The sequence below is a fragment of the Chlorocebus sabaeus genome, chromosome X (assembly GCF_047675955.1).
Source record: "Chlorocebus sabaeus isolate Y175 chromosome X, mChlSab1.0.hap1, whole genome shotgun sequence".
In the NCBI taxonomy this organism is placed as follows: domain Eukaryota; kingdom Metazoa; phylum Chordata; class Mammalia; order Primates; family Cercopithecidae; genus Chlorocebus; species Chlorocebus sabaeus.
Genome location: NC_132933.1, coordinates 99,804,130 through 100,092,487, shown reverse-complemented (window position 1 = coordinate 100,092,487; position 288,358 = coordinate 99,804,130). Strand labels below are relative to the sequence as shown.

At 45.6% G+C, this 288,358-nt stretch overlaps 5 protein-coding genes, 1 long non-coding RNA gene, 1 other non-coding gene and 2 pseudogenes across 61 annotated transcripts; 5 read left to right on the top strand and 4 right to left on the bottom strand.

The window, feature by feature from the left end:
• The first annotated feature begins 224 nt into the window (after positions 1-224).
• LOC140710869 (NHP2-like protein 1 pseudogene) lies at positions 225-827 on the top strand (annotated as a pseudogene). Its single transcript, XR_012092024.1, has one exon. The product of XR_012092024.1 is annotated as an NHP2-like protein 1 pseudogene (transcript).
• A 19,911-nt stretch (positions 828-20,738) lies between these two features.
• FAM156B (family with sequence similarity 156 member B) lies at positions 20,739-35,854 on the bottom strand. Of its 15 annotated transcripts, none has more exons than XM_073013669.1 (6): positions 35,592-35,853; positions 28,680-28,778; positions 28,295-28,368; positions 27,177-27,269; positions 26,871-27,067; positions 20,739-22,179 (listed from the first exon to the last, which is right to left on the bottom strand). In XM_073013669.1, the coding sequence occupies exons 5-6, from the start codon at positions 26,934-26,936 to the stop codon at positions 21,421-21,423; spliced, it is 825 nt and encodes a 274-aa protein (XP_072869770.1). In that variant the 5' UTR covers positions 26,937-27,067; positions 27,177-27,269; positions 28,295-28,368; positions 28,680-28,778; positions 35,592-35,853; the 3' UTR covers positions 20,739-21,420. The 15 variants fall into 15 exon arrangements, with proteins under 15 accessions (XP_072869770.1, XP_072869773.1, XP_072869772.1 ...); XM_073013672.1 differs by lacking the exon at positions 35,592-35,853 and adding an exon at positions 30,640-30,838; XM_073013671.1 differs by lacking the exon at positions 35,592-35,853 and adding an exon at positions 30,421-30,527.
• A 79,983-nt stretch (positions 35,855-115,837) lies between these two features.
• On the top strand, positions 115,838-146,778 carry GPR173 (G protein-coupled receptor 173). The gene is made up of 2 exons (XM_007991755.3): positions 115,838-116,729; positions 143,825-146,778. The coding sequence occupies exon 2, from the start codon at positions 143,922-143,924 to the stop codon at positions 145,041-145,043; it is 1,122 nt and encodes a 373-aa protein (XP_007989946.1). The 5' UTR covers positions 115,838-116,729; positions 143,825-143,921; the 3' UTR covers positions 145,044-146,778.
• A 1,740-nt stretch (positions 146,779-148,518) lies between these two features.
• TSPYL2 (TSPY like 2) lies at positions 148,519-155,991 on the top strand. Of its 2 annotated transcripts, XM_007991758.3 has the most exons (8): positions 148,567-148,584; positions 149,426-150,710; positions 151,991-152,068; positions 152,202-152,313; positions 152,398-152,543; positions 152,671-152,765; positions 153,074-153,753; positions 155,223-155,991. In XM_007991758.3, the coding sequence occupies exons 2-8, from the start codon at positions 149,898-149,900 to the stop codon at positions 155,387-155,389; spliced, it is 2,091 nt and encodes a 696-aa protein (XP_007989949.3). In that variant the 5' UTR covers positions 148,567-148,584; positions 149,426-149,897; the 3' UTR covers positions 155,390-155,991. The 2 variants fall into 2 exon arrangements, with proteins under 2 accessions (XP_007989947.3, XP_007989949.3); XM_007991756.3 differs by having other exon boundaries at positions 148,519-148,584; positions 153,074-155,271.
• A 5,564-nt stretch (positions 155,992-161,555) lies between these two features.
• On the top strand, positions 161,556-251,666 carry KANTR (KANTR integral membrane protein). 25 transcript variants are annotated; one of them, XR_012091999.1, is made up of 7 exons: positions 161,561-161,740; positions 161,856-161,930; positions 167,019-167,156; positions 196,066-196,162; positions 197,197-197,305; positions 249,460-249,574; positions 250,984-251,666. XR_012091999.1 is itself a non-coding variant. In XM_073013666.1 (4 exons), exon 4 carries the CDS (start codon positions 190,412-190,414, stop codon positions 190,640-190,642), a length of 231 nt encoding a protein of 76 aa, XP_072869767.1. In that variant the 5' UTR covers positions 161,556-161,740; positions 161,856-161,930; positions 167,019-167,156; positions 189,615-190,411; the 3' UTR covers positions 190,643-191,068. The 25 variants fall into 25 exon arrangements, 2 of the variants coding, with proteins under 2 accessions (XP_072869767.1, XP_072869768.1); XR_012092000.1 differs by having other exon boundaries at positions 196,062-196,162; XR_012091998.1 differs by lacking the exon at positions 196,066-196,162 and adding an exon at positions 166,288-166,389 and having other exon boundaries at positions 161,563-161,740.
• On the bottom strand, positions 174,477-214,977 carry LOC119622601 (uncharacterized). Its single transcript, XR_012092018.1, has 4 exons — positions 214,880-214,977; positions 212,495-212,632; positions 181,596-181,921; positions 174,477-179,048 (listed from the first exon to the last, which is right to left on the bottom strand). It is a non-coding gene; the product is annotated as an uncharacterized lncRNA (long non-coding RNA).
• LOC119622604 (U7 small nuclear RNA) lies at positions 196,646-196,706 on the top strand. The gene has a single exon (XR_005239215.1). It is a non-coding gene; the product is annotated as a U7 small nuclear RNA (small nuclear RNA).
• Positions 209,576-210,685, bottom strand: LOC103232011 (actin, cytoplasmic 2-like; annotated as a pseudogene).
• Positions 237,635-288,051, bottom strand: KDM5C (lysine demethylase 5C). Of its 15 annotated transcripts, none has more exons than XR_005239202.2 (27): positions 287,408-288,050; positions 283,493-283,570; positions 280,938-281,060; positions 280,464-280,634; positions 279,806-279,937; positions 278,740-278,863; positions 278,461-278,642; positions 277,360-277,518; positions 274,160-274,279; positions 273,870-274,028; positions 273,049-273,230; positions 272,787-272,949; positions 264,559-264,678; positions 264,255-264,449; positions 261,676-261,857; positions 261,463-261,587; positions 261,190-261,337; positions 260,488-260,593; positions 259,402-259,760; positions 258,505-258,643; positions 257,828-258,007; positions 257,526-257,663; positions 256,746-257,345; positions 256,391-256,460; positions 256,045-256,244; positions 241,159-241,240; positions 237,635-237,980 (listed from the first exon to the last, which is right to left on the bottom strand). XR_005239202.2 is itself a non-coding variant. In XM_073013664.1 (26 exons), exons 1-26 carry the CDS (start codon positions 287,555-287,557, stop codon positions 241,235-241,237), a joined length of 4,323 nt encoding a protein of 1,440 aa, XP_072869765.1. In that variant the 5' UTR covers positions 287,558-288,049; the 3' UTR covers positions 237,635-241,234. The 15 variants fall into 15 exon arrangements, 10 of the variants coding, with proteins under 10 accessions (XP_072869765.1, XP_007989954.2, XP_037850870.1 ...); XR_005239201.2 differs by having other exon boundaries at positions 237,635-237,992; positions 256,382-256,460; positions 279,806-279,940; positions 287,408-288,049; XR_005239200.2 differs by having other exon boundaries at positions 256,382-256,460; positions 279,806-279,940; positions 287,408-288,049.
• Positions 288,052-288,358: the final 307 nt, after the last annotated feature.

Here is a 288,358-nt window from a genome sequence, read left to right as displayed (position 1 = left end):
CAGCAAAAGAAACTATCATCAGAGTGAACAGGCAACCTACAGAATGGGAGAAAATTTTTGCAATCTACTCATCTGACAAAGGGCTAATATCTAGAATCTACAAAGAACTCAAACAAATTTACAAGAAAAAAGCAACCCCATAAAAAAATGGGCAAAGGATATGAACAGACACTTCTCAAAAGAAGACATTTATGCAGCCAACAGACATATGAAAAAATGCTCATCATCGAGTGAGTTTTTCCGGTGGAGGCGAACGCTTCTCAGAAGTCGGCTGCGCTCTCCTAGGAGTGCCGAGCCCGCGGAACAGCAGCCATGACTGAGGCCTATGTGAATCCAAAGGCCTATCCCCTTGCCGATGCCCACCTCACCAAGAAACTACTGGATCTCGTTCAGCAGTCATGTAACTATAAGCAGCTTCGGAAAGGAGCCAATGAGGCCACCAAAACCCTCAACAGGGGCATCTCTGAGTTCATCGTGATGGCTGCAGACGCCGAGCCACTGGAGATCATTCTGCACCTCCCACTGCTGTGTGAAGACAAGAACGTGCCCTACGTGTTTGTGCGCTCCAAGCAGGCCCTGGGAAGAGCCTGTGGGGTCTCCAGGCCTGTCATCGCCTGTTCTGTCACCATCAAAGAGGGCTCGCAGCTGAAACAGCAGATCCAATCCATTCAGCAGTCCATTGAAAGGCTCTTAGTCTAAACTATGGCCTTTGCCACGTGCTCCCTGCCCCCCTGAGGTTGTGTATCATATTGTCTGTGTTAGCATGTAGTATTTTCAGCTACTCTCTATTGTTATAAAATGTTGTAGTACTAAATCTTGTTTCTGGATTTTTGTGTTGTTGATGTTGTGTTCTACAGGGTTGTTTTCCCCCTTCCTTTCCTCCCTCCCTCTGCCATCCTTCATCCTTTTATCCTCCCTTTTTGGAACAAGTGTTCAGAGCAGATAGAAGCAGTGTGGTGGCACCGTTGAAAGGCAGAAGGAGCCAGGAGAAAGCTGATGGAGCCAGGATAGAGATCTTTCAGCCACTAGCTTCCTATTGTGTGCAGAGTGTGGTGGAATTAAACACCATTTATTAAGTATCCCTGTGCCTGGCACACAGAATCATTCATATGTGTTAAAGTGATCATGGGGTTTCCTTTGCACTTGGGCGATTATGTATCATTTGGGGGAGGAAGCATGTGTTCTGTGAGGTTGTTTGGCTATGTCCAAGTGTCATTTACTAATGTACCCCTGCTGTTTGCTTTTGGTAATGTGATGTTGATGTTCTCCCCCTACCCCCAACCATGGCCTTGAGGGTGGCAGGGCAGCAGCATACCAAAGAGATGTGCTGCAGGATTCCAGAGGCGGCCTGGGTGAGTGAGCCATGGGGCAGTTGACCTGGGTCTTGAAAGAGTCGGGAGTGACAAGGTCAGAGAGCATGAACTGGTGCTGGCATGAAGGATTTCAGGAAGATCATGGAGACCTGGCGGGTAGCTATAAACAGAGATGATGGAGTCCAAGGAAACAACCTCTCTGGTGAATGGGACTTTCTTTGGTGGACACTTGGCACCAGCTCTGAGAGCCCTTCCCCTGTGTGGTGCCACCCTGTGGGTTAGATGTACTCTGTCACATGAGGAGAGTGCTAGTTCATGTGTTCTCCATTCTTGTGAGCATCCTAATAAATCTATTCCATTTTGATGACAAAAAAAAAAATGCTCATCATCACTGGTCATTAGAGAAATGCAAATCAAAACCACAATGAGACACCATTTCACACAAGTTAGAATGGCAATCATTAAAAGGTCAGGAAACAGATGCTGGAAAGGATGTGGAGAAATAGGAATGCTTTTACACCGTTGGTGGGACCGTAAATTAGTTCAACCATTGTGGAAGACAGTGTGGCGATTCCTCAAGGATCTAGAACTAGAAATACCATATGACCCAGTAATCCCATTACTGGGCATATACCCAAAGGATTATAAATCATTCTATGATAAAGACACATGCACACATATGTTTATTGCGGCACTATTCACAATAGCAAAGACTTAGAACCTACCCAAATTCCCATCAATGATAGACTGGATAAAGCAAATGTGGCACATATGGAATACTATGCAGCCATAAAAAAGGATGAGTTCCTGTCCTTTGCAGGGACATGGATGAAGCTGAAAACCATCATTCTCAGCAAACTATCACAAGATCAGAAAACCAAACACCACATATTCTCACTCATAAGTGGGAGTTGAACAATGAGAACACATGGACACAGGGTGGGGAACATCATGCACCAGGGCCTGTCGGGGGGTAGGGGACTGGGGGAGGGAGAGCATTAGGAGAAATACCTAATGTAGGTGATGGGTTGGTGGGTGCAGCAAACCACCATGGCACGTGTATACCTATGTAATAAAACTGTACATTCTGCACATGTAACCCAGAACTTAAATTATAAATAAATAAATTAATTAATTAATTAATAATAAATAAGTGGTCTGGAGGAACCAGACCATCACTAGTTTGCTGAATTTGAATGAGAGCAAATTGTTTAGCATACCAGCCAAGGACTTTCCTTTTGTTTCACAGGTTTATTTCCTAGTAGGAGCTTTGACTACATTTACAGCCTGGAGCAAGGTTTCTAGTAAAGCTCAATCTTGTTCACCACACTTAATACCAGTACCAGCAGCAGGTATGAAACCCTGTTGTTTCCATAGAATACCGAAATTTTAAACCACAGCATTGGCACACATGCTTGTCTAGCTGTGTTGTATTTGTAGAGGCCCTTGTGTTTCCCTCAGGTGAAGTTGAGGACCATAAGACTGTGCGTGCCGTTTTCTCCTCATTTATCATACTTTCTTCAAAATACTGAGCTGAGTGTTGTAACTCATGGATGGATATGACCTGCCCACCTATTTTCTGCTTCTGAACAGCAGCTGATATTTCAGGCTTAGGGCCATTAACAAAAAAGGTGTCATATTAATTTTTTTTTTTTTTTTTTTTTTTTGAGACGGAGTCTTGGCTCTGTCGCCCGAGCTGGAGTGCAGTGGCCAGATCTCAGCTCACTGCAAGCTCCGCCTCCCGGGTTTACGCCATTCTCCTGCCTCAGCCTCCCGAGTAGCTGGGACTACAGGCACCAGCCACCTCGCCCGGCTAGCTTTTTGTATTTTTTAGTAGAGACGGGGTTTCACCGTGTTAGCCAGGATGGTCTCGAACTCCTGACCTCGTGATCCACCCGTCTCGGCCTCCCAAAGTGCTGGGATTACAGGCTTGAGCCACCGTGCCCAGCAGTGTCATATTAATTAATGCTGGCAGTATCAGCATTAATGCCCAACCTCTAGCATTCCTGATGGTAGTATCTAATTGGTCTCTATAGTTAGAGACAGGTTCATCCTGCCTTTGTCAACAGGATTGGGTTGTTCTCTAGTAATTGTAAGGGGGTAAACTTCAGGGATAGCCTTTAAAAGACACTATCCTATTTCTGGGACTGTGACATATCCTGAGCAGGTGTTATTTCTAGGAGCATTACCTAAATCCTCATTTATGGTGGCCTTGTCAAACCAGGCTCAGGGATCTCCTGGTCCTACTAAAAGGTGTGCTAAATGATACAGGTCAAGGAGCTCAGGGTGACCAGGTGCAGTGGCTCACGTTTGTAATCCCAGCACTCTGGGAGGCCGAGGCGGGTGGATCACCTGAGGTCAGGAGTTCAAGACCAGCCTGGCCAACATGGTAAAACCCTGTCTCTACTAAAAATACAAAAATTAGCTGGGTGTGGTGGTGGGCACCTGTAATCCCAGGTACTCGGGAGGCTGCGGAGGAAAACTGCTTGAACCCAGGAGGCAGAGGTTGCAGTGAGCCGAGATTGCACCATTGCACTCCAGCCTGGGTGACAAGAGTGAAACTCCATAAATAATAATCAGAGATAGTGAAAAATAGATATGTACAAAAATATTCTTTACATTTTATGGAGGGAATGTCCTTGAGGAATGTATCAATATGCTTTCCTCCTACACATTTCCTTGCATGAATTTCCCTAGTGATTACTAGAGTGCATTATCTACCAGAAGGCAAAAATGGGAAATGAAAGAACGCATAGCAGCTATAACTAAATTTCAAGACTAGATTTTACTACATGCACTCGAAAAAAAATCTGGCTTAAAAGTCCGGTTGGGCGCTGTGGTTCATGCCTGTAATCCCAACACTTTGGGAGGTTGAGGCAGGTGGATCGTTTGACGCCAGGAGTTCGAGACCAGCCTGGCCAACATTGCAAAACCCTGTCTCTACTAAAAAGACAAAAATCAGCCACACGTGGTAGCACACACCTGTAATCCCAGCTACTCGGGAGGGTAAGGCATGAGAATCGCTTGAATCTGGGAGGCAGAGGTTGCAGTGAGCCGAGATCGTGCCACTGCACCCCAGCCTGAGCGACAGAGGGAGACTCTGTCTCAAAAAAAAAAAAAAAAAAAAAAAATACTTACTATACATGTAATAGAAAATATTAGAGATAACAACAGTAGTATGACATCTACAACTGCCAGGACCCAAGCCAAGAACCTGTTGGGCTATTTATGATGAACATCACCCCCTGAAGCAGATGCTGTTACCACCCTTAATCTACTCTTGTAGAAACAGGCACACAGAAGTAGAGTCTGTTATCCCTGGTCTATCAGACCCTAGATTACACACTGGCTTGCAGAATGCTTTCCTGTCCCCAGTATAAGAATAAAAGACACACTGGGGAAGTGTGTAAAAGAGCCAGCAAAACATTTTTTAAAAATCATGGCAGTCACTCCTCACAGAAATAATGCAAAATGGAAAGAAAAAATAAACCATGTAGGAAATTGTTCAAAGAGTAGAATCTAAATATTATGAAATGATACCTTTTTTTTTTTTTTTTTTTTTTTTGAGACAGGGTCTCTGTTCTGTCGCCCAGGTTGGAGTTCAGTGGTGCAATCAAGGCTCACGGCAGCCTTGACCTCCTGGGCTTAAACGACCCTCCCACTTCAGCCCCCTGTGGCTCCCAAAAGCTAGGACTATAGGTACACGCCACCACAGCCTGCCAATTTTATTGTTTATGTTTTGTGGAGACAGGGTTGCACTATGTTGCCCAGGCTGGCCTCCAGCTCCTGGGATCAAGCAATCCTCCTGCCTTGGCCTCCCAAAGCGCTGGGATTACAGGCCTGAGCCACGACTCCTGGCCTATTTTTTTTTTTTTTAATCACCTGGAAGAAATTAGGCGCTTGTCAACAGACACATGCAAAAATGCTCATCATCACTGGCCATCAGAGAAGTGCAAATCAAAACCACAATGAGATACCATCTCATGCCGGTTAGAATGGCGATCATTAAAAAGGAAACAACAGGTGCTGGAGAGGATGTGGAGAAATAGGAACACTTTTACACTGTTGGTGGGACTGTAAACTAGTTCAACCGCTGTGGAAGACAGTGTGGTGATTCCTCAAGGATCTAGAACTAGAAATACCATTTGACCGAGCCATCCCAATACTGAGTATATACCCAAAGGATTATAAATCATGCTGCTATAAAGACACATACACACGTATGTTTATTGTGACACTATTCACAATAGCAAAGACTTCGAACCAACCCACCAATGATAGACTGGATTAAGAAAATGTGGCACATATACACCATGGAATACTATGCAGCCATAAAAAAAAGCATGAGTTCATGTCCTTTGTAGGGACATGGATGAAGCTGGAAACCATCATTCTCAGCAAACTATCGCAAGGAAAGAAAACCAAACACCACATGTTCACATTCATAGGTGAGAACTGAACAAGAAGAACACTTGGACACAGGAAGGGGAACATCACACACTGGGGCCTGTCGTGGGGTGGGAGGAGGGGGGAGGGATAGCATTAGGAGATATACCTAACGTAAATGACGAGTTAATGGGTGCAGCACACCAACATGGCACATGTATACATATGTAACAAACCTGCACGTTGTGCACATGTACCCTAGAACTGAAAGTATAATAATAATAATTTTAAAACTAAAAAAAAAAAAGAAACTAGGCACTTGTATTTGTATTCAACAAATGTCCATATTGACAAGACAAAGCTAGGCCTGTTCTGGTAATGTGCTGAAAATAAATTGGTGAGCAAAAACAAAGCAAAACAAATATAGTTCCTGTCCTTATAATGATCACTTTCTGATATTAACCTTTGAAATAGGGGGCCGGGATTATTTCTGTTGTCCAGCTTAATTGTTAATTTTTTTGTTGTTGTTCTTCTATACTACACATTGTATTAGCAAAAGACATGAATAAAAAATTTTCAAGTATTTTTGAAATAATTTGTGGGACACCTTAATTCTAAATAGAATAAACTGTTTTGAAAGAAATGATGCAAACATCAATCTCAGTATGTTTAAAATGTACCTTTATAGATGAAAAGCCGCTAAGGAAATAAAAAAAATCTGATTAGTGATGATGGCATGTTGATGGAACTGTGGATAGTTTTCTTCACTATATTTTCTCTCTCCTCTAGTGCTATGAAAAGATTGTTTCTACATGTATGAAGAAAAATGACGGGAAATATAAATATTATTTTACTTCACAATGTTTATTAGGCACCCAGTAATTTCTAAGTGCCCTTGCAAGTACTGAGGACAAAAGACTGGAATACACACAGACCACAGCTCCTGCCCTCATAAGAGAACACGGTGACAGCTGTCTTTGGATCACGAGTTAATGAATTGTGCACTGCAGTTTCACAGGAAAACTGAACATTCCAGAAAACGTTTGCATTATTTCAATCAAAAAGACGAAAATCACACAAACCATTTTTCAAAAATGTGAAACCGAGTTATAAAATAAGGATGTTGAAGTCGTGACGTAAGTAAGAATGTCAGTATGTGGAAAATGTACCTTTATGGATGAAAAACCCTCTAAGGAAATTTCACAAAGCATAATGAATGGCCACCGCTCAGTGATAGGATGGTGGCTAAGATTTGTTCTCTTTATTCTGCGTTAATCTCGCCTCGCGTGTTCTCCAGTAAGGCTGAACACCCTCCCTAATGAAAGAATACACTGATGAAAGTCCACGTTTCCCAGAACGACGTGGGGGAAAGAATGACGAGACCATTCAGAGCAGCAGAATAAAGGTTGCTAAGGGACGCGGGCAGGCCCGCGGGAGACAGGCCGATTGGAAAAGCAAAAGGGCTTTGTTCACCAGTGCTGAGTTTCAGCGAGGGACCCCCCAGAAGGCAGCAACTCAGGCTCCAGGAACAATGGGTTCAGACGCCAGGGAACCGGAAAAAAAAAAAAAAAAAAAAAAAAAAAAGACCTCTTCCCTCGGAAAAAGCTGCACCGCGTTTTTTCGCTCGCGAAGGGCGGGGCGGAAGGCGAGCACAACCACTCCACAGTGCAACACTGCCACCTGCCGGCCAAAGAAACCGAACGCCACCAACCGCACAGGAAATTCCATCATCTTCGCTGCTTTTCGGCACCAACCCGGGAGAGCTCCACGTGGGCGGAAAAGCAGGAGGAGACAGTCGACCAGAGAGGGTACTGGAACGGGCCGCAATGGCTCCAGCGAACAAGGAAAAGGAACTCAACCCTGCACAAAAGCCTCCCCGACACCCGCCCTCGCAACCATAGCAACTGCCCATTAACTTCCAGCGGCGACAACCACCCCCCCACTAGTCCCGCCCTCGGAACCATAGCAACCGCGCAGAAAGTTCCTGCGCCGCCGGAAAAACGCAGTCCGGAGGGCGGGGCTGGCGTAGGATTGACTAGCTCTGCGCCTCCGCGTCGGAACCGGGGGAGGTCGGCTCCAGTCTCCTCGGGTTTAGCCGCAGGCTTCCTTCGCTGCTGTTGGGAGCTGATGGCTGAGGGACGCGACTGCGCAGCCGCCCCGCGTTCGAGACGTGTGACAGTCCCAGGCCCATTCTGCCTCCCGGCCAACCTTTGAAAACGCTTCCCACGTGGCAGACACCCTGTCCTCTCCGCAGCCCTTACTCCGCCGATCCTCCCTAGCGATCTCAGCGACCCCAGGGGCTGACCAGGCCACTGCCAGAACCTATCCGTCCTCAGGGGTCTCCTCCTGCCCACCTTCATGCCCTTGTCCTCAGGAGAGACTGCGCCCCTCCATGATGTGCAGTAAAGGATGGGCGCCCTGCCTCACAGGAGCTGAGCACTGATGAGAAAAACCTTAACGCCTTACGAATTACTGTACCTTTCTCCATGACCAAGAGAGATTGCTTCTCACTTTCACTGTCATCCTCCCTCTAATGCTAACGTACTCCCCAAGTATGCCAGGAACCCTCTTCCATTTCAGTGGCCTATCCTAAGGATTCACTGAGAAGACAGAAGCAACCCACTGGCAACTCTTAAGAGCTTCCCAAGCCCGCTCTACCCGTGCCTGCCCTGGCATTCTTGCCGCCCTTGAGCATACAGTGCTCCTAACAAGCCAGCCCTCACCTCAGCTCAGGATCCCATACCTCCCACCTTCTCAGGGGCTTTGCTCCTGCAGTGATCCCTCCTCTCTTCTAAGTCATCAACTGCCCCCTCTACGTTGGAGCACTCTACAAGCAGAGGAGGAAAAACCCACCCTCTCCCCACATGTCCTTCAGCAGCTGCTGGCACAGCATGTGCTGCCCTTCAACAAAAACTGCCTGGAGTTCTGAGGCCACGGCCTCCTCAACTCCCATCAATAGGGCCTTTGTCCCTAATCTGTATTTTGGGGTGGCTGAGGTGGAAGGATCTCTTGAAACCAGGATTTTGAGGCTGCAGTGAGCTATGATCGTGCCACTATAGTCCAGCCTTGGTGACAGAACGAGATTGTGTCTCGAAAAAAAAAAAAAGAAAAGAGAGAAACAAGAGGGAAAAATCTCCCCTTCTTCTTCTAAGTAAGAAGCAGTAAACCTTTGGCTTACTGCTTTTTCCCTAGGTGTCCTTTCCCGGCTCTGGACACGTTTTTTGAATCCAAGCTCCGTGGCTCAGGCCCTTGGAAACACATTCTACTGTTGTTCTGAAAAAGGACAAATTCCCAACTGTGTGACCTTCTTGACCTGGATATAATAGGGCAAGCCTGAGGTGAACATGAAAGACAAGCCAAAGAAGGTGTCCTGTTCTGGTCACAGGGGCGGTAGGAGGTCCCCAGAGGCAGTGACAGAGTCAGACATCTCAGAAGAGGAAGGTGTGACAAGGGAGTGGAGTGAAGCTTCGAGTAAAAGAGGGTTTTACCTCATGCAAATTTGGGGCTCATTTTGCAGAATGGCCCAGTATCCTCTTTGGGCAGAGGGATGTCTGGAGTTGAGGAATTTCACTTTGTAGAGCTGATCTGGGTTCCTGCTGTTTTGAGAGACCTCAGCGCTCGACGTTCTCTGACAGGGGAATGTGGAACTGGCCGATTCAAAACCCAGCGGTGCTACCATGAAGCAAGCATAAGCCAGATAGGAGCTAGGAGACCCTGCAGCTGAGGCTGTGGAGTGGACAGCACTGGCCAGGGGTCAGGGAGAGGATGAGGCCCAGACTCAGAAGGGTCTGCAGATGCCAGCACAGGTGGGCTGAGGTCAAGTCAGCCAAGGAGCACAAGGTCCTGATCAAGATGAGAGAGAGAAAAATGCAAGCTACGCCAGCCTCACACATGGATGAGCAGGGCAGCATCACCAGCAGGACTTGGGGACAAGAGTGAGCCGTCCCTCAAAAACCACCGAGGACACTGCAGTCAACATCCAGTGTCAAAGGCCCCTTCCCACATCACCATGGAGACTTAAAAGCCATATATGCCCCTTCCCCATCTTGGACAGGAGTAGGGAGGTGGGGTGGCAATCCAAGAGACCGATCATTTTCACCAAAACAGATTGAGCATTTATACAAATGGACCGGTGACATGACAGCATCAGATGACACCAGATTAGATGAAAATCCAGTGGGTTTGTTTCCCCTTACTATCCAGTCCAGAGGGTGGACAAGCAAGATAAACGTCACATCAGTCAGAGAGAATAAATAAGCCAATGTGCTTGTGGGGCGTGAGGGGCTTGAGTGAGTTTGTGCTCTCTGCATACCATTCCCTCCGACTCCTCCTCTGCACACCATCTTATCAGTCCACAGTAGCAAGGGAATGGGACGTACTCGTCTTCCGTACTGTAACCCAGGACAATTTTAACCCCTTACAAGCAGACTCCCTAAACAGGACACAGAAAGAGCAGAGAATCTGACAGACACACAGAATAGAGAAGCTGTCGTTCCCCTCCCCATGCAAGGCCAGGCTCTACTATCCTTTATTAGGACAGACCCCATTTCCCAGGGCCTGGGCCATGGAGCTTGGAGTCAAAAACTCACCAGAGCCAGGAAAGGACGCCTAGAGGAAAAGCAGTAAGCCAAAGATTCTTATAAAAAGAAGGGTGTTTTTTTTCCCCCCTTCTTTTCTTTCTTTCTCTTTTGTCTTTTTTTCTGTCACCTAGGATGGAGTATAGTAGCACGACAGTAGCTCACTGAAGCTTCAAACTCCTGGGTTCAAGAGATCCTCGACCTCAACCACCCCAGTAGCTGCGAGTACAACCTTGCACGAGCATAGCCGGCTAATGTGTTTATTCTTTGTAGAGATGAGGTCTCATTATGTTGCCCAGGCTGGTCTCAAACTGCTGGGCTCAAGCATCCTCCAGCCTCAGCCTCCCAAATGATTGGGATTACAGGTGTGCACCAGTGTGCATGGCTGCCACCTCTTCTTTAATCATCTGGGATGATATTAACTCCCCATAAACAGACCCTCCCCAAACAGAGTACAGAAAGGAGAAAACCAGACAGACACATACAGTGGAACAGCCAATGAGAGTGTCACCGAGGTGAGCAGGACCTCCTTGGGGGCCATCACTGACATCCCCAGCCATGCCGGGCTCCAGTGTTCTTTATTAAGATAGACCCCACTTCCCAGGGCCTGAGCCCTGGAGGGTGAAGTGAAAAAATGTTTCTACAGCCAGAGAATGACGTCTGGAGGAAATGTAGCAAGCCAAAATTTCTTATTAAAAGAAGGAGGGCTTTTTTCCTTCTTATCTCTTTCAAATGTACATGACGCCAGTTTCCTCTCAAGAGTTGACAGGTACAGGGGAGAATTTCAGTGGCTCCTGACAGACCAAGAATTGTCTCCTATCGTTGTATCCTGGCAGAAACTCATTCTCCAAGGCGGAACCTCCTGATTTTTCACAGACGCCATGCACCCTCGTGCACTGGCAGGGCCCTTTTGGCAGGTCTCGCTTCTCCACCCCGGGGTGAGTCAGCTGTCTTGGGCCCCTCTGAGTGTTTTCATTTAATAACAGAACTCGGTTACTAATAGAAGCAGCCACCACAGTTAGGCAGCAAAAACAAAATCAGTAATAGTACTCTTACTTCACATGGAGCTGTAATATTTAGAAAACATTTATATACGCATTGCCTGATTCGGTTCTTTTTGTGTTTTTGAGATAAGGTCTTGCTCTGTCACCCAGGCTGGAGTGCAGTGGTGCAAACATAGATCACTACAGCCTTGAACTCCTCGCCTCAAGCCATCCTCCCACCTCAGCCTCTCAAGTACCTGGAACTCCGAGGCCACGCCACCACTTCCAGATCCTGATTGGGCTCTTGACGCTAAGAAAATCATGACTTCTACAGCACTTCTTCTTCACGCCCCAGCAGCGCTCTGAGGCCGAAGAGTCTGGCAAAGGCACACCAGGAACCAGACCCAGAGAGGCTCCCAGGGCCCTTGTGTCTCATCCTGGGATCTCTAAAGGGGTCAATTTGGAGGAAGGGCTTGCTTCTCCTCTTGTCACATTCACGCCCCATGTGGTCCCCTTTTCTTATAGGGGGTACCACCCAGGTAGACACCCGGAGACCCCCCACCACCCAAAGAGAGTTTAGGGAGCAATGACGGGTGTCGTTGACAAAGATCTTCGGTTCTCGATGGCACCTAGGCTGTGGCCAGGTAGCGATGGCTGGAATCTTTCTTGGATTGCACACTGCTCCTTCACTGGGGAACATACCCCACCATTATTTATGGCGGCCTGGTACAGGTAGCTCGCTGCGAGATACCTAAACCTCCAGACTCAGGGATCTCCTTGCATTTGCAAAAAATCCTGGAACACGGGGCCCCTCGCAGTTCCCATGGAGAACTCCCAGGGGAGTTCTGTTGTGTCACCCTGTGGCTAAGTCTCTCTGATCCTCCCTGGAAGGGCCCAAAAGCACAGCCTCCTCACCACGAGGCATAACACTTTGAAGCCACTCTCACGATAGGGCTCAGGTTTACAGAGGCTGGAAATCCATCCTAGCCAGGGCCATAGACACAAACAACGTCTTCTGGCTTCTGATGGCTCCTCATGCTTCTATGGTCCCAAGCAAAGAAACCTCCTCACACCAGGCATTTGGTGGGCATCTCCAGACCAAGTGCCCCCATGTACCCAGCCCCTTCCATCACCCCAACTCCAAGCCCCATAGGTCCACCACTCTCATCGCAAGACTGCTCTGTGTTCCCCCAGCGGGACTCCTCCTCCCTCTGATGCCACCTTTCACATATTCCCAACACCTGCCCACCCGATTGCACACTCTACCGACTTAAATACTCTTTTTTTTTTTTTTTTTCTTTTTGAGACGGAGTCTCGCTCTGTCGCCCAGGCTGGAGTGCAGTGGTGCGATCTTGGCTCACTGCAAGCTCCGCCTCCCGGGTTCACGCCATTGTCCTACCTCAGCCTCCCGAGTAGCTGGGACTACAGGCGCCCGCCACTGCGCCCGGCTAATTTTTTTCTATTTTTTAGTAGAGACGGGGTTTCACCATGGTCTCGATCTCCTGACCTTGTGATCCGCCCGCCTCGGCCTCCCAAAGTGCTGGGATTACAGGCGTGAGCCACCGCGCCCGGCCGTACTCTTACAATCTCTGTGGACACCATCCATTTAGGCCGTTTTCATGGAAGATGAGGTATCTCACGGGCCACACCACCATGGGTCACGGCAATAAGAAAGAGGAAGGAGAGTGGTGGTGGAAGCCTTCCTGCAACCCCACCCCTGCTTTGAAACCGCTGCTCCTCTATCCTCAACTTCAGAGAAACACCACGAGGCTCATATACCTCTGTCTGCCTGGGCCACCTATTACCAGGCCCCGAGACTCTTGTCACGGATTTCTGGCACCTGCACGTCACGATTTTCCTCTCACGTGTTTGGGAAGGAGAAGATAACACACCCTGGCAAGTCCTCAGCCCTCTGCTTCTCCTAGCCCGGGTCACTGAATCTTTTCAAGCCAAGCTTCTTGAACCCGTCGACCACAGCAGCAGAGTTACTGGTTACCTCTTCCTGCTTCCTCCTCAGTGAGCCCCACAGCCACGCAACGTTCCCCAGCTGAAATCTCCAACTAGTTCTGCAATGCTAAATCAAAGCACCCAGTGCTGTCCTGGCCACAGTTCATGTTCCTTTTTCCAATACACTCTGCTTCTCAGATTCTGTGAAGCCGCCCCTGGCTTTCCTCCTACCCCGAGGCCATTACTTCTGAGTCTCCTCGTTGGTCCTTTTACTTCGAGCATCTCAAAAATGTTATTTCCTGGCTTGCGACCTTTGCCCTGGACACTCCTCATTCTGTAGGTGACCCTGGGTGCCCACGTGCCCACCCAGACTTGGTTCCGTCCTTCTCCGCTTGTGTGCTGATGGATTCCTGCATCACGAACTCCACCAGGAAAACCCCAGCTGAGCCCCAGAGCCCCCACAGGGCATGGTTTAAGGAGCATGTCCACTCAGCTATCCCACAAGCCCAACAAATCAGCGGGTGAACCCCCAACTGTGTCCCGTGTCTCACGGGTTGGCACCACCATCCACTCGGTTCCTGAACCCCAGAACCTAGGAATAATGCCAGGTTGGCTGAGGATCACCCTGTGACGCTGCTGCAAGGCTCTGGAAAAAGCCAACCAGGACCTCCACATTGCCACAGATGAGCAAAGAGTCTCCCATGAAGGCTTCTTATTGGCAGAGACTCTCTACAGGCATCCGAGTGGAGGCCCAGGCCCGGGCTTGGGTGGCCCCCACAGGGAAGGCCAAAGAGCAGACCCAGGCCCTGTAAGGTATCTCAGAGACCGAAATGCTCATTTCCTCTGAGAACTCAACCGATAACCTCCAAATCCCTAAATCGAGACATAGCAGTAGGAGCCCATCATTTAGAGACACAGAGGTTAATATTCAGAAGAAACAGCTGAAGAAAAAAACCAGAAGTTTGCGGAGGTGGGTCTCCACGGGTGCACATGAAACAAGGGACTGCTGAATTGTATTTTTCATCGTACATTTCCTGGTCCTATATGGCCCTTCAAGCAGAAGGATTCATCTGATATCACTAATTATAATAAAATGTGAAAATGCATCTCAACACACTTAATAAGCAAGCCTGGGAGCTGATTCATCCACATCAGCTAATACAAATCTGAGCCATCTCTAGGTTCAAGGAATGATTGTGCAACGTCTCGTGAATGTATCTATGCAGTGTTTTACTCACCTTGAAAATAACTACCATATGATCTAGTAATCTCACTCTGGGTATTTATAGTCCAGATACTCCCCCATGTTCTTTGCAGCACTATTCGTAATAACCAGGATATAAAAACAACCTAAGTGTTCATTGATGGATGCATAAAGAAAATGTGGTATATACATACAATGGAATATTATTCAGCCTTAAAAAGAAGGAAATTCTGACATTTGTGACAACATGGATGGCCCTTGAGAACATTATGCTAAGTGAATATGCCAGACACATACTGTGCGACCTCACTTATATGTGGAATGTAAAATAATTAAACTCATATAAACAGAGAGTAGAATGGTGGTTGCCAGGGGCCGGTTGGGGCAGGGAGTGGAGGGTTGATGGTCAAAGTTGCAAAGTTTCAGTTATGCAAGATAAAGAAGTTTTAGAGATCTACTATATAGCATAATGCCTACAGCTAAAAACACTACTGTATACTTCAAATTTCCTAAAAGAGTAGATCTTTGGCTAAGTGTTCTTATCTCACACACACATAATAACAACAATAATAATAAAGAGGATGTGTGGAAAGTTAAAAAAAAAATAACTCGAGCATAGGAGACCCTCGCCAGAAACAACAATATATTTCATTGGCAAATGCAGCATGTTAACATGAAAATTTTGATTTCAGGACTATAGAGGAAAGCGAGCACAGTGTCAGCTGTAAAACAAGCACTCAAGCTACTTTGAATGTTTTTGACCTTTCCTTAGCCCGGGAAATCTATTAGCCCTAGAAACTGCCAGCATAGCAGGGAACAAAGACATCCTGCTTTCCCTTTGACGAGGGACCTTGTGTTTCAGATATGCTTTACTTCCTACGAGGATGGTTCCGTTTCTGCAGCTGCCACCTCGGCTTTCATAAGAGTTGTTACAAAATGATACTCACGCTGGGGCCACATTCCACACCCGCTAAGTCAGACTCTCTGGGGACTGGGTCCGGCATCCGCTCGTGGACAAATGCTCCACGAGAGACCTGATGCACAGCTGACGTTGAGAGACATAAGCTCACCTGCCCTTCACCTGCCCTGTTGTTTTAAATATAACCTTGGACTCCATAGCCTTGTTTGTAGTTAATGAATTGGGAAAAAATGTAGGGGTTGCCTCTCCTTCAAGAGCATCTTTTGACATATTTATTCTACAGCCACATCAGAGCAATTTCAAGGACTCAGGAGGGTGGTTATGCCACAGCTTTCCCTTTCTGGCCTGATACTCGGCAGGCCCAGGAGAGGGAGAAAGAAGAGCCTTGCAGGTGGAAAGGGGTCGAGAGTTCTGTTGTCTTGGTAACCGTGCTGCCACTCATCCCATTGGGGTGCTCAGCTCCGGCAGGGGCCCTGTGGGTGAGACACCACCCCTCCCCACTCTGGCTGTCTTCCTGTGCTCAGAGGTTGAAGCTAAGGGCTGAGGTTGGTTACCAGGGAAACTGAAGCCAGGTCCTTGAGATTGGTGAACAGAAAAACCGGCAGTGGAATTCAGGATGTAGCATGGATTATGGGAGCCTGCCCATAGACAGAGGATTGACAGTCACTAGTGCACGCACCCACAGGCTGCCTGCGCAGGAACCAGGAACGTGCGCACACCGTACACGGACACACACGTAGACATGTGCACTCACCAGCACTCCCTCTGCCCAGGTGTGCACAGTCTATCTGGCTGGAGCATCACGTGCACGTGGAGGAGCCGGGCGACCAGGCAGGACATGTAGGCAGGACGTGGAATAGGAAAAGAAAGGGGATATTGCTTACTGTTGTAGAAAAAATGACTGCATACCCTTTCCTCCACGACTTACGGTCACGTTTGCACTACATGTTTTAAATGGTTTCACTAAGGTTTAATTTGCTTGCCACAAACTTTCACGTACCTAAAGGGAATAATACAGAGAGATTAAGTAAATGTACAGAGTTTTGCAGCCCTCACCACCATCCAGTTTCAGAATACTTCCATCACCCCAGAAAGATCCCTGGTACCCACTAGCAGCAGTCAATCCCCATTACTTTACCTCCAGGCCCGCCCAGGCAACCAGTAAGCTCCTTTCTCTCTCTGTAGAGCTGCCTCTCTGGGCATTTCCTATAAACTGACTTGTGCAGTAAGTGGTCTTCTGTGTCTGACATTTGTCAGTTAGCATAACGTCTTGGAGGCGCAAACATGCTGTAGCGTGCATCAGTAGCGTGTTCCTTGTCATGGCTCAGTAACGTTCGGCTGTATGGATATACCACTTCTTTATCCCTTTACTGACTGGTAGACATTTGGCTTGTTTCCACTCTGGGGCCTTCCTGCAAAATGCTGCAGTGAACATCTGAGCACATACCTTGTGCAGACACGGTTTTATCACTAATGGGTATCAGATACTGTCAAATATTTTTCTCTGTCTATGAAGATGACGATATAGTTCCTGTCCTCTATTATATTAACAGGGTGGATTACCTTAACTGACATTTGAATGCATTCCTAGAGTAAACGTCACGTGGTCATGTTGCATAACCCACTGTATGTGTCGCTGGATTGGGGTTTGCTAATATTTTCTTGGGGATTTTCGCATGCATATTCATGATGGATATTGGTTTATGGTATTCTTCTGCTGTCTCTGGCATTGCTATTATTATTATTATTATTATTATTGTTTTTGAGAGAAATCTCACCTGTTGCCCAAGCTAGAGTGCAGTGGTGCGATCTGGGCTCACTGCAACCTGTGCCTCCCAGGTTCAAGCAATTCTCCTGCCTCTGCCTCTGCCTCCCGAGTAGCTGGGAATACAGGTGCCCACCACTATACTCGGCTAATTTTTGTATTTTTAGTAGAGTCGGGGTTTCACCATGTTGGCCAGGCTGGTCACAAACTCCTGACCTCAGGTGGTCCGCCCGCCTCGGATTCCCAACATGTTGGGGTTACATGCGTGAGCCACCACGCCCAGCCTCTGTCTGCCTTTAGTTGCAGGGTAATACAATTTTCAGAGGATGAGTTGGGAAATGTTCCCTCCTCCTCTACATTCTGAAAGAATCTGTGAAGGGCTGGTATTATGTATTTTGCAAATGTTGGATAGACTTCACCAACGAGGCACTGGAACCTAGACTGTCCCTAGTGGGAAGATTTTTAATGTAGTCTTTCTATTTCCTTACATTCTCTGGGTCTACTCCGATGTCCCACGTGATCACTGCATTTGCACCTTTCCCTGTCCCAATCTTTCTCGCCTGCTGGTGCTTTTGGTTTGGTCTCTACTCTAAAATGTCGCATGCTGGACACCTGTGGACATCACAGGACTGCACATCCTAGTCTGTAACTTGGGATAGTATGGTGTCTCAGATATGACCCCCAAGTCCCATCCACCCCCCAACACGCAGGTACGGGGACAAAGACCTGGAAGTGAGGATGTGGAGGGTGTGCCGAGTGCCTCAGTTACCGCCACCCACCCATTTCCCATGCCTGTTCCTGGAGACCCTGTGGCACTGTGCATCTGTGACCTCCCTGAGCAAGCCCCTGATGTCTGGTTTGTCCAACTCAGATCCTTCTCACTCCTTTCATCTCCTGGGACTGGGACCGCACAGGATCAAACACCCGTTCTCTGACACAACAATGCGTGCCTGCTAGCGTTTCAATATTTGTGTTCCCTCCAAAACTCACAGTGAAATTAATCCCCACTGCAACAGTGTTGGGAGGTGTGGAATAACAGCAGGTGTTTAGGCCATCGCGGCAGAGCCCTCGTGAGTGAATGAATGCTGCTATGAAAAGAGCTTGCAGAAGTCGGCTTGCTCTTTTCCACGTCTGCTATGTGAGGACATAACATTCTTCCCGGCTTGTCCTTCCACCTTTTGCCACGTGAGGAAATACCAAGAAGACTCTCACCAGATGCCAGATACCGGTACCTTCGTTTTGGACTTCCCAGCATCCAGGGTCATGAGAAATAAATTTGTTTCCATTACAAATTGCCAGCTGTCTTGGTTCATTTTACTTTGCTATAACAGAATACCTGAGACTGGCTCATTTCTAAAGAAAACTGGAAGCCAGGCACGGTGGCTCGTGCCTGTTAATCCCAGGACTCTGAGAGGCCAAGGTGGGAGGATCACTTCAGGCCTGAAGTTCGAGATCTGCCTGGGCAACACGGCCAGACACTATCTCTACAGAACATTTAAAGATTAGCCTGGCATGGCAGTACATCCTTTAGCTACTTGGGAGGCTCAGGTAGCAGGATCCCACCTGAGTTCAAGGCTGTAGCGAGCCATGATCGCGCCACTCCACTCTCGTCGGCAACAGAGCATCACCCTGTCTCTAAAAACAATTCATATAAATACACCTTTTAAATTAAAAGAAACAATTGGTTTATCTGGCTCACAATTCTGCTGGCTGAAACATTCATTTTTGGGCAACTGCATCTGGTGAGGGCCTCGGGCTGCTTCAACTCATGGTGGAAAGTGGAAGAGGAGCTGGCGTGTGCAACGAGATCACTTGGAAAGAAGGAAGGGAGAATCCAGGGAGGCCAGAATCTTGTGAACAATCCACTCTCCCGCGAACTAATTCATACCTGTGAGAGTAAGAACTCAGCCCAGCAGGATGGCATCACAGGACACTGAATCATTCATGAGGGATCCCTGCCATGACGCAAACACCTCCCCCTAGGACCCACCTCCCAACACTGCAGCACTGGGGATTCAACTTCAACCTGACTCTTGGTGGGGATAAACACACCATATCCAATCCAGAGCACCCAGCCCGTTGTATTTCATGATATAGCGGAAGGACACAGAATAAGATGGGGTCAGCTCTCTCTCCCTGATGAATCGCTCAATCCCCCGGAGCAGGGCTACCTCTGCAACTCCTCCTCACCTCCCCACCATGACAGTCGACGTAGCCCAGAAGGGAGAGAGGCAAGGTGAGAAAATGGAAACCCTGATGATTGCTGAAATGATGACTGTCACTGGCAGCACGGACCTGGTGTGCTTACTGGGCTGACTCAGAAGGTCTGCAGAGAGCATCTGAGTGGCTGCGGAGTCAGACAAATGCATGCATCTCAGGCCACCACCTTAGGACCTGCACAAACTCTCCGCAAGGTGGGGATGATTGTACCTGGCCCACGGCACTGTGTGGAGGATTCAGCAATGGATCTCACCAAGACCTGGTGCTACCAGCTATGAAATGAGCACCAAAGCCCGGCTCTAGGCACTTCACCCACAGCCTTCACAGAGGTGAACTGCTGAAGGGGGTCAGCTCCGATCCCAGCCTGCCTAGGTTCGGGTGCTGGTTCGGATGCTTGTTCTACCTCTTACTGCCTGTGCCACCGTGGCCTAGTTCCCTCTTTGGTGTTCTGCCTTCCAAATTCATAAAGCGGAACTGAAAATGTTGCTAGAGGATGGGTGTGTGGGAGTGGAGGAAGGCAGCTGACATACAGAAATGGGGAAAATACCGTCAGAACCCTAGGAAACATCAGCCAAAGGGCAACGCCTTGAACCCTTTTGAAACCCGAACCCCATGAAGCCCTCCGAGATTCACCGGTCTGCATTTAGGCCTTTGTGTTTCAAGAAGGAATAGCCCTGCTGCTTTTTCCCTTCTCCCCTGGAGCTAGGTCAGTTCAACTGTCAACTCTCTCATGAGATCTCAGCATCAGAACCTAAGACACTTACCTGTTTTCAAGCCACTTCTGTCGGCAGGAGACGCATAGACTTTTGCAGCAAGACAGCTCTGAGGACTACCTAAAACAGACTGACACAAAGCAGAATTTGTTTTCAGTTCAGAGGAGTCACACGGGTACTGGCTGGGTTCACATCTCAGGATTCTGCAGAGGTTAAGAAAAGGAGAGAGATTTAATCATTTGTGCCTCCTGAAATTAAAAGACACACATGTCTAAATCCCAATAAGATGTTGGAAGAACCCAAGGATGCTCTGGTTCTGACAAAGCGGGTGCAAACTGTTGCTCAGGTTCAGCCACCTGGGCCCACCACACAACAAGCAATGGCTCCGCAGCCCCTAAGCCAGGGCACCAGCACCAACACGCAGGGCTCTCACCGTGGGTGGTGGACTCTGCTTCCACGTCTCCTGTGCACAGGAAACCTCTCTTCAAAGTCATGGCCCTGCCTCGCTGGTCTGGATGCTGGTCCAGCTGCAGGGCTCAAATAGTGACTGGGCTGTTCTCTGGTGCCCTCCCTCCCCCGTTCCCAGTCTCCACAGCGTAGAGCTTCCCTCAGTAAACCCGGATCCCCTGCTTGGGGAGATTTCAAGGTAGTCAGCTCAGATCTAATGAGAAACAAACCAATACTGAGGAACAAACCTGAATTCTACACCCATTTTCCATTCCTACATATATTTATTTGGTACTGATGATGAAGAACCCCATCAGAAATTCCTGCAAGGGAGAATACTACTCGGCTGTTAGGGGTATTGCAATATTTACATACATGTAGCTTACCACATACATAAATGATTACACAAACAGTACAGCGGTGAACCAGCCAAGTTCTCATTCCACATCCCTTTCCCACACTGCGTTTAGCTGCCCATTCTTGAAACGATCTCAGGGCAGCACATTGCATTTCAACAGGCCTAGTGCTGCTTCTCAGAGGCAGTCAACTCAATGGTGCAAAAGCACAGGACAGCGACAAGGCATTCACACTACACAGACATGTGATCTCTTACTGACAGCAGGAAGGGAAGAGAGATGGAGATCCCGGGTGGGAAAGCAACAACATGCATCACGGGAGCCACGTGAGATGCAGCGAGGACCGCTGGTATGCAGCGTCCCTTGCCAAGGAATGCCTCACAGCCATCCGAGAATGACAGGCACGAAAGATGAGGACCTTCCTGGGGTCGGTCAAGCATCATGCTGGGAGGATTCCCACGTGTCCCGGCACACAGGTCCTGGCGCTCATCCCAACCACAGCTTGGTGTCTGGTCCCCAAAATGGGCCCACACCCAGGCGCTGCCAACACGGCAGTCCCTTTGGGTCTCCATCCCATGTGGGTGCACGTCTCAGTTTTCCTCTAACCACTGCTTCAGCAGCCTCTGAAACATTATTTTGCTCTCCTGCTGCCTCTCTCGCTGGCGCTTCTCCTCTGTCTCCTGTGGTTGGAGTGCTGCTTCGGGCAGAGGCCCGGGCTGGTTGGTGCCTAGGCTGAGGGTCAAGCCACTGAGGCCCTGCACCAGCGTCTCCCAGGAGGAGGGTTGTGGGGCCCTGTTACTCTCCCCAGGGATCCCAGAAAGATTTGGCCTGTGGCTCTGGCAGTATCGACATTCACATCGGAATCGATTCTGACCTCGGTCACCTAACGGGGAGACTCTGGCTTCCCTCCCAACAGCATAGGGGGCCATGTGATCGCGGTGTCTCCTCCTCACGTGCCGCAGGAATGCTTTCTTCCTCTGAAGGAACTCCAGCCTCTCCCACTGCCGCTCTTCCAGCGTCTTCTCCTCTCTGTACCGCTGGTGGAGCAGCCCCTCTGGGAGAGGCACAGCCTGGCTGGGGCCAGGATCGGGGCTCAGGTTACTGAGGCCCATCATCGGCTGTTCTGAGTGAGAAGGCTGAGAGGACGCTGGATCTTCCTGGGAAGTCTCTGCAGCTGTCATCAGGGAAGATTTGGAAGGTGATGCTGGATTCCGTTTCTGGAGTGGATCCATGGAGGTGTGGTCCCAGCTGGAAGCCCTGCCAGGCCCTTGGGTCCAGAAAAGGAGGTGAAGCTGGAGGGTCTCAGACACGAAGAAGGTAGCGAGGAATGTGTGCGGGCAGAACCCAGACTGCAACACAAGGTGATAAGACCAGAAGAAAACACATGATTATTCATCTTACTCAACCCCTCTGTCCCTCCACTTCCTGTGTGTAGAATGGAGATTATACAGAGACCCTGTCCTAGGCTTCTTCTGAGGATGACGTGAGATCATACATGTCACCAGCTTAGAATATTAATGCCATCTAATAAAGGATTTAGAAATGATACCAACTAATGCATCCACGTGACACGGAGTGCAAAAGGCTGCGATGCAGTTCGACGATGTCAATTCCCTGCTGACACTTTCTAACCCCTTCCCAAGCATCATTGGTAGAATAATCAAGGCGTGACTCACAGATGCTCTGCCCATGAGTGTTCATTTTTCATCCATTCACAAGGGAGACTTTTACTCAACTGTAAGCGTTTGCACCATGGGGACACACCCTTTTGTATGTTCACCTTCCCGACCACTGGGTTTGCATCTAGTCAAAAGGGCTGCTCATGCCTATGGAAATCGTTTCCAAATTCCGAGTGTGGATAAGAATTTATTTTACTAAATAACAGAAGCAAAAACCCCCGGGAGACTTCAAAGAGAAAAACACATAGATGAATTCAATTAATCCAAAAGCTGGTTCTTTGAAGTGATCAATGAAATTGATACACCCGTGGCAGGACAGGCTGGGAAAAAACAGGGCAAAGAAACAAGTTACCAGTTATCAGGAATGCAAGAAGAGACTGCACTCCAGACCCAGAAAACATAAAAGGGTCAATATGGTAAGAACACACACGACTCTACAGATTCATATTCCACAGGTCAGAGGAAATGTAGCACATACTTGAAAACCACAGGCTATGGAAACTCACACAGGATGGATTTCAAACACTGAACTGTGTCACAGTCCTGTATGTTTTAAAGAAGTCGAATTCACAGGCAAACATTTGCAAAACGATCTCTGGGCCGCAACAGTTTCACTGGCCAATTCTACCAAACGTTTAATGAACAAATATCACCAACTTACCCAACTTCTTCTAGGAAACAAAGCAGAGGCAACGTGCCCCACTGATTTTATGAGGCCAGCACCGCAGGGATACCAAGAAAAGGACAGACCAGTATTCTTTCCTAATACAGGCACCAAAGTATTCAACAAAACTTAGTAATTGGAATTCAGCAGTATGTGAGAAGAATACTAAGCCACCATCAAGTGGGTTTTATAGCAGGAATGCAAGGGTTGTTCTTCCCACACCTGAAAATCAATCAATGTAATCCACAGATTGAGAGATAAGATGAAGAACAAAAATGACAGGATCACATTAAGCTACGCAGAAAAACCATTCAATAAGATGCCAAGTCCACTGGTGATATAAAAGCTGTAGCACACTAGGAACACAAGACAACTTCTTCAACCTGAAAAAGGGCGTGTACAGTCAAACCTACAACAAACAAGCCACTTAATGGTCAACGACTGGATGCTTTCTGCCTAAGGATGCGAACCAGGCAAGGACGTCCACTCTCACCACAGCTATTCAACGTCACGCTGGAGGCCTAGTCAGTGCTATAATGCCAGAAGAGTCATGGCACACATCGGAGAAAGCAAGAAACCAAAGTACTCCTTTTCATATATCCTGTGATCGTCTACATGAAACAACCAATGAATCTCCTCCAGACTCTCAGAGCTAGTAAGAGCTTACTGCTCATTAATGAGAGCTTAGCAGCGATACAGGAGAGAAACTCAACACACAGAAAACAATCCTATGAGTAACTGGAAACCTAAATTTAAGAAATAATACTGTTTTACAAAAGCTACAAACACAACGAAATGGTTATGTATAGAGCGAAAATACATGGAAGGGGTCTGCATGCCCAAAACTATTATACGGTAATGAAGAAATCAAAGATGATTTAGTTAAATGGAGAGAAACAATGTGTTCCCATATTTAAAGACCCCAAAAGGTTAAAAGTCCATTGTCCCCAATTTGATCTGGAGAATGAATGCAGTCCCTGCCTATCAGAATCCTTGAGGGACATTTGCATATATAAACAAGCAGATTCTACAATTCACGTAGAATATCTGATGTTTCAAAAAGCAGAAGGGATTTAGAGAGATTATATTATCAGATTTTCAGATTTGCTCTAAAGCTGTAACAATCGAGATTGCTGGCTTACAGGGGTAGACGAGTAGATCCATGGAATAAAATAGAGTCCATGAATCAATCCATCCATAGAAATGTGTCCAATAAGTTTTGACATGGGTGTGAGAGGGAATCCAATGGAGAAGGGATAAGCTTTTCAATGCATGAGGTGGCCTATCCTTATGCAAAAAGATGCACCTCAACCTCAACCTTTACATGCAATTAAGGAAAAAGGGTTCAGAGACCTACAAACCGAAGTTCAATACTAAGACTTTTGGGAGAAACCGCAGGAAGACATCTTTGTGAAGGGAGGCTAGGACGTGACCTGAGATGCATGATCCATGGAAAGGAAAGATGGATGAATAGGAGTTTGGCAAAATTTAAAACTCTGGCTCTGGCCGGGCGCGGTGGCTCCTGCCTGTAATCCCAACACTTTGGGAGGCCAAGGTGGGCAGGTCACTTGAGTTCAGTTGTTCGAGGCCAGCCTGGCCAACATGGTGAAACCCCGTCTCTAATAAAAAATACAAAAATTAGCTGGCGTGGTGGCACATGCCTGTAGTCCCCAGCTACTGGGGAGGCTGAGGCAGGAAAATTGCTCGACCCAGGAGGCAGAGTTTGCAGTGAGCCGAGATCGAGCCACTGCCCTCCAGTCTGGGCGACATAGCGAGCCCCTGTCTCTAGATAAATAGAATAGAATAGAATAGAATAGAATAGAATACAATACAATACAACACAACACAACACAACACAACACAACACAACACAACTTTGGCTGTGTAAGAGCCAGTGTGTTCAGAGAATGAAAATCGAAGTTGCACCACTAGGAGGAAATGTTTGAGAATCACCGACCTGACAGATCTTATATCCAAAATACATGGCGCATTTTCAAAACTCCACAATAAGAAAATCAACACCCCACTAGAAAATGGGGGAAAAACTTGAACGGGAGCACAAGAAACCATATTTAACATCATTCAGCATTAGGGGAATGCAAATTAACACTGTGAAGACTGGCAAGGCCAAGCAAGGAGAACATGTTGGGCGACTGGAACTCTCACACTTCGCAATTGGGAAGGCGAAATGGCACAGCAACTTTGAGAAGGAGTTTGGCAGTTTCTTGTAAGTCAAACAGATGTTGACCATAGGACCCAGCCATCCCACTCCTTGGTATCTACCCTAGAGAAACGAAAACTTAGGTTCACAGAAAAGCCTGCACTGAATTGTAAAAGCAGCTCGACACAAAACTGCCCCACACTGGAGTGAGGAAAATGTCATTCAGTAGAAGGATGGCTGAACACCTGTGGTCTTTCACACAGCGAAACTGCTTTCGTGAAAAAAGAACAGCCTATGACAGAGGCATCTGACACTCATCCAAGATGTTCGTCGGGCCAAAAGAAGGAAGCCCGCCTCACAAGGCCACAAACTGTTTGGTGCCATTGACATAACACTCTCCCCAAGACAAACCTAGAGGGAAGGAAATAGATCACTTTACACCAGGGATGATGGATGAAGAAGGGGTAACCGCAGTGGGGCAGTTCCTGGGAGCACCCTGGGGTGATGGGACTGTTCTGGATCCTGACTGTGGTGGTGGTGGCGACAAGAAAGTATGCCTGTGTCAAAGCTCACAGAACTGTACTCCTGAGGGAAAAAAGTCAATCTTGCTGTAGGTTAAGTGAAAAAACCCAATGGCATATTTTGCAGTAAGGGTATCTCTCTGTATTGTTTTGATAAATACATCTTGGATGAATGCAACCAAAAATTGACATTAAATGCTAAATGGAAACTTTAGATCAGCCTTCCAGGCTCTATTCTTTTGACAAACGTGGAAACCAAGAATTCACCAGTTTTCTTCAGAGGATACTGGTCCTCTGAATGTTTATTCACCAAATCGTGGCTATCAGCACACACTGGGGTAAGAAAGACAGAACCATATCAGAAACAGTTCGAATATGTACTGAACACACACGTACATACTCACAAACACACCCCTCTCAGTTTGGTATTGTTAATATGAAAAATAAAAACCCACTTCACAGGTGAGGATGACAATTTTCTCAAGGTTATATGATTGCCATGGAGAGAACTGGGTTGGAAGCCTACCTAGAATCAGAGCTAGTGTCCCTAACCACTACACTCTATTGGGCCCTCAAAAAACATTCCCACAATGTCACCAGATCAAGACGTCTCTTTCAGCTGTGAGTAAAGAAAAATCCCTCATCAGTCAGGCCTGATCAGAAAGGCAACTCACCACCTCAGCAGGTAGAATGGGATGACGATGGACAGTTGGGGACTGCAATGGCTCCTGGCAAGACTTTTACCTCTAATTCATCCTGCAGGACTCAGCTGAGACAGCATTTCCCCCAGGAGGCCTTCTTCAAGCTCCTAAAATGCCCTGTATTTCCCCTGTCCCAGCCCCAATTCCACTCAGCTGTCAACAGATGGTTATTTCTCTGTCAACCCACTAGCCCAGGGGCTGAGAGAAGACGGGGACTTTGTCTTGTTCACCCATCATAGAGCCTTGAGCCCAGTGGACATTTACAAATATCAAATGAAACAAGGAGGATGTGGGACCCGTGATAAACATCTCACCGAGTATGTCAAGTCAACCCTGCAGATCCATATTTTCCCATGTTGCAAAGGCAGAAATTCCTGCATGGAGAGGTCAAGTAACTTCCCTCAGATCACACAACCACTCAGGGACAGAATTCCTTCCCAGGTCTCCCTGACTGCAGATGCACACACCCTTGGTGGCATTGTGTCTCTGGGTGTTCAGCCTCCCCTGACACCTAAACGAGAAAGTAATCCTGAGGGAAAAGTTCAGACAGTAGAGTCCTAGGGGCTGGCCTGCGTGTCCACAGCTGCCCGGGGATCGGGTGCAATGCTGCTACTCCTTACCGTCACCTTCTCCTGGCCAGTTCTGTTCCCATGCCAGAAATGCTGCACCGAACGTACCTCTCTCACTCCCCACTCTCATTCACCTCAATTCTCCTGTGCAGAATAAGAGAACAGCTAAGCAAGCAAATCTAGACTATGCCCTGAAGATGAGCGCCAGGAAGAGCTTTGTGTTTCTTTTCAAAATTAAGCCAATCCCATGTGATGTTTTTTTCAGTCTTCCTCAATAATATGAGATAATAAAATGCACTTATTTCAGTTTAAAGACACGGATTTCATTTAATAATCCCAATTAAATATGGACTTTTTTTTTTTTTTTTTTTGAGACAGAGTCTCACTGGGTTGCCCAGGCTGGAGTTCAGTGTCATGATCTTGGCTCACTGCAACCTCCGTCTCCCAGTTTAAAGCAATTCTCCTGCCTCAGCCTCCGGTTTAGCTGGGATTACAGGCACCCACCACCACACCCGGCTCATATTTGTATTTTTAGTAGACACGGGGTTTCACCATGTTGGCCAGGCTGGTCTCGAACTCCTGACCCTGTGATCTGCGCACATCGGCTTCCCAAAGTGCTGAGATTACAGGCATGAGCCACCACGCCCGGCCGCAAGGACTTTTTTCTAGAAGTGGCAAAATCCTACAGCAAAATGACTAAGATCTGTGCAAGTTCTCTGGGTGCTGAAAACTGTGCTCCTAGTCTTGCACCATGTCATGGCAAAGGAATCTAACTCCTAGCCACGCAACGCCACACAGGTTGAGGAAAGAGTGTCCTACACACAACTTGCAGACGTTCTATATTTTTTATGCCTACACAGATTATCTCTATCCTACTGGGTCTGGAGTGGAGGAGATACAATTCTTAGCAGCTTTGTAACAAAAGAACAGGTAGTCAGTAAAGCCAGCAATGCCCATTTTTAAGAAACAAAGAAGAAAGTGAAGACGGCAGGGAAGCGTGGTGCTGGCATCAGGGGTCTCCCAGCAGATGAGTACACAGAAAAGCAGCAGGAGTACAACAGGGAGTCCAGGGAGGGGCACAGGGGAGGGACCAAGAGGAGTGGCCAGAGCAGCAAGAGAAGACAAGCAGCAAGTCAGCTCTGGCGAGAATGGAGCTTACCTAGACTCACCTAAGGCAGTCAGGTCGCTGGGTTCACAAGGTCGATACTGTGGGTGTAGGCCGAGTGACTGTTACACCTTTCACCTACAAAAGAAAATAACCTCACTGGCCAGGTCACATTCCTCCAGGTATTTACTGAGGGTCCACTCCATTCAGTGATACCTTCAGTGAATTATCAAATGCAGCCCCATCCCAAGGACACATCTCAATCTGAGGAATAAAATATTGTTCAAGGAGCCAGGAATGGTGGCTCACGCCTCTAATCCAAGCACTTTGGGAGGCTGAGGTGGGAGGACTGCTTCAGCCCAGGAGTTTGAGGTCAGCCTGAGCAACAGGGCGAGACCACCATCTCCACAAAAGTATTCTAAAAATTAGCCAGGCATGATGCTGCACACCTATGGTCCCAGCTACTAGGAAGACTGAGGTGGGCCGATCACTTGAACTCAGGAGGTTGAGGCCAATGCAGTCCAGCCAGGGTGACAGAGTGAGACCATCTGAAATCACAAAACAAAATAAAAAGACAACTATGGCAGGCATGAGACGGGGGTACTTCTGACACAGAGGAAGTCAAAACCACCATAGCCCAGGTGGTCAGGAACAGCTTCTCCCAGGGCATGCTATGATATATATTATCATCCCCAGTTGCAGATGAGGTAACAGGATCAGAGGTTAAGCAACTCACTCAAGGTCACACACCTAGGGAGTGGTGGTGACCATTTCTCACTGAGGTCTGCTGAAATACAAGTCACTTCACTATTTGTGACACCAATCTCTCTTTATATTGTCACCCATTTTAATTCGCATTAACTGACATCTACTTACCTGCGGCTCTCCTTACCTTCATATTCTCATAAGCGGCTAAATATGGTGTAGATTTCATTTTAGCACATCAGGCCCTTCCCTTAAAGAACCTAAGTTTCCCCTGCCAGGCACGAATGCCCAGCCCAGAAGTGAACACTTATCTCAAATTAATCTTGCAACCACACACTAAGGAAAGGAAATGGATTACTGCCATGTAGAGATTTAATTTGGGTATTTCACAAATTCTGAACTACGATTTGAAATGTAACCACTGTCCAACCAGAAACAGTAAAAACTGCTTCCCTATGAAAAGTATTCACGGGAAATTTTATTAAATGCCAAAGCATTCCAGGTTAAGACACACTGCCCGTTTTACAGGGAGTTGTTGAGATTCTGCTCCTAAGAATACAGTAGTCCTTTCTCTCTCCACTGCTAGCGCCCTAATAAGCTCAGCCAGCAAGGCCATTCGCTTTTCCTTTTGCGAGCAAACACACCAAACTACCCTCACACCCACGCACAAATCCAACGCACCCAACAGGGATACGTCAGTAGAGGGAAATGGTATTGGAGATGCAGATGGAAATCTGTGGCTACTCAGAGCACCACATTTCTGATGGCGCAGAGGGTTACCGCCCAGGGTCGCCTGTACTCCAGCAAGGTGGACGGCGGAGAGGCCCTCCTTCTCCAAACATGAGACCCTGCAGCTTGTGCGGCTACTGGACACAAATGGCCTGGACCATTCATTGCGCACGAATGCAGCAATCACAGCGCCCATTAAACGCATGTCTAGTCATATTTCACGTTACAACCGTCCCTCTGTCACACGTCGGAGAAAGGGTTTGTCGGACGGTGTGTTTCAATAGGGGCAATACAGTCCTCCTTGAAAACCCTCGAGTCTCCGTCTCCTGCTGTGCGGTGGGAGAGGAGGTGGGGAGGGAGGTGATGCCAAGGACACGGTGATTTCTGAACCCGCTGAACACTGATCCTAGCCCAAGTGTAGTCCCGCCGGCTACGAATGCCCGCGGAATCCTCTTTCTCCGCTGAAAAAGGCCACCCCCAAGCAGGGAAAGAGAACGACGCCACCCCCAGAGTGCACGACCGCCATTCCCACATCGGGGAGATATGGACGACGGGGAAAATCACCCGCTTCCTTCGAAATCCCCGCTCCCGGCCGGCCCAACCCAGGGATTCGAATCCCAAGACATCCTGGCCTGTGCTAGGGACAGTCTCAGTCTCGGCCTCTCGCTCTGTCTCTCTGGAAGTCTCTCTCCCACCCCGCGCCCTCAGTCTCTCCCGCGCGCTCGCTCGCTCTCTGTCTCTCTCGGGCTCTCTCACGCGCGTTCTCGCTCCGGAGCCGCTTCCCGCCGTCCAGGCGCCAGCGCGGCGCCTCGTTTCCTCCGCCCTGGAAACGCAGCGCCGCCCGCTAGTAATTGAAGGGTTAAGACCATCGAGAGGAGCCGCCCTCCGGCGGGCTAGACGTGCCGCAACGCGGAAGGGGGCGTTGGAGAGGATGTGCTAACGTCACAAGGATGCGACGCCGCTGAGAAACTGGACCTTTGATTGGCTGCCGCGGACCGCCAGCGAGCCGGGAGAGGGAGCGAGTGGGTGTCTGCGCGAGAGCGGTTGGGTGGCTTCTTGCCACCCACGCCGCTCGGGTGGGCTGCGGGGGAGAAGGCGGGAATAGGTCATTCCTTCCGGAGGTGCGCGGCGGCGTTCCCGGAGCGGCCCTCTCTGAAGCGTGGCTCGTGGACGGGCCGAATGCTTCCGGAGGCCATGGGAAGAGACTCCCTGTAGCGGACGTGACTTCAAGGGCGAGGAATGTGGGAACTGGGCTGGAGGGTTGGGAGGAGGCCGACTTCTCCTGTGATTGGCTGAGAGTTTTGAGCTAGGGCGAGCCCCTGAGAACCGACACCTGCTGTTTCTTTTCTTTTTTTTTTTTTCTTTTTTTTACTGTTTTTGCATGAATGATACATGCACCTTGGTAAAGACAGAAACCAAACAATACAAGACATTGAAATTATTCAGGCTACTGCCTTAGGGAGAGCGCCCCAGAAGTGGAAATCACACTGTCGGGGTAACCGGGGCGGGGCGGGGTGTCTTTTACTTTCATAGGAAGGAGTAGACCTGTTTTAGTGGGAATATTTATGGGGCAGGGTTTTTGTTGTAATCAGCGGAAGTCTCAGCCAGCTTAACAGGGAATGTTTCTCTCTGTGCCTAGCTACTTCTAGGAGGACAGACTTCCCGTCCAAGTGAATTATTCATGAGACAAAAGAACAAGGACTGGTGGGATCTGCTCTCTGAGAGTCATGGCACAGAGTGGACAGACAGCATCCCTTATCTAAGTCTCATGGAGAATAATTGGTCCCGTGTGGTCAATGACTTCCCAGAACACGAAAATGTACAGAGATTTCTTTACCGTGGCGTACTTCAGGAGTCAGGTGACACGCAACAGTGTCTATCCTAGCAGATACATGGATAGTAGATTCCTTTTTAACCCTGGAAGAAGCCACCTCGTGAACAGCTGTTTATGAAGGAAGGAAACATGAATCATTATCCCAGAATATTATTTCATTTTACAGATGAAGTAACTGAGCCACAAAGAGGTTAAGCAACCTCCCCAAAGTCATACAAGAAATAAATGGTGGAGTCTTGATTTAAATCCAGGTGTCTGTGACTTCATCCTCTTCATGCTGTGCAGCCATACACTGTCATTTCCAAATCCGCACGTGTGGCTCGATTCTCTCCCTGAATCTACAGATTTCTTCCGCCAACTGACAACCCCACAGGCCCGTTGGACTCACCTCCTCCCATCCAGTATCCTCAGCAGTTGGAGATGGCTCCCCAGAGAAGAGAGTGTTAGAGATCCTGGGTCCCAAAGGCCCTACCCAGCCCCTGGAGGGAGAGGTGGGCTTCAAGAGGAAGTTTAGAAGATTTGAAGGGAGAGTTTATTTGTCTGAGGGACAGGCTGATGGGCTATTACAGCACACACGTGATAATAGACACCTGTTACTTTGAATTTATGTATTTACTTTTTTTTAGTATTGGCAATACATGCTGAATGGTGATGATGCCCAAAGCAGACAGGTAAGATCAAGCAGCCACTGTATGGGCAAGTCGAGACGTTCCCATTTTACTTGGGAAGACCTGACAAGAAAATACCACTGCAGTATAAAAGGAGAACCTTCTCCTAGACTCAACAAATGAAACAAATTAGTCATTTTTTCTAGTTATTCTTATTCTCCTATTACAGATGAGGCACGGTAAGCACAGGGAGGTTAGGTAAGCTCTGCGAAGTCATTCAAGTCATAAGTCGTTGAGTCCCATAGCAAGTACTACTCAGCATGTCCCAAAGTGAACCCACCCATCCCCACTCTCCTGTGCTGCCTGACTCAGTGACAGGCACCACCCTCTACCCAGCAGCTTGGGCCAAAGACCTTGAAAGCCATCTTTGATTGCTGCCTCTCACCACCCCCACAGTTGACCAAGCCTGGCCAGTTCGACCTCCCAAGTTTTTCTAAGTGAGACCTTGACACTGACTCCTCTCCATCACCACAGTAAGTTCCCTAGTTCAGTCACCCTCATCTCCCTCCTTGAGGACCACCACCAATTCATAGCTCATCTTGCTGCCAGTCTTGACCCCTTCCCACCCATTCTCTGTCGCAGTGAGTGGGGCACCTTTCTTAACTGCTAATCTGGTCATGCCAAACCTTTTCAAATTCTATTAGGGCTGCCTGCTGCCCTTAGGATAAAGTCCAGCCTCCTGGATTAGGGATATCAGGCCCCGGCTACCACCAGGCCTCTCTCTTTCTAGCATGCATGCTCACTTTCTCGCTGTCTCTCATGTCCGCCGCCTCACACCCGCCCTTCCCTCTGTCTGGCCTGCACTTGCTCCATCACCCGCTGCCTGATTCCTCCTTACCTTCAGCTCTCAAGTGAAGGAGAGCAAATTATATTTTGCCTAAGGAGCACGTAATCAAAAGGCATGCTTAGTGGGTTTGATATTTTTACTCAATAGCACATGATGGGGATTCATGAAAATTCCCCCAATGGGCCAACCAGTTGGAATGTCACCTGAGAGTAGGGATTTTGGGAAAAGTTTACTTGCAAAGACTAGGATGCAGGAAGATAACTGAGGAAGGTGACAGGTTCATTTGCCTGACTATAGCAACCTTCACTGTGTGTGTATAACAACATGTTATATAAATACACACATAAATATATTGTATATATACAATAAAAACATAAAAAATAATAAAGATACACAACATAGATCTCTCCTTCATTCTTATAGACTCATCAGGTGTGAATGTGGAGTTTGGAATTGTAGTCCCAGGTTCAGCACCATGAAGTGATGTGGGCTGAGGACCTGCTTCACAGCTAGTTCTTCCAGCCATAGAGTGAACTGTGAGGCTTAGCTTCATTCACTACAGCCTGTTATTTCAGCTCCTAGCATTGCACACCTGAATATGAACAGAAGTGTCTGCTTTGGACATGTGGACAATGAAAGAGAAAAGATGGGAATGGCCCTGGTCCTGCCACCATCAGCCCAAGCCCCAAGCCTGCCTGGAGGGTAGACTGGACTCCCACTGTCCCAGCACGCTGGCCTGCACACTGATGTACCCCTAACATGGCACAGTGTGAATGGCTCTTCCTGGAGCCTGGCTGTTGAGGACCTATTGTGTGCTACTCACGTACAGTGTTGATTTCCCAAAGACCCAGAGAGGTAAGTATTAAACTCCCATCTACGGATAAGGGACCAAGTTGAAAGAGGTCAGGGCACTGAGGCAGAAAAGGCTGGATCTGGGACTCACATGCGGGCTGTGTCAGACTCCAAAGCCAGGCATCTTTAAACTCACGACAACGTACTTTGCTTATGCTCCCCTTGCTGAGCTGCAGATATTATTCCGTGATGGGACAGTAAGCCTGGTCCCAACACTATGTCCACCTGTGAGATCCAGGCCCCTGGCAGGGCAAAGCCACCCTGAAAAGTTCTAACACAGTCCACAGGAGCTGCCCTGGAGTCCCTTGCCTCAGAGCTACCAGTCGAGTTTAGCTTCTAGCTCTCCCCCAGGAGGCGCTTTGCCCTATCACAGAGACACTTGCAATCCACCCCTGCCCTAAATTACGTCTCCGTCAGCCTCACTTTATTTAACAGATAAGAAGAATCTAGAGGCAAACAGAGCAGAGGCAGCATTAGTGGCTGCAGCACAGCTGTGGAGTTGATCAGACTCCAAATGTGGTGTGGAAATCAACAGGCTGAGAATGGGAATCTGGTTCCTCCTGTTCTTCGGCTCTCTGGACTGTAAGCTGTGCAGAATCAAAGTGCCTGCCGCAAAACCTCCCCTCTTCTGAAGAGTCTGTCCTGACCCAACCCTTGCACACACACATCCCTCAGGTGAGGGTAGCACACAGGTGTGCTCCTAGGAGACTGTGGGTTGAATTCTGCCATGACTCTCCTTACCATCCCCACCCCAGTGTGGGGGTCATCTGCCAGCAAGGATACAGTCGAAAGCATCCCCCTGTCCCCAGAGTGTCCGGTCAGCACTCAGAACGAGTTTATTTGGTTAATAAAGGAATTTCACCCAGAGTACTTGGTCAGTAATGGTTATGATTGTAGCAGCTCTGTGTGCATTAGAAATGCTCCAGGAGAATCGAGTGAACAGAGGACATCTGTGCAATGAGATTCTCTTCCCCTGGAGTCAGGGAGGAGGGTTGTAACTTTCCTCTCTTCCCTAATTCCAGAACTCCTAATAAAAGAGGCTACAAAATTATTTATTCATTTATTTATTTGAGACAGAGACTCACTCTATTGCCCAGGCTGGAGTGCAGTGGCACAATCTCAGCTCACTGCAATCTCCACCTCCTGGGTTCAAGCGATTCTCCTGCCTCAGATCCCAAGTAGCTGGGATTACAGCAGCACGCCACTGCACCCGGAAATTTTTTTGTATTTTTTGTAGAGACAGTGTTTCACCATGTTGGTCAGGCTGTTCTCGAACTCCTGACCTCAAGTGATCTGCCTGCCTCACCCTCCCAAACTGCTGGGATTGCAGGCGTGAGCCACCGCACCCTGCCAGAATTTTTAAATATGTCTCGGCCAGTGTGTTACTCCATCAGGCTCGGCTGTGACCTCCCAGTGGGACAGCAGCGATGGGTTCACCAAACTCTCAGAGTACCCTAGGGCAAGTGCATGTGGGCCTCCCCCAGGGTCTATAGGGAAAGAGGATTGTTGACTGGGTTCAAGCCTCCTAATCGAGGATGTGGTTCTGTTGCTACAACACAGATGTCCACGGCAACAAGGACATGAACACCCAGATTAGCACGTCAAGTTGGGGTGGGCTGCGCCAGCCCCCTTGCCTGTCCTAGCTCATTGCCCAAGTCATCCTGGTTCTGACTGCTCCTGCCCAGGTCCCTCTGTCGCCTGAACTCTACAGGCTGCACAGACATGCTTTTGGCATCTGTGGCCCTTCGTTGTCCCTTTCCGTGTCACTGGCAGAGCAGAAGCATACCTGGCCCAACAGGATCAAGTCCCTGTCACCGTGGCACCTCCAGCCTTCTGTTCAGCTTCCTGCCGGTGCACAGGTGTCCTTGTGGCATCTGTGCTGTGTCGGACCGACTCAGCCTCTGACTTTTTTCCAACTGTTCCTTCTGTCTGGAAGGCCTTCACCACAGATATCTACTTGACTGACTCCTCCCCCTTCACATCTCTGTCAAACTGTCACCTTCTCAACCCAGCCTACCCTGGTCACTCTGTGTTATAATTAACCTACAGCCCACCCAGTTCCTCCCCCTATTCCCAGTCCCTGTACCATGATCTGTATATTTTTTTCCTTTTAACACAGCCCCCGTCACTTTTGTAAACTAAAAATAAAATTCTAAGCCCCACTCCCCAATCATCTGAATGGACCCTCTTGGCCAAAGCTACTCCAAAGCTAGCCTGAAAAAGTAGTGCAGGCCATGATGGGAAGGGTGGGTCAGACATGTGTCATTACACGCCTCTCCCTATGGAATTCAGGCACAACTGACCAGCATTTATGTTAAGGCAGAGATCTTAAGACTATGGCAATAAGACACCAAGTTCCAGCCTGACTAGTATAGCATCACATGACAAATAGGCCCTGAAAGAAGTCAAAGTATTTCACCCAACAATATATTTCTTCGACACATTTTGAAATAGGCCTACAAAACTATCTCTTGTGAGGAAGTCTACATTCTGTAGAGAATCCCTTTCCCTTTCCAAGTCTTTTTCCTGGTCTAGGAGAGAATTAGCTAAGAGTCCAGCAACTTTTAAGGTCTGATAAGAAACATTTACAGTCTATTCCCTCTGAAGCCTGCTACCTCGGGACTTCATTGGCATAATAAGAACCTTGGTCTCCAAAACCCCTGATCTTAACCCAGACACTCCCTCCTATGGATTGGAGGTCTTTAGATAAACTCAAGCAATTGCCAATCAGAAAATCTTTGAATCCACTTATGACCTGTAAGACCCCATCCCCCCACACCCACCAACTTGTAGTTGTCCCGCCTTTTCAGAATGAACCAGTGTACGTCGTACATGCATTGATTGATGTCTTATGTCTCCTAAAGTGTATAAACCGAAGCTGTACCCTGACGACCTTGGGGATGTTTCGTCAGGACCTCCTGAGGTTGTGTCAGGGGCACGTCCTTAACCTTAGCAAAATAAACTTCTAAATTGATTGAGACCTGTCTTGGGTACATTTTGGTTCATAACTTGTAACATTTCCTAGATTCCCTTGTGGAGGGTTTGCTGTCTGCCACCTACCACGTCTTCTTTGGGGAATGTCAGATCCAGGGCAGGGATTTCTGTTGATTTGATTCCCTGAGGTATCCCCAGACCTCAAGAAGTGTCTGGCATGTAGAAAACCTTCTTACATATTTATTGCCTGAAGGAACACATCTGCCTCCCCCACTAGACTGTGAGACCATTCAGGGTCTCATTCTCCCCCGTGTGACGGAGCCCTCTATGCATCCTTGCGTCATGGTGCAAAGAGCCTCACAAAATAACAGAATTAAACCATGCATGTCTTAGAGACAGAGGGGACATTCTGGGGGTAGTTTCTACTTTCTTCAGCACAACACACATTTCTCTTGAATGGTCTGTGCCCATTACTCCTACATTCCAGCTGAGACGGTCTCAGGCCCACGCCTCCCCCTGGCCACAGATGGCCTCTACCTGCATCCCCTCCCTTCCCTAGCCCCGAATTCTGCATTCAGAAGCTCTGTGTGTGTGCAGGAAAGGGCTGAGATGCCGCTCTGTAGATCCTCATCATGTAAAGGTGAAGTTAAGCTCTGGGAAAAAGATTCAAACAGCTAGAGGCTCTTGCAATCCCACCAGGGCACAGCGGATCTCGGGTTTGACGCATGTGTTCTGGAGAGATGCAAGAGGGACATTGTGTCCAGGTTATTTTCTGGGTGTCAGTGACGTCTAGCAGGAGACAGACCACATAACCCAGGAACACACGGGCAGGTCCTGTTCATCCCCGAGAGAGAGGGTCCCTGCTCTGTGTCGTTTGTCAGAGACACAGAAGAAACTCCTCCCCACAGTGAGATCTCCACAAGTGGTGCTGATGGAGACCTGTGACTCTCAAAGCAGTTGCATGACTCCAACCGCAGGGGTGGCTGTGAAGGAAGCTGGCCGTGTAAACTCAGGGGTTTAGATAAGTAAGCCTGGCTGTGGCAGACTGGAATGGACGAGTCTGAGAAAGTCAACTCGAGACAACCTCTCACTGACTGTACAGGGTGAGACCCAAATATCAGGAGAAGGTCATGAACATCTCATGTCTGAACTTTGCTGTGTGACAGTGTCTCTTATGCTGGAGATGATCTCCCAAACAGCTTAGACGTTTCAATCCCTGGAACACGGAACCAAAGACAGACCAGGCCTCCCTCCAAAACATACATCTCCTACCAGCTCTGAAACGTCCTACCCTGGACACACACTCTCAGATACCTCAGGGACCTCACAGGGTGGGTCACAAAGCCCAAGAGACCCCAACGACATAGAAAACCCAGATAACAACCCAGGAATGAGCAGCTCAGAGACCTCAAACCTGGACACACAACACTGAACAGTTCGCAGAACTCAGACCCCTCCGAGAACTCAGTGAAGGAGGACACAGACACTCAACCTGCTCATAGATGTCAGATTCTAAAATTCAGACCCACGTGCATGTGAGCAACTTTAGAACCTGTGATGTAGAAACCCGATTACCTCACGGACCTCACACCCTGGACCCAGAAGCCCACAAAACCATAGTGCGTACACCCTGAGATGCGGACACGGAAACAGTTGAGGGGACCAAGACAGGGAACACAGAGGCCTTAGGCACAATGTTCCCTGCAACAAACACCTAGGAGACCTCAGAGTGTGCACTCCCGCAGGACCACAGGACTCCAGTGTCGCATCTCCAGCATTTCCTCCAGCGCTCTGAACACAGTCCGGGTTTAATCAGTGCCTGGTGGGATGCTCTCTGACTGAAGAATCCAGCTCCTTAGCTACGCTCACCCAAACACCTGTCCCTGCTTAATGCCTAAAATCCCATATTTAGGCTGGGCACAATGGCTTCCTCCTGTAATCCCAGCTTCTCGAAGGCTGAAGTGGGAGGATCAGTTCAGGCCAGGAGTTCAAGACCAGCCTGGGTGACATAGTGAGACCCTGTCTCCAGAAAAGAAAAAATAGTAAAACCACAACGAGTTATCATCTCACACAGTTACAGTACCTGTTATCAAAAAGACAAAACAAACAAACAAACAAATGCTGGCAATCTCACCCAGCTAGAATGCCTATCCTCAAAAAGACAAAAAATAACAAACACTGGCAAGGATGCAGAGAAAAAGGAACTGTCATACCCTATTGGTGAGAATTTAAACTAGTAGAGACACCATGGAGAACAAAAGGGAGGTTCCTCCAAAAACTACAATAGAACCACCATATGATCCAGCAATCCCACTACTGGGCATTTATTCAAGGGAAAGGAAATCAGCATATCAAAGAGACGTCTGCACTCCCACATTGATTACAGCACTATGCACAATAGCCACACTATGGAATCAGTCTAGATGAATGGATGAAGAAAATGTGGTACACGTACACAATGCAATACTTTTCAGCCCTAAAAAAGAATGAAATTCTGTCATTCTCAGCAATCCTGGGTGGAAGTGGAGGACTTTATGTTAAGTGAAATAAGCCAGGAACAGACCTGAGCGTCAGCTCTTGGTCTCCGCCACGGAGCCTCAGCACAGCATGACCAGCTGCTTCAGCCTCCAATTTAGCTGCCTCTGCTTCATTCCCTTTCAAAGGATCTTAAACACCACATGCTGTCACTCATATGTGGAAGCTAAAAAATGCTAATCTCATAGCAATAAAAAGTAGAACAGAGGATACTAGAGGCTGGAAAGGGTAAGGGGTGGTGGGGATAGGGAGAGATTTGCTAAAGGATACAAAATTACAGCTTGATAGGAGAAGTAAGTTACAGTGTTCCACAGCATTGTAGGATGACTATAATTAACAACAATATATTATATAGGCTGGGCGTGGTGGTGCACACCTTTAATCCCCGCACTTTGGGAGACTGAGGTGGGCGGATCATCTGAGGTCAAGAGTTTGAGACCAGCCTAGTCAACATGGCGAAACACCGTCTCTACTAAAAATACAAAAATTAGCCAGGCGTGGTGGCGGCTGCCTGTGATCCCAGCTACTCAGGAGTCTGAGACAGGAGAATCGCTAGAGCCTGGGAAGTGGAGGTTGCAGTGAACTGAGATTGCGCCACTGCACTCCAACCTGGGTGACAGAGCAAGACTCTGTCTAGAAAAGTTAAACAAACAATATATTGTATAGTTTCAAATAGCTAGGAAGACATTGAATATTCCCAACACAAAGAAATGATGAACGTTTGAGATAATCCATATGCTAATTACTCTGCTTTGATCACTATACATTATATGTATGAAAATATCACTACTTATATATGTGTATATATATGTACAATTATGCCAATTTATAAAACAAAAACAAAGAAGAAATACTATTGATTTTTGCATGCTGGTATCTTGTACCCTGAATCTGAAGTATTGTGTTATATTGAAAAGAACTACAGCAACAACGCAACTGAAGGCCAGTTCAGCTACTGAAAAGATTGATTCAAACCCCAACACCAATGCCCTGGCAGAAAAAGAAAAGAAAAGAGGACACACTACATACAGAGGAACAAATTTAAAGTCATCCATCAGACTTCTCATCGAATCTGTGCAACCCAGAACTTTCTAATCAGCACAAACAATTTTTTTAAATTAAGGTGACATAAACATGTTTACACAAACAGGTAAACAAACAAAAATGGGGGGAAAAGTCATTGTCAACAGATTTGTCCTACAAAACATGTTAAAGGAAGTTCTTGGGTCAGAAGGAAAATAGAAGGAAAGTTGGATCTACACACAGAACTTCACAGTGCTGGACACGGAACAATTGTGGGAAAGTACGAGATGTTTTTTTTTTTTTTTTTTTTTTTTGGAGATGGAGTTTTCCTCTGTCGCCCAGGCCAGTGTGCAGTGGCACGATCTCGGCTCACTGCAACCTCTGCCTTCCAGGTTCAAGGGATTCTCCTGCCTCAGCCTGCTGAGTAGCTGTTGACTACAGGCACACGCCACCAAGCCTGGCTAATTTTTTTGTATTTTAGTAGAGACGGGGTTTCACTATGTAACCCAGCCTGGTCATGAACTCCTTAGCTCAGGCAATCCACCTGCCTTGGCCTCCCAAAGTGCTGTGATTATAGGCGTGAGTGGCCGATTTTTAAAAAATGTTTTTAATTTTCTTATTTAGAAGAAAGGTCTCCCTATGTTGCCCAGGCTTCTCTCAAACCTCTGGGCTCAAGCAATCCTCCTGCCTCAGCCTCCCAAAGTGCCAGGATTACAGCCATGAGCCACCATGCTCAGTCAAAATTTTTTTCTTGTAGCTAATCTCTTTAAAAGAAAATTGACTGTCAGATAGTAACAATGTATTATGGGGTTCTGACATAGGTAGAAATATAATGTAAGACAACAATAGCAGAAAGCTGGCAAGAAAGGAAATGGAAGCATACAGCTGTAAGAGTCTTACAGTGTACATGAAGTGGTAGGATATTACTTGAAGTCTGGCAGGAATTTTTGCATTTTATGTGTGAGATCAGTAGATTGACCATTATCCTACAATTTGACATAAACTCCACGAGGGCAGGGATGTGTCTTTTTTTATCGTATGCCCCAGACACTCAGCACAGTACCTAGAACATAGTTGGGGTTTGGTAAATGACTGTTCAACAAATTAAGTCTTTTTTTTTTTTTTTTGAGACAGGGTCTTACTCTATGGCCCAGGCTGGAGTGCAGTGCCCTGATCATGGCTCACTGCAACCTCCGCCTCCTGGGCAGAGGAAAGCAACTTTATTTCAGAGAGCCAGCAAGCTGAGACGATGATGGACTAATGTCCTGTGGAGCCATCTTAAGAGGCGTGAATTTCAGGCTTCTTTTTACATTGGGCAAGGGAGAATCAGGAAAGCATGAGGTCAGGAGAATGGTGACCACAGACATCTAGGCATCAACGGGAGCCCGGGGAGGTTGCAAAACATCTTTGTCCTTGGTCAGGTCACAGTGCTCCCATAAACCTTTCACACAACATTGCCGCTTGCGTGTATATCCTTCTCATCTCCTCAGGACTGGATTCTGAAAGGGACTATTATCCTTGCTTTGAAGTTAAACCCTACACTAAATTCCTCCCATAGCTAGCTTGGCCTACGTGCGGGAATGAGCAAAGGCAGTTACGTGGGGGAATGAGCAAAGGCAGTTACGTGGGGGAATGAGCAAAGGCAGTTACGTGGGGGAATGAGCAAAGTAGTTACGTGGGGGAATGAGCAAAGGCAGTTACGTGGGGGAATGAGCAAAGGCAGTTAGCTTCTCAGGTGAGAAGCAAGACAGAGCAAGCCCTGGTCAATTTCTCTCACTGTTTCGGGTGCACCCTTCCTGTCTGCTAAACACACACACACACACACATTCCCCTGGCACTGATTCAGATCAGTGGGCAGCTTCTGGGCAGCCACCCTGACCTGCATTAGGAGGCTGAAAGGCATGGGAACTTTAGCTCGAGGGTGGCCTCAAAGCTTCCTGAAGGTGCCACAGCATGACGCACGGCTGGGCTGAAGAGCTTTCTGGGTCTGTGGGTTGTAAGAGCCAGGGCCTTCATAGCTTTATGCGGGAAGTGCCCCCTCGTCACAGCTTTTGGCGAATCTTCAGAATGCTCATCCGTAGGTGCAGTCATTCCCGCAAACACCTCAGGCCAGGGAAGCTTCTCACCACAGTAATGGAGCACACCATCGTCTTAGCAGAAGAACAAACCTAGGAAATAGAAGCCTACCCACTTGTGCAGTAGTAATGTAATATATCACATTGGCATTCACTCCCGCAATTCTTTCAGGGAATGACCCAACCCAGCCCTGCTCATCCCAAACTAATAATCATAACAACCTATACGTGCCTCTCGCTTTGCACTGATGGCGTCATTGGGGGAGCGTTGAGTCTAACTATTGCACTATGTGTTTTCTCCGTTTCCCTGATCTGAAACTGTAGGCTTCCAGATACCAAGACAGATGCCCCAGGCCACTCTCTGAAGTGATAATGCTGCAGGTGGGCCAGGCCTTGACCTCAGTACAGCTCACCAGCAGCAGCGCCTTGCCAGGGCCAAGAGCCACCCAATTGTGTTGCTGGAGCTGAAGGAGAGGAAAGGTCTAAAGAGACGTCATAAAGATCTCCATCTCGATAGCACAGCAGCCTCCTCTTACGGACATGCGGGTGTTTTGGTTTCTTTCAACATGTACCAACTGTGGCATTTTTCAGGATGCCTGGGGTCTTCAGCTAACCTTCCATCCACACCACCCTGCCTCCCCCACTGCCCCTCTCTACCCTACCCCAAACCTTCCTTCTGTTTTAAATGCTGCCCCCGAGGATCACTGACTGGTTTTCCTCCTGATAAGGATATCAAAACACCTTTTACCCCTAATCCTCAAGATACTTAGAAGAATGAATCTTCGGAACATCTATTTTAAAAATTATTGGCCAGGCACGGTGGCTCATGCCTGTAATCCCAACACTTTGGGAGGCCAAGTCGGGTGGATCACAAGGTCAGGAGTTCAAGACCAGCCTGGCCAACATGGTGAAACCCAGTTTCTACTAAAAATACAAAAATTAGCCAGGCATAGTGGCACATACCTGTAATGCCAGCTACTCGGGAGGCTGAGGCAGGAAAACTGCTTGAACCCAGGAAGCAGAGGTTACAGTGAGCCAAGATCGTGCCACTGCTCTCCAGCCTGGGCAACAGATCAAGACTCCATCTCAAAAAAAAATTATTAGAGAAACAGTGGCTGAGTGATAATAAGGAGGAAAACGCAAGTAAAACAGTGAAAGGAATGTTATTTCAAAATGATCGAGTTTCCCACTTAGAGAACAACACTTCATATGTGGTGCATTCCCTTACAGGCTTTTTTCTATGGATGTTTTTTAAAATTATGAGATTGGAGAACAAGTAGTGTGTTTATAATACTGCATCTGTTGTTTTATTTAATATTATACCAAAGCTATTTCCCATAATGACAGTGACAAGGATATTGCTGCTAACACCCATGGTAGCAAACACATACAGAAAGCTTGATATGGAACAGAGGCCATCTTTGTGCTTTCCTGGTATTGACTCATCACCCTGTAATATCAAAATATGACTATATTTTAAAATTATATAAATAGGTATATATAATAACAGTCACTTAGTGTGTTGTTAATGTTATCGTCCCTTATTACAGAATAGGAAACTGAGACACATAGGTTAAGAGACTAAGAAACTTGCCCAAAGTCACATTGCCTGCAAGGGCAGGGACAGTAGTTTTCCCAATGCCTGTGGCACTATGTGTATATATATACACATATGTATATATGTATATATACACGATATATATGTACATATATGTATATATACATATATGTATATATGATATGTATATATATAAATGAAGAGAGAGAGAGAGTGCACTAAAAACATCTGCCCAGAGTAAGTATCCACAAGTATGAGTTTTTATTCTCACATCTCTGAACTTCTGCTTTCTGCTCTTCCCCATTATTCCTTGCCCCTGTCTGCCCCAGACCTCTCCCCCTGCCCCGCACACCTTCACCTCCCCTCCACACTCCACTCTCTTTCCCCATTGCCCATTTCCTCTGACTCTGGATCTGAATAAATTGACAACATCTTCTCATGATTTAGCTCAGAAAATATTAGTACCATCAGTCTTTCATTAGATCAAAAATGAATTTACCTTTTTGAGACAGGGTCTCACTCCCATTGCCCAGGTCAGAGTGTAGTGGTGTGATCATAGCTCACTGCAGCCTTGACTTCCTGGGCTCAAGTAATCCTCCCATCTCAGACCCCTGAGCAGCTGGGAATATAGGCATGAGCCACCATGCCCAGCTTATTTTTTTATTCTTGTAGAGACAAGGTCTCACCATATTGCTCAGGATGATCTTGAACTCCTGGGCCCAAGCAATCCTCCTGCCTCGGCCTCCCAAGATTCTGGGATTATAGGCGTGAGCCATCATGCCTAGCCAAAAATAAACAGTAATGGTAGAAGTAATCAACACAAGATACAACAGACAAGGTGAATTCTATACAAAAAATAAAATGCCACTAATGAAAATTCAACTGCTAACAGCTTCGTATCTCCATCAGATTCAAATCTTCACAATTTGATGGAGGAGAGTTGGACTTAATAGAACTAATAGCAATAGAATAATCCATATGATAATAATTTTTGGCCTTTAAATTTTACCTTTAAAATATTTATAAAAGTTTATATGCTTTTGTGCTATCATTATCCAGTGACCACTTACTTGTCCAAGCATTATACAAGTTACATGAAGAGGCCACTAGAGTTCTAATTTCCTAGAGAAATTTCCATTCAAATTTTCCATACAAGCTCACGATGATGAAACTCCAGTATTGCATTTAGGCTCCATGATACCCTGTAAGGAGAGCTGAATATTCATTATGCTAATAAAATATGCCCTCCCCCTGCCCCACAGACTCAGACCTTGAGTCCCTGAAGAGCTGAAGAGATAATCTAAACATCATCCAAGGGGTCAAAGGTAGACTTGACATCTGTCTGTCCAGAACATGTCCCAGGGAAATGCAGGAACAGCGACAGCTTAGAATTGACTGGAAACTGACCATATGCCAGGGACTGTCCAGATAACTGTACATGTCCTCACACAGTCAGAGCTCTAAACTGCCCCAAGAAGTAGATGACGTTACTAGTAGTATTTCCATGGTACTAATGGCGAAAGGAAGCACAGAGATGTTAAGGAACTTCCTCAGTGTCACCCAGCAGTGATTGGTGGAGCCAAGAGCCACAGGCATCGCGAAAACTCTGCTGTGCTGCATATTAGTGCAATCAAGAGTAAGATCCAAAGGCTACTGCAAAATATTTAGAATTTTATAGCATGGGACTGCACAGGCAATAGACATTTGATTTCTTCAGAAATCTTTAAGAGATGGAGACTTGAAAGGATTGGTCTGGGTATCATTTGGAAACGGTGCCCTGAGTATGTCATTACCATAACAGGCAGCATGTCAGTGTCAGTCTCCTCACCTGAAGGTCTTCGGTTTCTGCATCAGAGAACACACCAAACTTATCCCTTCTATACCTTCACAAAGAAGAAAGAAGCTGTGTCACTGAGAAAGGAGACTATTCCCCTGCTCTAGTGTTGCTCAGACATGTTTCCATGAAAGTTAGAACTTAGGATCTTTTAAAAGTGCAGATTCCAGGAATCACACCCAGTGAGTCTCATGTAGTGTGGCCACAGTTGTGTCCTAGGATCTGGAAATTTGCTGCCCAGCCTAGGGAACTTTCAGAAACCTTCTTAAATCCCTTTGGTAGCAAGACTGTCTGCAATATACCCAGAAAAATATTCCCAGGACAGGCATGAGGTTGAGAAGAGCAACCTCAGAGCAAAGAGTAACACAGGACAAGATGAGCACAGGGTGAGATTCACAAGGGTAGGGCAGAAAGACTTTGAGAAGGCCTCACAACTCCTACTGGCCTTTCTCCTTAAAGGCCTCAGTTTATCTCAAATCCCTTCTCTCCATGGGCAGTGAATGAAGAGGTGCCAGGAAATGACCTTTTAGATCCCAAAATGGCATGGGATCCTCTCAGGGACCACTGAACACATAGGATGGGAGGAGATGCAAGCTATTGTTCCCCTCCCACCAGCCTTGGTTTCCTTCTTGCACCATCATTTCCTTCCACGGGAGCCTAGAGCAACGTCAGGACTTGGGGCCAATGTCTTCCCTTCACCAACAGACACCTGCCCCTCACCTAAGGAGTTCGTCTCCCCTCTCCTCCCTTCAGCTGTCCTTCTCCTTCTCCCACAACACACGCCTGTCCCTGGCAGCCTGACAACCCAGCCTGGCCTGTTCCTCCTATGTCACAGCCTGGAGAGGGCTGCCCTCACTGAGAAGAAGGACACCAGTCCCAGGATCCCAGAGCCATGACTACCACAGAACCATCCTAAGCATCAATGTCCCATGACAGTGGTTGACCTTTGAAATGAAGCTTCACCACCCACCCCAGCTGGCCTTGAAACACTTTCTTATCACAAGAAAGCAACACAGAGGAACAAGGTTCCCGCAACCCCTCCCGGGGAACATTGTGTCCTTCTCCATGTTACTGTGCTGTTTCCTATGTACCGACTGCAATATTCCTATACTTTTGATGTTATTAAGAAGTTCTAGGATTCTTCTTTTAAATCCTAAACTTGTGGTTTATAGTCAGAATATCATCGCCCATTTTGGGGCATTTTGGAAATTTCCAAGGGCAGCTTTGGGTGTTCAAATGATTGGAAGCGGCTACTGGCATTTGTGGGGTGAAGGTTACAGGGAGGCAAACAACTTTTTCCAGAGTCTTAAATAAACTGGATTTGTTTTCCATATATATCACTTCCCTGTAAACTGGGTGGCGGGCGGGGTGGGGGGCTTGTATGTTGCTTCACCTGGAAACTTACAAAGACTTATTGACTGCTTTAGAAATCACATCACTGCAGGGCATTCCATTCTTGGATTCCACTCTGACACAACATACCAATATGAATTTGCTTTGTAGTGCTGCATGCCTGGGGGAAACAATGAAGGGAATCCAACTTACCTACGAAAATGATTGTTTCCAGGATAAGCTGTTCGTTGATGGGGAAAATCAAGCGGGCGATGTTGGTAGTGTGATCTCTCATGAGTTGGTGAACACACTGGCTATGCCCGTTGCTGTTACTGCACTGAAGTTCTCTTTGCAGGTGTATCTCCCTCACCAGGCTCCGTGGTCTCTCCTGGAAGGTTGGAAACATACCCAGTAGATCCCTGTGTCCTCAGGATGGGATAGAGGACCTCACAGGCAGAAGGAGGGCAGGGAACATTTAGTGATCTCTACATGGTTGGATGACCATTAGGGCTCGTGTGTGTGTGGAGAGAGAGAGAGAGAGAGAGGCAGGCTGTGGGGGCTGGCAAGCCTAGATTGTGCAAAGCAGAATGTCAGACTGGATACCCAGGGAAGAGGTGATGTAGCTCGAATCCAAGGGCAGTCTGGAGGCAGAATTTTTTCTTCACGGGGGGATCCCAGTCTTATTTTTTTTTTCTTTAAGTCTTTCAAGTAATTGAATGAGGCCCAGCCACATCATAGTGTATAATTTGCATTACTCAAAGTCTACTGATTTTAATGTTAGTCTCATCTTATAAAACACTTTCACAGAGACACCTAGTCTGGTGTTTGAACAAATACCTGTGTATTGTGGCTGAGCCAAGTTGACACATCAAGTTTACCATCACAGCCGACTAATACAAATCCCAGTAACCATGAAGGTCTGTCTTAGAAAGGCAGCTGACTTCCTAACTAAGACTGTGTATGAACCTTTTTTTGTCCAGCCCAAGTCTCCATTTCAGGCTCAGCACCAATCTGGCCAGGAAGCTAAAGCTGACATGAATGACTTCCAGGGATGAGGCAGTGACGGAATAGTCAGGGCGCACATGCAAGTACAATCCCAGAAGGCACACGTGGTACCCCTGGACACCAAGACTTTACCCTTGTTAGGGCACTCCCAGCAGGACATACATTAGGCAGGAGCTGGCCAAGGCCCCCAGTGTGGCCTCCCACTGTGGGACCTTTCCCTCTAGGGTTCCTCATCCAGTCCAAACAACTCATTTGTGTCCTTGGTTTCTGAGGGACTGACAGAAGGCAGTCAGTCCAGGTTCTGTTAACCATTGACATCAGTTCCTCCTCTTCACAAGCATGGATGACATCTATAGATGTTCTGCATGGGATGCTCAGGAGCTGGGTTGCCCTACTGTTCCCTAGTTGCAGCTCTGTCAGGTGCAGTTGTGCACTCAACAGTCAGTATGATTTCAATATACTCACAGGAATATGGGAAGGCTGAATGGGGAGCATTTTTCTCAGGAAAAGGGGAAGGTTTTCATGAACCATTTGAAAACCAGAGATCACTAATGTTCCCTCTCTCTGGCTTGACTCTTTCCAGGTGTCAGGTTGTGTTTTCTTCATTGTTAGAAAACCAGTGTGTACTAATCTGAAATCAAAACTTTCCACTTCTTGCAAATCAAAACCACAATGAGATATCATCTCAGTGGATCATGCCTGTAATCCTAGCACTTTGGGAGGCCTAGGCAGGAGGATTGCTTGAGGCCAAGAGTTCAAGACCAACCTGGCCAACATAGCAAGACCCTATCTCAAAAAATAAATAAATAAAAATTTTAAAAACTTATAAATATATTTTTTAAAAGGCTGGGCGTGGTGGCTCATGCCTGTAATCTCAGCACTTTGGAAGGCCGAGGTGGGTGGATCACTTGATGTCAGGAGTTCGAGACCAGCCTGGCCAACATGGTGAAACCCCATCTCTACTAAGAATACAAAAAGTAGCTGGGCATGGTGGTGGGCACCTGTAATCCCAGCTACTCGAGAGGCTGAGATGGGAGAATCGCTTGAGTCTGGGAGGCAGAGGTTATAGTGAGCCAAGATAAAGCCACTGCACTCCAGCCTGGGTGATAGAGTGAGACTCCATCTCAAAAATAAATAATTTTTCAAAAAGAAGGTCAATTAATGTCAGTAACGATATATTAATCAGTTAAAGGAAAAAATAATAATCTCAATAGGTATTATAAAGACACTCAATGAAATTCGATACATGCTTTAAATAAAACCAAGGATCTCTTTAAAAAAAAAAGAGCTTTCCATTTATTTAATGATCATCTACGGTCCTCTAGCTCTTTTCTCTGAAATGGTCATATGCAAGAGGGAAAAAAGAATTTTCAGAGAAAAAATTTTAATACATCAACCAATAACACACATCATGTTCAGAAACTGATCAGGATGAAATTCCAGATTTAAAAACAAATTTAAGGCCGGGCGCGGTGGCTCAAGCCTGTAATCCCAGCACTTAGGGAGGCCGAGACGGGTGGATCACGAGGTCAGGAGATCGAGACCATCCTGGCTAACACGGTGAAACCCCGTCTCTACTAAAAACACAAAAAACTAGCCGGGCGAGGTGGCGGGCGCCTGTAGTCCCAGCTACTCCGGAGGCTGAGGCAGGAGAATGGCGGGAACCCGGGAGGCGGAGCTTGCAGTGAGCTGAGATCCGGCCACTGCACTCCAGCCCGGGCGACAGAGCAAGACTCCGTCTCAAAAAAAAAAAAAAAAAAAAAAAACAAATTTAAATATGTTTGCATAACTTCTTATCCCTTTTGTCTCTATCATTTATTTAGCAAGCAGGCTGGAAAAGTTCAATGCTTTGCTGGTGACAGCTCTGCACTGAATGGTCAAAGTGCCTTATCAACGTGTGTGCACCAGGAGAAAAGTTAGGGAAGCAAAGCCAGGCTTATTAGTCCTTTGTGGTGTAGGAGCCAAGGGCCTTGGCCCTTTACAGGTTCACTGGAAATGACTAACATAAGGCAGATTGAGCCCAGGAATTCAAGACCAGCCTAGACAACACAGGGAAACTCCATCTCTACAAAAAGATAAGAAAATTAGCCTGGCATCCTGGCACACGCCTGTGATCTCAGGTACTCCTGAGGCTGAGATGGGAGGACTGCTTGAGCCCAGAAGGTCGAGGCTGCAGTGAGCCATGATCGCACCACTGCACTGCAGCCTAGGCAATAGAGTGAGCCCCTGTCTCAAAATAAAAGAGAAAAAATATTTCCTCTTCAGCCTTCCCAGAAGGGGATGGTCCCTCTAGCATTTACAACAGTATAAGTATATAGCATTTCACATCAATTTTATCATACATCCAGATGCGGCAGCCATAAAACAAAAACGCCATTTTTAATTCCTTTTTTTGGCTTTCATTGCAATTATAGGGTTAACATCATAGCTGCCAGGGGAGAGTCTGTCTGGAAGGCTGGGAGGGGCTGCAGTAGCAGCAGCAAAGCTGAAGAAAAGGCTGGAGGAATTTTTCTTTTTTGTTCCCTTTGGTTTATCTAAGCTTTGCTCCAGCTCAGGGAACTGATTTAATTTTTTCCTTCCCACTAGGAGGAGAGAGAAGCCCACATTTTTAACATTTTTCGTCCACCCCAGCATTACTTTTGTGAATTCCCAGGCCCCTTCTTCTGTTTGAAAGAGAGGACAAAAACCAAAAACTTGACCTGGCTGTGCTCCCACCCGCCAATCTCTGGCATGGCAAAAGACGCCAAGGAATGCAGTGATCCAAGTCTCCCAGAGTTGGATGTGTTCTTTTTAAATTCTGTACGTAACATTTACATCTCACAAGAGACAACAGCTAGCTGCTGTTTCACAGCATGTGTGAGGCCATAATCACCTGAGCACAAAAGATTCATCACCCATTACTCCTTCATCCTTTCTTTACTCAAACAAGGCTTTCACCATATTTTAGTGAGTCAGGCTTATTCTGGCAAATCCCGCCACTGTCACAACTGTGTCAAGGGTCCCCAAGACTACTCCCATTTTTCATTATTTGCTGGGAGGACTCACAGGACTCACAGTCAGCATATAGCTGGACTCATGTTGGTGAAGATTCATAACAATGAAAGTATACAGCAATATCAGCACACACACACAAAAATGTATGGGGCAATGTCCTGAGGAAACCAGCCCAAGTTTCCATAAGTCCTTTTTTAGGAAAGTCACAGAATTCATTCCTCCAGAAATCAATTGTGACATGTGTGATGTGACATATTTTCTACCAGAGCAGCTCACTAGAGATTCAGTGTCGAAGACTTTTACTGGGGGCTGGTCACACAAGCACCCTCTGCCTAGCATGTGCCAAGATTCCAGACTTCCAGAATGAAAGCACCTATGCAGGATAAACTATATTTTGTACAAACAGTTTAGGCAGAGTAAGGGAATTACGGGAATCCTGCCTCGGCTTCCCAAAGTTCAAAGTTATTTTGACTGTTGTAGCTCCTTTACCTTTCCACATAAATTTTAGAGTCAGTCTGTATCTATAAAAGATCCTGCTGGGAGTTTGATTGGAATTGCATGAAATCTGTACATCAATTTGGGGGCATCATTCCTATAATGAGTCTATTAATCCATGAGTACAGTACATCCCTCTCTTTATTTAGTTGTTCCTTTATTTCTTTCATTAGCTTCTGATGGTTTTCAGCATATGACTCCTGCACGTTTTGTTAGGTTTTGAGGGGCAGCTATTGTATTGTAAATGGTATTGTATAGTTTTAAAAATGTTTGTTCCAAGCAGTTCATTGCTAGTCTATAGAAGTGCTTTGCTTTTTGTTGTTGTTGAACATATATCCTATAATGTTGCTTAACTCCCTTGTTCATTCGAGAAGTATTTTTTATAAATTTGACAAGATTTTCTATGTAGATTATAATAACGTCTGTGAGTTGGAGTAGTTGTAGTCCCTCCTTTCCAATCTGTAAGCCATTTATTTCTTTTTCTTTCCTTTTTAAACTGGTTGGAACTTTCAGTACAATATTGAATAACAGGGGTGAGAGGGAGCAACCTTGTTTGGTTCCTGATGTTATGGAAAAAGTAGTTAGTCTTTCTCTGTTAAGTATAATATAAGGTGTAGGATTTTTTTTAGTTGCTCCATATCAAGTTAAGTAAGCTTCCTTCTACTTCTGGTTTGCTGTTTTTTTGTTTGTTTTTTTTTTAAATTATGAGCGACTGTTGAATTTTGTCAAAGGCTTTATCTGTATCAATTGTTGTTACCATGTGGTTGGAGTTTGCAGTTTTTTTTGGTACATTAATATGGTAGATTGCATTGACACATTTTTGAATATCGAACCAGCTTTGCATTCCCAAGATAAATCCCACTTGCTCTTGGTGCATTATCCTTTTTATATATTATTGGATTTAATATTAACCAAATATTTTCTTGATAATATTTTGTTGAGAATTTTCTGAATCTATGTTCATGAGGGAGATTACACTATAGTTGTTTCTCAATGCTGTCTTTGTCTGATTTTGGTGTCAGTGTAATGCTGATCTTATAACATGATTTGGTAAATATTTCAACCATCAATTCCATCTTTTAATAGGTATACATCTATATAGATGATTGGTTTATTTTATTATTATTATTTTTTTTTTTTTTTAGTAGAGATGGAGTTTTGCCATGTTGGACAGGCTGGTCTTGAACTCCTGACCTCACGTGATCTACCCACTTCGGCTTCCCAAGGTGCTGGGATTACAGGCATGAGCCACCATAGCTGGCCAGCGATCTACTTTTGAGTAAGTTTTGGTGGTTTTTGTCCTTCAAACAATTGTTCCATTTTCATCTAAGTTGCTGAATGTATATGTATTCATATACTTATGAATTAGTATTCATTAGTTATTCATAGTATCCTTTTCATTTTTGTGGGGTCTCTAACTTGTATTAAAGTTTTCAAAGAACGAGCTTTTGGGCCATTGATTTTCTCTGTTCTTTTTTTTGTTTGTTTTCAGTCTTATCGATTTCAGCTCCAATCTTTATTCTGCTTTTTCCCTCATTCTGCTTACTTTGGGTTATTTTTATTTTCTTTTTCTAGTTTCTTAAGGTGAAAAGTTTCATAATGGATTTGGGTCCTTTATTTTTTCCAATATGAACATGTAATGGTATAAATTTACTTCCTAGCACTGATTTAGCTGCATCCTACACATTTTAATATGTTGTATTTTCATCTTCATTCAGTTTAAAATATTTTCTAATTTCTCTTATATTGCTCCTTGACCCGTGGATTATTTACAAGTGTATGGATGGTTTAATTTCTAAGTTTGGAGAGTTTCTTGTTTACTTTCTCTTATTCCTTGGTGTTTTTTTATTTTTCCTATTTTGGTCAGAGAACATGCTCTGTAGGATTTTAATTATTTTACATTTGGTAAGATTTATTTTGTGACCCAAGGTATGGGCTATTTTGGTGAAGTGTCCATATGTACTAGAAAAGAATGTATATCCTGATGTTGTTATGTAGATGGTTCTGTAAATGTAAATACAATTCAGTGGGTAAATGGTGTCATTCAGTTCTTCTATATCCTTGCTAATTTTCTTTCAACTATTTCTATATATTACTGAAAGAGTGTTGAAATCTCCAACTATAATTATAAATTTGCTCATCTTTTCCTCTATGTGTGATTTTGCTTTTGTGGTTTTTGTTTTGTTTTTGTTTTTTTGTTTTTTGAGACAGAGTCTCCCTCTGTCACCCAGGCTGGAGTGCAGTGACACGGTCTCAGCTCACTGCAACTTCTGCCTCCCAGGGTCAAGCGATTCTTCTGCCTCAGCCTCCTGAGTAGCTGGGATTATAGGCGTGTGCCACCACACCCAGCTAATTTTTGTATTTTTTAATACAGACAGGGTTAAACCATGTTGGCCAGGCTGGTCTTGGGCTCCCGACCTCAGGTGATCTGCCTGCCTCGGCCTCCCAAAGTTCTGGGATTACAGGCGTGAACCACTGTGCCCAGCCTGCTGTTTATGGCAGCTCTGTTCACAATTACACCAAATTAGAAATAACCCAAATGTCCTTCAATGGGTGAATGGATAAAGAAAATCTGCTACACTCATACAATAGAATATTATTCTGAAAAAAAGAAAGAACTATTGATATATTCAACAACTTGAATGAAACTCAAAGACACTATGCTGAGTGAAGAAGCCAGTCTCAAAAGATTACAGGTTGTATTATTCCATTTCTATGATACCCTGGAAAAGACAATAGTATAGTGATAGAGAAGAGATCAGTGGGTGCCAGGGCTTAGGGGTAGGGGAAGGAAGTGACTATACAAGGGCAGCACAAAGAACCCAGGAAGTTCTTTGGGGTGATGCATATGTTCTGGATACTGACTGTGATGGTGGTTATATCAATCCATACATGTGTTCAGATTCATATAACTATACTTCAAGTGTCCATTTTACTGTATAATTTCAAAAATTAAGAAAATTTGCCCACCAGGCAAGTTAGAATCCTTGCTGTCTATAAAATTGTTATAATATAGGCATATGTATGCCTAAACACTATATTGTTATTTGCTTTTGAGCCACGTAGAAAGGGAATCACATAGCATATCCTCTTTTGTATCTGGCTTCGTTCACCTAATGTTATGTCTCTGTATAGTCTAGGTCATTCCTTCTCATAGTTGTGCAGTAATTCATAGTGTGAATCTGGCAGAATGTATTTATGCGACTTCTTATTGGTGTGTAGTTGGGTTGTTTCCAGTTTTTAGCTATTACAAATAGGGTTACTCTATGAACATCACTGCATGTACAAGAATGCTCATCACAGGTCAGGATGGTCAAAAAGTAAATCAAACACTGATTAACCATCCAACAGGAGAAAGACTGAATAAACTATGGCTACAATAAATGGCATATCATCCAAATCACATCAGAACAGGTGAGTCATTATTTGGATAAATTACCCAAGTGCTAACCTGGTGGCTGTTGTGATGACGCACGGCTCTAATGACTGCATGTGGGTCGCAGTAACTCACAGTGAGCTCACTGGGCTCATCTTGGGGCTCCTGTGGGCAGAGATGACGACAAACAGGAAGGAGCAGTGACAAAGCGGGTGGCCACCCCAGAACACTATAGAGACAACCTCACCTGCTCCCCAGACCTTGGCTCTGCTCACAGCCTCAGAACTTCCCTTGCCTGATTGTCCTGAGAACTTCCAGGAAGACAGCCCCTGACTGTCCCTGAGGTGGCCACATCCATCCTTCCCCACCAATCCTGACCCACTCCTCCTCCTCCTCTTGGGCCAAATCTGCTTTCTCAATGCCTCAGCTCCCCTCTATTCATGAGCATCCCCTGCATGTTGGGGGTATGATGATGCTCACTGCACAGGTGAGGAGACTGAGGCCCGTAGAGGGCAGCAGCTGGGCCTGCAGCTGCACAGCAGGTCAGTGGATCTGTGCTGGGTGGGCCGTGCCTCACCCCACAGCTGTGCACCCCCTCGAGCCGTGCGGAGATTGTCTGCTGCCTCCTCTTCTGAGGGATCCTCCTGGCCCCTGTCTCCCCCAGACCACCAGGCCTGGAGCTTCTAGCCCTGGAGTTCAGGCCCTGGGAGAGGAATGGGTGGAGGCACAGTCGGCAGCTGGCCAGGATCTGGCTGGGGGGTTGGTGGTCTTTTCCTGAGCCCCAGGCTCTGTTGGGGCCTGCCCCCAGTGTCTTCAGGATCCAGGCCTGTGCCCTCAGGACTAGCCAACCTATAGCCTGACCTGCCTCAGAGCCAGTGCATCTTGTAGAAGAAAGCATATAATGCAATCATTAAATAAGAAAAGGAAGGACGGGCGCGGTGGCTCACGCCTGTAATCCCAGCACTTTGGGAGGCCGAGGCGGGCGGATCACAAGGTCAGGAGATCGAGACCATGGTGAAACCCCGTCTCTACTAAAAAATAGAAAAAAAATTAGCCGGGCGCAGTGGCGGGCGCCTGTAGTCCCAGCTACTTGGGAGGCTGAGGCAGGAGAATGGCGTGAGCCCGGAAGGCGGAGCTTGCAGTGAGACGAGATTGCGCCACTGCACTCCAGCCTGGGCGACAGAGCGAGACTCCGTCTCAAAAAAAAAATAAAATAAAATAAATAAAAAATAAAAAAAAAAAAAGAAAAGGAAGATAAAATTATATGAGAATTTTCCTTTAGCCATGAAAATGAGCTTCTAGCACAAGGAAAAGAAGTAGGAAGGAGTGAAAAGCCATCTGCAGATGACCCCAAACAGCACTAAAACCTGACCCTCGGCTGTCCCTACCTGTCCACATGCAGAGAGGGAGGCTCCAAGGTACACCTAGCCTGGAGCTCATGCACCCTGACGCCTGTGACCCCACCAGGAGTGAATGTTTAAGACTGTTCCTCTGTCTTCTCTGAGGCTTTCCCGGTCTTGGAGATGAGATGCCCCCTGCTGGCAAAGATGTGTATCACTGCAACGTGGCTGCACTGTGCCTGGAGACACCAAGACCTCACTGTGTGACCACAGGCTTCAGTCAGACTTCCTTGACTGAAAGGAAAAGGTCACTTTGACTTAGCAAGAAGCTCAGGTTTGGACTTGGTCCCACCCTGGACAATAAACACCGAGAAGAGGAAGTGGAGGGGTTGTAGGATGTGGGCGGGTGACAGCAAGACTGAGGGCTGAGGACAGTTTAAGCAGGGGCCACTGTGAGACTAAGATGCTAGCTCTGGCCAGGCATGGTGGTGGTGGCTCATGCCTGTAATCCCAACATTTTGGGAGGCCAAGGCGGGTGGATCACTTGAGGTCAGGAGTTCAAGACCAGCCCGGCCATCATGGCGAAACCCCATTTCTACTAAAAATTCAAAAATTAGCCAGGCATGGTGGTGTGCACCTGTAATCCCAGCTACTCTAGAGACTGAGGCAGAAGAATCGCTTGAACCTGGGAGATGCAGGTTGCAGTGAGCCAAGATCGCACCACTGCACTCCAGAGTGGGCGACAGAATGAGACTGTCTCATAAAAAAAGAAAGAAAGAAAGAAAGATGCTGGCCCTGGTCAGAAGGAGGAGGAAGAGGAGGACCAGGAAGGCCTCTGCAAATGACTGTGCTCGGAGCTGGGGCTGATGAGAATACAGAAGGCCCTCACCTGTGAGTGGGTGATAGAAGTAGAGTTGACAGTCGCGGAGTTGGGTGAGAAAAGCATGATTCACATTAGGTGGTCAGCCAGTGTCTGGTACAGAATCACGGTGAGGTGAATGCTGATAGTATTGGTATGGATGGTTGTATTAGTCAGGGTTCTCCCAAGAAACAGAACCAAAGAGGGGACTTGTTATGGGAATTGGCTCGCGTGACTGTAGAAGCTGAGAAGTCCCGCCATCTCCGTCTGCAAGCTGGAGAGCCAGGGAGGTGGGTGGTGTGATTCAGTCTGTGTCTAAAGGCCCGAGAACCAGCAGAGCCAGAGGCATAAGTCATGGAGTCTGAAGGCTTGAAAACTTGGAGTTCTGATGTCCAAAGGCAGGAGAAGACGGGGTGTCCCAACTCCAGAATACAGCAAATTCCCCTTTCCTCCGCTTTCTGGTTGTACCTGTGCCCTCGAGGGATCGGACAATGCCCACCCATGCCGATCTTCCTCCCTCGGTTCACTGATTCAAAGGCCAGCCTCTTCCGGAAACACCCTCACAGACACCACCAGATATAATGGTTTGCCAGCTATTTGGGTTTTTCTTAACCCCGTCAAGCAGACACCTAAAGCTAACAATCACAATAGTGATATAAAAGGCATCACTCTGTGAACTGCCTGCGACATGCCGTTCTCCTCTACAGGGTGGGCACTCACTCTCTTGGAGGCTAAGGTCCATCTGTCTACCTCTGTGGCCCCAGTATGGGGACAATGACAGTTACCATCAAGGCCTGCCAAGGAAGAGGGTATGTGGTAGGCAGAATAGTGGCCCCCCGAACACATCCATGTCACTATCGCTGGAACTTATTCCAGCCAGGGGGATGACAGTGGGCCTCTACTCAGCCTTGCCCTGTGCCCGGCACTGCTCTCAGTGACTAACCAGTCATCTCACCTCTCCTTCACATAACCCTGTGAGGGGGGAAAGTTAGTACCCTGATGACAGACCAGCAAAGGGAGGCAGAGAGAGCTGAAGCCACTTGCCCACCGTGTGACCCAGGGCAATTTAGTCCCTGCCAGTGTCACTCCAGCCCCTGCTCCTACCCTGCCTCAACTACTAGACCCGTCTAACATGGGCTCGGGAGGAGGGTAGTACACACATTTTCCTCAAAACCCACACCTACCCTGCTTGGCGGGCATTGGTCTCCTTTATGAATGGGGGACTGAAGTTGGTCAAGGACATGTGACTTGCCCAGGGTCACACCATCAGGGCTTGGGGTTCCAGACTTTCATGAAGCCTGTCAGGCCCCAAAGTCCATGTGCCCTGGGCTATTGTGGGTGTGAATGAGGCCTGAGAGGAGATGGACCCCAACATCTGAGGACAAAATAGGCAGGTCCTGTCCATTCCCTGAGAGGCCCCGCTCTATGGCTGGTGTCAACAGCACAGGATAGAGGATTTCCCACCAATCTCCGCAAACAGGCCTGAGGGAGCCTCTGGAGCCTGCAGGATAGAAGGCAAGACCTGGAGCCCAGGGGAGGTTCTGCAGGAAGGAGGCTGCCTACACTGCGTGGTCCACACCAGGAGGCCGGGGCGCTGCTGTGTGCAGGAGTCACGGACACTCACGTTACTCCCACTTCCCACTGCACTCTGCTTCACTTGTGAGGGTTTTTGTGTGTGTCTGTACCTGAGAGTGTATAAAACATAAGTCTGTGTTTTAATGACAATAAGCTGTATATTCATGTAACAACTACATAGTTTAAGGTCGATCACCATCCCAGAAGTCGCCAGGGTCCCTTCTCAATCAGTGTGTTTTTCCTCACTGTCCCCCACCTTCTCCTTCTGCCTCTCTCTTCCACCCCAGTTCCTTTCTCATTCCTAAAGTCCTGCCTTCCCATTGGAAGCAGAAATGTCATGCTGGCATGGTTCCGTATTATCACTAATAATTTCTACTGGCTGGCTGGCTGACATTCAGTGTGGATGGCACCTTCCCTCTAGCTGTGGGCTCAAGCCCTGTGTCTCCCGTGGTGCAATAGAAGCTCATCCCTCTTTTAGGAATTTCAGGTGAGAGCAGGAGAGCAGGCTCAGGGCACTTCTCTGAGCCTCCGGTCCTTCATCTGTGACATGGGAGAACCCCACCTCCCTCTCAGGCTGTGGGAGAAATAGAGATGGGGACACCAGGCACCTGTCAATGAGTGCCGCATGTCAAAACCTGGGATGAGCCTTTCTTTACCATTACACATCCTTGAGATCCCGGACCCACCAGGTGCTTCCCCTGCTCCAGGGCTGTTGCACTTGCTGTTCCTTCTGCCCGGAATGCTCTTCCCTCAGGTAATCGCAAGGCCTGCTTCTCACTGCTTCTAGGTCTCTGCTCAGTCATCACCTATGCAGGGATGCCTTCCCCGCACACCCTGAATAAAATAATATCCTGCCCACTTACCCATTTCCCTGACCCTGTCTTAACTTTCTTTTTTTCTTTCTTTCTTTTTTTTTTTTTTTTTTTTTTGAGACAGAATCGCACTCTGTCACCCAGGCTGGAGTACAGTGGCGCGATTTCAGATCACTGCAACCTCCGCCTCCCAGGTTCAAGCAATTCTCATGCCTCACCCTCCCAAGTAGCTGGGATTACAGGTGCCTGCCACCATGTCTGGCTAATTTTTGTATTTTTAGTAGAGACGGGGTTTCATCATGTTGGCCAGGCTGGTCTCGAACTCCCAACCCCAGGTGCTCTGCCCGCCTCGGCCTACCAAAGTGCTGGGATTACAGGCATGAGCCACTGTGCCCAGCCACTGTCTTAACTTTCTAGGTAGCACTTACTACCCTGTGATGTGCTATATATTTATTGACCAACTCTATGAAATCAGGGATGTTGTTGATTTTGGTCTCTGTTGTATCCACAGAACCTAGAACAGTACTCAGACATACAGCAGGTGCTCAGGAAATTCTTGTTGAAGGATGGCTGGAGTGGGGCCCTTTACACACATCACTAAGATGCACAGATGCCCTCCAAGATGGATATTGGCCCCATTTTATTGATTATGATACATACTGAGATTCGAGGAGACAAGTGACTTGCCCAATGTCACACAATCAGGACTTGGGGGCTCCAGGCTTTGAAATCATGTCTGCCAGCCTCCAAAACCCACAGTTCCTGGACAGAGACCTCACAGCCAAAAAGGTAAGAAATTTCACTCCTCAGACACAGACTCCCAAACAGCTCAGATACTCAAAGACACCAAAAACAGCTCACTAATCTCACAACCTGAAACAGACACCAAAATCCCTGCACAGAGACCCGACAACTTGACACAGACCCCCAAACAGAACAGAGACCACACATGCTGTGACAAAGACCCCCACGCACAACAGACCAAATTTCTCACTCCTGGGAAACAAATTAAAACCATTCAGATATCTCACACCCTAGAGAGAGCTCCCCCCAAAACCACTCAGACACTTCCTAACCTAATACAAAACAGAAACAGAAGTTCAAATAGCTCAGAAACATCACATCATCTTACGATAAAGTCACCAAACAAATCAGATAACCTAATTCTGGGCGGAGACCTCTCCCTCCCCTAAACAGCTCGGATACTTTACATCTTAAGCAAAATTGTCCTCACCAACAGCAGCTGGGAAACATCACAACTTGGGACCCAGAATTACAAACAGCTCAGAGACTTTACATCCTGGGGTGCAGACACCTACGTAGAGATCTCACACCCAGGGACACAAATGTCCAAAAAGCTCAGAAGATGCACACCCAGGCCAGGCGTGGTGGCTCATGTCTGTAATCCCAGTACTTTGGGAGACGGAGGTGGGAGGATCACTTGAGGCCAGGAGTTCAAAACCAGTCTGATCAACATAGCGAGACCCCGTATCTACAAAATAAAAAATTAAAAACTTAGCCGGGCATGGTGGTGAGCACCTATAGTCCCAGCTACTCGGGAAGCTGAGGCGGGAGGATCGCTTGAGCCCAGGGGTATGAGGCTGCAGTGAGCCATGATCAGCCACTGCACTCCAGCCTGGGCGACAAAGCGAGACTCTGAAAACAAACAAGAGAAAAGAAGAACAGAAGGCATATCCAGACACACAGGCACACAAAGCCTAAGAAACCTAATACTGTGGCACACAAAATCCACTCAGATAAAATATCCCATTCAGACACAGTCTGGACCCCAAACGGCCCAGAGTGATCAAATATACCCAAACAGCATCTGAGATGTCATGCCTAAAGATACACATCCCCAAAACTGCCTCATCGGCATTACTTCCTAGGCAAACACCAAACAAGCTCAGAGACCGCTCCCTGGACATTAATTGAGTGTAGCGGGAGGAATGATGGTGCGGTGCCAACAGCGCCAGACTAGGCTTGTGACCGAGTTAAGGGTAAACAAGACTGAAAGAGCTCACGTGAAGCAAATGACTAGGGCGAGCTTTGCCGGGGTGGCATCTCCAGCCCTTTTGGGACTGTCAGTTGGTGAGTAGTCCAAAGAACTCTGCTGTGTCAAAAGCCACGCACCCTTCTCGCTCCGGCTGCCTGAACTCTAGCTCCGCAATCATCATGCCTGTCACAAACTGAAGGCCAATGGGAACCAGGGACGCGAAGAGGGAGGCCGGGCCTAGCCGGCCCATCCGGAGCCACTCCGCGCCCCGGAAAAGCTTAGTCGGGGCACTCTCGCAGTAACCAATCACCGCCCGGGACGGCCCTCGACCCCGCCCTTCACATCTTGGAGCCAATCGCTTGCCCCTTTGCGGTCCCCAGCGGGATTTGACTATGTAGAAACGAAGGGGTGGAGATGAAGTGAAAATGATGCCTCGAACGGGCTGGGAGAACCGAGTGGTGCGAGTAGGACGGACCTAACGGCGCGGGAACTGTGGTGGATGCTACACGTGGGTTTAAAGAGACCCTTAGTGCTGTCGCACACAAGGGATCATTCCAAAATGGACCGGCGGAGTAGACTGTCCTTCCTCTGCGCCCCTCAATGGTACGTCCCAGGACAGAACTGTTCCATCCCGCGCGCCCCTTGGTGGTGCCAACAAGGAACAGCTAGTGGATGCAGAGACCATTCCGCGCTGGTCCCCAGAGGGTGAGAGGGCAAAGTCAGGACAAAAACTGACTGCATACTCACTGCAGTCTTGAACAGGAGAAGAGTGCTCCTAAGCAGCAGACTTCCATTACCTTCCTGCAGCGTCCACCATCAAACGTTTACCACGTGCTGGGCATTGTGCTCACTTGTCCCTCCCTGGGTAATGCAGAATAGGTCTAATGGGGGGTCTGCTGGCCTGGGAACCCAGCCACAGTCCCCCAAGTGGCAGGAGGGATGGAACTCCTGACTGGGCTCAGAAGGCGTGATGCGGACCAGGTGTCTGTCCTTGACTGTCAGTAATGGGTGAGACGGACAGCAGGACCTTCAAGCTCTGTTAGGGAAAGGGCCATCTCTCAGGGGCCCCCAAGGAGAATGAGTAGGTCAAATAAATCCTGTCACCCCTGAATATGTTCCCTAGCAGAATCCTCAACCTGTCTAGCTATATCTGTCACCAGAATTTTGCATTGGTTTATTCATTTGCTAATTTATTCATTCTGTCCAAAGTTATAGGTGTTAGGAATACAACTGTGTGGAAAGAGACAAAAAATCCTTCCCTCATGAAGCTTACATTCTATTGGGATCATATGGCACAAAAATGTAAGCAAGTAATTTGTCAGGTGGTGGTAATTGCTGTAATGAACATTAAGTCAGGGTAGTGAAATAATAGAGGGGAGGATCCTATCTGAAAGAGTGGCCAAGGAAGAGCTTTCTGAGAATGTGAAATTGACATTTCAATAGGAGATGAATATCAGGGAGAAGCATTCTGGGCAGAGGTAAGAACCAGTGCAAAAGTGCTGAGGTGGAACTCTGCCTAGCATGTGTGAGGCACAGTGAGGAGTCCAGTGTTGCTGGAAGAGGTGGGAGATGAGCTCAGAAAGGTAATGAGGACCAGATTATACAGGACCTTCTGGGCCATGGCAAGGACTTTGACTTACTCTGAGTGAGCCATGGGAAAGTTTTTAGCAGAGAAGCTCTTATGCTTCTTTCAGAGGTTGAGGCCCAGGTCACTCAAAGTATAGGGAGGAGCTCCTGGTTTTGCCCAGGGACTCCTCCAGCCCCTCTGCAGCTGAATATGCCTTTCCTGGACAATCCCTTAGACTCAGAAGGTATCCTCCCAACTGCTCCCCAGAAAGATCCATGTCAGAGGATAATACCCTTGGAAGAAGCTGATCAAGGGCCCTCATAGCATGAGTGAGGACACCCAGCCCCATGTCTGAGACAGAAAAGAGAAGACAGAGAAGACAGAGGGAAATAAAGAGAGTATTAGAGAGACAAGGGTAGAGAGATTACTTCTGGCAGCTGGCTGTCCCTGCTAAATTAGATCTGCAGCTCTGGACCCCTATGCATGCTACTAGGTGCTGTGCCTGTGTCTACAGAGGAAAGGAAGCCTCTCCCCAGATACTGTGTCTAGGGACTGACTCAGCTGCCCTTGACCTGGGCCTCAGTCATGAGGGAAGACCCGCCCCACTTCCTTGACACACATTGGGACCCTCTACCCATCAGGATAAGGACATGTTCCAGTTATGGGGAGGCTCATGCTGTATACAGAATCTCCCATACCCTCTCCAGCCCTTGACTGCCCTCCTGCTGACTCTCAATGCTGAAAAAATTCTTTTTTTTTTTTTTCGAGACAGGGTCTCACTCTGTCACCCAGGCTGTAGTGCAGTGGCACAATCACAGCTTACTGCAGCCTCAACCTCCTGGGCTCAAGCAATCCTTCTACCTCAGCCTCCCAAGTAGCTGGGACTATAGGTGCATGCCACCATGCCCAGCTGATTTTTTGGTTTTGGTTTTGGTTTCTTTGAGACAGAGTTTCCCTCTGTCACCCAGGCTGGAGTGCAGTGGTATGATCTCGGCTCACTGCAACCTCCACCTCCTGGGCTCAAGCAATTCTCATGCCTCAGCTTCCCAAGTAGCTAGGATTACAGGCATGCGCCAACACACGCAGCTAATTTTTGTATTTTTAGTAGAGACAGGGTTTTGCCACGTTGGCCAGGCTGGTCTGAAACTCCTGGCCTCAAGTGATCTGCCTGCCTTGGCCTCTCAAAGTGCTTGGATTACAGGCATGAGCCACCATGCCCGGCCTGATTTTTTTGTATGTTTTATAAAGACAGGGTTTTGCCATGTTGCCCAAGCTGGTTTTGAACTCCTTAGCTCAAGCCATCTGCCTGCATTGGCCTCCCAAAAGTGCTGGAATTACAGGCATGAGCCACCATGCCTGGCCTGAAAAAAATTATTTCAAGGAGGAAGAAGGAGTAGGAATATCTACATTTGCTGGTGGACCTCATGCCAATGGATGAATCTGTGGCATTTCCCCACTCTATCTCACGCCACCACTTCCACAGGTAACGTGAGGATTGCATTCTGGACATCCATTACCAAGCAGGGTGTACAACAGAGAGACAGAGAGGCAACATCCCACCAGTGAGTCAGTGATGGGGCCCTTGAGGCCCTGGGCAAACCTCTCCTTTTCCCCTTTCCTTGTCATCTCCCATTGACCCCGGCTGTGCCTGAGCCTTTCCCTGACTCCTCCAGTGAGTGCAAGCTTACGGCCAGTTCCTCCCTCCTCATGAGGACTGTGAGCACAGGCCCCACCCTCGCTCGGCTTCAGCCTCCTCATCTGCAAATGGTGACCTCCTCATTGGCAATTTGGCAGATTGAGTTAACATGGGTTACATGGGTTTGTCACAGCAGTCAGCCCTGAGCAAGGATGGGGTTAATGTCTGCAGACATTGTGATTAGTATTTGTACCACTGGCTCCTACATGCTACACTGAGGACTTGCCTTCCCTAAGGATAAGGATCCTATGTTTCCATCTCTCTGATACCAGGGCACCTTGTTCTACCCCTGTGAGAGAAAGGACTGTCCTGCCTTCCTCACAAAAATATCCTGATATATGAGCAGCTCGGAGACCTAACTCTCTGGACAAAGGCCTCCCACAAATGTTCAAAGACCTCATGCCTTAGGACAGTGCCCACAAGCAGTTCGGAGACCTCTCACCCTAGACACCAACCACCAAACAGCTCAAAGATGCCACACCTCAGGACACAGACCCCCAACCAGCTCAGAGAATTCCTACTTCGAGGTAACAGCTCACAACAACTCAAGGGCCTCACACACCAACCCACAAAGAGCTTACCGGCTACACCCTGGTACACATACCCACAAAGAATCAGCTCAGGGCTGCTGTGTGATACTGAATCTCTGTACCATCCAACCCTGTTATGGAGAGGCCTTGGATCTTATAGTTCCCCACAGTCTGCAGTCACCACCGTTGTTGTCATGAGGAAGGCAAGTTCACACCAGGGATAGGGAAGGACCCTCTGGGACTGAGGGGTTCAGAGAGTAAGCCCTCATATCTAGGTCCCAGGAATGGCCATCGCCTGACCAACCCTCATCACCTTTGGTCCTGGTGACTTTTGTATCTTGCCCCATGGGGGCTTCAGGGTAAATCCCAGAACACAGTAGGAGACCCCTAGACCCCGTCATCTTTGCCATCTTTCAGCATCCACTGTGGGGAACTGGATCTTGGAGAGAGAGTAGAGGTCTTCCCTTCACACTGTCGATGGCAACCCCCTTTGTGGCCCTTCCGAACATCCTGGTCTTTTCTCCCAAACTTCCTCTCCAATTCACAGCTGCCACACCTCCTCTCTCTCCCCAGCTCCCCACCCTTGTGGGCCACCAGGGCTCCCCTTCCACCACGGACCTCTTTACCTCCCTACCCCAGCACTAGTCATAGGGCCTCAGTTACACCCTCTCACGCCCGCTTCGGTCCTCTCACCTGGCACCTAGGCCTACCTCAGAGGACCCCCTCAAGACCCTCCCTGCACTGCCTGAAAGTGCAGACCATTTTGCAGGACAGATATCTCTCCTGCCCCCACAGAGTGTTCTGTCCAACATCCCTGTTAGGGCAGAACTGGAAATGTCTCCCAGATCCAGATGAAACTCCAGACCCAGACTGAGAGTCCAGGGCAATTCGCCTAGGTCTGGAGGAGGTGGGGTGGGATTCCTGAAGGAGGCTCTGGGGTGAGTGTCACCTCAGGAGATGGGAGGACACTGCAGAGCTGGGTCTGTGAGAACAGAGAAGGGACCCTGGGAGGGACAGGGGCAGTATGAGCGCTGGGAGTGTCCCGACTGCGGTCCTCAGGAAGTTGGCATCTGGCCCCAGCTCTGCCCCACCCTGGCTGGAGGGCCCCAGCCAGGGATCTGCCTTCTTGGCCCTTCAGTGTCCTTATCAGCGACAGAGGTGACAGGGCTTTCTTCCAAGGGTGCTAGTGGGGATTAAATGAGATGGCACATAAGAAGAAGTACTTAGGACACTGCAAGTCAGATCTGTGATGACCTAAAACTTAGAGCCCCGCACACTGAAAGCCAGATGACCCCTTGCCAGTGGCCTCACTTAAGCCCTGCCTGTGACTCGGGAAGCATCTTTAGCCTCATACTGAACAGCAGTCCAAGTCTTGAAGACTGGATCCCACTGGTCATCCAGTCCTTAAAGCCCAGGCTCCGCTGTACGAACTTCCGCCCATCAGCCACTGTGCCTGACCGTTATGCGAGCGCAGGCACCCAGGGACCCGGCTTTGCGTGTGCATCCAGCTATACCCTGTAAGAGCCAGACCGGGCGGTAAGGTCAGCTTCCCAGAGCGGTCCTTGATGCCTTCCTCGTCCCACAACCGATCAACTGCCCCTTTGCAGGTTCCTAGTTTATTCAGATCTGTAGAACGGAGACGGGCATGGCCAAAAATGGGACTAGAGGGGTCTCCGAGAAGTCGGAGAATGGGTGTCAGTTTGGGGCTGGGTGGAAACCAGGAGGACGGATTGCCGCCTGGGGCTCTCGCCGCTGCGCCCTCCCTACTGTCAAAAGCTGGGGCTGATTTCGTTGGTGGGCGGGGGTGGGCTTTATTGTGCCTCCACACACAGCATTTGTATTCTTACAAAATAGAACCTCCCTTCCCCGGTGGTATCTCGCATAATGGTGTGTTCATTTCCGGCACCCGCAATGGTATGTTACATCCTCCACACCTCATCCCTCTCTGCACACTCACAGAAGGTGAGATCCAAGAAGGGCCAGCTCTTTCACACTTAGGTCCTGTGGATTACTCTGATGGTTCTCAAACCTTAGTGTGCATCAAGAATCACCTAGAGAGCTTGTTAAAACAGATTGCTGGGCCTCACCTTTCGGAGTTTCTGATTCAGTGGGTCTGAGGAGGGGCCCAAGACTTTGCATTTCTTTTTGTTTGTTTGTTTGTGTTTTTGTTTTTGAGACAGAGTCTCGCTCTGTTACCCAGGCTGCAGTGCAGCGGCCGAACTCGGCTCACTGCAACCTCCACCTCCCAGGTTCAAGCGATTCTCATGCCCCAGCCTCCCGAGTAACTGAGACTACAGGCGTACACCACCACACCCGGCTAATTTCTGTATATTTAGTATTTTTAGTAGGGACGGGGTTTTACCATGTTGGCCAGGCTGGTCTAGAACTCCTGACCTCAGGTGATCCACTCGCCTCAGCCTCCCAAAGTGCTGGGATTACAGGTGTGAGCCACTGCACTCAGCCAAGACTGCATTTCTAACTGTACCCAGCCACCCTTCCACACAGCTAAGCTGACTTTTATTCCCACCTTCCTCCACTGTATTACTAGTAGACCAGCCCTTCCCCATCTTTTTCTCCCTCTCTCCCCAACAACACACCCAGATAAAGTCTTATCACCAGACCCTGAAGATACTAAAGGGAGCAAAGGTCTAAGCATCCAGTCCACTGCCACAGAGCTCCTGCCCCATGAGTAGTGTGACTATGCCAATCAACAAACTTTTCTTCTCCTGCACCACTGATGAACAGCATCAGAACAGCACCTATCAAAATGAAAAATCATTAGATGTAAGCCCTTGGAATATTACATCCATGAGGGCAGGGGCATTTTTCTGTCCAGTTTCCTCAGTCTCCCCGGTGCCCACCACACAGCAGGCACTCACTGCATGATTGTTGAATGACTGAACTGTTTTTCTCTAGCAATTCCACTTAAAAGAATGTATAATGAAGAAACATACACATAGCACAGAGCTTAGTATACAAGGAAGACAGTAGCAAACAATCAGGGAAAACCTCTAAATGTCCATTAATAGTCAATGATCATTGGATGGTAAATGAACAATGAGAGATTTGTATTATATCAGGGAGTACTCACTGGCCATGGAACAGAATGAGGGGACCAGACTATACTGGTCAAAGGAATCTTCTTCAGGGCATGCTCTTAATGGGGAAATGTGGGAAAGTTCATAGTGGGACCTGGGGTGTGTGTGTGTGTGTGTGTGTGTGTAAACACAGAGAAATGTATTTGAAGGAAACAAGGAAACACCCAGGTCTCAGCCCAGTGGTAAGTTGGGAAGGGAGAAAATGTGGAGGAAGGGGATGGCCTATGTAGTCCGTGTACTGATGCACTAATGGAGTCTTTTTTTCTTCTTTTTTTGAGACAGGGTCTCACTCTGTGTCACCCAGGCTGAGTGCAGTGGTGTGATCACAGCTCACTGCAGCCTCAATCTCCTGGGTTCTAGAGATCCTCCCAAGTAGCCGAGGCTATAGGCATGCGCCACCACACCTAGCCATTTTTTAGTTTTTTTGTAGAGATAGGGTCTCACTATGTTGCCCAAGCTGGTCTTGAACTCCTGAGCTCAAGTGATCCTCCCACCTTGGCCTCCCAAAGTTCTGGGATTACAGGTATGAGCCACTGTGCCCAGCCTAATGGAGTCTTTTTCACCAGGCCCATATTCGAGTATTATTTGAGTAACTATAAAGCAAAGTCATGTGATGAAAGCAATCCCTATACCACAGAGGAGTTTTGTGTAAGGGTATCTGGAGGGTGTCCAGGAATAGGGTTATCAAAGTTACATGCCCCGGGGGTCAGACAATGTGCATAAGAGAACCCAGCTCATCTCAACATAAGGAAGATCAGCGCAATGAGTATTTTAATGTTCCCTGCCAATCAGCTTCTGGAGTGAACACTAACAGAGAAGTTGGAGCTGGTGCAGATCCCAGCTTCTCCTCCTCTTATTAGCTGTGTGACTGGGGGTCATTCCCTTGCCCTCTATGTGTCTCAGTCTTCTCCACCGTGAAACAGAGTGAATCCCCATAGATTGTAGTGAAGAGTAAATAAGATCCCAGTAAGAGTTATCTTGGCTGTGAAGTGAGTCCTTGGTTAAAATATGCATATATATACACACATACACACACACACACACACACACGAGTTCTCACAAGACCTGGCACAGAATAAACGTGAGATAAACATTAGCCAGTATTATTGGTTTTGTCTTTTTTCTTTTCCAAGACAGAGTCTCCCTCTATTGCTCAAGCTGGACTGCAGTGGTGTGATCTCGGCTCACTGCAACCTCTGCCTCCTGGGTTCAAGAGATTCTCCTTCTTCAGCACCCCCCACCCCCACCCTGAGTAATTGGGACCACAGGTGTCTGCCACCACACCCGGCTAATTTTTGTATTTTTAGTAGAGACAAGGTTTCACCACGTTGGCCAGGCTGGCCTTGAACTCCTGACCTCAAGTGATTTGCCAGCCTCAGCCTCCCAAAATGCCGAGATTACAGGCATAAGCCACCGCACCCAGCTGCTTTTGTCATTATTTTTTCCAGAGATGTTCTATTTTAATGGTCAGTTAACTCCTTTAATACTGACAACATCCTTGAGTGGTGGTTATTATTATTAATCACTGTTTTACAGACGAGCAAACTGAGGCACTGTTCATCAGCTGACTTACTCAAGCTTACCAGGGCCAGAGGAGAAAAGCTAGTACTTATGCCCAGGTCTGTCTGGCCCCAGAGCTCCTGCCCATATGCCTGGCTGTGCCTTATTCCATAGCAGTATCAGTGACAGTGGTAGCCACTGTCATAAAGGCCATAAAGGTAGCTGAAGCTGAGCAAAGACCCCTGAAAGAAATTTGATCCTCACAACATGCTGAAGAAAGACTAGACATTTGAAGTGCTCTCAGTCTCAGTGAGTCACTCCTCCCTGTGCATGTCCTGGGAGCTGGGAGAATCCATCCTATGGGTTCTGTCTTTAAGGGACATCCCAGCTACCTACAGGATCATGTCCAAAGCTGACCTGAGCAACACCCATCTCTTTCCGCACCGCTGGGCAGGGCGTGCTGACGGCATCTGTTCTAGGGGCTTTCTACCCCTGGGCCCAGCTGACCCTTCATGACATCCTTCCTGGCACTCTCCCCTTCGAGTGGCTGCAACAGCCCACATTCACCCCTGCTTCTATTAACAGACCAGTGAATAAGGAGACCTAGATACAAAGGGGTTAGACAGCTTGCCCAGGATCCCACCAAAGCCTGGATGTACACACTGCACTTTCTGATGCTAGGTGTCCTATCCTAAAACAACATTGTATTCTGCCTCTAGTAGCAGGTGCTTTTTAAATGATGCCTTCATGTCGTGTACTTTACACACGATACATCCTCATCATCATAAATGGTAACTGTCATGATAGCAACAGTTGTTAAATTTTTACACTGACAGAACATGGGGAGTTTCCTTCAACCTCTTCATCACAAGTCACACACATACATATCATATGAGAAAGATTGCCAACCCTCTGAACACAACATTCCAAGCCTAATTCAAGACTTACCTAGGAATCACTTCTGGCTTGCTACTCCATGATAAAGTAATGGGGTCTAAATTTATCTTCCTACTCTAAATAACTAAAAAAGTGGAAGAAGCAGTTTTAGGATATGGTACAACAGGCAGTGCAGGCATTGATACACGAGAGAAGGGGGGAAATGAAGTAAGTACTAAAATAGTTCCCAATTTACCGCCTGGAGAGAGTTTCCAGACATCAGGGCGGGGAAAGGGAACCCAAACAGAGGCCAGCAGTCTCTCAGAGTTGAGGAAACAGGGCTGATTACTCTTGGAGGCCAAGACAGCTAGAATTCATAGAGCAGAGGTCCTGAGAAAGAGAGCTACATGGAGAGGAGAGAGCTGCAGAGAGAGAGAGTTCTGGAAATCTGTCAAGGGTCCTGTTGAGTCTTCAGCTGCATTTTGATCAGCATAAGTGTGTGAAGAAACCACCCAAGCCTGGAAAAACAGTCACCAAAAAGGAGTGGGTGGAACAACCCCAGAACTCACAAAGGGATGGAAATAGTTTATCTCCTCACCTGCCAGAGTGGGAAAAACTTCATAACATGCAGGCTTCTGGGTAGAGTACTCAAAAAGATACTACCTCATGTGTTAAGCCATTCTTGTGCTGCTATAAAGAAATACTTGAGGCTGGGGAAAAGAGGTTTAATTGGCTCACAGTTCCACAGGCATTACAGGAAGCATTGTGATGGCATCTGTTTCTGGTGAGGCCTCAGGAAGGCTTTCAATCATGGCAGAAGGCAACGGGGAGCCAGCATGTCACATGGTGAGAGTGGGAGCAAGAGAGAGAGGGACGAGGTGCCACACACTTTTAAATGACCAGTTATCTTGGGAACTAGCTGAACAAGAACTCACTTATCACCAAGGGAGTGTTGCTAACCCATTCATGAGGGATCCACCCCCATTATCTAACCACCTCCCATCAGGCTCCACTTCCAACATTGTGAATCACACGTTGACATGAGATTTGGAGGACACAAACATCCAAACCATACTATTCTGCCCCTGGCCGCCCAAATCTCATGTCTTTCTCACACTTAAAAATACAATTATGCCTTTGCAATAATTCCCTAAACTCTTAACTTGTTTCAGCATTAAATCAAGTCTCAAGTCCCATCTGAGACTCAACTCCTTCCACCTATAAACCTGTAAAATCAAGTTATTTACCTCCAAGATACAATGGTGGTATGGGCATTGGGTAAACATTCCCACTCCAAAAGGGAGAAATCAGCCAAAAGAAAAGGGCAACAGGGGCTGGGCACGGTAGTGATGCCTGTAGTCCCAGCTACTCAGGAGGCTGAGGCAGGAGAATCGCTTGAGCCCAGGAGTTTGAGGCTGCAGTGAGCCTTGACTGTGCCACTATACTTCAGCCTGGGCAACAGAGTAAGATCCTGCCTTAAAAAATTAAATTAAATTAAATTAAATTAAATTAAACGGGTAGTAGGCCCCAAGCAAGTCTAAAACCTAGCAGAGCAGTCATTAATCCTTAAATCTCCAACATAATCTTTGACTCTATGTCCTGCATCCAGGCACACTGGTGTGAGGGGGTGGGCTCCCAAGGCTATGGGCAGCCCTGCCCCTGTAGCTTTGCAGGATAGAGCCCCTGTGGCCACTCTCACAGGTTGAAGTTGAGTGTCTGCAACTTTTCCAGGCTCAGGGTACAAGCTGCCCATGGCTCTGCCATTCTGGGATCTGGATGACAGTTACCCATTCTCACAGCTCCACTAGGCAGTGCCCCAGTGGAGACTCTGTGTGGGGGGCCTCTATGTAGGGGGGCTCTAAACCCACATTTCCCCTCTGCACTGACCTAGTAGAGGTTCTCTGTGAGGGCTCTGCCTCAGGCTTTCTTATATATCCTTTAAAATCTAGATAGAAGCTGCCAAGCCTCCTTACTCTCACATTCCATGCACCAACAGACTTAACATTATATAGAACCCACCAAGGCTTATGGTTTGCACCCTTTGAAGCAGCGACACGAGCTGCACTTGGGGCCCTTTGAGACACAGCTGGATCTGGAGCTGGAGCAGCGGGTATGCAGGGAGTAGTATCCCAAGGCTGCACAGGGCAGCAGGGCCCTGGGCCTGGCCCCCCAAATCCTTTCCTTCTAGGCCTCTGGGTCTGTGATGGGATTGGCTGCCACAAAGATCTCTGAAATGCCTTCTTTTTCTCATGGCCTTAGATATTAATACTTGGCTCCCCTTTTTTTATGCTAAATCTCTCTAGCAAATGGTTACTCCACAGCCCTCTTATAATCCTCTACTGAGAAAACTTTTTCTTTGTCTGCCACATGACTAGGCTGCAAATTTTCCAAACTTTTACACTCTGCTTCCCTTTTAAATATAAGTTCCAACTTTAACCCATTCCTTTGCTCCCATATCTGATCATATGTTGTTAGAAGCAGCCAGGCTGATTTTTGAATGCTTTACTGATTAGAAATTTCTTCTGCCAGCACCTGTAGTCCCAGCTACTTGAGAGGCAGGAGAATCACCTGAACCCAGGAGGTGGAGGTTGCAGTGAGCCAAGATCGCATCACTGCACTCCAGCCTGGCGACAGAGCAAGACTCTGTCTAAAAAAAAAGAAAGAAAGAAAAGAAAAGAAATTTCTTCTGCCAGACACCCTAAGTCGTCACTCTTAAGTTCAACCCTCCACAGATATAGGACATGGACACAATGCAGCCAAGCTCTTTGCTAGGGCATAACACAGGTGACTTTACTCCAGTTCCCAATAACAGCATTCATTTCAAACTGAGACCTCTTCAACCTGGCCTTCCTGTCTACATTTCTTTCTTTCTTTTCTTTTCTTTTCTTTCTTTCTTCCTTTCCTTTCTTTCTTTTTTTTTTTTTTTTTTTTTTTTTGAGACAGGGTCTTGCTATGTTGTCCAGGCTGCTCTTGAACTCCTGACCTCAAGCAGTCCTCCCACCTCAGCCTCCTACAGTGCTAGGATTATAGGTATGAGCCACTGTGCCTGACCTGTCCATATTTCTGTCAGCATATTGGACATGACTACTTAACAAGTCTTTAAGAAGTTCCAAGCTTTCCTTCATCTTCCTGTCTTCTTCTAAGCCATCCAAACTCTTCCAACCTGTGCCTGTTACCCAGTTCCAGAGCCATTTTCACATCTTCAGGTATGTTTCTAACAATGCCCCACTCTTTGGTACCAATTTACTGTGTTAGGCCATACTTACATTGCTATAAAGAAACATCTGAGGCTGAGTGATTTACACAGAAAAGAGGTTTAACTAGCTTGTGGTTATGCCAACCATACAGGAAGTATGGTGCTGGCATCTGCTTCTGGTGAGGCCTCAGGAAGCTTACGATCATGGCAGAAGGCAACAGGTAGCCAGCATGTCATATGGTGAGAATGGGAGCAAGAGAGAGAGAGACGATGCCACACACTTTTCGGCAACCAGCTCTTGTGTGAACTAACTGAGCAAGAACTCACTTATCACCAAGGGGATAAATCATTCATGAGGAATCTTCCCCCATGATTCAACCACCTCCCACCAGGCCCCACTTCCAACATTGGGCATCACGTTTCAACATGAGATTTGAAGGGAACAAACATCCGAACCATATCACCTCAGTAGTGAGGCAAATTGTCACTAAATACTGCTCTTGTTCCATCTAACAATGCTTGAAAGCAAGGCTCAAAAGGATTAAACTGTTTCCAAGTAGTTTAACTGCATCTGAGGACAAAGCCTGAAATCATGTAAAGGAATGATTATTATTTTAAAATATTTTTTTCTGGAGACAGGATCTCATTCTGTCACTGAAGCTGGAGTGCAGTGGCACATGCATAGCTCACTGTAACCTTGAGCTCCTTGGGCTCTGCTTTGGCTCAAGTGGTCTTCCCACCTTAGCCTCCCAAGGAGGCCATTTGGTGGAGGCTAAAGGAGGATCTCTTTAGCCCAGAAGTTCAAAGCTGAAGTGAGCTATGGTCATGCCATTGCACTCCAGGACTACAGGCATATCCCATCATGCCCAGCTAATTTAAAAAAAAAATTTTTTTTAGAGACAGAATCTCACTATATTGTCAAGTCTGGTCTCAAACTCCTAGTCTCAAGCAATCCTCCCACCTCAACCTCCTAAAGCACTGGGATTACAGGTGTGAGCTACCATGCCCAGCCTATTATTATTATTAAATCCAAACCCAACAAGGTAAAAGTCACAATGTCTGGCATTCAATGAAAATTATTAGGCAGGCACACAAGGAGGAAAATACAGCCAATAACAAGGAGAAGCATCAATCAATAGAAACAGACACAGAAACAGTACAGGTGATAAAGTTAACTGACAAGGACATTAAAACAACTATTATATTTTACACATTATATTGTTGTACAATACATAGATGTATTCTATGTATTGAAGAAGATAAAGGAAACAGCATGCTAAGAAGAGACAAAATTATAAAAAAGGACCAAATTGGACTTTTAGGGATGGAAAATACATGTTCTGAAATGAAAAATACACTGGATAAGATTAACAGTAGTTTAGACATAGCAGAAGAAAAGCTTAGTGAACTTGGCAACATAATGAAAAATTTTAAATATTCTAAACGAAATTTACCAAGTGGAGCAAAAGCTGATAGAAATTGAATGACGTAACAATGTAATGAACTGTAGGACAACTTCCAGCAGCCTAACATACATATTATTGGAATTGCTGAAGAGAGGTGGACACAAAAAATATTTCGGGAAATAACGGCTGAAATTTTTCCAAGTTTGAGGCAAAGCATAAACTCACATGTCCAAGACGCTCAATGAATCCTAAGCACAAGAAACAAAGAAAAGCACCTGTTGGACATGGTGGCTCATGCCTGTAATCCCAGTACTTTGGGAGGCCAAGGTGGGAGGAATGCTTGAGGCCAGGAGTTCAAGACCAGCCTGGGCAACATAGCAAGACCCCATCTCTATAAAAAATAAAAAAATTATCTGGGCATGGTGGAACACACCTGTACTCCTAGCTACTTGGAAGACTGAGACAGGAGGATCCTTTTAGCCCAGAAGTTCAAAGCTGAAGTGAGCTATGGTCATGCCATTGCACTCCAGCTAGGTGGCAGAGTGAGACCCTATCTCTAATTTAAAAAGAAAAGCACACCAAGTCACATTATAATCAAAATGTTTGAAAGCAGTAAAAAAGAGGAAATCTTAAAAGCAGCCAGATTTTTTAAAACCTCATTAAATAAAGTAGAACAAAGATAAAAATGACAGCACATGTCTCTTCAGAAACAACAGAAACCAGAAAACAGTGGAGCAACATCATTAATGTAGTGAAAGAAAAGAATTGTCAAACTAAAATTGAAAGCAGAGATAAAATAATTTTCAATAACGAAGACAAAATGGTGACTTTTTTAGAGTTATAAAGCTAAAAGAATTTCTCAGCAAACCTGCACCATTAAAAAAATAGTTTGAAAAGTCTGTCAGCTAGAGGGAAAATGATATTGTATCAGATGGAAATTAGGGCATACCCAAAGAAATAAAAAGTGCCAGAAATGAGGCTGGGCATGGTGGCTCATGTCTGTAATACCAGAACTTTGGGAGGCCGACGCAGGCAGATTGCTTGAGGTCAGGCATTCAAGACCAGCCTGGCCAGTATGGTGAAACCCCGTCTCTGCTAAAGAATACAAAAGCTAGCTGGGAGTGGTAGTGCAGCTACTTGGGAGACCAAGGCAGGAGGATTGCTTGAACCCTGGAGGTAGAGGTTGCAGTGAGCTGAGATCATGCCACTGCACTCCAGCCTGGGCAATGGAGGGAGACTCCATCTCAAAAATAAATAAATAAATATATATATATATATATATGTGTGTGTGTGTGTGTGTGTGTGTGTGTCTGTGTGTGTGTGTATGTATATATATGAAATGATGACTATGTGTGCAAATATAAAACACCCATTTTCTTATTTTTAAAATAACTTAAAATTAATTGACATTTTGAGTCAAAAAATAATATAGTGTGGAGTTTATAACATAAGTAAAAGTAAAATGTATTCCAACGAAGGCAAAAACTAGAAGTGAAATAAAATTATACACTTATAAATTTCTTATACTCTATTTGAAGTGGTATACTATTACTTAAGAGTGATTAATTGTAAATGTATAGTATAAACCCTGAATCAACTACTCAAACATAAAAGTACAGCAAATAAGCCAACAAATCAGCAACGGAGATAAAATAGAATCATAAAAATACTACGTTAATCCAAAACAAAGCATAAAAAGAAGATAATAGGAACAAAGAGCAGATGGGACAAACAGAAAACAAATAACAAAATGGAATATATAAATCAAAATATATCAATAATCACATTAAATGTAAAGGTTCTAAATGCCCCTATTAATAGACAAAGATTGTCAGATGGGTTTAAAGAGCAAAATTCTACTACCATATATGCTGCCTAGAAGAAACCCAATTTGAATATAAAGACACGGATAGGTTGGACCACTCAGGGAATTCTGCTTGCAGGATGGCAATGCAAAGAGCTCTGTGGACCTGTTCACCAGTGAAACTAGTAAAAAGTATTTTCTCTTTTTTTTTTCTTTTTTTTCTTTTTTTTTTTTTGACGGAGTCTCACTCTGTCACCCAGGCTAGAGTGCAGTGGTGCGATCTCAGCTCACTGCAAGCTCCACCTCCTAGGTTCACGCCATTCTCCTGCCTCAGCCTCCCGAGTAGATAGGACTACAGGCGCCCACCACCATGCCTGGCTAATTTTTTGTATTTTTAGTGGAGATGGAGTTTCACCATGTTAGCCAGGATGGTCTCGATCTCCTAACCTCGTGATCCACCCACCTCGGCTTCCCAAAGTGCTGGGATTATAGGCGTGAGCTACCATGCCTGGCCTAAAAATATTTTCTTAAAAAATAAAACATTTAAAGTTTACAGAAGATGTCTTAAGAACATATAATAAATAAACATGTGTTCAAGGAAATCTACTAAATTTCAGTAAAAGTAGTGAGAGTCTGTGGCATTTAAGCCATGACCCACTCTCCCAGCTCAGCTAGATGGAAGCTCCGCTCTAGGAGGATGTGATTAAAAATATGGGGCTCCCGCTCCCTTTAACTCTCAGTCTAGAGATACAGTATCTCACTGGAAGAGACAGGACACCAGCATTTCTCATCCCACCCAAATCCAAGTTGCAGAGACTAAATTCCTTGTGAGGGTGTCTGAGGATTCAGGAGCTGCCTTCTTCCACCCAACCCCCATTCATAAAGTGGAGGGCTTACCCCAGGCATAACAGGCTGAGAATACTAGAGCACCAACAGCCTTTGCCCCAGGTCACTCAAAAGAGGTGGTTTCAGTTGAGAAAAGCAGAGGCTACTACCCCCACCCAGTGTTTGGAGCAGATAGATCAGAGATTTTGTCCAGGGAGTGAGGCAGTCCATAGGAAAATAAAACTCCAAAGTTATCTTCAAAGGAACCAACTTTATTTGAAACAGTGTGAAACTTAAACTTAAGAGAACTCTAAAAAACTATAGATTTTGCTAGTAAACAACTAAAAGGAGGATGGTAACTCTATTAGACCAACAAACAAAACTGACTGAGGGTTCTAGACAGAGCAATTAGGCAAGAAAAAAGAAATAAAAGCTATCTAGATTGGAAAAGAAGACTCAAAATGACTTCTATTTGCAAATAGCATGCTCTTACAAATAGAAAGTCCTAAGGAAGCCACTTAAAAACCATTAGAGCTTACAAATGACTTCAAAAATTTACAGGATAAAAGGTCAACATACCAAAATGAAGTGTATTTCTATATACTAACAGTAAACAACCCCCAAAATTAAATCAAAGAAACGATTACAATAGCATTAAAAATGCTTAGGAGTAAATTTAACAAAATAATTGCAAGACCATACACTAAAAACTACAGAATATTATTGAAAAATTTAAAGAAGACCTATATAAATGGAAAGACATTCCATGTTCATGGAACAGAAGATTTAATGCTGTTAAAGTGGAAATACTCCCCAAACTGATCTATTATTTCAATGCAATCTCTTTCAAAAAATTAACTGCATTTTTTTTGGTAGAAATTGTCAAACTGATTATAAAATTCATATGAAGTTGAAAGGGAACTAGAATAACCAAAACAATATTTAAAAAGGTGAACACGGTCAAAGGATTCACACTTTTTGATATCAAAACTTATTACGAAGAAACCATAATCAGGAGAGTGTGGTACTGTTAGCAGTATCTGTATGGGTCTGCAGCAACCTCAGTTCTTGCCTCCTCAGAAGCAAGAATTTGACCAGGGGGTATAAGGCAGAGTGAGAGACTGAAGCAAGTTTTAGAGCAGGAGTTAAAGTTTATTAAAAAGTTTTAGAGCAGGAATGAAAGTAAAGTACACTTGGAAGGAGGCCAAGCAGGTGACTTGAGAAATTAAAGTGCACTGTTTGACCTTTGACTTGGGGCTTTATATGTTCGCATGCTTCTGGGGTGGGGCAGGGGGTTGCATCGCTTCTCCCCTGATTCTTCCCTTGGAGTGGGCTGTCCACATGTGCAGTGGCCTGCCAGCACTTGGGAGGGGCCGTATGCACAGTGTGTTTACTGAAGTTGTATGCATGCTCGCTTGAGGCATTTTTTCCTTACCAGTCCAGTGGTCCTAGAGGAAGGTCATATACCAGTTAAACTCCGCCATTTTGCCTCTTTTTTTTTTTTTTTTTTTTTTTGAGACGGAGTCTCGCTCTGTCGCCCAGGCTGGAGTGCAGTGGCCAGATCTCAGCTCACTGCAAGCTCCGCCTCCTGGGTTCACGCCATTCTCCTGCCTCAGCCTCCCGAGTAGCTGGGATTACAGGCGCCCGCCAACTCACCCAGCTAGTTTTTTGTATTTTTAGTAGAGACGGGGTTTTGCCGTATTAGCCAGGATGGTCTCGATCTCCTGACCTCGTGATCCACCCGTCTCGGCCTCCCAAAGTGCTGGGATTACAGGCTTGAGCCACCGCGCCCGGCCCATTTTGCCTCTTAGGGCGCATGCTTGAGCCCACTCATCCAACTCCTGAGATCTCATTGGGGAGCTGCTGATCACCGGTTTCAGGTATTTTCTGTCTACTGGGAGACTGCCTTTCCCTGGCACTAGCTGCAACCAATTATTATTTTAGAGAGAGAGTTTAACAACTCCCTGACCATCACCTTGATGGTCACCTGAAATTCCTCGCTGTGGGGGAGGGGGGGCGGTCTCCTGCTCATGTCTGCCTGACTGCCTACTGTAACAATATTGGCACAAAGATAGATATGGAATAGAACTAAAAATCCAAAAATAAACACTCACATTTATGGTCAATTGATTTTGGACAAGGAGGCCAAAACAATTCAATGGCAAAGAATACTCTTTTCAACAAATGGTGCTGGGGCCGGGCGCGGTGGCTCAAGCCTGTAATCCCAGCACTTTGGGAGGCCGAGACGGGCGGATCATGAGGTCAGGAGATCGAGACCATCCTGGCTAACATGGTGAAACCCCGTCTCTACTAAAAAATACAAAAAACTAGCCGGGCGTGGTGGCACGTGCCTGTAGTCCCAGCTACTCGGGAGGCTGAGGCAGGAGAATGGCGTGAGCCCAGGAGGCGGAGCTTGCAGTGAGCTGAGATCCGGCCACTGCGCTCCAGCCTGAGCGACAGAGCGAGACTCCGTCTCAAAAAAAAAAAAAAAAACAAATGGTCCTGGGACAACTGGATATCCACATGCAAAACAACGAAGTTAGACCTCTATCTCACATCTGTGAAGGCCAAGGCCCTTGGTCCCCTAAAGGTTCACTGGGGAAAAAAAAAAAAAAAAAAAAAAAAACCTCTGACATGAGGCAGATCAACTAAAAGGAGAAAAGGCATACACATTTATCTAATATACAGGAGCCTTCAGAATGAAGACCCAACCTCCCAATCAGGTTCAGAAGTTTATATACCATCTTCAGGTTACAGAAAGAATGCAGGCTCAGAGTATGGCCAAAAACAGATTTTACTAGCAAAACAGGTTATGAAAGGGAGAAAGGAAGAGGCCTGGCTAGCAAAGCGAATCTTGTTATGTAAATGAAACCTCACAGTAGTCCTCAGACAGAATAGATGGTGAATGTCTCTTTTAAGACATTTAGGCCAGGCGTGGTGGCTCATGCCTGTAATCCCGGCATTTTGGGAGGCTGAAACGGGCAGATTGCTTGAGCCCAGGAGTTCAAGACCAGCCTGGGCAATATAGTGAGACCTTGTCTGTACAAAAAATACAAAAAATTAACTGGGCGTGGTGATGCACATCTGTAGTTCCAGTTACTCAGGAAGCTGAGGTAGGAGAACCACCTGAGCCCGGGGAGTTGAGGCTACAGTGAGACAAGATCACACTGCTGCATTCCAACCTGAGTGATGGAGTGAGACCTTGCCAAAAAAGAAAAAAAAAGGAAGGAAAGAAAGAGAGAGAGAGAGAGAGAGAGAGACAGAAAGAAAGAAAGAAAGAAAGAAAGAAAGAAAGAAAGAAAGAAAGAAAGAAAGAAAGAAAGAAAGAAAAGAAAGAAAGAGAAAGAAGGAAGGAAGGAAGGAAGGAAGGAAGGAAGGAAGGAAGGAAGGAAGGAAGGAAGGAAGGAAGGAAAGAAAGAAAGAAAGAAAGAAAGAAAGAAAGAAAGAAAGAAAGAAAGAGGGAGGGAGGGAGGGAGGGAGGGAGGGAGGAAGGGAGGAAGGAAGGAACCTTTAAAGGTGTCAGACCCTCAGTTAATCTCTCCTACATCCAAGAAAAGCCTACAAAGGGAAGGCCTGGCTACATTAATGGGGATTCTCTACAGATATAAATTCCTCACACAAAAGACTGCTTTGCAAGGCCATTTCAGTCTGTGGCAGCCACTTCAAATTATGCCAAAGAAATATAATTTTGGGGTAAAATATTTTTATTTCCTTCACACCATATACAAAAATTGGCTCAAAATGGATCAAAGATTAAAGAACTAAAGCTCTTAGAAGAAAACAGAGGCATGAAACTTTGTGACCATGGCTGATCATGATGTAATTACACGTCTATAATTCCAGCTCTTTGGGAGGCCAAGGCGGGAGAATCACTTGAGGCTAGGAGTTCAAGACTAGCCTGGGCAACATAGTGAGACCTCATTTCTAAAAAAAAAAAAAAAAAATAGCTGGGTGTGGTGCCACTCACCCATGGTCCTAGTTACTCAGGAGGCTGAAGTAGGAGGATCGCTTGAGCCCAGGAATTTGAGGCTGCAGTGAACTATGATAGTGCCTCTACACTCCAGCCTGGGTGACAAAGATAGACCCTATCTCAAACAAACAAGCAAACAAACAAACAAAAAAAAACCCTTTGTGATCATGGATTAGGCAATGGTCCCTTAAATGTGACAACAAAAAAGCATACGTAATAAAAGGAAAAAAATAGATAGATTGGATGTCATCAAAATTAAAAGGACACCATCATGAACGTGAAAAAGCAACACAGAATAGGATAAATTTTTTGCAAATTGTATACAGATGCTCCTTGACTTGCAATGAGGTTACATCACAATACATCCATTAAAAGTTAAAAATATCTTAAGTTGGGAATGCATTTAATACACCTAACCTACTGAACATCATAGCTTAGCCTTGCCCACCTTAAACATGCTCAGAACACTTACATTAGCCTATAGTTGGACAAAATTATCTAACACACAAAGCCTGTTTTATCATAAAGTGTTGAATATCTCATGTAATTTATGGAATACTGCACTGAAAGTAAAAAGCAGAATGATTGTATTCTACTGAATATGTATTGATTTTCCACAACTGTAAAATCAAAAAATCATAAGTTGAACCATTTTAAGTCAGGGACTGTCTGTACCTGATATCAATATTATAGAGAAAACACAACTCAATAATAAAAAGATAAATGACCCCATTTAAAAGTGGGCAAAATATATTAATAGACATTTCTCTAAAGAAAATATACAATCACCAATATGCACATGAAAAGATGCTCAACATCAACAGTCATCAAGGAAATGCAATACAAACCACATGAGGCTGGGAGTGGTGGTTCACACCTGTAATCCCAGCACTTTGGAAGGCCGAGGCGGGCAGATCACCTGACATCAGGAGTTTGAGACCAGCCTGGCCAACATGGCAAAACCCCGTCTCTACTAAAAATATTTTAAATATTAGCCAGGTGCGGTGGTGTGTGCCTGTAATCCCAGCTACTTGGGAGGCTGAGGCACGAGAATCACTTGAACTCGGGAGGCAGAGGTTGCAGCGAGCCAAAATTGTGCCACTGCACTCCAGCCTGGGTGACAGAGTGAGACTCTGTCTAAAAAAAAAAACAAAAACAAAACCAAACAAACACCACATGAATTACCACTTCATACCCACTAGAATGATGATAATCCAAAGAGAGATTAAAAACCAGCAATGGCAGGGATGTGGAGAAATTGGAACACTCATATACTGCTGGTGAGAATGTAAAATGGTATAGTTGTGCTATGATATGAATACTTGCATCCCCCCAAAATTTATATGTTGAAAACCTAATCCCAAAGGTGATGATGCTATTGGGGGGGGGGGGGGTCTCTGGGAGGTGATTAGATCCTAAGGGTGGAGCCCTCATGAATGGGATTTGTGCCCCTATAAAAGAAACTCCAGAGAGCTGTCTTCCCCCTTCTACTATGTGAGGACAAATAGAAGATACCATCTATAAACCAGAAAGTGAAACTTCATCAGACCCAAATCTGCTGGCACCTTGATCTTGGACTTCCCAGCACCTAGGGCTATGAGAAATAAATTATTTGTTTATAAGTGATAAAGTTTGGATATTTGTCCCTCCAAATCTCATATTGAAATGTAATCCCCAATGTTGGAGGTGGGGCCTGGTGGGAGGTGATTGAATCATGGGGGCAGATTTCTCAGGAATGGTTTAACACATCCCCGTGGTGCTCTTCTGATAATAACGAGTGAGTTTTCATGAGATCTAGTTATTTAAGAGTGTGTAGCACCTCCCCTCCTTTCTCTTTCTTGCTTCCACTCTCACCATGTGAAATGTCTGCTCCCTCTTCACCTTCCACCATGATTGTAAGCTTCCTGAGGCCTCCCCAGAAGCTGAGTAGATGCCAGCACCATGCTTCCTGTAAAGTCTGCAGAACCGTGAGCCAATTAAACCTTTTTCCTTTAAAAATTATCCAGCCTCAGGTATTTCTTTATAGCAATGCAAAAACAGTCTAATACAATAAACTACCTAGTTTATAATATTTTGTTATAGCAGCCCAAAAAGACTAAGATGAGATGCTTTGGAAAACAGACTGGCAAGTCCTCAAATCCTAAGTAAAAAGTCACCATAAGACCCAGCAATACCCAAGAGAATTGAAAACATATGTGTGTATATATATATACACATATATATGTATGTGCATGTATATATATACACATGCATATGTATGTATGTGTGTATATATGTATGTGTGTGTGTGTATGTATATATTTACTTGCTTACAAGTGTTTATAGCAGCATTACTTTTATTATTTTTTTCTTTATTTAAGAGACAGGGTCTCACCATGTTGCCCAGACTGATCTCGAACTCCTGGACTCAAGAGATCCTCTCACCTCCACCTCCCAAGTAGCCAAGATTACAGGCATGTTCCACCAAACTCAGCTTAGCATTATTTTTTTTCTTTTTCTTTTTCTTTTTCTTTTGAGACGGAGTCTCGCTCTGGAGTGCAGTGGCGCGATCTCGGCTCACTGCAAGCTCCGCCTCCCGGGTTCATGCCATTCTCCTGCCTTAGCCCCCAGAGTAGCTGGGACTACAGGCGCCCGCCACCACTCCCGGCTAATTTTTTTTTTTTGTATTTTTTAGTAGCGACAGGGTTTCACCGTGTTAGCCAGGATGGTCTGGATCTCCTGACCTCGTGATCTGCCCGCCTCGGCCTCCCAAAGTGCTGGGATCACAGGCGTGAGCCACCGCGCCTGGCCAGCATTATTTTTAATAGCGAAAAAGTGGAAACAACCCTAATGTTTATCAACTGATAAATGAGTAATATGTGATATATCCATTTAATAGAGTACTACTTAGCAATAAAAAGAAATGAGGTACCGATACATGCTACAACATGGAGGAACCTGAAAACATTATCCTAACTGAAATAAGTTATTCACAAAAGCAGCCAGTCAAATCAATGACCTCAGCTTCTGACATAGTAAACCAGAAAAAGAAGAGCAAATAAGATCCACAGTAAACAGAAGAAAGGAAATTATAAAAATAAGATCAGAATTCAATGAATAATGAAAAAATAATAGAGAAAAATCAATGACATCAAGAGTTGGTTCCTCTAGAAGATTGTTAAAATTGATAAACCCTTAGGCAGAATGGTCAGGAAAAATGATCAGGGAAAAGAGAGAAGACACACATTACCAGTATCAAGAACGACTACAGACGCCACAGATTTGAGAAGATAACCAGGAATATTATTGTGATACTGTGATGTATATATTTGGTTTTGTCCATGATTCCTGGCTTTCATCTTCTGAAAGCCTTATAGTATATCTTTTGTTAAAGTATTGTATTTGGTCTTTTGTCTTTGGTTCCTGAAGTAGCACCTGAACTTAAAAATGAAAGACACTTTTTTGTTATTTACAGCAAGCCCTTCAAACACACCTGGACTTATGTGAATGAAACAGTTTTTGGAAAGCCTTAGGATACCATAGGATGGGGGTGTTGGTTGCCAGGGAAACTAGCCAGGTGCTCAGAGGATTGGAACTTTTAGTCTCATTCCCCCAGCCCTCAGGGAAGGGGCAGGGACTAAGGGTTAAACTGATGCCAATGGCTAGCGGTTTAATCAGTCATGCCTATGTCATGAAGCTTCTATAAAAACCCAAAAAGGACAGGGTTCAGAGAACTTGCAGATAGACGAACACTTGGGGGCACTCCAACTCCAAAGGGACAGAAACTCCTGCACTTGGGACCCTTCCAGACCTTACCTTACGTATCTCTTCATCTGGCTGTTTGTGTCTTAAATATCCTTTGTAATAAACTGGTAAACGTAAGTAAATGTTTTTCTGAGTTCTGTGAGCAGCTCTAGCAAATTAATCAAACCCAAGGAGTGGAAACTGTGGGAACCCCGATTTATAGCCAGTTGATCAGAAGCACAGGTAAAATAACCTGGGGACTCAGTTTTGTGGGATTGCATCCTCAACCTGTGTGATCTGATGCTAGCTCCAGGTAGATACTGTCAGAATGGAATTGAATTAGAGGACACCCAGCTGGTGTCCACTGCAAAACTGATTGCTTGCTTGCTGGCAGGAGAAATCCCCGTACATCTGGCATCGGAAGCGTGCTGTGAGAGTATGGTGGGAGAAACTGAGTTTAGTTTTTTTCCTACTCATTTGGTGTCAGTGAAGAGGGATTTGCTAGAAAGGTCCTGGTTCACAGAAACATTTGGTTTAGGAAGAGAAAGGATGAAAAGATGGGGGATAAGAAACCTTCAATCCCTGGATGGCTACCTAGTCAGTCACCCATGGTATGAAGCTTCAGCTAAAAAGTTATCAGTGGAATTTAGAGACGGATCCAACTCCCAGGGAGTTGGTTCACTGGATACATAAGGAAATCCAAACTAATAAGAAAAAAAGCAAAGTTTTCAATCCCTTGGTTATTATCTGTAATAGCTAAAATGAAGTGAAAAGGCTGGGCATGGTGGCTCATGTCTGTAATCCCAGCACTTTGGGAGGCCAAGGTGGGTGGATTTCTTGAGCCCAGGAGTTCGAAACCAACCTGGGCAACATGGCAAAACCCCGTCTCTACAGAAAATACAAAAATTAGCCAGGCATGGTGGCACACATCTGTGGTCCCAGCTACTTGAGAGGCTGAGGAGGGAGGATCACTTGAGCCCAGGAGTTCAAAGCTCCAGTGAGCTGTGATTGCACCACTGCACTCCAGCCTGGGTGACAGCAAAACCCTGTCTCAAAAAAAATAGAAGAAGAGGAAGAGGAAGAGGAAGAAGAAGAAGAAGAGAAGAAGAAGAAGAGGAGGAGGAGGAGGAAGAGGAGGAGGAGGAGGAGGAGGAGGAGAAAGAGAGTGCTGAGTTGGACCTTGATGCTAGAATAAGGCTAGATTTCAGTAAGCCTGAGCTTCGGCCACTAGCCTCAAAACTGACCTCCATGGTAAAAATTATGCAGGGACAACAGAATGTACCTCTGAGACCTGTGGTTGCCAAGAAGGTAGTCAGTGTGGGGGAAACCCCAGAAATTATTGAAACTAAAGGATGGTGTAAAGGAATTGTTACATTTTGTAGATGGTATCATGAGCTTGCTGAGCAGCCTTTACTAAAATGAATTCTGAGAGTAACCAATTTAGGAGCAATATCTTTGGTTTTAAATGCCACAGGGTGAAAGAACATGTTTGGGTTGATGCAAGAACCACAGCTCACTGTTGAACAATCGTAGATAGCTGTATGTGATCCAGACACGCGGGAGGCTATTCCTGAGAGCAAGCCAGCATGGCGGACTGGATAAAAGTTACTGTAAAGTATGTTTACCCTTTACAGATAGCCCCCATGAGACAGCCCCCATGAGATGGGGGGCTATCTGACTCCCTCTATTATAAATGCCAAGTGGAACGCCCCAGGCGAAGCAGCTGACATACTTCATATGCAAGCTATGTGGGACTGGTTTATGATGCCTGGGATATTAACCAACTGAATATGCACATTACCCAGGTCATGGCAGATGCTGTGATTAAAGGGGGTACCTAAAGCGTGGGCACCCCATCTGATGTTACTCCTGCAAAATTGAACAACAGTTGGAGAAACCTTACCTGATTTGCTGGCTCAACTTTCCCATACAGGTCTCACTGATACCAAGGACATTAAAGTAGGGAATATATTTCCCACATAAAGGGAATGTGGGGAAAGATAGAGGGGAGATTCAGGGAACTCACTCCAGCAGGGTAGAAATCTTTAGATGATTTAGATGGGATCAATATGGCAGACAATTGATGGTGCTAAAACAAATGGGACAGCCCCCCATCTCCCATACCTCACTGCTGGTCCCCCAACTTTAAAAGGCCCCAAGCAAGTCCTCTCCATTTATCCCAGTGTGGAGAAATGTTTAAAGCTGGAAGGCAAAGATTACATGAGGTATCTCATCTAGAATCACCTGGGGCAATGGTTAGATTAATTGGGGTGATGATTGACTGAGAGACTTGGTTGGGTACCTGAAGTCATTTGCATACATATGGGTAAAATGGCCAGATGGGGGAAAAGAAACCTTCTGGGGACTTCTTGACACAGGAGCCCAATGCATTGTGATTCCACAGCCTTTTGGGAATTTTTTTTTTTTCTTTTTTGAGACAGAGTTTCACTCTTGTCACTCAGGCTGGAGTGCAATGGCGCAGTCTTGGCTCACTGCAACCTCTGCCTCCCGGGTTCAAGTGATTCTCCTGCCTCAGCCTCCCGAGTAACTGGCATTACAGGCTCCTACCACCACACCTGGCTAATTCTTGTATTTTTAGTAGAGATGGGGTTTCACCATGTTGGCCAGGCTGATCTCGAACTCCTGACCGCAGGTGATCCACCCTCGCCTCGGCCTCCCAAAGTGCTGGGATTACAGGCGTGAGCCACCACACCCAGCCACCTTTTGATGAAATCTTAAAAAGGCGAGCTAAGCTTAGATTGGGAAGGTATGGAGATGCAACAGTTAATGGGACTAAGGTAAAAGTTTGGATGAAAAGTGCGATTATGGTCGGGCACAGTGGCTCACGCCTGTAATCCCAGCACTTTGGGAGGCCAAGGTGGGCGGATCACGAGGTCAGGAGATCGAGACCATCCTGGCTAACGCGGTGAAACCCTGTCTCTACTAAAAATACAAAAAATTAGCCGGGCGTGGTGGCAGGCGCCTGTAGTCCCAGCTCCTCGGGAGGCTGAGGCAGGAGAATGGCATGAACCCAGGAGGCGGAGCTCACGCCACTGCACTCCAGCCTGGGTGACAGAGTGAGACTCCGTCTCAAAAAAAAAAGAAAGAAAGAAAGAAAGAAAAGAAAAGTGCGCAGAGCAAGATCTGATACAAAACAAGTGAATTTATTCTGAAGCTAGCTTGGGGGAAGGGGCACAAAGTGTCCTGCCTTTAAATGTGCCACTTCCCCTTTGGAGCAGAAAGCGGCCATTTATTTTAAGGTGGGAGAACGTGAACAAGGGCAGGGGTCCCCCTGCTAGCTTGGTGTCTTATCTATGGGACAGGTGAATTGGCACCTTCCTGGGCAGAAGTTAAGTCATAAAAGTGGCTAAACCAGCATGCTTTCAATAAGCCCTCCTCTTGGAAAAAAGTTCCAATGCAATCCCTGGAAGATGGAAGTTCCAAGGCCACCCCCTGGAGGTGAAAGTTCATGGCAGGGGGTATGCTTTGGTCTGCAAATTGACTGTCGTGTCTCAAGGGGAGATCTGTCTTGGAGCACACAGTTAGAAGAACTTGCCCTGCAGGGAGTGTCTGGTGAGAGGGAGGTGAAAGGTTATATTTGCATTTCTGAAGGGCTAAGTAGGAAACAGGGAACAGGGGGAAAGGGGAGAGGAGAAGTGAAGAGAAAATAATTTTTTAAATAATAGTAATTCATTCCTTTTTCTTAGAAAAAAAATGGAGCCACTCAGATACAGGATTTTTTTTTTTCTTCTGTTTTTGAGACGGAGTCTCACTCTGTCACCCAGGCTGGAGTTCAGTGGCGCAATCTCGGCTTGTTGCAACCTTTGCCTCCCGGGTTCAAGTGATTCTCCTGCCTCAGCCTCCTGAGTACCTGGGATTACAGGCATGCACCACCCAGCTAATTTTTGTATTTTTAGTAGAGACAGGACTCCACCATGTTGGCCAGGCTGGTCTTAAACTCCTGAACTCAGATGATTCGCCCGCCTTGGCCTCCCAAAGTCCTAGGATTACAGGTGTGAGCCACCATGCCCGGCCTTGGATACAGGATTTTTGAACAACCTTTTATATGAGGTGGTCACATCTCCTTTACCTGAGTATATTATTAGGGTAGATATTATGTCTGACTGGGGATTGTTTCCCCTACCTAATATTTGTTTTTTTCTTTTGTTTTGCTTTGAGACAGAGTTTAGCTCTGTCACTCAGGCTGGAGTACAGTGGCACAATCATGGCTCACTGCAGCCTCAACCTTCTGGGCTCAAGTGATCACCTCAGCCTCCTGAGTAGCTGCGACCACAAGCGTGTGCCACCACGCCTGGCTAATTTTTTTTTTTTTTTTTTTTTTTTTTGTGAGACAAAGGTTTCCCTGTGTTACCCAGGCTAGTCTTGAACCCCTGGCCTCAAGCGATCATCCCATCTTGGCCTCCCACTGTACTGGAATTACAGGGGTGAGCCACAGCACCCAGCCTCTACCTAATATTGTAAAAACAGAAGTCATGTAAGTGATACCGACAGGAGGCAGCCAAATGCCTAGGCAGATGGGGCGGGTCCCCGGTGAAACCCAACCTCCAAGCTGAAGACAGTCTAAAACCTGAAAGCCAAGCTACAAGTTAACTCTAGGAACTGTATTGAGAACTTGATTTCCCATTTGGTGCACTTTCCTCTTGTTAATCCTCACCCTTCACCTATTTTACATATACTTGCCCTTTCCTAATTGGCTTTCTACGCTGTCATGCCCACCTTTGAGTGGTGTCTTCCCTTTAACCTTTATTCCATACTCATAAACCAATCAGCACGCCCTATCCATTCTGAGTCCATAAAAGGCCCCAGACCCAGCCACATGGGGAGAAAAACCACCTGACTGTGGGGGTGGGAGACTGCCACCCTCCCCCGCATCCCCTCTCCACTGAGAGCTGTTCCATCACTCAATAAAACTCCCCACCTTGCTCACTCTTCGATTGTCAGCACATCCTCATTCTTCTTGGCATGGGACATGAACTCAGGAACTGGTGCACAAGCCAGACTCGGCCAAGGTGGGCCGAATAGGCAGGCCATCTCCTGCAGCAGGTAGTGTAGCCAACTGAGGCCCGAGTAGCTTGCAAAGTGACTGAGAAAAAATAATGCGTCATAAGTCCACCCTCAGGTCAGTCTTGATTAGGCATGCTAAATGGGAACCACTAAAACTGCCTGAACTCACACCAGTGGTTAACTTAAAACAATATAGGCCGGGCACAGTGACTCATGCCTGTAATCCCAGCACTTTGGGAGCCCGAGGTGGGTGGATCACGGGTCAGGAGATCAAGACCGTCCTGGCTAACACGGTGAAACCCTGTCTCTACTAAAAATACAAAAAATTAGCTGGACGCAGTGGCAGGCATCTATAGTCCCAGCTACTCGGGAGGCTGAGGCAGGAGAATGGTGTGAAAACCCGGAAGGTGGAGCTTGCAGTGAGCCAAGATCACGCCATTGCACTCCAACCTGGGCAACAGAGCAAGACTCCATCTCAAAAAAAAAAAAATTATATATCTATAAATATATATATATATTCATATATATATAAAATAGCTGGTGGTCAGAAAGAGATTACTCTATAATGAATGACATACTAGAAGATTATACCAACAAACTCTGTACAGTAGCCCTGCAAGGCCCATGAAAATGGTGGATGGCTCATGGAGACTAACAGTAGGCTATCCAGGCTTAAACAAAGTTGTACCACCCATGGACTCAGCAGTCCTGGACATGGTTTTGACCATACAGAAAATACAACAGGCTAAAGGAGAACAGTACTCAGTGATCGATTTTGCAAATGCCCTTCTCTATCTCAATTTCAGAAAAAAGCCAATTGCAGTTTGCCTTCATGTAGGAAGGATTTCAGTTTACATTTACTGTGCTCCCACAGGATTACCTGAATTCACCAACTTACTGTCATAATTTGGTCAGGAGGGATTTGGACTTGATGTTAGTCTCAAATGTAATAATACACTATATTGAGGATGCTATGATAATATCAGAAACTGAAGAGCAGTCTAGGACTGATTTGAGCACAATGGTGGCTCACATGACCAACCAAGGCTGGTTAATAAATCCAGCAAAGATTTGAGGGCCTTCCCAAACTGTAAAATTCTTAGGAATAACCTGAGCAAGAGCTATCCAGGATATTCCACAAGTAACTAAAAATAAGTTGATGTTGCTCCCCACCCCTAGAACCAAACAAGATGCCCGGCATTTGGTTGGTTTGCTTGGATTTTGGAGAATGCATGTTCCACATCTGGGAATATTGCCAGCTCCTAGCTATAAGACCATCTGAAAGAAAGTCCTGTTTGAGTGGGGACCTGAACAAAAGCAGGTCATGACTAAATGACAAAAAGCAGTAGCCCTCTCAGCACTTTGGGGCCCATATAATCCTCACTGAGATATGATTTTGTAAGTGTTTGCCACCCACACTCATGTGGACTAGAGTTTGTGGCAAAAGCCCATGAGCGCCCCTCAGCCTCAACCATTGGGATTTTGGACCAAAAAAATTTCCAGATGTTCCCACCAGGTACATACATACCTTTTGAGAAACAAGTACTAGCTTAATATTGGGCATTTATTAAGAGTGCCTCAATGATTGAAGGACATAGGATAATCATGAAAACTAATACCTGTAATGTTTTGGGTGATAGAGAAACATTCAAATAAGGAAGGAAGTGCCCGGAAGAGTTCCATAATAAAATGGAAATGGTTTATATTGGAGTGTGCAACCAGAGAGATGCAAGGAAGCACCCACAGTATCCGTGAGCTGGTAGCCTCTTTTCTTCTAGGACTGACTTTAGAACCACCTGAGGAGCTAATGGAACCAATTGCCCTATTGGCAGTGCCCTATGAACAGGTCTCAATTGACCAACAAGGAGCTGCTTGGTTTATAGATGGCAGTTCCCAGGGTAATGGAAACTGCCTTGTTTGGAAAGCTGCTGCATTAAAACCAGGACATGGAAAGATGGATTGAAGAAGGTAAGAATAAATCAGCTCAATGGGCTGAGTTGCATGCTGTTTTCCTATCAGTTAGCAGTGATAAAAGCCACTGTGTTTGAGCTGGGTGCCGTGGCTCATGCCTGTATTCCCAGAACTTTGGAAGGCTGAGGCGGGACGATTGCTTGAGCCCATGAGTTGGAGGCTGCAGTGAGCTGCAATCACACCACTGCAGACCAACCTGGGCAACAGGGTGAGACGCTGTCTCTAAAAAATAAACATTAAAGTAGCCACTGTATTCGGGTTTTTACTATTTATGGGCAGTAGCCAGTAGCCTGGTCGTATGGTCAGTTAGATGGACAATGGAGAACTGGACTATTAAAGGAATGTCTGTATGGGGCACAGCCCACCAGGAAATCACTCTGGGAATTTAAGGGGCACATTAAAGTAGGACGTGTCAATGCCTATCAGAAGAACCCTCTTTCAGGCTCAGAAGGTGATTGGAACCATAAAGTGGACTTTTTGGTGAGCTCCTTTGAGGTGGCCACCTGGGTCCATGAAATGAGTGAACATGGTGGGGGTGAGCTGCAGCAATGCATAGATGGGCTGAATCTAGACATATTGTCTTACACCCTCAGATACACAAAATGCCAATAAGAACTGTTCTGTCTGTCAACAAGAGAGCAGAGACTGCTAATAGCGATGGGGAAGATCCCTCAGGGGGAAGGTCCTGCACACAGTTGGCAAGTGGATTATACTGGACCAATACTGTTGGCCCTGGGGGGCTAAAAATGGGTCCTGACAGGAACAGATAATTACTCTAGACTAGGCTTTGCATACCCAGTGGAAGATGCTCAAAACACTATTATGGGATTGTAACAGAAGATACTGTACCATTTTGGGCCTCCAAGTTACATTTCTTCAGACCAAGGGACATTCTTTATAGCCCATAGTGGCCAAGAGTGGACAAAGAAATACCGTATCAAATGAACATATCACGTTACATAGCATCCTTAGAGTAACACTTTAAGGGAGAATTGGAATGGGCAATTGAAACAGTCACTGTCTAAAACATGGGGAGTTAAAGGCATGAGGGCCTAACTTAAATGCCTGCATATGTGCTCACACTGAACATGATGGGGCTAAGGGAGAGTTCCCACTAGATAGATTCCTCCACTTTTCTTGGAGATCTGGGAAAGATGGGGTTAGGGAGGCTGCTGGTGTGACTATATAATTACTCCACACATCACCTCAACTTTCTTCCTTTTTTTTTTTTTTTTTTGAGACAGAGTTTTGCTCTGTTGCCCAGGCTGGACTGCAGTGGTGTGATCTTTACTCACTGCAACCCCCACCTTCTGGGTTCAAGTGATTCTCCTGCCTCCACTTCCCGAGTAGCTGGGATTATAGGCGTGCACCACCAAGCCCAGCTAAGTTTTGTATTTTTAGTAGAGACAAGGTTTCACCATGTTGGCCAGGCTCCTGGCCTCAAGTGATCTGCCCCCTTTGGCCTCCCAAAGTGCTGGAATTACAGGTGTGAGCCACCGTGCCTGGCCTCGCCTTTCTTTTTTCCTGCCTGATATAGTGGTTCCAGTAGCAGGGATGCAACTGCAGGTGTCAGAAGCAGGAATAATTCCTAAGCAAGAAACTGTGGCTATATCTCTAAACCTTTAAGTTAGAACTCCTAAGGGCCTGATAGGGCCTATGGGTGGGTTATACTTTCACCCCACACGGCAAAGTTAAGGCTAATAGTATGTGCCATTACGTTGCCCAGTGGTTGAGGTAGCCCACTAGTTCTGTACCGATGTAATCCTACCTTATGTGAATGGGAACAGACTGAATGGGAGGGATTAGTTAGACTGGTATTGCTGCCAGCAATCTGGACCAGCACAGTGGCCAAACCTAACATCCCTTCCAAAGGTAAAAAAAAGTTTGGGTAAAAATAAATGCAAATGGATCCCAGCACTTTGGAGGCCGGGCGGGAGGATCACTTGAGACCAGGAGTTCTAGACCAGCCTGGGCAACATAGGAAAGACCCCATCTCTACCAAAAAAAAAATTCTTTTTAATTACTCGAGCATGGTGGTGCATGCCTGTAGTCCTAGCTACTCAGGAGGCTGAGGCAGGAGGATCACCTGAGCTGAGGAGTTCAAGGCTGTAGTGAACTATGATCACACCACTGCACTCTAGCCTAAATGACAAAGCAAGACTGTCTCTTAAAAATCTTTTTTTTTTTTAAATGCCAAATAGAGAGAAGGAGAAATAATAGCTGAGAGTAGAAGAATGAGTAAGTGGATTATGCATTGAGGGAAATCCAACATTGTATTAATACACCAAGAGAGGTGCAGAGCAAGAGAATAATGTTATCTCTTAGCACAACAATTTCCAGATGCCCAGAAATGTGAAGCTATATGTTTTCCAAGACCACCCCTGCTTTTGGAACCTGACCAGGTTGAATGGCAGCCTGCAAACTTGAGTGACAGTTTCCTGGGAGATGTTCTGGGAGATGTTGATTAACTGGACCAAATGTTAATGACTAAATGAAACACTTGTAATGTGCTGGCATCTTTTGAATTCTATTTTTCAGGCAACCCCTTCTACAAAGAATATAATTTGAGAATGAATTTCCAAGAACTGTTTTCCTACTTCAAACTGTGTGGTGTATGTACGGCTTCCAGCAGACTGGTCACTGTATACCTGTAAACCTTGATGACTGAATGCTTACAAAGGCCCTTGATTAAAAAGGACAAAGTGTAGTGTAGCCCAACATGTCACAGTGTGCTGTGCACAAGCACAAATTGCCCTTGTTCTTATGGATGGAAAGCTAGTAAGCATAACAGGAATAAACAGTGGGATCCTGATAGCATTAAAGCTGTGGGCATCATTTGGTGGATCCAGGCTCCCTCAGGGAATGGGCCCACCCTGAGACAAAGGAGGATTTGTGAGGCCTTACGGCACACTCAAACTAAATTACATCTAGGTGTGGCTGCCACTCTTACAACCCTAGTACGGGGACCCAATATTTTTGGGTGCAAAACATGTATCCCAACTGTACTCATGCCATTAGCACACAGTGGCAAAAACATGCATGGTGGATTAAACAACACTGGCCCACCAGACAGAAAAGGGGAGTTAGGTGCAGGTCTAGGAATCCCGGAACAAGCTGAGTTTGCTTTTAATGAGGAACAACGTTCAGAGGAAAAAGATTTATTAACTAAAATAGGCAGGTTAGACAGAATTCTCTTCTAGGAGGAAGGCCAAGGATGGGAGTTAGCCGGGAAAGATGATAAGGCTTTAGCAAAAGGGGTCAGGCAAACTCAACAAATGATGCTGTATGATGCTAAAACCCAGTGTAGGGGAAAGGGCCTGCATCCGGACCTAACAGGGCCTCTTGACAATTTTGATACAAATAGAGGCTAAAGTGTCCATGAGGCAGTGACCCTCTGTCCTGGCTGCTGAGGTTCGAGGGGAACACCTATGGGAATCTTATGGCCCTCCAAACTCATGGAAGTTCTCTGGGGCACTTGTACTTTACACTGATGTAATATGACTGCCCTCTCCCCCAGAATAGGCCAAAATAAAACATTTGCTATGGTACAGTTAGTAGGAATATGAGCTATTCTAAATACCACATATGTCCTCCCTGTAGGAGGGAGGTGGGCCCTGCTATATAATAACACACAGTGGGCCGGGTGAGGTGGCTCATGCCTATAATCCTAGCACTTTGGGAGGCTGAGGTGGGAGGATGACTTGAGCCCAGGGGATCCAGACTAGCCTGGACAACATAGCAAGACCCCATCTCTGCATTACAAAAAAACAGCAGGGCATGGTGGCATGTGCCTATAGTCCCACCTACTTGGAGGTCTAAGGCAGGAGGATTTGCTTGAGCCTGGGAGATTGAGGCTACAGTGAGCCATGATTGTGCTACTGCACTCCAGCCTAGGAGACAGAGCGAGACCATGTCTTAAAAAATAAAAACAACACACAGTGGAAACCAGTCAAGACTGTGAGATGAGACACGGTGATTGGCTTTGTCCCCATCTAACTTGGAATTCAGAACTAACCTAGTCATGGTCCATTACGACAACACCTGTCCTTAATAATATGTGGTATATGGGCAAGGGTAGATTCTGTTGGGAAGACAAAGCAAATACCTCCGTAAGTCTTACTGATCTGTTCTGTAATGAAACTGAATCATACCATGATCATACTGCAATATGATGAAATACGGGTGTTGTTGGTAAGATTCAACTCCCTCATGTATGTAAATAAGTCTTTTTTTTTTTTTTTTTTTTTTTTTTTTTTTTTTTTTTTTTTAGACAGGTTCTCACTCTGTCTCTCAGGTTGGAGTGCAACCTTGACCTCTGGGCTGAAGCGATACTCCTACCTCAGCCTCCCAAGTGGCTGATACTGCAGGTGCATACCACCACTCTCGGTTAATTTTTAAAAATTTTATTATTTATTTGGCCAGGTGTAGTGGTTCACTTCTGTAATCCCAGCACTTTGGGAAGCTGAGGTGGGTGGATCACTAGAGGTCAGGAGTTTGAGACCAGCCTGGCCAACATGCTGAAATCCCATGTCTACTAAAAATATAAAAATTAACCAGGTGTGGAGGCGCACGCCTATGGTCCCAGCTACTCAGGAGGCTGAGGCACGGGAATCAAACCCAGCAGGCGGAGGTTGCAGTGAGCCAAGATTGCACCACTGCACTCAAGCCTGCGCGACAGAACAAGACTCTGTTAAAAAAAAAAAAAAAAAAAAGGCGGGGGAGGGAGGAAGATTGTTATTTCCTAAGTGATTAGAGCAATAAAAATATCTTGTGTTAAAGTATTTGGCCTTTTGTCTTTGGTTACTGAAGTAGCACCCGAACTTAAAAGTGAAAGGCAATCTTTTGTTATTTGCAGCAAGCCCTTCAAACACACCTGAGTTTATGTTAATGAGATAATTTTTGGGAAGCCTTTGGATACCGTAGGATGGGGTGGCAGGAGGTTGGTTGCCAGAAAAACCAGCCAGATGATCAGAGGGTTGGAACTTTCAGTCTCAACCCCCAACCCTCAGGGAGGGTGGAGGGGCTAAAGGTTAAGTTGATGCCAATGGCTAGCGGTTTAATCAATCATGCCTATGTCATGAAGCTTCTATAAAAATCCAAAAGGGACAGGGTTCAGAGAACTTGCAGATAGACGAACACTTTGGGGCACCCCAACTCCAAGGGGACAGAAACTCCTGCACCCAGGACCCTTCCAGACCTTGCCCTATGTATCTCTTCATCTGGCTGTTCATTTGTGTAGTAAACTGGTAAACGTAAGTAAATGTTTTTCTGAGTTCTGTGAGCAGCTCTAGCAAATTAATCAAACCCAAGGAGTGGAAACTGTGGGAACCCCGATTTATAGCCAGTTGATCAGAAGCACAGGTAAAATAACCTGGGGACTCAGTTTTGTGGGATTGCATCCTCAACCTGTGTGATCTGATGCTAGCTCCAGGTAGATACTGTCAGAATGGAATTGAATTAGAGGACACCCAGCTGGTGTCCACTGCAAAACTGATTGCTTGCTTGCTGGCAGGAGAAATCCTCGTACATCTGGCATCGGAAGCGTGCTGTGAGAGTATGGTGGGAGAAACTGAGTTTGTTTTTCCTACTTAATTATGGACAGTATTACGCCTGTAAATTTGAGAACTTAGATGAAATGCACATATTCTTTGAAATATGTAAGCCACCAAAGCTCACTAAAAAAGAAAGAATCCGAACAGACATATAGCAATTAAATAAATTGAATTTGTATTTAAAACCCTCCCATAATGAAAACTCTAGTCCAGTTGGCTTCACTAATGAATTCTACCAAATATTTAAGGAAAAATATATATCATTTCTATATAATCTCTTTGAGAAAATTGAAGAGGAAAGAACATTGCAAAGCCCATTCTATGAGGCCAGAAGTAAATTAATAACAAAATCAGAAAAGGAATTTACAAGTAAAGAAAGCTATAGACCAATAGACCGATATCTGCCATGAACATATACACGAAAAGTTTTAATGATGATTTAGCAACTAAAATTCAAAAACACATAACCAGATCCTTTAAAAACAAGTGAAGTTTTACCTCAGGAGTCTCAGTTTGGTTTACTATTTCAAAATCAACGTAATTCACCATATTAACAGAATTTAAAAAGAAAATCTATATGACCACGTCAATAGAGGCAGAAAACCACTTGAAAAAAATTAAATGCCCATTTATGCTGAAAACTCACCAAACTAGGTGAAGAAAATTTTCTCAATCTGATAATGAGCATCTATGAACAATCTACTGCTAACACTCATTGGGGAAAAGATTGAGTGCTGCTTCTTTTAAGACGAGCAACAAGGCAAGTATGTCTGATTTCTCCACTCACTTCTATTCAACATTATACTGGAGGTTCTAGCCCTTGAAATATGGTAAGAAAATGAAATGAAAAGTATTCAGATTGTAAAGGAAGAAGTAAAGTTGTCTTTTTCACATATGACATTATTGTCTATAGAAAATCCTAAGAAATGGCCAGGCGTGGTGGCTCACACCTGTAATCCCAGCACTTTGGGAGGCCGAAGCAGGTGGATCACGAAGACAAGAGATCAAGACCATCCTGGCCAACATGGCGAAATCCCATCTCTACTAAAAATACAAAAATTAGCCGGGCATGGTGGCGTGTGCCTGTAGTCCCAGCTACTCGGGAGGCTGAGGCAGGAGAATTGCTTGACTCTGGGAGGCAGAGGTTGCAATGAGCCAAAATCATGCCACTGCACTCCAGCCTGAGCGACAGAACGAGACTCCATCTAAAAAAAAAAAAAAGAAAGAAAGAAAGAAAAAAAAAGAAAATCCTAAGAAATCTACAAAAGAATCTATCAAATGAGTGTAGCAAGGTTGCAAGATAAAAGGTCAACATACAAAATCAACTGTATTATTATATACTGGCAATTAATTAACAGAATTTGAGATTTAAAACACCATTTGCAATAGCATCACAATATATAAAATAGAGATAAATTTGACAAAAGATGTGCAAGACCTGTATACTGAAAATTATAAAGCATTGTTGAGAGCAAGTAAAGAAGATATCCTAGCTGGGCGTGGTGGCTCGTGCCTGTAATCCCAACACTTTGGAAGCCAAGGTGGGTGCATCACTTGAGGCCAAGAGTTTGAGACAAGCCTGGCCAACGTGGTGAAACTCCATCACTACTAAAAACACAAAAATTAGCCGGGTGTGGTGGCACGTGCCTGTAGTTCCAGCTACTCTGGAAGCTGAGCACAAGAATCACCTGAACCTGGGAGGAGGAGGTTGCAGTGAGCCCAGATTGTGCCACTGCACTCCAGCCTGGGGAACAGAGTGAGGCTCTGTGAAAGAGAGAAAAAGAAAGAGAGAAGAAAGAAAGAAAGAAAGAAAGAAAGAAAGAAAGAAAGAAAGAAAGAAAGAAAGAAAGAAGAGAAAGAAAGAAGAAAGAAAGAAAGAAGGAAGGAAGGAAGGAAGGAAGGAAGGAAGGAAGGAAGGAAGGAAGGAAGGAAGGAAGGAAGGAAGGAGGGAGGGAGGGAGGGAGGGAGGGAGGGAAGGTGGGAGGGAGGGAGGGAAGGAAGGAAGGAAGGAAGGAAGGAAGGAAGGAAGGAAGGAAGGAAGGAAGGAAGGAAGGGTCATATATTCACAGACCAGAAGAGTCAATATTGTGAAGATTCATAAATGACAAGCTGATTCTAAAATGTATATGGAAATATGAAGGATCTAGAACCAAAACAATTTTGAAAAAGAGCAAAGTTAGAGACTTACACTACCCAATTTTTAGCTACAGTAATCAACATGGTGGGATGTTGGTGTAAAGATGAATGAAAAATAAGAGAGTCAAGAAATAGGCCTACACATATACGATCAATTGATTTTCAACAAAGATATAGATGCAACTCAATGGGGGAAAGAATAACCTTTTCAATAAATGGTGCTGGAACAATTGAATAGCCATATAAAAAAAAGAATTGAACTTTGACAGTTACCCAGTTACCTCACAACATATATAAAAATTACTGCAAGATGAATCATAGACCTAAATGCAAAACCTAAAACTATGAAGAAAAATTACTGAAGAAAACATAGGAGGAAATCTTATTCACCTTTAGTTTGACAAAGATTTCCTAAGGGGGATACAAAAAGTATGGATATAAAAGAAACATTAGCCAGGCTCATGTCTGTAATCCCAGTGCTTTAGGAGGCTGAGATGGGAGGGTTGCTTGAGGCCAGGAGTTCCAGACCAGCCTGGGCAGCATAGCAAGACCCTGTCTCTACAAAATAAAAATTTAAAACTTAGCTGGTCATGGTGATGCATCCCTGTGGTCCCAGGTACTCAGGAAGCTAAGGTGGGAGGACCTCTTGAACCCAAGAATTTGAGGCTGCAGTGAGTTATAACCATGCCACTGTACTCCAGCCTGAGCAGTAGAGCAATACTCTGTCTCAAAAAACTAATGATAAAGGCAGGGCACGGTGGCTCACGCCTGTAATCCCAGAACTTTAAGAGGCTGAGGTAGGTGGATCACGAGGTGAGAAGTTCGAGACCAGCCTGGTCAACATGATGAAACCCTGTCTCTACCAAAAATATATAAAAAATTAGCCGGGTGTGGGGGCACGCACCTGTAATCCCAGCTACTCGGGAGGCTGAAACAGGATAATTGCTTGAACCTGGGAGACGGAGGTTGCAGTGAGCCGAGATCGTGCCACTGCACTCCAGCCTGGGCAACAGAGTGAGACTCCATCTCAAATAATAATTAATAATAATAACAATAACAGGAAAAAAAGAATAAAAATATGGCCTGAGCAACCAAAAGAATGGAGTAACCAACATGATAGAGAAAGACTGTGGGAGGAGTGAGCTTTAGGGGTAAGGCTGGAGTTCAGTTTTAGAAGTGAGGATTTGAAAATGCCTATGAGACATACAAGTGGGGATGTTGAGTAGAAAGTTGGATACGAGAGCCTGGAGATCAGGAGAGAGAACTGGGCTGGAGACACAAATTTGGGAGCCTGAGTACAAGACTTTGACTCTTAACTCCCAATATATATCACTCCTGAATGTTACTGTGGTTTCCTTACAGGTCTCCATGCTTCCTGTTTTTACCCTTCCAGTTCATCTTCCCTGCTTTCCCTGCTGGAGAGATTCTTCTGAACTGTAAAATAAGCCACATGATGCTTTAAAAATAAAAAGAAGGAAGAGGAGGGAAACAATCTCAGTAGTGCCCCAATCTCTTAAGTGATAAAGTCCCATCTTCTTAACCCAGTACCTTAGAATTTTTTTGACATGTCCTTTGTCTCACCAACATATCCTGCAACCTCAATTCTCCCCTCCACCTCTAAATGCCATCTCTCTCTGATCCAATCTTCCCAAAATGCTAGCAGTTCCTCGTGTTCTTCCTCTGCCTGGAATCTATCTTTTTCTCCTTCACCCATATCCTCCAAGAGAGATCCTATCATCTCATTCTTTAAAACTGAGCCCATGACTCCACATGTATAACTCTCATGATGAACTTATTTTGCAACTTTCTGCCTCATCTGTCTGTCTCACCTGTGGGACTATGATCTTCAGGTTACTTTTTCCTTCTTTGGCAAGCTATGTATGTAGGACTCAGGCTCCCAACAATGCCAGTGATAATGGATACAAAATTGTGGTAAAGTCAGACAATAGAGTGCTCTTCAGCAAGAACAATGAACTACCTGTTCAGTCAACAGAGTGGATCTCACAAACATAAAATTAATCAAAAGAAGTATATACTTTTAGTTTTCCATTCATATAAAGTACAAACCCAGGCAAAACTAAATCATGCCCTTAGAAGTCAGAAAAGTGGCTACCCTGGACAGCAACTGGGAGGGGACACAGATGGGCCTTCTGGTCAGGATCTGTTCCTTTACTTGGATATGTTCAGTTTGTAAAAATGCAAGTTTTCCATAATTTTAGTGCACTTTCATGTGTGTGTGTTATACTCGAATAAAGGCAAAAGTAAACTAAGTTGATAGACCATCAAGAGAAGCAAGCAAGGAAATAAATACCATATGATTCAGGATGATGGTTACCTCTGGAGGAGAGAGAGGGAGATATGATTGACAGAAGTCAGTATGGTACTGACAATGTTCTATTTTTTAACCTGTTTAGTCATTATACAGGTGTTTGATTTATGTTCATATTATTTAAAAGCGAATATATGGTTTATATACTTTTATGTATGTATGTTATATTTTACCATAAAAACCTTTTTAGGGCCAGGCACGGTGGCTCACGCCTGTAATCCCAGCACCTTGGGAGGCCGAGGTGGGCGGATCACGAGGTCAGGAGTTTGAGACCAGCCTGACCAACATGGTGAAACTCCGTCTCTACTAAAAATACAAAAAAAAATTAGCCGGGCCTGGTGGTGGGTGCCTGTAATCCCAGCTACTCGGGAGGCTGAGGCAGGAGAATCGCTTGAACACAGGAGGCAGAGGTTGCAGTGAACCGAGATTGTGCCATTTCACTCCAGCCTGGGCAAGAGAGTGAGACTCCATCTCAAAAATAAATAAATAAATAAATAAATAAATAAATAAACAAAAATCAGCCAGTTGTGGTGGTGGGCACCTGTAGTCCCAGCTACTTGGGAGGTTGAGGCAGGAAAATCACTTGAACCTGAGAGGCAGAGGTTGCAGTGAGCCAACACTGCACCACTGCACTCCAGCCTGGGCAACAGAGTGAGACTTTGTCTCAAAAATAATAATGATAATAATATATATATACACACACACACATATACACATATATATATATATATTTAGTTATTTATTTATAAGTACATGCATTTCCAGGACACAGTTGTAAAGCAAATAGTGCAAAAGAAAAAGCAAAGTGTAATAGAATATCTCAGTATACTATCTTGTGTGAAAGAAAGAGAACCGAGAAATATATATTGTTCATTTGTGCAAAAACAAACAAACAAGCAAAAACAAGAAGGGTATACCAGAAACTAGTGAGATTTATTACCTACAGGGGATGTGTAGGAATGAAGTGAAAAGGATGAGAGGAGGGCCGGGTGTGGTGGTTCACCCCTGTAATCCCAGCACGTTGGGAGGCCGAGGCAGGTGGATCACGAGGTAAGGAGTTTGAGACCAGCCTGGCCAATATGGTGAAATCCCCTCTCTACTAAAAATACAAAAATTAGCCGAGCGTGGCGGTAGGCACCTCTAGTCCCAGCTACTCATGAGGCAGGAGAATCGCTTGAAACCTGGAGGCAGAGGTTGCAGTGAGCCAAGATCGCGCCATTGACTGCAGCCTGGGCGACAGAGAGAGGCTCCATCTCAAGACAGAAAGACAGAAAGACGAAAGAAGGAAAGGAAGAAAGGAAGAAAGGAAGAAAGAAAGAAAGAGAGAGAGAGAAAGAAAAGAGAGAGAGAGAGATGAGAGGATAGAATGGGGTACACGGGATGGGAAGTGACACTTCTCTGGGTATAATTTTTTGCACAGTCTTAACTTTAAAAATCATGTTAACGTTTCACATAGTCAATCAATTAACAATGATGGTGGTGGAGGGTGGAACACAAACAGCAACAGATGAGCCTATTTCAATGGAATAATGGGACTATACTAAAAGGGGGAAAACAAAAAGAACTGTAAACTAATATTAAACCTTAATCAGTAGCTTTATTTTTCACAGTGTGGGTCGACAATTCTGAAACTACTGAATGTGTATTCCAGGATTGAACAAACAAGTAAATATTGTGAATGAGGGGAAGTGAGGTTCTCACTGTTAGAGAAAGGAGTTAGAAATATGGAAAGTAGAAAGGCTGGAATGAACTCTGTATCTTGGGATTGGAATTAGAGTATCAGTATGAGTTTATGGTTTTTTCATTTTGTTTTTTTGAGACAGCATCTCACTCTGTTCCCCAGACTGGAGTGCAGTGGCACGATCATGGCTCACTGCAGCCTTGAACTCCTAGGCTCAAGTGATTTTTCCCACCTCGGCCTCCTGAGTAGCTGAGACCACAGGCATACTCCACCACGCCCAGCTAATTAGAAATTTTTTTTTTTTTTTTTTTTTTTTTTTTTTTTTTTTTTTTTTTTTTTTTGAGACGGAGTCTCGCTTTGTCACCCAGGCCGGAGTGCAGTGGCACGATCTCGGCTCACTGCAAGCTCCGCCTCCTGGGTTCACGCCATTCTCCTGCCCCAGCCTCCCGTATAGCTGGGACTACAGGCGCCTGCCACCACACCTGGCTAATTTTTTGTATTTTTAGTAGAGACGGGGTTTCACCGTGTTAGCCAGGATGGTCTCGATCTCCTGACCTCGTGATCTGCCCGTCTTGGCCTCCCAAAGAGCTGGGATTACAGGCGTGAGCCACTGCGCCCGGCCTAGAAAAAAATTTTTTTATAGAGACAAGGTCTCACTATGTTGCCCAGGCTGGTCTGAAACTCCTGAGCTAAAGCATTTCTCCCACCTTGGCCTCCCAAGGTGTTGGGAGTACAGGTATGAGCCACCATGCCTGGTCTGCTCATGGTTTTTAAGATGATACAGAGATTGATAGACAGAGAAGATTAGATTAAATAAGACAGATAGATGATAGATAGATAATATAGATAGATTAGATAGACAGACAGACAGACAGACAGACAGACAGACAGATAGATAGATAGATAGATAGATAGATAGATAGATAGATGTATTCCTACACATATGTATACATATGTATCCTAGCTCTGTCCACTAAGGTGGCCTAGAAACAATGATCCCCTAGTAGCAAGAACACACCTTATGCCCATAACTTGTTATCTCTATCAAAAGGAATGAAGCCTGGATTTTTGGAGAGCTGGTTCCAGGGCTGTGTCAGGAAAAGTACAAGATGAGCCGGGAGCATCTTGCTCTTCCAGGAAGTAAGGAAATCCTCAAAAAATGATGGAGCGTGAGAAGGACACAAAAACAAGGACACAAAAAGACAAGCTCGAAAAGGCTCCCCTGTCAAATTCTGGAACAAGTGGGGCATCAAAATTAATAATAAATGTGGCAGTTTATAACCCATTGAATAAACTGAGAATCCACAAAGCTATGATAAAACTAGCTAACTGAATGAATAAATAAGTGGAGGCAAAGGGAGAATTCTTCCTTATTGTAGAATGTGAACCAATAAATGCAGATGGAATTAGAAAAATCACCATCTGGCAACCACCAAGGTAATAATTGTTTCAAGCAAGTGCAGTGAGACTGCGTGAGGGCGAGGGAAAATTATGGCTTTTTATTCCTTACACTCCTGTGTTGTTCAAGCGTCTCACAATGTGCATGTTCTGATGCATTACTTTTGTAATTAAAAATATGTATATTCTTTTGACTTGCTGAGGGACAAGTGCTTGTCACTGTCAGTGCTCTCTGCAAGATAGTGGAGATAAATAAATTGCACTGAGGCAGCACCCAGGAGCACTGTCTTCTGAGAGACAGAGATAAGAGCAGCAGCCCTAATTAACTGTAATGCTGAAAAATACACTGGAACATGGTGATAAGTAGGATCACTCTTGCCTGACTACCTCAGTACAGTGCTGGGAACATAATAAGTACTCAATAGATGCTTGCAGAAGGTGTAAAATAGTGAATCCGGTCTGCTACCTTTGCATGAGAAAAAAGGGAAAAAGCAAAGTATAAGTATTATATACAAGTAAATATAGATGTACATATATAAGTATTATATATAGAGATACTTATATTTGCAAAAAGGAACACTAGAAGGATAAACTAAAAACTAATAAAAATAGTAACCTACAAGGGAGGGAGTGTAACAGGGTATAGGGACATGATGGAAGTGAGATTTCTCTGAATAAGCCTTGTTACAGAGTTGAAACTTTGGAAACAAAAACGTTTTACATATTCAAGATTAAAATTCAATTAAAAATTTAAAAATCAATCTCTAAAAATAGAAAACCAACTGGAATGAATAAACCTAACTATATCACATTGGTAACATAGCTTCCAAAGATAATATACTATTTCCAGCAACTTTAGAACACAGTTTTTGAATGCATATCCTTACTGGAATGTATTCCAAGAACAAATAGAACTACTAAGAAATCCTAGACTTCTTTCAGGAGTCTAATTGATGGTAGAAATATTGGTTAGATTAGTTTAACGCAGGGACACAAATACATAAATGTTGTTAGAAGCCAAGATTTTCAGTATAAAAATGCCATCTACGAAGTATAAACTTTTTTTTTTTTTGAGATGGAGTTTTGCTCATCGCCCAGGCTGGAGTGCAATGGCGTGATCTCGACTCACTGCAACCTCCATCTCCCGGGTTCAAGTGATTTTCCTACCTCAGCCTCCCGAGTAGCTGGGATTACAGGCATGCGCCACCACACCCAGGGTAATTTTGTATTTTTAGTAGAGACCGGGTTTCTCCATGTTGGTCAGGCTGGTCTTGAACTCCCAACCTCAGGTGATCCGCTCGCCTCGGCCTCCCAAAGTGCTGGGATTACAGGCATGAGCCACCATGCCCGGCCTGAAGTATAAAATTTTGAAAAGTACATAAACACCTTGGAATATTAACTTTGAATTGGAAATATCAATATGATCCAACGACGTTTTTGCTTCTTTCAAAAAAAGTTTTTCCCTGCCTTGTTCATTGGAAATACCCAGAAGCAGTGACATCTAGTATCAATGAACATGCCTAGCACCTGTATCTTGGTGTCTGAATACATCCCAACTAAAGAAATGGCTGATTCTAGGTCTGGAGCAGGAAATGTCCAACATGAGCCTGAGGCATCTTTTCCTACCAGAAACCAAGAAAACTATCAAAGACTACTTAGTGTCATGTTAAAAAGGCACAGAAACAAACTTGAAAGGGCTCCCACTGGCCAAATATGGGGTAATTTGAACATCAAACAGAATGATAATTGCAATGGATTGAAACACACTGAATATTTTTTAAAATGAGTTCATAATGGCACTAAAAACAAACAGCCGCCGGGTGCGGTAGCTCACGCCTGTAATCCCAGCACTTTGGGAGGCCGAGGCAGGCGGATTACGAGGTCAGAAGATCGAGACCATCCTGGCTAACATGGCGAAATCCCGTCTCTACTAAAAAATACCAAAAAAAAAAATTAGCGAGGCGTGGTAGTGGGCGCCTGTAGTCCCAGCTACTCGGGAGGCTGAGGCAGGAGAATGGCGTGAACCCGGGAGGCGGAGCTTGCAGTGAGCTGAGATCGTGCCACAGCACTCCAGCCTAGGAGACAGCAAGACTCCGTCTCAAAAAAAAAAAAAAAAAAAAAAAAAAGCAGCAAAAACAAAAAACATAAAAACCTCATTTGAACCACTGGAAATAACTAGGACATCAAATCCTTCCTCTGAAAATTGGCATTTATAATGACAGAATTATATATTTATTTTGTCTTTCTCATGTAAATTCTATCTTGGGGTAACCCCAATGACCCAAGTTGATGAAGGGAAGTTTTTGTTTTTGTATTTTTCTGAGACAGAGTCTCCTTCTGTTGCTTGGGCTAGAATGCGGTGGTACGATCACAACTCATTGCAGCCTCAAATTCCTGAGCTCACACCATCCTCCAACTTCACCCTTCCTAAGTAGCTGGGATTATAGGCACATGCCACTAGGCCCCCTTAATTTTTCAATGTTTGTAGAGATAGGGTGTCACTATTTTGCCCAGGCTGGTCTCAAATTCCTGGCTTCAAGCGATCCTACCTCTTCGGCCTCCCGAAGTGTTGAGATTACAGGCATGAGCCACCATGCCTGGCCAGAAATATTTTACTTATAGAAGAAGGCTAGTTAATAAATGTAGAAAAATGACAGAATTAGAAAGATCACCACTTGCAACTCCTAATAAAACAACTGATTCAGGCAATAATCATCAATACATGAAACCATTAGATGAAAGGTTGATGGGGAAATTTACCATGGAGAGATGAGGCTATTACCACCTTAACCCACTGATAAATCTTAACATCACTAACAGCAAGACCACCAGACATTATGTGCCGCTTGGTGTGTTGAAGTAGAAATCTCACAGCACCACCTCTAAAGTGTTGCAAATAATAATAGTTATAGTAATAATAATAATAATAAATAACCTGAAGACAATAGAGTCTTAAGAGCTAACTTCCAACTCCAGGAAAAAATGGAGTGGGGGGCAGATAAGGGACATGTTAAATGACACCACAAGGGAGCAAACGGAGAAATCCAAAAGACAGGTCCTTCTACAGGACAACTGCAACAAGTCAGTGGCATGAAACGAAAAGTGGGAAGGCAGGCCCTGCTCTAGGATTAAGGGACCCTCAAGAGACATGTCAAATCATTCAGTGTGTTCTGGTTTGAACAAGCTGGATATAAAAAGACATTTGATTATGAAGACAATTGGGTAATTGTGGACTTGCTATTATGAGACATCACCAAGGAATTGTTACCATCCTTCAGTGTAATAATGGTATAGTGGTTTTAAGATATTCCTATTTTTTAGAATTGCATACTGAAGTATATAGGGATGTGATACAATGTCTGAGATTTGATTTGAAATACCTCAACAAAAGAAAAATAGAGTAGATGAAATAAATACAGTAGAATCTTATTCATTGTCCAATCTGAGTAGCGTGTGTATGTGTATTCATGGTAGTACCCTCTGCATGTTTCGAATGTTCATAATTTTAAAATTAAGTTTTTTGAGACAATGAAAGGGGATCCTGACTCTAAGAAAATGTTCAGAGTAAGTTGGAAAGGAGCATTTTTATTCAAGCCTTGTTTAGATTCAGTAACTAGGACAGTTTAAATGGGTGAGAAATGAATCAAACCATTCCTAGCTATTTATATACTGTGTAAAAAAAAATCCTTATGATAGGAATGTGTTTTATTTTTTAAAATAAAATAATCATTAATGCTGGGGGCTTCTGAATACCATTAATATTCTATTTCTTGAGCCGAGCAGTGGTTAAGTGGATGTTTATTTTATAACGATTTCTTAATCTACAAGTCTTATGCACATTTCTATCTGTACATTATATTTCACAATTTAAAAAGTTGAATTTTTGAAAAGTAAAATTGAATAGTAGAACATGATACTTTTTCTCCCAATTCAGTGTAGCCTCACTGACTGGTTAAGGAGATCGTCGCAGCCCCATGAAGGTGCTTTGGCCCACCAGATTGTGGAGTACAGTCATTGTAGAGATAGAAACAGGAACAAATATGGAAGGAGCTTCTTAAATCTTCCAAAACCTGCTTATCTCCCTGCCTGCTCAGGGCGATAAACAGAGGGGCACAGGCAGAAAGGAATCAGGTCTCTTCCATTCCTGGAGTGTTGGAGTTAATTCAAAATGGGGGACTGTGGACCAGGTGCAGTGGTTCACACCTGTAATCCCAGCACTTTGGGAGGCCGAGGTGGACGGATCACCTGAGGTCAGGAGTTCAAGATCAGCCTGGCCAACATGGTGAAACCCCATCTCTACTAAAAATACAAAAATTAGCCGTGTGTGGTAGCAAGAACCTGTAATCCCAGCTACTCGGGAGGCTGAGGCAGGAGAATCGCTTGAACCCGGGAGGTGGAGTTTGCAGCGAGACAAGATCACGCCACTGCACTCCAGCCCGGGTGACAGAGTGAGATTATGTCTCGAAAAAAGAAAAGAAAAGGAGGGGGGACTGTGGCTACAAGTGCATGACTCAGTTTCCCCTGTTCCCCTTGTCTTCTCTCCCTACAACTCTGCCTGATGATTTCTGTGTGCCCATCTCATAAATACAGACCTTTCTGGAGAACCCTCTCCTCCCACCGCAAAGGGAGGAAAGTTGCTTCAGAGTGGATAGTAAGTGTGTGGCGGGGTTCAGTCCAGCTGGCCCCTCCCACCCTCCTTCCAAAGGCATTCCTTCCCCATCACTCTTCCTCACCATCGCCAACAACAGAACAATCCTTTCTCTTGACGGCCTTGGAAGGTCATGAGTGAAGGCTAACTGGGGGCCAACTGAGATAGCAGGAGTCCAGGTCAAGATCCCTGTCTTGAGATAAAGTCTGAGATTCTCAGGCTGGCATTCAGGGTCTCATCCCTGCCTCCTGAGCGTCCCTCATTAGACCACACCAAATTGCTTCGAGCATGCTCCAAACACACTACTCTCTGGGACCCCCTAAGCCTTTATACAGGCTGTTTCACTTACCTAGTCACCTTTTTAAATGGAATTAAGAGGCACATGGTACTGATTATGTCTTGACACTGTTCTAAACACTTCACAGATATTACTTCATTTATCCTCACAACCCTATTATAAGCACTATTATCACCCCATTTAACAGATAAGGAACTTGAGGCACAAGGAGGGTAAGAGGCACGGATTCAAACCCAAGCAGTCTGGTGCCTGAGTCAGTGCTCTTAGTCACTGCACTATGCTGCCTCTTAAACTTCTGACTCACTTCCACTTCTTCCACACTGACCTTGGGTGTCAACACCTCCCCCGACCCTGCACGTGACATTTTCAAGCTCCCACAGCTCTCAGTTCCCACCTTCGCTTCACACTGTGATGAAACAATCTGATTGCCTCTTTTACTTTTTCATTTTTAAAAACTTTGTATTGAAGTAGTATAACACATAATGTACTCATTCTCTCTCTCCTGCCACCACGTGAAGAAGGTCCTTGCTTCCCCTTCATCTTCTGCCACACTTGTAAGTTTCCTGAGGCCTCCCCAGTCATGCAGAACTTTACAGGGCTTTGACACCTGGGTACATGTATCTCATCTAAAGAAGGCACTGACTCCTGCCAGTATCTGACACCAAACTCAAGCTAACCAGAGCCTCATCTTTAGGCCCAGACAAAGTTTATATCTTCCAAGTTACAGTAGTTCCATGTAAAGATGACGATCATGCAAGGATTCCAGCCAATTCTTGTCTCAGAATCGGACTCACCTGCTGATGCACCCTGGGGACCCTTAGACCAGGCAGCCGGAGATTTCCATTCCCTGGACAGGCAAGGCCAGCGCTCTTAAATCAGCAATAAGAAGATACAGATGACTGGCCTCCTCCGTCATCAACCCTTAAGAATAAGGGATGGAAATCTCTGAAGGGTGAATGAAATAGGAAGAGCAATGGGTGGTTACAGGAGGATGAAAAAACTCAAACAACAGCTAAAACAAGAGCTAGGCAAATAAACCATGGGATAACAGAAAATTCAAAATAAGGGAGAGAAAATGGCCAGAATCCCAGCCAAGGTGACATGTCCATGACTCTTCTGGGAAAACCCAAATAAGGGAGAAACGAGGTGGTAACCAGAGTGGGGGAGCTGAAATCCCCTCCTTTTCTAGAACATCTAATGATTATTCCACCCCCTAATTAAAGAAACACCCATAAAATTAGAAACCCAAACTCCCTTCTGTGCAACTCGTTCTCACAAACACGCCCGCACTTCTCTCTCTTAAGTGTTTACTTTCGCCTTGCAATAAAAGCTTCTTGCCTTTCCCTTCAAAAGAGAAGAGAAAAGTACTTGAGGCCGGGTGTGGTGGCTCATGCCTGTAATCCCAGCACTTTGGGAGGCAGGAGGACTCTGCTTAAGCCCAGGAGTTCAAGACCAGCCTGAGCAACATAGTGGGTCTCTGTCTCAATAAAAAAAAAAAAAAAAAGAAAAGCACTCGAGATATAATGCACACTTTCGATGAACTGTTACTAAGCCACCTGAGTAATCAGCTCCAAAATCAAGAACCAGAACATTCTCAGCACTCTAAAAAGTCTCTTTGGCCAGGCGCGGTGGCTCACACCTGTAATTCCAACACTTTGGAAGGCAGAGGTGGGCAGGAGTTCCTGAGGTCAGGAGTTCGAATGCAGCCTGGCCAACATGGTGAAACTCTGCCTTTACTAAAAATACAAAAATTAGCCGGGCGAAGTGGTGGGCGCCTGTAATCCCAGCTATTCGGGAGGCTGAGGTAGGAGAATCGCTTGAATCCGGGAAACAGAGGTTGCAGTGAGCCCAGATCACACCTCTGTACTCCATCCTGGGCGACAGAGTGAGAGTTCAACTGAAAGAAAGAAAGAAAGAAAGAAAGAAAGAAAGAAAGAAAGAAAGAAAGAGAGAGAGAGAGAGAGAGAGAGAGAGAAAGAAAGAAAGAAAGAAAGAAAGAAAGAAAGAAAGAAAGAAAGAAAGAAAGAAAGAAAGAAAGAAAGTCTGTCTCTTTGGGAGTTCAACTCAGAAAGAAAGAAAGAAAGAAAGAAAGAAAGAAAGAAAGAAAGAAAGAAAGAAAGAAGAAAGAAAGAAAGAAAGAAAGAAAGAAAGAAAGAAAGAAAGGAAGGAAGGAAGGAAGGAAGGAAGGAAGGAAGGAAGGAAGGAAGGAAGGAAGGAAGGAAGGAAGGAAGGGAGGGAGGGAGGGAAGGAAGTCTCTTTGGGCCTCCTACTCAGACCCCAGCGGTAATCACTATCCTGACTTCTATCACAATATATTGGTTTTGCCTGGTTGTGAACTTTATATGTATGGAATCATACAGTATTCTTTTGTCTGGTATATTCTGCTCAGTGTAATGTCTGTGGGATTCATCCATATTGTAGTTGTGAGTCATTTCTTCTCATTGATGTATACTATTCCAATGTGCAAATATACCACAATTTATGTATCATTCTCCTGTTGATGGCATTTGGGTTGTTTCCAGTTTGCACTGTTACAAATAGTGCTTTTATGAACATTATCATACATGTCTTTTGGTAAACATATATACGCATTTTTCGGATGGGCACAAACCTAAAAGTAGAACTGCTGGGTTATGAAGTGTGCATGTGGTCACCTTAGTAGATATTGCTAAACAGTTTCCAAAGTGGCTATATCAATTTATACTCTCATCAATACCATATGAGAGCTCTAATCACTCCACATTCTCACCAATATTCGGTATTGTCTTTTTCTTTCTAGTCAATCTAGTGAGCATGGTTTCATTTTGTATTTTTTTTTTTTTTTTTTTTTGACTACCGATGAGGTTGAGCACATTTTCCTAAGTTTTTGGCCAGTTGGCTATCCTCTTTTGCAAGATCCCTGTTCAAGTGTCTTGTCTATTATTCTATTGGGTTATCTGTCTTTTTCTTATTGGTTGGTAAAAGTTATTTGTATATTCTGGATATGAACCTTTTACTGGATATATATTTTGCAAATATTTTATCTAATTGTATGACTTATCTTTTCACTATTTTAATGGTATCCTTTGATAACCAGAAGTTTTAAATGTTAATGCTGTTCAATGTATCACTCCTTTCCTTTATGGTAATTACTTCTTGTCTTGTTCAATTCCTTCCTTACCCCAAGGTTATAAAGGTATTCTCTTATATCATATTTTAGAAGCCTTATTGTTTTGTGTTTTGTTTTGTTTTTGAGACAGAGTCTTGCTCTGTCGCCCAGGCTGGAGTGGAGTGGCGCGATCTCGGCTTACTGCAGCCTCGACCTCCTGGGCTTAAGCAAGCCTCCTACCTCAACCTCTGGAGTAGCTGGGACCACAGGCGTGCACCACCATGCCCTGCCAATTTTTTGTATTTTTAGTGGAGACGGAGTTTTGTCATGTTGGCCAGGCTTTTCTCGAACTCCTGAGCTCAAGCAATTTCCCTGCCTTGGCCTCACAAAGTGCTGGCATTACAGGCGTGAGCCCATGCCCAGCCTGTTTTGCCTTTTTTTTTTTTTTCAAGACAGAGTCTTGCTCTGTTGCCCAGGCTGGAGTGCAGTGGTGAGAACACAGCTCACTGCAGCATCCTGGGCTGGAGTGATCCTCCCACCTCAGCCTCCCAAGTAACTGGGACTACAGGCCCACACCACCATGTCCAGATAATTTTTTAAATTTTTTGTAGAGACAGGGTCTCAATATGTTGTCCTGGCTGGTCTCAAACTCCTGAACTCAAGCAATCCTCCTGCCTTGGCCTCCCAAAGTGATGGGATTACAGGTGTGATCCACTACACCCGGCCTCCAAAACATTTTCTAATTTTCCATGGATTTTTCTCCCTCCCCAAAGCATGTGGGCATAAAAATGACCACCGGAGGGCCTTGTCAAAATACAGGTTTTGGAGCCCCATCTGAAACCTCCTAGATTAGTATTTCTGGGAGGTAGGCCTGGGTATCTACACTTTACAAGTTCTCCCAGAGATTCAGACACAAGTGGGTTCCAGGTCCACAGTCTGGTAGCAGAGCCTGCATTTCCTAAGGGCAGAGAGCACAGGTCTGAGTCACCTGGTACTATTAGTGCCCAGCACTGGGCCTAACATAAAGCCATTTGTCATAAATGAAGGAACCAATGGACGAAGGATGAAAGGAAATAAAACACAATTTCTTATATCAAGATCATTTGAGTTCTTGAATGCTGTAACTTAGGGGAACCACTGAAGCATCATCTGGTCCCAGTTTAATCATATTTGAAACAAATATTTTTTTCCTTGTCTTCATATCTCTGCCTACCAAACATTCTCCTCACCTCTCCTATGCTGCTGTCCTGGGACATAGCTTTAAGTATGGGTTCTGACTGTCTGCTGGCCCTAAGAAAGTGGGGATGGCATAGGAGATATCCTGAGAGGGGGCTGTTCAGAGTTGGGCAGTGCTCCTTTCCCACCCCCCCCCCACCGCCCCCCACCCCCGCCCAGCCAACCTCCAGGCCTTGCAGGGGAAAATGCCCGTAGAACCCCATTCTAAATCAGTGTATGAATCCCACATCTCCGGGCCCTAAGCATGCCTCCCAGCCCAAAGCTTTTGAGAAACTTTCGCCGGACCTTTGTCCCGACCCAGACCCTAGCGTCCCCTACGCCCTGCCTCCTCTGCACTTGCAGCTCATGTGAGTTGCTCTCTCAGCAGCCTCTTGGCCATCTCTCACCACCTCCACTCATGCCTCTCTCGAGCATCTCAGAAAGGCCCAAACCTGACTTCCCCAGCCAGCTATTGTCCTGGCAGCACAGTCGCCACGCCAGCGTCCCCACCCAGTCAGCCAGCCAGCCGGCTGCTCCCTGGCCTCGCCAGCTCCCCCTCCCCGCCCCGCCCCAGGGAGGACCAGGCTGGCAGCTGGGAGCCTCCCTGCCTGCTCAGCCTTCCTCCTTCCCTCCCTCTCCCTCCCTGCCTCCCTCCTCCTCCGCCCGCCCCTGAGGCAGGGACCGTGCAAATCGAGGAGAGGGGGGACGGACAGGCCTGATGGGGTCCAGCTTAGGGCCCCAGATTCCCCACTGATGCTCTATCCAGGATGGGTGTCCCCAGCATCGTGGGACCTGGATTTGTGTGCACCGGGGTGGTTCCCAGGCCAAGAGGGTCCCTCCGGCAGTCCCTTAGTGCCCTCGTTTTGCATGAGGACCCCCCTCGGATGCTCTGAGCCACCCTCCTCAACCCGGATCTAAAACCCGGGACACAGCTATCAGGCCAGCCTCTCTCTCCACCCCACCCCCTCTTTCTGGCGTCCATCCCCTCCCCAACACCACCTCTGCTGCTGCCTCTGGCTGTGGACTTGCACCTCTTCCCCATCCCCGCCAGGCCCGGGGAGCGGGGTGAGCCTGGATGAGAGCCCCCCCAATCTGGGGCTCTCCCAGGCCATGGCCCGTGTGCTCCCAGGGAGGAGCCCCGGACCCTGAGCATCTGCTGGAGGCTTGGCAGAGGCCCCGCGGGGACCGTGTCTTCTGAGGACAAAAGGCGGCGGCCAGCAGGCAGACGGAGGGGGCGGTGGGGGGAGTAGGGGGACCGGCAGCCAGGCAGGCAGACGGGTAGCAGGGGCCAGCACTGGCCCCCCTCCCAGCTTGGCAGTAGCATGAAGATGGGGGTGGGAGTGTATAGTGGAGGAAGCACCTGCCGGGACCCCCACCTGCCAGCTAGTTGGGCACCCCAAGGCTGTGTGCTGCCCACCTGGTGTTCCCCAACACCCCTAGCCCTACCCAGTGCACCCCTCCGGTGCCTGCTTTCCCTGATGCCTGCGATTTAGACCAGCCCGGCTGTATCCACGGCAACAGAAGCAGGAGTGTCACTGGCCGGCAGATCACTGAGGGTCCCACAATGTGGCCCGGGCTGTGATTTACCTGGGTGAGACAGCTTGAGTCCCCATCGTGGATTCTAAGACATCCCTGCTGAGAGAGCCCAGGTAAGCAGTCAGCATCCCTCTACCAAGGATTGGGGGCTGGGACTTCTGTTCTGTCTCCCCACACATACTTCAGAGTCTCCATCACTGCCATGCTCTCCGTCTCTCTCTGACTCTGTTAGTCTCTTTCTGCTCCATCACAGGGGCTCCTTGGCACCCAAGCCTGGGGACTCCTCATCTTACCCCCATCTTCCCCAATCCCAAATGTCCCATGAAAAAGGGAACCACCACCTGTTTCCCCTCACAGGGTCTGTTTTTATCATCATGGTTGCGTTTGGGCATGAGGCTGTGTTAATCTTTCCTTGTGTGCTGGCTGTGGAAGGGATGCCTGGGATCCCGGCAGTGTTCCCTTTACAATGCCTGCACCCTGGGCAGGCTCAGCCTCTTGCGGCTGCTCCTCTCCCTCTCCCTCCTCCTCCACTCTCTTCCAGGATCCTTGGCCTGCTGGCAGGGTGTGTGTGTGTGTGTGTGTGTGCATGTGTGCGTGTGTGTGCATGTGTGCACCTGGGTAGCAAGCAGGTGGATAGACATGACAGAGAAGCTGCTCCCAGCCCAGACCACCCCCCATTCCTTCTTTCCTCCTTTCCTTCCTTCCTTCCTCCACCACTGCACCCCCTCTCCATCTCTCCCTACAGGTAGCAGAGTTTTGCTCACTCACCACTGAAGATGTTGCCGATTCCCAGCTAGAGGGAGGAAGCCACTGTAGGGCTAGAGGACGGTGAGGTGGTAGTGGGGAGCACTTCCAGGCCCTAGGCTGCCTGATGGTTCTGTGGGGGCAAAGATCAAGCCCATGACAACCTGCAGGGGCCAGGAACAACATGGTTGTCCCTACAGTGTGGGACCCAGCTTCCACCACAAGGCTATCTGTCTCTGTTTCAGATGCCCATGTTGTATCTGGGAACCCCCAGACCTTGTGGCCTTGTGCCCAGTAGCCAGAGGTCTGTATATCTGGAAGGGCAGGAAAGCCTGGTACATACAGAACATGGATCCTCCCAGGGACACTTCCCCCAACTACTAGCTCTGCAACTTTAGCGGAAGCATGTCACTTACTGAACCTCAGTTTTCCCATCTGTCAAAGAGACCGATAACCCTTCCCTGATGGGTGTGTGTAGGGATTGAATGAGTTGGTGCGTGTAAGTAAGAGATGCGCATCGAGGTGGCACTGAAGCAATGTCAGCAAAGCTCACGGTCAATATTGTTGCTGATTATTCATGATTAATAGTGTTATTGATTACTTGGAGGAGGGACAGGTCCTTCTTCTCCAGGGTCTCAGCAGAGATCTGGGGAGGGCAGCAAGTGGGCAGATGGAGAGGAGTGGAAGAGAGGCAGGAGAAGCCTTGTGTTAATACTTCTCATTTGTAGAGAATGATAAGTGGTTATGGGCAGAGCCTCCCTCCCCCATCCCACTCCAGGCTTCTTTCCCTGCACTTGCCCCTGTTTGTGCACACACACACATGCATACACACACAGAGGCTTGAGCCCCCCTGAGCCAGCAAAGGCCTGGCTTGCAGCCTGCAGCCTTCCTGGCCCTGGTGATGTATGTGTCTCCCTGTTGAGGGGAGACTTGGCAAGAGTTTGGCCTGTGGTCAGTGGTTGGCAGGGCCTGGAGATGAGGCTGAAGCTCCTGAGATCACGGGGCTTCGGGTAGAGCTGGGGTGTGGCCCATGCAGCAACCAGACCTGTGAGGGATGCCTCCCGGGGAGCTGCTCACCTAGAGCCTGGGATGGGGGAAGAATGGGGTCTGCTGGCTGATTTTGGGGTACGGAGATGTGATGGGACACAGAGTGTGGGGTTGGTGACCAAGGGAAGAGAAGGAATGGGGAAAGACTGAGGCACAGAAGACCATCTCTGTGGGGGCAGGGAGGGGGACTTTGAGGCATAAAGTAGACTTTTCTGAAGAAGCATTTGGTGTGGGAGAGGACCTGGTCTGTGGTCTGGAGGCCTCTGGGCCTGAGCGCGGGTGTATATATGTTACTGGAAATGTGTGGCTGAGTGTGTAGTTTGTGTGTGCATGTCTGTTCATGGGCAATGTGGCTGTGTATGAACCTATGTGTGTGAGCAGGCCGTGTGATGGCATGCGTGTGAGTGTGTGGGTATCTGGGTAGGCTTGTGTGTGTACTGTGGGGTGGGCATGACTTTGCATGTCTGTCTGGGTGATCAAATGGGCATGTTTGATTTTGAGCCTGAGTGTGGGTGTGTTTTCTCTGAGCCATCAGGCCTGTTGAATGTCTGGTTGTATATGTGTGTGGCATCAGTTTTTCTTTGAGTGTATGTGTCTGGTTGTATGTGTATGAGTGTGTGGGTTTCAGAATGCCTGGGTGTGCTTGCCCAATTAGATGAATGCCTAGTTGTATCTGATTGTGCATACTGGTGTGTGCTCATGAGTGTAGGTGCATCTAAAGGGTGTGTTTTTGAGTGTAAGGGCATATATGTGCATGTCCATGCATGTATGAGAGGGTGTATATGTGTGTGTGTATATATGAGTGTGTCTGTCCTACATTTGTGTGAGTAGTCTTTTGACTTTCTGTGAATGTCTGTATGTGGGTTCTCCAGCATTTTTAATTATATAGATATCCATGTGTGCATGTTCCAATGTATATCACCTATAGACAAACCTTTATGTCCACATCTGATTAAGGAAATGTTAGTGTAGGTGGGCACACTAGTATAAGGTGAACTAATTGTATGGGTAGGGGAGAGTGTGTGAATGAAAATCTATTTTGTGGGTATGCCTACGTGTGCACATTTGATTGTGTATGTGAGTATGGCTGTGTGGGGGAGTGTATGCCTGTCTGCACACAAACACACACACACACGCAAAATGCTGTGTGCATAGGTGAAATGGTGCATTGTCTAATTGTGTTTGTGTGTACACTGTTATGTGTGAGTAAATGTCTGATTGTGGCATGCATGAGTAGCTACTTGGATGTGCATGTCTCATTATGTGTTTTGTCTGAATTTCTGAGTGTTTGAGTGTGAATGTGTATTTGAATATGCCTGTGAGTGATTGTGAGTGTATATGTGAGTGTATATGCTAGTATGTGTGAACATCTGGCTGTGTGTGTTTCATTGAACATGTCTGTATATGCCTGCCTGTCCATACACATCCGTGTGTGTGTGTGTGTGTGTGTGTGTGTGTGTGAATATGCCTGTGTGTATGCCTGTACATTCAGACAGGCATACACAGAGGTATATTCATATGTGTGAATGTGCCAGTTTGTACAGTTCTAATTATTTGCATGTATGTGTTTGCGTTAATGCATCTTTGTTCTGGAGCATATGTTATAGAACACAATATAAGGTAATGTCCATGCATGCCACTCTCAGCCTGTAAGTGTGTTTAAGTGTGTGTGTGTGAGAGAGAGAGGATGTGTGTGAGGATGTGTGTGTCTGTGATGAGTGTGGATCAGTCCTTCTTGTGTGGCTGGATGTACAGTTGTGTGTATGTGAGTGTACTTCCATGTGTGCATGTGTGTGAATATACCTTTGTGTCCAAGTCCATCTGTGAGAATGTAAATGTAAATGATTCCTCTTTATTGTGTAGCTTCTCATATGGGTGTATGCATTTGTAGGAATGTACATGATGTACATATCTGGCTGTGATAGTGTGAGCATGTTTTGTGAGTACATTTGTATTTCCGTGTCTGACTGTATGCATATGAGAATGAATTAATGAACAACTCTATGTGCATGTGAACATGCCCACTTGTGTGTACAAGTCTGTGTTAGGAATGTCTGCGTATCTGTACTTCATGTCATTTACAAGCATGTGCATATCTAGGTGTTTATGTGTGTGAGTACACCCACACAGGTGTGTGAGTGTGTAAATATATGTGGTCATGTCTGGGTGTGTGTGTGCACACATTTGGGAGCTTGCCTCTCTGTCTCCATGTTTGTTCATCATCTCCTTGGGTGTGATACAAAGTCCGTCTGTGGACATGTGAAGGTATGCATGTATGTACCCCTGTGTTTGTGAGTGAATGTATGTCATTTGTGGGCATTATGTCATGTGAATGTATGTCATGCATGCATGCCTATGTTCAAGAGTAAACAGGCCAGGTGCAGTGGCTTACGCCTGTAATCCCAGCACTTTGGGAGGCCGAGGCAGGCGGATCACGAGGTCAGGAGATCGAGACCATCCTGGCCAACATGGTGAAACCCCGTCTCTACTACAAATACAAAAATTAGCCAGTCGTGGTGGCGGGCTCCTGTAGTCCCAGCTACTCGGGAGGCTGAGGCAGGAGAATGGCGTGAACCCAGGAGGCGGAGCTTGCAGTGAGCTGAGATCGCGCCACTGCACTCCAGCCTGGGCGACAGAGCAAGACTCTGTCTCAAAAAAAAGAAAAAAAAAGGGTAAATGGATGTAGACGTGTGACTAAGTACAGTGTGAGTGTGTCCATGTGTAAGGATGAGTGTAGGTGTTTGTGCATGTGTCTGTCAGTTGATGTGAGAGAGAGATACTTGGCCTTGGGCCTGTGCAGATTGGGCCTTATTGGCAAGGGGATGAAAAGGGAGAATACTTACAAGTCTGTGTACCTCGGTATGTATTTATGTGTATGACTGAGAGTCACTGGTGCCCTGCGAGACTATGTCTGTCTGTAAGTGTGTAGACATCCTGCAGATTGGCAAGTTATGACACCTGATGCCTGTGACCCCCATTCTGGGGCTTCTCTGACCTTGACCATGTACTGGGCTTTTGTGGGGGTCTCAGGATAATTCCTGTCATTATTCACACTCAAGAAGTGGGCACCAATCATGGCCGATGTCCTACTGGGGAAAAGAGGCCTGTTTAGAAAAAGATTCTTTGAAACACAAAGACCTCCCTTCTCATCCCCCCAGCTATCAAAGGCCCAGAGTAGAGTGGCATTGTATGGTATCTAGGGTTGGTAAATAGTTTTCACTGAGAGGACCCAAATTATGCCATCCAGGCAGAAATCTAGACAGTGAAACCCCGTCTCTACTAAAAATACAAAAACAAAATTAGCCAGGTGTGGTGGCGGGTGCCTGTAATTCCAGCTACTCGGGAGGCTGAGGCAGGAGAATGGTGTGAACTCAGAAGCCGGAGTTTGCAGTGAGCTGAGATAGCGCCACTGCACTCCAGCCTGGGTGACAGAGCGAGACTCTGTCTCAAAAAAAAAAAAAAAAAAAAAAAGAAAAGATCTTAGTAGAGTGTGTGAGTGTGCGTGTGTGTGTATGTGTGTGTAGACTGGTATATCTGGTGAGAGAGAAAGGATGTGGTCTGCATGTGTGTAAGAGAGAGCATGTCCCGGGTGCAGTGGCTCATGCCTGTAATCCCAGCGCTTTGGAAGGCCAAGGCGGGTGGATCACCTAAGGTCAGGAGTTTGAGACCAGCCTGACCTATATGGTGAAACCCCATCTCTACTAAAAATACAACTGGGCGTGGTGGTGCATGCCTGTAGTCCCAGCTACTCGGGAGGCTGAGACAGGAGAATTGCTTGAACCCAGGAGGTGGAGGTTGCAGTGAGCCGAGATCACGCCACTGCACTCCAGCCTGGGCAACAGAGCAAGACTCCAGCTCAAACAAAAAAAAAAGAGAGAGAGAGCGCATGGGTGTATGGGTGTTTCTGGGTAGGGTGTGCATGTGAGGCATTTGGGTGTGTTTGGGAGTGTGGGGTCAGTGAGGTTGTATGTAAAGTGGCCTGTGTGGGTGGAGGATGGTATAAGTGAGAGTTGGGTTGGGGATATGTGTGAGGATGTGTGTATTTGAAGGGTATGTGAGTGTGGGTTTATCTGAATGGTGAGATAGGGTGGGTGGTGTGCATGAGAAAGAGAATTTGGGCACATCTGGGTGAGGGTGGGAGTGTATATAATTGGGGGTGTCTCTGGAGTGTGTGTATGGGTGGTGTGTGTGAGACAGTATGGATGTATCTGCATTGTGTGTGTACAGTGTGAGTAGATCTGGCTGATGGTGATTAAGAGAATTGGGGGTCGAGATTGTGTTTGTGTGTAAGAGAGAGTGGGGGTGTTTCTGAGTGTGGTAGAGGTGTGAGCACGCATGTCTTCTGTGGGAAGAGTGTGCGCTGGATGAGGTGTGAGAGTTTGGGTTTAACTGGGTTGGAGGCAAGTGTGGATGTAGTGGGGGGGGGGTGTATCAGAATATAGGTGCATGTGAGGTGTGGATGTATCCGGATGGCGTGTGAAAGAGAAAGTGTGTAGGTACATTTGGGCTGTGTGTGAGACAGAGTGTGGATGTATTGGGGGTAGAGTGGGTTTGAATGTGGGTGTATCCGGATGGTAGGCGAGTGACAGCATGGGTATATTTGGGTGATGGAGTGTGCAATAAAGTATGTCTGGATGGCGTGTGATGAGAGCTTTGGTTGTATCTGGGTGGAGAATGTGGGCATATATGTACTTGGGTGTGGGTGTGAATGTGTATAACTGGATGGGTTGTGTAAAAGAGAGTTGGGGGCACAGCTGAGTGGGAAGTGTGTGTATGGAGTGTGGGTGCTTGTGGGTGGTGTGGAGGAGATGAGAGCATGGGTGGATCTGGGGAGTGGGGCATGTGCAGAAGTCCACTGGATGGCATGTGTGAGAGTTGGATATGTCCAGGTGGGTTGTGTGTGTGGATGGAGTTATACCTGGGTGGTGCATGTGGCTTTGAGTGGATCTCCATGGTCTATATGGGATGAATCTGGATGATGATGTAGGAGAGGATGGATGTGTCTGGATGGGGCTGTGAGAGTGGGGCTGTATTTGGAGTGTGTGTGTGTGTGTGTGTGTGTGTGTATGGGTATGAGAATGATGTGTGTGTGTGTGGATGTATTTGGCTTGGGAATTTGTGAGTGTGAGTACTTGGATGGGGTGTGGGTAAGTGTAGTCCCTTTGGAAGTTATGTGTGTCATTGTGGGTGTGTCTTAATACTGTGTGTGAGAGAGAGAGAGAGATTGTAGGTGCACCTGGTTCGGGTATGAAGGCTCTGAGTTGGGGTGGGGTACAAGTTTGAGTGTATCTGTGTGATGTGAGAGTGTGGGTGTACTGAATTGGGAGTTTGCATAACTGTGGAGGGCCTGTGCGTGTAAGTGCATTTGAGATGTATGTATATGAGAACAGGTGTATTTAGATGCGATTTGTGTGAGAGGGTGTGGGTGTATCAGTGTTGGGTATATGTTTGAAAGTAGGTGTATTTGAGAAGAATGTGGGCACATCTGAGTTGGAGCATGTGAGAGTGTGGGGTATATCTAAGACCGCAAAGACCTATAGGATGTGAGCAGGGCTCAGCCTGTGTCTGAATGTCTACATGGCTATGAATCAGGATGCGTATGTATAAATAGGATGTGTCATCTCTGAGTGGTGTGAGAGTGTGTGGGTGTGTGTGTGAGTGTGAGTGAATCTAGGGGGTGTGCATGTGGCTGCATCTGGCCACATGTGCGAGTATGTGGCCAGCATGTGAGTATGAGGATAGCATGTGTGAGTATTTGGGTGAGGAATATATCTGAGAATGTGACTGTATCTGTGTGTGAGTGTGCAAGTGGTATATCTGGAGGTTTTGTGTGTTCAATAATGTGGGTGTGTCTGGGTAGGGTGTGTGATTGTGGACATGTGTATGAATGTATATATATTTCCCGGGACATATATATCTCTGCTGGAATGTCTGTAAATGTGAACATGTCCATGTTTGTTTATGTATGTGACTAGGTGTGTGTGGCCATTTGTACCTGAGTGTATCAGCTGGATTGGGTGTGCACGTGCTTGTGCTAAAGTGGTATGTATCTGTACTTGTGCATGAGGTGAGTGTACTTCTACATGTAAGTTGGATCTTCAAGGTCTCTGGAGGCAGCTTTTGTGTTCGAATCCTAGTTCTGCCATTTATTAGCTGTATGGCTTTGGGCAAGTCACCTAAGCTCAACAAAGCCCCAGTGTCTTATCCGTAACAGTGGGACTACTATTACCTATCTCATAGGATGAGGATTGGGTGAGTTATATGAAAAGCACTTAGAGGCTGGACGCGTTGGCTCACGCCTGTAATCCCAGCACTTTGGGAGGCCAAGGCAGGTGGATCACTTGAGGTCAGGAGTTCGAGACCAGCCTGGCCAATGTGGTGAAACCTTGTCTCTACTAAAAATACAAAAATTAACTGGGCATGGTGGCACACGCCTGTAATCCCAGCTACTCGGGAGGCTGAGGCAGGAGAATCGCTTGAACCCGGGAGGTGGAGGTTGCAGTGAGCCGAGATCATGCCATTGCACTCCAGCCTAGGCGACAAGAGTGAAACTCCATCTCAAAAAGAAAGAAAGAAGGAAGGAAGGAAGGAAGGAAGGAAGGAAGGAAGGAAGGAAGGAAGGAAGGAAGGAAGGAGAGAGAGAGAGAAAGAAAGAAAGAAAGAAGGAAAGAAAGAAAGAAAGAAAGAAAGAAAGAAAGAAAGAAAGAAAGAGAAAGAAGAAAGAAAGAAAGAAAGAGAAAGAAAGAAAGAAAGAAAGAAAGAAAGAAAGAAAGAAAGAAAGAAAGAAAGAAAGAAAGAAAGAAAGAAAGAAAGAAAGAAAGAAAAGTGGCTGGGCACGGTGGCTCACACCTGTAATCCCAGCACTTTGGGAGGCCAAGGTGGGTGGATCACCTGAGGTCAGGAGTTTGAGACCAGCCTGGCCAACATGGAGAAACCCCATCTCTACTAAAAAAAAAAAAGAAAAAAGAAAAAACCACACACACACACACACAAAATTAGCCAGGTGTGGTGACGCATGCCTGTAATACCAGCTACTCGGAAAGCTGAGGCAGGAGAATCACTTGAACTCAGGAGGTAGAGGTTGCAGTGAGCCAAGATCATGCCATTGCACTCCAGCCTGGGCAACAAGAGTGAAACTCCATCTCAAAAAAGAAAAAAAAGAAAAGAAAAAGAAAGAGAAGGAAAAGAAAGAAAAAAAGAAAAGAAAAGCACTTCGAACAGTGCCTGGCATGTAATGAGTCCTCTGCACCATATAAGCCATTATGTATTACCATAATTATTAGCCATGCCAGTGTGTAATAGTATGTGTCCATCTGCAAGTGTGAATGGGGTTTCTATGTGCATATTTCCCCTGTTATCTGTGTCTATATGTCTGTGTGACAGAATGAGCATATCCTGTGTGTATCTGTGTTTGTACATGAAAGTGGGTTTGTACTTCTGTGTATCCCAGTGTGCATACAAAACCACGAACATGTGAGAAAGGAAGCATGTGTCCCGGGCGTGAATGGAGGGGGTTGGCCCCATGTGTGTATTTCCCAGTGCACACACATCTGGGTGTATGAGTGCACATGCCTGTATCTGTGATAGTGTAGTGTCTGTGAGTGTGGGTGTGACCTGCACTGCTGGTGTGTCTGCACATGTGAGCATGCTTCTATCTGTGTGTGCATGCCAGCGTGTTTTTATCTGCCTATGTAAACAGGTTTGTAGGGGTCAATATGTAAATGTATGTATGTGAATCTCTGTTGCGAGTGCCTATAAATGTCAGAAGGTTGGTATCCAGGTTTATATGTGATGATCCAGGTGCGTGCGTGTGTGTGTGTGTGTAAAGGGCTAGTGTGCATCTGAGAGTCTTTCTGTATTTATAAACATCAGTGGCTATGTGGATGTGTATGCTTCAGTCTGCATTGCTCTACATGCCTGCTTGCCTTTGTGTGTGTGTAGCAGTGAGGCTGAGCCATGTGCTTGTATGTGTGAGCAGGTCTGTACTCTGTGTATATGGATGTGTTCCAGGGCAGATTTGTGACAGTGGCTTTGTATAGTAATAGAGCGGGTTTTAATCTCTTAGTATAAGAACCAGTGGGGTGGCGCATGGGAGGGCCTGGATCTATAGGATATGAGCAGGACTTGACCTATGTTTTCTTATGTCTGTGCATGTAACACTGTATCTGTAAGTGTGTAGGTTCATGTAGTTTGGTTCATGTGTATGTATGTCTGTAAGTGCCTATGTAAATGGTGAACGCATTTCGCCTAGACCTGTATTCCCTTTTTTTTTTTTTCCGTAGAAGAAAGACTATTAAGAAGGCTTTGAAGTTAAAAAATAAAACTCTCGGCAGGGCGTGGTGGCTCACGCCTGTAATCCCAGCACTTTGGGAGGCCGAGGTGGGCGAATCACGAGGTCAGGAGATCGAGACCATCCTGGCTAACACGGTGAAACCCCCGTCTCTACTAAAAATACAAAAATTTTAGCCAGGCGTGGTGGTGGGCGCCTGTAGTCCCAGCTACTCGGGAGGCTGAGGCAGGAGAATGGTGTGAACCCGGGAGGCGGAGCTTCCAGTGAGCCGAGATCACTCCACTGCACTCCAGCCTGGGTGACAGAGTGAGACTCCGTCTCAAAAAATAAAAAAATAAAATAAAATAAAAATAAAACTCTCAATACAATTTTTGTGTGTGACACAGGGTCTCACTCTGTCGCCCAGGCTGGAGTGCAGTGGCACGATCTCGGCTCACTGCAACCTCCACCTCCATGCCGGCCATTTAATTTTTGTTAAATAGATTTTTTTTAACCCTTAAATCAGCTCAACAAATATATAATCAGTAATTTAGCTCTGTAAGATTAAAGCTCCATTACTTTATTTTAAATAAAATATGTTTTAGGCCAGGTGTGGTGACTCACACCTGTAATCCTAGCACTTTGGGAGGTCAAGGTGGACAGATTGCTTGAGCCCAGGAGTTTGAGACCAACCTGGGCAATATGGCAAAACCCCATCTCTACAAAAAATAGAAAAATTAGCCAGGTGTAGTGGTGTGCACCTATAGTCCCAGCTACTCAGGAGGCTGAGGTGGGAGGATCACTTGAGCCCAGGAGTTCGAGGCTGCAGTGAGCCATGAACATGCCACTATACTCCAGCCTGGGTGACAGAGTGAAACCATGTCTAAAAAAAAAAAAAAAAAAAAAAAAACAAAAAACTCAGAACCTGTCTCTACAAAAAATAGAAAAATTAGCCGGGCATGGTGGCACATGCCTGTAGTCCCAGCGACTTGGGAGGCTGAGGTGAGAGGATCCCTTGAGCCCAGGAGTTCAAGGCTACAGTGAACCAAGATCTCGCCATCGCACTCCAGCCTGGGTGACAGAGGGAGACCCTGTCTCAAAAAAAAATTTTTTTTAAGTATATATATACATACACACATACACACACACACACGTATATAGGTCTTAAAATTTATTCCATAAAGTACATATTTCCCTGTAAACTCCCTACATATACACAAGAGGTAAAAAGTGAAAAAAAAATTTTTTTGAGACACAACCTTGCTCTTGTCACCCAGGCTGGAGTGCAGTGGCATGATCTTACCTCACTGCAACCTCTGCCTCCCAGGTTCAAGCGATTATCGTGCCTCAACCTCCCGAGTAGGTGGGATTACTGGCATGCACCAGCACACCCGGCTAATTTTTGTATTTTTAGTAGAGACAGGGGTTTTCCATGTTGGCCAAGCTGGTCTCAAACTCCTGGCCTCAGGTAATTCACCCACCCAGGCCTCCCAAAGTGCTGGGATTACAGGCGTGAGCCACCGCGTCCAGCCAAAAAAAAATTTTTTAATAAAAAAAATGACGGCCGGTTGCGGTGGCCCAGCACTTTGGGAGGCTGAGGCAAGTGGATCACCTGAGGTCAGGAGTTTGAGACCAACCTGACCAACATGGTGAAACCCCATCTCTACAAAAAATACAAAAATTAGCCGGGCATGGTGGTGGGTGCCTGTAATCCCAGCTACTCAGGAGGCTGAGGTAGGAAAATCACTTGAACCCGGGAGGTGGAGGTTGCAGTGAGCAAAGATCGCACCATTGCACTCCAGCCTGGGCAACAAGAGCGAGACTCCGACTCAAAAAAAAAAAAGACAACAGAAACCACAGTGGGAAGGGGATTAATTATTAACAAAAAGTTAGAAATTTCTGATTGGGGTGCCCCTACAGCCCTTCACCCCTGCCCCGCGCCCCCTACCCATCTCTGGCTGTGCATAGCTGATATACAAAATGGTATACGGTTAGCCTCAAAAAGGGAGTAAAAATGTCACCGTCCTCCTCTGGAAGCGTCTGTACAGTCTGAGACTGTAGGCCTGTATTTCTATAGAAAGGCAGTTATATAGTTATATCTGTGTATTGTATGTGTGTGTATCTTTGAGCAATTTGCTGGTGTGGGTATCTACATGCATGCCTAGCTGTTTCTGTGCAGTTGAGGGGGCATGTTTGTGTGTCTGTGTATGAGTGTCTCATTGTGCTTATCGGCTGGTCTGAATGTGAGTGCAAATTTGAATTTCCATGTACACATGTCCCCATGTGCACATATCTGTCTGTATGTGCTAGTGCTTCTATGTAATGTGACTAGATGTAAATGTATTAGGGCATTCACAACCTGGCACACAGAGAAAGTGAAATATTTTATGGCACACTGGAGTAAACTGAAGAGGGTTAGGGGTACTAGAGTTGGGTGAAAAGGAATTTCTTACATTTTCCTCATATTATACAATTACAGGAAGAAAAATTAAAATGCAGAGTTTTTGGGGAGTTATTAAATATTGAATTTGTGTACAACTTTCAAATGAAATCTTTTCAGTTTTTTTTATGACACACTTGAGTTCACTTCTAGAAACATGTCTTAGTCTGTTTTGTGCTGCTCTAACAGAATACTTGAGACTGGGTAATTTTTAACAAGCAGAGATTTCTTTCTTACAGTTCCGGAGACTAGGAAGTCCAAGGTTGAGGGGCATGTATCTAGCAAGGGCCTCCTTCCTGCGCCATCCCATAATGGAGGGCAGAAAGGCAAGAGAACACGCTTTTGCATTAGAGAGAGAGAGAGAAGAGGAGAGGAGAGGAGAAGAGAGAAGAGAGAAGAGAGGGAAGAGGGAAGAGGGAAGAGGGAAGAGAGAAGAGAGATGAGAGAAGAGAGAGGAGAAGGGAGTCGAACTCATCTATTTATCAAGAACCCTTGCTACGATAGAAACCCACTCCCATGAAAACAGGATTAATCTGTTTATGAGGGCAGAGCCCTCATTACCTCATCACTTCTTAAAGGTCTCACTTCTCAATACTGTTGCATTGGGGATTAGGTTTCCAACACATGAATTTCAGAGGACACATTCGAGCCATAGCATTCTTCCTTAACTCCCAAAATCCATGTCCTTCTCACGTCTAAAATAGATTCATTCCATCCCAATAGCCCCAAAGTCTTGACTAGTTCCAGCACCAACTCAGAAATCCAAAATCAAGAGTCCCATTTGAATCAGACAGGAGAGACTCCAGGTGCAATTCATTCTGAGGCAAATTTCTCTCCAGATGTTAGCCTGTGAAAATAGCGAATTACGTTCTTCCAAAGTACAGTGGTGGGACAGGCATAGGATAGACATTCCCATTCCAAAAGGGAGAAATAGGCAAGAAGAAAGGGGTAACTGGTCCCAAGTAAGTCCAAAATCCAACAGAGAAAACAACATTGTCTTTTGTGTGTGTGTGTGTGTGTGTGTGAGTTAAGGTCTCCCTCTCTGTCACCCAGGCTGGAGTACAGTGATGTGATCACGGTGTCACAGCTCACTGCAGCCTCAACCTCCTGGGCTCAAGCGATCCTCTCATCTCAGCCCCCAGAGCTTTTGTAGAGATGGGATTTGGCCATGTTGCCCAGGCTGGTCTTGAACTCCTGGGCTCAAGCGATCCACCCACCTCAGCCTCTCAAACTGCTGGGATTACCATGCCCAGCCAACATTAAGTCTTGAAGCTGGAGAATGATCTTTGATTCTGCATCCTGCATCCTGGGCACACTGGAGCTGGGCTGGGCCCCCAAGGCCTTGAGCAGCCCTGCCCCTATGGCTTTGCTGGGCTCAGTCTACCCAGCAGCTCTCATGGGTTGAAATCTCATGCCTCCAGCCTTCCCAGGCTGGAGTTGCACATTCTTGGTCCTATAGTTCTGTGGTCTTGGGACAGCCCCGCTCCCACAGTTCCATTAAGTGTTGCCTTAGTGGGGGCCCTCTGCAGTGGCTCCATCCCTATGACAAGTCTCTGTGTGGTTCCCCAAGCTGTCCATGAAATTCTTTGAAATCTAGACGAAGGAAGCCATGGTTCCACAACTCTTGCATTCTGTGTGCCTACAGAATTAGCACCATGTGGACACCACCAAGGTTTACAGGTTATGCTTTCTGGAGCAGCAAGTAGAGCTGCACTTAGGCCTGCTTGAGCCACAGCAGGGGCAGCCAAGGGTTGTTGCTCCAGAATTGAAGGAGCAGAGTCCCAAGGTGGCACAGGGCAGCAAATGCTGAAGTCCTAGGGATACCTCTCTAGAAACCTTGCCCTCAAGATCCTAGCTTGCCTCAAAGGCCTCTGAATAGAATCCGGCTTCCTTCTACCCATGTTAGTCTCTTTAGCAGTCTCTTGGTCACACCCTTAGTATTCTCTCCCCAACACGCTTTTGTATTTTTTACGTGGTCAGGCTGAGAGTTTTCCAAATCTTTCTGTTCTGCTTCTCTTTTAATTATAAATTCTGTCTTTAAATCATTTTTCTCTCGTTTTGCTGTACATAGCCAAAAGTAGTCATGCAGTATCTCAAACACTTTGCTGCTTAGATTTTTTTTCTGCTATCTATGCTGGTTTATGACTCTTAAATTCTGCCTTCCACAAAGTCCTAGGACATGAACACAATTCTGCCAAATCTTTGCACGCATATAACAAAGGTAGCTTTTATTCCAGTTTCTAATACCTTATTTCTCATTTCCATCGGAGACCTCATCAAAATGGCCTTTACCGTCCATATTTCTGATCACGGGATTACAAATAAAGCTAAGGAGCCTAAATCTCCTTAGGGATTACTTAAGTGGTCATGATCAGAACCACTTGGCGATTACATTTTTAACACACGAGCATCAGAACTGATCATGGCCACTTAAGTAATCCCTGAGGAAGTTTAGCCTTTCCCTATAGCACTTGTCTTCTTCTGAGGCCTCGACCAAAATCACCCTTAACCCTCTATTAATGGCATTACAGGCTTTTTCTAGCCTGCCCTTCCATATTCTTTCAACCTCTACCCATTACCCAGTTTCAAAGCCACTTCCACATTTTCAGACATTATAGTAGCAGCCCTATTCTTGGCACCAATCTTCTTAGTCCATTTTGCGCTACTGTAACAGAATATTTGAGACTGGTAACTTGTGAAGAACAGAGATTTTAGGCCAGGCGCGGTGGCTCACGCATGTAATCCCAGCACTTTGGTAGGCTGAGGCAGGAGGATTGCTTGAGGTCAGGAGTTCAAGACTAGCCTGGCCAACATGGTAAAACTGCATCTCTACTAAAAATATAAAAATTAGTTGGGCATCCTGGTGGCAGGTGCCTGTAGTCCCAGCTACTTGGGAGGCTGAGGCACAAAACTCACTTGTACCCGGGAGGCAGAGGTTCCAGCAAGCCTAGATCACGCCACTGCACTCCAGCCTGGGTGACAGAGCGAGACTCTGTCTCAAAAAAAAAAAAAAAAAAAAGAGAGAGAGAGATTTTATTTTATTTCTTATCATTCTGGAGGCTGGGCTGTCCAAGATCATGTGGCTACATCTGGTGAGAGCCTTCTTGCTGCATCATCCCATGGTGGAAGGCAGAAGGGCAAGAGAGCATGTGCACGTGACAAAGAGAGAAGGGAAGTGGGTAGAACTCATCCTTTTATCAGGAACCCGTTTCTGTGATAAGCAACCCACTCCTGTGATAACAGCATTCATCCATTTATGAGGGAAGAGTCCTCATAACCTCATTACCTCTTAAAGGTCCCACCTGTCAACACTGTTGCATTGGGGATTAAGTTTTTAACGCATGAACTTTAGGGGACACATTCAAACCATAGCAGACCATAACTTTTAAATTCACTAATGTGAATTTATAGTGGTCAACATCCATGCCCACTTCTGATCAAGTCATAAGTGGTTTGATTTATTCTATGGTCCTTTGATTCATTTATGGTCATTTTAATCTTGATTTGGCAAATTCACTGATGCTGAGCATAGATCTTCGACATCAAGTTATTGTGTTTCTTGGTGAAAGCTCAAACAAAGGAAATTAAGTAAATAACAATTGGTAGTTTTGACACAGATATAAACTTCTATTGTGGCCTGCCACTTTTTGATCTTGGAAAGCATGTTGTTGAAGGTAAGACACATTCCATGGAGATTGTTCAGACACAATCCGATGTTTGACCTAATGTCCTCAGTAATTAACTTGAATGTATGAAATGTAGCTGCATCATTCTACAGGTCAGCAGAGCTGACCTCAGAAACACAAGCTTTGGGGTCATCAGATAACCCTTTGGTTTCTCAGAAGCCTCAGGTGCAGTTTCTAGTGTTGAATATGGCTGGTGCTTTCACACCATACCCACCTTTCTTAAGAAATGGAACAACTGCTTATTCGTGCCTTCCTTTTCCACCTTCCTTTTATAATTCTCTTGTTCTTGTCATGGCCAGGCGGAGACTAAGGTTTTGTGCTTGAAATAGCTATATGATCTTTTCTATCTTTTGGTAGTCACCATCAACAGGAAATTGCTGGCATAAGTAGGTTGCAGCAAATGGTCAAAGAGTATTTTTTTATTGGGTTAAAACTCGTTTCTCGACAAATAAGCAGAATTTGGATAATTTGTAGTTTTTGAATGTTGTGCTTCAAAGGGAGGATTCTTTTTTAAATCTAGCATCTCTATTTTCTTTCAATCAAATATGAAATTTCATGTAACAAATGCAGGCCAGGTGCGGTGGCTCATGCCTGTAATCCCAGCACTTTGGGAAGCTGAGGTGGGAGGATTGCTTGAGCCCAGGAGTTTAAGACCAATCTAGGCAACGGGACGAAACCTCATCTCTACCAAAAATACAAAAATTAGCCGGGCATGGTGGCGCGTGCCTGTGATCCCAGCTACTCAGGAGGCTGAGGTGGGAGGATTGCTTGAACCTGGGAGGTTGAGGCTGCAGTGAGCCATGATCACCTCACTGCACTCCAGCCTGGGTGAGAGTGAGACTCTGTTTCCAAAATAGATAGATAAATAAATAAATGCTCACAAATGGAATGCAACAGAAAATTTTCATTTTGTGTATCTTAAAATAATGATGGCCGGGCACGGTGGCTCAAGCCTGTAATCCCAGCACTTTGGGAGGCCGAGACGGGCGGATCACAAGGTCAGGAGATCGAGACCATCTTGGCTAGCACGGTGAAACCCCGTCTCTACTAAAAAATTAAAAAAAAAAAAAAAACAACTAGCCAGGCGAGGTGGCGGGCGCCTGTAGTCCCAGCTACTCGGGAGGCTGAGGCAGGAGAATGGTATAAACCCGGAAGGCGGAGTTTGCAGTGAGCTGAGATCCGGCCACGGCACCCCAGCCTGGGCAACAAAGCGAGACTCCGTCTCAAAAAAAAAAAAAAAAAAAGTGATGAAGCTTTTCCCCTTAGTGAATGCAGACATTGCTCTACTGACCCTAACAAGTCTTCTTTAGTATTCAAATTGCAACACCAAGTAAACATCACCCAGGGAACCACACTTGACTTCACATCTCCTAAGTTGAAGTTTTGCTTCGAATCCATAAACTCTGTCAGTACTCTCCACTCTATTCTTTAGTGTCTTTAACATTTTTTATGTAACTTTATTCGTGTGCAAAAAAAGCCATTTGTTGAAGCCAGTAAACATAAAATCTGTGCCTGAGCTCAGGAGTTCGAAACCAGCCTGGGCAACATGGTGAAACCCCGTCTCTACTAAAAATACAAAAAAATTATCTGGGCATGGCAGCGTGTGCCTGTAGTCCCAGCTACTCGGGAGGCTGAGGCAGGAGAATCACTTGAACCCTGGAGGCGGAGGTGGCAGTGAGCCGAGATTGCACTACTGCACTCCAGCCTGGGCGACAGAGCGAGACTCCAAAAAAAAAAAAAAAAAAATCTGAAAAATGAGAAGCATTCACAAAGAAATGTTGCCATGTTTCTTTTACCTCACACAATTGTTATTATTATTATTACCAAATCTCTACACACTTAGGTTTAAAACAACACGGAAGAATGTACTGATCCCAATTCCTTACAGAAAGCTGAAAGGCAGTCGGGAAATGTCTTGGATTTAATTACATTCATCTGGCATAATTTACTGTGGAAATGAGACCTACAGACAAACTTACAGGTGAGGGCTCCTCAGTAAATGAATCTCAGCGTTTTCCGAACAAACTGCTGTTGTGAACAGCAGCATTTGTCCACAGACTTATGCAGTTTCCACAGTATTTCAAAATATTCATGTATCACTTTGAATATTTCAACCTTAGTTTATGTTGGTGCTTCTTGTACTTCTCTTCAAGTTTCTAACTAGTACTGTAAACTATGCAATGTCAACATCCATAGATGCATGGGTAGAAAAATGAAAACCTGGCCCGGCGCGGTGGCTCATGCCTGTAATCCCAGCACTTTGGGAGGCCGAGGCGGGTGGATCACGAGGTCAGGAGATCGGGACCATCCTGGCTAACACGGTGAAACCCCATCTCTACTAAAAAATACAAAAAACTAGCCAGGCACGGTGGCGGGCGCCTGTAGTCCCAGCTACTCGGGAGGCTGAGGCAGGAGAATGGCGTGAACCCGGGAGGCGGAGCTTGCAGTGAGCTGAGATCCGGCCACTGCACTCCAGCCTGGGCGACAAAGCGAGACTCTGTCTCAACAACAACAACAACAACAAAAATTAGCCGGGCGTGGTGGCGGGCGCCTGTAGTCCCCGCTGCTCGGGAGGCTGAGGCAGGAGAATGGCGTGAACCCAGGAGGCTGAGCTTGCAGTGAGCCGAGATCACACCACTGCACTCCAGTCTGGGTGATGAGCAAGACTCCGTCTCAAAACAAAAAAAAAAAAGGAAAATGAAAACCTTTCAGATTGAACATCTAAGTTAGTGTCATCTCAATGCCCTTTGACCTGTCACCAGTGTATCTCCTAACAGCAATAATTGAAAATGACCCCTTTCCTATTCCCTTTACCTCATTGGTCTTAAAAATAGTGTAGATAATTTCCCTGCACACTGCTAACCTGTGAGATTCTACTGGGAGGGGCATCTTAGCTTTACTTGTTAATCATGAAACCCTGTCACTAGCTGGTTGAGCTCCAGCTAAAAATATTCTAACCCATCTCATAAAAGATCCCAGTTTCTCAATTTGCCCTTCGAGATGCTTTAAAAATTCCAAATCTTTCTATTGAAGGGGTCAGCAGACCTCTGTGAGTTCTGAAAACTGATTTTTCTCTGCATTCTTAAGAAAGCAACACTCTGAAACAAAGTCATAAAGCAACTCAATTAAACTATTGTTGGGCTTCATTCATTTATTGACAAATATTTTTGTGTAAAAACAAAAGATAATAAGTATGAAATCCCACCAAGAATCAGATTTGGTTAATTTTTTGGTATCAAATACCAATCACAAGTAAATCATTAAATAAACCAAGAAATGATAAAAATGATATTGTTGTAATCTTTTTAAAAGAGTCCTGACCTTTTAGGAGTAGATACTGAAATACTTAAGGATGAAATGACATAATAGATATGCTTCAGAATACTGGGAGTTAGGGAAGTGGGTAGGGTTATAGGCAGAATGAGACTAGCTATGAGTTGGTGATTGGTGAGTCTGGGCAGTGGATCCACTGAGGTTCATTACAGTATTCTCTCTACTTTTTGTTTTGTCTTGTTTTTTTGTTGGTTTTTTTTTCTTTTTTTTTTTTTTGAGATGGAGTCTTGCTCTGTCACCCAGGCTGGAGTGCAGTGGCACGACCTCGGCTCACTGCAAGCTCCGCTTCTCAGGTTCACGCCATTCTCCTGCCTCAGCCTCCGGAGTAGCTGGGACTACAGGCACCCGCTGCCATGCCCGGCTAATTTTTTTGTATTTTTAGTAGAGACAGGGTTTCACTGTGTTAGCCAGGATGGTCTCGATCTCCTGACTTCGTGATCCACCCACCTAGGCCTCCCAAAATGCTAGGATTACAGGTGTGAGCCACCGCGCCCGGCCTTCTCTCTCTGTTTTAGTGTTTGAAATGTGCTATAATAAAAAGTTTTTTTATAAAGAAGTAACAATCAGAAAAATAAAATAATACTATTCTCTTTAGAAACACCTAATACTATATAATAGTCCACATAGCAACAGTCATACAACACTTCTATTTTTTCTCTGTTTCTTGGTGATGAGACAGCCCTCCTATTTTTGAAGAAGAAAAAAACTTGTGGAAAAATAAGAAGAAAATCAAATTAAAAGAAAAACAGGCGGGGTGCAATGGTTCATGCTTATAATCCCAAGACTTCGGGAGGCTGAGGCAGGAGGACTTCTTGAGCCCAAGAATTTGAGACTAGCCTGGGCAACATAGTGAGACTGCATCTCTACCAAAAAAACCTTAAAAAATTAGCCAGGCATAGTGGCACATCCCTGTAGTCCCAGCTACTCTGAGGCTGAGGTAGGAAGATTGCTTGAGCCTAGGAGGTTGAGGTTCATGCCACTGCACTCCAACCTGGGTGACAGAGCGAGACACTAAATAAATAAATAAATAAATTTTCAAAAATGAAGACTAGGCGTGATGGCTCAGGCTTGTAATCCCAGCATCTTGCGGGGCTGAGCCTAGGAGTTTGAGGCTGCAGTGAGCTATGATTCCACCACCACACTCCAGCCTGGGTGACTGAGCGAGACTTTTGTCTCTTTTTTTTTTTTTTTTTTTTTTTTGAGACAGAGTCTCACTCTGTCACCCAGGTTGGAGTGCAGTGGCATGATCTCAGCTCACTGCAATCTCCACCTCCCAGGTTCAAGCGTTTCTCCTGCCTCAGCCTCTGGAGTAGCTGGGATTACAGGCGTGCACCACCACGCCCAGCTAATTTTTGTATTTTTACTAGAGACAGGGTTTCACCATGTTGGCCAGGCTGGTCTAGAACTCCTGGCCCAAGTGATCCTCCCACCTCGGCCTCCCAAAGTGTTAGGATTACAGGCGTGAGCCACCGTGCCCGACCGACCTTGTCTCTTAAAAAAAAAATTAAAAAAAAAAAAAAAAAAAAAAACAGAAAGGAAAACAAAAACAAACATCGTCCACATAGGTATAGGCCAAACCCCAAAACCTCACTGATGATAAACAAATAGCAAAGTAATAATCATACTATCTGGAATGTTTCAGTGGGAAGTGATGAAAACAGTTACCACCTCCCTTTGCACATGGTTGCTCTGGAGCCATTTTTGCTCTAGCCCTTTGCTGTGGTAGGAGCCTACCAGCTGGACAGCTCTGATTGTCCACTTATAAGTGCAAGAGTTAGCTGGTCTCTGCACATGAGCAGGTTTGGCTCTAGGGATATACCTGTTGCAGGATGTGTATATCAGTTAAGTGTATCTGTGCATGAGCAAGTTTATATGTGTACACATATTTGCCCATGTGTACTTGTCTTTGTGTGTCTGTATATGTACAATATGCAATTTTTATCTTTGTGTTTCTTTGCGTATTGCTAAAGTGTATGAGTGTGCCTCTCTGTGTGTGTGTTGGAGCTGTTATAAGTCTGTTCATGGGTGGGAGTGTATATGTGAATGGGTGTGTGTGTACATGTACCAGGATATACATATTTGTCTTGGTGAGCACACCTGATCTATGTGAGAGAGTTTGAATCTGTCTCTTTGTGTTAGAGCGTGTGTGTGTATATGTGAGCAGTTTTTTACTTGCCTGCTTTTTTCTCAGTGCATATATATCTGTAGGTCTCTGAGGGGAATTCTGTGTACTATACCTGTGTGTGTTTGTGTGTGTGTGTTTGTATACACACACGTGGTAGGGTTCAAGTGTATGTCAGCCTGCTGGCATATGTAAGTAACTTTGAATCTGAGTGTTAATATTGTGACAGTGTTTATGTATGTGACAATATCAATATACAACTTTGTGTATATCTGTGTTGTGTCTGAATATGTGAGAGGATTTGAATAATCAGCTATATTGGGTCAATGAGTATATATATGTCTGTGTGAATGAAAGTATATGTGGGTAAGTTTGCTTGTGTGTACCTATCTGTCAGTGTTTGAGATCTTGTTCATCCATGTATGTGTTAGGGGAGTTATAAAGGTGGTTTTGTGGACCATTGCACGTGTGTGTGTGGATGAATGTGTATCTGAGTGTGTCTGTGTATATGAACAATTTTCAGCCCTCTCATACCCAGTGCCCTCTTCTATGTAATGGATATTTTGTAACACCCCTTTACTGTCTGGAAATGAAGTTCTCAGGTAACATAATCTCTCTGCATATGTAATTTTTTCTTTTTTGAGATGGAGTTTCACTCTTGTTGCCCAGGCTGGAGTGCAATGGCACGATCTCAGCTCACTGCAACCTCCGCCTCCCAGGTTCAAGTGATTCTCCTGCCTCAGCCTCCCGAGTAGCTGGGATTACAGGTGCATGCCACCATGCCCAGCTAATTTTGTACTTTTCGTATAGATGGAGTTTCAACATGTTGGCCAGGCTGGTCTCGAACTCCTGACCTCAGGCGATCTGCCCACCTCAGTCTCCCAAAGTGCTGGGATTACTGGTGTGAGCCACCATGGCCGGCCCTTTGCACATGTAAATTTAAAAAGAAAATCCATATTTTATACAATATTCATTTTGTATTAACTAAAATACAAATAAGAAATAAAAGGAAAATGATTTATAAGAAAATGATTTGTATTTCAATTTGTAAATGCTTGGGCATGACACTCCCCAGGAGATTCAAGGAAGTAATTAGAGGCTCCCAATGTGTGTTTTTGTTTTTGTTTTTTTAAGACGGAGTTTTGCTCTTGTTGCCCAGGCTGGAGTGCAGTGGCGCAATCTCGGCTCACCACAACTCTGCCTCCCAGGTTCAAGTGATTCTTCTGCCTCAGCCTCCCCAGTTGCTGGGATTACAGGCATGCGCCACCACATCCTGTTAATTTTCTATTTTTTATTTTTATTAGAGACGGGATTTCTCCATGTTGGTCAGGCTGGTCTCAAACTCCTGGCCTCAGGTGATCCGCCCACCTCGGCCTCCCAGAGTGCTGGGATTACAGGCGTGAGCCACTGTGCCTGGCCCCCAATGTCTTATACTGGGTAAATATGGATTTAGGAGAAGGGGAAACATCAGAGGCAGGACGTGCAGGAAAATGACAGGCACAGGCCTTGGAGGTGAGATTTTCTAAAATAGTCAACAACTCTAAGGAAAGCTCATCCCAAACCAAAGTACAGCCTCCTCTTTACTTACATGACAGCCACGTTCCTGGATAATTAGGGGTATGTTAAAATCAAGAGAAAAAAAAATGGTGTTTAGCTGTGAAATAGACTCTAGGTTCACTTACTTAAAAGTCCAAAGTCCTAGAGGATGCGGGACATGTTGGCTGCATGGGACTGTCCCCCATATTACTGGATGGCCAACATCCTCCCCGACTCCTAAATGTCAGAAGGACACCCTACACCCCAGCATTGTGGCCATCAAAAATGCTCCTACACAAATTTCCAAAATGTCCCCTAGAGGGCAGTAACGCCTTTGTTGAGGACGAAGCGCTGGCGCTCGAAGAGGGTACGTTGCGTACCTGTGTGAACGCGGCAGAGTACAAGATGTACCTCTGCCTCCGTGTGCGTGTGTGCGTATGTGTGAGTGTGTGTGTTGCATGCGTGCGCACGCGTTCCTCATGCAAGAGCGGGTTGCTGTCTGAGGGTGTCCACAGCAGTAGACTGTTTATGGGGGGAGGAGGTGTGCAGGTGTCTGGGCTCGAGCAGTTATGCACGTGTTCTGTGTTTGCACGCGTCTTGAGCCTCAGCTGGGCCCGAGCTGCGGCTGCCAGTCTGCGGAGGAAGACCCTCTCCTCACTTGTTTGTAACATGTCCCGAGCTTTCCCAGGGTTTTGTTTGTTTGTGGCTATTGTTTCGGGGGATGTGGGAGTTTTTGTTTTATCTTTAGCTTTTGTTTTCACTGAGACTCAGGGCTACACATTATCCACCTTCTCGGTCTTAGTGTGGCTCTCCGTGTCTCCCTCTCTATCTCTGTCTTTATTTCTGTCTCTGTCTCTATCTCTCTCCAGTGCCCCTCTCTTATCTCTGCCCCACCCCACCCCATCTCTATTTTTCTTTCTTTCATGGCATTAGCCTTCTCCCTGCTCTCCTTTTCTCTCTCTTGTGCTCTCTCTGTCTCTATTTCTCCCCCTTCTCTGTCTGGCGTGCTGGTTTCTGTGTGTGTCTTTGTCTCTTTTTTCTCACTCTCATTTTCACCCTTCTTCCCCTTTCTCTCTCTTCCTCTCTGTATGTAAGGATCTCTTCCTCTCTGTATGTAAGGACCCTTTCTCTGTTTCTTTCTCTGTCTCTTTCTCCCTCCTATGTCTCCATCTGTCTCTGTCACACACACCTCTCTCTCCTTCTCTCTCTCTGTATCTCTCTGGCCTCTCTCTTACATTCAGTCTCTCTCTGTCTTTATCCTTTTCCCTCTGCCTCCCCTCCAGGTAAAAGAGAGAGAGAGAGAGAGAGAGAGAGAGAGAGAGTGTGTGTGTGTGTGTGTGTGTGTGTGTGTTTACATTCACCCAGCTGTGGACTGTTCCACAGTCTGAGGGGGCTGTCAGGCCTTGAAGGGCTGAAAGGGAACCCACCAACCCCATTTCTGCTCAGCCCCTGCCCTAGCACTTTCTAAGGGCTAGTTTGGCCTCCTGCCATGGGCTCTGAGATTTCAGGGTGCCATCAAAAAGCCTGGCTCGGGCACAGTGGCTCACGCCTGTAATCCCAACAATTTGGGAGGCCAAGGCGGGCGAATCATTTGAGGTTATGAGTTGGAGACCAGCCTGGCTAACATGATGAAACCCTGTCTCTACTAAAAATACAAAAATTAGCCAGACGTGGTGGCGCGTGTGCTTGTAATTCTGGCTACTTGGGAGGCTGAGGCATGAGAATCACTTGAATCCGGGAGGCGGAAGTTGCAGTGAGCTGAGATTGTGCCACTGTACTCCAGCCTGGGCAACAGAGCGATACTCTGTCCAAAAAAAAAAAAAGGCCAGGCCCCAGGTGGCAGGCCAGGCTGGATTGAGCTGGAACACATGCAGAGGGGAGACTTTTCCTGGGAGGGAAGGAGTAGGAAGACATCCACTCAAGTTGCACCCCCTAATCCCAGCCCAGCCCCAGCCCAGCCCCAACAATCATCCTGAGCTTCCCCAGTTTCTGCCCAGTCGCCTCACTGCCTTCCCCCTGGGACCTGTGCTGTTACCTAGTCACATCCCCACACTCCCAGAGCTCTCCTCTTTCCCACAGCTTTGCTGCGCTGCTCTCACTGCCAGGTGTACCCCGCAGGCTGCTCTTGTAGCGAATCCTGCCTGGATGTCTCCAGGGCGCCCTCTCTGACCCACAGCCCCAGTCCATTTAATCCCTCAATCAATTCATTTGATATATTGTCACTGAGAGCCTACCATGATGTGCTATGTAGTGTTCTTTCAGAGGAGAGTCAGTGAGTCTTTAACTCCTGCCTTTGTGGAGCTTTCATTCTGATAGGACAAGGCAGGCAATAAACCAAAATTTAAAAGTAAATTATATAGTGTGTTAGAAGAGAGAAATTCTAGGAAGCACAATAGGGAGAGTGGCATGGAGGGGGTATTATCTGACACCTGGATTGCTGCAGGGGCCTCTTTGAGTAGTCTTCCCTACTTCCATCTGCACCCCACATGACCCCTGCTCTTCACAACAGCAAGCGGGATTCTGTTCCATCCTAGATCATACCGCATCTGGCCTCTGCTCAGAATCCTCCCGTGACTCCCATCTCATTCAGAGGAAAAAGCCCTCGCCACAGCCTCCCCAATCTGACCTCACCACCTTTCTGACCTCACCTGCCACCACATTCCCCTGACTCGCTGTGTTCCACCCACAGTGACGTCCTTGCTCTTCCTCAAACATGCCATGTAGAGTCCCACCTCAGGGCCTTTGCTCTGGCCGTTCCCCCTGCCTGAACTTCTCTTCCCCCAGATATCCACATGACTCACTCTCTCACCTCCCTTAGGTCTATGCTCAGATGACACCTCCTCCGTGAAGCCTCCCCTGTCCACCTCATCTAAAACTGCAGCATCTTCCCCACCCCTAGCACTTCCTATCTTCCTTCCCTCCTTTATGTTTATTCTTAGGAACTTATCATCATCTGACACACTATACTTCACCAGTGTCTCTTCTTTATTATCTAGAATGTCGGTTCCACAAGGGCCAGGATCTTTATCTGTGTTCAATACCTAGAACAGTGCCTGGTACACAGTAGATGCTTGATAAATATTTTTTCAGTGTATGAATGACTATGCACAAGCATACCTACATGTTTATAATCACACATACTTGCCTCCGGACCTAAAATAAAAACCAAAGTCCTCATTGTGGCCCACAGCCCTACACAATCTGGCCACAAGGCACCTCTGCGACTTCACCTTCCACCACTGTCTCCCTTGTTCTCACCGTTCCTGCCGCACTCGTCTTCCTGCTGTTCCTCAAGCATACTAAACACATTCCCCATCATGAATAAAGAAATCTATTAAGTGAGTGGTACCAGCATTTTATGAACACACGAAAGAGAATAAAAATGAATGGGGTACACTGCATACAGGTTCAGTACTGTTTTGTGAAACTTTTGGTTGTGTGTGTGCATGTGTGTATGTATGTGTAGTGGGTTGTGATGTAAAATGTATTTTTTTACTATGGGTGACAGTAAAAAAAAGTCTGAACACAACCTTAGCGCTTTGCAAAGGGGGAGAAGAGCTGCACCAACATCCCTGCCCCACAGATCCACCAATGGAGGAAACAGGTAACCAAAGACATCCAGAGAAATGCAGCATCCTCACCTGACAAGGAGTGGGTAGGAGCAGGAGTGGTCCAGGGGCAGGGCCTGGCACCAGCCAGGGTATAATTGGGGAGGGCTCGTAGACACACTAACCCTGCCCTTTCTGTTTCTTCCTCATCTTTCCTTTCCATCTGTTTCTCATGGTCTCCTGTCTGTCTGTCTCTCTCTCCCCTCTCTTTCTCTCTCCTTGCTCTTTCTCATCCCCTCCATTTCTGTGTCAATCTCAATCCATTTATATCGGTGGCCACTTTTCTCTTTGTTCTATCTCTCTCTCTCTCTTTCCCACTTTGTCTCTGCACACCTGTGTGTTTTTCTCCCTCTCTGTCTCTCTCTTGCCCTCATCTCTCTGTCTCTCTGTGTCTGTGTCTCCCCCGCTCATTCCCATTTGCAGGTGCAATGTAGCAGGACAACTCATGGAGCCCCCCCGGGCCCATCGAGTACCAGACTGGCTGACCCCGTAGGGTTGGCAGTAGCCCCTGACCCTCAGTATGGCCAACACCACCGGAGAGCCTGAGGAGGTGAGCGGCGCTCTGTCCCCGCCGTCTGCATCGGCTTATGTGAAGCTGGTACTGCTGGGACTGATTATGTGTGTGAGCCTGGCGGGCAACGCCATCTTGTCCCTGCTGGTGCTCAAGGAGCGTGCCCTGCACAAGGCTCCTTACTACTTCCTGCTGGACCTGTGCCTGGCCGATGGCATACGCTCTGCCGTCTGCTTCCCCTTTGTGCTGGCTTCTGTGCGCCACGGCTCTTCATGGACCTTCAGTGCACTCAGCTGCAAGATTGTGGCCTTTATGGCCGTGCTCTTTTGCTTCCATGCGGCCTTCATGCTGTTCTGCATCAGCGTCACCCGCTACATGGCCATCGCCCACCACCGCTTCTACGCCAAGCGCATGACACTCTGGACATGCGCAGCTGTCATCTGCATGGCCTGGACCCTGTCTGTGGCCATGGCCTTCCCACCTGTCTTTGACGTGGGCACCTACAAGTTTATTCGGGAGGAGGACCAGTGCATCTTTGAGCATCGCTACTTCAAGGCCAATGACACGCTGGGCTTCATGCTTATGTTGGCTGTGCTCATGGCAGCTACACATGCTGTCTATGGCAAGCTGCTCCTCTTCGAGTATCGTCACCGCAAGATGAAGCCAGTGCAGATGGTGCCAGCCATCAGCCAGAACTGGACATTCCATGGTCCTGGGGCCACCGGCCAGGCTGCTGCCAACTGGATCGCCGGCTTTGGCCGTGGGCCCATGCCGCCAACCCTGCTGGGTATCCGGCAAAATGGGCATGCAGCCAGCCGGCGGCTACTGGGCATGGACGAGGTCAAGGGTGAAAAGCAGCTGGGCCGCATGTTCTACGCGATCACACTGCTCTTTCTGCTCCTCTGGTCACCCTACATCGTGGCCTGCTACTGGCGAGTGTTTGTGAAAGCCTGTGCTGTGCCCCACCGCTACCTGGCTACTGCTGTTTGGATGAGCTTCGCCCAGGCTGCCGTCAACCCGATTGTCTGCTTCCTGCTCAACAAGGACCTCAAGAAGTGCCTGAGGACTCACGCCCCCTGCTGGGGCACAGGAGGTGCCCCGGCTCCCAGAGAACCCTACTGTGTCATGTGAAGCAGGCTGGTAGGCAGACAGGCAGAGAGAAGTTCATGGCCACCGTGATGGGGCCAATAGCAAGGGAGGGGTAGGGGCCCATACAGGAGTCCTCCTTTCTGAGCTCCAGCCCTAGCCCCTTGAACCACCTGTAATCTAGGCACCTTTGCCAACACCTCCCAAGGATGGAGGACTGGGCGAGGGACTGGGAAAGAGGCATATTTAGTTTTGTGGGGCCTATCTCCGCTGCCTCCTTCTCCACTTCTACAATCTCATTCCCTCTCTCTCTCTCTCTCTCTCTCTGTCTCTCTCTCTCTCTCTCTCTCTGTCTCTCTCTCTCTCTCTCTCTCTCTCTCTCTCTCTCTCTCTCTCTCTCTCAGAAGTGACAATTCAGAAAAAGAAAAGAAAACTGAGAATGCAGGTTTTTCTACTAACAGCTGAGGAGACAGGCTTTCTTACTTTAATGTCTCTCCTTCTGACACTGTCCAGAAGGGAGAAATTTGTCCTGTAAAATAGACTTCCAGAGCTCTTTTGCCCACTCTGCTCCCACGCACCCTCCCCTTCCAAGTCCTTTAGCAAGGCCTGGATGTTTAGGGAGAAAGTGGTCCAAGGCTGCTGACAAGAGGGACCAAAGGGGGTGCTGGGTTCCCAGGGAGCAGGGATGTTTAATTACTATGTCATGTGCAATGTTGTTTTAGGCCAACCCTTGCCCCAAGCCCAGTCTCCTCTCCCTCCCCACCATGTCCAGACCTTCCAAATGGTTCTTGTGCATCTGTTGGAGAAGTCAAGGGAGTAGGGAGAAGGGCCCCAAGGATGGGCCCAGGTTAGGTGAAGAGTAGGATGTGAGCTGAACTCCTTGAATTGAAGAGACCTACACTTGGTCACATTCTCTCATGCTGCCTTCAGGATCCCCAGCCCCCAACTCTTCTTCCTGAGGATGGAAATCCACTCCAGCCCCACTAGGACTGATGTGGGTGCCATACAGACAGGAGCGGCCCACCAGGAAAGTGTAGGGAGGGAGCTGAACTCCCCAAAGTAGCTGGACCGCAAAGACTTGGGTCAGAGCTGATTTCAACCCCAAAATTGTCTCTTGGGTTCACCCTACTCTTCTGAAAATGAAAATTTGTTTGGGGCCTTGGTAACCGATAGTGGTACAAACTCCAAGGCACTGTGGACTTGAGTCCATTCCTATCTGACCTCTTTTTGTCCCCCTCAAGCCTCAGGGGCCTCAAGCCCCTCCTTAGTAGCCCTTGGCCGACCGGGCCCTGAGCCCCAAACATCCTTTTTCCCAACGACCCTCCTTCCCCTTCCTTCCCCCACCCTTACCTACACCCAAAGTGGAACAGACTGCAGCCAGATTCTCCAGGTGGGAGATCCAAGCCTCCCTCCCGGGGGTGGAGTCCACTCTGGGCTTACTTTGAGGCCTGTTCTGTGGATTGGTGAGCCAAGCTGGCACTCCTTGCCCTGGTCTTACCTGGGTTCTCTGTCCCCCCCTCACTTCCTGTGGGGCCGGAATCTGTATTTATCCATCCCCCTTTCCCTTCTTTATAGAAGTCCCTGTCCTAAACTCCCTCCCTACCCCAAGAGAGCCCCAGAACTGGGGAAGCCTGACCCATACAGAATGGGGAGGGCACTCTAGGCAGGAGAGACATTAATGAGCCTGGCTGCGGAGTGGCCCTGGAAAGGCAGGCCAGAGTGGCTGAGAGGCCCGGAGTGGGGGAGCCTGTTCTCTCAGCGATAGTGATGGGGGTGCCTTTCCGAGGGGGTGGGGTGGGAAGACCAAGGGGGTGGGGGGTAGATAGGGTACATTCAGGAGGGTTTTCCTCCATTTGTTTTTTCTAACTGCCTGAATTCACCATTGGATTTTGTAAATGGAAAAACTGAAATGAACAATGCTATATTGGATGTTTTCTCTTTCTGACTCTCTGTGTGTGTGTGTGTGCGCGTGCGCGCATGTGTCCTGTCTGTGTGACCACATGTGGAGAGACATGATTGAGTGATAGTGTATGTCTGTGTGACTTTGTGTGGGGAGGCACTCCTGAGGAAAACTTGCCCGGTGCACACACATAAGCAAATGCCTGTATATGGGGACATATACAGCATGTGCATGCATGCACACACACACCACAGTTGAGAGGAGACAAACTAGAGTATGTGCCCATGGTAGAAAGTAGAGTGGTCAATAGATGGATCTTGGAAACTGTACATAGGTAGGTAGCAAGAGGGTAGATTCCCATCTCACAAGATGGGTCTCCCTTGGCCCACGCCCTGAGCACTGGAGGGCTGGGGCCGCCAGGGTACTTGAGAACCTCATCTCCTCACAAAGCCCGTAGCTCCATCCCAACCCCGTCTCAGTCTCCTTTCCAAACTCAAACAAGGTGTTCCTAAAATTGGACCACCATGGAGAATGGGGACTGGGAATTGAGGATCAAATATGAGTGAAACTGATGGGATTAGGAAATGCCCCTCACAAAGTAATGGCTTTTGGAAGGACTGCTCAGTCTGGGATGGGAGCCCTTCCTAGGGGCCACTGTATGCAGCTGGGACTTTCGTCAGCTTTGACCAAATTTAGAGGGAGGGATGTCATGGGGAAAAAAAACCCAAGCCCAGGAGTCTGCCCAGCCAGCCTGCTCCCTAGACAGTGAATTTACTATCTATTTATTCTCTCAGGTGCACAGAATTGAGTTGACCATACTCCTCAGTTCTTGGCACACTATATCATCATTGGTCCATGTGAGGCCCTTTTATTTTTTTGTCTTCAGTTTCGTCCCCTTCATCACCCATTCCTGATCCCATCCTCCCCACCCGCTACATAGGCACCCACTCTCGTGTATTTAACGTATGTCCTTCCAATCCACCGTTCATGTGTTTATTTACATATATGTCTATCTGTGAAAAATGTATGGTATTGCTGTGTGTTTTAATTTACATAAACAGTATTGTACTATAAATCTTGTTCTGTTTCTTTTTTCACTCAACATTCTGTCTTTGAGAGATCCAGCCATGTTGCCGTATATAGATCTAATTCATTCTAGTGGTCCATCTTAAACATATATCACATTTTTCTTATCCACTCCCCTAGTGATGAATCCCTAGGTCTCCTCTCTGCTCCGTGACAAGGTTGCAATGGGCAGTTACCTGCACCTCTCTTTAGGGATGCCTAATTTAGGGGAGAGAAAACTGAAGCTCAGAGAAGGGCAGTGATTTAGTTAAGGTTACAAAATGAGGGGCACACCCATGTGAATCCCAGCACCAAAGCCAGCCCTCCACCACCATGCCTCACAAAAGACCATCCATCTCTGGTTTAAAAAGAAAAATCTTAAAATACAGCATACACTGAGGAAAGGGAGAGGAAAGGATGGAAAGGGGGAGAAGAGACAGAAAGTGCTAGAAAATTCTAGCAAAAGAGCTGAATCACAATCATTTTTATGACGCAGAGGAAGTTACTTTTTTGTGTGTGTGATTATTATTTGTAGGGCCATTTTGCGGAGATGGAAAACGCCACGTCAAAACCTGGCCCCCAAACCAAACACCCTGGGTGTCTAAATTGCAGGCGCAAGCGGTAGGGCAGCCCGAGCCCCCGAGGAGCGACGGCAGAGTTCACCCAGGGGGCAAACGTGGGGGGTGGGGGAAGGGGCAGAAGTGGAAGGTGGGGGAAGAGGCAGAAGCGGTGGGGGGTTGAGGGAAGGGGCAGAAGCGGGGGATGGAAGGGGCAGAAGCGGGGGTGTGGGGGGTGAGGGAAGGGGCAGAAGTGGGGTGATGGGGGAAGGGCAGAAGCGGAGGGTGGGAGGGTGAGGGAAGGGGCAGAAGCGGGGTATGGGGGCGAGGAAAGGGGCAGAAGCGGGAGGTGGGAGTGAGTGAAGGGGCAGAAATGGGATAGGGGAAAGAGCAGAGGTGGAGGGAGGGAGGGTGAGGGAAGGGGCAGAAGCGGGGGGTGGGGGGTGAGGGAAGGGGCAGAAGTAGGGGGTGAGGGAAGGGACAGAGTTGGGGGATGGGGGGTCAGAAATAGGGAATGCGGGAAGGGGCAGAAGCGGGGGGTGAGGGAAGAGGCAGAAGCGAGGGCGGGGGGAAGGGGCCGAAGCGGGGGGTGGGGGAAGGGGGAGAAACGGGGGTGGAGTGGAGGAAGGGGCAGAAGCGGGGATGGAAGAAGGGGCAGCAGTGGGGGATGGGAGAAGGAGCAGAAGCGGGGGTGGGGGAAGGGGCAGGAGCCGGGATGGGGGAAGGGGCAGAAGCGGGGGTGGTGGAAAGAGTTGAAGGAAATGGGGGAAGGGGCAGATTTTAAAAGTGCGTAGTTGCTGAGGGGAGGGGGGCGGGGGGAACGATAACGAGGCTCTCCCAATTTCATGTGAGCACATCCTGCTCAGCGCCTGCGTTTGTTTTTCGTCTCGTTTTTTGCTCTTCAGAACCACTGGTACTTTTCCCATTGGATAAAACGCTGAGAGGGTGAGGGAGAGGGGCTTCTTCCCCAGCTTTCCTCGCAGCCAATCGCCCTGCAGTTTCCCTCCCGTCGCTGGGGGAGTCAGCCCGTTGATTGGCGGGCCCGAGGGGAGCCAATCGGAAACTGATGATGTGTGGTGTTGGCAAGCAGATTGCGTGAGAGCGGGCAGGGGTCGCGGGAGCACGAGCGCCGCCGCGGCGGCCGGCAGCCAATGGCCAGGCCGAGCGGATCCCTGCGTCAGGAGCGGGCGGGGCCTCGGCGATTGGCGCGGAGGGAGTAGAGCGGGCTCTGTGGGAGGGAACGCCAGAGCGAGGTGGTGAGGCGAGCTGGTTGCGTGAGTCTCTGCAGCTCCGCTTCACGGTGCGACTAGCGGCAGCGACGCGGCTAAAAGCGAAGGGGCGAGTGCGAGTCCCTTGAGCTGTACGAGCGCGGTCGCCATGGACCGCCCAGATGAGGGGCCTCCGGCCAAGACCCGCCGCCTGAGCAGCTCCGAGTCTCCACAGCGCGACCCGCCCCCGCCGCCGCCGCCGCCGCCGCCGCCGCTCCTCCGACTGCCGCTGCCTCCACCCCAGCAGCGCCCGAGGCTCCAGGAGGAAACGGAGGCGGCACAGGTGCTGGCCGATATGAGGGGGGTGGGACTGGGCCCCGCGCTGCCCCCGCCGCCTCCCTATGTCATTCTCGAGGAGGGGGGGATCCGCGCATACTTCACGCTCGGTGCTGAGTGTCCCGGCTGGGATCCTACCATCGAGTCGGGGTATGGGGAGGCGCCCCCGCCCACGGAGAGCCTAGAAGCACTCCCCATTCCTGAGGCCTCCGGGGGGAGCCTGGAAATCGATTTTCAGGTTGTGCAGCCCAGCAGTTTTGGTGGAGAGGGGGCCCTAGAAACCTGTAGCGCAGTGGGGTGGGGGCCCCAGAGATTAGTTGACCCAAAGAGCAAGGAAGAGGCGATCATCATAGTGGAGGATGAGGATGAGGATGAGCAGGAGAGTATGAGGAGCAGCAGGAGGAGGCGGCGGCGGAGGAGGAGGAAGCAGAGGAAGGTGAAGAGAGAAAGCAGAGAGAGAAATGCCGAGAGGATGGAGAGCATCCTGCAGGCACTGGAGGATATTCAGCTGGATCTGGAGGCGGTGAACATCAAGGCAGGCAAGGCCTTCCTGCGTCTCAAGCGCAAGTTCATCCAGATGCGAAGACCCTTCCTGGAGCGCAGAGACCTTATCATCCAGCATATCCCAGGCTTCTGGGTCAAAGCAGTATCCTTCTAATCGATACTCCATGGGTCAGAAGCCCGTGACAGGAAAGGGGGAGGTGGGGGAGGGACAGAAAAGGTAAAGGGGGTGGAGGAGAGCCAGAGGTGGGCGTGAGCCCCCTATCGGAAGACGGATTAGACTGGGTGGAAGAGGGATGGAAGGAGGAGGGCAGAACAGCAGAGAAGCTGGACTGGAGATGATGAAGGGACGGGGAGGGGGGGACGCGGGGGACTGGGGGGGGGTACAGGGGGGTATAAAAACTGGACCACAGATGGGAAAGGGGGAAGAGGAGGAACATAGCGTTAAAAAAAGGATCACAGATGATAAAAAGGAGGAGGGCAGTAAAGGGGCACACAGCAAAAAAATTGGACTAGAGATGGTGAAAGGAGGAGGGGAGGGGCACGTAGAAGATCAACTGACTCAGAGACCTTGAAGAGGGAGGGGAATGGCACACAGCAGAGAAACTACCCAGAAAGGGTGCCTGAGCCATACAGGGCTCTGTAAATCTAGATCTCTGCTTAAGATACTAGGAGACCCCAATCTTGGCTGGAGTGCCTTGCATTGGAGGGAAACGGGCTGGAGAGGGGCTGGAGCCCCTGAAAGGTCAAGAGAGGGAGTGTCTAGGTATAGAGAAAAAGGAGTTAAATGAAGGAAAGGGGAGAGTAGATGGACACATATACATACATGTAACAGGAACATAAATTTAACATTCTAATAGAATTATGTGGATACAGACCCTTAGCGCCCTCATACAAAACAGCACATGGTAAGAGGCCCTTAGCACCCAGGCATACAATGTCATTTAGACATAGGACCTCAGCTCCTAGACACAGTATTATGTGACCACAGGTCCTTAGCATGTAGACACATGGCATCACTTGACCACAAGCCATCAGAGCCATTCACACATCACGTAGACATGGACCTTCAACACCCATACATACAACATCATGTGACCACAGGTCCTCAGCAGTCAGATACAGCATCGCTTGGACGTGGGCCTTCAGCCCCCAGACATGTGCATTTTGTGAACACAAGCCTTCAGCACCCAGAGACATAAACCACATGCACATAGATTGTCAATACCCTGCAGGGCCACCTAACATAGAGGTTTATCATGGGAATAAGTATGGGTTATGTCCCATGACTCACTTGCTTCATACATACAACATAAACACAGAAGGAATCCTCCCGCTCCAGCCTCTTACTGTGCCCTTCCTGGCCTTCCCTCCCTCCCTTTCACGGAATAGTCAATCCTTGACCTAAACTGCTCCACTCATCAGTTCCTCAACCACCCCAGAATTTCAATTTTGATCAACCGACGTGATGAAGACATTTTCCGCTACTTGACCAATCTGCAGGTCAGGCCAGAGAGACATTTTTTAGTAGGATCGGGCAACGAATCTGGTTATTGGAGGTGAGGGGAGGTGGGTGGGAAGGGCCGTGGTGTGTGTGGGGGGAGACAGATTCCACCATCACCCCCACCTGGAGCAGGTACAGGATCTCAGACATATCTCCATGGGCTACAAAATGAAGCTGTACTTCCAAACAAACCCCTACTTTACAAACATGGTGATTGTCAAGGAGTTCCAGCGCAACCGCTCGGGTAAGAGGCAGTCCCAGAGTAAATCCATGTCCCCCCCAATCTGTCCTTGTTTTGTCCCATCTCCATAGCCTTCTTTGTCCCTAGGCCGGCTGGTGTCTCACTCAACTCCAATCCGCTGGCACCGGGGCCAGGAACCCCAGGCCCGCCGTCATGGGAACCACGATGCGAGCCACAGCTTCTTCAGCTGGTTCTCAAACCATAGCCTCCCAGAGGCTGACAGGATTGCTGAGGTGGGGCCCTTCCTGGCATCACCAGAGAAGGCCTTGCTAGGCTTGTTCCTGGGTGCGTGGGGAATTAAGAGTAGGATCTGAAGCTTGTACTAATGGCTGTCTTATCTCTTCTGCCCTTTTTCAACAGATTATCAAGAACGATCTGTGGGTTAATCCTCTACGCTACTACCTGAGAGAAAGGGGCTCCAGGATAAAGAGAAAGAAGCAAGAAATGAAGAAACGGTAATGAGGGGTTTGGTGGCTGAGAGGTGGTTTGTTGGGGATGGGGCAAAAACTAGTGTAACACAGGATTTATGGAGCCAAAGGGACCTTTGAGATAATCCCAGTGGAATATGTTTTACAAGTGGGAAATCATGTCCAGAAATGGCTTGAGGTTACACAGTCAGGGGCAGAAGTGGGACTTTACCCACCCTAGCCCCATCCCTGGGATCCCTTATAGCCTACTGCTTCCCTAGTTACTCTCCACCTTTGAGTGCTATGGGTACTCCTCCTCCCACCAACCCCATACTCAGCTACAGCCTTCCCTACAGTAAAACCAGGGGCAGATGTGAGGTGGTGATCATGGAAGACGCCCCTGACTATTATGCAGTGGAAGACATTTTCAGCGAGATCTCAGACATTGATGAGACAATTCATGACATCAAGATCTCTGACTTCATGGAGACCACTGACTACTTCGAGACCACTGACAATGAGATAACTGACATCAATGAGAACATCTGCGACAGCGAGAGCCCTGACCACAATGAGGTCCGCAACGAGACCACTGATAACAACGAGAGTGCTGATGACAGCGAAACCACTGACAACAATGAGAGTGCAGATGACAACAATGAGAACCCTGAAGACAACAACAAGAACACTGATGACAACGAAGAGAACCCTGACAACAACAAGCACACTTATGGCAACAACTTCTTCAACGGCGGCTTCTGGGGCAGCCATGGCAACAACCAGGACAGCAGCGACAGTGACAATGAAGCAGATGAGGCCAGTGATGATGAAGATAATGATGGCAATGAAGGTGACAATGAGGGCAGTGATGATGATGGCAATGAAGGTGACAACGAAGGCAGCGATGATGACGACAGAGACATTGAGTACTATGAGAAAGTTATTGAAGACTTTGACAGGGATCAGGATGACTACGAGGACGTGATAGAGATCATCTCAGACGAATCAGTGGAAGAAGAGGAGGGCATTGAGGAAGGTGAGCTAACCCCTGCCCCCAACCCTTGTCTTCTGTCTTCTTTTCTTTCAGAGCAAGCCTGGCCAAGGACAGGGTATCAAGGCATGAACACAATCTGCTTTCATGGAGGAAAGAAAAAGCATTCTGAGCAACTCTTTAAACAAAGGAAGTCCAGTGAACATTTAACTTAAAAATGTAACAAAACCCTAAAAAATCATTTTAGTTACAGGTGATGGGTAGATGGTTGTAACAGCGAAAGATGAAGAGTACACAGAGATAGGAGACAGTGGGTGGAAAACTAAAAAGGACACTTCACATCGAGGTGGGGGAGTGGCAAAACACAGTGCATTTCAGCACAGTCTGTACCCAGCCTTGGCCTTTGGCGAATTCCCAGGCTTGTGCTGGGAGCAGAGCATGAAGTGAACAGTGTGCTCTCTGAGCCCAGAAAAGGGTGCAGCCAGTTCTACCTCAAGAGTTGGGGGAGGGGGGCGGGGGAGAGCTAGAGGAAGAAGGTGACATCTGAATTGGAGGCTGCATTCACACTGAGGCGCATTATGGAGCATTCTCAGTGGAGTGAATCGTGTGAACAAGGACTTGGAAGGGTGAAAATGCATGGTATGTTGGGCAGGGTTTCCAAAATTATGTCCTGAGGATCATTCACCAGATCCGAAAGCTGCTTCCCACAAAAGGTTTCAGTGGTGGTATACGTTGGACAAGTACTACATATAATAATGCCCTCTTGTAGAGTCACATTAGCACCTTAAGGGCTTTGAGAATAACATCAGAATTATAAAGATGCTGAGAAGTACTCAGATGGGAGGTGGAAGGGGCAGGAAAATCAACCACTCTTGGGGTTTTTTGGGCCATGGGGTCCCTGGCAAACTTCCATTGAGGGCAAGGCCAGGGCACTAAGGGAAGAGGTATTGAATGAATGTGGAGCCTCAATCTAGTCGTGTTCAGGTAGGAGAGGGAAACGGATTCTCAGTTCTCTTCCCCTCCCACCTGATGGCATCTCTTCTCAGAGAAGGGGAGGCAGAGCTGTCTGCCCAGCCCTAAGGGTGGGAGTGGGGGTGGGGAATTGGGTTGAAGAACACAGACTGGGGCCTGTTTGGATCAGGACTGGGGGAAAGGAGCAAGGAAGCTGCCTGGAGATGAATAGGTTTATTCAGCTGAGGTCGGAGCTCAGGAAGAGACACACATTGATGAGTACAAGGGGGAGAAAAAGCTATTATCAGAGATGTATCAGTTTTGACTGGACGGAAGCAGGGAGCCCACACTGCCTACCTGCCTTCCTCCAACTCCCTCATTCTGTGGGCTTATGAGTATACCTACACACACTTTTGGCTGTTTGTTCCAAGCAAAGGCACTCGGCAAGTTGTCCCAGGCCCTACAAGCCCTGGCTATGGGCTCTGTTCCCTTTTAGAGTGACACCTATCTGCTCATCTAACTGCCTTCCTCCATTTCTCCTTCCTTGCTTCTCCCCTATGCAGGCATCCAGCAAGATGAAGACATCTATCAGGAGGAAGGAAACTATGAGGGGGAAGGAAGTGAAGATGTCTGGGAAGAAGGGGAAGATTCAGACGACTCTGACCTGGAGGATGTGCTTCAGGTCCCAAACGGTTGGGCCAACCCGGGGAAGAGGGGGAAAACCGGATAAGGGTCTTGCCCTTTTGGGGATTACCTCTCTGTATCCCCCACCCCCTATCCCATTTGCCCTCCTCCTCAGCTAGGGCCACGCGGCCCCACATTGCACTTCTGGGGGGTGACCGACTTCGTACACGGGTTTAAAGTTTATTTTTATGGTTTAGTCATTGCAGAGTTCTTATTTTGGGGGGAGGGAAAGGGGGCTAGTCCCCTTCTTTTGGCCCTCCGCCCCCGCAGGCTTCTGTGTGCTGCTAACTGTATTTATTGTGATGCCTTGGTCAGGGCCCCTCTACCCACTTTCTCCCAGTCAGTTGTGGCCCCAGCCCCTCTCCTTGTGCTGTGTGGAGTGGACACCCTGACCCCCGAAGCGGGGAGGGTCGCTGTGGCCTTCGTCACAGCCGCGCAGTGCCCTTGTAGGCGCTGCTGCCACCCTCCTCTCCCAAGTTCTTTCTCCATCCCTCTCCTCTTCCCGCCGCGCCGCTAGCCCGCCTCGGTGTCTATGCAAGGCCGCTTCGCCATTGCGGTATTCTTTGCGGTATTCTTGTCCCCCTCCCCCAGAAGGCTTGCCTCTCCCCGTGGACCCTGTTAATCCCAATAAAATTCTGAGCAAGTTCAGAGTGCCCCTTCGAGTCTTTTGTTTCGCCTGGTGCCCCGGCCCCAGTGGTCAGTTTCCCCCAGGCCGACACGTAGCTGCCTGGCCTACGCAGTAGCCTGCAACATGTTAGTTGCGGGGGTTTGGCGGGTGGGGGGGCGAGCTCCGCCAGGCCGCAGAGGCGTTGCGTCAGACCAATGCGGATCATCCTGGCCAATGGCAGGGCGAAGCTGAGGAAGCCCCTCCTCCTCCTGGCGCCCGCAGCAGACCCAGCCAGGTAGCAAAGGGCTTCCCACGCCTTCTCCTCTGGCGCATGCGCATAGAGCAATCCTGCGCCCTAGAACATCGATTTATCAGTGATTCATCTTTTAATTTATAGTGCGTCAAACCTTTCCTCGGGCCTAGAGTGAGTGGGGCCTGGGGGAGCCAAAGGAATTCATTTTCCTCATTCGCATTTAGTAAAAATAAAACAAAAAACGACTTCGGTTCGGATATCACAACCCAATTATGCAGGAGCGCTCTCTTGCCTTTGGGAGGGGGTGCAGAGTCCCTGGAGCTGGGCTTGGGAAAGAAGGCAGGAGAAGATAGCTCAGGCAGAGAAGTATCCATAGAGATAAAGGAAAAACAAAGGGAAATTAACTATGTAACTGTGCGAAGGGATGGAAACGTAGGGAGTTGGACATCTGAAAAACGGGCTTTATCCGGGAGACCTTGGAAAGGCTGAGTTATATTAAATTTAGATACATAAATTTTATCTCGGTGGGCGCCAGAAGTATTTCCCAGATTTGTTCTGGATCACAATAACTTTTATTCAGACATCCGAGTCGGTCTTTTATAACATATCTCCCGAACTTTCCATCCAACGCCTTTATTTTGCTGGAAGGCTTCAGAGATGGTTAGATTTGCGTTTTAGAGAATGCCCTCTGCTGGCTGCCAGGAGAACGGACTGGAAGAAAGGAGAGCAGTAAGGAAATAGACGCTAGACCTCAGGTGGGACTGGCAAGATGGGGGCGGATTTGAGAGGTTTTTAAAATAAACTTAATTTCAGAATAGTTTTAAATTTACAGATTTATTGTGAAGATAACAGAGAAGTCCCGTATGCCCCACAGCCAGTTTTCCTTAACAGTTTACATTAGTGTGATATATTTGTCGCAATTAATGAACCAATATCAGTACATTATTATTAACTAAAGTCCATACTTTATTCCAATTTCCTTAGTTTTAACTTAATGTCCTTTTTCTGTTCCAGGATTCCATCCAGACTAGCACACTACATTTAGTCATCTTGTCTCCTTAAGCTCCTCTTGGCTATGACACTCTCTCAGGCTTTCCCTGTTTTTGATGACCTGGAGTCATTTGAGGAGTACTGGTCAGGTATTTTATAGAATGTCCCTTAATCAGGATTTGTCTGATGTTTTCTCTCATGATTAAACTGAGGATATGAGTTTGGGGAAGGAAGACCACAGAAGTCAAATGTCATTCTCACTAGATCCTATCAAGGGCATGTACTATCAATATGATTTACCACTGTTGATGTTAACTTTGATCACCTGGCTGAGGTAGTGTCCGTCAGGTTTCTCCACTGTAAAGCTACTCCTCTTTCTCTTTTTCCATGCTGTACTCTTTGGAAAGAAGCCAAGTAAGTGCAGCCCGTGCTTAGGGAATGAGGAGTTATGCTCCATTTCCTTGAGAGGGAAGTATGTACATAAATTAATTGGAATTATTCTGCAAGAGCAATTTGTCTGTTCTATGAGAGCTTTTAAGATGTTGGACTCGACAGGCTTTAGATATGGAAGGAGAGGGATTGAGAGGAGTCAAGATGACTGCCACGTTGGTGTGAGACCTTTGGCAAGGCCCCTTCCCTCTCTGGGCCTCCTCTGTGAGATGGTTGGAATACCAGATCCTTGACTTGTCTCTCCAATGATTCTGATGTTTTGAGGGGGACAGGATGGAGGCTTTGATGTGCTGTCAGAGGTGGGTAGGGAGGACTGAGGCTCAGAAAAGGGAATGTCTTGCCTAAAGTAACGCAATACCTCAAGGCCAGAGCTGAGAGTGCAGGACCCTAGAGAAAACAGACATCTACATGCAATATCTGGAGCCAACCCCAATGAGTATGTGGTGAAGAGGAGGGGAGGGGAAAGCAGCAGGGGCAAAGGCAATGGAGTAGGCCAGGAAGAGGTCAGCCTGCCAAAGGATCCCAGCTAATCAGAGCCAGAGTCACCAGCCTGGTTACTCTTGCCTCAGTCTGACTTACCTCACAACATGACTCTCCTTGTCCTCTCTAGAGGGCCACAGTTTTCCCATCTATAAACTGAGGCTTATTGTGCTGGGGGATCAGTCTAGGAGAAGCGACCTGCCTAAGGTCTCAAGACAGAGTCTAGCCTTGAAGCCGGTCTCTGAAGTCTGGCCTTCATTGTGCTCTTCCCTGATTCCTCTCTGTCCCCCAAATCAAATCCCCAGCCCCTCATCCTGGCATTTCGGACTCTTCTTCACCCACCCTATTATAGGGCCTCTGGTCTTCATCTTCAGGGATGCTCTTAAGAGTCAATCATAGGATTCTAATATAGTTGGCCAGGGTGCTCATGTCCTTGGCTGAGCCATGTGAGGACAGGATGTTCTTTGCCCAGAGTAACATCTTGTTCCCTGTGCCCTCACTCTTCAGTCTGGACCTCCGAAAGGGAGGGCTATTCTAGGTCTTTAAGGTCACATCTAGCTCCAAGATATTGTCTTCGCCGAAGGCCAGAGAAGACAGGCCCCATTGGCTGAGACCTTAAACAGAAACTAGGAGGATGAAGAGTCATGGGCCCAATGTGCCCTAGGGCCTGTTCCCATGTTGAAACTACTTGTCTTCATATGCTTCCTAGCTTGCCCTCACTCCTTTGCAGCAGAGGGCCCTGCTCCTGGGTGGGAGGTTCCTGGGATTTCCTGGGACCAGACCTTTAAAGTGCCACCTACTTCTGTGAGCAGAATCAGATTGGCAGGGACAAAACTAGATTCAAGAATGTCCCTCCTTCTTAGGTGACCCAAAGGGCCGGCACTGGCTCCCCCAATTGGGGGTGTGCAGGATGGTTGGGAAGGAATCCTATTATTCATTCAGTAAACACTTACAAGTACCTACTGTGTGCCTGAAGTACTGAACTGGGTGACAGGGATACAGCAGGGAAACAAGATAGAGCAAGTCTTTTTGTTGTTGTTGCCCAGCCTGGAGTGCAGTGGCACAATCTCCGCTCACTGCAAGCTCTGCCTCCCGGGTTCACGCCATTCTCCTGCCTCAGCCTCCCGAGTAGCTGGGACTACAGGCGCCCGCCACCACGCTTGGCTAATATTTTGTATTTTTAGTAGAGACAGGGTTTCACCGTGTTAGCCATGATGGTATCGACCTCCTGACCTCGTGATCAGCCTGCCTTGGCCTCCCAAAGTGTTGGGATTACAGGCGTGAGCCACTGCGCCCAGCTGATAGAGCAAGTCTTTTTCCTCCTGGAGCCTAGAGTTCAAGACAAATATTCTTAATATTTTTTGTGCCATGGACCCCTTTGGTAATCTAGTGAAGCCTATGGATCTTTTTCTTTTTCTTCTTCTTCTTTTTTTTTTTTTTTTTTAGATGGAGTCTCACTCTTGTTGCTCAGGCTGGAGTTCTATGGCATGATCTTGGCTCACTGCAACCTCCACCTCCTGGGTTCAAGCAATTCTCCTGCCTCAGCCTCCCAAGTAGCTGGGATTACAGGCGCCTGCCACCACCCCCAGCTAATTTTTGTATTTTTAGTAGAGACAGGATTTCACCATGTTGGCCAGGCTGGTCTGGAACTCCTGACCTTAGGTGATTCACCCCCCTCCGGCCTCCCAAAGTTCTGGGATTACAGGCATGAGCCACTACGCCCCACTGGACTTTTTCTCAGAAAAAAAAAAACAAAAATCGTTTAAATTCATAAAATAAAGTATCTAGAATTACAAAAGAAATTGATTACATTGAAATATAGTTATTAAAATACGGAAAAAGCAAATATGTGCTATAGTATAATCGTATATGTACTCCCCATTAATCCATTAAATCATAAGATTTAATGGAGGGTCTAATGACTATCATGATTTCAAAATAATTATTGAAATTATATGATTTTCAAGAGATCTGCAACATCTGTAATGTGATATGAAAATCTCTGATTTCTATTGGTGACAATCAGTACTCCTACTACTGCTGCTACTATGCCTAGTTACATTCTTTATTGAAAAATGCTAAATTTCAGTTAGAGGAGAGGGAAAATAAAGACGTAAATTTTTTTTTTTTTTTTTTTTGAGGCGGAGTTTCACTCTTATTGCCGAGGCTGGAGTGCAATGGTGCCATCTCAGCTCACCGCAACCTCCGCCTCCCAGGTTCAAGCGATTCTCCTGCCTCAGCCTCCCTAGTAGCTGGGATTACAGGCATGTGCCACCACGCCCAGCTAATTTTGTATTTTTAGTAGAGACGGGGTTTCTCCGTGTTGGTCAGGCTGGTCTCAAACTCCGACCTCAGGTGATCCGCCCGCCTCGGCCTCCCAAAGTGCTGGGATTACAGGCGTGAGCCATTGCGCCCGGCCATAAAGATGTAAATTTGTTTCCATCCAAATTCATGGGCTTCTCCAAACCCTGTCACCAGCCTCGATTAGAGGTCTGTAGAATACAAATTAAGAACTCTTGCAAATCGGAGAGTCCTTCCCATCTCTCCTTCCTTCTTAAACAACTTTCCTTTGGAAGACGAAAGCCTGGGTTTTATTCTGGGTCTTATTGCGCCGACTGCCGGCGGTCTACGGTGAGAAGCCGCGAAGACTGGACGGTGGTGGGGAGTGGTAGCGGGAAGAGGCCGGGCCGGAGCGCGCGAGGGGTGGAGCCTGGCTGTGTGACTTCAAGCCAGTCAGTTTGCCTCTCTGGGCCATAAGTTCTGCCCGCCTGAACACTGGGAAAGAATTGGGAGGAGAGAACTTAAATGTTTATGCCCCAGGCAACTGATTCATATATGTCCTCTCATTTAATCCTCACACATTGTGAGGAAAATTTTAAAACATCTTTCCATTACCAGATGGTTAAACTGAGGCTCCTAGCGAGGTCGTCACTTGACCAATGTCTCAGTAGGTATCAGGGACTGGTGGGTAACTCGCCACGTCCCCATAACCACCTCATCCTCCATGCATGGAATTAGGAACTCTGCTCACTTTGAGTGAGAGAAACCTGGCTTAGGAATCTCTGCAGGTGGGTGTGGAGCTGTGAGAAACTAGGGGCAGAATTGCGTCTCTTAGCAGAGCGGTGGCAGTGCAAGGTGGCTTATGGAGAGTAAAACGTCAAAGCAGCCAGACAACTCGATTGTTCAATGACTTGGCGCCTGGCTGGGCTTCCGGCTTCGCGCCTGCGTATTGCCAACTAGCCCCCAGACGCCCTGTCGAATAGACCAGCAAAGGGCAATGACGAGTACTCCTTTCCTGGCCAATCCTATTAAAGGGTGGGCTTGGCTCCTTTAACCAATCAAGGTCCCCCGAAGGGGCGGAGTTTTCCTCGGATTGGCTCTAAGCCTCGGGGGTAAAAATAAAGTGTTTCCATCCCCAGCCAATCCCTGGAAAGGCAGAAGGGCACTCCTCCAATGGGAGCCGGGGAGCCGTCTGTAGCGGCGTAGGCCCGTGCCCCTGCTCGCGCTGCAACCCGTGGAAGGGTTGCGTCCAGTGTATCCTTCCAGGTCTTGCGGTAGTCCTCTCGTATCTGTGCGCGCGCAGGAGGGACAGCGGCGGCGACGGCCGGAGGTGTACGGTGAGAAGCCATAAAGACTGGGCTGTGGGGGGAGTGGCAGCGGGAAGAGGCCGGCCGGAGCTCGCGAGGGGTGGGGCCTGCGCGAGCTTTTACTTGGGCGGCCTCTCAATCCTAGGTCAGCGGGTTGCGGAGGATCGTGCGGGTAGCAAAGGGAGGCCGAGTGCTCCTGCGGCTCCCAGACGGCAAACGGGTGAGTACTCTGCGGAGCAGTCGGTGCCTGTTGCTGCCCTCCGCAGCCCCACTTCCCACCCTCGGTGTCTTTCGAAACGGTTCCATGCAGGTCTGCCGCTCACGTGATCATCTGCGTGCGTGTCTGTCTCTGCACCCCCTCTCCCATCTCTATCTCTTTCTGACTGTCCCACTTTTTGAGACGTAGTAGACATGAGATGCTGAATCCTGACCTGACCAGTTTAAACTAGCTATGAGACCTTGAGCTGTCTCCTTCACCAACCTGGGCCTCAGTTTCCTCATCTGTCAATTGGGGGTCTGATAATCTGTACCTGAGACAATTGCATGTGCGTTACTTTGCCCTGCACCCAGTCTTTAGAAAATTTTCAATAAATAATGACTATCTTGATTGAAAAGAATATTGTCTCTCTTGGTTTCTGTCTTTTCTCTGTCTCAGACCCTTCCTCCATTGGATCTTTCTGAATGCTTCTGCCTTTCTCTGTTACTGTTTTTCCTCTTTTTACCCCGTCTCTTTCTCAACCCTAAGAGGTTAGAGGTGCATAGTTCGTAGCAATTGGTTTACCCCCGAGGACATGAGCTTAGCCTGGGGCTCTGACCTGTTTTGTGGGTTAAAAAATGGAACCTGGCTTTGGGTTGCTTCTGGTCTCATTGAAGAGAGAACTATTTGCTCCCCAGCCTACTCTGTTAAACAAGTAGAGATACCCAAAGTGGGGAGCAACTTAGATTAAAAACCACTTTTTAATAACCCCTTATCCTATATGTTAGTCACCAGAAGAAGCCCACAGATCTCCTGGTTACATCTCCATACAGCCCTGGACATCCTATTTTCTATTTTCATCCTGAAATCCTTTGACCAGGCCTTAAGGAACTCACCTTCAGTTATCAGCAAAATTCCCTCCATTCTCATCCTGGCTTCTGAATACTCCCTTTATTTTCTTGCTATGCTTTGGTCGTTCTCATACCTGTTGGACCCAACATTGCTTTTTATTAAATAAGGTATATTTTGAAATGCTTCACTTTTCTAAAATGAAATGGATAGAAAATAGAATCTGTCTACACACATAATTCCCTGAAAACTAATATAATGCCTTAATTGTAATATAGAGAGTAGTAAAGGAAGAGTAATGTATATTACATTATACATATATATGCAAAGACTGGGATATGACTCCACTAGAAGACATAATGAAATGGTCTTACACTTAGTGATAGTGACAGCTACGAGTGTGTTGATTGGTGATTCAGAAGCCACAGGTAGAGTGATACAGTTTTCCTAAACAATGAACAGTTCTTCACAAAGTTCTAAACAAAATAATGTGGAATAGTTTCTTAGTTTATATGGTTGTTAAATTTCTGGAAAAAATCAATATATATTCATATCCATGATCAGACCCTCTTAATCTCCCTGACCTTATCTCCCACCGCTCTCCCTGCCTTGCTCACTCTATCCACCCATGCTGGCCGCCTTACTATTACTTGAACACCTTACGCATACTTCCACCTCAGGGGTTTTGCATTCCGTGTATCAGGAATGCTTTTTCCTCAAATACCCACGAGACTGAGGCCCTTGCTTCCTTCAAGCCTCTACTCAGCTGTCACTTTCTCAGAGGGCCCCCCTGACCATCCTGTTGAAAATTGCAGCTCTCCCCTAATATGCCCCTGCTCTGTCTGTTACATGGTATTCTACACCTTTTTCACAGTGCAGCATTAACTGCTTAGTATGTTTGCTGTTTTTTGTCTGACTCTCCCACTCAGTTATAAGCTCCAGAAGGGCAGGGATTTTTGTCTTTTTTGTTCTATGATATATTCCTATTACCTAAAATAGTGCTTGACACCTAGTAGACTTTCTCAATGAATGTTTGTTGAATGAATAAAAGAAGAAATGAACAGGTTTTTCACCTACATGACTGGTGAGATATTCTAAAGTTGTATGGGACGTGGTATGATTCTTCGTGGTGTGGAGCTGTCCTGTACACTGCAGAGGGCTGAGCATCCCTGGTCCATAGCCGGGGTTGTCACTGATGATCTCCAATTATTGTCACAGTCAAAAATGCCCCCAAACAGGGCCGGGTGTGATGGCTCACGCCTGTAATCCCGGCACTTTGGGAGGCCAAGGTGGGCAGATCACTTGAGTCCAGGAGTTCGAGACCAGCCTGGCCAACATGATGAAACTCCGTCTCTACAAAAAATACAGAAATTAGCCAGGTGTTGTGGTGCACGCCTGTAGTCCCAGCTACTCAGGAGGCTGAGATGGGAGGATTGCTTGAGCCCAGAAGGCGGAGGTTACAGTGGGCCAGGATTGCACCACTGCACTCCAGAGCCTGGGTGACAGCAAGACCCTGTCTCAAAAAAATAAAAAAAATAAAAAAAATAAAAAATGGGTCGGGCACGTGGCTCAAACAATAAAAAATGGGTCAGGCACTGTGGCTCACACCTGTAATCCCAGCACTTTGGGAGGCCGAGGTGGGTGGATCACCTGAGGTGAGGAGTTCGAGACTGGCCTGGCCAACATGGTAAAACCCCATCTCTACTAATAATACAAAAATTAGCCAGGCTGACGTGATGGCGCATGCCTGTAATCCCAGCTCCTGGGAAGGCTGAGGCAGGAGAATAGCTTGAACCCAGGAGGTGGAGGTTGCAGTGAGCCAGCCTGGGCAACAAGAGTGAAACTTCGTCTCAAGAAAAAGAAAAAAAGAAAGAATGAATGTCCTGAAACACCCTTTAATTGTCCAGCCCCCACCTTTCAGTGAGAACCACTGCTTAAGTAACAGCCTGGCTTTCCCCTGAACACTCTTTCCTCCCGGCAGCCCTCTCATACCCCTCTTACCAGGAGACTGGGTGGTGAGGGTGAGGGTGGGTGTGCTTGCTCCTAGTTACCCTTTCCAGACATTCTCCCTCCTTAAACAACTCTTTTTTCATTTAAGTTTTTTTTTTTTTTTTTTTAAGACGGAATCTGACTCTGTCACTCAGGCTAGAGTGCAGTGGCACAATCTTGGCTCACTGCAGCCTCGGCCTCCTGGGTTCAAGTGATTCTCCTGCCTCAGCCTCCCAAGTAGCTGGGACTACAGGCATGCACCACCACGCCTGGCTAATTTTTGTAGTTTTAGTAGAGACAGGGTTTCACCATGTTGGCCAGGCTGGTCTTGAACTCCTAACCTCAAGTGATCCGCCCACCTCGGCCTCCCAAAGTGCTGGGATTGCAGGTGTGAGCCACCGGGCCCGACCAAGAATTCTTAAACCTAAAATAATTTCAAACTTAAAAAGCTTCAAAAATTTTACAAGAATTCTCATATATTCTTCACTTAGATTCCCCACATGTTAAGAAATTATATAATTACAGCCTGAGCGTGGTGGCTCACGCCTGTAATTCCAGCACTTTGGGAGGCCGAGGTGGGTGGATCACCTGAGGTCAGGAGTTCGAGACCAGCCTGGGCAACACAGTGAAACCCCATCTCTACTAAAAATACAAAAATTAGTAGGGTGTGGTGGCGCACGCCTGTAGTCCCAGCTACTTGGGAGGCTGAGGCAGGAGAATTGCTTGAACTCAGGAGGCGGAGGTTGCAGTGAGCCGATATCATACCACCGCACTCCATCCTGGGTGAGTTGCAGTGAGCCGAGATCGTACCACTGCACTCCATCCTGGGTGACAGAGCGAGACTCTCTCAAAAAAAAAGAAAAGAAAAGAAATAAATTATATAACTACAGTTTAACTATCAAAACTAGAAAATTAACATTGGTACATACAGACATATCACAGGTTCAGTTCCAGACCAACACAATAAAGCAAGTCAGATGAAGTTTTTGGTTTCCCAGTGCATATAAAAGTTGTGTTTACACTGTACCATAGTCCGTTAAGTGTACAATAGCATTGTATCAAAAAAAGTATTTACCTTAATTTAAAAATACTATATTGCTAAAAAATGCTAAAGATCATCCCAGCTTTCAGCAAGTTGTAATTTTTTGCTGGTGGAGGGTCTTACCTCGATGTTGATGGTTGCTGACTGAGCAGGGTGGTGGTTGCTGGTTGGGGTGGCTGTGGCAAATTCTTAAAATAAGATATCAATGAAGTTTGGCACGTTGACTCTTCCTTTCACAAAAGGTTTCTCTGTAGCGTGTGATGCTGTTTAATAGCATTTTACCCACAGTAGAACATCTTTCAAAACTGGAGTCAGTTCTCTCAAACCCTGCTACTACTTTGTTAACTAAGTTTATGTAATATTCTAAATCTTTTGTTGTCATTTCCACAGTGTTCACAGCATCCTCACCAGTAGATTCCATCCCAGGAAATCACTATTTTGCTCATCCATAAGAAGCAACTCCTCATCCACTAACTTTTTTCTTTTTTTTTTCTGAGACAGGATCTTGCTCTGTCACCCAGGCCAGAGTGTAGTGGTGCGATCACAGCTCACTGCAGCCTCGACCTCCCAGGCTCAAGCAATCCTCCCACCTCAGCCTCCCAGGTAGCTGAGACTATAGGTGCATGCCACCACGCCCAGCCAGTTTTTGAAATTTTGCAAAGGTGGGGTCTTGTTGTGTTGTCCAGGCTAATCTCGAACTCCTGGCCTCAAGCAGTCCTCCTGCCTCAGCCTCCAGAGTAGTGGGGACCACAGGTATGTGCCACCATGCCCAGCTATTTTTTTTTTTTTTTAATTTTTGTGGAGACAGGGTCTCACTTTGTTGCCCAGGCTCCATTAAAGTTTCATCATGGTCCTGGCGCGGTGGCTCATACCTGTAATCCCAGCACTTTGGGAGGCCAAGTCTGGTGAATTGCCTGAGGTCAGGAGTTTGAGACCAGCCTGGCCAGCACGGTGAAACCTTGTCTCTACTAAATATACAAAAAAATTAGCCAGGCATGGTGGCGGGCACCTGTAGTCCCAGCTATTCAGGAGACTGAGGCAGGAGAATCCCTTGAACATGGGAGGCGGAGGTTGCAGTGAGCTGAGGTCGCGCCACTGCACTCCAGCCTGGGCAACAGAGCGAGACTCCATCTCAAAAAAAAAAGTTTGATCATTAGATGGCAGCAATTCAGTCATTTCTTCAGCCTCCACTTCTAATTCTGATTCTCTTGTTATTTCTACCATCTCTGCAGTTGCTTCCTCTACTGAAGTCTTGAAACCCCTGAAAGTCATCCCTGAGGGTTGGAGTTAACTTCTTCTACACTCCTGTTAATGTTGATATTTTGACCTCCTCCCATGAATCACAAATGTTCTTAATGGCATCTAGAATGGTGAGTCCTTTCCAGAAGATTTTCAATTTACTTTTCCTGGATCCATCAGAGGAATCACTGTCTATCTATGGCAGCTATAGACTTATGAAATGTATTTCCTAAATAATAAGACCTGAAAATCAATATTACTCCTTGATCCATGGGCTGCAGAATGGATGTTGTGTTAGCAGGCATGAAAACAGCATGAATCTCCTTGTACATCTCCATCAGAGCTCTTAGGTGATCAGGTGCATTTTCAATGAGCAGTAATATTTTGAATGGAATCTTTTTATCTGAGTAGCAGGTCTCAACAGTAGGTTTAAAATATTTAATAAACTAGGCTATAAACAGATTTGCTATCATCCAGGCTTTGTTGCTCCGTTTATAGAGCACAGAGTATATTTAGCATAGTTCTTAAGGATCCTAGGATTTTCAGAATGGTAAAATGAACACTGGCTTCAAGTTAAAAGTCACCAGTTTCGTGAGCCTCTAACAAGAGAGTCATCCTGTCTTTTGATGCTTTGAAGCCAGGTATTGACTTCTTTCTAGCTATAAAAGTACTAGATGGCATATTCTCCCCGTATAAGACTGTTTCAGCTACACTGAAAATCTGTTGGCCACGTGCGATGGCTCGCGCCTGTAATCCCAGCACTTTGGGAGGCCGAGACGGGCGGATCACCTGAGGTTGGCAGTTCAAGACTAGCCTAACCAACATGGAGAAATCCTGCCTCTACTAAAAATACAAAATTAGCTGGGCATAGTGGCGCATGCCTATAACCCCAGCTACTCGAGAGGCTGAGGCAGGAGAATCACTTGAACCCAGGAGGCAGAGGTTGCGGTGAGCTGAGATCATGCCATTGCACTCCAGCCTGGGCGACAGAGCAAGACTCTGTCTCAAAAAAAAAAAAAAGAAAAGAAAGAAAAGGAAAATCTGTTGACCGGGTATGGTGGCTCACGCCTGTAATTCCAGCGCTTTGGGAGGCAAAGGTGGGCGGATCATGAGGTCAGGAGTTCGAGACCAGCCTGACCAACATAGTGAAACCCCGTCTCTACTAAAAATACAAAAATTAGCCAGGTGTGGTGGCGGGCACCTGTAATCCCAGCTACTCGAGAGGCTGAGGCAGGAGAATCAGTTGAAACCCAAAGGCAGAGACTGCAGTGAGCCGAGATCGCGCCACTGCATTCCAGCCTGGGCAACAAGAGCAAAACTCTGTCTCAAAAAAAAAGAAAAAGAAAATCTGTTGTTCACCAACTATCTTAGGTAGATTTTTCTAGATAACTTCCTGCAACTTCTGCATCAGCACTTGCAGCTTCACCTTGCACTTTTATGTTACGGAGATGGCTTCTCTCCTCGTGAACCGACTTTTGCTAGCTTCCAACTTTTCTTCCGTAGTTTCCTCACCTTTCTCAGCCTTCATAGAATTGAAAAGAGTTAGGGCCTTGCTCTGAATTAGGCTTTGGCTTAAGGAAATGTTGTGGCTGATTTGATTGTCTAGCCAGACCACCCAAACTTTCTCAATATCCATAATAACACGGTTTCACTGTCTTATCACTCATGTGTTCACTGGAGTAGCACTTTTTATTTCCTTCAAAAACTTCTCCTTTGCATTCACAACTTGGCTAACTGTTCAGCACAAGAAGCCTAGACTTCGGCCTTTCTCAGCTTTCAACATGCCTTCCTCACAAAGCTTAATTATTTCTAGCCTTTGATTTAAAGTGAGAGCTATTGAAGGCTGGGCACAATGGCTCACGGCTGTAATCCCAGCACTTTGGGAGGCTGAGGCGGGAGGATTGTGTGAGCTGAGGAGTTCGAGACCAGCCTGGGCAACATGGCAAGACACTGTCTCTAAAAAAATAAAAAATAAAGTGAGAGACGTTGAGACACTTCCTTTCACTTGAATACTTAGAAGGCATTGTGGGGTTATTAATTGACCTAATTTCAATATTGTTGTGTCTCGGACAGGGAGGCCTGAGGAGAGGGAGAGAGATGGAGGAATAGCCAGTCACTGGAGCAGCCAGAACATATGTATTTGTCAGTTCAGGTTGCCATCTTACATGGGTACAGTTCATGGTACCCTAAAACACTTACAAATAGTTACACCAAAGATCACTGATCTAGGCAGGGTGCAGTAGCTCACGCCTGTAATCCCAGCACTTTGGGAGGCCAAGGCGAGTGGATTGCTTGACCTCAGGAGTTGAAGACCAGCGTAGGCAAGATGGTGAAACTCCATCTCTACAAAAGATACAAAAATTAAGCTGGGCCCCATGGCGTGTGCCGCTAGTCCCAGCTACTCAGGGAGGCTGAGGCAGGAGAATCACTTGAGCCCAGGAGGCAAAGGCTGCAGTGAACTGAGATAACGCCACTGCACTCCAGCCTGGGTGACAGGAGTGAAACCCTGTCTCAAAAAAAAAAAAAAAAAAAAAAAATCACTGATCAAAGATCACCATAACAGATAAAAGAAAAGATTTGAAATGTGAAAATTACCAAAATGTAAGACAGAGACACTAAGTGAGCACATGCTGTTGGAAAAATGGCACTCATAGATTTACTCAATACAACTTTGCCACAAACCTTCAATTAGTAAAACACACAGTATCTGTGAAGTGCAATAAAGTGCAGCACAATAAAATGAGGTATTGCCTGTACTCTTAACGAAACTACAGAGCTTCTTTAGATTACATCAGTTTTTCACTAGTGCCACTTTTCAAGGATTCAGTTCAGGCTCCCACATTACCTTTAGTTATCATGCCTCCTTAGGCTCTTCCAGTATGGAACAGTTCTTGAGTCTTTGTCTTTTATGATTTTGATCATTTAGAAGACTCCTGGACAGTTATTTCATAGAATTGGGGTTTGTTTCAAGTTTCACTGTGCTTATATTCAAGTTATGTAATTCTGGTGAGAATACTGCAGAAGAGAAGTTATGTCTTCAGTGCTTCCTATCAGGAGGCATGTGATGTCATTTTGTCCTGATACTGGTTTTGTTCACTTTGAGTCCTTGTTTAAGGTGGTGTCTGTCAGGTTTTTCCACTAGAGTTCCCCTTTTTTCTTTCATAATTAATAAGTGATTTAATATGTTGGGATTATATAAATATCAGCAACCCTGTTGTAAATCTCATATCATCAGAATATACCATCAGCTACCACTTTGTATCATCATATACAGACATACACACATATCTGCCCCTGTCATTACCATTTCTAGATGAGTTTAGCTAAGATCTCACTGTCATTCTCTTTAACACTGGTCCTATCCTAATTCTTGGTGACTTTAATATCTTTGTAGCTGATCCTTCTAATATTTTCATCTATTAGTTCTGTGATTTGCCACCCTACAATGATCCTGCCTTTTAACCCCACCTCAGCTACCTACTCCAATAGTCTGACCCTTGTTTTTTCTTTGAGACGGAGTCACCAGGCTGGAGTGCAGTAGTGCGATCTCAGCTCACTGCAGCCTCCGCCTCCTGGGTTCAAGTGATTTTCCTGCCTCAGCCTCCAGAGTAGCTGAGATTACAGGTGCCTGCCACCACGGTCAGCTAAATTTTGTGAGACGGCATTTCACCATGTTGGCCAGGCTGGTCTCGAACTCCTGACCTCAAGTGACCTACCTGCCTGGGCCTCCCAAAGTGCTAGGATTACAGGTGTGACCCACTACGCCAAGCCTGACCCTTGTTCTTGTCAGTACCTGTGACTGCATTGTTTCCATATGCTCAGTTTCAGGCATCCTCTTCTCTAGCCAGTGCCTCCTATTTTTCTAGCTCACACCTACTAGTACTCCAACTCCAGCAATCCCTCAATCCCACTGGCATTGAACACTTTCACTCCCCTTCACTTCCTCCATGCTCCCATATCCCTCCTTTAATCAGCTTAGATTCCATGGCCCACCGTTACAGTCATTCCTGGGTGGACAGTCTCACTTCCCTCCACCTTCTGTCACTTCAGCGTACTTACCATCCACTTTACCAGGCACAGCCTCAGCCCTGGTTAAATCCAGCTCTCTACCTGCTCCATTGCATTTCCTCTCCTACCCTCCTGGATGATGATTGTTTTGTACCTTCTCTGCTGAAATCCTCAACATTTCCTTTCCTGTCCTTACACTCAGGCTTCCTACTTGACTGAAAACATGAAAACCATTGGAATAAAACATCTGCATATTCCCACCACTACATCCAACTACCACATAGCATCTGTATCCACATACTCTGCCTTCTCTCTGTTCTGGATAAGGTGCTCCTACTGTCATCAAAATCCAGTCTCTCCACTTTGGCACTCAATCCCATCCTCTCTCACCTACTTGAGGGCATGGTTCCTCCAGTTTTCCCCTCTCTCTACAAGATCATTCTCATTAGCACACAGACATTCTATTACTTCATCCATCTTTTCGTTGCAACTTCATTGAGATACATGTCACATACCATCTAATTCACCTTTTATTTATTTATTTTTGAGACAGGATCTTACTATATTGCCCAGGCTGGACTTGAACTCCTGGGCTCAAGTGGTCCTCTGGCCTCAACCTCCAGAGTAAAATTCACCCTTTTAAAGGGTACTGTTAAAATAATAATAAATAATATTATAAATAAATAAAAGTATACCATTCAGTAGTTTTATTTATTTATTTTTATTTTTTGAGACAGACTCTCGCTCTGTCACCCAAGCTGGAGTGCAGTGGTACAATCTCAGCTCACTGCAGCTTCTGTTTGCTGGGTTCAAGTGATTTTCCTGCCTCAGCCTCCCAAGTAACTGAGATTACAGGTGCACACCACTATGCCTGGCTAATTTTTGTATTTTTAGTAGAGACGGAGTTTTACCATGTTGGCCAGTGTGGTCTCAAACTCCTGACCTCAAGTGATCCACCCGCCTCAACCTCCCAATCGTGATCAATTTTAGAACATTTTCACCCCGGCACCCCCACCAAAGACGTTTCATACTCATTAGCAGTCACTTCCCATTAGTCTTCTCCCCAGTCCTAGCCACCTACTGATATACTTTCTGTCTCTATCTAGAGATTTGTCTATTCTAGATATTCCATATAAATGAGATCATACAAGATACTGGTCTTGATGGCTGGCTTCTTTTGCTTAGCATAATGTTTTGAGGTCCATCCATGCTGTTGCATGTATCATTCCTTCCTATTGTCATGATATTCTGTCGTATGGATCTACCTCCACTACCCAGTTGGTCAGTTCAGTTGCTTTCATGTTGGCTAATATGACTAACGCTTCTCTGAATGTGGAGTGGAATTGCTGTCATATCGTAGCTCTATGTTTAACTTTTTTTTTTCTTTTCCTCCTGAGTGGCTAGGACCATGGGCACATGCCACCACACGTGGCTAATTTTGTATTTTTTGTAGCGATGGGGTTTTGCCACGTTGCCCAGGCTGGTCTTGAACTCCTGGGCTCAAGTGATCTGCCTTCCTCGGCCTCCCAAAGTGCTGGGATTATAGGTATGAGCCGTGGTGCCCCGCCTTGTGTTTAACTTTTTGAGGAGCTATCAAACTGTTTGCACAAGTGGCTATGCCATTTTACAGTCCTATCAGCAACGTATAAAGGTTCTAACTTCTCCATATCCTCATCAGCACTTTTCGTTTGTCTTTTTTATTATAGCCATCCTAGTGGGTATGAAAGTGGTGTCTCATTATAGTTTTGATTTTCATTTCCCTAATAACTCATGATATTGAATGTCCTTTTATATGCTTGTATATCTTTGGAGAAATGTCTGTTCAAATTCTTCGCCTATTTTTAATTGGATTATGTGTCTTTTTATTATTGAGTTGCAGGACTTCTTTTTTTTGGAGACGGAGTCTCACTTTGTCACCCAGGCTGGAGTGCAGTGGCGTGATCTCGGCTTACTGCAACCTCCGCCTCCTGGGTTCAAGCAGTTCTCCTGCCTCAGCCTCCCTCAGCTGGGACTACAGGCACACAATGCCACACCCGGCTAATTTTTTTTTTTCTTTTGTATTTTCATAGAGATGGGGTTTCGCTGTGTTGCCCAGACTGGTCTTGAACTCCTGAACTCAGGCAGTCCGCCTGCCTTGGCCTCCCAAAGTGCTAGGATTACAGGCGTGAGCCACCACGCCTGGCCAGGACTTCTTTATGTATCTGGATATAAGTCCTTTGTCAGATAATATGAATTGTAAATATTTTCTCCCATTCTGTGGGTTCTTTTCATTTTATTGATAGTATCTTTTGATGTACAGTAGGTTTTAATTTCAGTGATGTCCAGCTTACCTATTTTGTTGTCACTTGGGCATTTGGTGTTATATCCAATAAATCATCCCCTCACTCAGGGTGACGAAGATCTATTCCTATGTTTTCTTCTAGGAATTTTATCGTTTTAGCTCTTACATTTAGGACAGTGATCCATTTTGAGTTATTTTTGTTTCAAGACAGGGTCTCATTCTGTCACCCAGGCTAGAATGCAGTGGCACGATCACAGCTCACTGCAGCCTTGACCTCTTAGGCTCAAGTGATACCCCCACCTCAGCCTCCTGAGTAGCTGACACTAAAGGTGTGAGCCATCACACACAGCTAATTTTTGTATTTTTTGTAGAGATGAGGTCTCCCTATCTGCCCATGCTGGTCTCGAGCTCCTGGGCTCAAGTGATTCTCTTACCTTAGCCTCCCAAAGTGCTGGGATTACAGACATACTGTACCCAGCCCATTTCGAGTTAATATTTGTGTATAGTGTGAGAGTAGGGGTACAGGTTTTTTCTTCTGACATGGATATCTAGTTTTCTCAGCACCTTTTGTTGAAAAATATTCTTTTTACCGTTGGATTGTCTTGGCAACCTTGTCAAAAATCAGTTGACCATAGACTGAGTATGGTGACACCCATCTGTAGTCCCAGATACTAGAGAGGCTGAAGCAGGAGGATCACTTTAGCCCAGGAGTTCAGGGCCAGCCTGGGCAACATAGTGACACCCCATCTCTGAAAAAAATAAAGAATTGACCATAAAACATAAACATAAAGGTTAACTTCTGGACTCTTAATTCTGTTCCATTGATTTGCATGTCTGTCACTATGCTAGACCACACTGTCTTAATTACTGTAGTTGTAGCAAGTTTTGAAATCAAGAAGTGAGAGTCTTCCAACTTTGTTCTTTTTCAAGATTGTTTTGGCTATCCTTGCATTTTCATACGAATTTTAGGATCAGCTTTCCAATTTCTTTCTTTTTTTTTTCTTTTACAGATAGGATCTTTCTCTGTTGCCCAGGCTGGAGTGCAATGGTGTGATTATACTTCACTGCAGCCTTGAACTCCTGGGCTCAAGTGATCCTCTTTGCTTTTTTTTTTTTTTTTTTTTTTGTAGAGAGAGAGTCTTGCTTTGTAGCTCAGGCTGATACCAAACTTCGAACAATCCTCCCTCATCCTCCCAAAGTGCTGGTATTACAGGCATGATCTACCAAACTCAGCAGCTTGTCAATTTCTTAAAAAAACAAAAAACAAAAAAAAACAAAAAAATAGCAATAACAGCTGAAATTCTCATAGAGATTATGTTGAATCTATGTATCAACTTGGGGAGTATTGCCAGTTAACAATATTGTCTTCCAGTCTGTGAACATGGGATTTATTTAGATCTTTAATTTTCTTTCAGGAGTGTTTTATAGTTTTCAGTGTACAAGTCTTACAGTTCCTTTGTTAAATTTATTCCTAGGCATTTTATTCTTTTTGATGCTACTTTAAAATGGGATATTTTTTAATTAAAAAAAATTTTTAATCTCCTCATGCTTTTATCTCAGAGTCAGGGGTTTGTTTTTTAGAGACAAAGTCTTGCTCTGTTGCTCAAACTAGAGTGTAGTGGCTCCATCATAGCCCACTACAGCCTTGAACTCATGGGATTACAGGTGTGAACCACTGCACCTAGCTGGACTTTTTCTTTTTTTCTTTTTTGTTGAGACGGAGTCACTCTGTTGCCCAGACTGGGAGTGCAGTGGTGTGCTCTCGGCTCATTGCAACCTCCGCCTTCCGGGTTCAAGTGATTCTCCTGCCTCAGCCTCTGGAGTATCTGGGATTACAGGCACCCAGTACTACACCCAGCTAATTTTTTGTATTTTTAGTAGAGATGGGGTTGCACCATGTTGGCCAGGCTGGTCTCAAACTCCTGATCTCGTGATCTGCCTGCCTCAGCCTCCCAAAGTGCTGGGATTACAGGCATGAGCCACTGCGCCCGGCTATTCCTAAGTATTTTACCTTTTTTTCTGTAGCTATTATAAATGGAATTGCTTTCTTGATTTCTTTTTCAGATAGTTGGTTGTTAGTGTATAGAAATGCTACTGATTTTTGTATGTTGATTTTGTATCCTGCAACTTCACTGAATTTATTTGTTCTAACGGTTTTCTTTTTCTTTTCTTTTCTTTTCTTTTTTTTTTAAACGGAGTCTCACTGTATCACCCAAGCTGGAGTGCAGTGGCATGTTCTCAGCTCACTGCACCCCTGTCTCCTGGGTTCAAGCAGTCCTCATGCCTCAGCCTCCTGAGTAGCTGGGACTATAGGCATGTGCCACCATGGCTGGCTAAGTTTTATATTTTAGTAGAGACAGGGTTTCACCATGTTGGCCAGGATAGTCTCAAACTCCTGACCTCAAGCCATCTGCTTGCCTTGGCCTCCCAAAGTGCTGGGATTACAGGCATGAGCCACTGCACCCGGGCTTGTTCTAACAGTTTTTTGGTGGAGTCTTTAGCGTTTTCTATATTTAAGATTGTGTCATCTGCAAATGGGAACAATTTTTCTTCTTCCTGTCCAATTTGGGTGCCTTTTATTTCTTTCTCTTGACTTATTCCTCTGGCTGGAACTTCTAGTATCCTGTAGAATAGAAGTGACAGGAGTTCCTCATCTTAAAGGAAAGGCTTTCAGCTTTTCACCATTGAGTATGATGGTAGCTGTGGGTTTGTTATATATGGTATTTATTATGTTGAGGTACATTTCTCCTATATCTAGTTTTTTGAGTTTCTATCATGCAGGGATGTTGAATTTTGCCAAATGCTTTTTCTGCATCTATTGATGTACGATTTTTATCCTTCATTCTGCTAATTCGCATGGTTGAACCAACCTTGCATCCTTGTGATAAATCCTACTTGATCATAGTAAATGATCCATTTGACATACTGTTAAATATGGTTTCCAGTACTTTGTTGAGGATTTTTGCTTCTGTGTTCATCAGGGATATTGGCCTGTAATTTTCTTTTCCTCTAGTGTCATTGTCTGGCTTTGGTATCGGGGTAATGCTGGCCTAATAAAAAGAGTCTGGGGTCAGGTGCAGTTGCTCACACTTGTAATCCCAGCACTTTGGGAGGCCGAGGCGGGTGGATCACAAGGTCAGAAGTTTGAGACCAGCCTGACCAACATGGTGAAACCCCGTCTCTACTAAAAATACAAAAATTAGCCAGGCGTGGTGGCATGCGCCTGTAATCCCAGCTACTCAGGAGGCTGAGGCAGGAGAATTGCTTGCATCCGAGAGATGAAGGTTGCAGTGAGCCGAGATTGCGCCACTGCACTCCAACCTGAGTGACAGAGCAAGACTCTGTCTCAAAAAAAAAAAAAAAAAAGAGTTTGGAAGTATGCCTTCTTCTTCAGTTTTTTGGAAGAGTTCGAGAATGACTGATATTACTTCTTTATTTTATACATTTTATTTATTTATTTATTTTTGAGACAGAGTCTTGCTCTGTCACCCAGGCTGGAATGCAGTGGTGCAATCACAGCCCACCGCCTCAACCTTCTGGGCTTAAGCAGTCCTCCTGCCTCAGCCTTCTGAAGAGCTGCAACTAGAGGCATGCAACAACCTCGCCCAGCTAAGTTAAAATTTTTTTTTTTTAGAGATGGGGTCTTGCTATGTTGCCCAGGCTGGTCTCAAACTCCTGGCTTGAACTCAAGCAGTCCTCCTGCCTTGGCCTCCTAAAGTGCTAGGAGTACAGGCCTGAGTCACGACACCCGGCCTAAAACATCTTGTAACTGGCTATTTTAAGCTGTTAAGAACTTAACTTTGAGTGCATTAAAAAACTCTACACTTACGCTCCACCCCCTCACCACATTTTATGGTTTTGATGGTATAATTTATTTCTTTTTATAATGTGTATCTGTTAACAAATTATTGTAGATATTATTTTAATAATTTTACCTCTTAACCTGTATACTACATGTATAAGCAATCTACACACCACCATTACAGTATTATAGTGTTCCGAATTTGACTGTATACTTACTTTTACCAGGAAGTTTTATACTTTCATGTGTTTTCGTGTTACTAATTAGCATTCTTTTCTTGCAGCTTGAAAAACTCTCTTTAGCACAGAGGTGTCCAAGGGAACAAATACAGTCGTGGGTTCTTAGTTTCTGTTTCTAGTTGAGCCAGTAAAGCCCCTTCCTCATCCCTTTTTTCTGCTTATCACTAGACACAGAAACTAAAAACCATGGCTTCAGGCTGCTAAAAACTTAAAACAAAATAGAACAACAACAACAAAATAAGGCGGGTTAGACAAGCTAATTTTAGCATTTCTTGAAGACAGATCTGGTGGCGATGAACTCCCTCAGCTTTTGTTTATCTTGAAAAGTCTCTTGTCTCTCCTTCATTTCTTGCTTTTTAATTATTATTTTTAAAATTTCAGTTGGTTTTTGGGGAACAGGTGGTGATTGCCTACATGGGTAAATTCTTTAGTGGTGATTTCTGAGATTTTGGTGTACCCATCACCCAAGCAGTATACACTATACCCAATGTGTAGTCTTTTATCCCTCACCCCCTCCCACCCTTTCCCCTGAGTGCCCAAAGCCCATTGTGTCATTCTTATGCCTTTGCATCCTCATAGCTTAGCTCCCACTTGTGATTGGGAACATATAATGTTTGGTTTTCCATTCCTGAGTTACCTCACTTAAAATAATGGTCTCCGATTCCATCCAGGTTGCTGCAAATGCCATTATTTCATTCCTTTTTATGGCTGAGTAGTATTCCATGGTATATATATTACCACAGTTTCCTTATCCACTTGTTAGCTGATGGGCATTTGGGCTGGTGCCATGGTTTTGCAGTTGTGAATTGTGCTGCTATAAACATGCGCGTGCAAGTGTCTTTTTCATATAATGACTTTTCCTCTCCTTCATTTCTGAAGGGCGGCTTTGCTGGTGCAGTCTTTTTGGTTGAAAGGTTTTTTTCCTTCAGCACACTGAATAGATTATTTCACTTTTTCATGGCCTATAAAGTGTCCACTGAGAAATCTGCTGCTAGCCTTTTTAGAACTCCTGTACCTGTTATTTGCTTCTTTTCTCTTGCTACTTTCAAGGATCCTCTGCTTGTCCTTGATTTTTGACAGTTTGATTATATGTTTTTGTATAGTCTTGTTTGAATTTAATTTGATTGGAGAACTTTGACCTATGCCTGGATATTTTGTATCTTTCTCCAAACTTGGAAAACTTTCTGCTATTACTTTTTAAAGTAAGCTTTCTGTTCATTTGTTTTTTTCTTCTCCTTCATGAACTCTATAATTCAAAAATTTGAAGCTATCCTATAAATCCCATAAGCTGTCTTATTTCTTTTTCATTTTTCCCCCTATGACTGTATGTTTTCAAACAATGTGTCTTCAGGTTCACAGATTCTTTTTTCTGCTTTATCAGTTCTGAGTGGGATATCCCACTCAGGGGATATCAACAGAGTACTTTGTGAGCATGAGATGATTATAACTATGAACTTTAACAAGACTTTATCTTTGACCTTTTGGCAATCTTCTTCTTGCCCATGCGCAGCTGTCATTTGCAGGGATAGCAATCAATTCCAGCCACCAGAGCATGGCTGTAGGGGAAGGTTGAGGTGCCCTTATCAACATTCTTCATGGTGACAGCTTTGTGTCCAGAGTAGCATTCAGCCAGGACCAGTACCACTTTCCCACATTTCGTGAACTTGCCCATTTCAACAGCAACCAACCAAGCCTATAGCAGAAAACACACAAAAAAACAAACAAAAAAAAACCTAATTTTAAAAATAATTTGTCTCTCTGTTAAATGTTTCATTTTATTCATTTTTTCATGATACCGTTGAATTGTCCCTGCATATTTTCTTGAAGTTTTGAGCTTCCTTTATATAATTACTTTGAATTCTTTGTAAGCCATTTCATAAGTCTCTTCTTTTTAGGGTCATTTACTGGTGCTTTCTTTTGTTCCTTTGGTGGTGGTATGTTTCCCTTTCCCTGATTGTTCTTTTTTTTTTTTTTTTTTTGAAGCAGAGTCTTGCTCTGTCACCCACCCACTCCAGGCTGGAGTGCAGTGGCGCGATCTCAGCTCACTGCAACCTCTGGCTCCCTGGTTCAAGCTATTCTCATGCCTCAGCCTCCCGAGTAGCTGGGATTACAGGCATGTGCCACCATGCCCATCTAATTTTTGTATTTTTAGTAGAGATGGGATTTCACCATGTTAGCCAGGCTGGTCTCGAACTCCTGACCTCAAGGGATCTGCCCGCCTCAGCCTCCCAAAGTGCTGGGATTACAGGTGTGAGCCACTGCACCCAGTTGATTGTTCTTTTTAAAAACAAAACAAAACAAGATTTATTTTGAGACAGAGTCTCACTCTGTCACCCAGGCTGGAGTGCAGTGGCACGATCTCGGCTCACTGCAACCTCTGCCTCCCAGCCTCAAGTGACCCTCCTGCCTCAGCCTTCCAAGTAACTGGGACCACCGACATGCGCCACTACATCCAGCTAATTTTTTTGTATTTTTTGTATAGACGGGGTTTCGCCACATTGCCCAGGCTGGTCTCGAACTCCTGAGCTCAAGCAATCCACCTGCCTCGGCCTCCCAAGGTGTTGGGATTACAGGCGTTGAGCCACCACCCCAGGTTAAAAAATTTTTTTCCTTAAAAAATAGAGACAGGGTCTGGCTATGTTGCCCAGGCTGGTCTCAAACTCCTCGGCTCAAGCAGTCTGCCTGCCTCGGCCTCCCAGAGTGCTTGGGATTATAGACCTGAGCCACCGTGCTTGGCCTCCCTGATTGTTCTTGATCCCTGTGGCTGTGCATTGGTGTCTGTACATCTGAAGAAGTGAAAACTCATTCAAGTCTTTGCAGACTGGCTTTGTCTGGGAAAGCCCCTCACCAGTCAGCCTGTCCAGAGGTTCTGGACTGGCCATCTGGCATGTTCTGCGGGTGTGCTTGCTGCTGGAGTCCTCACGCAGGCTGGTCTGGTGTCTGGGTTAGCAGGTGGGTGGACCCGATGTCTGGGTCCATGGGGTTTGGCCTGCAGCCTGGATCCAAACAGATGGGCCTGTTGATTGGGTATGTGGCAGTGGGCCTGGAGCCTGGGTCCACAAGGGCACAGCTGGTTCCTGGATCTGTGGGAGCCAACTTCATGTCTGGGTCCACAGGGGCTGACATGGTGCTGAGGTGGACCTGGAGCCTAAATCTGCAGTGTCAAGCCTGGGTTCTGGGTCCATGGGGGCTGGCCTGGATCCTGGGTCTGCAAGGGCGGTCCTAAAGTCTCAGTCCACGAGAGTTGGTTTGGCACCAGAGCTTACTAGGGTGGGCCTGAACCCTGGGTCAGCTAGAGCCTTTGACCATGAGGACCAGCCTGGAGCCTGGGAACTGTGTGGTGCTGGGGCAGGTGTGGAGCCTGGATTCGCTAGACCCAGCCCAGTACTGGGATCTACTGGGATAGGTCTGGACCCTGGGTCTGTTGGAGCGTGGGGCTGCAGGGACCAGCCTGAAGGGTGGGGCCACAGAGATCAGCCCACCACTGGGCAGGCCTAGAGTCTGTGTCTGTGCGTGCCAGCCTGGTACTTGAATCTAGAGGTGCTCTCCTGGTGCTGGGGCAGGCCTGCAGCCTAGGGCTATGTAGGTAGACCTGGTTCTGGGCTGGGCTGGAACCTAAGGTGGGCCTGGAGCCTGAGACGACATGGCCTGGCCTGGCACTGGGTGGGCCTGGAGCCTGTGTCCACAAGGTCTTGTTGGATGCTGAGTCTGCAGGTGCTGGCCTGATGACTAGTGCTGTGGGGGCTGGCCTGGTGCTGGGGTGTGCCTGAAACCTGGGGCCATGGGGACCAGCCCCATGCTGGGGGTGGTCTGGGACCCATGGCCACCTGGGCTGGCGTGGCCCTGGAATATGCCTGGTACCTGAGTCTGTGGGGGCCGTCCTGGCACTGGAGTGAGTCTGGAGACAGACTGCCAGGCAGGCCTGGAGTGTGAGGCAGTGGAATCTGGTCTGGTGCTGGGGCAGGCCTGGAGGCTCGGTCTACAGGTACCAGCCTAGAGGCTTGGGCTGTGGTTGCCTGCCCGGTGCTGGGTTTGACTGGGGCAGGCCTGGTGTTGGAGTCCAAGGGAAAGCCCAGTGCTTACTTCCTTTCTCTTCCGGCGAAAAAAAGTGTCTTCTTTCCCACTGCACTGCCTGGGGTTGGGGGAGGGGTGGCATGGATAATGTGTAACTGTTTTTCCTACCCTCTTCAATGTGTCTTTTCTTATTTCTGTGCTACACCCAGGTGCTGTCAACTCTCACCTGGTTTCCTTAGCTCTCGTGAAGTATTTTCGTGTATGGATTGTTTTTCAAATTGATGTTTCTGTTGGGGGAGGAGCACTGGAAAGTCCTACTCTGCCATCTTGCTGCCATCTGGACTCCCAAGGTTTGTTGTTGATCTGTTTTTGTTTTTGTTGCTGTCGTAGTTCTTTTTCTTGTTGCTGTTTGTTTGTTCAGTGACTTCTCAGAACTCATTTTGTGGATTCGGTCTCCCGCTGCATTATGTGGCCTCTGAGTTGCCTGCCAGCAGCCTTTTTTCCTTTCAGTTCTTGTTTTTCTTTTTAAGCCTGGATTCCTAGGGGTCATACCTGGTGAATAAATATAATTTGGTGGTCAGCTAGTGATTGGTCAGAATATATTCTTAAATGCCTTGCCTGTACATCTTCCAACCCTTGCCAAGAGGATCTGTGTTAAGAAAGCATTGCCTTCAAAGTCCAGCCAGTGTACGAGACAGCCTTCGCTCTCACTTTCTACTTGCACAGGGCCTCGCAGTCAGCCAGAAGTGAGTGGGTTGGGTCCTCTCCTATCCCAGCTCTTTCCTTGGCATGCATATAGCCTTGAGTATATGCACAGCCCTTTAGATCCCTAGGAGTATGTCAGAGCTTTTCAAAGTTTCCTGTGGTTGTCTCATTCTCTAGGATTTCCTGTAAAATTCTCTAAGTGGTCAGATTTCTCCGACGTCTGGAATTTGGTCAGCTTTTGGATCCTGTACCACTGAGCTAGGGAGGGTTGGGGAGGGAGGATGGGGATCACCACAAGTGAAGTGTTGTAGACCTCACTGTCTTGCCAAGATTCTGTAGCTTCTTTGGATGATGATTTTCACTTTATTCTGTGGCTTTGGTTAATTGCCAGAGTTCTAAAATGGTTGATTTGAATTGATTTGACCATCTTTTCATTGTTTTAGAGGGAAAGTGAGTTCATCGAAGTCCTCGCTCTGCCACTCCTATCTTTAAAAAAAACTTTAAATCCTCTTCATCTCACATGCCCTTGCAGTTATGACTTCATTTCTCATTTCCCCTAACGGCAAAACTCTTCAAAGAGTTTTCCTTCCTCACTTTCTCTACCCTTCTCCTATATGCTGTTCATATAACATGTATTCGATATATGATAAAAGAATAGGCAGGGCGCGGTGGCTCACACCTGTAATCCCAGCACTTTGGGAGGCTGAGGCGGGTGGTTCACTTGAGGTCAGGAGTTGAAGACCAACCTGGCCAACATGGTGAAATCTCATCTCTGCTAAAAATATAAAAATTAGCTGGGTGTGGTGGCAGTCACCTGTAATCCCGGCTACTTGGAAGCCTGAGGCAGGAGAATTGCTTGAACCCAAGAGGAGGAGGTTGCAGGGAGCCAGGGTCACGCCACTGTACTCCAGCTTGGGGGACAGAGTGAGATTCCATCTCCAAAAAAAAAGAAACAGAATATATACATTATATACACAAGTTATAAGTATAATAATATGAAAACCCAAGAACTCACAACCCTACCCAAAAACATTAATGATATCATCTACCCATGTGTCATTTTCTGTTCCATTCCTCACCCTCCCCACCACTCCACTCCTGAAATTCCTACTCTGCTAAGCCTTGTGCTTAACATTCACTTACCCTTTTTCATATATGGGATTTTTTTTTCATATTTGTGGGGATGCTTAACCAATACATTGTTTATTTGACTCGGTTATGAGCCTTGTAAAAATAGTATCATACTGTGTGTGGGGTTTTTTGTTGTTGTTTTGTTTTGTTTTGTTTTTGAGATGGAGTTTCACTTGTCTCCCAGGCAGGAGTACAGTGGTGTGATCTGGGCTCACTGTAACCTCTGCCTCATGGGTTCAAGCGATTCTTCTGCCTCAGCCTCCCGAGTGGCTGGGATTACAGGTTTGCACCACTACACCCAGCTAATTTTGTATTTTTAGTAGAGTTGGGGTTTCACCATGTTGGCCAGGCTGGCCTTGAACTCCTGATCTCAGGTGATCCACCCGCCTCGGCCTCCCAAAGTGCTGGGATTACAGGCGTGAACCACCACGCCTGGCCCTGTGTGGTCTTCCGAGACTTAACTTTTTTCACTCAATATTATGTTTCTAAGATTCACCTATGTTGTTGCATGTAGCTAGAGTTTGTTTACAATATTCCCTTGGGTGATCATAAGACACATTATCCATTCATCCATTGTTGGACATTTGGGTCATTTCCAGCTTTTTGCTCTTATGGATAGTGCTACCATGAGCATTCTTAGGTGTATGTCCTGGGACACATGCACACCCATTCTTCTAAGGTATATAGACCTAAGAATGCGATTGTTGGTTAATAGGTCATCCAAAAGTTCGGCTTGACAGGATTATGCCAAACCGGTGGTACCAATTTACACTACTTTCAGAAATGTATAAGAGATCCCATTGATCCACATCCTCAGACACTTGAAATTGTCCTCCTTCGGGCCGGGCTCGGTGGCTCAAGCCTATAATCCCAGCACTTTGGGAGGCCGAGATGGGCGGATCACGAGGTCAGGAGATCGAGACCATCCTGGCTAACACAGTGAAACCCCGTCTCTACTAAAAAATACAAAAAACCTAGCCAGGCGAGATGGTGGGTGCCTGTAGTCCCAGCTACTCGGGAGGCTGAGGCAGGAGAATGGCGTAAACCCGGGAGGCGGAGCTTGCAGTGAGCTGAGATCCGGCCACTGCACTCCAGCCTGGGCAGCAGAGCGAGACTCCGTCTCAAAAAAAAAAAAAAAAAATCCTCCTTCTTATTTTTTGTTATTACACTGAGTGTAAAATGGTATTTCATTGGGGACATATTAGCATTTTCTTAGTCATTAATGTGATCGAGCATCTTTTAATGGTCCTTAGCCACACATTTCCTCTTCTGTGAAAGGACTGTTAATATCTTTAGCCCATTAAAATTTTTCTGGGTACAATGGCTCATGCCTGTAATCCCAGCACTTAGGGAGGCCGAGGCAGGCAGATCATTTGAGCCCAGGAGTTCGAGACCAGACTGGGCAACATGGCGAAAACCCAACTATACAAAAAATACAAAAATTATCTGGGTGTGGTGGTGCATGCCTGTGGTCCCAGCTACTTGGGAAGCTGAGGTGGGAGGATGGCTTGAGCCCAGAAGGTAGTGGCTACAGTGAGCTGAGATCACGCTACTGCACTCGAGCCTAGGTGGCAGAACTAGACTCTGTCTCAAAAAAAAAAAAAAAAAAATTTTTTTTTTTTAGATGGGTTCTCACTACGTTGCCCAAACTGGTCTTAAACTCCTGTGCTCAAAGGATCCTCCTGCCTCCATTTCCCAAGTAGCTAGGATTATAGATGTGCATCACCGTGCCTGGCTAAATCATTTTTTATTGATTTGTGGGTGTTCTTTATGTGGATCCTCATCATTGGTCAGTTGTATGTGTTGAATAGCTTCTGTAATTTTGAAGCTTTTTTAATGGTGTCTTTACATGAGCAGAAATTCTTATCTTTCTCTTTCTTTGTCTCTCTCTCTCTCTCTTTCTCTCTTTCTCTCTCTCTCTCTCTTTCTTTCTTTCTTTCTTTCTTTCTTTCTTTCTTTCTCTCTCTCTTTCCCTCTCTCTCTCTCTCTCTCTCTTTCTTTCTTTCTTTCTTTTCTTTCGTCTCACTCTGTCACCCAGGCTGGAGTGCAGTGGTGGGATCACAGCTCACTGTAGCCTTGACCTCCCTGGGCTCAGGTCATCCTTCCACCTCAGCTTCCCGAGTAGCTCGGACTACAGGCATGTGCCATGCCTGTAAATTAGCCATACCTGGCTAATTGTTATTTTTTATTTTTTGTAGAGACAGGGTCTCCCTGTTGCCCAGGCTAGTCTTATTTTTCAGTTGAACAAATCCATCTTTTCTGTATTATAGCCAGCAATTTTTTGTCTTGTCTTCTCTAACCTACAGTTATAAACATTTTCTTTATTTTCTTCTAATAAAAGTTTTAAAAGTTTACCTTTCACATTTAAGTCCAAATGGAATTGGTTTTTGTGTGGTATAAGGTAGGGAGCTGGTTTCATTATTTTCCATATGGATAATGTAATAATCTGAGAAGCCACCTCTGGCCTGGAGTATCAAAGTTCCATATCCATATAGATCTGTTTCTGGCCTCTCTTTGCTGTTGGCCAGTTTATTGTCCCTGAACCAGTACTGTACTGCCTTAATTACCTTACCTTCATAATAAATCTTGATATTTGATAAAGCAAAATCTTCCCATCTTATTTTTCTTCAGAAGTATCATGTATTCTTAGCCCTTTGTTATTTAATTAATTAATTTATTTATTTTGAGATAGGTTCTTGCTCTGTCACCCAAGCCAGAGTGCAGTGGTGTGATCTGGGCTCATAGCAGCCTCGACCTTCTGGGCTCAAGCGGTCCTCCCACCTCAGCCTCCTGGGTAGCTGAGACTACAGGTACATGCCATTATGCCCAGCTAATTTTTGTATTTTTTGTAGAGACAGGGTCACCCCATGTTAACCAGGCTGGTCTTGAACTCCTGCACTCAAGCAATCCACCCACCTTGGCCTCCCAAAGTGCTGGGATGACAGGCGTGAGCCACCTTGCCCGGCCCTCCTTTGTTATTTTATTTTATTAATTTAGTTATTTGAGACAAGGTCTTGCTCTGTCACGCAGGTTGGAGTGCAGTGGTGCAGTAAGCTCACTGCAGCCTCAACCTTCAGGGCTCAAGCAGTCCTCCCACCTCAGCCTCCCAAGTAGCTGGGACTACGAGGGCATGCCACCACACCCAGCTAATTCTGGTATTTTTTTGTAGAGACAGGGTTTCCCCATATTCCCCAGGCTGGTCTCAAACTCCTGGCCTCAAGTGATCCTCCTGCCTTAGCCTCCCAAAGTGCTGGGATTACGGGGGGGTTACCATGCCCGGCCCCGCTTTGTTTTTTTTCAAACACATTTCAGAATCAACTTGTCATGTTCTATAAAAATGTTGGAATTGCAATGAATCTGTAGATCATGTTGAAGAGAATTGATGTTTATGGTGTTGAGTCTTCCTCCCTAAGAGCATGACATAGCTCTCTATTGTAAATAAATTATTGAACGTCTTTTGGCAGAGCTTTATATTTTTCTGCGTAAGGTCTACATATCTTGTGTTAGATTTATTTATTGGTGCTTTATGGGTTTGCTGCTATTATAAGTGGGATCTTTTATTGTATTTTTTATCTCTTTTGCAGGTATATAGAAATGAAGTTAGCTTTTGTATATTAGTACTATAACCATTTGCCTTATTACACTTTTCATTATTTATTTTATTTATTTATTTAAGTATTTATTTATTTATTTTTGAGGTCTCATCTTGCTCAGTCATCCAGGCGGGAGTGCAGTGGCGCGATCTCAGCTCACTGCAACCTCCGCCTCCCGGGTTCAAGCGATTCTCCTACTCAGCCTCCCCAGTAGCTGGGATTACAAGCACAGGCCACCACGCTCAGCTAATTTTTTGTATATTTAGTAGAGACGGGGGTTTCACCATGTTGGCCAGGCTGATCTCGAACTCCTGACCTCACATGATCCACCCGCTTAGGCCTCCCAAAATGTTGTTTTTTGTTTGTTTGTTTGTTTTTGTTTTTTGAGATAGAGTCTCGCTCTGTCTCCTAGTCTGGAGTGCAGTGGTGTGATCTCGGCTCACTGCCACCCCCACCTCCCAGGTTCAAGCAATTCTCCTGCCTCAGCCTCCTGAGTAGCTGGGATTACAGGCTCCCACCACCATGCCCGGGTAGTTTTTGTATTTTTAGTAAAGACGGGGTTTCACCATGTTGGCCAGGCTGGTCTCGAACTCCTGACCTCAGGTGATCTGCCCGCCTCGGCCTCCCAAAGTGCTGGGATTACAGGAGCGAGCCACCACGCCTGGCCCTAAACTTATTTTTAAGTAGGTTTTTATTCTGGAATAGTTTTAGATTTACAGAAAAGTTAGTTAAGAGATAGTACAGAGAGTTTCTGTATATTCCTCACCGTAGTACATTTATCAAAAATAAGAAAGCAACATTGATATATTACTACTACCTAAACATCAGACTTTACATGGCTTTATCAGTTTTTTTCACTGGGGTCCTTTTTTTGTTCTGGGATCCAATTCAAAATATCACATTGGATTTAGTTGTCATGTCTCCATAGTGTCCTCTGGTTTATGACAGGTTCTCAGTCTGTTCTTGTTGTTTTTTTTGTTTTGTTTTGTTTTTTCCCCAGAAGTCCATTAAGCTGAGAATGTCCTTGTTTTCATGATCTAACAGTTTTAAGGAATACTGTTGAATGTTCCTCAGTTTGTATTTGTCTGAAGTTTTGCTTATATTTAGACTGGAGTTGTTTTTGGAAAGAACACCAGAGTTTAAATGCCTTTCTTATCAGATCGTATCAGAGGTACCTGTATCCATTGGCATCCCTGGTTTTGTGAACCTTCATCTCTTGGTTAAGGTGGTGTTTGCCAGGTTTTCCCCCTGGCAAGTTGCTGCCTTTCCCTTTTCATAGTCTGTTCTTTGGAAGAATCTAGCCCACCCGCAAGGAGGCGGGAAGAATTAAGCTACAGCTCCTGGAAGGAGGGGGTGTATCTCTGTATATCATTTGAAATTCTTCTGTAAAGATTTGTCTCTTATCCTTATTTATTTACTCTGTCACTTATATCAGTATGAACTCATGCGTTTTTATTTAATAATTTGAGTTATAAATCTAATACTGTGTTCTTTGTTTTGTTGGTCAAATCAGTCCAGTTGTGGCCACTGGGGACTCTTGCCAGTTGGCTCCTGTGTCCCTTTCACATACTCCCATCCTTTGGTTTTGAGCACTGCTTTACTTGCCAGCACTTGGAAATGCTCCAGACTCATCTTGTATTTTCCTCTCTCAGTCCTGGAATCAGTCATTTCTCCAAGGAGCCCTGGTTCCTTTTAAGGTGTCTGTATATTCTTTTATGTTTTCTATGGTGACAACCATATCAGCTATAAATAATGACAGTTTTGTCTTTTGCTTTCCAATCTTTATGGCTTTATTTTTCTTGTCATACTGAGATGAGCAGGACATCTAGTACAATGATGACAGCATGCATCCGTGTCCTGTTGTGTATTTTAGAGGAAACACCACTAACTTTTCCCTATTAAGAATGATACTGTATTTGCTATAGACTTCCTAGAGGTTTTATCAGGTTAAGCAAGTTCCATCCTATTACTCTATATTAAGAGGCTTTTATTTTTTTAGTAATGAAAGGGTGTTGAATTTTTACCAAATGCCTTTTCTGTTTCTTACGATAATTATATTTTTTTCTCCAATAATCTGATATGTGGTAAATGACATTTATAGATTTTCCTTATGTTAGACCATCTTTGCATTTCTTGTATAGACACAGCTTGGTCATGGTCTTTCATTTTTTATACAGTGCTGGACTCAGGTTGGTAAACAAAAGTTTAGAATTTTGCAACTGTGTCCATGAATAAAATTGGTCTTTACTTTTCCTTTCTTAGGCTGTTCTTAATGGCTTTTGGCATTAAGGTTCTGCTGGTATAGAATGATTTAGAGTGTTCCCTCTTTTACAGTATTCTGGAAGATGCTCTGTAACTTTGGAATGATTGGTTTGGTAGAACTCCTGCAAAACCATCTTGGTCTAGTGTTCTCCTTTTTAATACTGAGTTACTATTAAACTTCTAAATTAAAATCTTTTCAAAATTGTAAATAAGAAGGTTGAAATTTGCTGCCATGTTTATTTTAGAAGCTTTATGCTTGAAATGGCTACACACAAATCCTGAGCAAGACTTTTTAATGATGCATTCTTCAAATTCTTAACAGTCGCCATCCATAAATGTCTTTCTTTGTACAAGTAGGTGATAAAATATTGAAAGCCAATTTTTAAATGTTTCAAAGATGTTTAACAATTGGAATTATATCTAACAGCTTTTCTTTTTGTTTCACTGACAAGTATATTGTTAAAACTTCTCATGACGATGTGAGTAGATTTCAAATCCAGTTGAACGCTTTCATATTAACAATTTCAAAATAATGATGAAGCTCTTATTTGCAGAACATGCATCATTATTAGAACCATCACCCTGCAGCTAGCTTGGATACCATTAAAAGGGCTCACCAGCTGCAAACGGATAAAAGTATCTGATACTCGGGAAGACAGAGTTTCAGGGTTTCTACCTGGAGCTACACCCTCCAGAAGCCCCTCCTTGGCCTCCCTGCACCCAGCCCCATCCCAGCCAGTCACAACTTGGGCTGTACGTGGTGTTTCTTGGAACCCGGAACACAGACTCCTCCAGCAGCTCCACAGGCCCCTTGTCCTCAATGAGCAGAAGACTACAGGAGCTGGCTACTGAAGAGGCTGTCCAAGTGATAGAGCACCTTCTTGGCCCTGCTTAGCACATTTACTGCAGAGCTGGATGCTACTTCTTTGTGCTCACCACCTTCAGGGACTGCAGAGGGATTTGTCAGACCCTACTTCACTAAGGGCCACCCTCTAAGGATCTCCAGAAGAGGCTGCCCATAGAGAGAAGTGGCCTGCCTAGGGTCTCCACTGCCTCAGGTCCTACCCGGACACCTCTAGGGCTGAGGGGATCAGTATCTCTTCACCTACCTGTAATCCACATACCAAGTGGAAGAATCTGCCTGCTATTTTTTTGTTTGTTTTGGTGGGAAGAGTTTTAACTACTGCTGTAATTCCTTTAGTAGCTATGGAACTGTTGAGGATTTCTTTTTCTTCTTGAGTCAATTTTCGTAAGATAACAGTTTTCTAGGAGTTGGTCCATTTTGTCTGCATTTTCAAATTCATTGGCATAAAGTTTCCTTTTTATTCTCTGCTGTGTATAAACTGTAACGATGTCTCCTTTTTCATTACTAATATTGGTTATTTGTGCCTTCTCACTTTTTTTCTTGATCAATCTCACCAGAGGTTTATCTATTTTATTAGTCTTTTCAAAGAACCAACTTTTGGCTTTGTTGCTCCTCTCTATTGTATCTTTGTTTTCTATTTCTTTAATTTCTGCTCTTATCTTTTTTGATCTCCTTCCTTCCACATTTTTTGGGTTTATTCTGTTGTTCTTTTTCTAATTTCTTTAACTGGACATTGAGCTCATTAATTTTCATTCTTGCCCATTTTCTAATTTGTGCATTTAAGGATATAATTTCCCTCTAACTACTGCTTCTCCATAAGTGTAGATATGTAGTATTTTCATTATTGTTCAGTTATAAGTATTTCATTTCCATCAAGGTTACTTCTTTTACCTGTAAGTTATATAGAAATGTGGTTTTAGATTTCCAAATGTTTGGGGATTTAAAATTTTACCTCTTTGTTATTGAAATCTGTCTTAATTGCATTATGGTCAGAGGATGTGGTTCGTGTGATAACAACTCTGAAATTTTTTAGACTTGTTTTATGGCTTAGTATGTGACCAATATTTTTGAATGCTTCCTATGTGCTAATTTATAAGAATGTGTGTTCTCTAATTGTTGAATACAGAGATCTACATATGTCTATTATCAAGTTTGTCAACTGTTGTTCAATTTTTACTTATCTATACTAAGTTTTTGGTCATGATCTACCAATAATTGAAAGAGGTGTGTTAATATTCAACTGTGATGGTGGATTTGGCAATTTCTCCTTGTAATTCTATCTTGTTTCTTGCTTTATATATTTCGAGGGTGTTCATTAGGAATATTCAAATTAAGAATTGTTATATATTCCTGATAAATATGTAATGACCCTCTCTATTCCTGATAATGCACTTTTCTTTGAAACCTATTTTATCTTATATTAAATGTAGTAACACAAATTTTTCTTGTTGGGATTTGTGTGGTATATAATTTTCCATCCTTTAACTTTTGAGCATTTTCATGCCATCATGCTTTAATTACATCTCTTGGAAACAACATATAACTGGACTTTTTAAAAAATCTAATCTGATGATCTCTTTTAGTTGGCAAGTTTAGTCTGTTTATATTTACTGTGATGTATTTGGGCTTGTTTCTACCATCATACTTTTTTATTTCTGTTTACCACCGCTACCTTTTTCTATGCTTCATTTTCTCTTTTCTTGCCTGCTTTTTTAGTTTTTGAGATTTATTTTCTTATTCAGTTGTTTCCTCCCTATTTTAATTTTTTTTCTATTCTTTCTGTGGTTACCCTTATAAAGTCTAAAGTTAAACAATATTTTAGCCTCCTTCTTGAAGAATGCAGGAAGCTTAGAAACCTTCAACTCTAGTCATTCCTCTCCTGACTACATACTATTGTTTTCAAATATGTTAGTTTGTTCCTTTTTATAAACCTCACAATTCTACATCTTTATCATAGACAGTGTTTGTTTGGACTTACATGCATACATTCTTGTATCGCAGACCATCCTTTGGGATCATTTTCTTTCATTATGAATATAGTGTTTTAGTGGGTTGTTTTTTTTTTTTTTTTAAGTACAGGTCTCTTGATGTTAAATTCTTCCAGTCTTTCTTATATGTGAATGTCTTTATTTTATCCTCATTCTTAAAAGATAGTTTGTTACAGGTATTTTTACTCAACACTTAGAATATATGGTTCCATTCTCTTTTGGCTTTGAGAAGTCTTTATTGCTATTAAGAAGTCGACTATCAGACTAATTGCTGGTTTTGTGTGTGTGTGCATGTGTGTGTAGTAGAATGTGCAGAGGGTCCTGCAGTTTTACTCTAACATGTTTACATATGTATTTTTTTATTCTACTTTGGAAATGTCATGCTTCGTGGCTCAGTGGATTCATGCTTTTCATCATTTCTGGGAAATTCTCAGCCATTATCTCTTCAAATATTGCCTTTCATTTTTTCTAGTTTTTCTTTCTCAGAATACAGTTAGTCATATTTTGGACCTCCTCATTCTGTCTTCCATATCTCATAACATCTCTGAGATTTTCTATCTCCTTGTCTTCCTGCATTTCATTCTGGATAATTTCTTTAGGTATATCTTTCAGCTTACTGATTCTCTTTTCAATTAACTTTAATCTGCCCACTGAGTTTTTTATTTCAAAAGTTATATTTTTCATTTGTACAAACCTCATATATTTTACTTGCTAATCTGCCTAGTCATCCCTAATAGTCTCTTATTGCTTGGTCATCTTTGTGATTACATCTGCTACTACTTCTTTAAAACATTTTATATACTTTTTGTTCAACCAGTAGTCACCGTTTGCATGAGTATGACATTGTAAATATTGTTCACATCAAAACTACGTAGTATATTCTGATTACATATCCTTTGTTGTATACCCTTTCGTTTTCCTTGGAGCTAATAATTGTGTATTTTGTTTTCTTTTGCTTAGTGTTCTAGTACCTATTACTATTCTTCTCTGAAATTCTTTATACAGTCCAAATCAGATCATGTCCTTCCACTATTCAGAATTCTCCCATGGCTCCCACCTCCCTCAACAAAAGCCAAAGCCCTCACCATGGCCCAAAAGTCCCTGCATAATCTGGTTCCCTTTACCTCTCTTACCTTGTCTCCTATCACTCTCAGTATCACTCACTCTTCTCCAGCTACACTGGCCTCCTTGCTGTTCCCCAAGCGTGCTGGATACCCTTCCTTTTCAGGGCCTTTGTACTTGTTCTTCTCACTGCCTGGAACACCCTTCCTCCCAAATAATCTGATGAGTTGCCCTAGTACTTCCAGTGTGCCCAAATGTCACCTCCCTAGAGAAGTGTTTCCTGATCAACATATCTAAAATCGCCCCATCACATGCATTTTCTATCCCTTTATCCTACTTTACGTATGTTTTTCTACAAAGCACTGATCACCACCTGGTATATTTTATATTTATCTATTGTGGTTAGTGTTTGTCTCTCTTCAGTAGACTGTAAGCTCCATAAAGCAGGGACTGCTGTTTTGTTCACTGCTGTATCCCCAGTGCCAAAAACAACAGTGCATAGTAGATACTCAATAAATATTTGTGGAACAAACTGAATGAATGGATGAATGACTTAATTGTTAATGTGGAGGATAGAGAGATAAACGCCTGAGGAGTAGGCTAGGCACAAAGGCCTTTAATGTCATGCTAAGGAAGTTGGATATCATTTTTCATAAGGTTGGAGGCTGTGAAGAAGCAGTGAGGATAGCTCCTGGGTTCTTTAGGGAAGCAAGTTCTCAGTTGGTAGGGTTGTGGCAAAGCCCCATATTTTCTGACTGGCTGTACGCCCTAGGGCTCCTGAAGGCAGGCCTGCCTCTTACCCAAATAGCCCTCAAACTGCTGTGTTGTCATGCTGCCTGTTACCTGGTGAAAAGTAAAACCCCAACTCTCATCAGGCTTTCTGATCCCAGCTATCATCCCCCTTTCTCTTGCGCTGCGAGGAACTGTTTCCTGGTCCCCAGGCCAAGCAGACCACTCTCATTATACTTTACCTGTGGTACTTGGTGGTCGGTAGGGGGGCTGCAGGCGATAGCGTGGAAGCTGGTGTGATGATGAGCTCATAGTAAGTGTTGTTATAATGGGAGATACCTTAGGAGGGTAAGTTACAGCTCAAAAAGTTTTTTTTTTTTCATTGTCAAAGTGAGAACAGGCTATGTGGGGTTTTAGTCCTGACTTTGCCCCTAACCCTACTGGGGCCTAGTCTGGCTCCAGTGTTTCTGCCTGCCCATGACTCTGGATACTAATTCTATTGTCTAATGTGTGACCTACTCTCCTATTTCTGTCACCTACTAATTTCATCAGCATGCCATCAGAATTATACAGAATGTCATGTATAATTAGCTCCCTGTGGCATGCCAGTAGAGACCTCCCTATCCAGGACAACATCAACTTATTAATCATTAGCACACTGAGTTTAACTAAACATCCACCTAGCTATAAGTTCAGTTGAGCAAAATTTGACCACTTACTATGTGTCAGGCCTCCTCCTGTACACTGAAGACACAGAGATGAACGAGATGTGTTCCCAGACACAGAACCGTAAATTCAGGGCAGTGTGGTCAGTGCAGTAACACTGGTAGGAAGAACAGACTGTGAGAGCCCCTAAGGAATACACAACCCAGCGCAGGGGACCAAGGAAGCTTTCTTGGAAGAGATGGCATATGAACTAAATCTTAAAAGATTTAGTTTAACTTTCTAATGTTAAACTGCCCTTGCATTTCTGGGATTAAACTCAACATTTTTATGTTGTATTAAATCTTATTCATTCTGGATGTGGTTTGCTAATAAACTATTTAGGATTTTTGCATCTTTAGCCATCTGTATTTGTCTGGTTAAGGTTATAGTGATCTCATCCAATAAATAAATCAGTTTTCTAGGAATTGGTCCACTTCATGTAAGTTTTCAAATTAATTATATTCTCTTATTTTTTAATTTTTACTATATCTTTTATGTCATTCATATTATTTGTGCCTTTTCTATTTTTTCTTGTAAGTTTCTCCAAAGATTTTTTTTTAGTGATTGGCCTTGAAAAGCTTACCATACATATTTAACTAAAGTCCAAAGTTAAACATACTCCCCACCCAAACAATTCACAGACTTTATAAATCTTTAATGTCTCCCAACTTACATGTTATTATGTCTACTATTTTTGTTCCTCCCTTATTAAGGATGACACTAACAATATCATTTTGTGCAAACATTGTTTGCTTAAATACTCATTTACCTTTTATTTGCCCACCTTTCTTCTTTTACCTCAGATGTCATTTTTTGGGACGATATTTTTTCTTCTTTTTTTTTTTTTTTTTTTTTTTGAGATGGAGTCTCACTCTGTCGCCTAGGCTGGAGTGCAGTGGCATGATCTGGGCTCACTGCAAGCTCCGCCTCCCGGGTTCACACCATTCTCCTGCCTCAGCCTCCTGAGTAGCTGGGACTACAGGCGCCCGTCACCATGCCTGGCTAATTTTTTGTTTTGTTTTGTTTTGTTTTGTTTTTGTATTTTTAGTAGAGATGGGGTTTCACCGTGTTAGCCAGGATGGTCTCAGTCTCCTGACCTCGTGATCCACCTGCCTTGGCCTCCCAAAGTGCTGGGATTACAGGCACGAGCCACTGCGCCCAGCCGGATTTTTCTTCTTCTTGAAATACATACAGAACTTTAGAAAATCCTTTAGTGTAGATCACTTAATTGGAAACTCTTAGTCTGTGTTTATCTATAAATGCCTTTTTTTCCCTTTATTCTTCTTAAAAGATGGGTTTGCTAGGTACCTACTTCTAAATTACCTTTTTTAGAAGGATATTAAACACTGACACGAAGAGGACATTATGACACTCTCATCTGGTTTCCATTGTTACCGTTGCAAAGTCTACTGTCACTCTTAAGTTTTTTTTGTAGGTGTTCTTTTTCTCTGGCTGCTTTGAAGGTCTGTTGGTTATTGGTTGACTCTATAAGATCTTTTTAGTTGGTGTTGTCTTGCAAATGTTCCTTTTTATAGCTTCCTAATCTTGCCCTATGAATGCAGTGTTTTCTTGTTGCTCTGATGATATTAAATAATAATGTCTTTTTAAAAAGTGTTCTCCCTACAATTTTATGTATTTATTTATTTATTGAGACAGAGGCTCCAGACTCAGGCTGGAGTGCAGTGGCACGATCTCATCTCACTTCAACCTTCACCTCCTGGGTTTAAGTGATTTTTCAGACTCAGCCTCCCAAGTAAGTGGGATTACAGGTGCCCGCCATCACACCCGGCTAATTTTTAGTAGAGACAGGGTTTCACCATGTCGGCCAGGCTGGTCTCAAACTCCGGACCTCAAGTGATCCACACACCTTGGCCTCCCAAGGTGCTGGGACTACAGGCGTGAGCCACCGTGCCCAGCCCTACATAATTTTTGTTTCCAAACATATATATTTTGTTGTCAGCAGCAGTGAGAAACTCACTGACACCAGATTTGGCCAAAGGCACCACAGATAACACAAGCATGACATATTCTGAAGCCTTAAAAAGAATCTGTATGAATAATGGGCGGGGGAGGGGGGGCTCTACTGTGTGCAAACATGGGTCAGTGCCACAGTTCTGTCACTTGCAAGTATGTTAGTGCAGTGGACTTGAGCCAGACTGCCTGGATTCAAATCCCAGAGCTGGTCAAGTCACTTGACCTCAAATTTCTGTAGTTTCTTCTGTAAAAATGGGGATAGTAGTGTTATAGGTCTTTCAGAATTTGTCTAGCAGGCATTCTGGTTTTTGCTGAAAGCCCCCTTAAAAAATAAATAAAACAAAAATGGGGATAGTAGTAATATGTACTTCATAGGATTATTGAGGGTATTAAATGGGTTAATCTACATAAAGTATTTAGAATAATGCATGGCATGTAGTAAGCACTGTATATGTGTTTGTTATTACTACCATTATTACTTTTGCGACAAGGGGATTGAAGGAAGAAGAGCTTCTATGGTGCAATGAGGAAAGGAGTATATCCTGCCCTGTGTGTTCCCCTAGTATCTTGGATATAAAAGCCATCCACAAAAAAACAAGGTCAGGAATTCAAAGGGGTTATTTGGGCACCTTAGAGTGTGGGATATCAAGTAGGCAGTCAGAATGGGATAGAATTCTTCAGTGAGAAGTATTGGCTATTTCCTTTTTGGAGCAGAGCAGTACCATATGGGTTAATCATATGGGAGAACAGTGACAGAGGGATAATCTAGGCTCAGGGGATTTCTTAAGCAGTTAATAATGCTTTCTCTCTTAGGAACTAACCTGTCAGGTACTGAGAGGCTTTGAAGATGGCTCTTCAGGTTGGGGACACGCCTTTGTTAAGGGGCAAGACTGCTGCCTGGAGTTGATTCACATACTCAGAGGTAGGATTGACCACATAAAGAAAATGCTTTCAAGTCTTTGTTCTGAATTTTCTTTGACCCTCCGTAAGTTTGGGGAAAGTCCCAGCCTCAGTAACCACCTCAGTAACCATCCCAGACACAGTGTAGAGGATATGAGTGGGGATGAGAGGCAGAGTGGGGCATCTGGAAAACAGGTACATCGTGGGGAGGCCAATCTGAGGAGCCATTAGTATTAAAATGGAAAGTTCAAGAGATACAAAAATTCTAAAAAAACTTTATCAAATCAAATCCAATAATGTATTACAAGGATAATGAATCATAACAAAATGGATTTTATCCCAGGAATGCAGGATTGGCTTGGCATTAGAAAATCAATCATGCAATTCAACATGTTAACAAACCAAAAAAGAAAACCCATATGATTATTGCAATAAATGCAGGAAAAGCATTTGACAACATCTGACATCCATTCCCGAGTTTAAAAAACAAAAACTCTTGGCAAACGAGAAATAGAAGGGAACTTCTTCAATCTGATATGGGCATCTGCAAAATAACCCACAGCTAACATTATATTTACTGGTGAAAACTGAGTGCTTTCCCCGCAAGATCAGAAACAAAACAGAGATGTCCACTCTCACCACTTCTATTCAGCATTATACTGAAGGTTCTAGGCAGTGCAGTCAGGCAAGAAAAAGAAGCAAAAGGCATCCAAATTGGAAAGGAAGAAGTAAAACTGTATTTACAGAAAATGTGATCATCTATGTAGCAAATCCAACTGAGTCCACCAAAAATAAAACCCTACTAGAACTAATAAGTGAATCCAACAAGTTGCAGGTTATAAGATCAATATACAAAAAATTAGTTGTATATCCATATACTAGCAATGAACAATTGGAAACAGAAAATTTTAAAATACCATTTACAATAACATCTAAAAATGTGACTTAGGAATAAATCTCACAAAAGATGTGGGAGACCTATACACTTATATTGCTGAGAGAAAGAGGAGCCAAATTAATGAAAAACATTCGTGGGTTGGAAAACTTAGTATTGTTATAATGTCAATTCTCCAAAAATTGATCCATAGATTGAATGTCATTCCTATAAAAATCTCAGCAGGCTTTTTGCAGAAATTGACAAACTGATCCTAAAATTCATATGGAAAGACACTACAGAGCCTGGTACAGTGTGTGGAAACCCTGGGTAGGGTTCAACTTTCCCAGAGAATTAGGATTATCAGTGGAGCACATATAGAGAGGAAAAAAACAGTGACAGGGCCTCCAGTTGCAAACAGGTCTACAAAGGATATGAGCAAGCAATTTCCTGAAGTGGAAAACCCAAAAAGCTAACAAGCCTAATGAAAGATGTTCAAATGTATTAACAGAAAAGTCTAAAATAAAACTACAGTGAGATTTTACTTTAGATTTCACAAACAGACAAAATTTTAAAAAGCTGGATCATGCCAAGTCCTTTAGTGGGGATATGGGGGCATAGGGACCCTCTTGCATTGGGAGTGGGGACTTTGGCAGCCATCCCAGAGATGAATGTGACACTATCCCCATGGGCCCTCCAAATAAATTCTCACACAGGTCCATAAAGGGTCATGTAGAAGAATGTTCATTATGGTGTGGTTTGCAACAGTGGGAAGTCGAAGGGCATGCTGGGTGTCCATCACCAGGGGCATACACAGGGAAATAGTGATGGGTGCACTCTACAGAGGACCTCTTAACCTTTACACCAGTGAGTTAGATGTACACAGGGCAACACGATGATCTTCAACACATAGCACTGAGTGAAAAAGAATGAACCGTATAACAATACTACTCAAAAGTTACAAATATATGCACATATACACCAAATACACACCTTACAGAAATGCACACAAACAGATGTAAGTTAAACACTTTTGAAAAATGCCTATGTCAGGGAGAGGGGAGGAATGGGAGCGTGGATGACAGGGAATACATAAAACAAGAAAGCAGTGGAATTGCCAGGCACAGTGGCTCACACCTGTAATCCCAGCACTTCGAGAGGCCGAGGTGGGCAGATTGCTTGAGCCTAGGAGTTCAATTCCAGCCTGAGCAACAGAGTGAGTTCTCATCTCTACAAAAAATACAAAATTAGCCAAATGTGGTGGTGCATGCCTGTGGTCCCAGCTACCAGAGGGGCTGAGGTGGGAGGATCGCTTGAGCCCAGGAGTCTGAGACTGCAGTGGGCCGAGATTGTATCACTGCACTCCAGCCTGGGTGACAGAGTGAGACCCTGTCAAAAAAAAAAAAAAAAAGAAAGAAAAGAAAAGCAAAAAGGGAGGAGGAGGAAAAAACAAGCAGAAAGTGTCTGTTCCCTTGGCCTAGTCACCCACTCCCCATGGCATTCATCCTTTAGAGTCTACTCCACTGAGGAGGAAACAGCCACACCTACACTCTGTTAACCTGAGGCCAGAATGCCCAGGTGAGCCTGGCTCAGACGATCTGTACTCGGCTGGTTTTTGAGTACGTGCTGCTGCGGCTCCTGCACACCCTCCCACCAGCACTGCAGCTGCCTGGAGCAGGTGTGGACATGCATTTCACCCCACAGAAGTTGCCTGCTGTGATCTACTATTAAGGGTGGGGGCTGGTCACAGAGTTTGGAAGTAAAGAGTTAGAGCGGCCCACTCCCCATCAAACCATATGGTAACCAGACCATATGGTAACTAATTTCTGGTCCGCACAACAGTCCTGCTAGTGCCCTGACTATGCTGAGACATGGGTGTATTTTCCTGGCCTCATTTAGAACCTTACCCTCTGACTTCCCCAGAAGCAGCTCTTGTAAACTCTTAGGGAAACTGAAGCCAGACTCACTATGACTGAGAGATTCTCTTCAGCTTATCCTCTCCTGGACTCTTCACTTAATTGTACCAATACTGCCCCTTCCCACCAGCTAGATGCATGCTTGCCATTTGGTGTTCAAAACAAAACAATACCTTGTTCAGTGATACATACATGGGAGGTGAAATTTTCTCAAAAGCAGGCCAGGCACAGTGACTCATGCCTATAATCCCAGCACTTTGGGAGGCCGAGGCGGGCGGATCACCTGAGGTCAGGAGTTCGAGACCAGCCTGGGCAACATGGAGAAATCCCGTATCTACTAAAAATACAAAAATTAGCCGGACGTGGTGGCATGTGCCTGTAATGTCAGCTGCTCAGGAGGCTGAGGCAGGAGAATCACTTGAACCCAGGAGGTAGGTTTTGCAGTGAGCTGAGATCGTGTCATTGCACTCCAGCATGGGCAACAAAAGTGAAACTCTGTCTCAAAAAAAAAAAAGAAAGAAAAATTTTTTTTTTTTTTTTTTGCAAAAATTGAGGAAATGAGAACATAAAGGTCAAGGTAGTGGTTTCTTCTGGGCAGGGGAAGGAGATGAGGGATCCACAGTTGGCTTCTCAAACTCTATAATGTTCTAGTTCTTAAGCCAGCTGGTGGGTAGATGGGTGTTTTCTTATATGTCTTTAAACTGAACATGGAAGTTTTCAGAACTTTTTTCTATGTTGAATATATTTAAAAGTTTGAAAGCAACACAAAGAGATTTCAGACCCGGTAACATTTGCATTTATCAGAACACATAGAATCAAAGAGAATGACAATAATCACATTGGAATATCTGCCTATGAGGGGGAGGGTGTTGGAAACGGGAGTGAGGAATGAAGGTAAAGTAGAGTAAATACATGAATAAGTAAATAAAAAGATACGCATTTTACTGATCAAAGGTAACAATGTAACATGACCAGTAGAGTATAGCTTCCTCCACCTTCTGCGCCTGAGATTCAAAGGAAGAATAAATACTGAACATGATCAAGAAACCGGACCTAATAAATCTGATTGATCCAAAACCAACAGGTACAAACTTAAATCACCTGAGTACCCAAAAGATTATTATAATCAAGTGAATCATTGCAACAGAAAGTTTTCTGAGGTGAAGGATTTTGAAGGCTCCTTCAAAAGTTGGTCATTTCTCCAAAGTTTTGGCAGGCTTGCTTCCCAACATTCCTAAAGGATTCAGATGGGGCCCTCGGTTCATTAGCCCATTTCACAGTAAAACTCAAAACTCAGTGGAGAAAGCAGGGGACTGAACTCATGTCCCTACAAGAGCAAAAGACCAAACCTTCATACCTTAGAAGTACAGCCCCGGCCGGGCGTGGTGGCTCAAGCCTGTAATCCCAGCACTTTGGGAGGCCGAGACGGGCGGATCACGAGGTCAGGAGATCGAAACCATCCTTGCTAACCTGGTGAAACCCCGTCTCTACTAAAAAATACAAAAAAACTAGCCGGGCGAGGTGGCGGGCGCCTGTAGTCCCAGCTGCTCAGGAGGCCGAGGCAGGAGAATGGCGTGAACCCGGGAGGCGGAGCTTGCAGTGAGCTGAGATCCGGCCACTGCACTCCAGCCTGGGCGACAGAGCGAGACTCCGTCTCAAAAAAAAAAAAAAAAAAAAAAGAAGTACAGCCCCATGTTGAACCATGTCTTGGAAATTGCCTCTGTAGCTTCAACACAAACAAAAACCTGGCTGTTGGAAAAATGTGTTTGATTTAACCTCAGCCATCCTTAGACTACAAAAGAATCATGGGGGTTATATTGAGTCTGCTTGGATCACCCCTAGCCACACTCTTCCTCCTTTTGTCCCCTAATCCTAGTGTCCCTATCTCCACTGATGAGCAAATGGACATTTCCCCTCAACACTGAGGTCACGTATTCTGCCTTGTCTCTGCACTCAGGTTGCCTCGCCAGATCTACTGTGGGCTGCAGTTTTAGTTGAGATCATGTTAGTTAGTTAGTTCTTATCTTTTGAAATGGCTTTCTGTTACCATAGGATGCTTCGCTGAGGTATGTGCCTTCCTGCCTAACCTTGTACGTCTACTGACATATCAGATAGACGTGTTCCTTGCAAACTAAACGTAGTAATGTGCTGCAGGCCAGTTGGAGTATCACCGGATCTCCGCATGCCATTTGTGTCACCCTGGTGTGACCCACAGTAACTGTCTTTATGGGTTAAGCCCTTCCTGAAGTCCCAGCCAACTTGTGGACAGCTGACTTCAACAAGGGAGGGCAGCTGCTTAGGATGCTCCCATTAATATCAAAATCACACAGCACCTGTTGCCATCTTCTAGCCCTAGTGTCCCCTTTCCATACTGGCAGAAGAGGGAAATGAGCCTATCATCAATGTCCTCCTCAAACTGGTGTCTTAATGCCAACCCACAGTTTATACAACAGCCCTATCCTTCTGGTAAGAAAGTCAGCCACATTTATTTCTAAGAGCAGATGGGTCTGCCATCATGATCAGGACCCACACCACATTAGTGAACATATGTCACCCCTGTTCATCCCAGACTTCTGAATCCACCATCATCCCCTCTGTGAATCCAGTTCAGGCTTCTTTGGGGTTGACCTGACCGACACTATTTCCCTGTCTTAGGACATCCCAATTCCCCAAAACTCTGTTTTCACCCATCATCAGCAACAGATAGTTTGTTTCTTTTTGTTTGTTTGTTTGTTTGTTTGTTTGAGACCGAGTCTTTGCTCTTGTCGCCCAGGCTGGAGTGCAATGGCACAATCTCAGTTCACTGCACCCTCTGCCTCCCGGGTTCAAGCGGTTCTCCTGCCTCAGCCTCCCGAGTAGCTGGGACTATGGGTGTAAACTATCACGCCCGGCTGATTTTTGTATTTTTACTAGAGATGGGGTTTCACCATGTTGGCCAGGCTGGTCTTGAACTCCTCACCTCAGGTGACCCGCCTGCCTCTGCCTCCCGAAGTGCTGAGATTACAGGCGTGAACCACCATTCCCGGCCTTGTTTTTTGTTTGTTTTTGTTTTTTTGGGTTTTTTTGTTTGTTTGTTTCATTTTTAGGCAGGGTCTCACTCTGTCGCTCAGGCTGGAGTGCAGTGACATGATCATGGCTCACTGCAGCCTCGGACTCCTGGGCTCAAGGGATCTTCCTGCCTCAGCCTCCCAAGCAGCTGAGATTACAGGCGAGAGCCACCACACCCAGCATATATATATATATTTTTTTTTTTTTTTTTGAGATGAAGTTAAGCTCTTGTTGCCCAGGCTGGAGTGCAATGGCACAATCTCGGCTCACCGCAACCTCCGTCTCCTGGGTTTGAACGATTCTCCTGCCTCAGCCTCCCGAGTAGCTAGGATTACAGGCATGTGCCACCACACCCGGCTAATTTTGTATTTTTAGTAGAACGTCTCACTATGTTGCCCAGACTCCTGGGCTCCAGCAATCCTCCTATCTCAGCCTTCCAAATTGTTGGGATTATAAACATGAGCCACTGCACCTGGCCACATTAGTATACTATTGATGTTGAACCATAACAGTCTCTTTTTTTATTTTTAAAGAGACAAGGTCTTGCTCTGTCACGCAGGCTAGAGCAGCTAGGACTCCAGGTGCCTGCCACCTCACCTGGATAATTTTTTATTTTTGTTTTTGTAGAGATGTGGGTTTTGCTAGGTTGCCCAGGCTGATCTTGAACTCCTGGCTTCAAGTGAAACTCCTGCACTGGCCTCCTAAAGTGCTGGGATAACTGGTGTGAGCCACAGCACATAGCCTGAACCATAACATTCTTATATTCCTGGAGTAAACTCCACTGGGTCATAATCTGTATTTTTGAATGCAGTATTAGTGTCTGTTAGCTAACTCTTGAGGGGAGATTTTTGTTTTATAAGTGGCCCTAGGATTTTCTTTTCTTGGGTTCTCCTATCCAGTTTTATAATTTAGGTTACACTAACCTCAAAAAAAAATAGGTTTTACTTTTGTTATTTATTATGCATATGATTGGAATTAACTATACCTTGAAAGTTTGCTACAGCTCACCTATAAAACCCACTGGGGTTTTGAGAGAGAACAGTTCTTTTGATTACCATTTTTATTTCTTTAATACTTACTGGACTATTCAAGACCTTTCTATTTGTGCCATTTTTAGCATGGTGTATTTTTCTAAGAATGTATCATTTATTTTCATCTAGGTTTTTAAATTCATTGGCATGTCATTCATAATTCTTCACTTTTAAAAATTCTATTTTTCTGGTCAGGCTCAGCGGCTCACGCCTGTAATCCCGGCACTTTGGGAGGCCAAGGCAAGCAGATCACCTGAGGTGGGGAGTTCGAGACCAGCCTGACCAACATGGAGAAAGCCCATCTCTACTAAAACACATACAAAATCAGCCGGGCGTGGTAGCACATGCCTGTAATCCCAGCTACTCTGGGAGGCTGAGGCAGGAGAATCGCTTGAACCCTGGAGGTGGAGGTTGCGGTGAGCTGAGATCGCACCATTGCACTCCAGCCTGGGCAACAAGAGAGAAACTCCGTCTCAAAAAATATATATATATTTTTCCCTATTATTGTCCCCCTTATCATTCTATATCTTGGTGTTTGTTTGTTTGTTTGTTTTTTGACAGAGTTTCGCTCTTGTTGCCCAGGCTGGAGTGCAATGGCATGATCTCGGCTCACCGCAACCTCCGCCTCATGGGTTCAAGCGATACTCCTGCCTCGGCCTCCCGAGTAGCTGGGATTACAGGTATGAGCCACCATGCCTGGCTAATTTTTGTATTTTTGGTAGAGACGGGGTTTCTCCATGTTGGTCAGGCTGGTCTCTAACTCCCGACCTCAGGTGATCCACCCACCTCGGCCTCCCAAAGTGCTGGGATTATAGGAGTGAGCCACTGTGCCTGGCCTGTATCTTGGTTTTTTAATTTTCTGTTTTTTTCTTGATCACTGGCCAGAAGTCTGTCTCTCTTATTAGTCTTTTCAAAGAATCTGCTTTGGTTTGCTTGATTTTCACTGTTGTCTTTTGTTCTCTATTTTATTTCTGCCTTATTTCTTTCTTCTTTGAATTTATTTTTATTTATTTATTTTTTTGAGATGGAGTTTCACTCTTGTTGCCCAGGCCGGAGTGCAATGGCACGATCTCAGCTAACCACAACCTCCGCCTCCTGGGTTCAAGTGATTCTCCTGCCTCAGCCTCCTGAATAGCTGGGAGTACAGGCATGCGCCATGATGCCCAGGTAATTTTGTATTTTTAGTAGAGATGGAGTTTCTCCATGTTGGTCAGACTGGTCTTGAACTCCCGACCTCAGGTGATCTGCCCGCCTCAGCCTCCCAAAGTGCTGGGATTACAGGGGTGACTCACCCCGTCCGGCCTTTGTTTCTTTGAATTTAGAAATATAAACAATGTGTCATTGGCACAGAAACAGAAAAGTAGACCAATACAACAGCATAGATACAGACACGTGTATGTAAAAACCTAATGTATAACAAATCAAGGGAGAAAGGACAGTTGCTTAGTTAAAGGTGTTGAGAAAACTGGCTCATGACAGAGAACAATAAAACTGGATCCCTTCCTCATGACATGTACCAAAATGTATTCTAGGGGACGGGCATGGTGTCTCAACGCCTGTAATCCCACCACTTTGGGAGGTCATGGTGGGCGGATCACTTGAGGTCAGGAGTTCGAGACTGGCCTGGTCAACCAGACATGGTGAAACACCATGTCTACTAAAAATACAAAAAACTAGCCGAATGTGGTGGAATGTGCCTGTAGTCCCAGCTACTCAGGAGGCTGAGGTAGAAGCAGCACTTGAACTCAGAAGGCAGAGATTGCAGTGAGCCAGGATCGTGCCACTGTACTCCAGCCTGGGTGACAGAGCGAGACTCCATCTCAAAAAAAAAAAAAAAAAAAGGATTCTAGGTAGATTGAGGACCTCAATGTGAAAATAAAACTGTAATGTTAATAGAAATTGTAGGGAGATGTCTGTGACCTAGGGGCTTGGACAGAATTTTAAGACTATAACCCATATGCTGAAGAGATGATTAGATTATAGCAAAATTAAGGATTTATGCTCAATAAAAGACACCATGGACAAAAGTAAGAGATAATATGCAGACTGGGAGATGATATTTGCAATGTATAAACCAACAAGGGATTTGATACCTAGAATATAAAAAGATTTCCTGTGAATCAGCAAGAAGAGAGGTTGGGTGTCATGATTTACACCTATGATCCCAGTTCTTTGGGAGACTGAAGCAGGAGGATTGCTTGAGGCCAGGAGTTTGAGACCAGCCAGACGATACAACATGACCCTGTCTCTAGAAAAAGAAAAATTTTTTTTATTACCTGGTTGTGGTGGCACACGCCAGTCATCCTAGCTACTTGGGAGGCTGAGACGGGAGGATCACACGAGCCCAGGAGTTTGAGGTTACAGTGAGCTGTGGTCATGCCACTGCACTCCAGCCTGGGTGACAGGCGAGACCCTGTTTTTAAAAACAAAACAAAAGAAGAAAGAGGAAGAAGGAGGAGGAGGAGGAAGGACGAAGGAGGAGGATGAGGAAGGGGAAGAAGGAAGGGGAAGGACAAAAGAAGAAGGAAGAAAGAAAAAGAAAGAAGGAGAAGAAGACAGCAATGCCAATAGAAAAGTAGCCAAAGCACACAATAAGCAATTTGCAGAGGAAGAAATTTGAAAAGCCAGCAGTATATGATGAGGTGTTCAAGATCTTTGCAAATCTGAGGAATTAAAATAACAGTGAGGTATCACTTTATCAGCCCGACAAATTTAAGAAGCAGGGTAATGCCAAGTGGCAGTGGGGGTGTAAGGACCTACAAACCCTCCTGCATGGCTAATGGGAGTGTGGACTAGGGCAGCTATTCCGAAGAGCTGTCTGGAAGTACCTTGTCAAATTAGATATGCATTTACTGGGCCAGGTGCAGTGGCTCACGCCTGCAATCCCAGCACTTTGGGAGGCTGAGGCAAGTGGAGAGCCTGAGGTCACTCAGGAGTTCCAGACCAGCCTGGCCATCATGGCGAAACCCTGTCCCTACCAAAAATAGAAAAATTAGCTGGATGTGGTGGTGCATGCCTGTAATCCCAGCTACTCAGGAGGCTGAGGCAGGAGAATCGCTTGAACCCGGGAGGCAGAGGTTGCAGTGAGCCAAGATCGCACCACTGCCCTCTAGCCTGGGTAACAGAGTGAGACTCTGTCTCAAAAAAAAAAAAAAAAAAAAAGTAAATGCATTTACTGTATGACCCAACAATTCTGTTCCTGGGTACAGTAAATCCCAGGGAAGTACACAGATCTATAAGGGGCCATATGCAAGGGTGTTCATCACAGCATTAAGCACAAAAAGGGCAAAAACAAAATGTATGTCCCTCCAAATTAGAAGTTTCCAAGGGCAAAAAAAGCACAAGTCTTCTCTCATTAGTTTCCTAGCCTGTGTGCCCAGGTACCCTACAGTGCTGCATTTCAGTTCCAGGGGTGAGAGTTATCAATAGTTATAATTTTTTAAATAATTATAAATGTTTTTAAAGTATCTCTAACATTTGCAACTGTGTTTTTCCAGTTTAAAATTATTTTGAAGGCCAGGCATGGTGGTTCACGCCTGTAATCCCAGCACTTTGGGAGGCTGAGGCAGGTGGATCACTCGAGGTTAGGAGTTCGAGACCAGCCTGACCAACATGATGAAGCCCCGTCTCTACTAAAAATACAAAATTAGCCAGACGTGGTGGTGCACGCCTATAATCCCAGCTACTCAGGAAGCTGAGACAGGAGAATCACTTGAACCCGGGAGCCGGAGGTTGCAGGGAGCCGAGATTGCGCCATTGCACTCTAGCCTGGGCAACAAAAGCGAGACTTTATCCCAAAAATAAAATAAGTAAAATAAAATTATTTTGAAATTGTATTTGAACAGTGTGGTGTTTCACACAGTTCCCTCTTTGAACATCTTGGTCCAGTGCAAGATCTAGTGTGTGGCTCCTACTACCAGAGAGGAGCTGTGAGGGGCTGCAGTATACAGCACTTCTCTGACCTTCTGTGGGAATCATTCGACTTAACCTGATTTTTGCCTTGCTCCTGCTCATCAAGATACTTTGTTGGTGTGCATATGTGTAGTATTTAAATACTTATTAGATTCAATCTGCTCTTTTCACAATTTTTTCTGGTAACATGGAAGCTGTATCTTTTATTATTAGAATCAGCATCTATTATTAGGCACTGCTTTAAAGGAACATAACTATTTCATTTTCTTAGCTGTTATTTACCCCATTCTTTTATCTTCCCTTCCTCCCTTCCTCTTTCCTTTTTTCTTTCTCTCTGTCCCTCATTCTTTCTTGCTCTCCCTCTCCCCAATTTCTCCTTCTCCCACTCTCTATTATTGGATTTTTTTTTTTTTTTAACGGCAGCACTTTTATTTTTCCTTACACAATGACGTGTTGCTGGGGCCTAATGTTCTCACATAACAGTAGAAAACCAAAATTTGTTGTCATCTCTTTAAAGAATTGAGAATTATGTACAAAAAAACCTTACATAAATTAAAAGGATGAATATATCTACAGGTGTAAATCCAAACCGCTTCCAACTCAAGGCAAGTAATTGTTCTTGCAGGAAAACATCAGCTAAGAAAGGAAACTGGGTCCTATGGCTTGGACTTTCCAACTCAGACAGACCAGAAGGACAGAAACAACTGGTTCAGGAGCCCTTGCCAGCCTGTAGAGAAATCCCAGAACACTCAGCCCTGACACATTAATACCCTGCACATATTGGAGACTGCTGGCCATGCAGACTCACCAAGCCACAGACTTGTCTTCCACAAGCACATTCTTACCTCAGCCACAAAGTGGCCAAGCCACATGTACTAAAGGTTGAAATCAAAGACGCGTACAGGGTATTAAACACATACCAAGGGGAACAGTTAACTTGATTATAAATTGAATAGAAAGTCAAAATCAGCAACAAGTCTACAATGCAGTGCTGATATCAGATACAAGCTTCAAGGACAAATTTCTTTGTGTGTGTGTGGTTTTTTTGTTTGTTTTTGTTTTTTGTTTTTTGTTTTTTGTTTTTTGTTTTTTTTTTCAGACAGAGTCTCACCCTGTTCCTGTTGCCCAGGCTGGAGTGCAGCGGTGCAATCTCGGCTCACCACAACCTCCGCCTCCCAGGTTCAAGCGATTCTCCTGCCTCAGCCTCCCCAGTAGCTGGGATTATAGGCAAATGCCACCATGCCTGGCTAATTTTTGTATTTTTAGGAGAGACGGGGTTTCACCATGTTGGCCAGGCCGGTCTCGAACTCCTGACCTTGTGATCCACCCGTCTAGGCCTCCCAAAGTGCTGGGATCACAGGCATGAGCCACCACACCTGGCCACAAATTTCTTTTTGAAGGCTTTTTCCAGTTTTGTGAGGCTAGCATGAGGTTTATGCATTTGCCAGGGGCAAATTTATACTCCTGAATTAACCCATGCAGCAAACGCTGAACATCTGCTTGCAGTCCATTTAGAGGCATTTGCAGTGGACGATGGAGGGGCCAGACTCATCATACATAGCTAATTGCTAATCCACATCTGCTAGAAGGTGGACAGTGAGGCCAGGATGGAACCACCGATCTACACCGAGTACTTGTGCTGTGGGGGCATGATGATCTTGATCTTCATGGTGCTGGATGCCAGGGCAGTGATGCCAGGGTACATGGTGGTGCTGCCAGACAGCACTGTGTTGGCATACAGGTCTTTGCGGATGTCCACGTCACACTTCATGATGGAGTTGAAGGTGGTCTTGTGGATGCTGCAGGATTCCGTGCCCAAGAAGGAAGGTGGAACAGTGCCTGCAGACACCAGAACCACTTGTTGCCGATGGTGATGACCTGACCTGGCCGTCAGGCAGCTCGTAGCTCTTCTCCAGGGAGGAGGAGGAGGAGGAAGATGTGGCAGTGTCCATCTCCTGCTCGAAGTCCAGGGCGACGTGGCACAGCGTCTCGTTGATGTCGCGCACAATCTCCTGCTTGGCCGTGATGGTGAAGCTCAGTGAGGATCTCCATGAAGTAGTTGGTCAGGTCCCAGCCATCCAGGTCCAGATGCAGGATGGCATGGGGGGAGGGCGTGGCCCTCGTAGATGGGCACCATGTGGGTGACCCTGTCTCCAGAGTCTATGACAATGCCAGTGATGCGCCCAGAGGCTTAGAGGGACAACACAGCCTGGATGGCCACATACATGGCTGGGGTGTTGAAGGTCTCAAACATGATCTGAGTCATCTTGTCTCTGTTGGCCTTGGGATTTGGGGGGCCTCGGTCAGCAGCACCGCGTGCTTCTCCAGGGCCATGCACAGCTCGTTGTAGAAGGTGTGGTGCCAGATCTTCTCCATGTCGTCCCAGATGGTGATGATGCCATGCTCGATAGGGTACTTCAGGGTCAGGATGTTGCGCTTGCTCTGGGCCTCGAGGCCCATGTAGGAGTCCTTCTGGCCCATGCCCACCATCACCCCCTGGTGCAGGGGGGTGCCTGACGATAGAGGTGAACACAGCTCCGGGGCCATCCATCCCCAGCAAAGCCAGCTTTGCACATGCCAGAGCCATTGTCAATGACAAGCGTGGCGATCTCTTCTTCCATTGCAACCTGTGGAGGAGCGGGGCGGCAGAGCCGTGGGAGGACATGGTGTACGGGCTGGTGGCAGCAAGTGAGTGTATTACTGGATTTTGAAGTTAACAATTTGCCAAATACTGATTTTTGATGGAAATTCATTCTGAATTATTTTCTTTAAAAAAAAAAATAGAAAGCATATAACAGGAGAATTACTTAATTAAATTGATTCCTTGGCTCGGTGGCTATGCCTGTAATCTCAGCACTTTGTGAGGCCGAGGTGGGTGGATCAGTTGAGGCCAGGAGTTTGAGACCAGCCTGGGCAACATGGCGAAACCCCATTTCTATTAAAAATTCAAAAATTAGCCAAGCATGGTGGTGCGTGCCTGTAGTCCCAGCTACCCAGGAGGCTGAGGCATGAGAATTGCTTGAGCCTAGGAGGCAGAGATTGCAGTGAGCCGAGATTGTGCCACTGCACTCCAGCCTGGGCAGCAGAACCAGACCCTGTCTCAAAAACAAACAAAAAATCTGTCTAGGCTGGTCGTGGTGGCTCATGCCTGTAATCCCAGCACTTTGGGAGGCTGAGGCAAGTGGATCACCTGAGGTCAGGAGTTTGAGACCAACCTGGTCAACGTGGTGCAACCCCATCTCTACTAAAAATACAAAAATTAGCTGGGCATGGTGGTATATGCCTGTAATCCCAGCTACTCGGTAGGCTGAGGCAGGAGAATGACTTGAACCTGGGAGGCAGAGGTTGCAGTCAGCCTAGATTGCACCACTGTACTCCAGCCTGTGTGATAGAGTGAGACTCTGTCTCAAAAGAAAAGAAAAAAAAAAAATCCATACGTGAGTGTAAGTAATACTTTGTGAATTTTTAGACTTTTTATTAACCACCGGAGAATATTTATTACACCTGGGTGCTTTTTTTAAAGAATACTGTTTTTATTCTGAAATATGTAGACCATTTTGCATATATCAGCCAGTGTCCCTTACATAATTTATTTCATGTAATTTTCATCTTTCTCATGTAAAATAGTTACTATTTAATCTTTCCCATGTAAATCTCAGTTCAGCCACTTAGTGGATCCAAGTCTCCAGGCAGCTGCCTTAGTCTTTCTGTGTCTCAAGTACTTCTAATCCATATTGTAGAGTGAGGTGAATTTATAGATTTCAAGATCTATAAGTTCTATAGATCTATAGATGAATTTATAGATTTCAGGATTATACCTGGGTTTTTAAAAATGTTTCCATGCAATTTATTTTAAAGCACTCTTAATGCATTTAAGTTTTATTTTTAAATGCATTAAATTTAAATTAATTTTTGAACATTTAAAACATTAATTTTTAACATTTAAAATTAATTTTTCTTTTTGGTAGATACTGGGTCTCTCTATGTTGCCAGAGCTAGTCTTGAACTCCTGGCCTCAAGAAATCCTCCCGCCTCAGCCTCCCAAAGTGCTGGGATAGAGGCACAAGCCACTATGCTTGGCCAAAATTAATTTTTGAGCCCAACACGGTGGCCCACACCTGTAGTCCCAGTTACTCAGGAGGCTGAGGCAAGAGGATTGCTTGAGCCCAGGAGTTTGAGTTTGTGGCGTACGATGATTGTGCCTATGAATAGCCATTGTACTCAAGCCCGGGCAATATAACTAGACCCCATCTCTAAATAATAGTAATTTTTTAGAACCTAACATGTAAATTTAATTTATACAAATATTTATTTTAAAATTTGTATTAGGGTTCTCCAGGGAAACAGAATCAATAGGATATATATGAGAGAGCGAACTAGAGAGAGAGAAGGACAGACAAACAAAGATTCATTGTAGGGAGTCAACTCACATGATTGTGTAGGTTGACAAGTCCCAATATCTGCAAGGTGAGTTGTCAGGAGGAAGACCCAGGAGTACTAATGGTGTAGTTCCAGTTCAAAGGCTGGCAGACTCAAGACCCAGGAAGAGCTGATGTTTCCGCTTAAGTCTGAAGGGAAGAAAACGCTGATATTCTAGTTTGAAGGCAGGCAGGAGAATTCACTCTTACTTCGGGGAGGGTAATCCTTTTTGTTCTATTCAGGCCTTCAACTGATTGGGTGAGGCCCACCCACATCAGGGAGGGCAATCTGCTTTACTCAGTCTACCAATTTAAATGTTCCTATGTTCCTATCACCCAGGAGCATCCCCAAAGAAACCCCAGAATAATGTTTGACCAAATATCTGGGTACCCCAAGACCCAGTCAAGTTGACACATATAATTAACTATCACAAATCCATGCCTTGTGAACTTGGCACCCATATAACACCTCCTTAAACCATATTTAATCGTCAAATGAAGACCATAACAAGGTCATAATTCCATCTAACATGATAAAACTATTCTCCCTACAACCGAAAGCACACTAACCATTTCCCCAGCAAAAGAGGTAAAGTCCTTCACTGATGTTTACTCTTTTCTTTGATATCCTGTAACTTAAATACAATGATGTAAAGTTAACAATTCTTAAATACTATTATTTAAAGCCAATACACCTTATGTTACATGATAAGGGAATAAGAGAGGGAAGAAAACATAAGTATTTGATATATATAAACAAATATATTCGTAACAAAATAAGGAGGAAATATGACAATTGCAGCCCTTGTTTCTGTAACTAGTCACATGATAACTGATATTTATAACTACCTTCTTCCGCTACCCATTCCATATTCTGTTTACCTTCAGCAAGCAACTCAGCTAGTCATAGTTCTTTACTGGTAGGGTAACCCAAACCTTCATTGCTGTAAAATCTGGGCCATTAGTAGTTCTGCCTAGATTGGGTTGTTGTCATTTTCCATTGATCTTAGTCATAAGGGATGGTAACACTAAGAGATTCTCTAGAGGATTTCCTGTATTCTAGAATACTCTTCCTTCCCTCCATTGTGGAGTAGTAGTCCAGTTTCCCCTTGGTAGACAGGATCAATCACTCCAACCAACACCAGAACTCCCTTCTTTGCCTTAAATTCTAGCTCAATGGAATCGTTGTGTCTCCTGGTGGAAGCATTCCTCCCTTTGGAACTGAAACCTCTAGGCTAGCAGACCAAAAGGTCTCTGTAACAGGAGGAGAAATTTTGCTAGTGGGTCACTAGGGTTGATGGGGACCCATTGATTTCCACCCATTGATTCATGGATCTGTGAATCCTGGCTGTGGGAGAAACAGCACCATATATTAGATACAGATTCAGAGTATATAGAGACTTCTGGAGAACCTTACCCTAGCCCTGCAAGGTATTGTAACCTAGCTGGCACTGTAACTGAGTCTTCCAAAGTCCATTCCACCATTCTTTCAAGCCAGCTATTTCAGGATGGTGGGGAACATGGTGAGAGCAGTGAATTCCATGAGCATGGGCCCATTGCTGCACTTCTTTGGCTGTGAAGTTAGTTCCTTAAGCAGAAGCAATGCTGTATGGAATATTATGATGGTGGATAAGGAATTCTGTAAGACCATGGATGGTAGTTTAGGCAGAAGCTTTGTGTGCATGGAAGGCAAACCAGTATCTAGAGTGTCTGTTCCAGTAAGGACAAAACATTGCTTCCTTACTGATGGAAGCAATCCAGAGTAATCAACCAGATAGCTGACAGATCTCCCCAGGAATTATGCCATATTGGAAACTCAGTGATAGTCTCTGCTGGTGGTAGATTAGATACTCAGCAGTGGTCATAGGTTGGCTTTCATGAGTGGGAGTGCATGTTGCTGAGCCCATGCATAACCTCCATCGTGGCACTTTGGCCGTGGCCACTTTGTTCATGAACCCATTGGGCAATGAGGGGATAGCTGGGGAAAGAGGCTAACTGGTATTCACAGAAACAATTATTCTGTCCACTTGACTATTAAAATCCTCCTCTGCTGAGGTCACCTTTGGTGAGGATTCACATGGGACATAAATATCTTCACTTTTTTTGACCCACATAAGGAAGTCTATCCATATACCTTTTCCTCAGATTTCCTTGTCACTAGTTTTCCAACATGTTCCTCCCAAGTCCCTGACCATCTAACCAGACCATTCGTCACACCCCACAAATCAGTATATGATTGCCTATCTATCCCTTTCTCCTTCCAAGCAAAGTGAACAACTAGGTGCACTGCTTGGGAGTTCTACCCACTGGGAGGATTTCCTTTCACTGCCCTTCAGGGATGTCCTAGGAAGGGGTGATAGTGCTGCAGCTGTCCACTTTGGGGTGGTGCCTACATACCATGCAGAACCATCTGTAAACCAGGCCCAAGTCTTCTCTTCCTCTGTCAGCTGACTGTTGGGAACTCCCCATGAGGCCACAGGTGCAGACTGGGAGAGAGAAGACTGTGTATCAGGAGTGGAAACCATGAGCATTTGAGCCACTTCTTCATGTAGCTTGTGCCTTCAGGGCCTGCTCAGGCCCCATCATATATTTACCACTTCCATTTGGTGATGGAGCAGTGGTGTGCACACCCAACTTTATGGCTTGCTGGGTCAGATAACACCCAGATCATGATGGACAGCTCAGGTCACATGGTAACTTGGTGGCCTATGTCAAGTGTTGTTTCTACTAAAACCCAGTAGCAGATCAAGAGCTGTTCTCAGTAGGAGAGTGGTTATCTGCAGGAGATGGCAAGTCTTTGCTCTAAAATCCTAAGGGCCTGAGCTGTGGTTCACCTATGGGGGATTGCCAAGAGTTCCAAACAACATCCCTAAATGCCAGTGTCATTTCAAGCACCAGTCATTGGATCTGCTGGATCATATGCCTCAAGTGGCAGAGCAGCTTGTAGAGCATCCTGGAGCTGTTGCAGAGCCTTCTCTTATTCTGGAGCCCACTCAAAACTAGCAGTTTTTCAGGTCGCTTCATAAATAGGCCAGAGAAACAAAGCCATATGAGTAATATGTTGCCTCCAAAATCCAAGGAGGTCCTATATATTAGTCTGTTTTCACACTGCTAATGAAGATATATCTGAGACTGGGTAATTTATAAAGGAAAGAGATTTAATTGACTCCCAGTTCCACATGGCTGAGGAGGCCTCACAATCGTAGTGCAAGGGGAATGAGGAGCAAAGTCACATCTTACATAGTGGCAGGCGAGAGCTTCTGCAGGGAACTCCCATTGACAAAATCATCAGATCTCGTGAGACTTATTTGCTACCACAGAACAGTATGGGGGAAACTGCCCCATGATTCAATTGGCTCCACCTGGCCCCACCCTTGACACATGGGGATGATTACAATTCAAGGTGAGATTTGGGTGGGGACACAGTCAAACCATATCACCCTACTAGGTGTTGTGCCTCATTTTTTGGTTTTAGGAGGGCCCAGATGCAACAACTTATCCTTCATTTTAGTGGGAATATCTCTGGCCGGGCACAGTGGTTCATGCCGGTAATCTTAGCACTTTGGGAGGCCAAGGCAGACAGATCGCTTGACCTTAAGAGTTTGAGACCAGCCTGCACAACATACCGAGACTCTGTCTCAAAAAAATTAAAAAATCAGGCTGGGCATGGTGGCTCATGCCTGTAATCCCAGCACTTAGGGAGGCCGAGGCAGGCAGATTGCTTGAGGTCAGGAGTTCGAGATCAGCCTGGCTAACATGGTGAAACCCCGTCTCTACTAAAAATACAAAAATTATCTGGGCATGGTGGTACGCACCTGTAGTTCCAGTTACTTGGGAGGCCGAGGCAGGAGAATCACTTGAACCTGAGAGGCAGAGGTTGCAGTGAGCCTAGATTGTGCCACTGCACTCCAGCCTGGGCAACAAGAGTGAGACTCCATCTCAAAAAAAGCAAACAAAAAAAAATCAAATAGAAGGAGTATCTCAATATGCCCGACACCACTGAAGCCCTAGGAATTTCACTGAGGTAGAAGGTCCCTGGAGTTTTTTTCGGATTTATTTTCCACTCTTTGTCATGCAACTCTCTTACCAATGTCTAGAGTAGGTACTAGTTCTCTCTCACTAAATCCAATCACCATAATCTCATTGATGTCATGGACCAGTGTGATATCTCTTGAAAGGGAAAAATGATCAAGATGCCACTGGGTGCAGTGGCTCATGCCTGTAATCCTAGCACTTTGGGAGGCCAATGCAGGAGGATTGCTTGAGCCCAGGAGTTTAAGACCAGCCTGGGCAATGTATTGAGACCCTGTTTCTACAAAAAAAATTTTAAAAATTAGCCACATGTGGTGATACATGCCTGGGGTTCTAGCTACTCGGGAAGCTAAAGAGGGAAGATTGTTTGAGCGTGGGATGTCGGGGCCGCAGTGTGCTCTGATCATGCCACTGCACTTCAGCCTGGGTAAGAGAATGAGACCCTGTCTCAAAAAAAAAAAAAAAAAAAAAAAAAAAAAAAAAAAAAAAAAAAAAAAAAAAAAAAGATCCCTGTGAACTAAATTATGACATAGTGTTGGATAGTTGATGTATCCCTAATGTAGGCAGTGAAGGTGTATTTCTGGCCTTTCCAAATGAAAGCAAACTGCTTCTGATGGGTTTTATGGACAGGGATGGAGAAAAGGGCATTTGCCAGATCAATAGCTGTATACCAAGTACCTGGGGATGTGTTAATTTGCTCAAGCAGTGAAACCACATCTGGCACAATGGCTGCAATTAGAGACACCACTGGGTTAAACTTAATCTAGTGTCATCCTCCAAGATCCATCTGTCTTCCGCACAGGAGAAATAGGAGGGTTCAATGGGGATGTGGTGGGAATCACCACTGTAAGAGTTAAAGCGGAAAGAAACACAAAATGTGGCTTAACAGTTAAAGACAGATTTATTTTAGAGAAAATAAACCGGAGAGGGGCTTCTGGCCAATTTCAGTCAGGAGCACTTTCTCTTACAGACTAAGAGTTATATATTGGTTTTAGGGTGAGGGGGCTTATTACAAGCTTGGAATGTTTCTGTGTGGGGGAGAAGTTTTACGGTGGAGTTAAAATGTCTCTGGGCAGAGGGGAAGTTATCTTTGGGCTGACATCTTTCCGGCCAGAAGAGGTTTATCTCGAGGCTGGCATCTTCCCACCCAGAGGGGGTTTATCTGAGGGCTAGCATGTCTCTGGTTGGGAGGAGTTCGGGGTGTTTCTGGTTGGAGATGTTGTTTGTGGTTTACGGTCGTGCTGACGTTAGCCATTACGCTGATGCCCTTTGGATTTAGGCAGTTTTTTATTAAGGTGAATTTTAAAATGACAGTGCTTGTTCAAGATGGCAGTACTCCTGCTCTGTCAACCACACCTGTATCTTTCAAGTCCTTAATGTTGGCACTAATTTCTGCAGTCCCCTAGGAACCTGGTATTGCTTTTGATATATTGTTTTCCTAGGTAGAGGCAGTTCTATTGACTTCCACTTGACCTTTCTCACCACAATAGCCCTCACTCCACAGGTCAGACAACCAGTGTGGGATTGTCAGCTGCTGAGTATATCTGTTTCAATTACACATTTTAGAACTGGGGAAATAACCACAGCACGGGATTGGGTATCCACTTGGTCCACTGTGATATGGACATGAGCTAAAATTCCATTCATACTGTAACCTCCATAAGCCACTATTCTGACGTGATCACAGTGATATTTTGGGTCTCCTGGAGTAAATGTCAAAGCCTGTCTCCAGTAATTCCCAAAAGGTTTGATTATTTCTTTTCCTCAATGCAGTTATCCTAGTTAAAGGCTGTAGGTACCCTTTGGTGAAGGCTGAAAGATACAGCATAGATTTTAGATAGTTTTCTGGGGTTCTTACTCAAGGAAGACTCAGTCTCCCCTTCATTCAAGGTATTCTAGGTCTCTAAGCTGGCTCAAGCCTGGAAATATTTTTTTTAATAGAACATCAAATACCAAACTAAATTTATTTTGCTAAGAGAAATTGATGAACTAAAAGAGAAATAAGTACAGTCTAAATTTTAGATATATGGGGAAAAACCCTGAGATTACTAATTGTGTATCACAATCCTCTTATGTACATCCTGAAAATGATGGTATCAATATAATACGTACAGTGGATTTACATTTTAAACTTGATCTGTTACCTTTGAATATTTGTCTTACACTGAAAACAAATTCTGACATCTTCAGGAAACCAATATGAATAAGCTAAATATTGACTTAAAATAGTTAAACCCCTTAATAACTTCCTTCAAATAGTTTCTATTATTTCACTGCTTAAGTTCAGCGTTGGAATAACAAAGGTAACATAAGTACTTAAGATCTCAAAGGCCCATTACATTCTATTAATAACGACCAAACAATGTATTTACTGAAAATAGTATTTTTTCTTTGCCTTCCAGTTTTACACTTTTTAAAAACACAAAATTGGACAAGATCAAATAACTAAGTGGCAAAACACTGACTTTAAAAAATTACATCTTTAAACCCATGAGAATCATAATTCAAAGTATGGCCATTGGGGGCAACCTATAAACCTTTGACCCTTTCTTAACACTGACACTATGTGACTGACTTTTCACAAAACACAAATGCCATTAAGAAAGTGTATTTTTCCTTGACACACTCTGCAGTCTTGGTTAACAGACTCTGAGGCTCCAAACATGTAAACAGTTTATCCTGTATTATGAAAGAGCAAAGTTGTGATAGCAATATAATGAACAATAAAGTATAGTTCTCCCAAGAAAGAGCTAAAGATTGAGAAGTGCTGCATTCTTGAAGTCGGTTCAGTTTTACCCAAGCTTATTTTAGGTAATCAAAACCTAGAGCAATGAGCTTAGGTAAAACTTATTAAGGAATACTGAAAGCTAGATATATTTGCTGCATTTATCTTCATTGTGGACAACACGATTAGAAATCCCAGAATCAGAGATGAAAGCATAGTTTTTCCTGAGATTCAATACTATGCTGGAACCCCACCCCCACCCCCTTGAAAACCAATATATTCCATTTCAGCCTTTACAGGTCGACTAATAAAAAAGTCTCATAAATCAGGCACACACTTTGGCCAAGTTTAGCCTTATCACATCTCAAAAAAATTCATGTTATTATAAAACAAGTTTCAGTTCAAAAATATAGTTTACTTTTTAAGAAGAACCTGCAGGAAATATGAAAATAATTAAATCTGGTAGAAAGGAACTGTTACACCTGCCTGTAATTGAGGAGGCCGAGGCAGGCAGATCATTTGAGCTCAAGAGTTCGAGATCAGCCTGCCTAATGTACATTATAGTATCATTAGGTACAGCCGTTCTCCAGGCAGCTTATTTTACTGTTTAGACCGAGGTACTCAACACAGATTTCCTAATTCATGTTACTAAGAGGCAACCTTAAAGTGCTCCATTTCCATTGCTTGGTGCTCCAAAAACCATGCTGGCCCTGCTGCCCTGTCCTTTCAAAGAAGCATAATGGCCAGCTATTCTGGACAAAGAGCGAGATCTTTGGAGATTTTTTCTTCTAGAAGATTAAGAAATCTTTAAGACTTACAGTTTCAGACATACATTCATTACAACAGTCTAGATTGCTTCAACATATGAAATGAGGCCGGGCGCAGAGGCTCACGCCTGTAATCCCACCACTTTGGGAGGCCGAAGCGGGTGGATCACAAGGTCAGGAGATCGAGACCATCCTGGTTAACACAGCAAAACCCCATCTCTACTAAAAATACAAAAAATTAGCTGGGCATGGTGGCAGGCGCCTGTAGTGTCAGCTACTTGGGAGGCTGAGGCAGGAGAATGGCATGAACCCAGGGGGCGGAGCTTGCAGTGAGCCGAGATAGTGCCACTGCACTCCAGCCTGGGCGACAAAGCAAGACTCCATCTCAAAAAAAAAAAAAAAAAAATATATATATATATATATATGTGTATATATATATGTGTATATATATAAAATGAAGCTGAAATTAACTTTTACATTTAATTTTATACCTCAAATTTCTATATCACTAAGATGCCAATGTTTTAATGAAAAAGAAAATAGAGTATAAAATTCAGTATCACCTATTTGTCTCAACTACAAGTACAGTGAGTATTAAACAATGATAATATGGGAACGAAAACTTGTAGATTTGCCCAAATTAACTTTATTTCTCCAAATTTGAGGTGTATGGCAAGCTGAATGTTTGTTCTCTCTGCAATTGTTAGTTACATTATCAGCTTAACACTTTCAAACACTGCGGGAGGCATTTCTCTGTTCACACAGACTTAAGCACATATATACTGAGCTATAAATAGTTTGCCTTCCACGTTTGGTCTCTATTGGACTGAACGACGGGGGGCGAACATGGGAATAAAATACAAGAGACAAAAGAGTATATTTGGAAGAAGGGGTCAGGGAGTACCTTGCCTCTAGTGGACAAGGGCCCTGAGCTTTACACAGCCCTCCATATTTATTAGGCAAAAGAGCGAAATAGCGGGGTGGTGGGGGTGTGATTATCGGGTAAGTGTCAGTCGGCCGTTTGAACTACACACCCAGGGCAGTGGGGCCAGCACAAGCTGGGGCCAAAACAAGCTGCTTGGAGAACAGCAGGCTTTGAACTACATCCTTTAAATAGGCGCTCATTTTCTCCGTAGGTAACTTCAAGGAGCCATCAGGGAGTGATGTCCCTCAGCAAACCTTTTGGTGGCAGGACAGTGTGAGTTTGCCCACATCCTGCATTCATGATAAACAGTTTGCTGTTTGATCATATAGCCTCCAGCGAAATGCTGAGTTGGTTACGTCCCACGGGCCTTCAGCTCCCTGCATATCCCCCTTTTTGTTTATGTGTTAATGGAAAGAATGAAAGTCCAGGCTGGGCAGCGCTTATTATCCAATTGGTGGTCCATCAAATTTTACAGAAAATGTAGCATTAGAGCTGTGTCGTGACTCTTATCAGCCCTCTCTCCGTCTTTGCACTCAGGCTCAGCTGGCTCATGGCTCGTACCAGAGGGACCAGGCCCATGGTTGGCCATCCTGGGTTCCTCCAGTCTCCCGTTCCATGGTTGCATGCACAGTTTGTCCATCTCCTGTAAACACACAAGCATACCATCTTCCCCAGATCAGTAAATCCACCAGACCTTTCCATTGTCCTTCTTTTGGGGATTTCCATAACACTTTCAGATAAACTTTCCTCTTCCTCTAACACTTGCCAGTGTCTTTTTGCTGGAGTCTTACCATTCGTACCAGGAGTCAATAAATTTACAGTAAATAAGGCTAAATGTAGTTTTGATTGAGGCGGTAGTTGGCCTCATATGCCCCCTTTTGTCTTTTCAACATGCGTTGTAATGTTTGATGTGCCTGCTCTATGCCTTGTCCTCTAGGATTATAAGGAATTCCTGTTTTATGGGTTATAGCCCAAAGCTGTAAGAAATTTTGAAAAGCATGACTAGTATAAGCGAGTCCACTGTTAGTTTTTAATTGTTTAGGAATTCCCATATAAGCAAATAATGACAGACAATGTTGCTGTACATGACCAGCCGTCTCACCTATTTGGCATGTAGCATGCAGCATATGAGAATAAGTGTCTATAGTCACATGAACATAGGTAAGCTTACCAAAGGTTGCTATGTGTGTAACATCCATTTGCCAAATTTCATCATTGCCAAACCTCGTGGGTTACAGCCTTCTACAGGTGTGGCTCCAGGGAGGTGCTGGCAAATAGGACAGGCTTGTATTATAGCCCTAGCTTGACTGCGAGATAAATGGAACATGCGAGTAAGGGCGGAAGTATTTTGGTGCAGAAGTGCATGAAACGCTTGAGCTTGCTGAAACACAGAACCAATTAGTTTGTCTGCTTTCTCGTTACTTAGAGATAGTGGCCCAGGAAGTTGTATGTGAGAGTGAATATGAGAAATATGAAAAGGAGCTGTACGAGAACAAATAACTTATTGAAGTCTTAAAAATAAATTAAGCAGTTCAGGGTCTAGTGTACTTCTAATTGTAGCAGTTTTTATGCAACTGGCTACATTTATAACCTAAGCTGAATCACAGACAAGGATCTGAAGCTGTGAGCTGTAAAACCTGAATGACTGCAATTAGCTTTGAGCGTTGAGCAGAAACCCCAGAGGTCATTATTGTTTTTGGACCTTTTTGGAACAACAAATACTGGTGAATTTTAGGGACTTTTCTATATGTTCTGCATTTAATTGCTCTTTTACCAACAGATGAAGTTGATCTAGCGTCTTATGTGTTAGGGGCCATTGATCCACCCACACAGGTTTGTCACTAAGCCATGCTAATGGTAAGGCAGTGGGCAGAGGAGAAATATCATGATCCCCGTCAGAAATCCTGACATTCTAGCCCTTTTTTATTTGTTTTTCCAGTTACTGATATTGGGTTAGGATTTCATTGTAGAAATTTTCTTAAACCTTTTTCCTTTTGATATCCCATGTCTTTCAACATTTTAAATCCTGGGTTATTAAAGTTTTCATTTGTAAGTCTCATATCCCATGCTGTAAGTCAGTCTCGACCCCATAAATTGATAGCTATATTTGCAACATAAGGCGGAAAAGTATATGACTGTCCATCTGGATCAAAACAAGATAAAATCTCAGTGCTTTGTTGAACACTTTGAGCTGTTCCTATACCCACTAGGGACATAGAAGTTAATTGTAAGGGCCAGGATGGGGGCCAATTGTCTTTAAATATTACTGATACATCAGCTCCCGTATTCATAAGCCTATAAAATTTCTTTTCTTTAATTTGTACTACACAGATGGGTCTATTAGAGGCTATGGGTTAGGATAGACAGATTTCCTATATAGTTGTGCTCCCAAATCCTTTATTTCCTCGTTTCTCCTTTTGTGGAGAAGGGTGTAATTTGCAGGGAATAAGCAATAATTAGCAATATATTCTCCTGGTTCAAAACCCCAAAGATTTTGTGACATTAAAACTACTTGAATTTCTCCTTCATAATCGGAGTCCATCACTTCTGGGACTACAGTGATGCCTTGCAAGTTAAGATGGCTTTTGCCTAAAATTAGTCCCATGTATCCTGTTGGTAAAGGTCCCCAAATACCAGTGGGAACTTTGATAGGTTTGTCTCCACCAACTAATGTGATTTTTCCTCTGGTGGGTAGATTTAATTCTACGCTTCCTGGTGTTTCTGGGGTGAGGGAATCAGTGTGCCTCCGGGAACCCATTCCTGAAACGGGGTTGAGATCTGTACTGGGAATGCCCTCATTGTTTGTGGGGCCTGGGTTCAGGGCCCGGGTTCAGGCCCCTGTCTCATTTCCTGGCAGGGGGGTGCCATTTTGATGAAATTTTGAGCAGCACTGATTAGTCCAGTGATTTCCTTTGTTACAGCGAGGACAAAGTCCTCCAGTGGGGTTTTTTCCAGTGGGGTTGGGGGGTGGGGGGGAACAGCATTGTAAGGTCCTTTCTGTCCTGAGATCTGGCAACATTCCTTTTTAAAATGTCCAGTCTTTCCACAATTATAACATTTTCCCATTTTAGGGTTTCACCCTTGGCTTCTTTTAGATTTGTCAACTGCTAAATTAGCCATTGCTTGCGCTAACATTGCAGACCGATGAAGCTCATTTCCTACATCCTGACAAGCTCTGAGAAAATTTCCCAAGTTTTTTGTACACCTCCCCGGTGCCAGTGCATGTTTGCGTTCTCAAAAGCTAGAGTTAAGGTTAGCCACGGTATGAGGAATCTGATGCTTCACTGCCTCTTGTAATCTTGCAAGAAATTGCGCATAGGGTTCCTGTGATCCTTGCATGATATGTAAAAAGGATTGTACTGGGACTCCCTCTTCAGGAATTGTGGCCCAGGCTTATTTAGCAGCCTGTGCACACTGCTGATAAGCAGTTGATGTTCCAGGTCTGAGCAAGGGCCATTACCTAACAGCATATCCTCTGTAATGTCTCCGTGTCCAGCAACACGGTTCTGTCTAGCCTGGTTTGCACACACTTTTTGTCGATTTAAATTCCATGTCAGATATGCACTCACAGACACGCAAGTTCGCGCCAAGTGTTTTACATCAAAGGGCAAAAGATGCATAGCACCAAACACAGCTTCTAGCAATCCTAAGGTGAATGGGCTTTGTACGCCATTATTTACCACCCTCACTTTTAATTCCTTTAACAACTTAAACTCTAGTGGAGTGTGTTCATGAATAACCTGCTGTGGATTATTTGGATCAGGCCTTACAGAAATAGGAAAAGGGCAAGGTCCTAAGGGCACTCCAGCTATGGCAGAAGACGGTAAAATTCTTTGTATTGGGCTATTTCTGCTACCAAAGGAGGCAGTACAGATGTTTCTGCAATTGGAGGAGGTGGTATAGGCCAATTTTTATCCTCCCTCTCCTGTTTTTCATTTTCAATTTGAGCTGTAGGTGGGACAACAGATTCTTTCAGATTTTTAGACTTAGCCTGCTGTCCAGCAAAATAACAAGGAGATAATGGCAGAAGTACAGTACGAATTAAACTCCAAGGGGAGAAAACAGAAGAATCAACTTTAAGACCTTTTGGATGAGCCTGTTTTAATCCTTCTCCTGTCCTATCCCAATTTTCCACATCAAGAGTGCCTGCCTGTGGAAACCATGGGTTATGTGTAATAACCTTTTGTGGCTTCTGCAGGAGGTTAGTGTCTGCGAATTAACCTGAGCTCTAGACTGTCTCAACAGAACTTTAAGCAACTGCACATAATGTTTTTCTTTAATAGACAAATTCTTCCCCTTGTTACCCTGATTCAGAAAACTTTCCCTTCCCAGTACTTCTTTAAAGCACTGCTCCCAGTACCTCTTTATGGCACTGACCTTATATCCACTGCCGATAGACTCGTCCCGGGGTCCCCGTTTGCCTTGTCAAATTCAGTTCCTCTGCTCCAGCAGACCTTCTTCGTTCACGTCCTCGAAGTCCCTGTTCTGGGGTGCCACTATGCCGCTGACCTATTGGACTGAACAAAGCGGGGCAAACGCGGGAATAAAAGACAAGAGACAAAAGAGTATATTTGGAAGAAGGGGTCGGGGGTACCTTGCCTCTGGTGGACAAGGGCTCTGATCTTTACACAGCCCTCCGTATTTATTAGGCAAAAGAGATAGAAATGGGGATGGGAGGGTGATTTTCAGGTAATTGTCAGTTGGCTGTTTGGTTCACAGCAGGCTTGCGAGACTGCATCCTTTGAACAATAGGCGCTAATTTTCTCAGTAGATAACTTCAAGGAGCCTGGCATTACCAGGGAGTAATGTCCGTCAGCAAACCTTTTGGTGGCGGGGCAATGTGAGTTTGCCCACATCCTGCATTCATGATAAACTGTTTGTTTTCTGATCATATAGCCTCCAGCGGAATGCCAAGTTGGTCACGTCCCACGGGCCTTCGGCTCCCTGCAATTTATACCTTAAATGTCTATATCACTAAGATGCCAATGTTTTAATGAAAAAGAAAATAGAGTATAAAATTCAATATCACTTATTTGTCTCAACTACAAGTACAGTGAATATTAAACAACGACAATACAGTAACGAAAACAGAACTTGTAGATTTGCCCAAATTAACTCTGTTTTTCCAAATTTGAGGTGTATGGCAAGTTGAATGTTTGTTCTTTCAGCAATTGTTAGTTACATTATCAGCTTAACATTTTCAAACACTGCGGGAGGCATTTCTCTGTTCACATAGACTTAAGTACATATATACTGAGCTGTAAATAGTTTGCCTTCCATGTTTGGTCTCTAAGCACTAAATAGGTAGACTTCAAATCAGTCTGTGTTACCCAGTGACCCTCTCTTCAGAGGCATCAGTAATGCATTTGGCAAATGTCTCGAAACATGAATTGTAAATTGACATAGGTACAACCTTGATAGTAAGAGTCCCAAATACGTATTTTTTAAAATGTTAACCTTAGGGGGAAAAATTATAATGATCATCAGCTCTATTTCCTGAAAATTCATCTCTGCAAGTCACAGCTCCACATTTACATACAGTTCTGACCCTCTTTTTTGGCTGGGCTATGGTCAATAGAATCTGAAGATATATCTCCAGAACCTTTGATAATCAAAAGTCAGCTCTTCTCCAGCATTTTTGGTTCTCGTGGAAAACAGTGCTATTCAGGGAAGACGAATATTGTTGTAGGAGTTATTAAGAAATTATTTTAGGCAGATAGAGAGTAAAAGGGGTCCTTGGGAAGTTTTCGTTTTTTAAAGCATCTCCGGAAAAGTTTCTTGTAAAGCCCCGGCTCTTAGAGCCAGGCTGTAAACCCAACTCCTCCCAAAGTTGGTTCAGCCTATGCCCAGTGATTGGCAAGGACAGCTTGTGAGCTGGAAACAAAATGAAGTTGTTTGGGTCGGATCTCTTTCACTGTCTCACTCACAATTTTGCAATGACAGTTTCAAAAGCTACTATATCACTCCTTTGAAAATACTTTGTACACTGGCGGTTAAGTCATAACCTAATTAAGGCTCATTGGTTTCACCTCTGAGGTTACTCTTTGTAAAGTTCAAAAGCCAAACATCTTAACTGCTTGGCGTCGCTGAAGTCAAGTAAGTAACAAGGGATTTAAAAAGATTTTCTTAAAGAGCGCTCAGCTTAATTAAAAGTGAATATTCAAGTTTTAGGTATATTTAAAAGGCCTTTATGTTTTTCTTTTCTTGGATCTTGTTTTCTGGAAGAAGGTTCTTCTCAGTCGGCTGAATTATTTTTCTCCTTTTTTTTTTTTTTTTTTTTGTCTTGCCATTCTTAATGCATGCATTAAAGGCCCTGAGATAACTTCTGGTAGCATGGGACTCCTTGGGAAAAACAGAGGAGGTGCCACAGACCCCGTTTTAGGGAAAACCCTGTTTTCCTCATGAAACCCCAGGAATTAAAAGCAAATAGATCCCTCTCAAAATCAAAAGCTCTGTTCTGTTTTGCATTGTGTTATCTGATGGTTTTGAGTTTTGCGGTATCGGAAATTACTCCGCATTGTAAGAGAGCTTTGGTGTATAATAACTAGGTAAAAAATACACTGTAAGGGATGGCTAATAATAGTTATAAATCAGAAAAGCATGCTCTTGGCCACCTAAAAAATAAGGAGACATCCCCACCCCCCACTGGGAGATGAGACTCCCATCAGGGATGGGCTAATTACAAAATAAGCCAGTTGGCTTTGGGTTGCCTTGCAATGAAATGCATGGTAGAAGCACTACACTGTCTTCTCCCATAGTATCTATATGGTCTTTTCATAAATTAAGCATTGAAATAAAAGCATAGCAAGGAGGTCTTAAAACACTACTCTGCCTTTTAGTAAAAGGGTTATAAAAAGTTTGTAGAAATTTCACTTCATGGTCAAGTTGGTTAGGATTAGATAGAATGATCTATAAGGTTTTATTTAAACCAATTAGGGTTAACATTAACAAACTAATACAAGGGTAAAACTGGGCTTTAAACAGGATTTCCGTGTCATAGTAAAGGCTAATAAAATGTTTTTGCCTTTCAAGTCATCATTTTGGCAAAATAATTTATGGCAGTCTGGGAATTGTCCTTGCTAATGCCTGGCTTTTTGGATGGTTCATAGGGCCTCTGAAACATTTTTAAAAAGAGGTAAACAGGATTATTTGGCATGTTTAGTCACATGAGATTGCCAAAATGATGTCCAATCTTCTTTAAGTTATATTTTGGTGAATAATACTAATATATGTTCAAAAATTGTACGGGATTTCTAAAATTCTAATGTCTTAAGTATATGCTATCAATCATAATTAAAGGTAAAGTTATTGTAAACCATGGATATACACAAATTTCTTTTGTCAGTCATGTTTTTAATTGTAATTACCCCGGAAATGTTGCCATTCGCAGACAATTGTCTTGTTTTGTTCCTTCTTAAAAGACAGTTTATAATGAGGCTATATTAAGAACTTTAACAGGTTTTCTCAAATGCAGGTTTTTAATAGCTTTACAGATTGTAACATTGGAATAGAGAAAGAACATAGGAAACTTTTAAAGAACTGACATGGTCACAAATATCAAGCAAAACAAGAGTTAACTAAATGAGCTGCACTCAGAAAGTTAAAGCAAGCCTTTTATCTTTTGCTTGGAATACTGCTGATCCTTGTTTTGTTTTTCAGAGTCAAGGAGAAACTTATTTTAAACTATTCATGGCCTTTAATAATTGAGTAAGGTATACTCCTATGAACAAAATTTAGAGCATGTTTATTTCTCTGCCTGGTTCCTCTGGAATTTGGAAACTATCTGTGAGTACTCTTAACTTATGGCAATATAGTTGTTTGCATCGGTGCAATAAGAATCCATTTTTCTTTATCAGCGGGACACAATTGGAAAAACTGGTTATTTTACCACGGCTTTAACTGAAAGGGTGTGTTTCTCTTTAAGGAATCAAGCTTGACATGCAGAGCCAATAAAAACCCCTTGGGGAGAACTGGCCTCATACCTTGTCTACACAGTCCCTGCACAGGGTTCCTAACCTGTGGTCAGTAAAGAATGTCACTTTCTAACAGGTCTGGAAGCTCCGAGTTTATCTTGGGACCTCAAGAGGAGAGGATCACCCAGTCCACAGGTATTTGAGGATACAAACCCATTGCTAGGCTCGGTTTTAAAAGTCTTATCTGAAATTCCTTGTGAAACAGTTTCATCAAAGCCAATCCAAAAGGCCTATGTAGAAATAACCATTCTTGCTGCACTTTATGCAAATAATCAGGCCAAATATAAGACTACAGTTTATTCACAATTTGTTTTTACCAAAAATGAGGACTAGAGAGAAAAATGGTGCTCCAAAGCTTATCATACATTTGTCATTAAGTCCTAGTCTCATTAATTGTTTTCAGGCTTTTCGTCTACATTTTAGACTAACCCTGCTTATTCCTGTGAATCAAGTAGTGATCTCCTGCAGCTTGGAAGAAAAAATAAGGGATGGGTAATGTAAAAATCTGGATCAATATACTGGTTCTGGGCAATTATCCTGCAAATTCTGCCAGGTAATAAAAGTGGGTAGGGTGCCCCTAACCCGGAGGTTTCTTTGTTTAGGAAAATAAAAGCAAGAAACTTCATAGACCTCCCCAAAGGGGAATTCTATATCTTGACAAGTAAAATTTTAGATGGAAATTATCTACCACACCACACTTATGGAAATTGCTATACTCACTCTATTATTTGCAAAAGGGTTATACACAGTAGCACCTTCTAACTGAAATATTAAACAGAGAGTTTCCATCGCTGTCGTATTTTGCTTAATTATTATCCTTATAGCAGAGATAATAGTTACTAACAAAAAGGAAGCATGAAAGTTTTACTATCAGAGTCTGGTAGGACTTTTTATTGGGTTTAGTGACGCAGTTTTAAATGAAACATGCTGCTTTTGGATTTATACCTCTAGTAAAGGAAAATTTACAGGTACTTAAAAATCAAATCAAAATTATTGACAGGCTCAGGGAAAATGCCGGCTTCAGCCTCGAGTGGCTACAAACCCTTTTTAAGAAATTCCAGTCTTCTTTATGGAATTGGTTAACCCCTTTATTAAGCCCTCTCTTGCTTATATGTCTTGTATTGATATTTGGACCCTGTATACACAATACTATAACTCGAATTGTTTCTTCTCGCCTAGAAGCAATCAAACTCCAAATGGTGCTGTAAACTGAACCACACATAGACAGGCCATTCTTCCGAGGACCCTTAGATCGATCCCAGGAGGAGCCCTAGCTGCCATTCCCCATTTGACGCCCCTTTTCAGCAGGAAGTAGCCAGAAGGAGTCGCTGCCCAAAATCCCCTAACAGCAGTTAGTGTGGTATCTCCACAGGGAGTAATGTTGTAGGAGTTATTAAGAAATTATTTTAGGCAGATAGAGAGGAAAAGGGGTCCTTGGGAAGTTTTTGTTTTTTAAAGCATCTCTGGAAAAGTTTCTTATAAAGCCCTGGCTCTTAGAGCCAGGCTGGCAACCTTTGATATGCAAATGTAAGCCATTAGAAACTGGGTCCACCCAGGCCTGGCGTGGTGGCTCACGCCTGTAATCCCAACACTTTGGGAGGCCTAGGCAGATGGATCACCTGAGGTCAGGAGTTCGAGACCAGCCTGGCCAACATGGTGAAACCCTGCCTCTATTAAAAATACAAAAAATTAGCCGAGTGTGCTGCTGCATGTCTGTAATCCCAGCTACTCGGGAGGCTGAGGCAGGAGAATCACTTGAACCCAGGAGGCGGAGGTTGCAGTGAGCTAAGATCATGCCACTGCACTCCAGCCTGGGCAACAGAGCAAGACTGTCAAAAAAAAAAAAAAAAAAAAAAACTAGCCAGGCGTGGTAGCACATCTATAGTCCCAGCTACTTGGGAGGCTGAGATGGGAGGATCACCCTCAACTGGGGATCGCACCACTGCACTCCAGCCTGGGTGACAGACTGAGACCCTGTCAAATAAATAATGTATGTATGTATATATGTATGTGTGTATGTTAACCTCTTCCTAAAACATTCTCACACAACATCCAGAATAACGTTTGACCAAATATCTGGGCACCAATGGCACATTCGAGTTGACACATAAAATTAACCCTCACAGTACCATACTGTACAACTTTTGGAGTAAAGCTGGAATGTCATCGCATTTCTAAGACTAACTCAGTGTCCACAAATGATGCTTAAGTCATGAGGATCATCTCAGATTTAGATTTGGATGCCTGACAAGCCCTCACTCTTCAGCCTAAATGTCTGATTTGCATGGAAAATTATCAAGAGACGCAACAATGCCAAGCAGACTATTCCAGGTCAAAATAGTCAAATTAATAATTCATAAATTATTGTATGTTTTGAAGGTATCACAAAGTTAAAGAAAAGTTGCAAGAGCAGTACAGATAACTTTTTTCCGGAACCATTTGAGAGTAGGTTGCAGACCTGGTGCCCCATCATTTCTGAATATTGTAGTGTGCATTTTCTACAAACGACATTTTCCAGCATAACCACAATGCACCCATCAATGTCATGAAATTAATGTTGGTACATTACTACCACCTAGTCCTCAGACCCTATTCAAATTACACCAGTTATAATAATTTCTCATAATTTTTTTTTTTTTTTTTTTTTGAGACGGAGTCTCGCTCTGTCACCCAGGCTGGAGTGCAGTGGCCGGATCTCAGCTCACTGCAAGCTCCGCCTCCCGGGTTCCCGTCATTCTCCTGCCTCAGCCTCCCGAGTAGCTGGGACTACAGGCGCCCGCCACCTCGCCCAGCTAGTTTTTTGTATTTTTTAGTAGAGACGGGGTTTCACCGTGTTAGCCAGGATGGTCTCGATCTCCTGACCTTGTGATCCGCCCGCCTCGGCCTCCCAAAGTGCTGGGATTACAGGCTTGAGCCACCGCGCCCGGCAATTTCTCATAATTTATAGCAAAATGATCCAAACTAGGAGCATGCATTGCAATTTTATGAATGTTTTAAAACAATTAAGTCTGTGTAGTGAGTGAAGCCACAGTGATAGGAAGATGTAAAGGCTTTGCATCTAGAATTTGCTCTGAAAACCCTGAGATTCAAGTAATACATTATTTCATTTACTGTTTTACACAGAGAAGCCCTCATTTGTAAGAGTTTGCCTTTCTATCTGATTTCCACAGGAAATGATACTATCAATATCATACTCAGAATCTAATTACATACAAGGCACTAACCTCTCACCTGTTTTCAGTTTTGTGTAAAGACAAGGGATCAAAACATCCCTCTCTGTTATTTCATACTTAAGTGTGGGAGCTGATCCAAAGGAAGAACAGTTTCAAAAGTTTGTGAGCAAAAAAATTTAAAAGGTGAAAATTTTTTCCTTGAATGATTCTCACCTGGCAGATCTATGGAAAGATTAGCTGACTTTTTGGATCCCTGAATATAGTTGATAGAAATTTGGAAGGACCATGTCAAAATTAACTAATGTGAACTGACAAAGATTTGGGGTTCAAAGCAAAAATTAAACTTTGGAAAAGTAGGCAAGTACTTAATCAGAAACAAAAAAAAAGGAAAGGTTAGGTGAAAATGGTTTCCAGGTGCTGTTGCTGTTATAGTTTGAATCATAAAGAAAAGTTATTAAAAGTCTGCTGTAACAAACCATCATAGACTGGGTGACTTATAAAGAACAAAAATGTATTTCTCACAGTTCCAGAGGCTGGGAAGTCTAAGATTAAGGCATCAGCAGATTCAGTGTCTGGTGAGGGCCCACTTCCTGGTTCACAGATGGCACCTTCTCACTGTCTCCCCATGTGGTGGAAGGGGCAAGGGGTCTGTCTCTCTTGGTACTCTTTTATTAAGGGCACTAATCCCATCCATGGGGCTCCACCTTCATGACCTATTCACCTCCCAAAGGCCCTACCTGCAGATACCATCGTATGGGGGATTTGATTTCAACCTGTGAATTTGGGGGAAGAGGGACAAACATTCGTTTTGTAGCAAAAGGAGTAGAGTAACATCTGCAAATAACTGGAGGAAAGAATTGTTCTTTTAAAACTATTAAATTGTTCAACGGGACTTAAATGATTTCAGGAATGAAATGGAAATTCTGGTAATGGGTGGAAACATAGGTAAATTCTCCTTTCCCACTTACCACCACCTGTCTGAACAGCAATCATTTCTCATTAAGAGTCAAGAATTTGAAGAGATCATGAATAAAAAGTCTTAATCAGAAATTGTGTATAGCTGCTTCCAGCATAAAACCTTATATAAAATGCATATTCACAGAAGGTGCTCAAGTATGTCATGAAAAATATGAAGTTTATTTAAATATTTATACAAATTAAAGATTTACTGTATTCTCTAACAGTGCATATTTTCTTTTTTATAATAACTATATGAAATAAATACAAAGTAACACATTTTTACCAAGCCCCCTTCCCATCCTTCTCATCACCCTCAAACTCCCTCCAAATAGAGTCAGAGAAACAGCCAGAGGGATGTCTCCACTGAGACACAGGGAGGACTTGCACCCAGGCAGTTCAGCAGTTCCTGGGCGGGTGGCCCTCCCCATCTGAGTACCCCTCAATGTGCCTGCTCCTCCTGGGATCCTTTCTGCTCCCTTGGGCCTCTGCTTTTGGTCTGCAATGGTTGGTTATGTAGAGGGATCGGTATTGGGGTTGTCCCAAGCCAGGCTACAGGTTGAGCAGGTAGCCACATAGGCCACATAGCAGGACAGGCCCAGCTGGGGACTCTGATGTCTGCAGTTAGGGGTGGCAGGAAGTAATGGATGCACAGGCGCTGACTCGGCCTGATCTTAAGCCTTAGTCTAGGGGAAAGGTCTGGCTGTTTGCCTGCCTTCCTACCTGGAGCTGATCCCAGGACCAAACAGGATGCCATCGTGCAAGGGCAGGGAGATGAAGGGAGGCCCTCAGAAGAGAATGAGGCCTGAATGCCAGGTAAAGGGCAGGAAGGGGCTCAATCCCAGCAGCACCTCCTGGTGGTAGTTGGGGAAATAAAATAGCCAGAGAGGAGACTGTCCCTGAAGGCATCTCCAGAGGCTGAGTCCCTCCGCAGCCAACCTGATCTAAACCCCTCTGAACTAGGTCCCCTTCTCCACTTAACCTGCCTCCTCAAGAAAGATAGGATGGGGCTGGGCACAGTGTGGCTCACGGCTGTAATCCTAGCACTTTAGGAGGCCGAGGTAGGTGGATCACCTGAGGTCAGGAGTTTGAGACCAGTCTGGCCAACATGGTGAAACCCCGTCTCTACTAAAAATACAAAAATTAGCTGGGCGTGATGGTGTGCACCTATAATCCCAGCTACTCGGGAGGCTGAGAGAAAAGAATCACTTGAACCCGGGAGGCAGAGGTTGCAGTGAGCCAGGATCGAGCCATTGCACTCCAACCCGGGTGACAAGAGTGAAACTTCATCTCAAAAAAAAAGCCAAACACACAAACAAACAAAAAACCACCCTGGGCGACATGGCGAAGCCCTGTCTCTGCAAAAAATACAAAAATTAGCCAGGTATGGTGGTGCACGCCTATAGTCCCAACTACTTGGGAAGCTGTGGCAGGAGGATCACTTGAGCCTGGGAGGCGGAGGTTGTAGTGAGCTAAGATCGCACTATTGCACTCTAACTAGGTGACAGAGTAAGACTCTATCTCAAAAAAAAAAAAAAAAAAAGAAAAGAAAAGAAAAGAAAAGAAAAAAACCAAGATGTAAATAACTCCCGTAATCCCAGCACTTTGGGAGGCCAACGCAGGAGGATCACTTGAGCCCAGGAGTTCAACATTAGCCTGGGCAACACAGTGAGACCTTGTGTCTACAAAAAAATTTTTTTAATTAGCCGGGTGTGGTGTTACGAGCCCATAGTCCCAGCTACTTGGGAGGCTGAGGTGGGATCACTTCAGCCTGGGAGGTCAAGGCTGCAGTGAGCCGTGATCACGCCACTGCACTCCAGCCTGGGTGACAGAGTGAGACTGTCTCAAAAAAAAAAAAAAAAAAAAGATGTAAATAAATGGAGTGAGACACCATATTCACATGCATAAGCTGCTGAACTCAATATTACAAGAATGCCAGTTCTCCCCAAGTTGATCTACAGATTCAATGTGATTCCAGTTAAACCTTTATGGGTGGATAGGTTTGTTTTGTTTGTTTCTTTTGGTGGAACTTGACTGATTCTAAAATGTATATATTAATAGAAATGAAAAAGGTTAAGAATAGCCATGACTCCTGAAGAAGAACTATGATGGAGGACTTGATCCCTCAGACGTTAAGGGTTTTTTAAAAAAACAAAGCTGTAGTAACTAAGAGTGTAGTACTGGCAGCCGGGCACGGTGGCTCATGCCTGTAATCCCAGCACTTTAGGAGGCCAAGGCAGGAGGATCACCTGAGGTCAGGAGTTCAAGACCAGCCTGGCAAACATGGCGAAACCCCGTCTCTACTAAAAATACAAAATTAGCTGGGCGTGGTGGCACACGCCTGTAATCCCAGCTACTCGGGAGGCTGAGGCAGTAGAATCACTTGAACCTGGGAGGCGGAGATTGCAGTGAGCCGCGAACGCGCCATTGCACTCCAGCCTGGGCAACAAGAGTAAAACTCCATCTCAGGGAAAAAAAAAAAAAAAAAAGTGTAGTATTGGCACAAGGATAGAAAAACGAATCTGGCCGGGCGCAGTGGCTCATGCCTGTAATCCCAGCACTTTGGGAGGCCGAGGCAGGTGGATTACCTGAGGTCAGGAACTCAAGACCAGCCTGGCCAACATGGTGAAACTCCGATTCTACTAAAACTACAAAAATTAGCCAGGTGTGATGGCAGGTGCCTGTAATCCCAGCTACTTGGGAGGCTGAGGCAGGAGAATTGCTTGAACCCAGGAAGCAGAGGTTGCAGTGAGCTGAGATTGTGCCACTGCACTCCAGCCTGGGTGACAGAGCAAGACTCCGTCACAAAAAAGAAAAAAGAAAAGAAGGATGAATCCGTGCATATTCGCATACTTGATTTATCAAAAATGTGTCTCTGTAGAGCCACGGGAGCAGGGCAGTCTTTTCAACAAATGGTGCTGGGACAATTGGGTGCCCAGTTAAAAAAACTAAAAATAAATTGGGTATTTACTTCACATTATGCATTTTTAAAAAATCAAATAATTCCCAGGTAGATTATAGACCTAAGTGTGAAAAGCAAAGAAAGTAACAAAGAAGTATATTCTTGACATTAGAATAGTAAAAGATTTCTTTTTTAAAAAATAGAGATGGGGGGTCTTGCTACATTGCCCAGGCTGGTCTCAAACTCTTGACCTCAATCCTCCCACCTTGGCTTCCCAAAGTCCTGGGATTACAGGCATGAGCCACCACGCTGGGCCTGGGATGGTAAAAGACTTATTAAACAAAACACCAAAAGTACAAAGCATGAAAGGGAAGGACTGGTAAAATTGACTCCATCAAAAATAATAACTTCTTCACCCAGAGACACCATAAACAGTACAAAGGAAAACCACAAAATGGGAAAATATGTTTGCCTCACTTAAAATCAGATTCCATATCCAGATTGTAAGATGTTCTACAATTCAACAAGAGAAAGATAGATAATCAATAGAAAAATATGCAAAAGAGTCAAACAGTTTTACAAGAGAGTACTTGAATGACCAGTAAAAAATATGAAAAGGTAGGCCTGGTGTGCTAGCTCATGCCTGCAATCCCAGCAACTTGGGAAGCCCAAGTGGGAGGATCAGTTGAGACCAGGAGTTGAAGACCAGCCTGGGCAACATAGTGAGACCATCTCTACAAAAAAATTTTTTTAATATCCAGGCGTGATGGTGGCATGCCTGTAGTCCCAGCTGCTTAGGAGCCTGAGGCAGGAGGACTACTTGAGCCCAGCCCTGTAGTTCGAGGCTGCAGTGAGCTATGATCGTGGCACTGCACTCTAGCCTGGGCAACAGAGCAAGACCCTGTCTCTAAAACAAAAAAAATATTAAAGGTGCTCAACTTCATTAATTATCAGGAAAATGCCTATTTTAACCCACATGAGATACCATTTTGCAATCCTCAGCTTGGCAAAAATTTAAAATTGACTGTTCCAAGGGTTGGGAAGTATGTGGAATAATAGGACCTTTCATACTCTGCTGGCTGGGAGTATACATTAGTAAAACTACTTCAGGAAAGTTTAACACTAGCTAGAAAAGTTAAAGATGTGTATACCTTTTGTCCCAATAAGTCATACACCCTACAGAAATGTACGCTTAGGGCCGGGCGCAGTGGCTCACGCCTGTAATCCCAGCACTTTGGGAGGCCGAGGCAGGTGAATCACCTGAGGTCAGGAGTTTGAGACCAGCCTGGTCAACATGGTGAAACCCCATCTCTACTAAAAATACAAAAATTAGCTGGGTGTGGTGGTGCACACCTGTAGTCCCAGCTACTCGGGAGGCTGAGGCAGGAGAATCGCTTGAACCTGGGAGACGGAGGTTGCAGTGAGCCGAGATCATACCACTGCGCTCCAACCTGGGCGACAGAGCAAGACTCTGTCTCAAAAAAAAAAAAGTCTGCTTATGTGTACCAGGAAATATGTACAAAAATGTTCTTGCAGCATTGTTTATACAGTTAAAAATCAGAATGTTCCAAATGCCTTTCAAAAGTAGAATTGATAGATTATGGCAGATTCATACAATGAAATACTGTTGCCGAACACCAGGGGTTCAGCCTAGGTCTGGTTGCTTGCCGCACAGAAAGCCAATCACTGAGATGAATATTGCCAGGGAAGAACAGCTTTAATGCCAGTAATGTCAGCCAGGAGATGGGAGACCAGTCTCAAATCCATCTCTCCAACTGACTAAAGTTAGGGGTTTTTACAGTAGGGAAGGAATGTAAAACAAGAATTAGGGAGAGGTAAGGAAGAGGAGTTGGTCAACAGGCAGCAGGTGGTTGGATGAGGGGTCTGGTGTCTCACCGTAACCATATGCAGGAAAACAGAAATTTGGGAGGTATAAAGAAGAGGAGTTTGTCAACAGGCAGCAGGTGTGTCTCATTGTCTGGATGTGGTGATATGGGAGGTTTCAGATCCTCGATTCTTTCTGGGAGGCCTGATGATTGGTTTCCTGAGAAAGGAACTCAGATAAAAACAAATATAAGTTTCTCAGTTTTCGGTTTAGTGTGAAAACTGGGTTGATTTCAATAGTATACAGGCAAGAAGATAAAGCACAGCTATATGTTAAAACATGGATCAATCTTAAAAGCATAATGTTGAATGAAAGAAACCAAACACAAAAGAATACATACTGTTATGACTCTATGATGTTAATAAAAACAGGCAAAACTAAACTACACAAATAGGAAGTCATGCTTAAGTGGTAAAATGTTAAAGAAAAGTAAGGAAGTGGTGACCATAAAAGTCAATGTTTGGATCCTGAATCAAACAATCTAACTATTAAAAGATACATTTTGGTCGGGTGTGGTGGCTCACACCTGTAATCCCAGCACTTTGGGAAGCAAAGATGGAAGGATCACTTGAGGCTGGAAGTTGGAGACCAGACTGGACAACATAGCAAGAATCTATTTCTTACAAAAAAATTCAAATTAGGTGCACTTGGTTTCACAAGTCACCCACTTGGCCCTCTTCCAAGTTGTACTTTCCTTTTTTTCTTTCCTTTCCTTTCCTTACTGTTCTAAAGATTTTAAATAAACTTTCACTCCTGCTCTGAAAAAAATAAAAATTAACCAGGTATGGCGGTGTATGCCTGTAGGCCCAGCTACTCAGGAGGCTGAAGCTGAAGGATCAGTGGAGCCCAGAAGTTTGAGGTTACAGTGAGCTATGATTGTGCTGCACTCCAGCCTGGGTGACAGAACAAGACCCTGCATTTAAAAAAAAGTTTTATTTGTAAATAATTTTTCAAAATATGTTTTCAGTTAAATTGGGAACATTTGAATATAGTGATGTTCATTTGACTATGATGACAGTAAGGAAGGATTGTGAATTGTGTTAGGTGTACTAATGATTTTGTAATTACATAAGGAAATGTCTTCGTATCATGTTTCACAATTTTAAAAGGCAAATAAAACAGGAAACAATTTTTGCATGAATGCCCTCTAATTGTAACAGGAATGATCTTTCAGGTAAATAATGTCCTTGCATCTGTGAAACTTCTATCTATAGACACTAAGAAACAACAGATTCCTGTTTGGAGCAATAATCAGTTATTATGTCACTTGGTTTAAACTGACTCAGCTTAATGTTTAATAAGTAAATTGTTAAATGTTTGAGAAGGAAACAGATCTACTTGTACACGTCTTTCTGGTCTGTTCTAATGTATTCTTTGCTTTAGCTCGGATCAAAATGTTTGAAGAAAAAAAACCTTTTTTTTTTTTCAGGGTTTCACTCTGTCACCAAGGCTGGAGTGCAATGGCATGATCACGGCTCACTGCAGCCTCCACCTCCCGAGCTCAAGCAATCCTCCCACCTCAGCCTCCAGAGTAGCTGGGACTATAGGTGCATGCTACTATGTTCAGCCAATATTTTATTTTTTGTTGACCCAGGGTCTCACTATGTTACCCAGGCTGGTCTTGAACTCCTGAACTCAAGCGATCCTCCTGCCTCAGCCTCCCAAAGTGTTGGAATTATACACCTAAGCCACCATGCCTGGCCAGAAAAAAACTTTATTCTTGCTATTTCAGTGCATTTTTTAAATGCCTGAAATGTGTTCAATATGTTCTGTATCTTAGAACCTCTGCAACTCAATGTTTCCTGCTTTCAAAGCAAAGTATGGAGAACATTTGCTTGTATTGGACATGAGGGTATATGTGTATATATGGGTGTTTTAAAGTATACACATGACTGGCCTTTTCATTCTTTGTCTCTATGTGATGCTGTATTTGAGAAGCTATACTTTGTTTTAGTCTAATAGGTAGTATCTTTTGACCATTTATGAACAACAATAAATACATATTGCTGACATAATTAAGAAAAAACTCTTTAAAGGCAAGATCATAGTTGTAAACTTTTAGTTCAAGGCATGGTCAGACACTGGAGAGCTTCTTTCACTGCCCTCAAAAAAGAAATCTCCTTTACACCCTTCAAAAAATTAACTCAAAATGGATCATACACCTAAATGTAAAATGCAAAACTGTAAAACCCCTAGAAGATAACATAGGAGAACATGTTAGTGCCCTTGGGTATGGGAAGTTTTTAGGTACAACACCAAAGGCATGATCCATGAAAGAAATGATTGATAAGCGGGACTTCATTCAGATTAAAAACTTCTGCTCTGCAAAAGACACTGTCCAGGCGCGATGGCTCACGCCTGTAATCCCAACACTTTGGGTGGCCGAGGTGAGTGGATCACCTGAGGTCAGGAGTTTGAGACCAGCCTGGCCAACATGGTGAAACCCCATCTCTACTAAAAACACAAAAATTAAACCCGGGTGTGGTGGCACACACCTGTAATCCCAACACTGTGGGTGGCTGAAGCGGGTGGATGATGCGAGGTCAGGAATTCAAGACCAGCCTGGCCAACACGGTGAAACCTCGTCTCTACCAAAAACACAAAAATTAGCCAGGCATGGTGGCAGGTGCCTATAGTCCCATCTACTCGGGAGACTGAGGCAGGAGAATCGCTTGAATCCGGGAGGCGGAGGTTGCAGTGAGCCAAGATCGTGCCATTGCACTCCAGCCTGGGTGACATGAGCAAAACTCATCTCAAAAGAAAAATTCAAAATTAGCTGGGCATGGTGGCAGGCACCTAATCTCAGCTACTCGGGAAGCTGAGGCAGGAGAATGGCTTGAACCCTGGAGGCAGAGGTTGCAGTGAGCCAAGATTGTGCCATTGCACTCCAGCCTAGGTAACAGAGCGAGACTTCCTCTCCAAAAAAAAAACAAGACACTGTCAAGAGAATGAGAAAACAAACTATAGATTGGTATAAAGTATTTGCAAAAGACATATCTGATTCTTTATCTAAGACACATAAATAACTCTTAAAACTCAACAATAAGAAAAGGAACATCCCGATTTTAAAACAGGCAAAAGAAGCCTGGCATGGTGGCACACGCATGTAGTCCCAGCTACTTGGGAGGCTGAGGCAGGAGGATCATTTGACTGAGGAGATGGAGATGAGCCTGGGCAACACAGCAATACCCCACCTCATAAAAAGAAAAAGGGCAAAAGACCTGAACAGCACCTCACCAAAAAAGATATACAGATGGCAAATAAGCATGTTAAAAGATGCTCCACATCATATGTCATTAGGGTTTGCAAATTAATACAAGGAGATACCACCACATACCTATTAGTATGGCCAAAATCCAGGACACCGACAATACCAAATGCTGATGAGGATGTGGAGCAACAGGAACTCTCATTCATTGCTGGTGGGAATGCAAAACGGTTCAGCCACTTTGGAAGACAGTTTGGCAGGTTCTTACAAAACTAGACATATTCTTACCTTACCATTCAGCAATCACACTCTTTTATATTTGAAAAGTGATTTGAAAACTTACAACTACATAAAAACCTGCAATGGATATGTATAGCCGATTTATTCACAACTGCGCAAACTTGGAAGAAACCAAGATGCCCTTCAGTAAGTAAATGGATAAATTGTGGTACATCCAGACAACAGAATGTTATTCAGCAATAAAGATAAATAAGCTATCAAGCCACCAAGAGACATGGAAGAATCTTAAATGCATATTAATACATGAAAGAAGGCAATCTGAAAAGGTCATATACTATATGATTCCTAAATAATAACATTCTGGAATAGGTAAAACTATGGAGACAGTAAAAAAAAAATCAGAAGTTGCTAGGAGTTATGGGAGGGAAGTATGAATAGGTGGAACACAGAGGATTTTCAGGGCAATGAAACTACTCTGTATGATACTATAATGGTGCATACATATAATTCTACATTTTTCAAAACCCATAGAGTGTACAACACCAAGAGTGAACCTTAATGTAAGCTATGTGCTTGACTAATTATGTGCTAATGTATTGACTATAACGAATGTACCACTCTGCTGGGGATGTTGATAGTGGGGAAAGCTGTGCCTGTGTAGGAGCAGTGGGTATATGGGATACATACTTTCCACTCAATTTTGCTGTGGACCTAAAACTGCTCAAAGAAATAGAGTCTCACTCTGTCACCCAGGCTTAAGGGCAGTGGCATGATTTCGGCTCACTGCAACCTCTGCCTCCCAGGTTCAAGAGATTCTCTTGCCTCAGCCACCCGAGTAGCTGGGATTACAGATGCCCACCACCACATCCAGCTAATTTTTATATTTTTAGTAGAGGTGGGGTTTCACCATGTGGGCCAGGCTGGTGTTGAACTCCTGGCCTCAAGTGATCCACCCGCCTTGGCCTTCCAAAGTGCTGGTGCTGGGATTAGAGGTGTGAGCCACCGTGCCCAGCATATATATATAATTTTTTTAAGTAATCTTTTTCTCTCTTCCAGGCGCAGGACTGATGCAGCCTGAAATCAGACATAAAACCAAATCCTGCAGGTTGCTGAATTACAATGCAGGTTGAATTCATAAGATATCCAGGTCTCATATGCAAAAACATGGCCACTGATTAGGGAAAAATGGGACCTTGAGAATAGGAATAGGAACATCAGGATTGATTTGGATAGATCTGAGCACCCTAAACCCCAACCCTCACTGAGCCTACCTTAGCAGAAGCAGCCCTTCATCCCCAGTCTATGGGGCTGGTTCTGCCTGACTTGGGGACCCTCTCACTGTTAGGCTAATCTTTTCAATATCCACCCGTATCATCTCTCGTTGCCTCCAGACCCATTAGTGAATTCAGATTCCTGTATGTCCCAGGAAGTAAAGTCAAACCTATGAGGAGAAAGTACACACACACACACACAAATGATAAGATGTAGCTAGTTTATACTGGCAGAAACCTCCATAATATGGGTGACAGAGTGAGACTATGTCTCAAAAAAAAAAAAAAGAAAAAAAAAAGAAAAAAAGAAACCTCCATAATATGTGAGAATTGATTCTATGGATGATCGATCAGGGAAAAAGAAGTGTAATTTTTGATAGGGCCAAAGTTTTTTGTTTTGTTTTATTTTTGTTTTTTTGAGACGGAGTCTCACTCTGTCTTTGAGGCTGGAGTGCAATGGCGTGATCTCAGCTCGTTGCAAGCTCCACCTCCCGGGTTCACACCATTCTTCTGCCTCAGCCTCCCGAGTAGCTGGGACTACAGGCACCCGCCACCACGCCCGGCTAATTTTTTGTATTTTTAGTAGAGACAGGGTTTCACTGTGTTAGCCAGGATGATCTTATCTCCTGACCTCGTGATTCGCCCGCCTCGGCCTCCCAAAGTGCTGGGATTACAGATGTGAGCCACTTTTTTTTTTTTTGATACGGAGTTTTACTCTTGTTGCCCAGGCTGGAGTGCAATGGCTTGATTTTGGCTCACCACAACCTCCGCCTCCTGGTTTCAAATGATTCTCCTGCCTCTGCCTCCTGAGTAGCTGGGATTACAGGCATCCGCCACCAGGCCCGGCTAATTTTGTATTTTTACTAGAGATGGGTTTCTCTATGTTGGTCAGGCTGGTCTTGAACTCCCGACCTCAGGTGATCCACCCACCTTAGCCTCCCAAAGTGCTGGGATTACAGGTGTGAGCCACCGCGCTGGCTGGGCCAAACTTTTTTATTGTGGTAAACTACATATAAAAATTTCTGGAAGGGCGTGGTGGCTCATGCCTGTAATCCCAGCACTTTGGGAGGCCGAGGCGGGCAGATCACCTGAGGTCAGGAGTTCGACACCAGCCTGGCCAACATGGTGAAAGCCCATCTCTACTAAAAATACAAAAATTAGCCAGGCATGGTGGTGGACACCTGTAATCCCAGCTACTCGGGAGGCGGTGAGGCAAGAGAATTGCTTGGACCCAGGAGATGGAGGTTGCAGTGAGCCAAGATCTCAGCACTGCACTTCAGTCTGGGCGATAGAGTTGAGACTCGACCTCAAAAAAACAAAACAAAACAAAAATCCATTTTAACCATTTTTGAGTGTACAATTAGATGGCATTAATTACATTCACAATGTTGGGTAACCATCACCACTACAGTATCTAGTTCCAAAACTTTTTCATCATCCCAAACAGAAACTCTATACCCATTAAGCAATCATTTCCCTATTACCTGCAGCCTCTGGTAATCTCTAACCTACTTTCTGTCTCGATGAATTTGCCTAGTCTAGATAATTTCATTTAAGTGGAGTCATACAATATTTGTCCTTTCGTGTCTGGATTATTTCACTTAGAATAATATTTTCTTTGAGACAGGGTCTCACTCTGTCATCCAGGCTGGGGTGCAGTGAGCAATCACGGCTCACTGCAGCCTCGACCTCCCCAGCTGGGCTCAGGTGATCCTCCCACTTCAGCCTCCTGAGTAGGTGGGACTACAGACGTGAGCCACCACACCCAGCTAGAATAATTTTTTCAAGGTTCATCCATGTTGTAGCATGTGTCCAACCTTTATTCTTTTTGTGGCTGAATAATATTCCAGTATTTGTATATACTGCATTTTGTTTATACAGTTATCTGTTGATGGGCACTTGCGGTTTTTTACCTTTTGGTTATTGTGAATAATGATGCAAAGAATGCTGGTTCAGAAATATGTTTTGACTCCTTGTTTTCAGTTCTTTTGGATATATTCTTAGGAGTGGAATTGCTGGGTCATATGATAATTCTCTGTACCAGGACTCCAATTTCTCCCCATCTTCTCCAATACTTATTATTTTTGATTATTATTATTATTATAGCCATACTAGTGGGTATGAAGTGGTAACTGATCTAATTATGTTGAGCATCTTTTCATGTGCTCTTGGCCATTTTTATATCTTGGGAGAAATATCTATTCAAGTCCTTTGCCCATTTTTTTTTCTTCCTAATCACAAAGACATGATCCTTTTTTTTTGTTTGTTTTTTTGTTTTTTTTTGAGACAGTCTTGCTCTGTTGCCCAGGCTGGAGTGCAGTGGCATGATCATGGCTCACTGTAGCTGCCACCTCCCAGGTTCAAGTGATTCTCCTGCCTCAGCCTCCCAAGTAGCTGGGATTACAGGCACATGCCACCATGCCCAGCTAATTTTTGTATTTTTAGTAGAGATGGGTTTCACCATGTTGGCCAGGCTGGCCTTGAACTCCTGACCTCTGGTGATCTGCCCACCTCTGCCTCCCAAAGTGCTGGGATTACAGGCGTGAGCCACCGCGCCCGGCCTCCTTTGCCCATTTTTAAATTGAATTGCTTGTCTTTTTGTTGTTGCGTTGTAGGAGTTATTTGTATATTCTGGATAGCAAATCCTTATCAGATATATGATTGCAAATATGTTATCTTATTCTGTAGGCTGTCTTTTCACTTTCTTGATGTCCTTTGATGCACAAAATTTTTAATTCTGATGAAGTCCAATTTATCTGTTTTTTCTGTTGTTGCTCATGCTTGTCGTGACTGTTGCTACATCCAAGGTCATGAACATTAACTCCTATGTTTTCTTCCAGTTTTATGGTTTTAGGACTTAAATTTAGGTCATTAATCAATTTTGAGTTAATGGTATATGGTGTGAAGTAGGCATCCAACTTCATACTTTTGCATGTGAAAATCCAGTTGTCCCAGCACCATTTGTTGAAGAGACCAATCTCTCCCCCCATTGAATGGACTTGGCACTCTTGTAAAAAATCAATTGGTGGCTGGGCACAGTGGCTCACACTGTGCAAGACTTGGAAGACTTAATACTGATAAGATGTTAATACTAGCCAAAGTGATCTACAGATTCAACACAGTCCTTATGAAAATTCCAACAGCCTTTTTGCAGAAATGAAAAAGCTAACCGGGTGTGGTGGCTCACGCCTGTAATCCCAACACTTTGGGAGGCTGAGGTGAGAGAACTGTTTGAGCCCAGGAGTTTGAGGCCAGTCTGGGCAAGAGTGAGACCCTGTCTCTACCAAAAAAAAAAAAAAATAGCTGGGTGTAGTGGCACATGCCTTTTAAATCCCACCTACTTGGGATGCTGAGGTAGGAGGATCACTTGAGCCCAGGAGTTTGAGGCTGCAGTGAGCTTCAAACTGCAGTGAGCCAAGATTACGCCACTGCACTCCAGCCTGGGCAACACAGCAAGACTGTGTCTTAAAAAAAAAAAAAAAACAATCGGCCATTTGACTTTGTTCTTTTTTTTCTAAGACTGTTTTGGCTATTCATGGCCCTTTGTTATTCCGTATGAATTTAAGGATCAGCTTTTTCATTTCTTTTTTTTTTTTTTTTTCTTGAGACGGAGTCTCGCTCTGTTGCCCAGGCTGGAGTGCAGTGGCGTGATCTCAGCTCACTGCAACCTCCGCCGCCCAGGTTCAAGCAATTCTCCTGCCTCAGCCTCCCGAGTAGCTGGGATTACAGGCACAGATTACCATGCCCGGATAATTTTTTAAAATTATTTTTAGTAGATACGGGTTCCACCATGTTGGCCAGGCTGGCCTCAAACTCCTGACCTTGTGGTCCGCCCTCCTCAACCTCCCAAAGTGCTGGGATTACAGGCATGAGATACCACACCCGGCTAGCTTTTTCATTTCTGCAAAAAGGCTGTTGGAATTTTCATAAGGACTGTGTTGAATCTGTAGATCACTTTGGCTAGTATTAACATCTTACCAGTATTGTCTTCCAGTCTATGAACATGAGATGCCTTCCCATTTCTTTAGATCTTTAATTTCTTTCACCAATGTTTCATGGTTTTTAATGTACAAGTCTTTCTCCTCCTTGATTAAATTTATTCCTAGATATTTTATTCTTTTAGATGCTATTGTAAATTGAATTATTTTCTTAACTTCATTTTGAATTGCTCATTGCTAGTGTATAAAAGCACAACTACTTTTTATGTGTTGATCTTGCACCTTGCAACTTTGCTGAATTTATTAGCTCTATGCCTTTTTGATTTTTTTTTAAGAGAGACGAGGTCTCATTTTGTCACCTAGGCTGGAGTGCAGGGGCACGATCAAAGCTCACTACAGCCTCAAACTCCTGGACTCAAGGGAGCCTCCCACCTAAGCCTCCCTTGTAGCTGGGAGTACAGGCACACATCACCATGCCCGGCTAATTTTTAAAATTTTTTTGTAGAGATGGGGTCTTGCTATGTTGCCTAAGCTGGTCTCGAACTCCTGGCTTCAAGCAGTCCTCCCACCTCAGCCTCCCAAAGTGCTGGGATTGTAAGTGTTGGCCACCACACCCAGCCTGAAATGCCTTTTCTGCATCAAATGAGATGACCATGTGTTTCTTTTCCTTTGTTCTATTAATGTGATGTTATTACATTGATTGATTTTCTTATGTTGAACCATTCCTGCATTCCTAAGATAAATCCCACTTGGCCAAGACGTATCCTACTTTTAATATGCCGTTGGATTTAGTTTGCTAGTATTTTGTTGGGGATTTTGCATCTATATTCATAAAGGATATTTGTCTGTAATTTTATTTTCTTGTGATGTCTTTATCTGGTTTGGGTAGGGCCAAACTTTTCAGTATGGGTACACTCATCAGCAATCTTGGATGTACTTTGTTAGTTGAAGCAGCTAGGAGTATTTCTAAGAGTTGTTCCATTGATTGTCCAAAACCTCTACTCAATAGTAGCTTGTGTTAAATGAGGTTAAGATGCCAGAAATTCCATGGTACAGTGTAGGCAGGGGAATCCATTGTTTAGGGCAATAAGAATGTTGGAATTGATTAGTCATGTGTAACACAGTCAACTCACCCTTTTGACTATGTGGACATTGACATTCCTTTCACAGGACTTTGAGAAATACACTGTGGTAGGGACTACCTAAGTGGTCATTAAACTTGTTTCCTCTTCCTCCTAGGGACAGATTTAGACTACATTTGTCAGTGTCCCTTACAATTGGGTATGCCCATTATCTGAGTCCTAGCTAACGGAATATGAGAAGTGATGTGTGCTACATCCAGCTCACAGTAACCTCCCACATGGTCTTTTCCTCTTCTGGCTATTTAGGATGGAGATGACAATAAATACAATGATGACCATGTTTTGAAGACGGCAGACCTTCTAGACAGAAAGTGCCTAGGCCTCTGAATCATCACTTAGAAGAGGGAAACTCAATTATTAACACCTGCTTTGGAATACTACAGAAGCAAGAAGTAAACTTGTCTTAAATCCCAGAAAATTTTTTTCTGTCTCAGGAGCTAGCTTTACCTTAACTAGTATATGAATGAGTACCAGTATTATAAAGCATTGAAATGATTTATTTCTGCAGATGAGGGTCATGGTGAGAAATCACGAATGGGCTCCCTGATTCCAATGGAGGTGATAGGTTCATCTCCAAAGAGAAGTTGGGTCTCATTCTTATAATGGATAGCAGAGCCATAGCAATAATCAGGTTTGACCTGTGGAGGTTTGTAACAGTCGATAATTAAGGATAGTTTCCCTAGGACCAAAATAGGTAGCCTGATAAAGTCCTAGTTGTTATATAACCCCAATAATCTTCTACTCTGGAAAATGGAGGCCTGATCTTGTCCTAAAAAATGTGGCATCCCAGCCTCTTCCCCAGTTCATAGATCAGAGCCCCTTGAATGAAGGGGAGGGTCCATCTGAAGAAGGACCTGGCTACACTTTTCACAAGTGTGTATGGCAAAATCTCCCTCCTTGCTTTCCTCACAGATACCTGCAGCCACAGTCATTGTACACTGGGGACAGGGAAATATCCAGGCCTTTTGAAATAGACTGGATATTGGTTCTGAATTAATGTTAATCTCTGGTGATCCAGATTGCCGCTGAGGCCCATCGGTCAGAGTGGGATGGGGTTATACATGAAGTTTTGATCTGAGTCTTTCTTACACTGGGCCCAGAAGAAATCCTGTGGTGATTTATCCAGTTCTTGGATATACTATTAGAATCTACACAGTATAGATGGCATAAAGGGGAGGAGAACTACAGCTGAAGAGCAAGTTAAAGACTCAAGAAATGGGGGATAAAATTGGAGGTGGCAATATCGTGGTAACAGAAGTCCCAGGAGCAGAGAAAAATAAAAATGGAAAAGTGGATCTATTTTGTGAATTAATGGCTGAGCATAGGACTCCAAGTGACCCAGGCAAGCTGAGCTCCCCATGGTGAGTTGTGTGTTAACTGTCTCATCAAGCCATGAAGTTATCTATGTGCAGTAGCACTCCACCACCAAATAGAATATAGAGTTATGCAAGCAGGCCTAGAAGATGAATAAGCTGCCTGAGCAAGTGAGTCATACTCCAATCTGCTGTACTGCCATCCCTCTCTCACCCACACCTGAAGCCTCATGGGGAATTCCCTGTGACCAGGTGACTAAGGGATACAATATTCTATTCCAGCTTGGTTTATACATGGCCCTGCACGATATGCTGGCCCTGCTGAAGTAGCTAGCTGTAGCGTTACAGCCCTACTTAGGGTTGATCCTGGACAGTGAGAAGGGAAATTCTCCCAGTAGAACAACTGCCAGGTCACATAGCTGGTCAGAGGTATAGATAGGTTTCCACTGTTTCATGAATAATTGTTAATGATTCGGCTAAATAGTGAAGGACTTGGAAATAACAGGACTGAAATATTATTGACAAGGTCTGAGGAAGAGCATATGGCTGTCTCTTTTGGAATGGGGAGAGATATTCATGTCCCACATAAATGAGCACCAGAGAGAGTCCACTGCAGAAGAGGAGCTCAATCAAGTAGACAGGTAGGTGTCCTGTTCTGTGATGTCAGTCAGCCTCTTATCTATCACCCTTTTCTTTACCCAATGGATTCCTGAACAAAATGGCCATGGTGGCAGGCATGGAGGTTATGCATGGGCTCCAAAATATGGACCTCCACCAAGACCAATCTGGCTATAAGCCACTGCTGAGTGCCCAACCTGCCAACAGAACAGTAACCCAAGCCCCCCTATGGAACTATTTCTTGGTGGCAGCTGGTTACAGACAGGACAAAATGAAAAAACCCACTGGACTCCCAAAATTCTACTGGCAGGAAGCAAACTGGGGAAACTGTTCAGCTGCAAACATGCTGCCTTTCATGAAAAAGGAAGGCACGGAGGGTAAAACCAAGAGGTCAGAGGGCAGAGCCTTAGAATATTATTCCCAGGCCTTGACATCTAATCAAGAAACTTCTATTTTCCCAGCTGGATTTCAGAATTGCTTTAGACCAGTAACTCCTTTATGTCTCCCATTTCCCCTCTTTTTGAACTAGAATGTCTATAGTCATCGTTCTATGGCTATTCCACCATTGTACGTTGGGTGTGCTGGGGACAGATAACTTGCCTCTTAAGTCTCATAAATCAGCTGGGCACGGTGGCTCATGCCTGTAATCCCAGCACTTTGGGAGGCCAAGGTGGAAGGATTGAGCCCAGGAGTTTGAGAACAGCCTGGGCAATATAGTAAGATCTCGTCTCTATAACAACATAAAAATAAAAAATAATTTTTTTTTTTTTTTTTTTTTTTTGAGATGGAGTCTCCCTCTGTAGCCCAGGCTGGAGTGCAGTGGCATGATCTTGGCTCACTGCCAGCTCCATCTCCTGGGTTCAAGTGATTCTCCTGCTTCAGCCTCCAGATGCCCGCCACCACACCTGGCTTATTTTTTGTATTTTTAGTATAGACGGGGTTTCACCATGTTGGCCAGGATGGTCTCGATCTCTTGACCTCGTGATTCGCCCGCCTCAGCCTCCCAAAGTGCTGGGATTACAGGCGTGAGCCACCGTGCCCGGCCAAAAAATAATTTTTTACAAAAAAAACAAAAATTGTCTCACAAATCTAAAGATGGAGACAAATAGTAGTTAAGAAGCCATACTCAAAGAGCCTCTTTCATATATGGGCCTGATTTAGATGTTCTGGATTTTGGGGCAATGCTGTGATTGGATGAGACTTTTAGAGACTCTGGGAAGTGGTGAATGTATTTTGCAGGTGGAAGTAACATGAATCACCAGGACCAGTGGAAAAACTATAATAGTCAGTCTCCAAGATGACCCCTAATGACCCCCCCTCCCCCGCCTCCTGGTATTCACACCTTTGTGTAATCCCCTCCCATTGAGTGTGGCCTGGACCTAGTAACTGACCTACTTTTTTGTTTTTGTTCTTGTTCCCCCGCCTCCCCCAGAGTTTTCACTTGTTGCCCAGGCTGGAGTGCAATGGCACGATCTCGGCTCACCGCAACCTCTGCCTCCGGGGTTCAAGCAATTCTCCTGCCTCAGCCTCCTGAGTAGCTAGAATTACAGGCATGCACGACAACACCCAGCTAATTTTGTATTTTTAGTAGAGATGGGGTTTCTCCATGTTGGTCAGGTTGGTCTGGAACTCCCGACCTCAGGTGATCCGCCCGTCTCGGCCTCCCAAAGTGCTGGGATTACAGGCATGAGCCACCGTGCCCGGCAGTAACTGACTTACTTCTAACGAATAGAATATTGCAAAAGTGATGGGATGTCACATCTGAGATATAAAGACTATGAGTTCTGTCTGGCATGTGGGCACTCTCCTTCTATCTCTAGCTCATCTTACTTGATTGCTGTGATGAAGCAAGCTGCCATATTGTGAGCCACCCTATGATAAGGTGCACGTGGCAAGGAACCTGAGAGTGACCCCCAGCCAACAGCCAGCAAGACTGAATATGCCAACAGCCACATGAGTCAGCGTGAAAGCAGATCCTTTCCCAGCCAAGCCTTGAGATGACTGTAGCCCCAGCTCACACTCTGCTGGCTGTGAGACCCTGAAATAGAAACTCAGCTAAGTTGTGCCCAGATTCCTAACCACAGGACTGTGAAATAAAATGTTGTTTTAAGCCACTGTTTTTGAGGTAATTTGTTATGTAGCAAATATATAACCAATAGAGATAAGCGTGGAGGTTATGCACTTTGGCAATATGAACTTCTAACCTACCAAGGCCACTGTGGCCCTAGCACTGCTGAATTCCCAACCTACCAACAGCAGAGATCAACACTGAGCTCCCACTGTGAACTATTTCCTGATGGCAGGCTGATTACTTTGGACCCCTTCTGTCTAGCACAGGCCTTAGTGTCACAGAGATTTGGTGAAAATCCCAGCTCTGCCAGGCTGATACGCCTAGGTGAGGCCTGTTTTCCTAGGGGTCTGTTTCCTGTGTCTGTTGGGGACTTTGTGAAATATCTCAAATGGAGCTGAGCACCCAGGTGGAGGTTCACAAGGGGCTGTTCCCCTCCCTTTCATGTGAGTGCCCCAGGGGCAAGAACCCTGTTCCTCTGCTTCCTAACTCCTCTTCTCCCATCACAATTTCAGGTCTTCTGGGAAGCATGGCTAGTTAGCGTCTGCCCCTTCAAGGACCCACTGACCATGTACCTCAGACCCCGGGCGCCACTCCCAAGGGGTGGTATCCTGTACCACTGGACTCTGCAACGGAAAGGAAACAGAGTTCATATGCACAGTGTGAGGCTCCAACTGATGCTCCTACCTCCTTCTTTCTAAAACTAGACTGTGGGCCCTTGGCCTGGAAGTGGAAACAGACTGAGGCCTAGGCCTTGCCTTCCCTCCAGAAGCTCCAGAGCTTGGGGGTGGGAGGAGAGAGAGACCTATTAATCTTAGAGTGTTTCAGACACCATGTAAGGCACAGGTGGAGGCACTAAGGAGAAGGGGAAGAAGGGTTCAGTTGGGCCTGAAGGAAGAGTTTGGGTAAAGTCCTTAATAGAAGTGATGTCTCTTCCCATCCCCTTGTCACCTGCAGATTCAGGAGCCATCCTGAGGGATGTGGCAACATTTGGGAGGACTCAGCAGCTAGGTGGTATCTCTATAATAGAAAATGACTTTGAGGTGAGAAGATACCCACTGCTTCCCTGACCTCCTTCTCCCCAGCTCCTTGAGGTGGAGGGGGTCCCCTGAGCCAGTCCCCCTCCCTTTCTAGGGGAGTGTCTGGGAAAGAGGGCAGATTTGGAACCAGAGAAAGCTCTCTAGAAGGGGTTAGATTTGATCTGGGTCTTGCAGGATGATGGCTAGGGCCTCTCCTGCAGAGTTCATGGAATGCGTGTCTGCTGTGAAGGAGACAGTGTGAGGGATGGGACAGGGATGTGCCAACATGGTAAAAGCGGTCTGAAAACTGGTGAAGGATGGGCCTATACCTGGGAGGCCCCCAGCCAAGCAGTTCTCTAACCTGGGAGTTGCTTCAGGTTGTAGGCACCATCTCTTCCTCTCCTGTCTGGCCACTTCCTGTGGCTGACTGCCTTGGGAGTGGTAGTTAAGTGCTGAGACTGAGCCCTTTCCTGCCCATCCCAGCTCTCACACTCACCTCTCCTGTCAGCTCCTCCAACCCCCTTTTCATGATCAATTCCAGCCAAAAGGTCAGCCTTTTCCCCTGGACTGAGACCTGGAGTCAAACTGGACCCGACAGGGTTGTCCACGGACTCCTGTCTCTCCCCTTACTTATATAGTCTAGGGTCCCAACTGGGAGACTAGATGAAAGCAGGGCTGAGCCAGACCCTCCCACCAATCAAAGCTGCCAGAAGAGGGCAGGCTTTCTTATTTACCACTAGGTTCCTATCAACTGCAAATATTGGGAAGGGGGAATGAAACCCATGAACGTTCAAATGAGAAAGCAAAATAAGAGTGGCAGTGTGCTAAGCTCCTGGGCTAGGAATCAGGACCCAGCCTTTAGCCTTCAGCCTCCTCACAGCCCCTTGAGAGGAGGGAAAGCCCTTGAGGCAGGCATGATGGGAAGCTGACTGGCTTAGCAGGGCTTCCATGCTCTTGCTTCCTCCTTTGTATCCTCATATCATGGGGCAGACTCCAAACACACAACACTCAAGACCACAAAGAATGGTTCTTAGCCTTTGGAGGGTCAAGGATCCCTTTATAAATCTGATACAAGCTGGTTAGTCTTCTTGTCAGAAAAACACATGCATGCAAACACCCACAAAAACATGTAAACAATCTGTTGATGGTCCCTGATTTAGTCCAGCACCCTCATCTTAAAGACTTTGGGACTCAGAAGGGAGATCTTTCCAACCACTATGGGACCATTAATGGGCTTGAAACTACTATGTTAAGTGAAAGAAGCTAGACACAAAGGATCACATATTATACGATTCCATTTATGTAAAATGTCCCGAATAGGCAAATGGGATGAGGGGTAAAGGATGCCTAAGGGATATGGAGTTTCTTTCTGCAGTGATGAAAATGTTCTAAATTTTTTTTTTTTTTTTTTTGCAATGATGGCTGCACAACTCTGAATATACTAAAAGCTATTTAATTGTATACTTTTAAGTGGGTGAACTGTATGGTATGTACATTGTATCTCAATAAGCTGTCTTTAAAAAGTGAACTCAGGGGTTGCAAATGACCACACATCTGAGCTTTAGTCCCCATTCATCAGGGGCATAACCTGTGGAGAAAAATCAGGGAATTATGCAGTATATGGGTTAGACAGGAAAACATTCTAGAAAGAACGAGATTCTATGTATAATCTTAAGGGCAATAAAGCATCATGGAAGGTTTTAAGCAGTATATAATCAGATCTACACTTTAGAAATCCCCCAAATCACTGAATTGTACATTTCAAACAAGTGAATTTTATGGTATGTAAATTATATCTCAATAAAGCCACTGAAAAAAAAATCCCTTTGGGAGCTTGAGGAGGATAAACTGGAGGGCATCAACTGGGGGAGGCTGTGGTGTAGGAGTCTGGGTGAGCGGGCCAAGCCCATCTGTTTGGACTTGAGGGAAAATGGTTTGGAGTTAGTCAGGGGAGGATCAGAACGTCTTGCCCAAGGTTAAGAAGCTGGTGGAACTTGATTTCAGAACCCAGAGCTCCCTGGCTTCAGCTCTAGTGCTCCCGCCAGCACTACAGCTGCTCCACTGACTGGTGATGGAAGCACTGTCCTCCCCGTCTAAGAGAAATGCACTTCAGAAACATGTTTCCAAAAAATGTTTCTAAGGGTTTTATTTCTAACAAGAGGAAAATAATAAAATAAAATTAAAATAGGCTTCAGTTGGAACCAAGTTTCTTGTTTTGCTTTTTTTTTCCTTTTGAACAAATTAATTACACACCAACAATCTTTTTTTATTACAACATGAACCCAGGAGGAGGAAAGGAGACAGGGGAGGACAGGGAGGGAGGATTGAGGTGGTTGTGAGGACAAGCACCAAAAGCTTTCTTCAGATCACAGGGAGCCCTGTTCAGCTCCCCAGCCAAATTCCTTTAAAATAAAAAACTGTGAGCACGGCTATGTGAAGTTTCCTCCTCCTGGGTGGAACAGTCAGGGGAAGGGAGAGGGAGAAGGGGGTAGGAAGGAAGGAAAAGAGGGGAGGAGAGTGGGGGCAGGGGTTAGTGTAGCATGGCCTGGCCAGGACCAGAACTGGGGAAAGAAGGGAGAGGAGAGTCCCCCAGTTTGCATATACACTGGCCTTGTCTCTGGAATGGTGATGGCCCAGCCCCAGCCACCCCCCTGCCCACCAGCCCATCCATCTATCTGCCTCAGGTGTCTGGGAATGCTGGTTAGAGGCTACCAGGGAGGGAAGACTCCAGGGGCTGGCCCCCAGGAGCTGAGGTCTGAACAATACCTTGGAGTCAGAATACAAAAGTCAAGGGACTCAGGGGTGGGCGGGTAGGGGGGATGGCCACCCCCCTACCTGCCCACCCCCTAAGAAGCAGGCTTGATGGTCAGAAAGAGGATCCTTGAGGCCGGGGGTGGGGGGGTTTCTGTCAGGGTCTGTGCTAGGCTCAGCCACTGTCACAACTGTTGCTGAGGCGGCTGCTGTGGGCAGGGCAGATGCAGCCGGGGAGTCAGAGTGGAGAAAGGGGCCGAGGGGCCTGAAGTGGTCCCTTCCGCCGGTTCCAAGCCATTCTGGTTCTCCTGGGTGCTGGGGCTGCCAGTGGTGGGGATGGGTGCAGGGGGGCCCTCACCCCCAGTCTCCTCCTCCAGCTCTTCCTCCTCCTGGACCTCCTCAGCCTCTGGCCCTGAGCTCCGTACCCTCTTTGGCTCTAGCTCCTCTCGGGCTGGGTCATCGCCCTCCCCACCCCGATCCACCTTCCGCCGCCGCCGCCTCTCCAGGGCCCGGCCCCGAGCCCGACTCCCGTGACGCTCTGCCTTCTCCAGCTGTGATTACAGATAGGCAGAAAGACAGGTTGTGGGCCAGTGGTCAGGCCTGGGCTCCCTACTCGGTCTGACCTCCTGGCCCGGCCCATGACCCCTCTCCTCACCTCCAGAAGTGTGCGGATCCTCTCCAAGTCTGGGGGCTGTCCAGCCTGCAGCAGCTGCCAGATGCTGTGGTTCTCATCCAGGGTCACCTCGAGCAGGTCCCCCTCCATCATGAGCTCCTCCAAGGGGGCCCGGGTGGCCTCAGGCAGTTCCAACACAGGGCCAGTCAACTGTGGCAACAGCGAGGACAGCAGCTCCAGATCTAGGAGGTTGCAGAAACAAGCTGTGTTAAGAGGCTGCCCTTGGTCTTATCCCCACCACTACAACAGAGCTGAGGACTACATGGGTCACTCTGGTGATGTGCAGTCAACAGCCTACCCATACCACACCTAGACCTACCTCTCTTACCTGAGCCCTCCTCCAGGGCTACCTTCTCAGGACTGGTCACACTGTCTCCATTCTCCAGTAAGCCTTCGACCTGCGAAGGAGAGCAAGAATAGGTAGGGGTGACTGAACTGAAGAACCAGGCCCTATTCTTCCTCTGCCAACCCCAAACTTGAGACCCTCTGCCTTCTGGAGGAGGAGGGAAGACAGGCTGCCAGCAGGGAGCAGAGTCTACGAATCTGGACAGATGCAGAATGGAGTAGGAAGGCTGGTCCAAAGAAAACTGAAAATTGGAGAACAAGGGGCAGGGCCAAGCCTAAACTGGGGTAGGGGCTAGGAGACAAGAATCTGAGGACAAGAGCTGGGCTGAGTAGCTCACCTTAGGCATATCCTTGCCACTGCCCTCTCTGAGGGGGTCAGAAGCAGGGGCTGCAGGGTAGTTAGGAGGCTCCTCAGGTCTGGGTTCAGCCTGTAGCTGTTGGCGGAGCTCCGTCAGCCGTCCCAACAGAGCAGTCACATCTTCAGAAGCCAGAGCCTGCCTGGCGCGGCCTTGCCAGCTGATGGCCCTCTCTGTGAGGCACTGCAGGGCCTCGCCCTCGGGCAGCCGCACAGGCAGTCTCTGCAGGGCTACCAGCAGTGCCAGGATGGTCTCCAGGCGTGGGCGCCTTGAGCGCATACACAGTGGACACAGGAATTTGGTGTCCCATTCCCACCAGGCCAGCAGTAGGGATGAGGTGGGATTGGGCCTCGGAGAGCTGAGGAGGCGAGGCACTGACACACACCGCCCATGGAACCAGTCCTGACACAGGTCACACTGCAGAGCTCCCGCCCCAGCCGGCACCTGCCCACACACACAGATAGAGGTTGTAGAGGCGGCTGTGGTCGATGATGCCAGTGGACTGGGCTTGGCCGAATTGGTGCGACGCAGCTGCAGGATACCCTCCTTCTCCTTCTGTTCCCCCTCCTTGAAGGCCACGATCTGCCATACCCAGGACAGGAACAAAGTGGGTCAGCAGCCTATCCCTTCCCTTCTCTGCCCCCGCCCCCCCTTAACACCCCTACTCCCAAACCAGGAGAACTGAGGCTCAGTGGACAAGCGGTCCAGCTCAGACTCTATCATCACCAAGCCCTTCTCCCCATCTGTGTCTAAGCTCCTTACCACAGAGCCTGGGTCCCTGAGGTCCTGCGCAGACAGCCCCAGCAACTCTGTGTCAGATTTGTACAACCCCAGCTCCTTCTCCATCCACCGGCTGCGCTTGGTGCTGTCTGAGCCAGCGTCTGCACACGGGCAGAGAACCTGAGACAGGCAGACAGAGAGGGAATGACTGGGCCTCCCTTACATCCCCTGCCCTCTCCTTCCCTCCCTGGTGCCCCCACAAAACCCATGTTATCTCATGAGCCATCTCATAGAAGCCAGGGCAGGCGTTAAGAAACGCTGTAGGTCAAGGTCCCAGGCCTCACCTCCAGCAGCGTGTAGCAAGAATTTTTCTTGAGGAAGGTCTTGGAGGCCTTCTCCCTCCAGGAGTGCGCTGTCAGTACCTGTAGCTCTAGCTGTCTCAGCTCCTCCAGCCCCACAGGTAGGTCCCGGCCCACAGCTACTAGGCCCTCCAAGTCATCCAGGCACGGGTAGTGGTCACCATTCTAGTGACAAGGGCGAGAGACAGCTCAGTTCAACTTGCCAGTGCTATTGATGCTTACTCTGTGCCTGGCCCTGAGCTGGAAAGATGAACTGGGCTGTCTTGAGGGAGAAAAAAAACAGGTGTCATCCTAAGGAACACTCACTTGGCTCTCTCCCACAACACCAGCATCTACTGACTGGCTCAGCCCCAAGTATCTTGTCAGCCTTCTGTTGTAGTTTGCCTCTTCTCCTCTCCTCCACGCCCCTGCCCTGCTCAGTCCCATACTACCTGCCTTCCTGGCCCACCAATCTCATCCTAACCAGTGCCCTCTCTTCCTTCAGGCCAGCCTCACACTCTTCCTCTCACCTTGCTCATCAGGCACATTTTGCCTCCTGACTACATGCCATGCCCCCTTCCTCTCTCCAGCCAACCCAACCCATCCCAGCAACCCAGCACATCCCACTGTATATGCCATCTCTTCCCAGCTGGACTGAAGGCCTGGGATGGCAGGGTCCTCACTTGGATCTCATCAACATCAGCAATCCAGGCCCGGGCCTTAGCAAGAGCCTCCTTGAGAGCCTGGATGTTGGGCAGGTGAACAGGGATGTTTTCCGCTTCACGGATTATGGCCTCAAGTGTGGCTGGTGGATGTTTCTGCCTAAAGGTAGGGGAAAAAAAGAACACTCAGTCTGATGTGGTCTGCCTGACCAGAAGCCCAGCCTGACCACCAGATATATCTGCATGGGCCCCTTGGGTGTCTGTTATTCCTGCTGCCACTTGGGCCTACTTGCTTGCATTCTGCCTAAGGGTAGCTGCCAGTCCCTGCTTCCCCAAGACCGCATGCACCCAACTTCATCCTTCTGCCATAGCTCTTGCGCCTCTGTTTGTCTGCCAGTCTCCTGGCCTGCTGGCAATGCCTACATACACAACCTGTATTATGTAATCTGTTGCTGCAGTTTGTCAACTGCCCTATGTGGGTGCCATAGCTCTTGCGCCTCTGTTTGTCTGCCAGTCTCCTGGCCTGCTGGCAATGCCTACATACACAACCTGTATTATGTAATCTGTTGCTGCAGTTTGTCAACTGCCCTATGTGGGGTCTTTCTACCAACATCTGCCCATCTGCCTGTCACTTGGGCTTCTGGGTATGCGCACATTAGCCTGTAGCGCTAGTCTTCTAGATAATCTCTATCTGTGCATTTCTGCTTCTCCATCAGCCTCTCTCTGCCTTTAAGTATACAGTTAAAAAAAAAAAAAAAAAAAAAAAAGACGACAAGATAGGGAACAATACAGGGGAGAGTCAATACAGTAACACAGGAGTGTGATACCTAAGGCCACCCATGGGAATCATCCTCTGGGTCTCCATTCAACTTTGATGTTTGGAATAGGGCAGGGAAGAGAAGCAGCAGCTGGACCTACCTGGCCTCCAGGCAGAGGTGGGCTTTCTCCTCCCAGCGTTCAGCAATGGTCAGCAGCTCCTGCAGCTCGGCCTGGGCTTTATCCACAGCAGGGCTAGGGGCTACACTGGCACCCGCGACCAACAGTCCTCGCATGACAGCCAAGGTGCCCCTTCGGGCTGAGGGGGCCAGTGTGCGTTTCACCTCATCCAGCCATCGCGCCTGTTCCACCTGCCGCTGGAGCTGCTGGGCCTCAGGCACCTCCACCCCCAGCTGCCGCCCCCTCTCCAACAGGGACTGCAGTAGCCCTGGACTGGAGGGCAGTGAGGCCAGGGCCTCACGAGCCTCAGCCTGGAAGGCCTCCACCTGTTCCAGAATACCCTACCAGGACACAGGATGAAGAACAAACTCCTCAGCTGGGCCCACTGAGGAGTTCCACCACCAGATGGAACCTTGTCCCACCTACCTTCTTACCCTCTAAGCTTTTGGGGCAAAGGAGCCTAACATGGGCTGGGCTCTCCTTCTCCAAGCTCTAAGACAGTGGGGGTTCCTAACACTGACTGCTCATTAGAATGCCCTGGGGAATTTGTTAAGAATGCAGATTCCTGGGTCCCACCCTTAGAGATTCTTAATTAACTAATAATTATTAAACTATGCTTTATTTAACTTTTCAGAGTGCTCTGTTCTCAGGGCACCAAGAAACCTCCCTGCCCTAAAAATTGCTATGCTTAGTCCTCACATAAACCCTCGTGCTCACCACAGTGGGGTCTGTTGCCCTCTCCATCTCACTCCTCCTCCACTTTCATGAATTCCCCTCCACTTTCCAAGCCCAACAAGCACCCTGTTACCTTCTCCTCCTCTACCCCTCCTCCAGGAAACCTTACCTGGACTCTGTATCCTGTACTCATACCCTTGCCACCTGACCCTCAAGGCCCATTTCTAACAGGCAGTCACTAGACCCTTGTCTCACCCCTCCCACCTGTTCTTTTCTCACATGTGCATCCAGCCTCACCTGAACACTTTAAGCTTTTGAAAGGAGCCAAGCATAGCCTGTTGCTCAGGTCCCCCAGTCCCCTTGATCCCTCAGCAGCACTCCAAGCATCCTCACCTTGACATCCCCAATCTGGTGCATGGCACAAGGCAGGTTATTCATCTGGTCCAGAAAGGCCCGGAGCTCAGCCAGGGTCATCTGCAGACCCGCCACCCTGTGGGGACTATGGAGTATCACATGTGAGGTTTCAGGTCTAAACCCAGTGCCCTCCCTCCATGTCTATGCTAAGACCCAACACCTTTCTTCACCACACCTGTCCACCTTGATCTCGCATATTTCAAATTTGCCCCAATTGCCCAGGTTAGAGGGAAGGTTTTAAATTATAGAGCATGTTCATATTATGAGGGGAAAGAATTAGACACTAATGGGTTGTAACAAGCGCTACACTTTGCAATCCATCCTCTACTGTGAATTCTAAAGCTGTGTAGCAGGGATCAGGTTTATACATCTGTGTCCTGTTCTTACCCGTAAGCCTCCCACAAAACCCCTCAGCCTCTCTCTCAGGCCACTTCCAGGTACTGATAAAAAAATACACACTTCTAGCTTTCTTATCACGGAGGCTCTCCTCTCCTTTCTAGGTGGCCTGGTCTCCTTGCCCTCCCCAACACCTTCCAGGCCATCTCACACTCTTGTGCCTGGCAGCTTCCTGATGATGTCCATTCTGCCAAATGGTATTCACAGTCTACCCCTTGCAGCACTTTTCCTAGGTGCTGGATCCTCAGCACCTTATGTGCACCCTGACTCCTCATGCTGTCATACCCAGCTTCCTGGCCGCTGACCAGTCCCAGAGCTCGGGACACGCAAGCCTCTGCCTCACTCAGGCAGTTTTTTAGTTGCTGCAGCAGCTCACTATTAGGAAACCTCCGCTCACGGGCTTCAGACTCTAGTGCCCTCAGTTCTTCAAGGCCTGGAAGAAGAATGAGGGCAGCAAGGAGTAGGCAGTATTGAATAAAGGCAGAGGAAGGGGGTCAGAATACAGAAGAAAGGGAATAGAACTTGCCTGTGGAGTCCCTCCATCCCCCCATCACTCACTGCGCTTCCGCCCATCCTCCACCTCCAGGGCCACTCGCACTTTGTTGGCCCAGGTGTCAAAGGACTCAGCCCGAACCTTCAGCTTATGCAGCATGGCAGGAAGCTCATCCAACGTATACCGATACCTGGAGGAAGAGGGCAGGCAAGAGCATGTCTGGCCCAGCTCTGCATCCTCCTTCTTGCCCCACTTCCTCCAGAAAGGCCCACGCTCACCGCAGGTACTGCCGGCTACTGGAGCACTTGCAGAGATCATTGATGTGGGAAAGGCAGACAAGGCCGTCTGGGCAGTCGTAGCAGGCCAGGGCTGACAGGAAACACGTAGTCTTGCACTTGATACACTGGCGCTCATCATCTGGGAGCAGCTCGAAAGCCTCTCGCTCAGCCTCTGTGATGCCCTAAGGGCATTTAATCCATGTGTTATATATAACCAGAACCAGGTAGCAGAATCCTCCATCTCAGCCACCACCGACCCCTACTTTAGACTCAAATCTATGCTGAGGGTCATGGGGTTTAAGAGGCCAAACCCCAGGTAGCATACCTGCCCTTTGTAAAGTCGAGACTCTCAAAGCTGGGGGAATCAGATAAACCAGGGCAAGATCAGTGTGAGCTGAGTCGGATAATTTTATAGAGGAAGAAAAATCAGGTAAGATCCAGATCAGCAGAAAGGGCCTTGTGGGTGAGAAGTGAGGAAAGTGGTGGACCAAGATACCAGAGAGGTGGCAATGTGTGGAAGTGGCCAAGGGACAGGCCTGGCTAGTTATGTGTACTGGGGAACAATATCGGCTTCCAGTTACTCAGCGCCCACTGTGTTCCAGGCACCACGCTGGCCACTTAGTAGGCAGGAGATACTTGTGCACATATATAACTTAGAGAAATTCAACTGTATGTGCTTGTTTTCAGGGTTTAAAGAGATATAATAATTTTCTCCCAACAATACGGCTTCCAAACCTAATCCAATGACTTCATCTGTTGCTCAGATAAAGAAAAAGCACTCCATTTCAAAAATGAAAAAAAAGCTGGCTATGTTGGAGTAATCGAGAGACAACGCAGTGCATATATCTAATGGGCAATTTTAGGGATTTTAATGGGAAATGTTGACTCTAACAGTTTTTGCCTTACACACCAACTTTAACACCTAACCTCTGCATAAGTTATGAGCCCAAATCCCACTCTGCCACTTATATGCTATGTGATCATGAGTAAATCATTTAACATCTCTGGGTCTGTTTCATTATCTAGTAAGATGGAGATAAACAGTATCATCCTTGTTGGGTTGTTACGAGGATTAACAATAACAAAGCAGCTATGGAATCAGACAAGTATCTCGGCAATTAGATTCGGTATTCATCAAATACTTACTGTTATTAGCTCTAATTTTCAGATAAGAATATATATTCCACAGGTCTATCTCATTTTGCTAAGGCAGAAACTAAGTCTTAGGGTCAGTAACCTGCCAAACTGAGTTAATTTTGACTCTAAAGTCAGAGAATATTCTAAGGATGAAGTCTCTAGGGTTTTTTTTGACTATGGACTCTTGAGAATTGGATGTAAACTATGAGTCCTCTTCCCAGAAACATACTTAAATACACATACAATCTCTTACAGGATTCCAAGACTATGGTGTCCAGAATGCTTCTCTGAGGTAAGGGCCAAGTGTGAAGAATTCTGAATGTCAAGATGAGAAAGTCTATTCTCCCCACCTTGCTTCGGCTCCTTCCCACAACTTGGCACCGCCACACAGCCATCATTTAATAACAGTACTGAACAGAGTGAGAAAATGATGCCTGGAAAAGCCCAGGGACTCAACAACTAACATCACGGCTGAGAGGCCCCAGACTTCCAACGCTACTGTAGCTATAGCTCTCCCTATAGCCCACACTCACAGGAAAGCTATAAATGAGCTTTAAAATAAGAAAGTATTACCCTAAATAGGCAGCAAGGGATCCCACAGAACCAGCACTCCTTTGTAATCTTATGAAAGACTCTCACAAAGTCAATTCCCTAACTGGGCAAGTGTGAAATTTGAAGATGATGGCTGAAACTACACGAGTGGACTTTAGAGCTCTGTAGCAGCTTCCACTCAGCTACACACACAACTGACACAAGCTTACAAGAAATCAATTAAAGCAGGACCACCATCTACTTGATGATATTATTGCCCTAGCTTGAGTTACTGAATCATCTGCATGCAATAAAATAGCAATTCCTGAGAAACATTCCATATTTCAATCAGTTTCTTCATGTATTAACATTATCAATAATAGCAGCTGCAACATTGCAAAGGCAATGTTAGAGAGATGGTTTTCACATAAATCACCTTACTCTAACTTTACATCTTGCAAGTTAGACATTTATTCCCATTTTAGAGTGGGAAAGTGAGATATGAAAGATCAAGTAACTTGATACAGTCACCTACATAATCAGCAGTGAGGTTTCATATGCCAGTCTATTTTGCTGGGTCATTTAAATAATGATAAACAGCTGCTATACCAGTACCTGCCATGGGTCAGTCACTAAGCAAACATTATCTTTAATCCAATCAACTATCCAAAAAGATAAGCATTATCATAATCCCATTTTTCAGATGGGAAAACTGACAATGAAGTAAATCGACTTAAGCAAGGTTGCTGGTAAAGGGTATAGCAGAGAATGGTATGTGGTTTTCAATCAAGATGCGTCTAGTTCTTTTCACTACACTCCAAGAGTAGAGGCTACACCTTCTTGGTGCTGCTGCCTCTGCCTCCCCGAACTTCCACCAGAATAGGGTGCTTGATCTGGGGTACTCTCCCCACCTTCTCCAGCAGGGCCTTTCGTAGACGCCGCTCTTCTTGCACCATGATGAACATCTCCTTATGCACAGCTGCCGCCAGGTTCAGGTCTAGTTTCTCTGGGCAGGCAGCCATCTTGCAGATAAGCTCCTCATGGGAGAAGACGCAGTATCTCCGGAGCCGGCGGTAGTGTTCAATGCACTGGCGCCCAGCAGGCAACTGTGGGCAGGTTCAAGGTTGAGTGTGGCCAAGTCTGGCGGCCATGATGCCCCAGCTTCTCCACAACCCTCCTGCTTCTCCCCACAATCCCACCACATTCTAGACTCACCCAGTCGGCAGTGCAAAAGTTGACGGCCTCGGCAAAGTTGTAGCCTTGGTTGAAGCCGCTGTGGTAAGCACGGGGGAAGGTGATGACAAATTCTCCTGCACACTGGTTTGTGCGGACAACCTGAGGAACAAGAAAGGCCATGGCTGTTGAGACAGAGATTTTCCTGTATGCAGACCTGACTTAAGTGCAAGGTCATTAAGGAGACAAAAGCCTCAGGGAACACAGTCTGACAACAGAATCCCAGACTCTCCAACTCTTGAAAGGAAGGACCACTGGTCTCTGCTCTCAAGGTTTTGATGTGTGTTGAGATGAAAGGGAGATTTGAGATTTAAAAATGTATGTCAAAATATTCCAACTTCCTTTAGTAATTTTTGCAAAAATTATAAATATCACTTTTAATTAAGCTGGACAAGCTTTTTTAGTTATTTACTTTCATCAGTTATATATGCAGTTTCAAGAGTCAAATGGCTCTATAAAGATCTGTTATAAAATCTGCCAGCCTTGATATTCTCCCTTCCCCAGACCCAATCACTTCCACCTCTTCTGATTATTTTGGCGTTGATTATAACTACCTTAAATAACATGCTTCTAGACTATGTTAAAAATAGCCTCCTGTTCCTCAATTTGCTTAGTTTTTTATGCATATATCACTAACTTTCTGACCAATATTCAAATCTCTTTTCCTATCAATTTTCATCTTTCTGTAACAGTCTCTCATGCAACCTTCTGATCTGTTCCAATCTGGACCAGCTGTCCTCCCTGGATCATCACTCTCTTGTGACAGATCTCCTATTTCCTAGATCCCATGTCTTCCTCGTTCTTGGTTTATTCCTTTGCTATGCTTAAGAACATCCTCCAACAGTTTCCTGAGAAATGGTGTGAAGAACCTACTTTTCTTTTTTTAAAAAAAGTCTCTATTCTTACTCTCACACTTGACTGTATATAGAATCCTAAGATGAAAATCCTTTTTTTTAAACTCCCATAGTTGTTGACTCAGAAAATAATTTTAAAGGCACACTGCTCTGATCTTCTAGTGTTACTGTTGAAAAGTTTGAAGCCATTCTGATTTCTAATGCTTTGATAAGCATTTGAAACCTGTTTCTCTCTCTCGAGCTTATAGGATTCTTCTGGTCTCAGTGTTTGACATGGAAATTTACAAGATATATCTTGGTATGAATTTATTTTCACTCATGTACTGGGTAGGCCCATTGACTCGGGAAAATCGATTCTCCAGTTCAGGGAAATTTTCTTGAATGATTTCATTAATGATTTCATCCTCTCAGTTTTCATCTATTTTCTTTTTATAACTCCTATTTGAATACTGAACCTCCTAGAAAAATTCCCTAATTTTTTCTACCCTTTTCCATCTTTTTACTCTATTTTTTGGAAGATTTCCTCAACTATCTATCTTTCAGAAGTGGAAAACATACACTTTCTACATTTTTCATTTTTGCTACCATAATTTTGTTTGCATATGCTATTTTTTAAACAGTATTCTGGTCTTCATTCATGTTTACAGTATATGCTTTTCTTTTGAAGTTTATTTCTCCTTGCCTAGCCTCTGTATCTCCAAGTTGCTTCTGTTTTTGGGGGTTTATTTTTTAGGGTTTCCTCAGTTGTTGTTGTTTTTGTTTTTGACACAGAGTCTCACTCTGTCGCTGTAGTGCAGTGGCGCGATTTCGGCTCACTGCAACCTCCGCCTCCCGGGTTCAAGTGATTCTCCTGCCTCAGCCTTCCAAGTAGCTGGGATTACAGGCATACGCCACCATGCCGTATTTTTAGTAGAGATGGGGTTTTCTCATGTTGGCCAGGCTGGTCTCAAACTCCAGACCTCAGGAGATCCACCCGCCTTGGCCTCCCAAATTGCTGGGATTACAGGCATGAGCCATCGTGCCAGCCTCTCAGTTGTTTTCTGTGGCTGCCTGCTTATATTTAAGAGGAAGAGATTAAAAAGCTGAATGGAAGCTCTGAGTACACAGATGAAGCTTGTCAATTGTAAGCTTCACTGTAGGGTGATCTAGCTAAGTCATTTAGTTTGGGAAACTCTAGGTCTTTCCTCGCAGGCCAGTCAGATTCCCCAGAGAAAACCCTTTTTTTTTTTTTTTTTTTTTTTTTTTTTTTGCCTGTAGGAAAAAAGGCCTGGCAGCCAGTGTTCTAACAGCCAAGTGGAGAATGATGGCTGGGAACCTCAACATCCAGTATGATAAATCCTAATTACATTCCCTATAACTCCACCCTCAATTGTACCTAGAAGACTTAATCCAGAGACTCTGTTTTAACCTCTTCAGAAATAAATCTTCAGTCTTTTACTAGAGTGACTAGACATTTCTAGCTGCCCAGCATGGGAGATCTCATAGCCTTTTTTTTTTTTTTTTTTTTTTTGATACGCAGTCTCACTCTGTTGCCCAGGCTGGAGTGCAGAGGGGTGATCTCAGCTCATTGCAAGCTCTGCCTCCCGGGTTCACGCCATTCTCCTGCCTCAGCCTCCTGAGTAGCTGGGACTCTAGGCGTGCGTCACCACGCCCGGCTAATTTTTTGTAATTTTAGTAAAGACAGGGTTTCACTGTGTTAGCCAGGATGGTCTTGATCTCCTGACCTTGTGATTCACCCGCCTCGGCCTCCCAAAGTGCTAGGATTACAGGCGTGAGTCACCGCACCCGGCCCTCACAGCTTCTTATATAGACATGAACCAATCCTTACTTTCACCCCATCCATCTTTACCCCTAGAATGCCTGGTGCCACCGATAACAAATCTTTGGGGGATTCTGAGGTATGAACTGGGTTGGTTCTCAAGATGTCCTCAGTATTGGCTTATGTCTCAGTTTTCTCATCTATCTGTTTTCCAGTTTCAAGAATTTTATCATTGTCTCCTCTCTCATATTCTCCATCTCTGTAATTTTTTTCACCTTAAAAAATCCCTTTATGTAATTTTTGTGGAGTGTCAGTACAGAATGGAAGTAGCCATGTGTATGCTTAATCTGTCATCTTTACTGAGAAGCCTCACAAAGCTTTTTAAGGTAAACATTCAATTTTGTTGAAGACACAGTGAAGTAGGTACAGTGCCAGTAAGGGAATCAATACATTCTACTCTCTGGAAAACAAATTTGTTAATGTATATCAAGAACCCTTCAACCCAATGATTCCTCTGCCAGGAGTCTAAATTAATTTGGGGAGAATTAATATCTTAACAATATTAAATCTTCCCATTCATAAACATATCTCCCCATTTATTTGGACCATGCATCAAGCTTGCACCTCCATCATATTTTCTTCTCAAATCTACCTCTACTTAGAGGCAACATCAGCATTTCTTTCTTACCTGTATTATTGCATTGGCCTCAATTACTAACTGCCAGAACTATCTTCCAAAAAATGCAAATCTGACCATGTAATGCCTCAGCTGAGAGTCCCTCACTGGAATCCCCATGCCCACATGATTAAGTCACAGTTCTGACAGGTAAACTCTTACTCTTCTTTCAGGGAACACTGCTCCTGCAAAACCTTTCCTGATAACCCCCGCTTCCTAAATGACCTCGTTTGTTGCTCTTTTTTAGCGCCTTTAATGCTTTATTCCATTTATTTACTCCTCTGTCCAGCACTCAGCTATGCATACACAAATGCAGGCACTGGCTTATTTGCCTTCAGAGTGTTGACCAGAGAGGCCTTGCACAAAGAATGAGCTCTAGCAACATTTACTGAATGATCTAGTACCAGGCTTAATTTTATTTGCTATTAATTAATTAGAAGGGGTCTTACTATGCCAGCCTTAATTTTATAGACATGAAAACTAAGTCTCAGGTAAGCCTCAGGTAGCAGAGCCAGGAGTAGAACTTGATGCTCATAACTCTGTCTCACCCTGCACCCTGATTCTGGCAATGTCACTTTACTATTTCCTATGTGGTTATTTAGAAAAGTTCTCCTCACATTCTGCAGCTGTTAAAAATGACAACTGCAAATAGCCAAAAAGTAAAAACAACTTAAAAGGTTCATCAACTGGTGAATATTACTGGGTCATCAAAGGAATGAAGTTCTGACACATGCTGCAATGTGGATGAACCCCAAAAACATGCTAAGTGAGAGAAGAAACAAATGACCACATATTATTCCATTTTTATGAACTGTCCAGAAAAGACAAATCTATACACAGAAAACAGATGAATGGTTGACTGGGACTAGGGGCTGGAAAGGGGAGTGACTGTAAATGGGTATAAGGGATCTTTTTGGGGTGGTAGAAATGTTCTACGACTGGATTGTAGAAATGGTAGCTCAACTCCATAAACTTACTGGATTGTGTACTTAAAATGGGTGAATTTTACGGTATGTAGCAAATCATACTGCAATAAAACTTTTAAAAATGGTTATAATTCATATAGTAACAAAGCGAAAATCATTCTAGATCAGTGCTGTCCAAGAGAAATATGCTCGGTACATAGGTACTTTTAAATTCTTTTGCTGGGCGCGGTGTCTCACGCTTATAATCTCAGCAGTTCGGGAGACCAAGGCAGGCGGATCACTTGAAATCAGGAGTTCAAGATCAGCCTGGCCAACATGGTACAACCCTGTCTCTACTAAAAATACAAAAATTAGCCAGATGTGGTGGCGCACGCCTGTAATCTCAGCTACTCAGGAGGCTGAGGCGGGAGAATCGCTTGAACTCAGGAGATGGAGGTTGCAGTGAGCCCGAGAGCACACCACTGCACTCCAACCCAGGCAACAGAGTGAGATTCCTTCACACACACACACACACACACACACACACACACACACAAACTGGCGCAGTAGCTCACGCCTGTAATCCCAGCACTTTGGGAGGTCGAGGCGGGAGGATCAACTGAGGTCAGGAGTTCAAGACCAGCCTGGCCAACATGGTGAAACCCCATCTCTACTAAAAATACACAAAAATTAGCCAGGCATAGTGGCTCATGCCTGTAGTTCCAGCTACTTGGGAGACTGAGACAGGAGAATCGCTTGAACCTGGGAGGCGGAGGTTGCAGTCAGCCGAGATCATGTCACTTGCACTCCAGCCTGGGTGACAAGAGTAAGACTCCTTCTCCAAAAAAAAAGAAGAAAAAATTTTTTTAGTAGCCACATTAAAAAGGTAAAAAGAAACAGGTAAAATTAAGTTAAATATATTTTATTTAACTTAATATATCCACAATATTATTATTTCTAGGTATAATTGGTACACAAAAGTATTAAGTGAGATACTTGGCATTCTTTGTTTCGTACTAAGTCTTGAAAGCTAACATGCATTTTATACTTTTGGCACATTTCAGTGAGGACTAGCCACATCTCAAGTGCTCAGTAGCCACGTGTAGCTAGCGGCTACCAAATTGGACAGTGCAGTTCTACAACAATAAACTTACTAAATTGATTATAAAAACCATACACTGATTATTGCTATGTCGAATTTTACATAAAAAATAACAGATGGAAACATAACAATGTTTAGATGTTTAGGGTGGAGAGAATAGGGGCAAACTTTCTGTTTTCCATTTTCTGGGAAGAGGGCATGTTTATTTTATAATGAAAATAGGCCGGGCACGGTGGCTCACGCCTGTAATCCCAGCACTTTGGGGAGGCCAAGGTGGGTGGATCACCTGAGGTCAGGAGTTCGAGACCATCCTGGCCAACATGGTGAAACCCCGTCTCTACTAAAAATACAAAAATTAGCTGGGCATGGTAGCAGGCACCTGTAATCCCAGCTACTCAGGAGGCTGAGGCAGGGTAATGAGGAGGTTGCAGTGAGCTGAGATCGTGAGCCGTGATCGTGCCACTGCACTCCAGCCTAAAGCCTGGGTGACAGAGTGAGACTCTGTCTCAAAAAAAAAAAAAGAAAATAATACTTACATTACATATCTATAAAAAGAAATGGCCTTCTCCCACCAAAGGGGAAGGCAGGGCGGTGGGGGCAGGGAGCTAAAGATACCTCTGGGGGAGCTCCAGCTGGCTAAACTGCAGCCTGCCAGCATGAGAACATAAACATCACAGATGCTTCGATTAAGGGGATACTGCCAAGTCCAAAGGGCCTGGAGATGCTGGGAACTACCTATAGGAAGGGCAGGGCAGACAGAGGGCTGGGTGGCAAAGTAGTAGCTGGCCAGAGAAGACGGTGAGCCACGAGCAGCAGAAATGTTGTGGAGGTGTAAGCAAAAAGCACATATTTCAGTCTGTGATAAAGTTTTTTAAAAAGAGATAAGGATTAAACAGCTCCATGATCTTCTGCATATACACACACACACACACACACACACACACACACACACACACACACATATACATATATGCCTCTTAGCTACCCAAATCCTTCAGAGAATCCTTTTTTTTTTGAGATGGAGTCTTGCACCTGTTGCCCAGGCTGGAATGCAATGGCATGATCTCGGCTCACTGTAACCTCCGCCCCCTGGGTTCAAGCGATTCTCCTGCCTCAGCCTCTCCAGTAGCTAGGACTACAGGCATGCGCCACCACGTCCGGCGAATTTTGTATTTTTATTAGAGACAGGGTTTCGCCATGTTGGCCAGGCTGGTCTCGAACTCCCGACCTCAGGTGATCCGGCCGCCTCAGCCTCCCAAAGTGCTGGGATTACAGGCATAAGCCATTGTGCCCGGGTTTTTTTTTTTTTTTTTTTTTTTTTTTTTTTAAAAGACAGAGTCTCACTATGTTGCCCAGGCTGGAGTGCAGTGGCGCAATCTCAGCTCACTACAACCTCTGCCTCCCAGGTTAAAGCGATTCTCCTGCCTCTGGCTCCTGAGTAGCTAGGATTACAGGCATGCACCACCATACCCGGCTAACTTTTGTATTTTTAGTAGAGACTGGGGTTTCACCATGTTGGCCAGGCTGGTTGCAAACTCCTGACCTCAAGTGATCTGCCTGCCTTGGCCTCCCAAAGTGCTCAGATTACAGGTGTGAGCCACTGCACCCGGCCAAGAGAATCCCCTTTTACAGTTTTCCATGGCATTATAGACAAGGACTGATGCTGTGCTATGGGTCAGGAAGACAGAAGTCTGAGGAAAGTCAGACCCCATGTCTATTTATGAAGCAGAACTCAAGCCCTTGATCATCGAGTCCGGTAATCCTTAAATGGGGTGAGGTAGAGAGAGAAAAGGATAACTCCCTGAGTGGAGGAAGACTGCCTAAACTGTTATAGGACACCTCCTTCTGTCCAATTCCCTAGATATCCCAAGTCCTTGGTTAAATATCACTAAATTTTATAATAAAAAAATATTACTCATGGGACATATAGTATACCAAAACAAGGTGAAGGTAAGAAGAAACGCAGGTGAGAACCACTGACTTAGTCCAAAGCCCTACTGTACAGATATCTAGGAATATTTGAAGGAGACATTAATTCAATATTTATTGACTACCTCATGCATTAGAGTAAGTGGTAATGTGTCCAAGGCCAAAGAGCGTGGAAGGGAGTAGGGAAGAGTAGCAGCCCCAGATAACACTTAAAGCAGAGATACAGGATCTACTAATTCCTGTTCTTACAGGACTAGTGATCAGGCTGTTTTAAGATCCACACCAGAAAACTGGCTGATGCTAATCAATGCTAGAAATTCCCAGGAGTATAAAGTCTCTCACAGGTAAGCTACGTTGTATACCCAGCAAAATGTCTTAAAGGGTAAGAGAGAAGTACACAGAGGATAGCCCAGAACTCTGGGTTCAACTTTTGACCTGTTAAATAAAAAGACCTACCCATTGCTCTGAGAAGGGTAAGAGTATACAAAGTATGGCAGAGGTTGCTAGTTGTACCCTGATATTCATTCTTGTCTTCTGCCATAATAACATGACCTCCAGTTTATAAGCGGTACTTGACCATCCAAAATAAGAATTACATTTCCCAGTTTTCCCTGCAGCTAGATGTGGTCATATGACCAAGTTTTTACTAACAGAAGATGAATGGAAATGATGTGTGCCCTTGAAAGATTTGTCTAGCCCTGCCCTTTCCCATTTCCCTCTTCCACTGGCTGGAATGTAGATGTGATAATAAGCCGCCCCTTAGGTGTTACCCTCTATCACATGGCCCAGAGGGTATACTATCATATGGTACATCTAATCACTATTATTTTGGGTCTCTACTAGAGTAGTCAAACCTGTAGCCCAATTAAGAACAGCAACGAAGAAAGGACAGGGGCAGAATCTAGATGACAACCACCACCACCACCATCACAAAGGACATCACTAAATCATTCCTGCTGCTTGTCCCTGTTGCCTGGGTACTCACTGGCACGCCATGGGACATGAGGGTGTTGGGATTCATGAGGGTGACAAGTTGGTGCAGGAGGTCAGGCTGGCTATCAAATAGTTCAGGTGTCAGCTTCTTCATCACCTCTTCCAAATGTTCTGCTGCAAGTGAGGGCACCCCATACCAGGTCTTCGGCTCACCCCTGCACAAGTGGAAAAGGGACACACACAGTAAATCACACCTTGGTCATGCAGGGAGCCCACACTGACTTGATTCCCTGGCTCCCCAGGGCCCCACTCACCAGTGGAGGTAGTTAATGGAGTAACTCCAGTGATCCTCAATATGCCAGCAAAAGGCTGAGAAGACCATGCCCACGTAGAGCCAGGGCACCTTCATGCCAGAGATATCTGCATTGATGTGGCACAGTACAGACTGTTCCAACACCGGCATCACATTTAGGTTCCAACCACTGGTAGCATACTCCTGCCAGGTCAGGTATTTGTAAAAAGGGCATGAGGGTTATGCTAAGGAACTGAGAACTTAAGTCATTTTCTTTAGCCTAGGGAACTTTAATTTTGAGGTCAGAGACTTTTTTGAAACATCTTAAGAAACATATAGGTTTTCTCCCTACCTCTCCACCAAAAAGCATACATACAAAATTTCAATTCTATTCACTTCAATTTCTGCAAAGTTTACAGATATATCCATCTACCAAAATACCTGCAAGTTAAAAAAAGTCCTGCTCTGGATCAAAATGTACCCTTTCTTGGAAGCACAACTAAGCCCTCATTTTCTCCTGTGCATACAAACCCCACTCCCTGAACACTTCTTAAGGATGAGCCAGGATCTCATATACCTTCTCATTTAATTTTTATAACAAATTTGCAAGGTAGATATTATCCCCATTTTAGAGATAAGGAAATGGGCTCACAGAGGTGAAAGAACCCATCTCATGTTTGTACATGCCAGGTACCAGACTGTTTTCTTTCATCTCATCTGAATCTCACGGCTACATAAGATTGGCATAATTATCCTCATCTTACAGAGATATTGAGTTTTTCAGATATTAAATGATTTGCCTAAGTTCACACAGCTGACATGTAACCATGATCATCCACTCACCTCCTCTTCAGGGGTTAGGTGCCGTTTACTGTCACTGACAGGGAAACCGCTGCCAAATTCTTTGGAATGGATGTCAGCTCCATACTCAACAGTCACATCTTCCTCAATGCTATTTACCAGCCTCCAGAACTCCTTCTCCACAAGTTCTGTGGGCACCATCTAGGGGAAGAAAGGTAGCAGCTGACCATGGCCCATCACACCCTGGACCCATTGACCCAGGTGAGCTGAGACCATCTGGCACCAACACCTATGATCCTAGCCCAACACTACCTCAGCCCTCCATCACCTACATGCACGGGCATGTTGAAGTAGTCAGCTTTAAAGGAGTCGGCCATCTCGCCAAAGCTCTGCAGAGTGTATTCCCGGGTAGCCTGCTCAAAGCCAAAGGCTTCTGGGGGCCGCTTACACTCCTAAAACCCAAAGGAGAACATGTCACCAAAACAGAGGCAAAGAGGTGAAGAATCCTCACAAGCGGAACTGGAATATAAGGGGTAGGGAGGGAGAAGAGCCCTAGGTCTGCACTCAAGGCCCCTGAGGCAGGCCTTACTTTATAGCTGTACCTTTTGCTCTTACCACTTCGGCTTAGTCTTTTCATTCCCCATCATGCTTTTTTTGCTCAGTTCCTCCCTACTGAAATGTCCTTTTCCACTTTCTTTCATTGGTTCTTCAAAACTCAATTCCAGTCTCACAACTTCCAGGGAGTCATCTCATGCTCTTTTCTTCCTTTAGGACTTTATCTAAATGGCTCTGACTTTAATATGCCATCCGGTGTTCTTCTGCCACCATTTTTCCTCTCTCACTAAAATGTGATTCTATTTTTTTTTTTTGAGACAGAGTCTTGCTCTGTCACCCAGACTGGAGTGCAGTGGCACAATCTCAGCTCACTGCAACCTCTGCCTCCCAGGTTCAAGCGATTCTCCTGCCTCAGTCTCCTGAGTAGCTGGGATTACAGGTGCCCACCACCAAGCCTGGCTAATTTTGTATTTTCAGTAGAGATGCGGTTTCACCATGTTGGCCAGGCTGGTCTCAAACTCCTGACCCTGTGATCCGCCCGCCTTGGCCTCCCAAGTGCTGGAATTACAAGCATGAGCCACCATGTCCGGCCTCTAAAATGTGATTCTATGCAGGATGCTTAGGGAAGTTTTTTTATGCCCAGACTAGAATTATACAGCTGGGAAAATGGCAATGAATATCCTAGCACCTTGAAAGATGGAAAATGGGGTTGGGCATGGTGGCTCATGCCTGTAATCCCAGCACTTTGGGAGGCTGAGGCGGGAAGATCACCTGAGGTCAGGAGTTCGAGACCAGCCTGGCCACCACAGTGAAACTCTGTCTCTACTAAAAATACAAAAACTAGCCAGGCGTGGTGGCAGGCACCTGTAATCCCAGCTACTCAGGAGGCTGAGGCAGGAGAATCACTTGAACCTGGGAGGCAGAGGTTGCAGTGAGCACAGATGGTATCACTGCACTCCAGCCTGGGTGACAGAGCAAGATTCTGTCGCAAGAAAAAAAAAAAAAAAAGGAAAAAGAAAGATGGAAAATGAAGACACTGGCTTTTACAGTATAAACCCTCCACTACTTCTGTTCTTGAGACTGTCTCAGAAGACAGGATGTGGGTCTACCTCATTTTGTACATATGTTATTTTAGATGAGAACGATATGTACCCCAAAATCAGACACACACCATGCTTATGTTTGAAAAATAAATGTCAGTCTGATCCACTGACTTATAACCACTTAGAGTCAAGTAGAGTCGACAGTCTTGATACTGTTGGCATCCAAACTCCTCCCCAACTAGAATCTCCACCACTACCAAGGCCAATATGCACTGCCCTGATTTTTCCTCATCTGTGTATGTCTGTGTGTGTGTATGTATGCATGTGCACACCTGGTCTCTACAACCACAGTTGAGTCCCTAAGATAAGGCGAATGTCTGCTCTCCAGAAATCCAGAGGGAAATGTAGAAGATAAGCACCAAGAATTTGGGTGAAGGTAGGAAGTTCATGAAATGTACCTGCCCAACTTCCTGGCCGCTTGGCCCTTACTGCTGCTTCAGCTGCTCTCCTTACTGCCCCTATACCCACAGTTGGCATGCTCTCCTGCTATACCTCTGTTCCTGCTAGTCCTCCACCTCCCAGTCCCGAACAGCCACCCACCTCTCTAGTTAAAGCCTGTATCACTGCCTCAGTCTAAATATAACAAGAGGAAAACAACTAAATAAATATTATACCCATGATATACCATCCAAAAAAAATTCCAGACCTTGATTAAACTTAATAATATAGAGAAATGGTTATAAAGTAACAAATGAAAATATATAACATGATCTCAAGCTTGTATAGTTACATATAAGTAACAGCAAAAAGATGAGAAAAAAATATACCAAACTATTAACAATGGCTATCACTGGGTAGTGGGAAGGCAAGTAATTTGTCTATTTTCCAAAACGTCTTTTCTTCTTTTTTTCAGACAGGGTCTCATTCTGTTGCCCAGGCTGGGGTGCAGTGGCATGGTTTCGGCACACTGCAACCTCTGCCTCCTGGGCTCAAGCGATCCTCCCACCTCAGCCTCCCAAGTAGCTGGGACAACAGGCGTGCGCCACCATGCCTGGCTAATTTTTGTATCTTTTTTGGTAGAGACGGGGTTTCGCCATGTTGCCCAGGCTGGTCTCAAACTTCTGGGCTCAAACGATCCGCCCACCTTGGCCTCCCAAAGTGCTACGATTATAGGCGTGAGCCACCATGCCCAGCCTCAAACTTTCTAAAAAAGAAAAAAAAAGAACAAAAACTCAGAATTTGAAAGAACATTTTTTTCTTAATATTCCTATCCTTTGGCTGGGCACGGTGGCTCTTGACTGTAATCCCAGCACTCTGGGAGGCCGAGGCGGGTAGATCACAAGGTCAGGAGATCGAGACCATTCTGGCTAACAAGGTGAAACCCTGTCTCTACTAAAAATACAAAAAATTAGCCAGGCGTGGTGGTGGGCGCCTGTAATCCCAGCTACTCGGGAGGCTGAGGCGGGAGAAAGGCGTGAACCCGGGAAGCGGAACTTGCAGTGAGCTGAGATCACACCACTGCACTCCAGCCTGGGCGACAGAGCGAGACTCCGTCTCAAAAAAAAAAAAAAAAAAATTCCTATCCTTCAAGTCTCATTTCTGACATTTTCCCTGATTATTACCCTTAGCCATTTTCCTCTCCTCTGAACTTGTTTATCTCAGAGCTCCTAACACACAATTTAGCCTCTGTTTATATGTCACCACATACAGTCTAATTATGATGCTTACCTCTCCAGGTGGTCTGGCAGCTCTTAGAGGACAAAAGCAAAGGCCGAATCTCCTGCTCCTTTCTCCCAAAGCTCTGCCCAGCCTAATCCCACCACAGAGACCCAAAACCTAAGACTATGGCTGAGCTAAGAAGCTGCCCTCAATAAGGCCAGATGAAGGAAGGCAAGAAAGCCCTATGACGCAGATGTGGAGTGGGGAGGCCTTACCGCCATGACACACTTTGGGCACCGCCAGACACCCTTGGGGATCTCAGGCAGAGGAGGCAGCAGGCAGAAGATGTGGTAGTTGTCATCACAGCCATCACACAGCAGGAGCTTGTCATCCTCATCCCCTCGAGAACACATCCGGCAGACATATGACTCAATCTGTCAGGGGAGAAGAGCAAAAGTTCTCCATTGGAAATCCACTGTGTTTGCTGGCTGAATGATTTACAGTCCTGTACAAGCTAGTCATGCTAGGTCTGGAGCTCAACTGCATGTATGTACCACCTCCCCAAATAAGCAGGTAGAGCTGCGAGACCAGTCTTTCATCATCCAGTCTTGAATCCTCCCATTTTTATTCATTCAATAAACACTTACTAAACCCATGTTCAGAACTACGTTGGACTCTAGCACAAAAACAAGACATGGTATCCTTCCAAGTATATACAGTACTCTAGAGACATGTGTTCATAAAAATTAAAAATTGCCAATAGCGGTCCATAAAGGGCACTGTGGAGCCTAGAGAAGGAAGCACTCAAAGCAGCTGGAGATAAGGGGGGATAGCCTTAAGAAAGGACTTCATTGAAAAGGTGACACTTGAAACTGGCTGAAACCTGAAGGCAAAACAAAACTTGGCAACAGGGCAGAGCACAGGGGGAATCTCTTCCAGGCTGAAGAAACAACATGTGCAAAGGATAGGGATGAAAAAGCATAGTGCATCTTATGGGGAAAAATGAACATACCTACAAGGAGTTCAGTGTGGCTATAGCAGAGGAGTGAGGTGGGCAGTGCTGGGGGATGAGGCTAGAGGTCAGCAGGGACTGGATCATGCATGGCAATGAGGAGCTTAGCCTTTATCCTGAAGCAATGGTGAGGCTCCTTCTCTGGACCCTTCCAGCACTTCATGTTGACAGCACTTGATCACCCTTTCTTGCTCTTTGTTCCATGTGAGTTGGCTTTGTTTCCCCAATTAAGGAAGCTAACTGAGGGCAGGGCCCATGGAGGCCCGCTTTTGTGGTTAATGCGACCTGGTCCAGTGCCATGCAGGGGAATGCTTATTGAAGGGACGAGAAGCAGAGCATTAAGAAGTCAGGGCTGGGTCCTTACAAACTGGGCATTGCTGTGGTTCCTCCGCAGCCTCATGGTCATCTTGGTGCAGGGTTCTGGGCTGTGACTCAGCTCCTCCTTGCTCTCCAGGAAGGTCTTAGGCGAAGTTGACTCCACCTTCACATCCCCACCTAACTCCTCCTTCACCACTACTGTGGGGGGACACTCGGGCCCCTCCTTATCTGGGAGAGAGAAAAATGGCTGTAAACAGAGGTCTAGGACACTTAGGGCCCTGACTTTTCTCCTCAGGTGAGGCCACCCCAGCCTGTTAGGACTTACCTTTCTTCCGCAGAGTCTTGTCCTTGGCCATGAGGCCCAGGCCCATCATCTTGGGGCCTGCCCCATAGATCTGTAGCTTTTTCAGCTCTGGATTCTTTTCAATGTCTTCCTCTGTGGGTTCCGGCTGGAAGGAAAGAAGGAAATGAATCAAGACTGCTATCTGGGGCAGACTGTCCCATCCTAAAAGAACAATAACTCAGACTACATATCACCTGATATGCTGGGGGCTGAGGCACAGATGGGCTAAGCCAAGAACTCAGTGTTGCTTTTTGGAGACTGAGGGTAGGTGAGCTGCCTCCTCGGCCCTCTCTCGGAAAGGAATAAAAGACAGGATATCTCAGTTTTCCCAACTGTAAAATGAGAATATTACCTCCTCCCTTATAGTTATGAGGGGGGTTAGGGATAATATATATGAAAAAGCTAGCAGTGTTTGGCATTACCAACAAATGGCAGTGACTAATAGGATCTGCTAAATTACATGCTTCATTGAGCCCAGGGAGTGTCCATCTTGTTCTCTGTTGTATTCCCAGTGCCAAGAAGAATGCCTCGCACATAAGCTTCTGCTTGAAGACATAGCCATAAGGAGCTGGGAACAGTGGTACACACCTGTGGTCCTAGCTACTCAAGAGGCTGAGGCGAGAGGATCACTCAAGCCTAGGAGTTCAAGATTATAGTGCACTATGATCAAGCCTGTGAATAGCCACTGTACTCCAGTCTGGGCAACATAGCAAGACCCTATGTCTCAAAACAAAACAAAAGACACAGGTATAAGGAGAAAGAAGAGTTCTACTTCTATGAGCAGAGTAAGTCCGGAAAGGAACAAAACAGGCAAGAAGAGCAGACATACAAAAGAGGCTGCACAAACAGATCAAGACCCAGCTCAGCAGCTCAGCTGAGAGGGCAGAAAAAAGCAAAAGTGAAGCCAGAGAGAGGCACACACTAACGCTCAGAAGAACTCAGAGAACAAAAGAAGGGATAGTGGAACAGGGAACACAGCCTTAGCCAAAGGGAAGGAAAGGACTCCCTCCACCTCAAAGCTCTAAGTTCGAAGAAGGGGAGTACTCACATCAGGCTGCAGTCTCTTGGCCCGCCGGCCATAGCTGTTGAACTTGGAAGGCTGCACAGACTGTCGTAGGGGGATGCTGTGGGGTTTGTATTCCTTGTCCTTCTCCTCATTATCAAATGGACGTGTGTTACACTGCTGGGGACAGGTGAGGGGTAAGGGTCAGGACATGGGACTACAGCCCGCAAAAGCAAGAACTTCCCTCTACCCTCACCCAGTGGCATCCAAAGTTGTGGTCCACTCACCTGATCCACACCAGTAGCCCCTGTTCCACTGGTCTTTAGCACTGACACAAGCACACACTTTGGGAATTCTCAGTGCCTTTGCTTGTATCACTCCTCCCTTCCAGTCACTTCCTCCACCAACCAACCATCTCCCCAACTAAATCAGACGTCATCTCTTCCCACACCTTCTTGCCCAAGCTCTCCCTTATCTGATTTCTCTATCAGTTAAAACTTTGTCACATAACAAATAAGCTAGCCGTACAGATAACTCCAGGACATCTGACCCTGAGCAGTGCAGAAAGAGAACAAGCATCACTAGGAAAGAGCAGAGTCCAACTCCCAGATCTTCAGTCCGCTAAACCAGTTTCATTAAGAGCAAGTGTGGAAATCTGTGCTGAAGGGTAAAGCCGTGCCCTGCCCCACTTTGACATCCTTACCACAAGGTTGGCTCCAGATTGGTACATTTCATAGGGATAAACAATGCGTTCGTAGTGGGAGCGTAGCAAGGAGCCAATATTTTTGCCTGGTGGGTAGTTGAGGCGCTGGGCTACCCGAGCCCACCGACGGTCCTTGCAGATAGCTTCATAACCACCTTCCTCCACCACAATCTGAAAAAACAAGCAGGAAAAGACATGGATATGCCATGTGTATTTCTGTGAGGGAGTAGGCCTGTAGAAAGGGCAAAAGGGCAATGAGGGCAACTCTAGTCCCTCACTTCACAGGAGGCTATCCCCTTATCCCAATGTCAAATTGCAGCAAGATTCCAAGATGTTCTCATGACGGCTTGTGTGCTACCAAGCTGTGCCCCTTCCATTGCAGCCTAAAGCTCTAATATTCAAACTAAGGGGGCCCCCACAGTACCAAGGATATTGGGGTGAGGTGGGGGGTGCTTGACAAAAACCTGTTCTTACTTTGCTGAGACTGTAGAGGTCCAAGATCCGCCGTTCTACATTGGGAATCTTTAAGGAGGAGCCCTGGATTTCCCAGAATTTGGCAATCTGGTCCAAGTAGTTCAGTTTCACTCTCGTCTGGGCCTGAAGAAAAAATGGCTCAAAGAGGCTGGCCACCCCCTCCCACTGACCACTATCTTTGGGTCCAATCATAGGGGAGAACAGAGGAATACAGCAGTCCACACTTTCACTACCCAGGGCTTCTCCCAATGAACCGGATCCCAGACTCTAGGCAGTGCTTAGCCCCACCTCGTTCTCACTTCTTGTTTTTTTTTTTTGAGACGGTCTTGCTCTGTCGCCCAAGCTGGAATGGAGTGGTGCAATCACGGCTGACTGTAGACTTGACCTCCTGGGCTCAAGTGATTCTCCTGCCTCAGCCTCCTGAGTAGCTGGAACTACAGGCGCACGCCACCACGACCAGCTAATTTTTGTACTTTTTGTAGCAATGAGGTTTCACCATGTTGCCCAGGCTCGTCTCAAACTCCTAGGCTCAAGCAATCCATCCACTTTGGCCTCCCAAAGAGCTGGGATCACAGGCGCAAGCCACTGCACCCAGCCACTTCTCTCTCATTTGTCACCTTCTAGTCAATCAGAGAAGCCCAAGTCCCAATAGAGAGGGTCACAACTGCCAAAAGCTTTAGATATGTCCTCTGTCAATCTCCCTGACAGGGTCATGTGAGTATTATCATTTCCTCTACAGATGAGGAAACAGAGGCTCAGAAGAGTTAGGTCACACAGCAAGCATCAAGATATTTTGGTGCCACATAACTTGAGCTTTGGCTCTCCCTCTGCTACTTATTTGTTATATTGTCTTGAGCAAATCAGTTTCACTGTGGACTCCTTTTTTCTTTTATTAATAATTATAAACGGAAAATAACTGCACAGTCCACTTACCCCAGAGGGGTAGACTTAATGAGGGGAACAGTGAAGATCCTCTGCAAATTTCAGAATTATATCTAAGCTCTAGGCATGTTTCAGAGAAAGAAAGCTCCAAAAAGGCACAGGCACCTCCTTATGTACCACCAAACTTGTTCCATGGTGGCTGAAGGGTGAAAGTGCATGCTATAATTATAGACAGAATGGCCTAGAACTAAGAGATGGTATATCAGAGTAGCACTAGCACCTGGCCAACCCAGGACCCAATGTGGGCCAAAGAGACTAGGAACAAGATATGTATCATGCTTCCCTGAAATCTCAGTAACCAAGAAGGACTCCCATAGGCCCCAAGTCTATAACCTCCTCACTCCAGTCAGAGGGCCTGGTTCTTGGAAGAACTAGATAGTCACTACCATTCACTACCTTGCCCTGATCCCATTAGGGGGAACAAAGACAGCTCTTTCCATTTCATAGCTGAGAAAAACTAAGGTCTATTTGTGCGAAGAAACAACCTACAGTTCCTCAGCTGTGAGAACCCTCAAAGGGCAAGGAAGTGCTCCCTCGACCTCAGCCCCTTAGCTTTCTGAAGTTGGCCTCATCCCTGCTCCTTCTCATTAGCCAGCACTCCCTCTATAGAAAACCTGCCCTTGTGTCATGCTAGGCAACATCTTGCCCAAGCTGTACCCCTATAAACCTGACAAGATATATTTTTCTTTTCTGAGATGGGGTCTTGCTATGTTGCCCAAACTGGTCTTGAACTCCTGGACTCAAACAATCCTCCCACCTTAGCTTCCCAAACTGTTAATAGTGCCGAGGCTGAGGAACTCTGGTCTAGAACACAAGTGAACTTTTAGGGTGTAAGTATTCAGCTGGGCCTGGGCCTAATCCCCACCCCTTGGACATCTAGTAAGATTTGTGGGTACATAATAATGGGGGAGGCAGTGGCGGCATATGCCTAACCTAGAGCTGCCATGGAAAACTCCAGGATCTTACGTGGAAATGGCTTCAGTGAGCCTAATCTCACTACCCCAGGGCATTCTCAAGCAGGGAAAACCCCACCTGTCCATGAAAAGGGCCTGGACTTCCTGTACAGAACAAAAGGGAGAAGGAAAATCCTACCTGCCTGACCCCTGGCCAAGTCTCTAACCATTCCAGCCTCCACAGAGCCCAGTTCTTGTGTTGTTCTGCCCATCTACCTAAACTCCCACCTTACCAAGCACCCATGGAAGGAAAGTAGAAAGCACAGGGCTGTGGATGAATTGGACATATAAAGCCACATTCAGCTGGCCAAGGAAGAAGGGGTATCAGCCAGTTCCATATTTCCTTTTTGTTGACTCAGCTAGGGTAGGCTAGTTCACAGGGGAGCTTCAGAAGTAACAAACCTTTGTGAGAAAGAGATATATGTCCCTAGTCTTTGGGCTATCAAATCACAAATGCTAAATGCCCCTGGCTCTTGGTTATATTTAGAGTTCTAAAGCTTCTTCCATGCCCTGGGCACACTAAAGTAATGCAATTTCACAGAAGAGAGAATAAAGGCCTAGCTAGGTAAAGTACCTCAGTCAGAGAAACTATAAGGGAAGTGGGATTAGAACTCAGGTATCCATTCTCCCAACCCCACCACCAGCTCCTAGTCTTCTCACCTCTAGCTCATTCAGCCTCTGGATTCGGGGGGTAAACCTGAAGTTGTCCACTTCCACAGCAAAGGGTGGCTGCCAGTCCTGAGAGCATAGAGAGGGAAAAGGGACTTGAGTTATCTTAGCATAGTGTAAGACCGAACTCACCAAAAGCAGCTCGGAATCTCACTGGCACCTTCCCAGACCTCTAGCCACTCCAGACCCTTTAACCTGCAAACATCCTACCCAACCACCCACCCCTACCTCCCCCCAGAACTCACAAGAGTCTAGCAGCCCTCAAGTCCACACCCAAGGCCCCATGCACATGCCCTAGGAAACTTCTCCTGAGTCCCACCCAACAGTACAGTGCCAGGATTTCAAGAAATTAAGAGATGGAGCCTCTGTTTTGTTGACCCTAAACCTTCTCTACACCCACATTAACTCCTTATCCCCTAAGCACGTGCTGTAGGACACACAGGCCTGGGAGTACTGGAAAGCACACAGGATCTACAGTCAGAAGACATGGGTTCACATTCTAGATCTGCTACTTACTAGCTATGACATTTTAGCTTTCTGAACTTGTTTTCTCATCTGTGAGGTGGGAATATGAACTCTAGCCCTGGCTTCCACACAAGACCAATAAGGAAAATTAAAACTAGTTTTCAAATGAAAATGTTATTCAAAGGAGTCATCGTTATGACCTGACGTGTAAGGCTGACCACACCTCACAATACACATGCAGGGTAGCTTAGCTCCGATTCTGGCAGGACGTAAAGGTTTGGCCCTTTAATGTTTGTTCTCTCAGTTTAAGGGCCTGAGATAGACACTGCAGGGAAGAGCAAGGAACAGGGAGCAAGTACGTGTATCACTCACCCAGTCTGGAAGGCTTCCTGTGGATCCTCTCTCATACACCTGCCTGGTACAGGAAGAGGCAGGGGAGGGAGCTCCAGGGGGTGGGGGTAAGAGCTGGGATGCCTGACCGTGGTGGCAAAGAATGGGAGGATTTGGGGAGGGAAGTCAGGTAAGGATCACGAAAGTGGGAGAAACTCTGCCCTGCCAATTTGGAGCTTGCTGTGTCCTGCCCAAAGGTCAGCTGTGAAGAGCCCACTCTCCAACACCCCTTTCCAACCTCCTACGCAGTCCTCTCCTTCCCAGAGCCCTGGTTCCTGCTGGGTTGGCAAAATGAACCTAAAGTAACCTAAACCAATGCTCGAGGAAAGTGAGGCTCAGAGAAAAAAAGTGAAATTTCCAAAATTACATGCTGAGTTAGTGGTGGAGCCAAGAACCCACGTCTTCTGACCTCTGATCCAAGGCCTTTGCACTACACCGGACACCAGTGTTCATACATATATGCATACACATAGGTGGGGGGGGAGACAGTAAAAGAGAAGAAAATCTGCTGACCTCTTCTGCACACACACTTTTAGAAAATGGGCTAGAGGACTCATACTTGCATGCATACACAAACCACACTCCCCTTCCCCTACCAGCCAAAGCAGGTGGCAAATATCTGGGGCTCAGTAAGCAGGGACCAAAAAGAAAAAAAAAAAAAAAAAAAGCAGGCCAAAATGGTATGGCTCAAATTCAGACAAGCTCCCCGTGCCCGCTTGCCTCTCATCAGGATAGGGCAGTCCCCTCAGCACAGGTAACCCAGCTAAAAAGGTGCTGAAACCCCAAACTCCGGGCACTCTTCTTTCCTGCTGAATCAAATTCTAGACAAACAGTGCAACATCAAGCACCTGACAGGAAATGGCAGCCCTGGAATGCTACAGCAGGAGCCATGGATGCAACAGATACCTGGGAAGGCCCTGCAAACCGCCTGCCTTCATTTCCAGACTACTGTATGCCAAATGCTCAGTATGTTGGTATTACTGGGATATGGTGATAAAAAAGGTTGGCTACCTGATTAAGAAAGTAAGATCCCTCCAAACTCCCCTGGGTCTACTCAGGGTACCCACAACTCTCCTCCCACCCATCTTTCCCAGGCATAGCAGTCACCTGCCCAGCAATTCAGGCCCGAAACCATCCTTCCTCCAGCAAACCTCCAATTCCCAGGCACCCACCCATATACAGGTTCCCACCCTGGGCCCAAGCATCACTTGAGCAAGTACTTCAAACTTCAACCAGAAGGCGGCCAGCTGCCTAAAGGTGTCCTACCAGCAGCCATAGAGAAGGAAAACACCAAACCAAACCAGAGAGCCAGGTATCCTGGATTAGAGGGAAGCACACTGTTGACCAGTGAAAAGAAGCAAAATAAAGGATGGCCTCCTGCTGGCCATGCACACCTGGGACATGTCATTCTTCCCCTTCCTGATCCCCCAAAGCAGGATAACAACACCGGCACAAGGCCAGCCTGCCTAAGTCAGTCCAAGATAGAAAAAAAAGGAATTCCGGCCTCAACTACCCCCATGTCAGCTACGCCTCTTTTTCCCACAGGTTTGCCCAACTACCTCAGGGAGTGCCTCCTTGAGGCCGCCCAGGACTCCTGCCTCTCCCTTCCACTAGCCTTCCTGACCCTCTACCCACTGCCACTCCCTCACCATGGACAAGGATACCTCAGAAATCTATGGCCAGACTCCAAGAAGGAAGAAATTAGCTTACCCAACACCTCCTAGAAGGTCTATCTGAAACCATCCTAGATCTGTGGCTGAGCACCAGAAAGCACCAAGTTGGATAAGAAGGCCTGTGGTGCCCTCCTCAGGTAGGAATGAAGCTTCCTATTCCATTTCAGCCAGGAGACACCCACTCAAAAACACCCTTCTCCAGCAAAGCTCAATTTCTGCGCTTGGAATCCCAAGTGATCACTGAACATTATCATCATTTTTCCACCATACCAGCAAGGCAGCAGCTTGCCCTAGCCCTTGAGGGACTTCTAGCCTGAAGCCAGGCCTAGGAGGAAAGCCATGGCCTTTGTTGCTGACCCCTGTGAATCATGTTCCAAAGGGGACAGAATTCCATGGCTCCATTCTGTTCTGAGGGCCCAAGAGTGCCCTATCCTCTGGGATCTCCTACATCCTGGACCAGAACAGAGTAGAAATCTTCTGAGAAGGACTCACACCCCACCACCAAGCTGACTGGTCCAAACATCTCCATAGGAAGTCAAGTCTGCGGGATGATGTGCAGAAAAGGCCTTGACATTGCCTTCGATGAGGAAAATAAGAGGACAATTCCCTGAACCCACCTCAAGGGAGACAGAGCAATCCCTGTAAGACTGATTTCCTGACTGGTCCAGCAGGCCAGGATATTATCATAGATGAATTGGCCTGGCAGGGTATGAGTAAATATGAGTCAACCTACATAGGAATAAACCAATGACCACATCAAACACCCTCACAGTCACAATAATTACCACTTATCTAGTGCCTACTACATACAGACGCTACCTAGTTTAATTCAGTCCTCTAAATAACCATTCCTGGGACCCATTTCACAGGCTCGGAGAGATTACGTCTACTTTCCCAAGGTCACACAGCTGCTAAGCTTCAAAGTGGAGTTTTGAACTCAAGTCTATCTCCCTTCAGGGCTGCGATCTTTCTACTAATACTATACCATGCTGTCTGCCTTAAGGGAAGTGATGACAACAGATTGGAGAAACGCCTTATTTTTACAGCCTCGACCTAGGTGGCCCGGGCTAACTAAGAGATGTGCGGGGTGCCTCTCTGTGAACTCCCTCCGGCCCACTAGGAATCCCGGTCTTAAACCAAGAGTGATTCTGAAGAGCCGGAGTGGGGGTAGATCTCTGACTCCAGGTCACCTGTGGGCCTCACACAACGAGAGGACCCCTGGCCCAACACCCTTTTTCCGATCCGCGCCGCATCCACAACGGTCCCAGCCACCCACTCTCCCCACCTCGAGCTGCCCTCCGCCCCAGACTTCGCCGCTGGCTATCCTACTGCTTCATTCCCCGTCTCGCCGCCGGCGAAAACCGGCCCCGGGGCTTACCGCAGGTGGGCGGATCTTGCAAATGCCCGATTTCTCTGCGATGGGCCTGATTTTCGCGATGTAGCCAAGAGGGTCTCGGAACTCGGCCCAGCTAGGCTCGAACACTGGGCACTCCGGCGGCGGTAGGAAATCGTCGGACCCCGGCTCCATGGTGGGCCCTAGGTCTGGGCCAGGGATCAGGAGGGCTTGGACCGCCCTTAAGGACTCATGGCGCCGCCGCTGTTTGAAGCCGAGGCAATGCTCGGAGGCTAGGCCCTAAGCGGGACAGCCGCCGCCCGCCGAGGGCCTAGGGGGGCGTGTGGCCGTCGTGCTCTGAGAGTCTCAAGCTGACGCTACTGCTACCGCCTCTTCGTCTTGCTCCGTTTCTTCCAAACTGTGTCGTTGCCTCCCCACTACCGCAGCCTTCGCCACCACAGTTACCTCCCAAACACCGCGGCCTTCATCGCCGCCGCCGCCGCCATCTTGGTTTGTCAGCGTCTCCCCTCCCCACACCACAACAAACCGGATCCTTCCGCGCGGTGTCCTTCCGAGCCTCGTATACCTTGCGTCACACCAAGCCCTAGGAAATCTTCATGTAGTGGAGACCGAGCTAAATAGGCTGCTATGGGTTCTATTGGGAAGGGGTTACTCAAAAGTACCACCCCCGATTGAGAGAAAATAGTTCATTGCAACGGCGGAGGAACAAGATTGTAATTAGTTTGCCGGATCCTCTTTCCGGATGGACCGGCGGTGCACGTTTAAAGGCCAGTGATGCGCATGCGCATTATGGAGACCGGAAGAGGAGCTGGTGTCCGTGGGTGGTGGAGCCAAACCGGCACTCCCTCGCAGACCTCAACCGGGTCGCTATCCTGGCACCAGCGTTCTGTGTCCCTTCTCCCTGGTCTTACCAGTGTGGGCTGCGGAAGGCGGCTTTGGGAGCCTGATTGCAAAGGACCCCTTCTGCTGGCCCGC

What these genes read in the sequence shown, in the direction of transcription:
- TSPYL2 (XM_007991756.3), top strand. Translation starts at nt 149,898, where the DNA reads ATGGACCGCCCAGATGAGGGGCCTCCGGCCAAGACCCGCCGCCTGAGC. An exon ending in CAGGCTTCTGGGTCAAAGCA is followed by an intron (nt 150,711 to 151,990) that starts GTATCCTTCTAA and finishes TCCACTCATCAG; the next exon opens with TTCCTCAACCACCCCAGAAT. An exon ending in GCTACTTGACCAATCTGCAG is followed by an intron (nt 152,069 to 152,201) that starts GTCAGGCCAGAG and finishes CACCTGGAGCAG; the next exon opens with GTACAGGATCTCAGACATAT.
- GPR173 (XM_007991755.3), top strand. Translation starts at nt 143,922, where the DNA reads ATGGCCAACACCACCGGAGAGCCTGAGGAGGTGAGCGGCGCTCTGTCC.
- KDM5C (XM_007991759.3), bottom strand. Translation starts at nt 287,557, where the DNA reads ATGGAGCCGGGGTCCGACGATTTCCTACCGCCGCCGGAGTGCCCAGTG. An exon ending in CAAGACTCTGCGGAAGAAAG is followed by an intron (nt 278,643 to 278,739) that starts GTAAGTCCTAAC and finishes TCTCTCTCCCAG; the next exon opens with ATAAGGAGGGGCCCGAGTGT. An exon ending in ACCACAGCAATGCCCAGTTT is followed by an intron (nt 277,519 to 278,460) that starts GTAAGGACCCAG and finishes CTCCCCTGACAG; the next exon opens with ATTGAGTCATATGTCTGCCG.
- KANTR (XM_073013667.1), top strand. Translation starts at nt 190,412, where the DNA reads ATGTCTCCTTTTTCATTACTAATATTGGTTATTTGTGCCTTCTCACTT.
- FAM156B (XM_073013669.1), bottom strand. Translation starts at nt 26,936, where the DNA reads ATGCAGGAATTTCTGCCTTTGCAACATGGGAAAATATGGATCTGCAGG. An exon ending in GGGTTGACTTGACATACTCG is followed by an intron (nt 22,180 to 26,870) that starts GTGAGATGTTTA and finishes CTTGTGTTGCAG; the next exon opens with TCTGGGTTCTGCCCGCACAC.